Below are 288,358 nucleotides of genomic sequence, written 5' to 3'. Positions count from 1 at the left end.
ATATCTCCATGGATTTTATCACCGATTTGCCTCCATCTCAGGGCAAGTCGGTGGTGTGGGTGGTAGTCGACCGCTTCAGCAAGATGTGCCACTTTGTGCCCCTTAAGAAGCTACCTAACGCCAAGACGTTAGCTTCTTTGTTTGTGAAACACATCCTGCGTCTCCGTGGGGCCCCAGTCAATATCGTTTCTGACAGAGGGGTACAATTTGTTTCCTTATTTTGGAGAGCTTTTTGTAAAAAGTTGGAGATTGATCTGTCCTTCTCCTCCGCCTTCCATCCCGAAACTAATGGCCAAACGGAAAGGACCAACCAATCCCTGGAACAATATTTAAGGTGTTTCATCTCTGACTGTCAATTCGATTGGGTCTCATTCCTTCCCCTTGCTGAATTTTCCTTGAATAACCGGGTCAGTAACTCGTCAGGGGTCTCCCCATTTTTCTGTAATTTCGGGTTTAACCCAAGATTCTCCTCCGTCTCCCCTGGTTGTTCCAATAATCCTGAAGTAGAGGAGGTTCATCGGGAACTGTGCACTGTCTGGGCCCAGGTTCAGAAAAACCTAGAGGCGTCCCAGAGCGCACAAAAGATTCAGGCGGATAGTAGACGTTCTGCTAACCCCCGGTTTGTCGTCGGGGATTTGGTCTGGTTGTCGTCCAGGAACTTGCGCCTTAAGGTCCCGTCCAGGAAGTTTGCTCCCCGATTTATTGGACCTTATAAGATCATTGAAGTCATCAACCCTGTATCCTTCCGTCTGGAGCTCCCCCCATCATTTCGCATACATGACGTCTTCCATGCCTCCCTCCTTAAACGCTGCTCCCCGTCCTGGTCCCCCTCGAGGATACCTCCTGTTCCCGTTCTCACCCCTGAGGGGGTGGAATTCGAGGTGGCCAAGATTATGGACAGTAGGATGGTCCAGGGCTCCCTCCAGTACCTGGTCCATTGGAGAGGATACGGGCCGGAGGAGAGGACTTGGGTACCTGCCCGTGATGTTCACGCTGGGGTATTGATCAGGAGGTTCCACCTTCTCTTCCCCACTAAACCGGGTCCCCTTAGTAAGGGTCCGGTGGCCCCTCATAAAAGGGGGAGTACTGTTAGGGATCTGCCAGGTACTTCATCTAGGTATACTCCTGGGATTAATCAATCCACACCTGAGGCCAGACCTGTTCGACTGACACCATCTCCCACCAACCAGGGTGGCAGGCTCAGGAGTGGGAGAGCCTATCGCGGCCTGGTCTGTCGGAGTTAGCTCCGCCCCCTGTCCTTTATTACCTGCCCTGTTCTCTCCCTCAGTGCTTGTAATTCTTTTGGATTCCTGGCCCCACTGCTGCTTGCTCCAGCCTGCTTCTGCCGTGCTTCTGCCTTGCTGCAGTTCTGCTTGACCTGCTTGCTTTGCCCCTGGCTTGCTTCTGTCTCCTTGCCCGCTTGGGTGTACTCACTTCGTCCTGGTCCTGACTGTCCGTTCGCCGCTCCGTTTCCTCGTGGCGTTCCGTGGCTACTGCCCCTTCCCTTGCATGTTCCCTGTTTGTTTTCCTGTGCACTTAGACAGCGTAGGGACCGCCGCCCAGTTGTACCTCGTCGCCTAGGGCGGGTCGTTGCAAGTAGGCAGGGACAGGGCGGTGGGTAGATTAGGGCTCACTTTCCCTTCACCTCCTTCCGGCCATTACAGTTTCAGCGCCGAACTGGCGCTTTCATCAGGCATGATGAAAGCGCCAGTTCGGCGCTGAAACGCGTTGCGGTTAAACAGTTTTTATAAACTCTAAACTTGACCTCAGGATACTTACCTTGTCCACAACAAGCAGCAGCGCCGTTATAGATCCTATTGTTTCTACCTGCATCTCTCCTAGTTCACTAATAAGACACTCTTCATTAAGTTTTGCCATTTATGAATTCTTCTTGAAAATTCCCTCCTTGAGTATTTTCGGTTCATTTCGAATATTTTCAAAAAGTCGAGGATGCAAAAACTGGGTATCAATCACCAATTTCTTTTTTTCTGAAAATCCTTCTGTAAGACTTGCCAAAATCTGATAAAAAATTGGCCTGTACACTTCCACACGAAATCCTTGCGTATCATCAATTGGACGTTCATTAACTGAGCTCTCACCTGCCATTCTCATCTCACTGAGATCTCTGTTTCAATCTTCAGGAATGAAATTATTTCACTACTGGATAGTAGATCATTTATTTTAAATGCAAAATCAAGTAGTTTGTAACTATTTTGTAACTGGGTAAATCACATCAAAAATAGGAAGAAAAACATTTGCTGTTAAAATGGTCTTCAACTTGTTTCCCCAGATGTTTTACCACATCAAAAATGTGTTTCATGACTTTAATATTTTTTTATTTAGAAACTTGATCCTTATTTATGTGTCAATTCTTCTGTCCTTCTTTGCAATTAAGAATGCATCCGCAGCATCACAATGACTGTTTGAGGATTCATGTTTAGTTACAACTTGATGGCAGAGTCTGAAATTAGAACAGCCACTAACAAAGTGTGACACAACATTTGAAAAAGCAATGCATATGCTGCAGAAAAATGCCTCAATTTTCTGATTTATCACCTTCAAGGTTAGCCAAGAGCGCCTAACATGTTCTCCATTTTGTTTTTTAAGATAATAGAAATCTGCCCCTTCAAATGGAATGTTGTCACAATCCATGGTAGTTGGTTGATAAGGATATTGTTCAGCAAATGTAATTTTTTCTGCAATAGAGCATGATGGAGACAGCCCAAATGGCAGGCTAGTAGATATCACAACCACATCCAAGTCATCGCTGTCTTCTATTATAATACCCTCTTGCTCAGGATCTTCCTGGGAAGGACTATGTGACTGCGGTTGAAAGCTCAGATTAGAGCTGCTTTCAGGGAAAATATTTGTACCACTGACATTAGCTTCTATATCTGCTTCCTTCTAATGTACCACTCCTGGAGTGTTTGAAAGATCACTTTGGGCAGCCAAAAAATTCTCGGTATTCCTTGTTTGGGCTACATCAGTTGCCTAAAATAAAATAAAGTTTGTGTCATTAGAGTCGCAGATCTTTGAGTAATGTAGCTTTAAAGCTGCACTACCACCTGGAGTATTATAAGTCTGCCCTATCCCCGGAGCCTTGCTGGCAGGTTGCTTAGGGCAGGCATATGTATTTCAGAGATAGTACATTTTTTATGTGACACTTTAAAGGTGATGTGAGCAGGAGGACCTATCATAAGCTGCAATCATGGATATTGTGGCTTCTGGTCCTCTGGTCCTCAAGCTGCCACCACCCTGCAGAAAATACTTTAGGCACTAGTGCAGCTTAAAATATTCATCATGCAGAAACAAAATGAATGTCAACGAAATACCATAATAAATATGTATTTTAAGTTGAAAAATTCACAAATGCTCAAGAAAATCCATGCACTGTAACAAAGTACCAAAGTAAATACCACTCAAACATTGTGTGTTGTACATCCACACTTACAAATACTAATGCTAAATATTTTAAATTGACATAATGTTAAAGATTTTTTTTAAATTATGAAAAATACCAAAAAGTATCTACAGTATGTGTCTGAAATAAGTAATTATTTTTAATTTGTATTATCTTGCCCAGCCCTGTGCAACACTGCTGTTTTGATGTCTGCTACTCAGCTCTGTGATCTCTCCAGAGACAGAGAGGGTGAAGGTAGGGAGTAGTAAAGATAAGAGACATGTGATGTGTAAAGGTCCTCTTACACTGGCCAATTTTGATCGTTGATTGACGCTCGTTACTCCGAGCACTCATTACTCTGATCACTCGTGCCCATACATTATTATCATGTCGGCAGTGCGTCTCCCTGTTTACAGGGCAATTATCAGCAACGAGCGTTCTATGAACGCTTGTCTGCACGATAATTGCCCAGTGTAAAAGGGCCTTTACGTCCTGCGCTACAGGGAGGGGGAGAGGGGAGATAACCACGTGTTTAGTGTATGGGACGTCACACAAGCAGGAGATAAAGCATGTAAGATTGGCTTACAGAGGCATTTCAGATACAGACAATAAGTAAGTGACTTACTGCAGTTACACCATCTGCACACAATTTTTAAAGAACAGATAACCAATTAAATTTCAAGCGTGCTAAAGCATAGCCCTCTTACATTTCACACAGAAGGCTTTAAAAATGTTTTACTTAAACATTTTTAGCCCCTTAAGGACGCAGCCTTGTTTTGGCCTTAAGGCTCAGAGCCCATTTTTCAAATCTGACATATTTCAATTTATGTGGTAATAACGTCGGAATGCTTAAACCTATCCAAGCGATTCTGAGAATGTTTTCTCATGACACATTGGGCTTTATGTTAGTGGTAAAATGTGGACGATATATTCAGTGTTTATTGGTGAAGAATTGCAAAATGTAGAGAACATTTATAAAAAATTGCATTTTTAAGAATTTAAATGCATCTGCTTGTAAAACAGACAGTTATAACCCCCCAAATTAGTTACTAGTTCACATTTACTATATGTCTAATTTAGATTGGCATCGTTTTTTGAACATTCTTTTATTTTTCTTGGATGTTACAAAGCTTAGAACATAAACAGCAATTTCTCATATTTTTAAGAAAATTTCAAAAGCCCTTTTTTTAAGGTACCTGTTCAGTTCCGAAGTGGCTTTGAAGGGCCTATGCATTAGAAACCCCCATAAAACATCCCATTTCAAAACAGCATTTAGAAAGTTTATTTAACCCTTCAGGCATTTCACAGAAATAAAAGAAAAGTAGGTGAAATTTGCAAATTTAACTTTTCTTGCTGAATTTCAATTGTATTCAATTTTTTTTTCTGTAACACAGAGGTTTTTACCAGTGAAACACTACTAAATATGTATTGTCCAGATTCTGCAATTTTTATAAATGCCCCACATGTTGCTCTAGTGTGCTCGTGGACTAAAACACAAGCCCTAGAAGCAAAGAAGCACCTAGTGCATTTTGAGGCCTCTTTTTTATTAGAATATATTTTAGGCAGCATGCCAGGTTTGAAGAGGTGTTGAGGTGCCAAAACAGTAGGAATCCCCCAAAAGTAACCACATTTCGGAAACTACACTTCTCAAGGAATAAATTTATGGTTGTTGTTACCATTTTGACCCCACAGTATTTACACAGCACGTATTTGAATTGGGCTATGAAATTAAAAAAATGTAATTTTTTCCAATAAGATGTCATTTTTGATAAAAATTTCTCATTTTCACAGAGAACAAAATACCCCTTTTTGTTGCCCAATTTGTCCTGAGTGCAGTAATACCCCATTTGTGGCGATAAACTGCCGTTTGGGCCCATGGGTGGCCTCAGAAGGGAAGGAGCGCTGTGTGTTCTTTGGAGTTCAGATTTTGCTGGATTGGTTTTCGGGTGCCATGTCGCATTTGCAGAGCCCCAGAGGTATCAAAGCAACGGAAACCCACCAGAAGTGACACCATTTTGGAAACTACACCCCTCAAGGAATTAATTGATGGGTAATGTGACCATTTAGACCCCATAGTTACTTCACAGAACTTATTTGAATTGGGCTGGGTATTTAAAAAATATATATATTTTCCAATAATATGTCGTTTTAGCTCAAAATTTCTTATTTTCATAAGAAATAAAATACCCCATTTTGTTGCCCAATTGGTCCTGAGTGCGGCAATGCCCAATTTGTAGTGATAAACTGACGTTTGGGCCCATGGGAGGGCTCAGAAGGAAAGGACCACCATTTGGCCTACTGGGGATTTTCTGGTGTGAAGTCATGTATGCAGAAGCCCCTGAGGTACCAGTACAGTCTAAACACCCAAGAAGTGACCCCGTTTTAAAAACTACACCCCTTAAGGCAATCATCTAGAGGTGAAGTGAGCATTTTGACTGGAGACATACACCCTATAAACTGTAATGTGTGTTCCCACGGGTATGGCAATACCCTCAATGTGGCTGTTATCAGCTGCCTGGGCACGCAGCAGGGCTCAGAAGGGAAATATGAGGAGGATAAGCTGTGCGGAGTGCATCAGGGTAAGTAAAACTGGGGTAGATTAAAAATCAAGGGATGTATGATACATTTTGAAGCACTCTTTCATATGGAACCTTAGTTTTTCAGGACACGTGTCACATTGGTATATTGTGTCATCCCTTATCCCCCTCTTATAGCAGACTTTGTACCCCTTGACATTTTCCTTTCTTGCCAGTTTGGAGACCTTCTCCTGGAAAGTGTTTCCCTGGTACGATGCGTGTTTCCTTTCTTTCAGAAGTACTGGGTGCCCCCCCTTCTTGGTCCCTAAAAATTAGTTTCTTGATAACTACCTCTTGAAATTCCAGGAAAGTTCCCGTCTGGCCTGTACATCGACGTAGCACGTACACGTTGTACAATGCCATCTGTATGATGTGTACGGCCAGCTTCTTATACCACACAGCATGGCACTGTAGGGCTTCAGGACTTGATCTGACAAGTCCACCCCTCCCATGTACCTATTGTAGTCCAGGATGCAGTCTGGTTTGGGGGTCTCTGTACTGGTACCTCGTACAGGTACGTGGGTACTGGTGTGACATCTCATTTGTCCTTGTACTTGACACACAATATGTTGCTGCTGGATTGTGCCCTGCTCTCACCCCTTCTGAGTGTTTGCCCAAGCAGAGTCTTAGGGAGGCCTCTCAGATTTCTTCTAGAAGTGCCGCATGACACAGGACTTCTGGAAGCGAGGCAGTTGAAGAGTGGGACGCTGGTATAAAGATTATCCAGGTAGAGGTGGTAACCCTGATCCAGCAGTGGGTTCACCAAATCCCACACAATTTTTGCATTAACTCCCAGTAAGGGGGGGGGGCATTCTGGGGGCTGAATACTGGTGTCCTTCCCTTCATATATCCTAAATTTGTAGGTATACCCTGATGCACTCTCGCACAGCTTATACATCATCACACCATACCTTGCCCTCTTACCCGGCAGGTACTGGCGGAATTCAAGCCTCCCTTTAAAATGTACCAAGGACTCATCAATAGAGATACACTTCTCGGTGGTGTATGCTTGGGAAAACCGGGCACTGAAACGGTCTAATAGGGGTCTCCGTTTATACAAACGGTCAAAACTGGGGTCATCTTGGAGTAGGCAATGCTCATCAGGAGAAGCGAAGTATTGCCTCATTTTTATTTATTTTTAGGTTCCAGTTCAGTTCTGAAGTTGCTTTGAGGGGACCATATATTAGACACCCCTATGAAACACCCCATTTTAGAAACTAGACCCCTCAAAGTATTCACAACAGCATTTAGATAGTTTATGAACTCTTTAGGTGTTTCACAGGAATTTAGAGCAAAGTAGAGGTGAAATTGACATATTTATTTTTGTCAGAAAATCCTTTTCATAGCATTTTTTTCTATAACACAAAAGGTTTTACCAGAGAAACGCAACTTAATATTTATTGGCCAGATTCTACCGTTTTAAGAAATATCCCACATGTGGCCCTAGTGTGGTAATGGACTGAAGCATCGGCCTCCAAAGCAAAGGAGCACCTAGTGGATTTTGAGCCCTCTTTTTTATTAGGCACCATATCCGGTTTGAAGAGGTCTTGTGGTGCCAAAACAATGGAAACCCCCCAAAAGTGACCCCATTTTGGAAACTAGACCCCTTGAGGAATTCTTTGTAGTTTTCATGTCATGCATGTGACTGTTTGATCGGTTTTTATTATATTTTTAAGTGGCGTGGTGACTAAAAAACAGCAATTCTACTATTGTTTTTTCATTCAATTTTTTTTACAGCGTTCACCGTGCGCTATAAATGACACATTGACTTTATTCTGCGGAGCGATACGATTACGGCGATACCAGATGTTTATAGTTTTTTTATGTCTTATGGCGTTTGCACAATAAAATACGTTTTGTAAAAAATCATTCACTTTTTGTGTTACCATATTCTAAGAGCCAGAACTTTTTTATTTTTCCATCAATAAAGCCGTGCGTGGACTTATTTTTTGCGTAACGAAACGTAGTTTCGATCAGTACCATTTTTAGGTACATGCGACTTTTTGATCTCTTTTTATTCCTTTTTTTGGGATGTGAAGTGACCTGTGATTCTGGTACGGTTTATTATTATTTTCTTTTACAGCGTTTACCGTGCGGGATAAATAATGACATAATTTTGTAGTTCAGGCCGTTACGGACGCGGCAATACCAATTATGTACAGTTTATTTGTTTATTTATCTATTTTTACTAATAATAAAAGACTGATAAGGGAAAAAGTGGGATTTTTATTTTTATTACTTTTAAAACTTTTATTTTCTTCTTTTTACACATCTTTTTTGAACTTTTTTTTAACTTTATTACTTTGTCCCACTAGGGGACTTGAGGGCAGGAGGCCCTGATCGCTATTCTAATACACTGCACTACTCAGCTACTCACTGACAGCAAGCATAATGGGTCCTGACGAAGTGTAGCAAGCCGACGATTATAGCTTAACCCCTAAAAAGCCGCGATCTCTATTTAACGCGGCTTTTAAGGGGTTAATCAGCGGGGACACAGCGATCGGTCCGCGCTGTAGGAACTGCGGTAGCTGCTGTACGAGACAGCAGCTGTCACAGCTCCTGTATGTGTCGGGAGGACGACCGAAATGGCCGTTACTCCCGTGACGTACTATTAGGTCATGGAGCGCGAACGATACAGCTACCATGACCTAATAGTACGTCCAGGAGCGGGAAGGGGTTAAGTGTATTTTAAATAATTATAGTAAAATAGTATTTTGTTTTTTATAAACAAGTCAGATTGAATGCACACATCCCTTGCATCCACTGCCATTTTTCTCACAGGCATTGCACTAGCGTTTTTAATGCTATTAATAGGCATGTTAATGGGACTGACATTAGAAACCATTGTTTCTAGTGTCACTGTAGCCCCTAGCACTGTTACTAAATATAACATTCTATTTTTCAGGGATACATTGAGTTCTAATCAATATATGTACCATAGCTCTGTGGCCATTTCCAGCCTGGTAATGCTAGTCTATGTAGCGCCCATGGCCGCGGGCCGTCGGGTTCACTCACCTCCCGACGCCCGCAGCCATGGATCTGTGAGCGCTGGCCTCCGTCTCCCTCCTAGGAGATGCCAGCGCTCGCTTCCGCTCCGTCCGGCCGGGTCCCGTAGGGTGCGCGCGCACGCTCACGCCCGCTCTTAAAGGGCCAGCGCGCGCACATGGAATCAATTATCATTAACACACGTGATTCCCTGCTCTATAAGAATGTCCCAGCCCTTCTGATCCTTGCCTGAGCGTTGTTAGTCTTTCCCTGTCTGTCTCGCAAATGGTCCCTTAGTGTCTCCCGTTCCTGCTGTTACCCGTGCCCTGTTACCGTTCCTGTATTCTGCATTGTTCCTGTGCCTACCCGTGTTCAAGTGTCATCTGCCACGTCAAGTGCCTTCTGCCACGTCAAGTGCCATCTGCCACGTCAAGTGTCATCTGCCACGTCAAGTGCCATCTGCCACGTCAAGTGCCATCTGCCACGTCGAGTACCATCGGCTCATCGGATACTGCCCGCCACGTCTGGCGCCACTTTCCGCACCTGTCTCCATCCGTGCTGAGGCCACAGTCACCGTCCGGACTATTACAGGTACCTAAACATTACTGTCTGCTATCTACTTTCACATAGACTGTGACCTGGTCAGCTGCCTCCCCGCTACGGCAGAGCGGCCTAGTGGGTCCACAAACCCAGTGCCCGTGACAGTCTACATCTGCTTTATTGTATCTGGCTGTTTATGAAAAATGACTGCAAAATCACCACAGTCTTGTGCATTAGGCCTAACCAGGCAGACACTTCCCCCTTGCAGTATAAAAACTTCTGAGGGTTCTATGGGGTGGGGGATTATACTGCAAGGAAGGTGGTCGGAGCATCTGACTCTGATGATTCTGTAGTGGGAAGTTATCCCCCGAATAGAGCCCTAAACAGTCAGCCGCTCTGACACCCCCCCCCCCCCTTGCAGTATAATAACTATTGAAAGCTCTATGGGGGAGATTATACTGCAGGGGGAGGGGTCCTGAGTATCTGACTGACTGTTGAGGGCTCTTTGGGGAAGATTTATACTGCAAGGGGGGTCTGACTGGCTATTGAGAGCTCTGAAGTAGGGTGATAGCACCCCTCCCATAGAGCCCTGAGCAGTCATTTAGACGCTTAGGGGGGGTCTGACCCTGAATGCTGAGGGCCCTGAAGAGGGGGAGTTAGCCACCCCCATAGAGCCCTGAGCAGTCAGTTAGACGCTTAGACAATCCCTTCACTTGCAGTATAATAACTACTGAGGGCTCTATGGGGGGAGGGGGAATAATCCTCCCCCATAGAGCTCTTTGGAGTCAGTGAGATGCTCAAAACATTAGTAAAGAAGTGATCAGCCGATGCTAGGGATGGGAGGGGTTTGAGGTTTATACAATGCTGCAAGGAGGGATCTGAGTCAATTGTAATGCTATGTACAGAGTTATTCACAACTGGAAGTATTGCTTCTAGGAGAGAATTCTCCCATACATATGCCACCCAAAATAACCTGTATATGGCAGCACATAGAGGCCATGCGGCCCCATACCAAGCAGATGTGCAATTTCCATGCACTGCCGTACAGGGCCTGTACAGACTGATCTGTTGTGTACATGGGGCATAACAGGCTAAAACACTTGTAAAATATGATAATCCAAACCTGTACTACCTTTTAAATTAAGAGGTAGTATAACATTTTATCCGAGCAAAGAGCATGAACTGTAGTTAGAAAAGAGCATAGTAGTCACTTGGCCCTGGAAAAGAATCATAGGCATATATGAGAAACATAATCCAGCCTGTATACCAGCATCCACAGTTTAGTGTCCCTTGCTTGTCTTGTATTAGGATATTAATTAGAACATTTGGATACATGGTGTTACCGGATCATAGCAGACTAGTCTGAAAAAAGCAATTAACCTACAGAAAAAGAAAAAATTTTAAATTGTTGTTCTTGTTATGACACATTTAACTAATAAAATCAAGTAGCATTGAGATAACACTTTGTGTCAATTTAAGAAACCTAAACCTCAATTACTTACACATTAGTGATAAGATTCTAAAACACACAGCAATTACAACAGCCACCTGTTTTTCAAGATGGTAGGTGAAATCCTGGGAGACACTACTTATGGTAACGTTTTTCAAATGTGAGCCTGGAGGAGCACCTGGGGAGAAGACATTAGCTTAAGAAGTGGATGTGGATTGTACTAAGGTGCATTGATATGCTGCTTTCCTTATGTCATGATTTTCAAGTCAAGATTTTTTAAAGAAGTTATTTCTGCTTTTCTGGACAAGAGTGATCAAGCTCTGCTAATAGATAGTCTAACTGGCAAAGTATTTAATTATATATGTAACCAGTGGTGGATCTACTGCTGTAGCAGCCATAGCGGCTGCTACGGGGCCTCTAGCCCTCACGCCCGTAGCCCTCACGCGCGTTGGCGGCACTATCACCGGGCATCCGGGGCACTGGGCGACTGACACATTTTTCCATTCATCCTTAGGACGCAGATACAATTGAATACTATGGTGGAGCTAGCTTCCTGCTCTGCCATTTACTAGGCTACCGGCCACGTTAGGCCTGCAGCCTATAAGACGCTGAGACAGGATCCCTGCACAGGCCGGCGCGATAATGTCACTGGATCACGCCGGCCTACACAAGTGTCCTGTCTAGGCATCTCAAAGGCTGCTGAGCAGGCTTTTCATTTGTTTGGGGGTAACTATCTACAAGGCTAGCTGGCAATATCTAAAAGAGGGGGCTGTGTGGCACTATCTAAACAGGGGGACTATGTGGCACTATCTACAAGTGGGAGATGTGTGTCACTATCTACAAGGGGGTACTGTGTGGCACTATCTACAAGGGTGGGCTGTGTGGCACTATCTACAAGGGGGTGTGGCAATATTTATGAGGGGGCTGTGTGGCATCATTATTAATGGTATCTGATAAAATAAGGGGGATAGATGATCTAAAACTTAGCTGCCTAGCTGTATTTTTACATTGCACACAAAACTGATAAATGTTCATTGTTGGAAGAGCAGGGGGAAAGTGTTGGTTGTGGGGGAGGGGGCAGTCAAAAGTTTGCTATCTGGCCCAGTCTTTACAAGTTATGCCCCTATATGTAACTAAAAAACTCAAGGATTTCTTCAATAACTGAGTTAAAATGTTCTACCGTGTCAACCTGTCAACTACTAAAAATATGCATTTTTGTTACACATCTGAGCACTACAGAACAGTTTAATGTGCATCAGATAAGTAAAATGAAAAAGAAACTGAGTCCCATGAGGACAATGTGCAATATAAAGCCCAGTTGATGAGTGTTTGAGCGCTATATCAGTCAAGTTTTTACGGACAGGCCAGTGGACTCAATGGTTTGCTTTTGGATTTGGCGGATAATAGGCAGAAGTAAAGTTATATGAAATTGTGATCAGGGCTTGCAGAGTATTTGAAATATAAGTTAACAGGCATCGGTCAGGTCAGGCAGGATCAGAAAAGCATAATCAGGAACTTGTTGCGTCATAACCAAGTATCCCATTCATAAAGTCATAGGACCCTAGAAGAACCTTGTTGTTCAGGCAAAGATGTGATGTCAGGAACCATAGAATGGGCAAGGTTCAGTTGGCACGCTGGCACTACAAAAGGGTGGGCACAACGCACGTCAATACAGTGACTGAATAGTACAGCAGGTAAGAGGCCGGCGACCATCTAGTTTCTGACCAATTGTGAAATGCAGGAATACTTATCAGAAAGAAGTTATATACTTGATTGCAAAACAGATAAACAATTACATAGTACCGCATCATAATCAAGCATCAAAACCTCGGTTTATTTACTAATAATTCCTAATAAATTTATTTGCAATAAATAAATTTATCAAATCTGATCATCCTTTTCTTCAAGCCTCCTTTTAATGTTTCCTGACTAATCTAAATAGAACACTTGTATCTATCTATCTATCTATCTATCTATCTATCTATCTATCTATCTATCTATCTATCTATCTATCTATCTATCTATCTATCTATCTATCTATCTATCTATCTATCTATCTATCTATCTATCTATCTATCTATCATCTAACTAACTGCAATAGTAAATGGTGGACACTTAAAAGTGCTATAAAATGCAATTTTACTATTGTTGCTGCGTCATCCTAGGATAATATATCTCAATGTACATGTTGATAATATAAAGATTTCCTACCAAAGTTTAAATTCAATATTTATTATTTTTAGTTAATACTAAAATATTTTTTAATTGTAATAAAATATTTGGATCCATTTATTTCAATTTTAGTATGAAATTAAGGATTTAGCTATCCCTTTAAAAAGTAAGTCTACCTTTGTAAAATACATCTGTAGCAAAGAATATCTTTTATAAAAGCGTTCTTCATGGAATAGAGCTGAAGCTAATTGGGTTTACATTTCATTTAAATTGATCCAAATCGGTATAATCAGCAAAACTGTGTTCTGATCTACACTTTTTTAAACTTTATTTGTAACTTTTAGAAAGTTGCTTTAAGAATTCCGTATCATAATTATCTTTTGCCAGCAATGCTGTTTTCGGGAATGTAAAGAAACTGTCAATGTCAGGCTCTTATTAGGTAATTTTATTTTCTGTGGCTTCTATTCCAGTCTGGAACATTTAGTAGTTTATTAGGAACACAGACTTGGCTGACCTTTTGACAGGGAGAAAAAAATGATAACCAAGCTTTCAAAATTCTAAAGCACAGGTGAATTTCCACGACCAGTTCTTGTGTGCTGTTTACATGCTTGGATTGTATATTTGAGCCATCGTGTAAACCAAACTAATCCCGAGCCAACAGCTCTTTTTTGAATACACAATTAGAAATGCAAATTACACACATTCAGTTCTGATTGTTCAGTTAAGAGCATTTTTAAAAAAAATCTCTCTCCTGAAATGATGCTCTGGGAGTCCAATTTGATACAGCGGGGGATCTGTTGATGAGTCAAGTTTTTTTCACTTTTGGCAATGCAAAATGTTTTTAAGCTCTTCTCTATCTATGGGGCCAGAACACAGTTATTTATCATCTAAAAAATGGTACTCACCATGGTGTTCATTTGATTGGCTTATTCAGTTTAATTTCTCATAGCTTACTAATTAATATATTCCTAGGGTTAAACTACTCTATTACATTCATTAAGTTAATAAATAATGGGGAACAAAGTATATAGGAATATTGAACCTAAGGCTATAACAGAGTGAGATCTAGTATTCTTGACTACTTCTCAGAACAAGCAGCAAACAGAATCAGATCAGGTCATTGGAAATAAAAATGATAGAGATTAAACAAGTGATGTTGTTGCCCATAGGAGCCAAGTCGCATTTGGCTATCATTTTCACATTTTTTGCTATGAAAAATATCATAGCAAATTACTAGAAGAAAGAAAATTAGTAAATGAAATGCAGCATGCAAGTTAAATGTAATTTTATCTAATACATTTATTAAACAAGAACCTGGGTGACAACCAATATGGAAACCATTAAGCTTTTCACAGAAGTTATCACTTGTTCCCACACTCCTGAACTTCAAATTTTCAAAGTCATGCAGAAATATAAGATTTAAATATGCATCATAGCATAACTAGGTCATTCAATAGTCTGAAAAAAAAATAGTAAAAAGCATCACCATGGAAACGATAAAAGCAACCATATTGATTATTATGCAGATGTAGGGGCGAATTATTACCTGAAATCTCTACGATTTTTCATTGGAAAGTTACATTTTCTAGTAAATGATGCCTAATTTGTATGAACCATTCACAAATGAACATGATTTTTAGTCCCTACTGCTTTATATTTAAACATAAAATAATGTACAAATGGTTTCTCCGTGGTTCCCCCGAAATTTTCAATTAGGTAACTTGTTTACTTAACTTTTTAAGTGAAAGATTATTAACTAAGAAGCTTTATCTATAACAACAAAGTTCCATGTTAATGATTTTTCACATTCGCTTTACAGATACATTATCACTAACTGATTGTCTAGCGCACACGGCTATAAAGAACTAGTATATGGCCTCAGGAGTATAAAAGCTCATCTCTTCAGGTGTAAAGTTTTCTTCATTTGGTTGAGCAGTAGAAGAAGAAGGCAGAATACAGACCGACAAAGTAAGGATCGTGGTCATTTTAAACTTACATATAATGTGGTGCTAGAATGAGGCGACAAATTCATACTATCCAGATAAGAAAAATCAAAGCAAAGTACAATTTGGGCTGTTACTGGCGATTATGCTGATTACTTATTTACCTATTACCTTGACCCTTTAATTACCAGCCTGTTTTGGGCTCTTTTTTTCAGTTTTTTCATCATCGCATTCTGAGAGCCATAACAGGTTTTTTTAATGTTTTTTTTGGGGGGGGGGGGGGGGTTGTGGGTTAAGTAGTATTTTTCAATAGCTTCATTTTGGGGTACAAACCATTTATTGTTCAGCTTTTACAAAAAAATTGTAGGGAGTAGGATGTTAATTCCGCCATTGCTTTTGTGTTTTAAATTGATGCTGTTCACCATATGGCGTAAATAATATGTTACCTTTATTCTGTGGGTCGCCACAGTTACGCCATTACCAAACGTGTCTAGGTTTTTTTTTAAGTTTTACTACTTTTGCACAATAAAAACACTTTCAAACAAAAATAATTTGTTATTGAATCGCCACATTCCAAGTCATTGCTTTTTTACTTCTCCATCAGTTTTGCCATATGTGGGCATGATTTTGTGGGACAAGATGTCGTTTCCATTGGTAGCTTATGGTGTACATCAGATTTCTTGATTACATTTTTATCTTGTTTTATTTTGCATGTTTTTCTATCACACCACTTACTATATGGTTTAAATAACATGTTATATGTTTTGCTTGGGTTGTTATAATAGCGACATAACCATATATGTGTACTTTTAAGTATTTTTTTACACATTTAAAAAAATAACCCACTTTTTATTGTATAGTGGTTTTATTTTATTTCATTCATAATGGGTGACAAAGGGTGCTTCCTCCCTCTACAAACCTTTTAGATGCCACGGTCACTATTGACTATGGCATCTACGGGGTTAAATGAACAGTGGCCTAGCTATACGGGACGCATTGGTCGCAATTGCTACCGAGCCCTGAAGCCAAGCCCCCCACCACATCTGCGTGAGATAACTAATGTAAAAATGAATGTAACTAATGTAAAAACCCCAGATCATTTTAAAGATAAAATAAATAATAAAGAATTGGAATAAATTATTTTTCATAACCAGCCAGATACAACACAGCAGCAGCAGCAGCTTAGCATTACCAGGGTGGGAAGGGCCACTGTTTTTGGCCTTTCCCAGCCTAATAATACCAACCTGCGGCAGCCCCAGTATCCAACTTTCACTACAGATGGTCGGGTACTAGATCATATCTTCCCGGCACCCCTGGTGGCGGTGGGTAACGGGGTAATAATGTGGGTTAGTGTTAACCTCTTCACCAGCTAACATTAAGCCACGCCTTAGTAATGCACGTGGTCAATCAGCCAGTGGCCATTACTAAGGTAAGAGTAATAAAGTTTAACAAAATACAAAGACAGAAAAATTATTTTAGTGAAAAAAAAAACCCACACAACCCTTGTTAACCATATATATAAACATACACACAGACATTTTTTAGGGGGGGGGGGGGACATATGTTTTGAGGCTATTGTCCTTGACGTTTTAAGATGTTAGCTACACCCCTGGCTGTAGTGCTGCATCGTTGGATTACTTAGGAGACCCATCGATACAGCTGATAGATGTGGACCGTCGGCCATGAAGAGAAGTTGGGGGGTGCCTATAATGGACTTTTGCACCGGGGCCCATGAGCCTTTAGCTACACCCCTGTAAATGACTTAACTCCGATCCCGACTGTCATAGCAGGAGCTTGGCTGTCATTAGACTATGCTTGATCATTTGACAGAACTTCATTTATAGATGATAGATAGATAGATAGATAGATAGATAGATAGATAGATAGATAGATAGATAGATAGATAGATAGATAGATAGATAGATAGATAGATAGATAGATAGATAGATAGATATTTCCAAACGAATAGGCAGCACAACACAGGTTCCAATTCAGTGAAAAAATGTTTATTCACCCATACATCAGTTCACCTGTGTTGTGCTGCCTATTCGTTTGGAAATATATATATGGGACTGGAGACTGAGGTCCTAAGGCTTGTGCACACACAACTACACATAATTTGCATTTATATGTGCTGCGATAGATAGATAGATAGATAGATAGATAGATAGATAGATAGATAGATAGATAGATAGATAGATAGATAGATGATAGATAGATAGATAGATAGATAGATAGATAGATAGATAGATAGATAGATAGATAGATAGATAGATAGATAGATAGATAGATAGATAGATAGATAGATGATAGATAGATAGATAGATAGATAGATAGATAGATAGATAGATAGATAGATAGATAGATAGATAGATAGATAGATAGATAGATAGATAGATAGATATGAGATAGATAGATAGATAGATAGATAGATAGATAGATAGATAGATAGATAGATAGATAGATAGATAGATAGATAGATAGATAGATAGATAGATAGATAGATAGATAGATAGAAATCCCATAGATACATGGATGGATAAATAGATAGATAGTCATGGATCCTGTAGCTGCCTGGAATTATTAAGAAGTGTCATAGCTGTTGGTAAGAAGTATCTCCTATAGTTTGCAGTTATCAATAGACATACTGGCGGGGAAAAATAAACGCTAGTGTGGAGCTGCTTTCTGGGATAAATTGCTGGACATGTCCAAATATTGAATGCTAACTGTTGGATTTAATTACACTTCTGGCCTTGGCTCATAAAACTGAGCCAAAAACTGCCATAAAAAACTGCATCAAAACTGTTTGTGTGATCCCGGCCCAAAGGGTATTTTCACACTTGGCAGATTTGTCACAGAGATTTCTGTGACTGATAAATCTGTTCCATACATTTGAATAGGAATGGTTTTGCAGCAGGAGTGTGGATTTCCGCAACAAATATGCTGCATGTGAATAGTTTCTGATGCAGTTCTTGTTAAAGTTTTTGGTTCAGTTTTTTAAGCCAAACGCAGGAGTGGACATAAAGAAAGTAGATGCATCAGTCTTTTTTTTATACCTTTTATTTCTTTTGGATCCACTTCTGTCATTGGCTCGAAGAACTGAGCCAAAAACTGCATCAAAACAGTGTGTGTGTGATCCTGGCCTAAAGGATAGAACTTTTGCCCTATTAAAGAATATAGCAATTATGGCCCACATTTATCAAAAGTGGTGTCATTTTAACCAATGTCTAAGTTAAATCTTGGCTCCTTTATTGACATATGTTGTGATAAATGTACGACTGCATTTGCCCCATTTAATCTGTCACAACAAACATCACTGCCGCTAACTTTCATACTTGCTGACATTGCTCCACTTTTTTCCGCCAGTGTCAGTGTGAAGTAAAGACGCAACTTTTTTTCTCATTTGTGACGCATTTCCTGACTGTGTTAAATCCTGGCCAAGCAGTAAGGCATCAAGACTTTTCACTTCACTTTTACAAACTTACTTGCATGGTGCAAATGGTTCTAAATTCTGCCGCAAATATAATAAATGTGTCGCACAGCATATTAGACACAAATACATTGATAAATGTGGGTCAATGGGGGAGATTTATAAACTTTTCTGATGCCAGTTTTCTGGTGTAAGAAGTCGCAATTGGCAACAAAGTCGCAATTTGCGGTAACATTTTTTGCTGTTTCCATCACCACATGGCACTTTTCTAAAAAGTGGGCAGAACTTAACATAAGGGGAAGGACCCTAAAATTGATGATAATTTACTCTAGAAACTAGCATAAATTATGATAGAAAACGACACAAGCTCATGGCTTTTTTACATTCTGGCGCACAGACGTCCAGAGATGCACTTAATTTATTCAGAGGCGTTCGTCTCTTAATAAATTAGGTGCATTTTACTCCAAATTTTTTTATATTAAGACTGGCGTATGAAACTTCCCTCAATGTATATAAACTTGAGAATATGTCTTAATTTCCTTTTGGAAATTTCTGTATAATATGTGCTGCTAAAAAGTATTTAAACTTTAGAATATGTGCAATGTCATCAGCCATACAGTATCAGAAACAACTTCACCTCTCTCTATAGTACAGTATATATGGATATAATTGATGGGACAGATGCTGATTGACTGAAAGCACTCTTGCATCCATGATATTCTTGGAGAGGTAACTATGGGTGCAGTCACATACGGCAGAATTTGCTGAAAATCAGTTCCATTCATCTGATTGGAATTTGCAGATATCAATGTACCTGCAGCAGAAAGAACCACATTCAGAAATATCTACAACAAAATCCTTTCTGGAACCCCCAGGGAATTCTGCCCAAAAAACGCACCTAATTTTGGGGAAGATTTTCGAGAGGAATCTCCGCTGCAGAAACAGTGCTTAAAGAGGCTCTGTCACTAGATTATCAAATCCCTATCTCCTATTGCATGTGATCGGCGCTGCAATGTAGATAACAGTAACGTTTTTTTTGTTTTTTTTTAAAAACAATCATTTTTGGCCAAGTTATGAGCAATTTTATATTTATGCAAATAAGCCTTTCTAATGGACAACTGGGCGTGTATTGTGTTTGTAACATCTGGGTGTGTTTACTTGTTTTACTAACTGGGCGTTGTGAATAGAAGTGTTTGTCAGCATCATTCGTCAGCATCATTCACTTCTATTCACAACGCCCAGTTAGTAAAACAAGTAAACACACCCAGATGTTACAAACACAATACACGCCCAGTTGGAAATAAGAGAAAACACGCCCAGTTGGAAATAAGAGAAAACACGCCCAGTTGTCCATTAGAAAGGTTCATTTGCATAAATATAAAATTGCTCACAACTTGGCCAAAAATGATCGTTTTTAAAAAAAACAAAAAACTTTACTGTTATCTACATTGCAGCGCCGATCACATGCAATAGGAGATAGGGATTTGAGAATCTGGTGACAGAGCTTCTTTAAAATAAAAGTTAATACCACACGGGCGTCGTCATAGAGACGTGTCCCTTTGTTCTCCGTGAAGCTCGGCCTACTGGGATGATGCTGCAGGGCATGTGACCGCTGCCGCCTGTGAACGTCATCCCAGGAGGCTGAACTGCTATGACAACATCCGGGGGGTTAAGTATTAACCTTTTTATAAATTTTTAACCAAAAAACAGCTGTTGTGAAATCAATGGGGAAAACTTGCAACAAAAAAACGGTGATTCCGCAGCATAAATTGACACGCTACTAATAAATAAAGGCACCGCAGGTCAATTTATAAATGGTTTTCATTATACTTCTTTCTGTATTTGGGATCCACTTCTGGTTTTGGCTTAAAAAAACAGATGCAAAATACTGGCCAAATCAGTACGGCATATGTTTAAAGAGGCTCTGTCACCAGATTTTGAAACCCCTATCTGCTATTGCAGCAGATAGGCGCTGCAATGTAGATTACAGTAACGTTTTTATTTAAAAAAAAACAAGCATTTTTGGCCAAGTTATGACCATTTTTGTATTTATGCAAATGAGGCTTGCAAAAGTCCAAGTGGGCGTGTTTAAAGTAAAAGTCCAACTGGGCGTGTATTATGTGCGTACATCGGGGCGTTTTTACTACTTTTACTAGCTGGGCGTTCTGACGAGAAGTATCATCCACTTCTCTTCAGAACGCCCAGCTTCTGGCAGTGCAGACACAGCCGTGTTCTCGAGAGATCACGCTGTGACGTCACTCACTTCCTGCCCCAGGTCCTGCATCGTGTCGGCCACATCGGCAACCAGAGGCTACAGTTGATTCTGCAGCAGCATCAGCGTTTGCAGGTAAGTAGCTACATCGACTTACCTGCAAACGCCGATGCTGCTGCAGAATCAACTGTAGCCTCTGGTGCCGATGTGTCCTCGCTCGTCTGACACGATGCAGGACCTGTGAGTGACGTCACAGCGTGATCTGGCAGAAGCTGGGCGTTCTGAAGAGAAGTGGATGATACTTCTCGTCAGAACGCCCAGCTAGTAAAAGCAGTAAAAACGCCCCGATGTGCGCACATAATACACGCCCAGTTGGACTTTTACTTTAAACACGCCCACTTGGACTTTTGCAAGCCTCATTTGCATAAATACAAAAATGGTCATAACTTGGCCAAAAATGCTCGTTTTTTTTAAATAAAAACGTTACTGTAATCTACATTGCAGCGCCTATCTGCTGCAATAGCAGATAGGGGTTGCAAAATCTGGTGACAGAGCCTCTTTAAGGCCGCATTTTTCTGGAGCCATTAATTTCGATTACCCCATGCCTACAACCGTGGTTTTCACAGATCAGTGCTGGGGCCATGAATGTGGAGCGCAAAGACTCAGGACATGTAATTTTACGGTCCGGATTTGAGGGTTCACACCAATGGTGAAATTGCTGTTGATCATTGAATTCTGATGACACACGGATGCACAACAAAGGTTTAAAGTGATCCAATGGAGCGCAACGGACTTGTGGTTTTGCGGACCGCAAAACCAATGTGGTCCTGTGCATGAGGCCTAAGTCTGAAAAATAAGAGTCTGGTTCCAGGAGAAAACAGCCTCTGAAGCATGGCGTTTTTGGATCTGTTTTTAAAGCATTTATGATTTTTGCAACCGTTTTTGAAGCATATTTTGAGGCATATTTTCGAAGCGTTTTTTTAGTTTCAATGGAAAATCAGATTGTAAAATGTTTCAAAGACATGTCGTTTCTTTTTCAGGAAGCATATTTTTACAAGGCGTTTTTTAATTCAGCGGTATAAAAATACGCCTCATATGAACTGCACAGTGTATTTCCCATTTAAATGAATGGAAAACTGCAGGCGTAATTTAAGTGTATTTCGAAGCGTAATATTAACATTTTACGCTCTGAAATATGGCTGAAAATAAGCTGTATAAACATACCCTTAGAATGCTTTTATACGTACCGGATCTCGGACAGACGGTTTACTGCTAATCGCCACTGTTTCTGTCCTTGCCTCGAAATCATGGCAATTTATAGTAAACAGCGTGCAGTTACCGCATCTCGGCCGCACCACGTAATAGCACCCTAAGACCACAGGTACCACATCATTATATCAGAATGACACATGCTCAATGACAAACTGACAGCTCAGCTACATGTACCAAACTTGACTTAGCTGCTTATGTAGCTTGAGATTAAGTAAAGTTGTTGTCATGCAGCCTTGTTTGTGAATCATTTACAGTTCGCTAAAAAAGACAAACGCTGGTGTTAATGAGTGTCAGCAAGGAAATCAGTGCTTATTATAACTATTGACTGCTGCTACAGCCGAGTAACTCTGGCTTTACACTACGACTATCTTTCTATGAATCTAGAGGTTTAGTAATGTCTGTCCCTAAACTTGCATTTAATGTATAATAGCAGTCACATGAAGAAAGGTCACATTCATATGAAGAAGCTACGGGGTTACCGAGTGCAATCCTTGCCACACAGAATAGAGCCAAGGACCTGAACGTTCCTGCTACATTAGTGTGTAATGCGGCTTAGTCCATCAAGCATAACAAATAGGCACAAATTAGATGAAGTATGTGGGGTATAAGAAATCTTTATATGCAGCATGACAAATCTTTACTCCAACACCCACTGTCATTCTGCAGATTCATAAAATAATGACATTCAACCTAAGCTGACATACATTTGTATATTTTTAAAGGCACATACACTAATATTTTTGCAGTACTGTATGTTTTGGTTAAAGCAAATTACTATGACTGGTTAGTCCACAGATCCCATTCACAGGGCCAGATCAATGTTGGTGGAGGAACTTGAGCAAACATTTTATAAGGACCCCTCCACACATTCAGAAGATTATTTTGTGAAGTCAGACGCTGATGTTGGACAGAGGGTCTGGCTCGCATATTCAGTTCTACTTCATTGTTCGATGGGGTTGGGGTTAGAGCTCTGTCCAGACCAGTCATGTCCTTCCACATCAAACTCACCCAACCATGCCTTTATGTATCTTGCTTTGTGCACTGGGGAACAGTCATGCTGGAACAAAAAAGGGCCTTTCCCAAACTGTTCCCACAAAGTTGGAGGCGTATAATTGTCTGAAATGTCTTGGTATACTGAAGCATTAAGATTTCCCTTCACTGGAGCTAAGAGGCCTAGGCCAACCCTTGAAAAACAGCCCCATAGCATTATCCCTCCTCCACCAAATTTTACAGTTGGTACAATGAGGTCAGGCAGGTAACTTTTTCCTGGCATTCGCCAAACCCGGACTCATGCATCAGACTACCAGATGGAGAAGCGTGACTTATCACTTCCCAGAATACATTTCCAGTGGCGACGTGCTTTACACCACTTCATCTGACGCATGGCATTGTGCTTGATGATGTCAGGATTGCATGCAGCTGCTGGATAATGAAAACCCATGGCATGAAGCTCCAGGCACACAGTTATAGTGTTGATGTTAATGTCAGAGGGGGTTTGGAACTCTGCAGTTATTGAGTCAGCAACTTGGCGACTTATATGCACTTAGCACTCGGTGATCCTGCTCTGTAACTTTTCGTGGTCTACAACTTTGTGGCTAAGTTGCTGTGGCTCCTAAAAGCTTCCCCTTTGCAATAATATTATTCACAGTTGACTGTGAAATGTCTAGGAGGGAAGAAATTTCACAAACTGACTCCAGTGAGCTCTTTAGAATGACCTATTCTTCCACAAATGTTTGTAGAGGTGACTGCATGGCTAGGTGATGGATTTTATACACCTGTGGTAATGGTACTGAATGAAACACCCGAGTTCAATGATTATAGGGTGTGTTCAAATACTTTTGTCTATATAGTAGTATATATATATATATATATATATATATATATATATATATATAAAAAAAATAAATATATATATATATATATATATATATATATATATATATATATACACACACTACTATATGGACAAAAGTATTTGGACACACCTTTTAATCATTGAACTCTGGCTTTTCATATTATAAGTTACTGAGTAGATGCATATGTATATAACACATATGCATCTATTCAGTAACTTATGATAATGGTTGTGTATTTTTACACCTTATTTCTCGTGCAATAAACAGTGGGATTTGATATCACTTGACCTGTTACACTCAATAACAATGCAGAAGAAAGCGAATGTGTTCATGGTGTTGCTGGTCGCCGCCTGTACCTGACAAAGACATAGAGTGGCCAAGGTGAGAATAAACTCACAGCACTAAATGCTGGAATTTGAATAAAACAAATACATGGTGGGCAGTTCCCTTTCTATTAAGCAACCCTGTCTGTTCAAATCTATGGGAAAAGTACATAATTTTGAAGTAATCAGAAGACTAAGCCCTCCTTCACACAACCATTTTTCACGTCATCCGAGTGGCAGCCGATAGTTTTCATGGACCCATTCACTTCAGTAGGTGAATCAGAAAGATAGAACATGTCCTATGTTTCCACGGATCATGGACAGGACTCAGGCAGGACACACGGTCGTGTGCAAGAGCCCTTACTGCAGAAAAAAACACATTTCAGCCACACGTTTAGCAAAAATGCTATTATCACAAATTATAGTTCCTTGTAAATATTTATTTAAAAACGTAAAGTTTTTATTGGTGGTTACCCTATCAGAGTATATAACTTACTTACATAGCAATTCCCCAAAATTATATTGTGCTCATAATCGCTCCCATTAGCTGCTAGGGAAATTTAATAAAATAGCACGTTAGCTTGGGTTAGTTATGATTGGCCATAGCTTCCGTATCAGCCTGTTAGCATACTATAGGTTGGTTTATGTCTGTAGTCTGTGCCCTCTACAGTTTGCATTCTGCTGAGAAATTTGCTGGGCAATAAATGGGGATTTGCACATATTTTTTTAGTATTTTTTTTTACCTATAAACTGAACTACAAATTATGCAATTCAATTCTATAGTAGACTCACCAACGTGGAGCCTACACAGATTAGTAAAGGAGCTTTCTAACCAGAGGAGGTTTATTTTTTTATATAATCGATACTCTCTCAAATTGCTATTCATTTTATTCAAATTATGGCCACAATTATAAGGCCAGCTGTCCATGAAAACAGTGCCAGTAGCTGCTAGTTTAACAAAAGCCTGGTTACACTTCAATATTTGTACGCAATTTGACCCACCAAGACCTTTGTATGCAACTAGCAGATAGGATGTAATCTGTAATATTATTAGTAATTACATTTTGGTTTCAAGAGTTAGTTGCTTTACAACATAAGCTTTTTACCTGTTGAGCCACTCCATTGTGTTAATGTTTAGTATTACTTTATCTTCTACTTTTTGATAAGGATAATAACAGCTTGATTCAATAAAATTAGTTGATATTAGTGTTAGTCATTGGTACTATATTTATAGTGTCCTAACAATGAAAAAAAAATGCTGCTTTTTTTCCCAAAATTTTATATTCTGTAATGATTTACTCAGTACAAAATCAATGTTCTTTAGTTGTTGTGAAGTGAATTACTGAAATGTTACTAAAGGGCAAAAGTACTCTCTTTGATACAGAATGCGTGACAAATGACAGACCAAAGAATAAATAGACATCAGTAGTCAAAGGTCACTGGAAAATACAGGAAGATTTAGGTTAGACTCTACCATAACCTATGTGACTGAAGCACCATAAAACAACACACCTACAAAACCGTAGGGACATTGTGTGCAGACATACAGACTCTGTGCACATGCCTTTGTCATGTGCATAAAGTCTAAGGCTCAAGCTAGACAATGACTTTGGCCACAGAATGTTACTAAGCAGTGAGTGACAGTGACCGTTGCAGTGAGGTAACATACAGCCGACACCCGCTCAGTATGGAGTGTGCTCAGTTCATTAACCCGCACCACATTCCACTTGGTGGTTGCCACGTACTTGTACGTGGCATGTCATCAAAGGGTTAAAGGGGTATTCCAATATTTTAATGTAGGCATATCACTAGGACCTCCGGGACCCCTGCCAATCTTAAGAACAAAGGTACCAAGGTCGCTACGGTATCTCACTTGCACAGCAGCGCTCTTGGTCATTCATTATTCAGGGAAGTGTTGCACTGCTTCATTCAAGAAAATTGGGTTGTGCTGCAGTTCCCTGGACAGCAGGTCGCTGGTAGAGTCGCGGCGCTGGGTAAAATTACATAGTTGCCAACAGTCCTGAATTTGTTAGGAATGTCCCGAATTTACAGAGACAGTCCCGGCAAATTACTGACCCGGACGTGTCTCAGCAACTGCCATATTCAATTGTATCTGCATCCTTAGGACACAGACACAATTGAGTACTATGATAGAGCAGGAAACTATCCACTCTCTGCTCAGCCATTTACTCCTTCTGGAGCAGAATCCCCGGCCAGAGCATTGCCGACACTTTAGCTGGGGATTCCGCTCATAGAGAGAGCCCCTGACGTTCCTGCCCATATATGGACAGGGACGTCAGAGGCACTTCCAGCAGTGGAATCCAAATCCAGAGAGTTGCTCTTCCTGGGGATTCTACTCCTAGAGGGAGCCCCAATGGTGCTATCTACAGGAAGGGAGGGGGGTGTAGCACTGCCTACAGGTGTGTGTGTGTGTGTGTGTGTGTGGTAGGGATGCATGATGCATCGAAACTTCGATACCGTTTCACTCTGCATCCCCAAACGGTTCAATACCGCTATTTCCTGTATTTCGATACTTGGCTGCACAGCCGCACAGCTAAGTATGGTAACACATGAATGTATGAGAGCGGGGCTGCGGCTGTGTAGTACAGTCATTGCCCCGCTCCTGACAAGTGCGCGCCGTCAGGATGATGCGATGCGGCCGGCGCTGCACTAATGAGCGGCGGCACTGAAGACAGAACATGGCGGGCGCACTACAAAACACCCCTATGTTCTGTCTTCAGTGCCTGAACCGCCGCTCATTAGTGCAGCGCCGGTCGCATCACCTCATGCTGACCGTGCACGCACTTCCTGTCAGGAGCGGAGCAATGGCTGTATTACACAGCCGCAGTCCCGCTGGCAGAAATCAGAGAAACATCTCATCTCCGCCGTTATTCCTGTGAATGCTGCGATCACAGCTGACTGCAGCATTCAGGAGAAAATAAGAAGGGGGATGTCCCTTGGATCGCGTCACAGGGAATTCCAGTGACACGATTGAGGGACATACCATATATGGGCAGACAGCCCAGGGTCTATTGAAGGACCCCAGGGCTGTCTTACCATATTTCCTGTTGTTAGGGCATACTTAGGTATGTCCTAACTGCCTGTGTACTATCAGTACACAGGCTAATGTACTGGCATACATCTATATTACAGTACATTAAAGTTTAAAAAACAAAACAAAAACATAAAGTAATGTTAAATAAAAAAATAAATAAACATGCACCTTTTTTACAATAAAAATTAAAATAAGTCTCCATACATAAAATACACACATTCAGTATTTGTGCGGCCGTAATAACCTGCACAACAATTTTTTTGCATCATTTATGATCTGTACGCTGTAAAAAAATAAAATAAAAACTGCTTTCTATCACTTATTGTGGGGCACAAGGTGTGATGATGAATTTAACTTCCATGTGCCTCACATTAATAGTAATTAACTCCATCATGTACCTTACATATTAACCCATTATGACTGAGAAACATGATGGGGTTATTTACTATTAATGTGAGACACGTGGAGGTTAAATTCATCATCACACCACGCGCCTCACATCAGAAAATGGAAGAACTTTTTTATTTTATTACTGTTGGCAAAGTATCGAATTGGTATCGAAATCGCAATACTAAACGAAGTATCGGTATCGAAGTCCAAATTCTGGTATCGTGACATCCCTAGTGTGTGGCACTATCTACAGAGGGGTACGTGTGGCACTATCTACAAAGCGATTATGTGTGGCACTATCTATGAGGTGGTGTATGGCACTATCTACAGGGTGTGTGTGTGTGTGTGTGTGTGTGTGTGTATGGCACTATCTACAGGGGGCTGTATGGCACATTCTATAGCGAACTGCGTGGCACTATCTACAGAGGGGACTGTGGCATTATCTACAGAGGGCACTGTGGCATTTTATACAGGGGGCACTGTGGCATTATTTATGGAGGGTGTGGCATTATCTACAGTGGGCACTGTGGCATTATCTACAGAGGGCACTGTGGCACCATATACAGGGTGCTTTGTGCTCTATCTACAAGGGAGGTGTGGCACTATTTACAAAGGGCACTATGGCATTATCTACAGAGGGCACTGTGGCACTATCTACAGAAGGCACTGTGGTACTATTTACAAGGGGGCTGTGTGGCATTTTCTACAGGGAGGGCTGTGTGGTACTGTCGACAGGGGGCACTGTGGCAATATCTGCAGGTAGCAATATGTGGCACAATCTACTGGGGGCAGTGTGGAGCACCATCTACAAGTGGCACTGAGTGTGGCACTATCTATGCTGGATTTTACGCTACCAGTAGTTGTCAGCACATATCACCTAGCCCTAGTGATAAAGTGAGACATCACCTGCCTGTAAAAAAAACGGATAACCAGAGAGAGATACTGGCCACCATAGTAGTTGTCAGTCAAACTAGTGCAAAGATTTTTGTTTGTTTATTTGCATGCAAAAATTCTGGTAAGAAAGCCACGCCCCATAAGACACACCCACCAATGAAGCCACACGCTAAGTGTCCCTGGAAATTTTTTGGGGCAACTATGAAATTGTCAGGAGGCTGCAGTCCTTAGTTACAATGGTGGCACCTCACTGATCGGAAAGTGATGGCATATGCCATCACTTTCTGTGATGGGAGGACCCCTTTAAGATATTTGAGATTCCACTATGGGAGCTTGCTCTTATTTGGGCTTGGTGGACTAAGTGGTTGTGAACAAGTGGAGTTATTGAACCAGATTGGGTTGCTGTGTTTCTGTGTGTGATACTGCGTGTGATAAATTAATTGAGCGCTTGCAAATAGAAGCTAGCAAAACGAACACAATTTAAAACCCTTTATTTCTGCTCAGCTTCTTTCCTGCTGAGCAACTGACTAGGGGGATGGGTTAATTGCTCTCACGTGATATAAATTTGCCTGCAGGACTTACTTTTGAGCTTGCTCTCATTTGGGCTTGGTGGACTAAGTGATTGCGAACAAGTGGAGTTATTAAACCAGCGTTGAAAAAAAGAGTTAAAATTCCAGTAAGTACTCTTTTTTACTTTTACTTTTTGAATTGTTCACAGTTTTTTTGTAACTGGGATAATGGATAGCAAGTTTGGAGGTTTTCTTGGAAGAGTTCCATGGTGAGTACCTCTCGGGCAGATGTGAGCATGTTGTTCACCTGGAAGCTCGCATTAGAGATCTGGGGGAGCAAAATGCAACACTAAGGTCGATAGACAATCTTGAGCGGAGCATGCTGCTCACTGAGCAAGCAGTTACTGGGGTAGACCTGAAGGGTGAAGACATGGATCAGTAGGACCAGGAAAGTAGCTGGGTTAATGTAGTTAGGGGCAGTAGAAAGGGGTCCAAGAAAAGGAAGGCCAATCCTGTTTCTGCTATTCCAAGAAAAATTGCCAAGTTGGGTGATGATGTGAGGGTGTCAGTCTCAGAAATGGCAGCCCTAGTGGATACTGATCCCCCTGACAGCTGGGAAAACAGCCCAGCTAGTAGTCGGTGGGATGGTAATGCAGGTAAGGCTAGATAATTAGTAGTTGTAGGGAATTCTATAATCAGGAAGACGGATAGAATAATTAGTCCCCAAGACCACCTCAACCGAATGGTGCCAGGGTTCGGCATGTGGTGGAACTGGTGGATAAATTAATGGGAGGGGCTGGTGATGATCCAGCTGTCGTGGTCCATGTGGGAACCAACAGCAGAATAAATGGTAGGTGGAGGAGCCTTAAGAATAATTCTAAAGAACTAGGCTACAAGCTGAAGGGAAGGACCTCCAAGGTTGCATTCAATGTATTCAAGGTTGTATTCAATGCCATGTGCATCCCAGGAAAGACAGCGGGAGCTCAGGGAGTTAAATGGATAGGTTAAGTCTTGATGTAGAGGAAAATGCTTTGGGTTCCTAGAGCACTGGGCTGACTTTTCATTAGGGTACAAACAGTATTCTGCACATGATTTGCACCTAAATGGAAGGGGGTCCACTGTGCTTGGGGAAAGAAGTCTGGCTGGGGTGGTGGAGCATTTAAACCAGGGCTGAGGAGGGAGGTCAATGTAGAAAATAAAGGGGTAGTTAGGTTAGAGAGGGGTCAGACTATATTGGTGGGGGGAGAAATAGACTGTGGGGAGAGGATTACACAACAGGATATGGGGATCCTTTTGTTACAATACAGCAATGAAAATAAAAGTGCCCAAATAATGTCAAATAATCACATTTCTGATACCAAACGTGGCAATTTGAAATGCAAGTTAAAGTGCATGTTCACAAATGGCAGAAGTCTAGCAAGAAAAATGGGGGAGCTTGAGGCATTGGTACTGGAGGAACTTATAGATATAGTTGGTGTTGCTGAAACATGGCTAGACTCTTCACATGGCTGGGCTGTAAATCTACAGGGTATTACATTGTTTCGGAAAGACAGGAGTGTATATCTGTATGTGAGAAGTGATATGAAGGTGAGTGTGAAAGAGACAATAGTGGGTGAAGATTGTGAGGAGGTTGAAACATTGTGGGTGGAATTACAAAGGGAGGTAAAAACTGAAAAAAATCACTTTTGGGGTAATCTATGGACCCCTCCCCCAATATAACTGAGGAGACGGAAGGTCAGCTATATAAACAGATGGAGCGGGTAGCACAGGGGGGTACTGAAGTGATAATGGGAGAGTTTAATTACCCAGATATTCATTTGTGTCATGGTTCGGCTTCAACTGCGAAGGGGAGACATTTCCTCAACCTGTTGCAAGAAAATTAATGGGACAGTTTGTGGAAGACCCGACTAGAGTTGAAGCTCTATTGGATATAGTCATTTCTAATAATGGAGAGTTTGTTGGGAATGTCAATGTTCGTAAAAACCTTGGTAACAGTGATCACAATATACTTAAATTTTACCTACACTGTAAAAAACAAACACAGGCTGGGATGGCAAAAACACTTAATTTTAAGAAGGCCAATTTCCCCAGGATGAGAACTGCAATTCAGGATATAGACTGGGAAGAACTAATGTCAAATAATGGTACAAATGATAAATGGGAGATCTTAACATCTACTTTATATAATTATAGTGCAAAATGTATTCCTATAGGTAACAATTATAAACAACTAAAATTAAACCCCACATGGCTTACACCTTCTGTAAAAAGGGCAATATATGACAAAAAAAGGGCATTTAAAAACGACAAATCTGAGGGTACAGCTGTAGCATTTGTAAACTATAAAGAGCTTAATAAAATCTGTAAAAAGGCTATAAAATCAGCAAAAAAACACAAAATGAAAGGCAGATGGCCAACGAGAGTTAAACAAATCCCCAAAAATTCTACAAGTATGTAAATGCAAAAAAGCCAAGGTCTGAACATGTAGGACCCCTAAATAGTGGTAATGGGGAAATGGTGACAGGGGATCAAGAGAAGGCAGAGTAACTAAATGGGTTCTTTAGCTCTGTATATACAACAGAAGAAAGAGCAGCTGATGTAGCCGTTGCCAGTGCTGTTAATACATCAGTTGGCTGAATGTAGATATGGTCCAAGCTAAGTTAAATAAATAAATGTACACAAGGCCCCGGGACCAGATGGGTTACACCCTAGAGTTCTTAAAGAGCTTAGTTCAGTTATTTCTGTCCCCCTCTTCATATTATTTAGAGATTCTCTAGTGACTGGTATAATGCCAAGGGACTGGCGCAGGGCAAATGTCGTGCCCATTTTCAGAAAGGGCTCTAGGTCTTCCCCGGGTAATTATAGACCAGTTAGCTTAACATTGATCGTGGGAAAAATGTTTGAGGGGCTATTGAGGGACTATATGCCGGATTATGTGACAACAAATAGTATTACAAGTGGCAGCCAGCACGGTTTTACTAACGACAGAAGTTGTCAAACCAAGCAGATTTGTTTTATGAAGAGGTGAGCAGAAGCCTAGACAGAGGGGCCGCTGTGGATATTTGCAAAGACATTTGACACGGTCCCTCATAGACGTCTAATGGGTAAATTAAGGACTATAGGTTTAGAAAATATAGTTTGCAATTGGATTGAGAATTGGCTCAAAGACCATATCCAGAGAGTTGTGGTCAATGATAACTACTCTGAATGGTCCCCGGTTATATGTGGTGTACCCCAGGGTTCTATTTATTTATGATATAGAGGATGGGATTAATAGCCCTATTTCTATTTTTGCAGATGACCCCTAGCTATGTAGTATTGTTCAGACTATAGAAGATGTTCATAAATTACAAGCTAATTTGGACACACTAAGTGTTTGTGCATCCACTTGGCAAATGTGGTTTAACCCCTTCCCGCACCTTGGCGTACATGCACGTCCAGGTGAGCAGTAACTTTGTGCACCTGGGCGTGCAGTTACGTCCGTGCTTTAACAGTTAACCTCCGCGCTCTGCCCTGCTCTCCCCGTTGCCAATCAGTGGTCCGTCGCCGCTGAAATCGGCAATTAACCCCTTCAATGCAGTGGTCGATTGCGATCGCCGCATTGAAGAGGTTTAGAGCAGATGGGCAGCCCCCCACATGCATCAGACAATGGCCTCCGGGCTGCCATTTACGGAAGCCTATGACGACCAGCCGGAGGCTGGTTCTCATAGGCTTCCTGTCAGAGTTACTGTCACGTCACAATGACAATTGGAATGCATTCCACTAAGTAGGTAGTGTAATGTGTTCTAGCAACAATCAGAGCTGCAAGTCTAAATGTCCCCTAGTGGGACAAGTCAAAAAAAGTAAAAAAAAAGATAATAAAAATGTTTTAAAAAAGTGTAAAAATAAAAGTTATAAGTTACATAAACAAACACTGCTTTTTTTCCTATAAGTCTTTTACTACAGGAAAAAAATGAACACGTTAAAAAAAGTACACATATTTGGTATCATCGCGTTTGTAACGACCCCAACTATAAAACTATAATATTATTTTTCCCGCATGGTGAACGCCGCAAAAAAATAAGTAAAAAAACAATGCAATAATCACTATTTTTTGGCCACCACTCCTCATAAAATATACAATAAAAAGTGATCAAAAAGTCGCATTGTACCCCAAAATGGTACCAATAAAAACTACAACCCGTCCCTCAAATAACAAGCCCTTACACAGCTTTTTTGACTGAAAAATAACAAAGTTATGGCTCTCAGAATATGGGGACACAAAAAATAAATTATTTTATAAATAAGTGATTTTATCGCGCAAACGCTACAAAACATAAAAAAAATATATACATATGGTATCGCCGTAATAGTATGCGACACTGGCCACACATCTGCAGATTATTATTTATTTGCCACATTATTATGCCCTGATGTTCTCCGCACAGGTTACATATGCCCCCACATTATAAACTGGAATACCAGCAAAACGCCAAAAAGAACTACTACCAAGATAAATCTGCGCTCCAAAAGCCAAATGCCACTCCCTCCCTATTGAGCCCTACAGCGTGCCAAAACAGCAGTTTATGCCCACAGATCTGGCATCGCCATACCCGGGAGAACCTGGTTAATATTTTATGAGGTATTTTTCTTCAGTGGCACAAACTGGGCACAACATATTGTGCACTAAAATGGCAGATCAGTGGAAAATTCTAATTTTCACTCTGCACCATCCACTGCACATTAACCTAACATAGCATGTCGTGGTGTGGGGGGGGGGGGTGATGTATGGAGCGGGCTTACGCGCTGAGCCCATGCCATACGCTGCAGGTGTCAGCTGTGTATTACAGCTGACACCCAGGACTAACGGACAGGAACAGCAGTCGCGCTTTTACAGGAGCCTGTAAAAATGACAATATACTACAATACATTAGTATTGCAGTGTATTGTACCAGTGATCTACTGATTGCTGGTTCAAGTCCCCTAGGAGAACTAATAAAATGTGTAAAAACAAAAGTAAATAGTTATTATTAGTGAAAAAAATGAAATAAATATTTTTAGTCCCAAAAAAAACCTTTTCACATTTTTTTCTCTAAAGTAATGTAAAAAAATTACAAAAATACACAAAATTGGTATCGCTGCATCCGTAAAAGTCAGAAATATTACAATATACCATTACTTAACTCACATAGTGAATGCCGTGAGAAATAAAGAAGGTAAAACTGCAAAATCGCTATTTCATGTAATAAAAAGTGCTCAAAAAGTTGTATGTACCAAAAAATTGTACCAATAAAAATTACCAGTTGTCCTGCAAAAAATAAGCCCTCACACCACTCTATTGTTGAAAAAATAAAAACGTTATGGCTCTTGGAAAGTGGGGAGGGAAAAATGAAAAAGGAAAAGCAAAAAATGGTTCAGTCCGGAAAGGGTTAATTACTTTCTAATGAAAAAACATTTATGACCACATGTGGGGTATTTCCGTACTCGGGAGAAATTGCTGTACAAATGTTGGGTGGCTTTTTCCTCCTTTATCCTTGGTGAAATTTAAAAAATGCAACATTTTAGTGGAAATAATGTTGATATTAATTTTCACTGCCTAATTCTGATAAATTATGCAAAAGACCTGTGGGGTTTAAATGCTTACTATACCCCTAGAGGGATTCCTTAAGTGGTGTAGTTTCCCAAATGGGGTCACTTTTAGGGGGTTTCCACTGTTTTGGCCTCTCAGGGGCTTTGCAAATGCGACATGACACCCAAAAACCATTTGAGCTCCAAAAGCCAAATAGCGCTCCTTCCCTTCTAAGCCCCACTGTGGGTCAAAACAGTAGTTTATTACCACATATGGCATATTTCCTTTAATCGGGAGAAATTGTTTTACAAGTATTGGGGTGCTTTTTCTCCTTTATCCTTTGTAAAAATTAAAAATAGCTATGTTTTTTCAGAAAAAAAGTTGATTTTTACCTTTAAAGACTAACTCCAATGAATTCAGCAAAACAACTGTGGGGTCAAAATGCTAACTTTACCTCTAGAAAAATTCCTTGTGGGGTGTAGTTTCCAAAATGGGGTCACTTTTGGGGGGTTTCCACTATTTTGGTTGCTCCAGTGCATTGCAAACGCGACACGGCACTGAAAACTATTCCAGCAAAATCAGAAATCCAAAATCCAAATGGTGCTCCTTCCCTTCTGAGTCTTGCTGTGGGTCCAAACAGCAGTACATTACCACATATAGGGTATTGCTATAATCGGGAGAAATTGCTTTACATATGTTAGGGTGTTTTTTCTCCTTTATTCATTGTAAAAATTAAAAATTTATACATTTTTTCAGAAAAAAAAAGTAGATTTTCCTCTTCACATACTAATTCAAATAAATTTAGCAAAAAAAACTGTGGGTTCAAAATGCTAACTATACCCCTAGATAAATTCCTTGAGAGGTGTCATTTCCAAAATGGGGTCATTTTTGGGGGTCTTTACTGTTTTGTCCCCACAAGACCTATTCAAACATGGCATGGTGCCTAAAATATATTCTAAAAAAAGGAGGCCCCAAAATCCACTCTGGTGCTCTTTTCCTTCTGAGGATGATGTTTCAGTCTATTAGCACACTAGGGCCACATGTCGGATATTTATAAAAACTGCAGAATCTGGGCAATACATATTGAGTTGCATTTCTCGGGTAATGCCTTCAGTGGTACAGAAAAAAATGTAATACAAATGAATTGGCAAAAAAAAATTACATTTGTACATTTGACCTCCACTTTGCTTTAATTCCTGTGAAAAGCCTAAAGGGTTAAAACACTTTCTGAATGCTGTTTTGAATACTTTGAGGGGTGCAATTTTCAATTCAAAATGGGTGGATTTATGGGGATTTTCTAATATATAAGGCCCTCAAAGCCACTTCAGAACTGAACTGGTCCCTGAAAACATAGCCTTTTGACATTTTCTTGAAAATATGAGAAATCGCTGCTAAAGTTCTAAGCTTTGTAACGTCCTAGAAAAATAAAAGAATGTTCAGAAAAGATGCAAACATAAAGTAGACATATGGAAAATGTGAAATAGTAACTATTTTGTGTGGTATTACTATCTGTTTTACAAACAGAAACATTTAAATTGATAAAAATGCTAATTTTTGAAAATTTTCTCCAAATCTTGGTGTTTTTTACAAATAATTATTGAATTTATCGACCACATTTTTTCACTAACATAAAGCAAAATGTCACAAGAAAACAATCTCAGCATCACTTTGATATATAAAAGCATTCCGAAGTAATTACCACATAAAGTGACACATGTCAGATTTGAAAAATTGGCTTCGTCCTGAAGGCCAAAGCAGGCTCAGTCCTGAAGGGGTTAATGTAGATAAATGTAAAGTTATGCATCTGGGTACCAACAATCTGCATGCATCATTTGTCCTACTGTTAGAGTCACTTGTTGAGAAGAATCTGGGTGTACTTGTAGATTATAGACTAAATAACAGCATGCAGTGTCAATCAGCTGCTTCTAAGGCCAGCAAGATATTGTTGTGTATTAAAAGAGTCATGGACAGGGATATAATATTACCACTTTACAAAGCATTAGTGAGGCCTCATCTAGAATATGCAGTTCAGTTCTGGGCTCCAGTTCATATAAAGGATGCCCTGGAGTTAGAAAAATTACAAAGAAGAGCAACGAAGCTAATAAGGGGCATGGAGAATCTAAGTTATGAGGAAAGATTAAAATAATGAAACCTATTTAGCCTTGAAAAGAGACGACTACGAGGGGACATAATTAACTTATACAAATATATGAATGGCACATACAAAAAATATAGTGAAATCCTGTTCCATGTAAAACCCCCCCAAAAAACAAGGGGGCACTCCCTCCTTCTGGAGAAAAAAAGGTTCAAACTGCAGAGACGACAAGCCTTCTTTACTGTGAGAACTGTGAATCTATGGAATAGCCTACCGCAGGAGCAGGTCACAGAAGGGACAGTAGATGGTTTTAAAAAAGGCTTAGATAATTTCCTAGAACGAAAAAACATCAATATGTCAATATGAAGAAATTTTTCCAATCTTTTTTCCCATCCCTTGGTTGAACTTGATGGACATGTGTCTTTTTTCAACCGTACTAACTATGTAACTATGTAACTAGGCCTGCACTAAGCCATGATACAGTGTCTCACCAAAGTTTTTGTTTACCAACTTTTATCCACATTACACAATTACATAGCAATGTGAATCTCAGGTAACCATAATAGCTACACAAAAAATATAACTTATTTTGTGTTGACATTAGTGATTTCACTTTTGTCTTGTGCCTCATTGTGAACAAACAGTTCAGTGGTGGAATATATTACTGCTATAGAAAGAAAACCACAAGTGAACCCTATATCCTATACTAGTCACTTTATGTAAATTTTAAATGGAAAAACTCACTAGAATGTTGTATATTCCTGTGAACTTGAATTATCATAAATTGCTATTTTCTAATGCATTTCCGTGTTTTATTATTAAATACATGCATTTTATTGCTACCCATATTGTTAACAGCCCTAATATGTGAATTAGTTATGTATAGGATAAACCTCCCAGATATTTGGATTTTCCTCTCAGTATTTAAAAGTAAAAGCCATAAAAGGTAATGTGTATTAATGTACCAATTATATTACGTAAATGACCTTATAGTTTATTTTAGAAAAGAGAGGGAATTAGGCTTATTTTTTAGAAAGTACTTCTATTTTGCTATCAAGAATGCTTTTAAACCAATGTAAGATGCAATTACTGCACTAAGGTATTGATCTGGAAAGCAAAGATTAGTTCTAATGAATTTCGTTGCTGGTATACAGTTAGACAGTAATGGTGCCATGTTGTACTTTACACAAGATTGAGCAGTCGGCTATGCAAGGCCTTGCACTGTTTGTCAGCCATGGCGTGTTTCCTAAGTTTAGCAAGCATTCCATGTCTCTAAGGATTTTCACTAGAGATGAACAGCTGGTGTACTTATCCTTGTAAATCACATGCTAGAAAGATCAGATTTACATGCGAGAACATTACTACTGATACTAAAAATAAACCTTTATCAAAGTTGATGGGATGTTGAGAGTCAAATGTCATATTATGAGCTGGAACTTGTCAAGAAATGCAGATTAACATATCCCATAGTCAATATGAAGTTCAATAGGCAGTGGGTCAACTTGTGAGCTCTACAACACTATGAAACTGAGCTAAACTCCACTACTCTGAGAAGTTTCTCTATAGCAACCCGATAGATGAGTAAAAATAGAGCATTAAAATGTTTGGAAAAAATAAAAAGTTAAACTAAGTGCTACCTCATTCTTATTCAATAGATCAACTGAATCCTAGCGGACAACCTCCCATGGGCAATAGAGAATGGTGTCACCTTTTAAACCTTAGGTTCCTGTGAGAGCTTCGCTGTAGTTAAGAAACTACATCTGCATTGTCGCTAAGATCTGCACCTACTCATAACGGATTGTGTAATATTAAAGAGGGCCTGTCACTTGCCCAAAAAACTTCTGCTGACATCTAATTCAAATTGCTGGCGCCTTACAGATTCTGGAGCTTTTTTTTTTTTTTTTGCCCCCACCGTTCTTGAGCCATTAGTTTTGGTGCCTAAAACTAATAAACAAATTAGGCCTTTTGATAAGCAAATGAGGCCTTTGACTGTCAAGTAAGCAGTTACCCCATGGCAAGTAAACAGTGTTATCTGCCCGCTTATATGCTTATCGGGCACCAAAACGAATGGCACCAATATCTCAGAAACGGTGGGGGCAAAAAAAAGTGCAGGAATCTGTGCAATCTAGCTGAGATATCAGGTGCTGTTTTTTGGGCAGGTGACAGGTCCTCTTTAAAGAGCAATTGGGGTGAGATTCTTCTTTAATGAGAGTGATAACTGAGAATCTTAAGATATATTTAGATGCAGCACATTTGTTGCACAAATTTCTGTGACTGTAAATCTGTTCCATACATCCAAATGGGGATCCAATTCAGATAGATGGAACAGTCGTGGAAATTTCTGCAACAAATTTGCTGTATGTTAATATACCCTTATCTGCAGGTGAAGTTGTTCCGTGTCTAGGAAAGAAGCATTGTCATCAGTACATGTTATGTGTTAAATCACCCACCACATTGCTGTCCACTGCCAGTTAGGTTGTAGAGAGAGGTGTAAATGGCACTTGGAACTCACAGAATTACAATGCTATGCTGCTGCTGATAAAAACGTTTGTATCTTCGACAGTATCTATGATTAGATGAAGGTGGAGCAATGAATTGAATTACTATTTTACTTTCACAGTTACAGTAGGAATTCATATTTATAATATAAGAGTATTCCTTTAATAATATACCATAAGAAATGTGCTAAATGGGGTTGTCTCTTGACAGATATTTATTGCATATCACTAGGATATGCCATCAATGTCCGATCAGTGGTAGTCCGCCCGCCTGTTACTAGAATGATGTGGCAGCGGCACTAGACCGGGAAAAAGCTTCTGGCGTATAAGTTAAATGTAGGCTGTGACAGATGCCTAACAGTGACAGCTATCCTTTTAAACTTTAATGGTATCTGTTAAACGGATACGTCATGAACTTAAATGGTATCCATTTAACGTATATGTAATAAATGGCTATTGAACGTATATGTAATAAATGGCTATTGAATGCTTGTGACGTATACGTAACATATGCATACAGTAGCATATGTCACCTATAGGCTCCTATGCTAAAAAAAGTATACATTTTTTAGCGGGATACGGCGGGATGGAGTAGCGTTGTCTACTACGCTATCCCATCCTTCAAAAAAAGGTATATTGACATACAGCAGCCAGGTGGAGGACAAGAGACACACTTTTGGAGCCCTTTGGACATGTTTAGCATGTTATACGCTAAATGTACAACACAAATGTGAGGTGAACAGGGCCTTAGTCTCCTGTCAGCTTTGCTTGTCTTTTTCCAGAGGCAGCATGGTTTTCCTTTGACTATAATTAATAGACCAAGTAGCCTACAGAAAAAGCAGAGCAAACAGTGAGACAAAGGGGCACAGTGCTTTCCTTGTGCTGCTGTAACTGCGTTCTAGTGATCTCTGGGGGTTCAGCAATTAGACTGCTGGTTGGACATTCTTGGCATATCCTAGCAATATGCCATCTATGTCTGTCAAGAAACAACCCCTTTAAGAGTCACAAGAACCGCTTGTCTTTCAGGAACTTTGCCTTGGCTAGCTTATATTGTATGAAAAAATAACTTTTTACAGTAACATGGATCTCATCAATGACCAACATGGTTTTCTCATGCTTCGCACAGAACTTGCTTAATAGTAAAACCTTCCTTTTATCTGCACCAGAATATAATGTTTGCTCTACTGAGTTTATTAACATCTTATGGGATATCTCTAGAAATACTTGTTGGATTTAAGACACAAGATTGCTGATAAAATATTAACTGCAAATCTCTATAAAATGACAGATAAACCAATTCATATTTTACCATGTTTCCAAAGTAGCAGGAGAGAATATTGGTCTAGGAGGTAATTGCCACTCAGAAGTTAAGAATATCACTTTTTACAAGATCTTATAACAAGTAACAGTGGCAGGGTACATTTCCTGTGAAAACTACCCCTGTTGTCATATTTGCCAACATGCTAATCGATGCCAAGTGTTTCTGAGTAGTCGACTTGTTTTTATTCTTTTATATTTGTACATTTTTTTTTCTTTAATTTAATTTCTTTAATTATTTAAAAGTGGAAGTCTGGTAGTGCAGATCTAATATAACTGCCAACACTTGATGTCTGCCAATCTTCCTGGCAATGCAAGCAACAAAGTGTCATTCAGTGCCAGGCACCACATTTTGTTCACACGGGATCATCTAGTGACAGAAACAGTAACAGCAATGTGAAACATACTGTTTTTCCATCACATTGTGATCATAAGCCTTTTCTGTAAATATGATATCATTTGGCCAGGTTTAGCTTCGTGTTTGCTTCCTTTTTCACATACTGATAGTTGCCAAACATGCCAGTTATATCTTCATCGAGACTCAGAAGGGCATGTTCTATTGTTCTCTCTAAAGGGTATGTCCAATTTTAACAAGTCCTTTTTATATGCCATACTGTAGACCAGGGGGCTCAAACTCAGCCGGGTAAATAGGCCGCACATAGAAAAAAATTTGAAGATGACGGGCCGCATTACTTTCAAATTTGATACAATACAAAATTATTGTTAATCAGTTAGTTATTTTAACTACTATAACAATGCTACATTACTATAATAATACTACATTACTATAAGAATACTACATTACTACAATAATACTACATTACTATAACAATGCTACATTACTATAATAATACTACATTACTATAAGAATACTACATTACTATAAGAATACTACATTACTATAACACTATATTACTATAATAATACTACATTACTATAAGAATACTACATTACTATAAGAATACTACATTACTATAACACTATATTACTATAATAATACTACATTACTATAAGAATACTACATTACTATAATAATACTACATTACTATAAGAATACTACATTACTATAATACTACATTACTATAAGAATACTACATTACTATAATACTACACTACTATAACAATACTACACTACTATAATAATACTACATTACTATACTACTACATTACTATAACACTACTATAACAATACTACATTACTATAACACTACATTACTATAACAACACTACATTACTATAACAATACTACATTACTACAACAATACTACATTACTATAAGAATACTACATTACGATAATAATACTACATTACTATAATACTACATTACTATAAGAATACTACATTAATATAATACTACATTACTATAAGAATACTACATTACTATAACACTACATTACTATAACAATACTACATTACTATAATACTACTACATTACTATAACAATACTACATTACTATAATACTACTACATTACTATACTAATACTACATTACTATACCACTACACTACTATAACAATACTACATTACTATAACACTACATTACTATAACAATACTACATTACTATAATACTACTACTTTACTATACTAATACTACATTACTATACCACTACACTACTATAACAATACTACATTACTATAACACTACATTACTATAACAATACTACATTACTATAATACTACTACATTACTATACTAATACTACATTACTATACCACTACACTACTATAACAATACTACATTACTACAACAATGCTACATTACTATAATAATACTATATTACTATAACAATATTACATTACTATAACAATACTACCTTACTATAATAATACTACAGATGTAGCCGTCTGTACGCATTAATTAAACAATTACAATGGCTAGATCTCTTATCTTGACTTTTTCAATGACTTTTCAATGGCTTTTGTTGTGTGATATCACGCTGCAGCAAGTTATCAGAATCAAGTTAAAGATGGCTACATCCGTACATTACTATAACAATACTACATTACTATAATAATAATAATAATACATTACTATAATGATACCGTTAGGTTTAAATTTACCTGAAATTTGGCAGCTTACTTCACGTGCTTATTTAATAATCCAGTTTCCAGTTTAAGTGTCGATAAATGCAGTCTGGCGGCTCAGTTGGCAGCATTTGGCAGTCACAAAAATTTCAAGATTGGGCAGCCCCTTCTTAGATAGTGCCACAATGCCCTCTGTAGATAATGCCGCAGTGCCCTCTGTAGGTATTGCCACAGTGCCCTCTGTAGATATTGCCACAGTGCCCTATGTAGATATTGCCACAGTGCCCTCTGTAGATATTGCCACAGTTCCCTCTGTAGATACTGCCAGAGTGCCCTCTGTAGATAATGCCACAGTGCTCTCTGTAGATAATGTCACAGTGCTCTCAGTAAATAGTACCACACCCCCTTGAAGATAAAGCCGCACCACTGTAGATAGCACTACCCCCCACCCCATGTAGATTGCGCCATTTGACTCCAGGAACGGAATCCCCGGCCAGAGCATAGGCAATTCCATATATTGACAGTGAAGTCAGGGGCTACTCCTGGAGTGGAATCCCCTGCCAGAGCGTCGGCAACTGGGATTCTGCTCCTGGAGTAGCCACTGACATCACTGTCCGTATATGGACAGGGACATCAAGGGCTTCCCCAGGCACAGAGCTTAAAGTAGCGTGTGCCAGGGGAGTCCTCGGCGAGTGGAGGAGCTCCCTCTGTGCCTCCGCTCCATACTAATGCTGAAGGAGGGAGCTGACGGTTCCTTGCTTCAGAATTGGGTTCAACTGTATCTGCAGCCTGAGGACGCAGATACAGTTGACAGCTTAACATAACCTCCAGCCGCGCGGGAGAGCCGGACACCCCTCAGAATCTGGGACTGTCCCGCTGAATCTGGGACAGTTAGAAGGTATGGGGAATGTAGCGCTATCTACAGGGGGGCGTGTGTGGGGCAATATCTACAGGGGGGTTGCACTATCTACAGGGGGCTGTGTGGCCATTGCTCACCTACCCCTAATGGACTGCACTCCCCCATGACATCATGAAGGAGTGCCAGCACATTCCTCCTTCGGCCTGCTTTCTCCTCTCCTGAGGGAGCAACGGTGCCCTGTGGGCCACAGATGACAGCATCAGGGGCCCCCGGGCAGCATGTTTGAAACCCCTGCTGTCGATCATATAGACGTCATAGAGCTCTTAGAAATAACAGCAACTACTTTAGCGGACTCAAAATGAGCATTTAGTACATAGGACCGGGAAATGGAAAGTAATTGGCCACATGCAGCTTCCCTCAGCAATTTTAGGAGGCTTTAGTTTTAGAAAGAGTTGTCAATTTGACACTGTTTTAAAACCTGATCTTTTTCTTTGTTCCTGATGTCAAAGTAGAAACTGGAGACATTTTGAATGCTTTAACTATTGCTTAATGCAGTGTCATCATAAATCATACCTAAGAGGTTAATATTTAAAAGCTACTTTGAGTTGTGAATCAGTGCATGCATAAAGCAATAAAAGCCATACGATGGACAAAATACAAAGTTTGCAAAGCCAAAGTATACAGTGATATTTTTGGAACTGTTACAGGAGGCAGGATAAAAGCTTTGATTTCATTATATTTCACAAAATTGTACTGGTAGTAAATATCAGATAAAGGTTTGTGTAGACCTCAGATGATACCTATTGAGCGTTAGACTATTCACTATAATACACATGTACATAAAAAGGGAGATTATATAGATAATATCAGTATATGTTTAAGGTCCTATTTGATGGAGCGCTTATCGTACAGATTTTAGTATAATCGGTTGAATGTGAGAGATAATCCCCACAAGTAATAGCTTAGGTTTCCGTCAATCGGCCACATCTGAGTGAAAGATTAATGTTTGTAACTGTCACACCCCCTCGTCTAATAAGAAATCTTCCAGTCATTAGCAGATGTGTTTTTTGTTGGTAGGTTGGTTTTGTTGCGAGCAACTATGGCAGTAACGACTCAACAACGAGAAACTTTAGCGATTGTAAAAGACCGTCTTTCGAATGCAAATGACTCACTAAATCATCGCTCGTCACTCGTTAGTTAAATAATATCTGCCCGTTTAATAGGACCCTTAGTTGGTATTATACAAAGGCATCTACAGTCTAGCTAAAAGCAAAGAGTTGGGTAAGTGGGTGAGTTAAAGAGGGTGGGAAAGAAAAAGTGCAGGTTGTTTTCCAAGAATATACATAAGCCCTAATATTAATTGATGGTTAAGAACATGAAGGGCATTATTAACATTAAAAAAAGTAATAGATGTCCTTGGTGTCTTAGCACAGTGGACCTCCTAAATATCTGTTTATGGAATAATCAAAATGTCTGCATAAGTAACAAAAAATATTAATTAAATACATTAAAAGAAAATTGTTATTTTATGTATTTTGTGTATTTTATTTTATCTCAAATGTTACAATTAGTAAAAATAGTAAAAATATTAATATACAACGTAAATAAACTTTAACACAGAATACAACAACCATATAGGTGTACCTTTGATTTTCAAGCAAAAGTGCCTTTTATGACAAATGTATACCAGAGTACTGTGAACACTGTATAACTCAAGCACGTGTGAAAAGTAGTGTAAGAAAAAACAATGCTACTACCCATATCACTGTCCTTATTATATACAGTATGCACACTACTTTGGCCACCAAAACTGAACTGCATGCCAATATTTGTGTAAGTAAAATAAATTATGATCCTTGATGATACTGCTGTATGAATGTATGCAGCCCTCAACTGACATGTTGTGCATTGATAACAATATATACAACTTTTATATTTGTTAAACAAAGTGAGGATGGAAGTTTTTAAAGAAAACATTTTTATTTTTTCTTTGCAGATGGGGAAGAAACGGAAATTTAGTTTTTTGGAGATGATTCTCATTGTACTGTTTATTATGATGACAATAATATCGGTAGTTTTTGTTGCACTTTTTGCAACAGGACAAACAGGACTCAAGTCAACACCAGCAGGTAAAAATAAAAAAAATACCTATATACAGTCTTATAACACAGCTGTTTTACAATTGATGCCATAAACAATCCTCCAAATTGTACAGTAATCATGAAGTAGGATAAGTCTGTGTTCTCTATTACCCCCAAACAAAACAAGATTAGATTTATCGAATATATTCATAGAATTTTTAGGTTTAACTTATTTGCATAATTATTTTTCCCAGATGTAGATTTACATGATAATTTTTAATCATCTCAGTTCCACTATGCTACGTTTGTGGTTTAAATAAGATAGTGAATCTCTCCCTGTTGTTTTTACTTTTTGATGTGATTAAGTTAATAAATTAGTAGCTCAGAGGATAGAACCCTTATCTCCTGATACACTTTGCTTCACAACTATAACCTTTTTTTAAATACATTTAAAGAAGCTTAGAATAAGCTACAAATCGAAATGTAATGTAATCATATTCTTTCTATTTATTTTTACATTTTTTTGCTTTTTAGAAGAATTACCACCGTTTGAAGCTAAATGTTCAGTTACACCTAACGTAGAAAGAATAGATTGTCTTCCAGATCAAGTAGCTTCTGAGGTGAGCATGCTCAAATATGGTTCAAGAACAAAGGCTATGTTCACATCAGCGTTGGAGGCTCTATTAGGGAACACCCCGACGGAAAACTTTTAAAGTCAATGGGTTCCGTTGGTTCCTTTAGTCCCTTGTTTTGCTCCTCTGACGGTTTATGCAATGCAAATCTTGATCAAAAAATGTTTTGATTCTGCTGAATTCAGGAGTTTGCATGGCGGTACATAGAGGCCTCTACCGTTCTGTAATATGGAGCTGTAGGGAGTGCATGTGTCGCCATATGATACTATGTCTGGTGCCATATAACAAGGGTTATTTCCCACAGAAGCAGTTTCCTTAAAGAGCATCTGTCATCAAAATGATGTTTTTGTATATTTTATACTAATCATTTTGGAATTATATAATACATACATTTTCTTCTGGCTGGATTATTTTTTGAAATTTACTGGCTACAACCCAGAGACTTATTCAGAGATAATCCCTCCTCTTAAACTCATTCACACCAGAATAAAAGTTCCTCAAATGGAAAACAAATACCACATTCAGATGTGGCGATTTTGTTGTGGAATTCTAGTGCATATACCATATGTCTTTAGTACTTCTGCTTTTCATTTTAAGGTTTAATAATTTACTTGTTTTTTATTACTTTGTCATCACAGGTAGCCTGCAAACAACGAGGCTGCTGCTGGAGCCCTTTTAATGAAACCAATGCCCCCTGGTGTTTCTTTTCAAACAGTCATGGATATGAAGTTATTGGTTCCGAGATAAAAACCCCAAAAGGTAAAAGTTAGAAACTTAAATATGTTTAAAAGTTCATGTCATTCCTTTTATTTATAAAGACCAAGACCTTCTTACTAGAGATTAGCTAATTGCCCGATATTAGTTTTGGGCAACAGCAGCAGTACAGCATGGAACATGATGGACAGGCAAACAGCGGCAGTGGAATCATTGGGCCGCAGACAAAAAGCTAGTCCCCACTTTCAGCAATGGCAGATCTATTCATTGGCATCAGGCGGAGGTGTGTGAAAATTCTCAGGGATCCATGCCTGATTAATTTTCACAGTTAAAATGTTTTCAACACTTATGGAGGACAATTTTTTCCCCTTCGGCGTGATGACTCCACCCATCACGCTAAATATCCTCTCTGACAGTACACTAGAGTGTGGACAAGACAGTACAAGAATGGCAAACTGGGCCACTTCCTGCCACCAGTTCAATCTGCTGACCCAGAAGTCCATGGGGTCAGCGCTCAGTATATCTGCTGGAGAAAGGGAACAGTTTAGCTATGACTCAACCTGGTTGTTCATGCGGTGCATATTTATATACTGGTGTGCGTTAGGTTGTCCCGGCAGATTAAAAAACTGTTCAATCTTGTTCAGCAAACTGTATCAACTGCTGATGGTGCTGCTTCTTCTGCTAATTGTTGTAGTGTTAACTCTGTCTGAAGCAGTGGAGCAGTGACCCAGCCGGGAGCGGGGAGGGGCCTTCTGGTCAGACATGCAACCGGCAGGTGTCTGCACAGCAAACGTTGCCTCAAGCTGGGTACAGAGCATATTCTGGTAATATAGCAATTTTGCCTCCCTTTCGGAAGCAGAAAAAAAATTCCCCCATTTTGCTTTCATAGCGAGGGTCTAAAAGCATGGCTATCGAGTAGTCCTCCCTTTCCGACTGCGCTATTGATTCCGTCGGAAAAACGGAAACCTTGCGGAATGGTGACGAACGGAAACCATTAGCAATGTTTCCGTCACCATTGATATCAATAATGACGGAAACGGAAGCTGTGGTTTCAGTTTGACTTTCCGTTTCGGAGTTCACCCGACGGAAGCCTCCGAAGGAACCCCAGAACAGAAAGCCAATGCTGATGTGAACAGGCCTTAAGACAGAAAAAGCCCTGTATGATTCACAAAAAGAGGACTGAAAGTTCACATGCGTGAGGCCCGGATCTCTGGTGAGGGTAAACACAATAGTTAAAAATAATATCTAGGAGTGATATAAGGAGTGAATATAAAAGGACTGAGGTGAAATACAGAGTATTTCACAATCTTAATATATATTTATATATATATATATATATATATATATATATATATATATATATATATATATAGGAGTGGACAGTGTTATAGCACCAAAACTGTTTGGTTTCTGAAGAGAAGTAATAGGATAGGAACCTTTGAAGTGTTATTATATTAAATATGTTTCTGAGAAGAAAATATACTATATATCACTGAAGTACATAATCTCTTTAAAATTAGTTATACGATAAGTTGGACATTGGAAAATGTATTATTATTGAAGAAATAAATACTAACTATTGTTATTCTGAGCCTGTCTTATTAAACAAAAAAAAAACTCTGCTCGGCTCACATTTGGCGCTGTGAGCAGTGTAAGACATGTCTTCCGAAGAGCTTACAGTCCCTTCTACAACACTTTCCCCTATACTAATGCCAATGGGGGCCGCTATTATGAGTGTACCAAAGTACGACGGTAAAAACATCCCTCCAATAGACCTCTGGACAGAGAGATTAAAGACAGTCGCCAGAATTTATCAAGTGCCTGAGGCTCATATGGCAGATTTAAAGAGGCTCTGTCACCAGATTTTCAAACCCCTATCTCCTATTGCAGCTGATCGGCGCTGCAATGTAGATAACAGTAACGTTTATTTATTTTTTTAAAACGTGCATTTTTGGCCAACTTATGACCATTTTTATATTTATGCAAATGAGCCTTTCTTAAGTACAACTGGGCGTGTTTAAAGTTATGTCCAACTGGGCGTTTATTGTGTGTGTACATCTGGGCGTTTTTACTTGTTTTACTAGCTGGGCGTTGTGAATGGAAGTGTATGATGCTGACGAATCAGCATCATCCACTTCTCTTCGTTACCACCCAGCTTCTGGCAGTTCACAGACACACAGCGTGTCCTCGCTCGTTCCTCCTGTGGGAGGAAGTGAGTGACGTCACAGCGTGATCTCGCGAGGACACGCTGTGTGTCTGTGCACTGCCAGAAGCTGGGTGGTAACGAAGAGAAGTGGATGATGCTGATTCGTCAGCATCATACACTTCCATTCACAACGCCCAGCTAGTAAAACAAGTAAAAACGCCCAGATGTACACACACAATACACGCCTAGTTGGACATAACTTTAAACACGCCCAGTTGTACTTAAGAAAGGCTAATTTGCATAAATATAAAAATGGTCATAACTTGGCCAAAAATGCTCGTTTTTGAAAAAAACACAAACGTTACTGTTATCTACATTGCAGCGCCAATCAGCTGCAATAGGAGATAGGGGTTTGAAAATCTGGTGACAGAGCCTCTTTAACATAAAATTTGTTGGAGGGTGATGCACAAAAATCTGTATTAGTATTGCCCACAGAACAGAGATCCTCACTAAAAGAAATATTAGAAAGACTAGAGACCATACATGGGGACTCCAAACCCGTAGCCGACCTTAAAAAGAATTTCTATGCACGTTGTCAACATGAGGGAAAAACAGTACAACAGTTTTCAGTAAATCTACAAGAATTATGGAAGAGATTGTGTCAAAAGGATCCAGATAGTCGCTTCATGACGCATGAAGCTGATAAAATGCTAAAAGACCAATTTATCTCTGGACTACGGAGCCGCTCCTTTAAAAGAGCCATAAAAAACTTTGTACGGGTGGAGAGTGACGTTTCCTTTGCTGATATAATCAAGGAAGCTATAGATATACAACGAGATGAGATGGATTCAGGCAGTATAGCTGTACAGGTTATAGTAAAAACAGAAACCAACAATACGAGTAAACTAGAACCAATAAATACTCAGTTAAATGACATATTCATAGATATGAAAGATTCAATAGTAAGAGAGTTGCGGGATGAAATGACACAACTTAGAGTGTCTGATGGGAGGGGAATGAGACGTCCCCAAGTGAGAATAAGCTTTGACATGGGTCTGAGACGCTGTTGGCAGTGTGGACAATCTTGCGAGACATTGTCAAACCTCTCAGTCTACCATCCCAGAACAAACACCGTTAAACTAGCTCCATCCGTGACTGCGGCCTGAGTCACGGGATATAAATTGGTGGACCCAATTTGCAGAAGTGAACCTATAGCAGGACGTTGCTCTATTATAACAGCCACCTTTAATGGAATTCCCATAGATTGTTTATTTAGATACTGGTTCGGAAATTCACAACAATCTCAAAGAAACTATATATCACTCAGTTCGGATAAACAGATAAGTTATAGAACCCATGGTTGAATCTCACAGCGGCCAACAATTTGCCGATTCCTGTGATAGGAGTCCTATGGATGGACATAGGAATTTTTGGCAGACTTTTTCCATGTAAAGCAGTGGTTGTGGTGGAGGAAGCTATTCGGCCTGGAATAGAGGTCTTACTCGGCATGAATTTGCTTCAGGACCTAAATGGGCAGCTTTTCCAAGAATTTGGAAATGTTTACTGGCAAGAAGTAAGTCCCAATCAAAGCACACAGCAGTCATTACAACAACTACAGATAATTTGTGAGCAAAAAATTCATTAGACCAGATAAAGGGTAGAGTAGGACTAGTCAAGGCTCCATGTAGGAGACCGATAAAGTTATTGGCACACCAAGAGATAACGTTGCCCTTAGTGATAGGGACTCACCACAAACTTCAAAAATCACTAGTTCTAGTAGAACCTATAACCCATAACAGTGCTACAGAGTCACGCTGTGCAGTAGACCGTACCCTATGTAAAGTAGAAAAAGGAACAGTCTCTGTCAGGTTAATGAACCCAAGTAAGGGCATGAGCAGACGTGGCGGAATTTTCTTTGGCATTCCGCTGCGGACAGTCCGCTGCGGAAATCCACAGCGTACACGTTTCTGCATTGCTTTCCACAGCTTTTTTGTGAGGTTCGTTTACACGTTGCGGAAAATTCCGCTGCGCAGCATAGGCTGCGGTGCGGAATTTGTTGTCCGCAGCATACACTGGCTGTTGCGGACGTGTAGCGGACTTGTTGCGAACTCATTGTGGAATTTCTCCATTGACTTCAATGGAGAGTCAAAATTACGCAATGAAGTCCGCAGATGTTATGTGTGCTGCGTAGCGTATTGGTTTTACAAACATGATAGTTCTTCATTCAGGCTGACCCTATGTATTTCTAAGTCTACAGCCAGACTGAGGAAGTCAATGGGGCTCCCGTAATTACGGGTGACTACGTGTGTGCACCCGTAATTACGGGAGCATTGCTAGGCGACATCAGTAAATAGTCACTGTCCAGGGTGCTGAAAGAGTTAAACGATCGGCAGTAACTGTTTCAGCACCCTGGACAGTGACTTCCGATCACAATATACATCAACCTGTAAAAAAAATAGAAGTTCCTACTTACCGAGAACTCCCTGCTTCTTCCTCCAGTCCGGCCTCCCGGGATGACGTTTCAGTCCAAGTGACGGCTGCAGCCAATCACAGGCTGCATCGGTCAGATGGACTGCCGCGTCATCCAGGGAGGTCAGGCTGGATGTCAAGAGAGGGATGCGTCACCAAGACAACGGCCGGGTAAGTATGATTTTCTTTTACTAGGGAAAGGGCTGTCCCTTCTCTCTATCCTGCACTGATAGAGAGAAGGGAAGTACTTTCACCTCAATACGCAACGGCTAGTCCGCATCAATTTCCTGCCCATTTTAGGCAGAGCCTCAACAGAATCTGCAACGCAGATTATGTGCGGCATTGATGCACACAGTGGCGGAAGAAATATGCCACGTCTGGTCATGCCCTAATGGTGAAATAATTAATCCTCCTAAAACTTTATTAGCAGAGGTACATGTTGTCCAGAGTGGAGATATTGAAGAAATGATCATCCCATTACCCACAACTGATGTAAAAACAGAAATAATGCCAGAACAAAAACAAGAATGTAACGAATTATAGCAACAATTACAATTAGAAAAGGCGGCACCCAACCCTGAATTAGAAGATAAACTAAAAATCTTGTTAGAAAGTCACTGCCAAATTTTTGCCAAACACGAAGAAGACTATGGATATACTGATGCCATTGAACACAGGATACACACTATCCCTATCCGAGAACGCTATAGAAACGTATCGCCTGCCTTAAATCAAGACGTGAAGCAACTTCTAAATTAAATTATACAGGGTAACGTGATTCAAGAAAGTAGTAGCCCATTGGCAGCTCCTATAGTATTGGTCAGAAAGAAAGATGAAAGTCTTCGATTTTGCATAGATTATAGAATGCTTAATACTTGCATCTATAGAGATGCATATCCACTACCCAGAGTGGAAGAATCGTTGACCGCTTCGAGAAAAGCTCAATATTTCACTACTTTAGATCTTCCTAGTGGAAATTGACAGGTGTCGCTGTTTAAATCAGACAAAGGAAAAAACTGCTTTCATTACAGCAATGGGCCTTTAACACTCCACTACTATTATGTCATGGTAACTGCATCTTTCGCGCTCCATGACATAATAGTATGTCATGGATGAAACACTGTGCTGTTCGCGACGGGCGCATTCATGAGCTGTGATAGCTGCTGTTTCCGACAGCAGACTATCACAGCTCAGTGTGCAGGGACCGATCACGGTGGTCCCCGACGATTAACCCCTTAGAAGCCGCGTTCAATAGCGATTGCGGCTTCTTAGGGGTTAAACCACCATCGACAGCCCGCTACATGATAGCGGGCGGCGATGGCTACTATGGAAACTGGAGTCCTAACAATGGACTCCGGCTATGCCATCTACGGAAGCCTCGTTACATAGTTTGTACGGTTGAAAAAAGACACATGTCCATCAAGTTCAACCAAGGGATGGGAAAGTTGGGTCCTGACAAAGTCAGCGAGTAGCTGACAGCTCTAATACACTGCACTACACATGTAGTGCAGTGTATTAGAATAGCGATCAGAGCCTCCTGCCCTCAAGTTTCCTAGTTGGACAAAATAAAAAAGTTAAAAAAAGTTGTGTAAAAATAAAAAAATAAAAGTTTTAAAGTAATAAAAGTAAAATCCCCCTTTTTCCCCTATCAGTACCTTATTATTAAAAAATAAATAAAATAAACAAATAAACTATACATAATTGGTATCACTGCGTCCGTAACGGTCTGAACTACAAAAGTATTTTGTTATCTATCCCGCGCGGTGAACGCCATAAAATAAAATAATAATAAACCATACCAGAATAACAATTTTTTGGTCACTTCACCTACCAAAAAATTTAATAAAAAGAAATAAAATAGTCGCATGTACTTAGAAATGGTACTGATTGACACTACAGTTTGTTATGCAAAAAATAAGCCTGCACACAGATTTTCTGATGAAAAAATAAAAAAGTTATGGCTCTTAGAATATGAAAAAACAAAAAGTAAATGATTTTTTATAAAAAGTATTGTATTGTGCAAATACCATGAGACATAAAAAAAGATAAACATATGGTATCGCTGTAATCGTATCGCCCCGCAGAATAAAGTGAATATGTCATTTATAGCGCACGGTGAACGCTGTAAAAAAAGGAATAAAAACAATAGTAGAATTGCTGTTTTTTTTAGTCACATGCCTCTTAAAAAATAGAATAAAAACTAATCAAAAAGTTGCATGCACCCCATGAAAACTACAGTGAATTGCTCAAGGGGTCTAGTCTCCAAAATGGGGTGATTTTTAAGGTGTTCCCCTTTACTGGTACCTCAGAAGCTCTGCAAATGCAACATGGCATCCAGAAACCAATCCAGCAAAATCTACTTGCCAAATAGTGCTCCTGCCTTTCTAAGCTCTGCCGTTTGTCCAACCAGGAATTTATGACCACACATGGGGTATTGCCGTAATCGGGAGAAATTTATTTACAAATGTTGGGGTGCTTTTTCTCCTTTATTCCTTGTCAAAATTATTTTGTTTTACCTTTTAGCGGAAAAATTTGATTTTCAATTGCACAGCCTAATTCCACAAAATGCAGCAAAAAACCTGTAGGGTCTAAATTCCCACTATACCCCTTGATAAGTTCCTTGAGGGGTGTAGTTTGCTAAATAGGGTCACTTTTTGAGGGTTTCCACTGTTTTGGCACCACAAGACCTCTTCAAACCGGATATGGTGCCCAATAAAAAGGAGGCCTCAAAATCCCCTAGGTGCTACTTTGCTTCGGAGGCCGGTGCTTTAGTCCATTACCACACTAGGGCCACATGTGAGATATTTAAAAAAAAAAACCTGCAAAATCTGGGCAATAAATATTGAGTTGTGTTTTTCTGGTAAAACTTTCTGTTTTACAGAAAAAAATGGTATAAAATGGATTTTCTGACAAAAAATTAAATTGGTAAATTTCACCTTCTCTACTTTTCTTTAAATTCATGTGAAACACCTAAAGAGTAAATAAACTTTATAAATTCTGTTTTGAATACTTTGAGGAGTCTAGTTTCTAAAATTGGGTATTTTATGGGGGTTTCTAATATATAGGTCCCTCAAAGTCACTTCAGAACAGAACTGGTACCTAAAAAAAGAGGCTTTTGAAATTTTATTCAAAATATGAGAAATTGCTGCTTAAGTTCTAAGCCGTTTAAAGTCCTAGAAAAATAAAAGAATGTTCAAAAAATGATGCCAACATATAGTAGACATATGGGAAATATGAACTAGTAACTATTTTGTGTGGTATAACCATCTGTCTTACAAGCAGATACATTTAAATTTAGAAAAATTTCATTTTTTCCAAATTTTCTCTAAATTTTGATATTTTTCACAAATAAACACTGAATATATCGACCAAATTTTACCACTAACATAAAGCCCAATGTCTTGCGAGAATATAATCTCAGAATCGCTTGGATAGGTATAAGTTGTAACTTAACTTAAGATATTCTGAAGTTATTACCAAATAAAGTGAAATACGTCAGATTTGAAAAATGGGCTCTGAGCCTTAAGGCCCAAACTAGGCTGCATCCTTAAGGGGTTAACAGGATGCCGTTTGGATTAAAGAATGCTCCAAGGACTTTTCAGAGACTCATCTTAACTTTGAATCTACTATGATTTATCTCGACAACATTATTGACATTATAGCGAAACATGTTGGGGGGGCTGACCGTCTTTTAACCCGTTAGTGACCGGCCCATCGTGTTTCTACGTCGGTCACTAACGGGCCTTATTCCGATGCCATAGACTTTTTACGTTGCGGCATCGGAATAAGTTTACAGAGCAGGGAGATGTCAGATCTCCCTGCTTTCAGCTGCTAGAGGCAGCTGAGGGCTGGGAGCGTCCCTGCTCTGCCGTGTGGGATCGATATTAGTATCGATCTCACACGTTTAACCCCTCAGATGCGGTGCTCAATAGCGAGCACCGCATCTGAGTGGTTTTGGAGAGAGGGAGGGAGCTCCCTCTCTCTCCCACCGACACCCGGCGATACGATCGCCGAGTGTCTGTGTCTCTAATGGCAGCCGGGGGTCTAATAAAGGCCCCCAGGCTGCCTGGAGTGAATGCCTGCTAGATCATGCCGGAGGCATGACCTAGCAGATGCCTGTCCGTGTTAAACGGACAGGCAGTAATACACTGCAATACAAAAGTATTGCAGTGTATTATAATAGCGATCGCAGAATCGCATATTATAGTCCCCTAATGGGACTAGTAAAAAAGTGAAAAAAAAGTTTAATAAAGTTAATTTTAAAAAAAATGTGAAAAAAATGAAAAACCCAGCTTTTCCCCTTACAAACTGCTTTACTATTAAAAAAACAAAATAAAGTTAAAAAGTTACACATATTTGGTATCGCCGCGTCCGTAACGACCCCGACTATAAATCTATTACATTATTTAACCCGCACGGTGAAAGCCGTAAAAAAAATAATAAAAAACTATGGAAAAATTGCTGTTTTCTGTGAATACTGACTTTAAAATAATGTAATAAAAAGTGATCAAAAAGTCGCATCTACTCCAAAATGGTACCAATAAAAACTACAAGTCGTCCCACAAAAAAAAAGCCCTCATACAACCGCATCGGCGAAAAAATAAAAACGTTACGGCTCTTCAAATATGGAGACAAAAACAAATCATTTCGAAAAAAAAGCGTTTTTACTGTGTAAAAGTAGTAAAACATACAAAAACTATACAAATTTGGTATTGTTGCAATCGTAACAACCCGCTGAATAAATTTATTGTGTTATTTATACCACACGGTAAACGGCGTAGATTTAGGACGCAAAAAAGTGTGGCGAAATTTCAGATTTTTTTCTATTCCCCCCCCAAAAAAAGTTAATAAAAGTTAATCAATAAATAATGTGTACCTCAAAATGGTGCTATTAAAAAATACAACTTGTCCTGCAAAAAACAAGACCTTATACAGCTATGTCGACACAAAAATAAGAAGGTTATAGCTCTTGGAAAGATGAAGTCAGTCTCAGAGACATAGACTCAGGTGCAGACTGATTACCTACGGGCGTATACACAGAAGTTGTGCCTGGCAGATCCTTTACACTTACTATTGAATACTAAAATCTAGGCATCTTGCTACTTACTGTCAGATTCACATTGGCTATATTAACAATGTGTGGTTCTCTTTTGTGGTTTTGAATAGTAATTAAAAAAAGTTACATTTTAAATTTCTTTAGAGGTGGTTGGGAAATAGGGTGTTTCTTGCCTTTTCACAAATTATGTATAGAAAGAACACTGGCTTAGGCTTCGTTCACATCTACGTCAGGTCTCCGTTGCGATCTTCCATCTGATTTTTCCGTCGGAATGGAGCCCTGAGTGACACAAACGGAAACCATAGGTTTCCGTTGCCATCACCATTGATTTCAATGGTGACGGATCCGGTGTCAATGGTTTCTGTTTGTCTCCGTTGCGCAAGGGTTCCGTCGCTCCGGCGGAATTAATACCGTAGTCAACTACGGTATTCATACCGCCAAAACGACGGAACCCTTGCACAACAGAGACAAACCTATGGGTTCTATTTGTGTCAGTCAGATGGAACGGAGCCCTGATGCAGATGTGAACGAAGCCTTAAGTCACAGTGTTAGAGGTAACATCATCCTCCTGTGACTAAAATGATGAGTAAGCCATCCAGTACAAAATGTCATCCGCTTCCATCACAATAATATGCCTACCGAAGCAAACGGCAACTAGCCTGCTTCTTCTGGCCGGATGACTGGTGCCGACAATGCTGCTGCTTCTTGCGCTGTGGCCACCCACATACTTACTGGCAGATTATGTTTTTCCTCTTGCATTACCCTGTTCATTGCCACTCTATATTTTATCAGACAATTTTCTCCAATGGTGAGGTGCTTTTCTCGGACGGCTGTGATATTACTGGCGATTGTTGGAAAACGAATATCCGATTCAGTACAGATTGATACATTGTTGAGAGAATGAACATTCAGCACCTAGATCTAAACACTGATTCTGTTTGTTATAAATAGGTTGCATGCCTTTTTGATGATGTTACTATTTTAACATTAATGCAATATTCTCTTTTTCCCTCGTTCCTAACCGTGTAATTTTATTGATTTCACGATTATCATTTTTTTCAGGTTGTTCTCCACATATATGTTCCCATTTTATGGCGAATGGGCGTATTATGCCCTTGCTGTTGTGTGTAGCATCGATTTCATGCTCTTTGCCTGATACTTATTAATAAATTATATTAAGGCATTTTTTCACTTCAGCACTTTTCACTTTTTCACATTTCTTTCTCTTTTCACTCTGTTATAAATTATGCTTCGTCTCACCTACAGTATATTTAATATATACAATTGATTATTCACAATTTTCTTCATTTTAGCACTGTTAAGACTTTGCCTAATACGTATTTTTCTATCATGAATCCTTTAAAGACCTTGGATGAATATTATAAATACGTGCAATATTACTATCACTCGTCACTTATTTATATACTTATATATTTTGTAATATTTATTAAATTCTCACCATTATTTTATTTTATTATTTTTATATTTATATTTATTTTTATTTCCGTTTCTATGTCTGTATTATGCACCATGGTATCGTGATATTTTATTTTGTCTCTGTGTACATCGTAGGGGGAATATAGAGTCTGAATGTACCCAGAGGAATGCCATGGAGCATGAGTTGAGACAGCTACACATATAGGCGTTAGACACTTACCTTACATTGGGGTAGCGCATGCGATAGGGATGTCGGGCCCGTTTCTCGGTCCCCTTTCGTCAATATGTCGTATGTGCGCTTGCGCTGTCTCCATGGAGACGCGTCTGTGGAGGCGCGCGGGCGCACTAGCGATGTGACGACAGGTGATCGGGATACTGTGACCTTTGACATTATCCCGCGCATGCGCCGTGGACCAACAAGGAAGTGAATTCACACGGAACTTTGGAATTTGCATGATGAGGGACAATATATAAGGAGGACAGGATACAGTTGAGTTTATACCCCCTGAGGAAGCTAGAACAGCGAAACGCGCGTTGGGGTGTTATTTCTCTGTTACATGGACCACGTGGATCGCAGGCTCACCACACTTATGGGTAAGATCCGAGACACTTAACCTCTTCTGGTTGATTCCAGATTGGAAGTGCCTTTCACCTTTGGGTACATTCAGACCATATTCTTTTTGGATATATGACACCGAGGTCCTCTCTCGGAACACATGTGGTTGTGATTGTCTATTCAGATACTTTACATATGCGGTACATGAGATTGTGGTCATGTTACATATTGGACAGCAGTTGATATGGATTATGTATCATTACTATTTTTCTTGCTGATTACATGATCTTATATTTGTCATCATAGTCTACCGCTACCATGTCCCTATGTTTAGGTGTATGTGTACACCATACCCTATAATCTGGTGGTGCATTGGCACCATTACTGCGATTCCATAGTATTTCGAGTGGTCCATATATAACTTTCTTCTTTTTAGAAACCTCGCTTGTTTTTACTATGTATGATATATGTTTATATATTTCTAATAAAATTTACTTTTGATAATATATGTAGCTCTGTGACTCTTTGTTCTCAATTTCTTCATATGTTTTTCCTCTTGCATTACCCTGTTCATTGCCACTCTATATTTTATCAGACATTTTGTTTTTATATGGGGCACCGCTGAGCCTGCGCTGGTAATTCTGACCAAGAGGCCTCTCTATAATCATAAAGTAAAAAAATCAGTCACAGTCAATCTACTAAAAGTGCAACTATATTGTTGCTTCTTGTTTATATTATTGTTAGATGCATTGGACGCAGAACAATATGTAACATTTTGGTGCCACTATAAGCATTTACATATATGCAAAACAATGGGTGACGTCTGTATATCAGATATCAGCAGGCAGCGGCAAGTTATTAGCACCAGGATTTAAATGAAAATCTATTTATTTGAACTGAAATTGGACTTGGACACAGACTGATATATAACGCTGCTGTATAAATACTTGACGCAGAACAAAATGCCAATTTTTGGTGACACTATTAGATTTATATGAGCAACATCTTGTCCATGAATTCTGTATTAGAAGGCAGCTGAACCAGGATTTAAATTAACCCCTTAACGACATACCACGTACATGTACATGGTAGCCTTTAAGGGGAAGTATGGAGCAGGCTCATGGGCTGAGCACGTTCCATACTGTGTAATACAGCCGGCACCTCACTGCAACAGGTGTAATCTAAGATCACTTTGCCTCCACTCGTTTATGTTTAACATCTTAAATGCTGCGGTCAATCGCAACCGCAGCATTTAAATTGTTAGAATCAGGGGGCGCCCCCTCCGATGTGCCATCAGCCCCCACGCGACGTGATCAGGGGTGCCGATGGTAATGAAGTCCCCCAGGTCTTCCATCTTTGTACTCCTTTGAAGCCCTGCAAAGGAGACTTTCAGTATAGCGATATACTGCAATGCATTAGTATTGCAGTACATAATGCAATCAATCCAATGATTGCTGGTTCAAGTCCCCTAGGGTGACTAATAAGAAACAGTTTTTTTTAATGTTCCAAAAAAAAATATTAAATTGCTTTCACAATATAGCATTGTTTAACTCACTCGGTGAACGCTGTAAAAAAAAAGATATAACACATGCAAATTGCTTAGCTCTCCAAAGAAATGGAATAAAATGTGATAAAAAAAAAGTTGCATGTACCCCAAAATGTTATTGGTAAAAACTACAGCTCACCATGCAAAAATTGGCTTTCTGTGCTCACGGTGACCACCAGCCACTTCCTGATTACATGGTTGGGAGTTACGGAAACAGCGTAACTCGCTGAACTACGCTATTTTCATAACTTCCAAAGTAGTGAATGGCAGTTACGGAAGCAGCGTAGCATGCGAGCTACACTGTTTTCCGTATTCAGTTCTACGGGAGTTACGGAAACTGTGTAGCTCAGCGAGTTACGCTGTTTCCGTGACTCCCGACAATGTAATCAGTAAGTGGCCGAGAGGCAGCAGGAGCACAAAAAAGCTGGAACGGGATTTAGGAGGCCCCATTCTAGAGTGGATATGTCAAAAATGTCCCTCATGTGAAAACCGCTTTAACTAGTTAAATGGCCAGGAACAGCGCAATCGCTGTTCCTGGTCGTTAGAGCAGTGTGTCAGCTCCATGACAGGCCGGCACATCATGGGTCGGGAAGGGATTAAGGAAGGGGGGTCTTGCGCAGCTGGGCCCCTCGACTGTCGACTATAAGACACAGGCACTTTTTAGCAAGATTTATTCTTGCTAAAAAGTGCCTTTTATAGTCCAAAAATTATGGTATATGTCATGGGCTTTCATTAGCCTAAGGACTCATTCAGACGAGCGGAAAACTCGTCCGTGTGCTGTGGATGAAAATCACGCACAGCACACTGACCCATTGATTTCAATGGGTCCATTCACACATGCAGGAGTTTTCACGCAGCGTGTGTCCATTGCGTAAAACTCACTGTATGTCCTATATTGGTGCATTTTTCATGCACCTATCGCCCATTGAAGTCAATGGGTGCGTGAAAAATCTGATACGCTCGTGTGAATGTAGCCTTAAATTACATATATGCTAAACAGACACCATTATAGTCTATGAGCGACGTATGCATTAAACGTGTCATTAAGGCTACATTCACACGAGAGTATCAGAATCACATGCATGAAAAACACACGTGAATCCGGTCCGTTATGCATCAGTGTGCTTTGCGAGGGGCATGTGTTATTCACGCACTCGCAAAGCACAAGATTTCTTAAATCTCACCCACTTTGCTGCTATTGTATTCTGGTGTGTATTTTCCATCCGCAATTTCGGACGGAAAATACACAGCAATTCCACTACGTGTGGACGAGCCCTAATAATGTTCTTAGATATAGATATAGGTAATAAGCATAAACAGAAACTTAATATATGTAGCATGCAAGCTCGAGTAAACCTTGTCCTGCATTTCTTTATGACTACAACGATAGCTATGTTTATAATATAATGCTCATCTTTTTTAAATTGGAAAGTGTTAAAGCAAAGTTATTCCTTATTTGCCTGCAGGATTTAGAGCTGATCTGAAAAGAGTGAATTCTCCTACTTTGTTTGGGGGCGACATTGAAGATTTAGACCTGACTGCTGAAATACAATCCAAAAATCGATTTCGGTTCAAGGTTTGTTTTCCTCATATGTAATAAAAAACCTATAGAAAAAACACAAATACAAAAGAGATGTTTCCACCTCGGACATTTATGGAATATCCACAGAATATGCCATAAATGTCTGATAGTTGTGCGTTCTACCTCTGTGATCCGCACCTATCTCTCAAACGGGGCCCCATGACCCCTTTCCTACTTTCTGCAGCTGTCACTGGGCTCCTGCCACTGAATTACGAGGTGACTAGCTTTACCAGAAACAGCCAAGTGCATTTTGCTACAGAGTTTCTGGAGCTCCCATAGAAGTGAATGGGAGTTATGAAGGCAGCGTAGCACAGCGAGCTATGCTGTTTCCGGAATTTTGGAGCTACAGAAACAGCATAGCTTGCTTGTCATTATGAGAAAACCCTTTAACTCTTTAAGACTTCATGATGTAACTGTACGTCATCGATTGGCTTCATTAAAGGGGTTGGCCCAAGATTAAATGTTATCCCCTAACCACAGGACAAGTGATAAGATGCTGATTAGCGGGGGTCTGACCGCTGGGACCCCCCTGATTATGAGAATTAGGGTCCCGGTCCACTGATTGATGCTCCATTTATTCTCTATTGCACTGGAGGTGATAGCCGAGCGCTGTACTCGTCTATCTCCGGCAGTCCCATAGACAGTGAATGGAGCGGCACCTGCTGCTCCATTCATTCGAAGGGACAGGACCCTGTTCTTGTTATCACCTATCCTGTGGTTAGGGGATAACATTTAATCTTGTGTCAACCCCTATAAAGGGGTTTTCCACAACTGGACAACTGATGACCTATCCACAGGATTGGTCATCATTATATTATCGGAGCGGGTCCGATACCCGGACTCTGCACCGATGAGCCGCTCCATCTGCCTCCGGGCGTCGGATGTTTTGAGCGGTATGCAGTAGTTGGAGCCGGATGTTGATGGCTCCGACCACTGCATAGCGGCCTTTCTGCAGAACTGCAGCTCTGTTCCTATTCACTTGAATAGGAGCAGTGCTGCAGTACTGCAGCTCGGCCGCTATTCCATGACACAAGCCACCTGCTTCCGTCTTCAACTACTGCATACTGTTCAAAACATCTGGCGCCTGGAGGCAGATGGAGTGGCTGATCGGTGCGGGGTCCGGGTGTTAGACCCTCATATTATCAAATACTGATGACCTATCCTGTGGATATTTCATCAGTTGTCCGGTTGTGGAAAACCCCTTTAAACCAACAAGATGTACAGTTACATCATGGGGTTCGCATGGGCACAGATGTGTTGACTGACAGCTGGGCTCCTTTTATAATGGCTGGGGTCAGAGATAATTCTCGCCATAGATGCCATGCTCAATAGCGACTGCTGCATCTAAGTAGTTAGACAGAGGGAGAGGGTTGCCCTGACAGCCATGACAAAGGCACGGCCTGAAAGGATTGCCTATCCATTTACTGCTGACAGGCTATAATGCTTTGGTATACTACGTAAGTACTGTATGTAAAGCAATATATCAGAGTTCAGAAGTTCGTATTGTGACGTCCCCTAGTGGGACAAAATAAATAATAAAATAAATGTTAATAACGTTTACCTAAAAAAAAATAAAAAAAGAATCTGTTCAGTAAAAAAAAAAATCAAAGAGTAACTGTCGTTTCATAAAACTTTTGACATGTCATAGTAACCTGTCAGAAGTTTTGATCAGTGGATTGCTGAGACCCCACCAATTGCTGAAATAAAGGGGCAGAAACGCTCAGCCGAGCCCAGTGCCTCTTTAGGTTTAATGGGATAACTTTCGGCTCTACTCAGGCTCTTCTCAGAGAGGTGTGGTTACCTAGAAACTGACCCAAAAAAGTCCATGTTATGTAAACGACCTAAATAAACGCAAAAAACAACAGTGGGGTTGTCAATGAAAAATAAAACCCATCTCGCCCCCAAAAAGTGCCCTTATAGCTATATCAACCGAAAAATAAAAATGTTTTGGCTTTCTGAACAAAAACATCTCTGCAGGTCTTAACGCCAAAATAGCCTTGTTACTAAAAGGTTTAGTTTGTTAAGTTGCAAAATTCTGTCTCTATTATGTTTTGACACATTTTATTCCTATAGATCACAGATCCTAAAAAGCAAAGATTTGAAGTCCCCCATGAACATGTGAAAGATTTTACTGGAACAGCAGAACCAAATCCAAATTATAATGTTGAACTGGTAAAAAGCTCTTTTGGAATTAAAGTTTCAAGAAAATCACCGAAAGCTAGAGTCCTGTAAGCACCAGTTTATTTTTTAAAGTTGTGTATTCAAATTATCTACCACCACATGTGAACATACAAAGTTTCGACGCAACAAAGCCTTTTTAAGCTTGAAAAAGATTGCCAAAATGTCGCATGTTCAATTGTGGTAGTTTATAAACCTGCAAGTTTCTGATATTTGAAAAAGTAGTCTGTTTGCTGTTGCTTCTGTGGCTTGATCTGGATCTGATTCAGGAAATGTTCCGCTCTACTGGTAATGTGCAATACCGCCCTTACATTTTGCGGAGAGTGCTGCGTATTTGTGCTTTTGTGTTCTATATGGTAACAAGCAGCATCTGTCGCTCTGGCTGACTCGATCCGCGAATGTATTATATAACTGGCCATTTATCTGAATGACCGCCATGTAATTTTACATTTTTCCTGCATTGACTGTTTACTGGAGTTCTAGGGAGCAGTTTTCATATTTATATATGATGAGATAATCCATGTAAACATTCCCATTTTAATTATGTATCAAATAAATTAATGTAGTTTATAGTATTGTTATATTATTCTTGTAATTGGTACAATATCATCCCATACTCAGAATTTACATAGAGTAACATATTTCTTGATCCACCAGATTTGATACTACCATTGGACCACTCATTTATGCTGACCAGTTCTTACAATTGTCCATCAAACTGCCTAGCAGCAATATTTATGGCTTAGGCGAACAAATCCACCGGCAATATAAACATGATATGAACTGGAGAACGTGGCCTATATTTACCAGAGATTGGTTTCCCAACGGAGTAAGTGCTTATTATTATAATCCCTTTTTTAATGATAACAAGCTCATTACCCCTCATGTTTACAGTATCGCGGTTTTACATATAAGCTGCATTTAGTAATTATAAGCAAAGCAATGTACCTGAGCAACTCTGAAAATGCGCAGCTTTCAATAAGTAATTATAAACAAAAGTCTAAGAAGGGCTTACTGTATATTAAAGCTTGTAAAACCATTATAGGATAAATTATATATATCTAATTATTGCACAGTGAAATGAAAACTCCAGTCTGGAGAAATTATTTGAGAAGTGTAATTAAATAAATAGCATTAAGAGGTTTAGGTAATTTGGGATTATTCAGTGATAACAAAGAACACACTATTTGCTATGATGCAAGTCTCAAGCTTGATATGTAAGGAAAACCAAATATTCAAAGTTCAGTTATCAGCCCTCTCCTTAATTCTTCTCTCTTCTATACTTGGAAGTGATGCCCATCTTTACAATGGTGAAAAATTGCTGGTGTTATATCATCAGATTGTCTCCATCTATTCTGCAAAATTGCTTGGTGACAATGTCAGTCATACAGACCTATGCACAAGAGCATATTAAAGGAATCCTCTGGTCCCAGGACATAATTTTAAATATGATGGGTTATATGGAGTAATATTACCTGGTGCCCTTCAGTTGTGCCACTCTTGCTGTGGATCCGACATTTTAGAGTCCCCTTTGTGCTGTCCCAAAATGGATGTAGCATTTCTTAGACTACGAGTCTGGGACACTCCCACTGTTTTTGGATTGGCCAGAGCTGCTCGCGTGAGCAGTTCTGTCCAATCCATGAACAGAGGGAGTGTCTTAGACTCAGTCTGTGAAGCACTGTGAACATTTTGAGACAGCACAGAGGGGACTCTAAAATGCGGAGCCACGGGGCAACTGGAGGGCACCAGTTAATATTACTCCATATACCCCATCACATGGATAACTTTTTCCTAAGCCTGAAGGGTCACTTTAAGGCTGTGTACAACTGGGAAAAATATTTCTATCAGTCCCTTCTCATAAGGATATCTTAAACAAACGGTCTTATCGCACAGTGAAATTAAATGAAAGCTTTTTTAAGAAAGAAAACTTACAATAATGAGAGAGATAAAGACGTAAGAAATATGAAAGTTCCTCTCAAGCATTTAGACAGAAGACCTAAAGGTTAAATTTTAGATTAACCTTTTAAAGGTCTTTTCTGGATAAGTGCCGTCAAGGAAATACCTTACAAGTCATTGCCCAAGATGAATTGCGTACTTACAACACATCATTCTTATTTACAAGTTAATGTTGTCCAAACATCTAGTCAATTTAAAGCAAACTCAAATATTATCTCAGTGTGACCTCCACCGCTATTCTTCTGAAAGGAGAAAGAAGCAGCGGACATAATTGATAAAGATTCCTTCTTCATCTTACTAAGACCTCACGACATTCCAGAAGAGAGAGAGAGAAAGATAAGATATATATGTATATATATATATATATATATATATATATATAAATATATAGCAGAAGAAAATTTGCAGCACTCCAACATGAAAAAAATGGTGGTTTATTCAATCCAAACTAACAGCAACGTTTCAATCCTACAATAGGATCTTTATCAAGCCTATATATATATATATATAAAACAAGAAGATAAGAGCATGGAAGCAGCACTCAAGGAAAAAAAGTGACGTTTATTCACCCAACAGATGCAGCGTTTCACTTCCTCAATGGAAGTATTTTCAAGCCTTACAATTGTGTATATATATATATATATATATATATATATATATATATATATATATATATATATATGGCAGAGAGATATTATGCTGGCAATTGATTATGTAGAAAAAGCTATACTGATTATATTTCTTCATCACTTCGTATGCCTCCGATTTAATACAAACATTGATGTCAGATTGTGCATGAAGTCAAGAACGTCTCCATAATATGGTGCCATACAGAGCAGGAAGAAGTAAAGCAAACCTTTTTAGGAAGTTTTATTGTTTCAGGAAGCTAATATGGAGATAATATTAGGCAACGGAGCCAGAACAGATTTGCTTGTTAACATACAGCTGTATTCTCCTTGGAAGTCAATGCCAAAATTTGGCCACGTTGACTTTTTTGACCTCCCCTTCAATTGTTATCAATACGATTTTACATTTTGTTCTGAAATTTGGTCAGTACCTATATTTTTTTTACTTCTTTTAAATATTTCTCTCCTTCACTGTTCCAGACTCTCACTGTACAAACAGACACTGACTTAGAGAGTCCACAGCTGTAAGTTATATATGAGGTAGAGAGGCATGGAACATGGTTCTTTCTGACTTGGTGAAAATTTTTAAATAAACCAAGATGGAATATTATGAATGGTTGCGTGCACAGACTTACAATGGCTTCTTAATAACATGTAATTTTGGATCAAAAATTATCCAGAATTACCTGGCCAGTGCATGGGTCCAAATCCATAGAAATTGGCAAATCTGCTCGCTCATCTCTTATTAGAATGCTAGAATAATAAGGGAGATTTAGGCCATGTTCAGACGTGGCAGAATTTTTCCGCTGCAAATGTTGGTGCAGATTTGGGGCAATTACGCAACGAATCTGCACCAACATTTGCATATTTGACAGGTGATTCAGACGTTGCAGATATCACAGCGGACTTGCCACAGATTTCAGTTTTTGCATTGCAAAGGCTGAAATCCGCCGTGAAATTCCGCTTTTGCTCCGCAATGTAATGAGCATGCTGCGGAGGGAAAATTCTGCACCGCAGCCTAATTTCCACACAATTATTTTCTGCAATGTCTGAACTAAGTTTCCTAGAAATGTATAGAAAGAAATGTAAAAAAACGGCTGCTGCAGAATTTCACTGCGGACTGTCCGCAGCGGAATTCAACAGAAATTCCGCCATGTCTGAATGTGCCCTTACTAAGCAAAACTCTCCAAAATGTTGTAATAAATTGTGCCAATGAAATTTAAGCTCATGGCCTGCAACAAATTTGTGTTTTTGAAACTTTGAACATTTACCTTGACAGTTTCTAAAAAAATGTATTAATTGTATTAAAGATATGTGTCATTTATAGTGCAGAACATTGTTAGATATGTACTACAGTCACAAAATGGTGTAAGAAGGAGCAAATATGTCTAACTGACTAGTAAGGTGCACCATATTTATTATGCCACTTGCGGCATCAACTCTTAAGATATTCGATAAATCTCCCTCATTGTGAATCAACCAAGGATTGTATCTCCTGCATGTAATTACTGAAATGTGCTGCTAATGCTGTTTATTCGGCAGGATGGATTTAACTTATATGGTGCGCAGACATTTTTCCTGTGTTTGGAGGATGAAACAGGAGCATCATTTGGTGTCTTTTTAATGAACAGCAACGCAATGGGCAAGTATTTTCTGTTTAATTCTTTAATCATGATCTCAATCTCTACAACATTAAATACACTTTAGTGTTTATTACTAAAGGTATTAAATTCTTATGCTGTCTATGCAACTTATCATTAGTTATTTGTTGTAGCATTTATTGCAATAATGGCATGTACTGTCTATTGGCAAAATATATTACATTGAATATAATCACAAATTAATATCCAATCAAATACATTTTTAAATTAAAGGGGGTCTCACCATGACAGCCCCTTCTGAAAATGAAGACTGGTTGGTACCTCAGTGATCAGCTTTTCTTTTATGAGCTGTGACAACTGCTGTCTTGTACCGATCGCGTGGTCCCCATCGATTAACCCCTTGAAAGCAGCTTTCAATAGCAATAGCGGCTTTTTAGGGGGTTAAAGCACCATTGACGTTCCACACATTATCACTATGGCAACCGGAGGCCTAACAATGGCTCCAGCTATGCCATCTACGGAAGCCAAAGTCAGGTCCCATTATGCTTGCTGTCAGAGAGTAGCTGACAGCTCTAATATACTGCTCTATGCATGTAGTAAATGTGTATTAGAATTGCGATCACAGCCTCCTGCATTCAAGTCCCCCAATAGGACAAACAAATAAAATAAAAAAAGTTGTGTAAAAATAAAAGTTTTAACGTATTACAAGTAAAAATCCCCTTTTTCCCTTAGCAGTCCTTTATTATTAAAAATATCAATTAAATAAATAAATAAACTATACATAATTTGTATCGCCATGTCCATAACGACCTGAACTACAAAAGTCTTTATTCATTCCGTATGGTGAACGCCATAAAAGAAAAGAATAATAAACCATACCAGAATCACATTTTTTTGGTCACTTGACCTTCCAAAAATGGAATAAAAATAGATCAAAAAGTTGCTTGTACCCATAAACAGTACTCATCGAAACTACAGTTTGTTACTCAAAAACCAAGCCCTCGCACAGCTTTCTTGATAGAAAAATAAAAAAGTTATGACTCTTAGAATATGGCAACAATAAAAGTAACTCTTTTTTATATAAATTATTTTATCATGCAAATGCCATAAGACATAAAAAAAACTATAAACATATTGTATCGCCGTAATCGCATCGCTCCGCAAAATGAAGTGAAAATGTCAGTTATAGCGCACGGTGAATAATGTAAAAAAAAAAAAGGAATACAAAACAATAGTAGTAATGCTGTTTTGTTAGTCACCAGGCCTCTTAAAAAATTGGGGTCACTTTTAAGGGGTTTCCCCTGTACTGGTACCTCAGAAGCTCTGCAAATGCGACATGATGCCCAGAAACCAATCCAGCTAAATCTATATGCCAAATAGTGCTCCTGCCTTTCTGAGCCCTGCCGTTTGTTCAACCAGCAGTTTATGAGCACAGATGGGGTATTGCAGTAATCAGAAGAAATTGCTTTTCAAATGTTGGGGTGTTTTTTCTCCTTTATTCATTGTAAAAATTAAGAATTTGTACCTTTTATCGGAAAAATATGTGATTTTCAATTTCACAGCCTAATTCCACAAAATGCAGCAAAACAAAGTATGGTGTAAATGCTTACTTTACCCCTCAATAAGTTCCTTGTGGGGTGTAGTTTGCCAAATGGGGTCACTTTTGGGGGTTTACACTGTTTTGGCACCACAAGAGCTCTTCAAACCAGACATGGTGCCTAAAATATATTCTAATAATAAGGAGGCCTCAAAATCCACTAGGTGCTCCTTTGCTTCTGAGGCCTGTGTTTCAGTCCCTTAGCACACTAGGGCCACATGTGGGATATTTCTAAAAACTGCAGAATCTGGACAATAAATATTGAGTTGTGTTTCTCTGGTAAAACCTTCTATTTTACTGAAATAAAAATGGAATGAAAAGGATTTTCTGCAAAATAAATGAAATTTGTAAATTTCACCTCTACTTTGCTTTAAATTCCTGTGAAATGCCTAAAGGGTTAAGAAACTTTATAAATGCTGTTTTGAATACTTTTAGGGGTCTAGTTTTTAAAATTGGGTGATTTATGGGGCTTTCTAATATACAGGCTCCTCAAAGCCACTTCACAACTGAACTGGTACTTAAAAAAAGGCTTTCGAAATTGTCTTCAAAATATGAGAAATTGCTGTTTATGTTCTAAGCCGTGTGACGTCCCAGAAAATAAAATAATGTTCAAAAAATGATGCCAACATATAGTAGACATATGGGATATGTGAAATAGTAACTATTTTGGGTGCTAGAACCATCCTTCTTACAAGCAAATACATTTAAATTCAGAATTATTTTTTTACAAATCTTCCCTAAATTTTGCTATTTTTTACAATTAAACAGTGAATATATTGACAAAATGTAACCACTAACATCAAGTCCAATGTGTCACGAGAAAACAATCTCAAAATCGCTTAGATAGTTATATGCATTCCAGATTTATTACAACATAAATTTACACATGTCAGATTTGAAAAATGGGCTCTGAGCCTTAAGGCCCAAACTAGGCCACGTCATTAAGGGGTTTGTGATTACATTTGTAATACAATATAACATATTTTATTATATATATATATATATATATATATATATATATAGTTATACAGCTAATTATTATTATTATTATTATTATTATATTATTATCATTAATATTTCATATCTCTTACTAAATTTCACATTACAGAAGTGATAATTCAGCCTGCGCCAGCAATAACTTATAGAACCATTGGAGGGATCCTGGACTTTTATGTATTTATTGGCAACAATCCAGAAGAAGTTGTTATGGAATATCTAGAGGTCTGCATTGCTTTTGGCTTTAACCTTGGTGACTGTTTGGGAGTGATCACACAATAAAGCATCTGTTAACACCGCATAGAACAGTCCAGAATTTAGAGGAGATGAAAAAAATTCCTCTTTTATTTTCTTAATCTTTCCTAATTGTAGAAGTTAATCCCTTTAGTTGAGCCTTAAATAAAACAGCAATACATTTTGTATTACCCATAACGACTAGATGCTTTTTTTCCTTTCATTTCTTTATTTTTGGGCAACTTTTAACAGATACTCCCTTCCCCTTTACATATCGTAACTATGATTCGACATCCAGGTATAGGAATATGGATGAAGACGGACCTGATAGATGTAATAGTAACTGTATAAGTGGCGAATCATTTGTAACTGACATAATTCTTATTCTATGTCATCATTTCATTTTAGTTTATTGGAAGACCATACATGCCAGCATATTGGACTCTTGGGTTCCATCTCAGCCGATGGGGTTACAAATCACTTGATGAAGTAATGGGCGTGGTTGAGACGAACAGAGCCATTAAAATACCATATGTAAGTAGAAAATTTGGCACATGTTGCTGCAGAATGCACAGAGCAGTTTCTTAACTATTCCAAATATTTTATAACTTTGAAATAGAAATTTGCTAGAATCTGCGAGAATAATTATTTGAATGTAGTATCTTGCAAATTAAATATTATATTTCTAAACAGTGGCATGCATAGAATACACAAACAACAAATACACATAAACAAATGTACAGCCTGAAAGTAATGGTATATGCCACCACAGCCTACCATAAAACAGGATGACTGACATTTTTGCCCTACAACCCTATTCCTATCCCTTAAAGAAAACCTTTCACTACCCCAGACATGTGCAGCTCAGTGCACCATCTTATAGGCACTGCTGCACAGACCTTGGGGGACTACCTTGGGGGACCCTGTGTAGTCGCCACCGTTCTGGAGATATCGGTGCCATTATAATTGGCGCCCAATATGTAAATTAGACCCTGTAGAGCTCTGCCACTGTCCAATCAGCTGCAGACAGTGTCGGTGCGGCTTCTGCTGTGTGATTGCTTCTCATTATTGCTGACAGTAGCTGGAGAGAGGAGGAGAGCGCGTGCGCACACAAACACAAGCAGCAGAGAGAGATCACATAGCAGAAGCTCCTGTGAGACTGTCCGCACCTGATTGGATAGTGTCAGAGCTCTGACTATCATGTCCCCTTGCCCTTTCCATGTCCAGGAACGCCCCATTGACAGTACAGGGGCTGATTTACATATTGTGCGCCAATTATAACGACACAGATATCTCCAGAACGGCTTAGACTACAGAGCTAATTCAAAGTGCCCCAAGGTCTGTGCAGCAGCGCCTATAAGATGGTGCACTCAGCTACACATGTCTGGGGTAGTGAAAGGTTCTCGTTAAGAAGTGTTACTTCCTCATTTTGTCCTTCCTCACAGTTGTTGGCTATTGTTGAGGTGTTTATAGAGATTAAAAAATCCTGTGCAGGTTAACAGCCCAAAGGAAAGGGAATATAGGACTAGTCTGGGTTGAGTTTTCCATCTCATGGGCCCCATAGCAGCTGTGGCGTAATGCATTTTGTACATATTTACCCTGAGCTTCAATCATATTTTGGTGCAAAATTCTGGTGTACATGTTGAATAGCTGGGACATAGCAAAAGGAAGACAAGTTTGTCTAGTATGCCATAAGTTGTGCTCATTTTAGTATGTACTGTGCAATATGTTATTTTGATGAGATTGGTAAATATTGGCATATATTGATATGCTCATGTATATATTCTTGTATGCTTTTCACTTATTTTAGGATGTTCAGTTTACTGACATTGACTACATGGAAAATAGAAAGGATTTCACTTATGACAAAGACAAGTTTGCAAATCTACCAAACTTTGCTGAAAATCTGCACGCCAATGGTCAAAAATATATCATCATATTGGTGAGTTTAAAAGGGAAGTATATCTTTTAAACTTTTAAAAAAGATTGTCAGGAATCTGCATACCATGTCTTACAGTATATACCCTTGTCTCCCACTGGATCATGCACCATGTAAGCAGGCTCCATCTTTTTGAGGGTTGGGGGATATACATGTACAGTTATAGCTTATACAATGCAATTCTAGCAAAATTATTTCTGTATCATTAATATTCCAAACGTGTTGATGGATTGTATTTTATAACTTCAAATGACTCAAAAGGTTTACAGTATTTCTAAGTGCATTACAATAAATGTCACATTTTGAAAGTCTTCCTAAACTATAGTATTAAAACACAACATGACATCTTACATTGTTACAGGCATTCATACTGAACTCTTTATAAGAAGTTATAAATACTATGATTTTTGAAGTTCTATATGGTTTTCCCTCATTTTCCATAAACCTTTGTTGAACTTATGTTTCTTTAATAGGGAACTGCATAATGCACTATACTCCAATACTTATATAAACCAAATCAGTCCCGTTGTTACCTGGCACTATTCAAATTCCCTGACAATACCCTCCCAGCGTGGGTCATCCTAATCCATCCACTATTTAAGAGGTTGTCCAATCGGAACATCCCTGTCCATATGCCCTATTTTGATATATGGACATCCTAGAGGGGGCCCAGAGTGTAGAGTCTTGGGCTGTCCATGAATTACATTAATTTATCTAAATGGCTGCCATGTAATACTACATATGAGCAGCCGACCACATCGTTGCCAGGCAAAATCAGCTGTTTTCCAGGGATCTCGGTAGCTTGACACCAAACTAATGAGAATATCACCCTTGTGGCTCTCCTAATAAAGGCTTTATCTGTCGTGAGACAGCCCCTCTAAGGCGGCCTGTATTTTTTTAATAAAGGGCATGGGCAACCAACATATCGGTGACATTGAAAATATACAGTTGCTGGGTGTTTTAGTTACATTCAACTGTCTTGCACTATTATCTGAATTGCTCTTGATCCTAAATTGAGTTATTCAGGTTATATAATATATTAGTAAAATGCTGGTAGTTAAAATGAAGGATAAGGTTAGAGAATGTAACTCTTTTTTTTATATGGAAAGTGTTACGTATTTTATTTTTGTAGGATCCTGCTATCTCCAATCAAAATCTACTGGGTAATATTCCATATGAAGCATATGAAAGAGGACAGAAACTTGGAGTGTGGGTAAATGAATCTGATGGACGAACCCCCCTTGTTGGAGAGGTATAATTTATAATACTTAATCTTCAAATTATTAAAACGAATAATATTGTTATTATTAATAACAGTTTTTCACAGAATCTACAAAAAAAAGGGTGTTGAACTTTATTTATGGAAATTTAGGGATGTGAAATGTTCGTTTTTGACAGAATTACAAACATAATTACCATATTTTACAGACTATAGGACGCACTGGGCCATAAGATGCACCCATAAATTGTAGCATAAAAGAGGAGAAAAAAAAGGTTTTGCCTTTAACTGTACATTTCCTGGGTTATATTGAGACAATAGGGTACCACAGTGGCCCATGACAATGTCAGATACAGAAATACAAGGTATTGGCAGCTATAGTGCTCTCACCCTCCCCTGAACTCACTAGACATCAGAGATGTGGAGAGGCAGGGGTTAATAGTATTGAATCTGCTCTTCTTGCAGGGGCGTGGCTAGAAGGTCCTTGCAGATTAGTAGCTGCACAGATTTACTGTGCTGTGTGTACTAATGTCGTTGTTATTTGCTCACTGAATAGTGAGATGACAGGAGTCTGTGTGTAAGATGTGACTGTGTGTTCAGTGAGCAGATAACACAGAGATATTTTACACACAGCACAAGACATACAGCTTCCATTTCACTGCACTGCAAGGACCTTTGAAGCTCGGAGCTCAGTCTCCTGCTCCTGGCATCTGTTTGCCTTCAGGAGATAAGACGCAGCAAAAGATTACAGCATAGATTCTAAGATAAAAACCGTGTCTTATAGTCCAAAAAATACAGTATGCCACCTATTCAATTTTATTGAATAAATAGAGTACATTATAAACTTCCCAGATTGAAAACCTTGGAAATCACAACAGATCAGCTGCCCCTCATTTACAAGATTAGCCTAGCTTCAAGGTAAATACTTAACGTCTGCGGCTCTCTGAAATTTGGTGAAATTCCACAATCGACCATCCAGAAGTAGGACACTACAACCGGCCATATTCTATCCTACAATCACTCTAGCATTGGCTGCTTCAATCTCTCCACCTCACTTCATAAATAGACTAATGAACACAATCCTATCTGTACAGTACATTACATTTAACATCTAATTTGTTATGGGGCAAAACTTAGCCCCAAATCAAATCTACAAAGCTTCACATGTCATGTAAATGACACTTTAGAAGACGACTTCTTCATTTTTTAGTAGACCTATTATCATTAGATCCAGAGGTGGGAATTTGATGGCTGGAAGCTGTAGGAAGGGCAGTGAATGTCTGAGAATGGGATGGGAGATCTCTCATACAATAGGCTGGACAAATTGAACTTAAAATGTCTTAAATTAACATATATAGATGTATGCAAGGTCAATACAAAGAATTGTCAGTTGGTTTATTCATTCCAATAACTGGACAAAAGACCAGGGGACATTCATTGCGTGTGGAGGAAAGGTGTTTCAGACATCATTATATGAAAGTGTTCTTTACAGTTAGTTAAACTATAGAATGCCCTTCTCCAAGAGGCAGATACAATGACAGCATTAAAAAAAGGGCTAGATATTTATCTACTGACAAATAGCATTAGAGGGTTATAAATAATCAATTAATGAATGATGTATAATTGATCCAACGAAGTTTTAACTTGATGGACAAGTGTCTTTTTACAACCTAAGTAACTATGTAACTTAATTGTAATGTCTAAGAAACAAAAGTGTAAACTATCATTGGATTTCTATTTTAATTAACCTAATAAGAGCTACATTAGCTGAAAAACCTTGTCAGTCGAGTTCATATGGTTTTAGTGACAAATAAAGCTGTGAATTTAAGGGTGGATTCACACGAGCACATTACGTCTGTAATGGACGGAACGTATTTCGGCCGGAAGTCCCGGACCGAACACACTGCAGGGGGCCAGGCTCCTAGCATCATAGTTATGTACGACGCTAGGAGTCCCTGCCTCTCCGTGGAACTTACTGAAAACATGATTACAGTACGGGACCATTGTCCGGCAGCGAGGCAGGGACTCCTAGCATCGTACATAACTATGATGCTAGGAGCCCGGCTCCCTGCAGTGTGTTCGGTCCGGGACTTGCGGCCGAAATATGATCCGTCCATTACGGACGTAATGTGCTCGTGTGAATCCAGCCTAACTGTCAACAAATCAACTATTCCCTATGTATGTTTCATTTTTAACATAAGCTAATATGCCCTGAAGTGTTTCAAACAAAGTGCTTTCCAGAACAGAAAGCTCATGGAAGCAGAGTTTCATAAAGTAGGGCATTAAACATGTTACTTGTTGCATTATAGGTCTGGCCTGGAATTACTGTATTTCCGGATTATACTAATGATGAGTGTACAAAGTGGTGGGTGAATGAATGCCTGGAATTTTATAAGCAAGTGAATTATGATGGAATATGGGTTGTAAGTAAAATATATTTTTTTATTATTAAAATGATATAATTTTTTTGCAAATTGATAATTGAATATAGTATTTGATATGTACTGTACCTTTAGACACACTGTCCCCGCATAACCCCTTTAAGATTATGAGATCCACCTGGCAATTATCCGATGAAAAAATAAATGTTTGCTTTGCAATAAATGCATATTGAACAATAAGCAGCCAACTATAGAAGACTTACAATTACACATTAGATTAATGCTGGCTGAATTTCGGCAGGATTGACCAACAATGTGAATGGGGACAGTCCAACAGTACTCCAATGTCTGACGTTGAGGAAAAGTAAAATAGGACATGTGGGTATTCAAAATGCCTGATCCTTAGTTCTGCGGGGAGAGGTCACGGATATGACACTCGCTTATCCACCCTATTGCAATTGAGATTCATGATTGGCCTATCCAAGCATTCATGTTCATGGCAGAGATGAGAAAGATAACAAACAAGAAAGCATTTGGCCACTAGGTATCTCATGTGTGAGAAAACATATTCTACATGGGTGACCTCAGAACTACTACAAAAAGCCTGAGATGCTGATACAGGCCTGAGGAAGACCTTGAGTGGATAGAAAAGATATAGATCACAAATAAGAAATTAAAATTAGCTAGATGATATAGAGACAACATAATATAGGCATAGATTCAATGAAAAGGAAAAACATTGATCAGTAGTGTACATCTCAGCTAGCCATTGTGCCTTAAGAAATGTTTCCCTATAAAGCTTGATGTATTTATTTATACTTGATTCACTTTATATTGGAACAGAAGGAGAAAGAGTTCCTGTACCAGGACCAAAAAACTAGTACTAGAGCACACAGTGGATAAACATGAATTTAAATGGTAAAATTTAGCATACCGCCCATTCCTCCCTATATAAAAAAAATACGAATTCAGAGTAAATATTACAGAGGAGGCAGTAAAAATCTATGAGCTCTAAACTTTTCAAAATTGTTTGCACTTACTATGGACTTGATGAACCCCTTCATACTTGAGAATAATCTTGATATTATTTAAACAGGATATGAATGAGGTCTCCAACTTTTTGAAAGGATCAAGAAATGGATGTGCTGTTAACGTCTGGAACTATCCCCCATACACACCTGGTAAAACAATGTGAAGTATCAATCATAGCATAAGGGCACCTGTACATGGGACGGAAAATTCCACAGGAAACGCGCGTGCGGATTTAACCGCAAATTTGTGGCTTTTCCGCAGCAAGAATCACATCCTAGGCATGCAGATTTTGTTACAAATTTCTTTGCATTTTTGACTGCAAATTTCACACCACTTATTAAAAGGAGTTAAATACGCAGTGAAAATATAGAGTTTAAATTGACATGCTGTGGATGTAAAAATCTGCACCGCAGGTCCATTTACATGTGGAAAATGTACGCAGCATGTAGATTAAATTTGTTAAAATCCCGTCTACTTTGCCGGTACTGTTTTACACTGCAGACTTACCGTCTGTATTTATGTACGAAAAATATGTACTTATTCCCCCCTTGTGCAGGTGCCCAAACAGGCATATGATACCTCTTTCTTTCAGATTTGTACGGAAGCCTTTCTAGCATAAATAAGCTGTCATGTTAATGATTAATTCCCCACTTTATGGCATTGATTTTCTCTAGTTAACAATTAAGTAAAGATATTGCATATATTATTACAGTCTTTCAGGCTTTTCAGATTTCTAATAAACATGGAAGTGAACCATGAAATACTATTTAAAAATAATTTTTAATACGATTTTTCATTGATTGTGATTTTTAAAAATGTAATAGAATCTGAAGATTCTATAGATGAAATATTGGAGTTGTTGAATGCTGTAATGTAGAATGTTATGTGAAGCCACCTTATCACCACAATCAATAGGAGTAATACAGTATTATGTGTGCACAGTGGTCATTTAAAATAATAGTAATGCATGTCTGGGCTTTATGTCTAGGTTGCACTTATTCTCTTGACATATACATCTAGTGGGGGTAATTTATCAATTTTTTTACGGCAGTTTGCTGGCATAGAAAAGTCACAAATTCATCAAAAATTTAGCGGGATTTGTCGCGGACCTACCGTATGTATTTACTATAATTTACGCCAGAAACTGTCATAGGTCCTAGCTGGCATAGATTTCCCTTTCAGGTGCACGGACAGTAGGAGATGCGCTTAATTTAATAAGAGGCCTGCATACAAAAAAGACAGTCTTCATAAATCTCCCCAGTGTGTCTTTGCTATCATTAGCCAAACGTTTGCCACAAAAGTGTCATTTTGGCATATGTTTGGCGAGTACATTTCGGTATTCCCTTGCCTAGTCGGTCTTGCTTTTCAATGCATGTTTAAAAAATATGTACTGCACGGTATATTTTTTGTCTTTTTATGGGTGTAATGGCAGATATATACAACTACTGTATATAGGCATACAGTTGCATATGTTTGGGGCAAATGTTCATCGGAACAATACAAGCGGCCAAAAGTAATACTCCAACGTAGCGTGGACCTAGTCTAGCAAGTCAAGCTATGTTTGTAATTGATTATATACCAGAGTAATAATTTTCCTGTACAATTCAAAATCTCCCTTGATATATCAGAATAAAAAAAAGTACAAAAAACAGCTTCTTAAACTGATCTTCGTAACCCATTTCTACTTTATATTTATTTTAAAGCCTAATAAACAACATATAAGCTAGACACTAATTATCGTGTCACCTCAAAAGTGCTTCCAAAATATTTTAATAGTGGTTGTAAAGGTTAATGACAGAGTTTGTCTGCAGCTTGACTTATTGATCACTTTGAACTATGATGTTCATTAAAAAGCCTTAGTACAAGCTGCATGGTCATGTATCAAGGAACGAGCACATTTATAATTCACTCTTCTTAGAAAAGTATCTTTGCGGGAATTAGATGAACAAAATGTGGCTAAAGGTTTCTGCATGAGAAAATATCTGTGTCTTTTTTTGTTAAGCAATTATGGATCGAGTAATGTTTTCGAAGACGCTCTGTATGGATGCACAACAAGCTTGGGGCTCCCATTATAATGTACATAGTTTGTATGGATATGCAATGACTCTATCTACAGAAGAGTAAGTTGAAATTATTATTATTGTTATTTTATGAAAAATGTTATCATAAAACTTTTCATGTTTGTATATCATTTTAGGTGTAAGGCCATTGTGTGATTGTGTTAAATTCCACTGTAGCTTATATGTGTCATTAGGCAGGACATAGCAAAGATTTTAATTCATGGAGCAGCTAATTTATTTAGGGCCATAAAAATATTAGCTGATATTCAACCCTTTATCTCGACATTCATGTTAAATGTATTTTTTTCACCATATACATTAATCACCAATCCACAGGATAGATGATAAATGTATGATAGCTGCGGGCCCCCCCACTGGGCCTCCATTATGCCTAAAACAGGAGTCCTGAGTTCCCCGTTTGTCCTCACCATGGTCATGAGAATTTGTATGGAGTTGAAGTCGAGCAACAATGCTGCCACTCCATTCAAACTCTCTGGGAAGTAAATATCTACTTTAATCCCAAAAATTTTAATAGCAGAAAAAGCGCTCCATAATCTAAAGAAATCTTGGGATACAAAAGTAATGAAACCATTAAAAATATGGTCACCAAAATGGATTGTGCAATTGGCATGCAAAACACTGTGAAGAGTTTAGCATTAAATGGGATGGAAATACAATCGGTTGAACAGCTGCTCCAGCCTGAAGGCCTCTGGATACAGGGCCACAAATGAAACATTTAGTAGAAGGTAAAAAGCAGAATTATATTGGGCGCTACCACCTTCGTGTAGGTTGAGTATGAAATAGACATTTATTCAAGCATATGACGCATTTCGAGGCCAGTCTGACCTCTTCCTTAGGTTTATCTTGATGAAGATGTCAGAGCTGCCTCGAAACACATTATATGTTTAAAAAAAATGTCTATTTTATACTCATCTACGCCCGATGTATTCCTTCTTTTTATCTTCTACTAAATTATTATTTTAGAGTCAAGGATCATAGGAATTTTCTCAATTGTGCGTCACCACATTCCAAGAGCCATAACTCTTTTTATTTTTGCTTTATTGCAACTGTAAAATAGCTTGTTATTTGTAGTAGAAGTATTTTAATGTCACCATTTTGGTATACCAATGCACTATTGCATATTAGTAATAAACTAACAGGCAATATATTAGGCAATGCCTTTGGCATGACATAATAGGCATATAGCCACGGCAGACATGAAGGCCTTCGTTAGATCTCCAGCTGCCATAGCAACCCATTAGCTCACCGCGATCGCATTGCGGGGTTCTGATGGGGTGACAAAAGGAGACCCCTCTCTTGGTCTAACTACTCAAATGTCGTGGTCACTACTGACCGTGGCATCTAATGGTTTAAATGGCCGAGATCAGAGTTGTCTTTTGTCCCGGCCATTGTAGCGGGATGTCGGATGTAAATTAAAGCTGGCAACCGCTGCTGATGGTGCAGGCACAGCAGTCCGCGCCACCAGTGGATGTACTATGGTCAGAACACTGCAATTAGGACTTAATAGTATATTTAAATGCTGGAAGGGGTTTAAAGGAAACTCCTGCAGAGCGTTAGTTTTTAGCTATTCCTTACCAATGGTAAACTTTACTTTTCTCTAGTCTACCTTTAACATGAATATCTTTCAAACTGACGTAATCATTAATTATATATTAAGGACTTACTTGTCTATTACTAGTGGTGTATGTATATGTTCTGTGATGGAAAATACAAAATTAGAATTTTCTTACACTTTATAACACACTTAGTCCTCCAATATATTTTTATATAAAGATTATAAATTAGCAGAAATATCACTGTATTTATCAATCTTTAGCATTTTGTTTAAACCAAGGAATCATTGCAGCATAAATGTCATCAGGATAATAGTTTCAGTAAGCTACATTTTATTATGGCTTTTCATTTTCAGAGCCATCAAAGCTGTTTTCCCTGGAAAAAGAAGCATCATTTTTTCTCGATCTACTTTTGCTGGATCAGGCAAATACTCAGGACATTGGCTTGGAGATAATGCTGCCAACTGGAATGATATTAAATGGGCTATACCAGGAATGCTTGAGTTCAGTCTTTTTGGAATACCTTATGTAAGCACATTACATAAATAAGCTTGCAAAACAAATGGTCATCTATGGGAATTAGCAGTAAATTGAGTTTATTTGTGTAGAACATTCTGATCCATTTTATTGCCAATTGGATGTTTTATGACAGTCAACATCAATAGCAGCAGAAAAATAGGCAACATTTACAGCTAATTATTTCAGTGTCATAAATGCTTTATAAGCAGAGAACTGTATATACAATGGTAAGAGTGGTCTATAATTAAAATAAAGACTAAAATATGAATCTAAACATATTCGTCATAGAATATTAATTGCAAATGAAATCAATACAAAAAAGATAATTATTGCACTCCTAAAAGTGATTATGGAAAATAAGGGGAATTATTGCACTGCATAACCCATTTACCAATAAATAATTACACATATAGTAATTCATACTAAACGGGTTATGAGGAACATAAAACTTTTATTTAAAAAAATGATAATAATAATAAATATATAATGTATAAAAAGAATTATAAGATAAAATAAAGCCATTACAGGGAGCAGTTCAATATATCTCAATATTTTGTCTGCAGAAAATGTATTGTATGTTTGGAGAATTTTCACTTGCGTATCAAGAATTGGATAGCCAACAGTTTCCTCTAAGGCTAGGTTCACACCTGCGTTGTGACATTCCATTGTTCTGCTCCGTTAGAGGAGCAGAACAAGGGAATAACGGAAGCAACACCGGACACTGCTGGTGGCTGACGGAACCGATTGACTTTAAATAGGTTCCATCGGCAATTCGTTGGGGTGTCCGTGATTTTACCGGACACAATAGCACAACATGTTGTGCTATTGTCTCCGCTAATATCCGGTAATCCCTGCTGAATCAGTGACAGAGGCCCCTAACGGAGCCTCCGACGCAGATGTGAACAAAACCTTACTTAGTATTGTATTTATTTTTGTACTCAGTAGGAACATTATGATAATCAAACCAAAACGCTAAATAGCCCCTTCTTTATTCTCATCATCCCCGATTTACGTCAGCCAGTATATGCTGCTCCATGAATAGAATGTAGGCAATGAAACTAGCTTGTATTCTGCTTATGGATTTGCAGGCAACAATGATATGCAAAATAGCTCTCCTCTACAGGAAAGAAAACTGTCTCTCTCTTCTTCCACCCATAGGTGACTGCCCTGTAAGTTAATGTCCATTGAAGTACAGGGTCGGCACCTATAACTGCATTAGTGACACAGTACATGTCTTTCTGGAAAAAAATCTATTTTTCATAATTTCCCCATGGAACATTATTCTTAAGAGTCCTTAAGACTTGCAAGGAGAAGCAGTGACCTATTGAAAGGCAAGCAGCAGTGACTAATATAAATTCTCCTCTGCCTTTCAATTATATAATTCGTAGTTGTAGTTAAAACTGACATTTGTCGTGGGAAAGCATATGCGATATACATAGGTTTTATATACAATACATATTATATTGGTATAATAAACGTTTCAACATTATTTCTGTAGATTGGTGCAGACATTTGTGGCTTCTTTGATGACTCTTCTGAAGAGCTATGTAGACGATGGATGCAAGTTGGGGCATTTTATCCATTTTCCAGAAATCACAATGCTGAGAATTACAAGGTAACTTTTTCGTACCTGTAAGGCTGGGTTCACACACAGTTTTTTGACGAGCTTTTTGACGCGGAAACCGCGTCAGAAAATGTGCCAAAAGACGGACTAAAATGCCTCCCATTTATTTCAATGGGAGGCGGAGGCGTTTTTTCCCGCGAGCGGAAAAAAACGGCTCGCCGGAAAAAAAAGGGACATGCCCTATCTTCGGCCGTTTACGCCTCTGACCTCCCATTGACATCAATAGGAGGCAGAGAAAGCGTATTTTGTGGCGTTTTATGCCCGCGGCGTTCAATCGCGTGCATAAAATCGGCGTGCAGGTAGAGGAAAATCTGCCTCAAAATTCCAAACGGAAATTTTGAGGCAGATTTTCCTCCTGCAAAAAAACTCTTTGTGAACCGAGCCTAAGGGTATGTTCACACGCTGAGAGGCAGTTACGTGTGAAAAGACAGACTGTTAACAGCTGCCTCGTTTCACACGTAAAAGCTCCTCCTCGTAATTTACGAGGCGTCTGAGACGCTCGTAAACCTTGAGCCGTGCTTCATTGATTTCAATGAAGAACGGCTCAAATTACGTGGCAAAGAAGTGCCCTGCACTTCTTTGCCGAGGCAGTAAATTTACGCGTCGTCGTTTGACAGCTGTCAAACGACGACGCGTAAATAACAGGTCGTCTGCACAGTACGTCGGCAAACCCATTCAAATGAATGGGCAGATGTTTGCCGACGTATTGCAGCCCTATTTTCAGACGTAAAACGAGGCATAATACGCCTCGTATACGTCTGAAATTTGGCCGTGTGAACATACCCTAAGTGTGGTGGCAACATGAAAACTGGAGATTATTAAACAGTACGAACACATGCAACAATATTCAATTGCATTAACAGAATATTAGTAAACAGATGCATTTGTAGTCATGTTTATAAGTGATTATATGTAACTTGATATTTAACAATGATTTCATTAGGTCGTGAGACAACACATGTCCGTATGTCCTGTGATCGGTGGAGGTTACAGAAGCGGGTCCCGTGGTGTTAAGCATATTGCTGTACCAACTTAAGCCCTACCTTTAAAAATAAAACAAAAAGAACAAAATCTAAAAACAGAAATTAAAAGGGTTCTCTGGGCATTTTATATTGATGGCTTTCATCAGGAAAGGCCATCAATATCAGATAGATGACTCAAGGCACCCCCGCCAATCAGCTTACTGAAGGGTCCACAGTTTTCATCGCCGCTGTCTCTTCAATGTCTACCAGGCCTCCGTAGTGGCTGTGCCTGGTATTTCAGCTCACATTTATTGACTTGAATAGGACCGGAACTGCAATCCCAGGGACAGCCACTACGAATATTTACGGCACTGTGCATGTAAACTGTGGAAAGGCCGCGGCGACGAACGCTGCGGCCCAATAAATCAGCTGATCGGCAGGGGTGCCTGGAGTTGGATCCACACCGAAATTATATTGATTACCTATGCTAAGTACAGGCCGTCAATATAAAATGCCCGGAGAACCCCTTTAAATGAAAACAACCACATTAACTCTGATCACAGTACTGTATTTATACTATAAATCGTGCATATGTTGAGTATTAAAAATAATACTTCTTTCATTAATTTCTTAAATTTCAGCCACAGGACCCTGCGTCCTTTGGCGCAGATTCTCTTCTTGTAAGGACAGCAAGGCATTATTTAAACATCCGATACACCCTGCTTCCATACCTTTACACTCTTTTCTACAAAGCACACACTAAAGGAGAAACCGTGGTGAGGCCTCTACTTCATGAGTAAGTACTGTAATTAAATTCTACCTTCCAAGGGTCATTTGTCAAAACCTTATTTTTAAGGCACTGTGGAAGCAAAAAGGCTTCTCTAGTGTAGATTCACACTGGTGCAACTTTAAAGAACTAAGTTCAACCATTCCTAAGCATAATTTCAGGCTTGTTCCTCACCTTTGCCCTGTAGCAGCAGAATACAGGCCACAATTATGATAGCTTGTGTTCTGTGAATGAACTTCACAGAGAGGTTTATGGGATGCACCATGGCATCGCCACATCCACCATGAGTAGAATGTTATTGTGCAGATGGAGCCTGAAGGTACTGTATTAACAAGGATTCTAATTTCCCTCAAAGGCTTCTGGGATATTATTAGAATTTCTGCCATTCATGTATTTTGAAGAATAGCTGCTACGCTGTTCATAATATATAAAATGTCTCCACAAAGAACCTTCACTTTAAGGTTACATGCACATGTTGCAGAATTTGGTGCAAAAATAGTATTAGTAAACGCAGGTATTTCCGCTGGTAAAATCCACACCCAATAGAGCTTTTTTATGCGTTTTTAGGTGTGGTTTTCACATTTTGATGTGGAAGTAGGTGCGGCTTTATGCTGCAGATTTTGGTTGTTTTTTTTATAAACTTGTCATATACAATTCGCAGGAGAAAATGCAATATAAATTGACATGTTGCAGATTTAAAAATATGCACCGAAGGTAAATTTACATGCGGAAATATTAGACCACGTGTAGATGATATTACTTAAAATCTCATTTACTTTGCTGGTACTGTATTCTGCTGCGGATTTGACGAAGGAAAATCCTGCACGGCTAATCCGGACGTAATACGCATTGTGTGCATTTGGCCTAAGACTCCTGTAACTGCTCTCTAGATATATACTAAGACTGGAATTCCACAGGGCATTTTAAACGCGTTTTTACTGCGTTTATATTGCAGTTTTGTAGTGATTTTCATATGCTTCTTAATTGCTGTGAAAAACGCATGGTAAAAATCGCATGCGTTTTACCACCAATCGCCTTGTTTTTTTGGCTGTGCAGTTGTTGTAGGCGAAGGACATGATAACTGCACAGCCAAAACCACATCGCAAAACCCTGGCGATTCACGGTAAATCGCATACTATTCCTAAGCATGCGTTTTTCACAGCAGTTAAAAGGCACATGAAAATGTCTACAAAACTATAGTAAAAAGTGGTAAAAACACAATCAAAATGTCCTGTGGAATTCCATCCTTAAATGGCATATTTACAGATGAAATAAGAAGATAGGTTATCAGTGTTTTTTTATGACAGCTGTATCTGACTAAACATATCTTATCTAATCTTTTCTTTGTAGATTCTACTCTGATCCAGAAACATGGGCGGTAGACAGACAATTTTTATGGGGACCCGGCCTTCTTATAACACCTGTACTCGATCAGGTGAATATGGTTGCCTCTCTTTTTTCTGTATATCTGTACATGATTGTTTTATTAATTATTTATCTATGTAATACATACTTTGGATGGAGTCATGGATATTTTTCACTTAGGTTCACATAAAATGTTTGGGGACTGAACTAATGGTTATGAAAATGTATGTCTCCTGTTTCTGTCAGGGTAAATTTATAAACCTTTTTTTTTATTAAGTGGACCATAAAATAAAATATATTTGCATATTTCTACTTGTCTCATGTTTACAGAAATCTGGTTTGCTGCAACGTTTTTGCAGCAGTTTTGTGAGAATGACAGCAAAATTGTCTACGTTTTTGTGTGTCTACAACTGTTAGGGCTTGTCCACAAGTAGCAGAATTGCTGCGTATTTCCTGTCCGGAATTGCGGACAGAAAATACGCAGCAGAATACAGTAGCAGCAAAGTCGGTGAGATTTAACAGATTTCATCCACACGCTGCGTAAAATTTCCAACCAGAAATTGACCGGCGGTGCAGATTTTTTGTACCGCAACAAGTCAATTCCTGCTGCGGAAAGTGGACAGAATCGCTGTATTGTCAGAGAAGATGTCACTATCTCCCAGCATTGAGAAAAACGCAGCAAATTCGGTACCATTTTCTGCAGTAAAAAAATGCAGGAAATGGTGCGGTTTTTCCACAGTGGAAATCCTGCTAGTTTCTGTGGAATTGCTGCAAAAATTTTCTCCAGCAATTCTGTTACGTGTAGACAAACCCTTATATGTTATAGACCATAAACAAACTTTGTAGTCTGATCTTGCAACCACACTTCCATCCATATGTCCCCCTACTTCTTAATACGCTACCAAATATATGTTAGGAGAAAATAGGGGACAGAAGAAAGTATGACTATAGGATTACACTACACAGAATTTGTTTGTAGTTTGTTCCCATGGGTGTATGTATATAGCCTTTAAGTCCTATTTATTAATGCTGCTTTTGCGGCAAATTTACAGTGGTTTTTGGTGTAATTTTGAATGCACTTCTGTTTTGTTTTACATTTGCAGTAAAATATTTGACTGTAATTTAAAAAAACTGCATAAAAAATTGCTGTCATACATCTTGACAAAAACAGCATACAGCCTAACCTTGAAGGTGACCTGTCATCATTTTTAGTTTGCGTTCATCAAGAAATATATATTAACTAATACATGTCTGTTATACATTTTGTAATGATGTTCATTTATTTATCATTTTAGTATTCTGTATCTGCTAATGCCTACATTCCTGATGCCGTGTGGTATGATTATGAAACTGTAAGTCACTAAGTGCTTTTTTTGTAGAGACTTTCTATTTGTTAGATGTTGCAGGCACTTTTGAAATGGGTCAGGAATGAATAAATACATTCAGTCCTCACATCCTATTTTCCATTGGATTGTGGTAGTAGCTGTTAGCTGATACTGTGATCTAGGTGGTAATTGTGGTGCGCAAGTCGCCCTGACTTTCAGACTACTGCTCCCCTCCAGTGACAATATGGGGGGAAATAATAGCATAAGACTATGCTGGTGCCTATAATTTCACATCAATGAAGGAGAGGTGAGTATTACATTTTAAACTTAAAAATAAAGTATATTGCAAGAAATGAGATGCAAATACATACAATTGCATATAGATTTTTGTTGATGTAAAGCTTTTATTTTGCATTTATAAGGTGGATCCAAACTGTGTGCAAACATATACCCATATCATATGTTTAAATATGTCTGCTGTTGTTTTCCATTATAAAAAAAAAGCATACAGTACTTCAACATTTTTTGGGGTTGCCTGTTGTTCTGTCTACAGTACTGTAAGAGTAATCCAGACATGGCAGACATATGCTAGAACAATTTTTTGCCACAATTCTATCCCGTAGAAGCTTATATGCACTGTACATTATACATTTCATATAATGTATGGGGTAACTGAATAAAAAATTATTTGTGGGGTCGAATGGGAAAAAAACTGTGATTCCTCCATAGATTTTTTTTTAAGGCTATGCACACCTTTGAGGGCTTTTTTTCTTCTTCTTCTTCTAATAAATATATCAGTCCGTTTGATTAGTGTAACTTCCTAGTTAGTTTTTATTTTAAAAAAATATATACTTTTGGAGATACAGCTGCTCTGTATTCTCTATACAGAACAGCTGTATCGTTCGCTTTTCACTGAATCCGTTACTCCCACGGACCTGATGGGTTCAGCTGTCGGCGGTTCCATGCAGGATCCAGCTGTTATCGATCAGATCTAAGTTCATAACTTAATGTGATAGTTTACAGCTGGATCCTACATGTCAGAGACACTCAGGACCCACCGACAGCTGAACCCATCGGGTCCGCGGGACTGATGGATTTAGTGAAAAGCGAACAATACAGCTGTTCTGTATAGAGAATACAGAGCAGCTGTATGTCCAAAAGTAAAACAAATTATTAATAAAAACTAATTAGGAAGTTACACTAATCACACTGATCTATTTATTAGAAGAAGAAAAAAAGCCCTTAAATGTGTACATAGCCTTTAGGTTTCATTTTTACCACGCTCACCACAAGGAAAGAATTACATGTTAACTTTATTCTGCATCAATAAGATAACGCCAAATTTATATAGTTTTTTTCATGTTTTACTTTTTTTACTCACAGAGAAAAAATTAATTGTTAAAAAAAAATGGTGTCAATTGAGCTGTGTGAGGACTTGTTTTTGCGGGATGAGCTGTAGTTTTTATTGGTAACATTTTGATGCCTATTAGGCACCCAGGATGCCATGACAACCATCATCACCTTGCGATCACGTGGTGGGGGCTGATGGGCTAATGGAAGGTGCTGCCCCCCTTTTTGATGGCTTATATGCTGCGGTTGCTATTGCAGTGGGGTGTCGTCTGTAACATACTGCCGACCCTCGTTGAGTATGGTTATGACGTAACCGTATGATTTTCTAATGGAAAGGTTGAACGGAACAGATGAACGGAAGTCAGCGCTGATATGAACTGGCACTTACTCACCTGATCTCTGAGCCAGCTGTAGTTATATTTTGCTAGAATAGGAACCATTGTTTACACAACAAAATAAATAAATCACTCACAATAGGATGTTCCATTCAAATCACTGTTTCTTCAAGTGGTCTTCTGATTTCAGCAAATGAATGCAATTTTTTTGTATAATTTCCACGAAGTACAGTAAAAAATAGTGTAGCACCGTGTTAGCCAGAAACAATATACAATGTTAAATACCTTTGTGTCAAAAAAGACGTGGAGTCTCTGTATTCTAACATCCCCCATGAGGATGGCATAGCCACATGCCAATACTTTCTTCAAAAGAACAATCTATCGACAGGGCCAGCCCTACAACTCATCAGGCTCGTACTCCATCACAATTATTTTTCATTTGACACAGATATATATCTGCAGTGTATGGGAAGCGCTATGGGTAGCAAAATGTCACCACAATATGCTAACCTGTTTACGGCCAAACGAGAGGAGGAGTTTTTATTAACCTGCACAACTAAACCTCTACCATATTTCCGGTACATTGATGACCTGCTGATAATCTGGATGGGCTCTGAACATGAACTGCTTTCTTTCCATGAAAACTTCAACAAGTTCCATCCTACCATCAAACTCACTTTCAACTACTCAACCTCTCAACTTCATTTCCTGGAGATGAGAAACAATACCATACAAACCACAATCTACCATAAACCTACAGGCCGTCCAGCATATCTGAGATGGAACAGCTTTCATCCGAGACACATAAAGAATTCCATCATCTACAGCCAGGCTCTGCGCTACATACAAATCTGTTCAGACAGTGAAGACAGAAAACAACACCTGCTGTCACTGAGGAATACAATCTTACAACAGGGATACCATCCACGGAATATAGATGATCAGATCTACAGAGCAACAAGAACTCCAAGGAGCAATCTTCTGGAGTACAAAAAGAAGGAAGACAACAGCAGGGTGCCCCTAGTGGTCATATACAACCCACAAATGAACAACTTGAGGAAGATTACTGCTGATCTCCAACCTATATTTAACAAATAAACTGAATGAAATATTCCCAGATTTACCTCTCCTTGCATACAAACAGCCACCAAACCTAAGGAATCTCCTGGTCAGAAGTGCCCTCTCATCACCATCAGAGACTGGCACCTTTCCTTGCAACAGTAGAAAATGCAAGACCTGTACCAACATCTTGTCATCAAACACCATCCACATACCAAACACGTAGCAGGACTATAAAACCACTGGCACATTCTCATGTACATCCGCCAACGTAGTGTACATGATCCTGTGTACAAGGTGCATCAGTAAAGGAATCTACATTGGAGAAACAAAGCACAAAATACGGCATGAATTTTCACAGACATCCAATAAAACAGGAGGTGGATACACCCGTGGGAAAACACTTCTCTGGACCTGAAAAATTTGGGAATTTAAACTGATGATAAAATTCCAGTCATTGACACAAGGCCTCAATCTAACACCAGGATTTATGAGCCACTACATGGACACACGTCACATCCCCCATCAGAATAACTCCTAAGTCATCACCCCTATTACCTCAGTTTTATTGCCCCGGCTTATCTTAATGATATATCACTTCATGTACTAATTGTCTTTGTGTAACATCTAAATGTTGTGCTTTTTTCTAAGTCATTCATTTGTAAACTTGCCTGAAGAAGGAGCCTGTGTGCTCTGAAAGCTTGCATATATCATTTTTGTGGTTAGTTAATAAAGGTATCATATCTACAATACTTTTGTCTTTTTTGACACAAAAGTATTTAACATTGCATATTGTATAATTTCCAAAATACTTTCTGCATTAATTGCTCACGGTTTTCAAGATCTCTGCTTGTTGTTATTCAGTAGGAACATTTGTTGTTTACTTCCAGTGGATTCAATTCTGTCCATGGTCATGTGATGGACGCACAGGTGCTGGGATCAATAGAAGACACAGCTCTGATACACATACTATAACTGTAACGTGCCATGCACCTGTGTGTCCATCACATGACCAGGATATAATTTTATCGTCAATATCATCCTAGCAAGGTAGTATTGTGTTGAATATTGGTCTATATCAGGGGCAGACATAGTCAACATAGGCTTCCTGAGCAAGGAAATTATTTGGGCTCCTTGTTAGCTAGTTTGTTGAAAGTTGTTTGCTTGTCATAGAGTCATTTAATGGTGTGACAATTTTATTGGTGAATTGAAATACACCAGTAAGGCCTAATGCACTATAGTGATTTTGTGGTCCACAAAACCACGGTTCAGTTGTGGTCCATTTGTCCGCAAAAATAATTTCCTTAGTGCTTTCGTGTGTCATTAGTATTCAGGGATCCACAACTAAAAAAATTGATGTCACCAGTTTGTCATGCAGCAAATACAAACCGTAAAATGACTTGTCCTGAGTTTTTGATGCCTAACTTCATGGCCCCGACACGGATCTGTGAACATCACGGTCATATGCATGGGGTCATATAATTGAAAATAGCACACAGACAAAAAACTACGGCCGTGTGCATGAAGCGTAATTATGAGCTACAGCAATCTTTAACAGTCGTTTACTTTCAATTAAGTATAGAGTGGGTGATGGGCCCCTTTCTCTACAGGGCCCTATGCAGCTGCACATATGCTATGTTTCCACCTGGTCTATCCCCTGAATAGTGCTAGAAGTATATTTTAAGAGAGGCTATGTCATAATATTGGAAGACAATAGAAAATCCCAATACTGATATAATAGACAGACAGGTCTTTCTGTTACACAGTGTAGCAATGTGACATGTAAGTATTATCAAGCACAGTTTGATGTAAAACATAACTTATTTAGTTAGAAACTGGTTTTTTTTTTGCATATTTTGCCTGTAAGCTCTTCTAAATAGCAATATACGGTACTAATGGACTCCTGCATTGATCTTCTTTGTAGGGTTCAAAATACCAATACAGAAAGCAACGTGTGAACATGCAACTCCCTGCAGACAAACTTGGACTTCATCTCAGAGGAGGTTATATATTTCCCACTCAGCAACCAGATGTCACTACTGAAGCCAGGTATGAATAACAAGCTTGATTGGCATTGAAAAAGATGATATATTTTGGCAGCACATGGAAGCAACAACAGTCCTAATACCTATTCCGGTGTTTATACTATGTAATTATCATTTGTTATATTTGAGCACCTGCAGATGCCAGACTTTCTCCTATATATCCTCATATAACTTCTCTCTGGACTCATTCAAATGTTATAATCACAGACCATTGTTGTGATGCATTGGCGGCATTCATTCATTACATTTGTTTAAAAATGGAAAAATATAGGATTCAGTTTATATTAAAAATTATTCATTTACAATATGTAGCTTATAGAATATTTTATTACTTAGGTTGGTTTAGCATACAGTGCACTAAACAATGCTTAATTCAATAACATTCTCTTATTCCTTCTTAAAAAAATAGAAGAAAAAAAAAAACACAAAACAATGGAATGCTTGGTTAATGTAACTTATCCATTTCACTAAGGATACATTTGAAGTAGCGCTTGTTTCACAATGTCTTGTTTCCTCCCAGCTCAGTTACAGCTATACATTTTGAACCATTTCATTATGGGCAGCTGTGCCATGAGATCTACACCAAAATAGAGCATTCTCTCATGTGTAGACAGAAGGTCACTCTCCCCTGTGCAGATAGCTTTCTGTGAACTACAGGACGACATCATCACCCATCAAACTCCATCTGGCAGCTCTGAGACCACTTCTCTCCCTACCCAGCTCCACCCTACTTGTTCCTCTATATGTCCCCATGCATATACTGCCAGTGGGGTAACTACCGCTGTAGCAGCCATAGCGGCTGCTACATGGCTCTCGACAGGATGGGACCTGTGCCACCCACCGTTGTGGCCCCCACCACCCCTGGTGGCGCCGTAGCGACGCCACATTCAATAGTATCTGCGTCCTTAGGACGCAGATACTATTGAACACTATGGTAGAGCAGGCAGATATTCCCCTACTCTGCCATTTACTAGGCTACAGGCCACATTCGAGGATCCCTGCGCAGGCCTGATGACGTCACTGGATCAGGCCAGCCAACGCAAGGATCCGGTCTGCATTAATTCGCTCTGTTCGTCGCGGGAAAGGGGCCTAGGTAAGTATGAATTTTTTTGTTTTATTTGTTTGGGGGTCGCTATATGGCACTATATATAGGAGGTGGGGTCGCTATATGGTGCTATCTACAGGACGGGTGGTCGTAATATGGCGCTATCTACAGGAGCGGGCGTCGATATATGGCGCTATCTACAGGAGGGGTGGTCGCTATATGGGGCTATCTACAGGAAGGGGGTTGCTATTTGGTGCTATCTACAGGTGGAGGGCTGTATGGCACTATCTACAGGGGGGATGTATGGCGCTATGTACAGGGGGGTGTATGACGCTATCTACAGAGGGGTCCATATGGCGCTATCTACAGGGGGGCCATATGGCGCTATCTACAGGGGGGACCGAATGGCGCTATAAGCAGGGGGCCGTATGGCGATAACTACAGGGAGCCATATGGCGCTATCTACAGAGGGGGCCGTATGGTGCTATCAACAGGGGGGCTTTATGGCGCTATCTACAGGGGGGGCTGTATGGCACTATCTACAGGTGGGCTGTATGGCACTATCTACAGGGGGGCTGTATAGAACTCTACAGGGGGAGCTGTATGGCACTATCTACAGGGGGGCTGTATGGCACTATCTAAAGGGGGGCTATAGAGAACTCTGCAATGGGGGCCTGTATGGCACTATCAACAGGGGGCTGTATGGCACTATCTACCGGGGGGCTGTATGGCACTATCTACCGGGGGGCTGTATGGCACTATCTACCGGGGGGCTGTATGGCGATATCTACAGCGGGGTGTATGGCTATATCTACGGACTGTGCTTTCTTTTATCCTATCTATAGGAGGAGCTGTATGGTGCTATCTTCAAGAGGGAGGTGGGGGTGCTTACTGCAAGTGGGGTGTGACACTTTCTACAGCGAGTCTGTATAGCACTGTCTACAGGGGGGTCCGTATATCACTGTCTACAAGGGGGGCTGTATGGCACACTCTACAAGGGCTTTCTCTAAAGGGGGCACTATCTAAAAGGGGGGGCTGTGTGTGGCACCTAGGGGAGGGGGCAATCAAAAGTTTGTTATGGGGCCCAGATTTTCCTAGCTACGCCACCTGTATAGTGCTACTGAAGAGATATCTTCTTCTATCCAAGGCCTCATGCACACGTCAGTATTCTGGTCAGTAGTTTCCTTCAGTATTTGGAAGCCAGAACATAAACAGAGAAAACCTATAATGTAAAGATTTGCACCGCTTCCGTGTTCTGGACCCACTACTGAAGAAAAATACTGACGAGAATACTGGTGTGTGCATGAGGCCTTAGGGAGCAGGAGTGCCGTTATATAATAGGTGAGCCAATACTATGAAAAGCTTCAGAGTTATAAAACTTCACTGACTCACATTGACGGTCTACACTATCTGTGAGTACTTTGTGCAGAATCTCCAGTGTATTCCTATTAGATGCAGCTTATCACTGCTTTATCCTGCTTGCAAGGAGACATCTAGCACGAGCAGAATGGAGAGGAGACAGGCTAATGCAACATAGGATAAACTGAGACTCTGCAATGTGAGGAAAAAAGTTATTTGTCACTTATCTATCACAGCAAGTGCTGGGATAGATCCCCTCTGCCTCTGCAAAGCTAGAGGCATGATGGAAACTGTAGGCTGCATTAGAGGGGAAAAAGGAGATAAGATGGCAGAAAATCCATAAATAACAATTTACTAAAACAGTTATACACAAAGTACACACAGGAGCCTCTACATTATTATTTAATAATTGCCTATGCTGCACTAAATAGGCAAAACAAATAGCTGGAGTGCTTCTTTAAAAAACTTTAGGTCAAATTATAAGAAAATAGTTTGGCAATGGTCAAAAAATGTTCAAAGGGTTTTTCCCATCTCAATACAGAAGATATGCCATAAATGCATTAAAATGGGGCCCACCTCTGGGACTCCCACCTATTGTAATAATGGGGGTTTCCTGAGTAGCTGCCAACTGCATCGGCTTCACCGGAGACTTGGCTGCACTTGTGCACAACTCTCTCCACTGAAGTCCATGGGAGTTAGGGTATGTGCACACACAAACTCAAAAACGTCTAGAAATACAGAGCTTTTTTCAAGAGAAAACAGCTTCTGATTTTCAGACGTTTTTTAAGCCACTTTCGATTTTTGCTGCGTTTTTCACTGTGTTTTTTATGGCCGTTTTTGGAGCTGTTTTTCTATAGAGTCTATGAAAAACGGCTCCAAAAATGGCTGAAAAAGTGACATGCGCTTCTTTTTCGCGGCCGCTTTTTTATGCGGCTGCATAAAAAAAGGGCCCGTCGGAACAGAACACTGTTTTTCCCATTGAAATCAATGGGCAGATGTTTGGAGGCGTTCTGTTCCAGATTTTTCGGCCATTTACGGCCGAAAATAAGCCGTGTGAACATACCCTAACTGAAAGAGCTGAGTGATACTTGCTTAGATATATTGGAATATACATCTACATCTTTTCATATAATTTCATCTGTCTATCTATCTTGCATTCCGTTTAATAGGGAGAATTTCCACGTTAGGGCATGACCACACGTGGCGGATTTCCTCCGCAACTGTCCGCATCAATGCAACAAAATGTGCAGAAAATTGATGCGGACTAGCTGCTGCGGACTGCGGTAAAAGTACTTCCCTTCTCCCTATTCAGTGCAGGATAGAGAGAAGGGACAGCACTTTCCCTTGTGAAAGTCAAAGAAATTCATACTTACCGCCCGTTGTCTTGGTGACGCGTCCCTCCTTCGGCATCCAGCCCGATCTCCCTGGATGACGCGGCAGTCCATGTGACCGCTGCAGCCTGTTATTAGCCTGTGATTGGCTGTAGCCGTCACTTAGACTGAAACGTCATCCTGGGAGGCCGGACTGGAGACAGAAGCAGGGAGTTCTCGGTAAGTATGAACTTCTATTTTTTTACAGGTTGCTGTATATTGGGATCGGTAGTCACTGTCCCGGGTGCAGAAACAGTTACTGCCGATCGCTTAACTCTTTCAGCACCCTGGACAGTGACTATTTACTGACGTCTCCTAGCAACGCTCCCGTCATTACGGGAGCCCCATTGACTTCCTCAGTCTGGCTGTAGACCTAGAAATACATAGGTCCAGCCAGAATGAAGAAATGTCAAGTTAAAAAAGCAAGACGGATCCGCAGCACACATAACATGTGCATGACAGCTGCGGACTTCATTGCGGAAATTAGAATCTCCATTGAAGTCAATGGAGAAATTCCGCCATGAGTCCGCCACTGCTCCGCAACAGACAGAGCATGCTGCGGACACCAAATTCCGCTCCGCAGCCTATGCTCCGCAGCGGAATTTTACGCCTCGTCTAAACGAACACTGCTAAATTAAAGTGTAAGTCAATGGACAAACGGCTCCGCTGCGGATTAACGCTGCGGAGTGTCCGCAGCGGAATTTAAGTGAAATTCCGCCACGTGTGAACCCAGCCTTAAGATTTTTCAAACCACTGACAATTGAGCTTTGGATGGGCATTTGTATGATTTTATTTATGGTATATTCACCACTATTTTCAATTGTGGATTGATTCACTGAGGCAATGTTCTTTAATAGTATAAGTCAGACGACAAACATTTACATTTTATGACTTCACAAACAAGAAAGATGATATTTCTGTATGAACAATCAATTTTAATCAACGGTAAACAATAGTCTCATTGTTAATCATTGATTGTTTTGTGCTTTTACACTGGTCAATTATTGTTACAATGACTCAAACAAATTAGGAGTAGGTTTCCATAAAGTGACTGCAGTGCAGTAGTATATCGCATTGTAAAGAGGATAAGATAGCCTATGCCATTAACCCATTAACACGAAAATAATGGAGTTATTAGATACTTCTCTTTAGAGATGCAGTAATTGTTCATAAAAGACCCAAGTGATTGCACGATAAAGAACTTAAACAAAGGATGATTCCGGCTTATTATAAATTCACTCCTTGATAGTAAGCAGAATGATAATTGCATCTTATCAGTAATTATGGTAAGAGGATAATTCCCTTACAATCGTATAAAATATTGCTTTAAGCATTCAAATGGACATAACGTTATGCATTATATCAACATCTCAGCATTATACATTGCCTTCATTGCAAAAGCTGATTTTCGAGCAGCCAGACTCTATTCATCCCCAGAGGTCTGTTAGGCATCTGCAAATATGAAGAGCTACTAAATGAAAAAAGAAAAAAGTTTTGCTGAGATGAAAGAAAAGAATCTCAATACTGATGTTGCTTGTGCAACTGAACTTGATCCCTCATAATCCCAAAACACAATGCCAATAAAAGAAAAGTTACGCTTCAAGCCTGACATTTGGTCGGAGTTAAACGACTTTGAGAAAGGTGAACAGTTTCATTATCCCATCATAGAGCTTGTGGAAAAGTATTCTACAGTACATGAAAAGATAAGAGTTAAGTGTGATTTTGTGATTCATTGCTTTAGTAATACCAAGATTTAGTATCAAATATAGGTATTTGCTACTATCCTTTTTAAAGACAACATAGCTGTATTTTTTTCTGCAAATATTGTTTCTCTTTGTTTGAAAATCTGAGATTAAGACCTCGTACACATAGCAAAACTGTGTGCACCGAGAATGTACTGTGGCCCACCGATTACCTATGGTTCCATTTTATGGTTTCATAGGCATTTTGTGTGCCATTGCATGGTGCCGGTGCCTATGTATAGCAGAATATTCTCTGCATACTTCCGCAATGGAGTTTGAATACCTTAGCAATGTAGTATGCATTAAAGGGAACAGGTCACATTTTGTTTTTCATTAATTATATATGCCTCCATCAGAAATCAGAGGCATACAGAGTTCCAGTATGTAACCATAGATACCTATGGGTGTCATATTACAGAACTGTACAACATAGATCAGTAATATGAACATGTACATGAGTTTTTGTTTTTTTTTTAAAACTGATATATATTTTTCAAAAAGCAGTGAGCAAACTGATTTCTAAGACCTGCCATCCAGAATGAATGGAAAGTTATCTTTAATATCATTTAGTTGGAATAAAAAAATATACATTGTGGTCTAAAGTGCAAATTATGTAAATAGCTATTATTTTTGTCAATTTGTTTTAGTCGTAAAAAGCCTCTTGGCCTAATTGTCGCACTGAATGATGAACAGAGAGCCCATGGAGAGTTCTTTTGGGATGATCTAGAATCCAGAGGTAGACACAAATACGTTTTACCACTAATTTTCTTTGTCTAAATGTGGACAAAAATGTAATTACCTTGTGCAGCAATAATATTTTAAAATGTATGTAGATCAGGTAGTACCAAAGGGGTTGTCCAGGATTGGGACAAAAGGCCTGCTATTTTTTTTTTCCAGAAACAGTGCTACTCTTGTCCCTTGGCTGTATCTAGTATTGCAGCCCATCCTCATTCACCTGAATAGGGATGAAGTGCAATACCTGTTGCAGTCCAGGGACAAGTAAAGTGCTGTTTCTGGGGGGAAAAAAACATGACCCCTTTTATGTAATCTTTGACCATCCCTTTGAATTTTGCCTTCTCTTCTTTTTTATCCTTTTCAATTTTTTTTTAAATTCTGTGAAAACTCATTGGATAACTATCATACGTAATGTGATTGGTTCATCGTGTATAGCAGTGGTCGCAACCTGTAGCTGACTTTCACAAGAGCTGGAGAGTCACAGTTTGTAGACCACTGATATATAGCATGTTAATACATTAGATACAAATATGTATACAGAATCTGTCAGCAGTTTGGAGGCCTCAAAACTTCTGACAGCACTATACAAGAGAGCGGGAGGGCATTGTAACGATACCTGTTGACTCGGTCATGCAAATTGCATGACCAAGAAATCGGCATTTAATTCCATTGCAAGTGCCACTCTCTGCTCTGAGTGACGGTTTAAGCGGTCTCCTAATTGAACACTAGAGCCATTACTCAGAACAGAGAGTGGCACTTGCGATGGAATGGCGGGGCTGGCAGCGTTCTCTAAGGAGAAGCCAAGATTACTTGCACATCAAGGAGCCACCTCTGTGGCAACTGTGATCGCGGGACCGAGGGAACGAAACATTGATTTAGACAATGACAATGACCGAGACAATAGGTTTTGTTACAATGATCTCCCTGATATTGCGCTGAGCAGTTTTGAGGCCTCAAAACCGTTGAAATTCCCTTTAAATATAAACATAAATGAAACGTATGAGATTGTCAGACTAATAAAAGATACAATTCAAAGGTGTAAGACGTTCTTATTGATTGCTACTTAACTCAGTAGTTAAGAATGATATCCACATTCAAACTCTTCAAACAGCAAATTTTCCAGCAAAAAGTCAAACATACACATATAATTTGCAAATGGTCTTAACTTTCTAGAGTCTGTGTGTATAATCCTATTTATGTATGTAGACAGCATTGCTCTTTTCACACTGCAGAGCAGAATAATTAAATTGATTTTCTTAACTGATAACCCACAACGCTTGTTGGTGGCACGTTCATTCTTACTTCAGACGCTTGCAAGATTTGTTTTAACATTCAGCTAAGGAACTTTACTTCAACATTAACAAAACATATGATAGAGCAGTGAAAAAGGTCAACCCAATAACACAGAATGGTATTGTAGGTTATGAAGCTGAGTTTAGACTATTGTTCTGAGTTATCAGGCATTTTAAGAAGGTAGTAGTCTTTATGTGATGTCTGTCACTTAGGTTACAGTGTAAGAAAACCGCTGTGCACTGGAACATTTCCCCAGAATATTAACTTTGCCTTGATCTATTGTTGCAATTTATAAATCCTGTTTGCATGTCCAAATACTAAAAAGTTTGAAGGGAACCTGTCAGCAGTTTTGAGGTCTCAAAACTGCTGTGAGAACGATAAAGGGGAGGGGGAAGTCATTTTAAACGTAACCGTTTGTCTCGGTCATTCATGTTGCATGACCAATAAAACAAATTTTACGTGTATTAAAAAGGTAAGTTAAAATGACCTTCCCTTCCCCCCCCCTATATTGCTCTGTCAGCAGTTTTGAGGCCTTAAAAATGCTGACCAAATACCTTAAAGGTAACCTGACACAATGAAAGCCTCTAGTGTTGACAGGGTGCACTCCTAGGGTAATGCCCGCATCAGAGAAAGATCCAATCCCCCTCCATTTGTAACCTCTCTGTCAGCCCCAGCATCATAATCACAGAGTTAGACAGTTTTATATAACAAAGGCCCTCAGGGTTGTCCTCTTAGATTGCCTGTTTGGACATTCCGTAGGTATGTTCAAATAGGGGCCTGTCATTTTTTGCTAAACGGGAAATAGTGTCTTGGAATACGTAAATGCTGTATGCCAATGCATTATAAATAAAAAAAAAAGTTACAAAAAAGTTGAATAAAATTTGGTACAGTTAACATAAAAAAATCCCCAAAAATAAGTTGCCGAAGTAAATAAAACTTTTTTTATTAAATAAAAGTAATTACAACATAAAATACAGTACATATACATATTTGGTATCCCAACTTACAACATAGTAAACTTGTCATTTATAGTGAATTGCGAATGTCGTTGCATTCCGACCCCAATAAAAAAAATACTAGCAAAAGCCAGAAGTCAATCCGAAAGGAATGAAAGTTATGAAGAAAAGAGTGATGTATCTCTTTTCTTTTGTGTCCACCTCTGTGACTGACTAAATAAACTGAGCCAAAATCTGCATCCAAACTTTGTTTGTGATCCTGGCCTTACATTTGTAACAAGCATTTTTTCTGATGTCTTTCAAGTCCTATAGAGAAGCCTATGGGAAAAACGCTAGAAAAATACCAATGACTTAAAAAACATACCAATAGGCCACAAACAAAAAAGCATTGTATGAAATCCATTTTATATTTTACTATAGACTGTCAGCTAACATGTGGTCGCAGAGTTTTTGGCCAAAAAAAACTAAATGTCAAATTATACAATTGCCAAAACACATGCCGAGGATGGCTTGGACCTTAAGGGGCTAGTGTATTGCAAGGTTTGTTTGAACTGTACGTAAACCAGCATATTGTTCTGTGTCATTATTAAGTTGTAATGTTTCTAATCACTTTTTTTTTTTTAGGTACCATTGAAACGGGCAAATATATTTTATATAATTTATCAGTTTCCAATGTAAGTACTTTTCATATCCTTGTGAGGAAACCATGAATAGCATATTCAGAAGTCTAGGTCAATTTTTATAGAAAATAAATAAGTCACATCTTAAAATGTGGATTTGTTCTGTAAAAATGAAGCATTAACAAAACAGTATTCAATAGAAATTGATGATGTTACATGGGACACTGTCAGTAAGTAAGATGGACTTGAATCAATGTTAATTAGATCTCTATCGTGCCAGACAAGTCTGTAAAATACTAAAATGCAAGTCCAACGAAGATTAGGTGAGACATATTGATTACATAGACATTCTCAATAATTGAATCTACATTTAGAAAATGATATTATGTGTTATGGTCTTTTCACAGAACATTCTCACTATGGAAGCAACAAGATCAGATTATGCTGACCCCAATAACCTAAAGTTTGAAGAAATTAAAATATATGGACTTATCCGGGGAACTACAGCAGTCACAGTAAAGAAGGATGGTGTTGTCCAGCCGGTTACTCATTCTTTTAGCCTTGATTCCTATAAGGTAGGTTAATATTGTCATGCTCTTTCTTTTCTAATTTACTTATTGTTAAATACTTCATTCATATATTAAAAATAATACATAGAAATATAATAATTGAATTAGTAAATAAAAATATGAAATTATTATACATTATAACGTTACATAAAAACATGAATAATTAACAATAATATTTGCAAACATTACTTGCATTTACAAATGGGAGATAGGAGGCACCTTAAAAAACGGTTGATTGGCGGGGGTGCCGGGAGTCGGATTTCACCAATCAGATATTGATGGTATTTCCTGAGGATCAATATCCTACACTGCTGATCAGTATCAAAAAACCTAAATTCCCTGCACTTTAATGTTGTTAACTCAAGAAAACATGGAAAGTCAAGAAGTTGAAATATTATTTACAGGCATTTTGTGTGCCTGTATTGAGGAGACAGATGCAGGAAATCAAAACTGTCTATAGAGACTACTGATATTATGGCCTCCTACTGGACAGTTGGAACGCAATAAGAAGGCTATAAGCCACCACAACCAGCGGTGGATGCCTGTAGTCAAATTATACAGGCCACAACAACATTCAATCCCTGTGCCTGCAAAATTAAGAAATCAATATAAGATTTAATTAAAAATGTATTTATTTTTAAAAATGTTTTCACTAAAGTATCTTTTTCAATAAGGTTTTGTGTTTTATATTAGGTCCTACATATAACAGGACTACAGCTGACGCTTGGACAATCTTTCACTGTCGAATGGAATCAAATGGGTCCTGGAGGGACTACTGACTCAGAAAAGTTTGATTGCCACCCAGAACCTATGGCTAATGAGAACAAATGCATCAGTCTTGGCTGCATCTGGGAGGTTTGTGAAATGATAGAATAAAATAAAACTATTTGAAATATTGCAGGGGGAAAAAAAAACAAGAGGCACAAAAGTGAGTTGTTAATGTCTTTAAGTAACATGACCTAGAAATAACATAATATATAACATTTTAAAGCATTCATGTTCTTTATGATAATTATCATCTAAATAATAATAACTACTAATAATTAATTTAGTATTTTCAGTGAAAACCACCAATAATTATGATCTTAAAAAAGGAGTCTAGCTTTTTATTCGCTCCCCAGATTGCAAATGTAATGTGTATTGCAAACATGTGTATTGAGTTACCTGGCACTGTAGTTCACGGGACTCAATTTTGGGTCGCCATGGGGGTCACGTGATCTTCATTCTGACACCCTGTATCCTACAACGTCTGATGTAGAGACCATAAGTCAGGCTCTCAATGCAAGTCAATGAGAGCCTCGATGTCTGTCTCATAGACCTCCAGTTTCGATAGTAGACGTTCTAAGATTTGGGCTGTCAAAAGACAGATCACATGACCCTATGGCGACATGGAGCTGGGGGGTGAAATATAGCACAATACGCATGTCTACATTACACTACATTACATTTGCAAATGGGGTAAGGGCTGAGGAAAACAACCCTGGAGTTCTTCTTTAAATAAATAATACAAATTTGTAAATACACACAGAGTTCTGAGTTCTGCACAGAAAAAGCTCCCGGGAAAACATGTCACCCATAATTGTATTTACAGCGCATTTCAGACCCTGGAAACATTGTCACTTCTGTTTATAATCAACTGCATGATGACACATTAGAATCAACACATCACATACTAAAAATAAGCACATTGCTACAAATAACAGTAGTATGACATAAACAGTTGTGCAAGGAAAATCACACTGGGAGAAATATTCAGCGTGCCCATTGATGCCTGAACTGTTCATGCTCGGGGCATAAAGCCCAGAGAATTGCACAAGCGATCGTTTACTTTTTCCACACATTTTTTTTAAGTGACAATGATGTTTCATATTTGTATTTAGATATTTACTGCAGTTGTTTTATATAATTTAACTGTGGAAAGCATTGTTGCATTTATGTGTTTTGTATCATGAAAAAGCTCCTTACACTGGACAAAAATAATGGGACACATGCATAAAACAGAGTTTTTCTTTTAGGAAAGCTGGTACTGCCAATGTCGCATGAAGTTGTGCCATATATATATATATATATATATATATGTATATATATATATATATATATATATATATAAAATGTCTGGACACCAGATTTGCAGGTTTCCCCCCGTGTTCAACAGTTTATATTTTGGAGTGTGGCTTAATTTAAACAATTGTGCACCAGAAAACTGTTAGACACAAACTTTCAGGTCAGACCATGCATAACCAAGCTGATGCAATATTTCCACTTATTTTGTGACATTATAGGATTTATTGAGCATTTTCCAAAATCTAGTATTTTACCTGCAAAGCTAGTATATTTTGCTCATGTTCTGTAAATTTTGAACAATTTTAACTGATTAGCCTTTAGGTACACAGAACCTTTTTATGCCCAATGTATCCTATATAATCTACAGTATATCCTCCACTTTGTTAATTTAATTTGGAATGTAATAACAGATGTAGTAGCACTATCTATGCTTGTTAATGTAGCAATGCTCAGTTTTTCATTAAAGGGGGAATTACCACTATAGACATTTATGGTATTTCCACGGAATATGCTATAAATGTCTCATAGATGCGGGTCGCCGCTCTGGGACCCGCACCTTTCCCAAGAACGAGGGTCCCCAATCATGTCCCCCCCTGGTAAGGCGACTGCTGGATGCTACATCCAGGCTAAGACCCAGTGGAGAGGTGGCCAAGATTACAAAAACAGGAACAGAGATTTCCTCTAGAAGTGAATGGGAGCTATGGAAACAGCGTAGCACAACAAGCTCTGCTGTTTTCGTAAACCCGGCCACCTCTCCACTGCGTCTTCACCTGAAACAGTGGCCAGGCCCCTACTCACCAGGCGGAGATGGGGTCAGGGGACCCCAGTTCTCAAGGTAGGTGTAGTTTCCAGAGGTGGGACTTTCGTCTATCAGAAATCTATGGCATTTCCTATAGATATACCATAAATGTCAAAGATGGGAATAACCCTTTAAGTAAAACTGGTATTATAGATGGACCTACTAATTTAACACAGTGCAAAAAAGAAGCAGTTAAATGACAAATTCAACTGTCCTACTTCTGTGGGTGAAGATTGTGTTCAGTGTTAGACAGATGTATGCATATTGAGATGTAAATCAAACATAATTTCTCTTAAAATAAAAAGATCCAAAGAAACCATAGTTGTTCAGTGTTCCTCTACCGTCAAATTGTGAAAATATATTTTTAGACATTTCTTAGTTAGATGTGCTTCTTGAAAAGCTGGGTGACATCCAGTTTTAGGGCATGACCACACGTGGCGGATTTCCTCCGCAACTGTCCGCATCAATGCCGCACAGAATCTGCGTTGCAGATTCTGCTGCGGATCTGCACAAAATGTGCAGAAAATTGATGCGGACTAGCTGCTGCGGACTGCGGGAAAAGTGCTTCCCTTCTCCCTATCAGTGCAGGATAGAGAGAAGGGACAGCACTTTCCCTAGGGAAAGTAAAAGAATTTCATACTTACCGGCCGTTGTCTTGGTGACGCGTCCCTCTTTCGGCATCCAGCCCGACCTCCCTGGATGACGCACCAGTCCATGTGACCGCTGCAGCCTGTGCTTGGCCTGTGATTGGCTGCAGCCGTCACTTAGACTGAAACGTCATCCTGGGAGGCTGGACTGGAGACAGAAGCAGGGAGTTCTCGGTAAGTATGAACTTATATGTTTTTTACAGATACATGTATATTGAGATCGGTAGTCACTGTCCCGGGTGCAGAAACAGTTACTGCCGATCGCTTAACTCTTTCAGCACCCTGGACAGTGACTATTTACAGACGTCTCCTAGCAACGCTCCCGTCATTACGGGAGCCCCATTGACTTCCTCAGTCTGGCTGTAGACCTAGAAATACATAGGTCCAGCCAGAATGAAGAAATGTCATGGTAGTAAAAACAATACGCTCCGCAGCACACATAAGATCTGCGGGCTTCATTGCGGAATTTTGACTCTCCATTGAAGTCAATGGAGAAATTCCGCCATGAGTCCGCCACTGCTCCGCAACAGACAGAGCATGCTGCGGACACCAAATTCCGCTCCGCAGCCTATGCTCCGCAGCGGAATTTTACGCCTCGTCTAAACGAACACTGCTAAATTAAAGTGTAAGTCAATGGACAAACGGCACCGCTGCGGATTAACGCTGCGGAGTGTCCGCAGCGGAATTTTAGTGAAATTCCGCCACGTGTGAACCCGCCCTTACTGTAATTACTGAGTGGTCTTCCAGCTTTTCCATATTCTGAAAAGGGCAAGAAAACATATTTATTTTTAATGTTTACTGTATCTATTCCAGGCCTCCAGTACACCTGGCATTCCATATTGCTATTATCCAGATGACTACGGCTATATTGTTGATGAAGAGAAAATAACTGATAATGGAATCATTGTAAATATCTCCTTGCCTGCTGGAATACCACAACGTTACGCAAAATCCAGAACAATCACAAAACTTTCTCTTGAAGCCACTTTTCATGATAATCATATGCTTCAGTTTAAGGTAATTAAGGCTATTAAATTGTACCAAAATATCTGAAATGTTGAGGTTTAGTCAGCAGTCTTGTGTTGGGTAGCCTAAACACTTTCTAGGCAGACATTGCAATTTGGAATTATAGAGGCAGTGATGGGTAGCAGGTAACTGTTGACAGAATTACTCCATTTAGGGTGTATATTCAAATGTGGCAGATTTGGATATGATTTGTAAAAATTCATGTATAGGCTGCAGAAACAACTAACCCCATTCAGATGTATGGAACGGATTCCGCAAAAATGTCTGCCACAAATCTGTCACATGTAAACATACCCTTAAATGGAAACTAACTTTTCAAACACCTTAAGCTAATTTCATAGAATACCTGATATATATCAACTTTGTAATTTACTTACAGTTAAAATGTTGTTATTTTTACCATGCAAATTCTGTGTGAAGTTATTGCCACTAGAGTTATCCCTTCTTGTAATCTGCTGTCTACCTCCTTGTTGTCAAGCAAAATCTGTCTCTGGTTACACAGCAGAGGAGATGGACTCAGTTGTTTCCATTAGCCTCATAGACATTGAATGGGACGGCAGCAAGCAAGCCCTGCCTCCGCACGATTTATGCTTCTCCTAGCCACTGTATTGTGGCTGTGGGGGTCCCAGGAACCGGGGTGCCGCGTTCTGGCAATCATTGAGGGTCCCAGCAGTCGGAGCCACACTGATCTAATATTTTTCACCTATCCAGTGGATAGGTAAAAAATATAGTTGGCTAGAATAATTCACTAATAGCAAACCAAATCCTTTTCATTTTAATTTTCCTTTTTTTCTATCCTTGTTTGCTGTCAGTGATTGAAAAATATCCTTTTTGTACATACATCCAGAGCAGAAGTCGGCAACCTCCGACACCCGTGCCACAGCTGGCATGCGGAGCCTTGATATCTTGCACGCTATCACCATTTCCAGCGCCATTGTATGATCTGGTGCTGAACACAGGGAGAGACATAAGGGAAGAGTGGAAAAACAAAGGGACAGAGCCGAGAAACATAGCTGGAGAACGGAGAGACATAGGGGGAGAGCGAAGAGACACAGGGGGAGAGTGGAGAGACACAGGGGCAGAGAGGATACAAGGGTAGAGCGGGGAGACACAAGGGAAGAGCGGAGAGACACAGGGGAAGAACGGAGAGACACAGTGGAAGAGCAGAGAGACACAAGGGAAGAGCGGGGAGACACAGGGGAAGAGCAGGGATACACAGGGGAAGTGTGTGGACACACGGGAGGAGAGCGGAGAGACACAGGGCAAGAGCGGGGAGGCATAGGGGAAGAGCGGGGAGACACAGGGGAAGAGCCGAGAAACACAGATGGAGAGCGGAGAGACACAGGGGCAGAGCGGAGAGACACAGGGCAGAGCGGAGAGACACAGGGAGAGAGCGGAGAGACACAGGGACAGAGAGGAGACAAGAGAAGAGCGGAAAAACACAGGAGAAGAGCGGAGAGACACACAGGAAGAGCGGGGAGACACAGGGGAAGAGCGGGGAGACACAGAGGAAGAGCGGAGAGAAACAGGGAAAGAGCGGGGAGACAAGGGGAAGAGCGGAGAGACACAGGGGAAGAGAGGAGAGACAAGAGGGAAGAGCAGAAAGGCACAGGGGAAGAGTGGGGAGACACAGGTGAAGAGCGAGGATACACAGGGGAAGAGCGGGGACACACAGGAGAAGAGCGGAGAGACACAGTGGAGAGCGTGGTTCACAGGGGGAGAGCGGAGAGACACAGTGAAAGAGTGGGGAGGCACAGGGGAAGAGCAGGGAGACACAGGGAAAGAGCAGGGACACACACAGGGGAGAGCGGAGAGACAGAGTGAAAGAGCGAGGAAAAACATGGGAAGTGGAGAAACACAGGGGCAGAGCGGAAAAACACAGGGGGAGAGCAAAGAAACACAGAAGGAGAGGGAGAGACACAGGTGGAGAGGGGAGAGACATAGGGAAAGAGTGGAGAGACACAGGGGAAGAGCAGAGAGACACAAGGGAAGAGCTGGGACACACAGGGGGAGAGCGCAGGGACACACTGGAAGTGCCGGGAGATACAGGAGAAGAGTGGAGGAGACACAGGGGAAGAGAGGGGAGACACATGGGGAGTGTAGGGAGACACAGGTGGAGAGCGGAATGATGCAGGGGGACAGCAGAATGACACAGGGGGACAGCGGAGGGGGACAGGGGGAGAGCTGAGAGACAGAGGACGAGAGCGGGGAGACACATATATACAGCCCCAGAACCAAGCTCAGTACATATATACAGTGCCAGAACCAAGCTCAGAACATGAATACAGCCCCAGAACCAAGATCAGTACATAAATAAAACACCAGAACCAAGCTCAGTACATATATAGAGCACCAGCACAAATACAGTTCAGTACAGAGATCAGTGGCAAATTCAGTTTCACCCCTGCCGTATAAGTTTATACAACATAAAACGACAGCTCCCAGTATAACCTGTATAATGGTTAGGATATACTAGGATTTGCAGTTTCACAAAAAAGAATGCTACCATCCATCATCTCACTACAGATCATACAGTAAATATAGTACTGATCAGTCAGAGGGAGAATAAACATTTACATTGTTGACTCACAGGTGACATGTTCTCAGATTATTTTTCGCTCTCTCTCCTTTCTTCTCCATCCTGTCCAGACCTCTATGATGAGTTCTCCCGGCCACGGCCCATTTCTGCAGAGATTGACGCTCAGATGTCTTCGGTTCTTAACTTTTCCAACATTTCCACACCTATAAATGAAGATAAAATTCTCATGGTGCCACACTCTATGCCCCTCTATATAATAGTATCACACACTGTGCCCCTGAATACAATAGTACTATACACAGTGCCCCTGAATATAATAGCACTATACTCTGACACAATTTAATTAATGGGGACAAGCACTGTAAATTAAAACACCACACACACACTAACAATGCCCCCTGTAGATAACGCCAGTCGCAATGTCCCCTGTAGATAGCACCAGTCACAATGGTCCCTGCCCCCTGTAGATAGCGCCAGTCATACTGCCCCCTGCAGATAGCGCAAGTCATAATGCCCCCTGTAGATAGCACGTCACAATGCCCCTGTAGATAGCGCCAGTAACAATGCCCCCTGCCCCCTGTAGATAGCGCCAGTCACACTGCCCATGTAGATAGCACCAGTCATAATGCCCCCTGTAGAAAGCACCAATCACAATGCCCCCTGTAGATAGCACCAGTCACAATGCCCCCTGTAGATAGTGCCCCTCAGAAACCCCCGTAGATAGCACAAGTCACAATGCCCCCTGCCCCCTGTAGAAAGCGGCAGTCACACTGCCCCCTGTAGATAGCGCCGGTCACAATGCCCCCTGTAGATAGCGCCAGTCACAATGCCCCCTGTAGATAGCGCCAGTCACAATGCCCCCTGTAGATAACGCCAGTCACATTTCCCCCCTGTAGATTGTAGATAGCACCAGTCACAATGCCCCATGTAGATAGCGCCAGTCACAATGCCGCCTGTAGATAGCTCCAGTCACAATGCCCCCTCTAGATAGCACCAGTCACATTGCCACCTGTAGATAGCACCAATCACACTGCCCACTGTAGATAGTGCCAGTCACAATCTCCCCTGAAGATAACACCCCATAGAGCATCCTGTAGATAATGCCAATCACAATGCCCCTGCCCCCTGTAGATAGCGCCAGTCACACTGCCCCCTCTGGATATTGCGCCCTGGAGATATTGCCCCCAACGCTGTCCACAGAAAAAAAAATTCTCACCTGTCCCCGTTCCTGACCTGTCCTTGAGCGAAGCAGGACTGGTCAGAGGCCAGACGGTGCCATCCAGCGTAATGGTGCAGTCGGCGTGATGACATCATGCGCCGACTGCATCATTACTAAAGCGCTGCATGGCGAGGAAGGGAACTGATACATCCCTGTCTCGCCAGTGGTAGAGCTTTTGGATGTAAACAATAATGTCAGCTATCTATCTATCTGTGGATATCTTTGATCTCTCTGCTTCACATTGCATGTTAAAATATATTATTATGGATATGACATCTTAACGATCTAGGCCTGCAAAATGTACTTATGATAGGAAAGAGCAAGCTTTATTCTGAATGAATTAAAAACAGCCTTGGACAGATTTGGGAACACATGATCAATAAGGAGGCAATCACCACCACTAAAAGTGCAATGCAAAAAACAAAGTTAGGTCTCCTGCACACTGGGCGGAAATGCATCAGAATTTTCCATCTGAATTTCCTTCTGAAAATTCTACATTGTTTGCGCAAGAAACTGAAAAGCAAGTTCCGCATATGTTTTCTGTGGATTTTTCATACAGCGTGCGGGTGAGATTTGTTCAAATCCCAACAAATTTTCTGCTACTCTAATGTGCTGTAAAATTCTAAGAGTGAAAAAACTGGACAGGTGCAAATCTACTGTGACTGCAATGCAATGACAAAATCTAAGATGTAACAGTACAATGGTTAGATATATGCAAACATTGAATATTGAAATAATTTGACATTACTTTGCATTACTGTAATACTTATACATTAAATGTGAGGTTCTTAGTGCACATTTTAATCATATTGTGTGAGCCCATTGGCCATGACACCTTGTTAGGTGGTGCTAACTAACTTTGTACTTTGCTATTCTCTGCTTTGTGTTACTTCCTTATATTTCCATAGCTGATGTTGTTCACTGTGTATTGTTCTTTTGTGACATTACATACACAGTTTACTTTTCTAAGATTTTAGCTAAAGTGGGTTTGAGGAATAAACACTGAACACTATAGCATTCTATATTTTCTGAGAGGAAAGAGTCATCCAGCCTGTAATGGAAAAAAGAGTGATCTGGGTATAAGTCGAACACATGCTGATCGATTTTTTTTTAGTTGGCTGAAAACAGCAGTAACGTGGGTATATCTGCTGACCCACAAAACATTTCTGTTGTACAGCCAGTGCTTGTCAACTGACTTTATTTATAATGTATACTCTTTATAGATCTTTGATCCAAACAACAAAAGATATGAAGTTCCGGTACCACTGAATAAGCCAAGCATACCAAGTAGTACAAAGGATGAGCGTCTTTATGATGTTGTCGTAATTAAGAGCAGGCCATTTGGACTTCGTGTTAGCCGAAGAAGCAATGGTGCTATTGTGTAAGTAAAGACTACCATCAAATAAGTTATCCTTTTTACCTATTTTTGGCAGTAAGATGCCCATATTTTTGAAGCATTGTTGTGCATTAAAGGGGTATTCCCAACTTAAACATTTATGGCATATCCACAGTATATGCCATAACTGTCTCATAGATGCGGTTCCCAGCATTGGGACATGCATCTAAATCGAGAACAGGGGTCACCCAGCTCCTCATCACTACGTATGCATGGGGCTCACTCCAGTCTATTGTATGGGATATCATAGCAATGAAAATACTATGAAAGCTTTGAAAGAAAGTTATATATACTGTCTAGCACATCCAAAAATTCTGTATATAGAAACCAAATAGAGCAGATAATTAATGGGCAAAATTGGAGGACATATTTTACCCTTTATTAAGGATATTATTAATAAAACTAAGATGTGTTGTCTAACCAATATGTAACTAAACGATAGAGCATATTTGCAGATTTTGTTTCACCACACTTATACTTATACTCCCTTAATTGTACATCTACTTGTAAAGGTACAGTCACACACAGCTGATTTTGTTGCAGAAATTTCCTCGACTGAAAATCAGTTACATTCATCTGAATGGGATTATTTCTGCAGCAAGCATATGTATTTCTGTGAATTCCATTCAGATGAATGGAACTGGTTTTCATTTGCAGAAATTTCTGCAACAAAATCTGCCATGTGTTAATCCACCCTAATTTTGCTCCATATTTATTATTTTCTTTGTGTAGCATTCAGTCTTTGTATTACTAGGATATGTGAGCTCACCCATTCCGTTTTATATGATTATATTTTCTAAAAAGAACAGAGGTTTGTCATGTTTTAGGGTATGTTGCCATAGGCAGGATGTGCTGTAAAATGTCCAAAATCGAATTCTGTGATTAAATTCCGCAAAATTTACAGTAGCAGCAAGGTGGATAAGATTTCTGAAAATCTGAACCACATACTGCAGAATAAAACACAGAAAAGTAATGTAAAGGAAAGTATTTTGAGGTGTGTCTTTCAAATTTACAGCATGTAATTTTATGCTGCAGGTTCTGTGCGGAAATGCTGCGTGTTTGGGCCATATACTTGAATGGGGAGCTTAAATTCTGCACTAAAATACACGAGTTGAGGTTTTTTTTCAGTTTTTACAGCCATTCTTCTGCGATTTTACTGTTAAAACCCGCAGTAAATGCACATTACATACAATGTTTTCTACTATCTATGTTTCACACTTAATCCGTGGCAAAAACGCACTATTTGCTGAGTATTTCTATGACTGATTTACTTACGGATATATGAGATCTTGCTGCAGGTTTTCTGCAGTGTGCCCGGCCTGTGGGAACAAACTCTTAGATTTTTGATTTTCCGCAATGGATTTCAATGTGAAAAATCTGTAGTGTATTACAGGAGCAGCAAAGTTGATGAGATTTGAACAAATCTCATCCAAACATTTCAGAAAAAATGTGCTGAGTAAGGGTATGTGCACACGTTGAGAGGCTTTTACGGCTGAAATGACAGACTGTTTTCAGGAGAAAACAGCTGCCTCGTTTCAGCCGTAAAAGCTCCTCCTCGCATTATGCGAGGCGTCTGTGCCGCTCGTAAATCTTGAGCTGCTCTTCTTTGAGTTCAATGAAGAACGGCTCAAATTATGTTGCAAAGAAGTACCCTGCACTTCTTTGCCGAGGCAGTCAATTTACGCGTCGTCGTTTGACAGCTGTCAAACGACGACGCGTAAATTACAGGTCGTCTGCACAGTACGTCGGCAAACCCATTCTAATGAATGGGCAGATGTTTGCCGACGTATTGTAGCCCTATTTTCAGGCGTAAATCGAGGCATAATACGCCTCGTTTACGCCTGAAAATAGGTAGTGTGAACCCAGCCTTAAGGTGCATAAATTGACCTGCGGTGTGGTTTTCTAGTAATTTATAGTACAGAATCATTGCACTTTTGTTGTTTTTTTCTCCATTGAGTTCAAAGGGGAAGTAAAAGCTGCAACAAAGCAAATGTTGTGATTTTTGCGGCGGAAAATCTGCAATTCCACGGCAAAAATAGGAAATCGGAAAAAACAAACCCTTTTTTCTTGTTTGAATTGAATTTTAAAAAGTCTATACTAAACCCCTGGTGATGTCATAGCGATGGCTCCTTGTATCCCGGCTATTCTCAGTTAAGCCCGGGATGAAGTTTTATCTCATGTGACAACTGCAGCCAATAACAGGTTGTAGCGGTCATATGGGCTGCAGCGACATTACAGGAGGCCAGACTGCACAGAGACCAGAGGGAAGGTTCACTATGGAAACGCTAGTGACGCTAAGTCTTGGATTTTTTTTCTGCTCTGTTTTCAGCAGGGCTTTTCCGGCCAAATTTTCTTGCGGGTTCTAGGTCAGATACTATGTACTTTTACAAGGGTAACCAAACTGTGTGAACATACCCTAAAAGAAACAAATTAGTCTGAAACATACTTAATTCTTTAAAGATTAGCTCCACCCTCAGCCCTGAATAGCAGCCATTAACCTGTTATTCTCCCCAAATAATTTATATTGTTTCTGGCATACAGATATTCGTGATTGGAATGAAAAGTCCACTTTACACTTTTTACTTATTACTACTTGTCTCCATATTAGCTGAGCAGGTGTAGAGAATGGAGATGTGGAATGCAGGAGTGGCTCCCACTCTGGCGGACCTGGCACATCCTTGCATTACATAGAAAGCCATGCGTTAGAATGTCTGGAATGTAATGCTACATTGTCCCTGCAGAGCAAATGTGTGGCTGTCTACAGCTTCCCCGGTGATAACAGCGGATCACCGGAGTGAGAGAAGCCGGACCCGCGGCGATCAGCTGATTGTCAAGCAAGTTCTGTTTTTAAAAGGGGTTATATTTACGAGACAATCCCTTTAACCGCTTAACAACTAGGCATGTTTGGGCCTTAATTACCAAACCATTTTTTCATATTTCCAAGATCCATAACTTTTTTATTTTTAGATCGAAGTAGCTGTAAGAGGCCTTGTTTTCTGAGGAACGAGTTGTCTTTTTTAATAACACCATTCTGGGGTATATCTAATTTATTGATTAGCTTTTATTATTTATTTATTTTTAAAAAAGGTAATGCAAAAAAAACAACAGCAATTCTGCAATTGTTAGAACCCGAGCGTCCCCCGGCGATAAGAGATGATTATCGTGGGTAAAAGTAGCCGAACCCATGACAATCAGTCTTCATGAGACAACATATAGAATCTGGAAGCATAATGCATCAAATAAACTCACAAGAACTTCAAATACCCCATATGTTCCTCGATCCCTTATACAATGCGGTAGATTAATTACTGTCCTTGCGCATTGGTTCTGATGTCATGCGCCTATTTTCTTGGCGTATATATTGTTGGCCAAATGTATTATTGCAGCTTCCAGAAAAACCTTGATTAGCAACATGCTCACCACATTGGTTTTCATACTTAGAAGGTTGTGTCCTTAAATGCGCCAGATTTATCACTTGCGTGCGCCAGTTTGTGGCACGGTATTACTGGTCTAATGTATACCAACCAATAGGTAGTTTAAAGAAGTAAAAGGAGTCTAGCATGCGCCAAGATGCACCTAATCTATCAATCAGCGTGCACATCATTTACATTTTTTGTGTATCTTTAGCCTAGCACCTCTAGCTTTAGGCTATCTATCTTTAAACCACTATTAATAAATCTGCCCCTATATGTTCAATATTAATGTCTTCCCTGTTTTTGAAGAACATTTCCTTTATTTTCTCAGGTTATCTCACCAATTTACCTAATTCAACAATATATTCCCATTTACACAGCACATCTCCTTCATTAAAACACAATTGTTGCTTTTTGTATTTTCTATTTTTTCCCACTTTGCTTATACAGACCATTTACCTCTTTCTTTTAACATGTTTTCACTCTTTTTTTCAAAATTTTTTCACTTTTTGCATTAGATTTGTGCTTTCTTTCCCCCTCCATATGAACACAGTGCTACCCAGTAAATTTTTTCTTCTAACCCCATTTTTTCTTCTAACATTCAGATAGTACACTACCGTTCAAAAGTTTAGGGTCACTTAGAAATTTCCTTATTTTTGCAAGAAAAGCACAGTTGTTTTCAATGAAGATAACATTAAATTAATCAGAAATACACTCTATACATTATTAATGTGCTAAATGACTATTCTAGCTAGAAAACGTCTGTTTTTTAATGCAATATCTACATAGGTGTATAGAGGCCCATTTCCAGCAACCATCACTCCAGTGTTCTAATGGTACATTGTGTTTGCCAACTGTGTTAGAAGGCTAATGGATGATTTGAAAAGACTTGAAAACCCTTGTGCAATTATGTTAGCCCCGCTGTAAACAGTTTTGCTGTTTAGAGGAGCTATAAAACTGACCTTCCTTTGAGCTAGTTGAGAATCTGGAGCATTACATTTGTGGGTTTGATTAAACTCTCAAAATGGCTAGAAAAAGAGAGCTTTCAAGTGAAACTCGACAGTCTATTCTTGTTCTTAGAAATGAAGGCTATTCCATGCAAGAAATTGCCAAGAAACTGAAGATTTCTTACAACAGTGTGTACTACTCCCTTCAGAGGACAGCACAAACAGGCTCTAACCAGAGTAGAAAGAGAAGTGGGAGGCCCTGCTGCACAACTGAGCAACAAGACAAGTACATTAGAGTCTCTAGTTTGAGAAATAGACGCCTCACAGGTCCTCAACTGGCAGCTTCATTAAATAGTACCCACAAAACGCCAGTGTCAACGTCTACAGTGCAGAGGCGATTCCGGGATGCTGGCCTTCAGGGCAGAGTGGCAAAGAAAAAGCCATATCTGAGACTGGCTAATAAAAGGAAAAGATTAATATGGGCAAAAGCACACAGACATTGGACAGAGGAAGATTGGAAAAAAGTGTTATGGACAGACAAATCAAAGTTTGAGGTGTTTGGATCACACAGAAGAACATTTGTGAGACGCAGAACAACTGAAAAGATGCTGGAAGAGTGCCTGACACCATCTGTCAAGCATGGTGGAGGTAATGTGATAGTCTGGGGTTGCTTTGGTGCTGGTAAAGTGGGAGATTTGTACAAGGTAAAAGGGATTTTGAATAAGGAAGGCTATCACTCCATTTTGCAACGCCATGCCATACCCTGTGGACAGTGCTTGATTGGAGCCAATTTCATCCTACAACAGGACAATGACCCAAAGCACACCTCCAAATTATGCAAGAACTATTTAGGGAAGAAGCAGGAAGCTGGTATTCTATCTGTAATGGAGTGGCCAGCGCAGTCACCAGATCTCAACCCCATAGAGCTGTTATGGGAGCAGCTTTACCGTATGGTACACAAGAAGTGCCCATCAAGTCAATCCAACTTGTGGGAGGGGCTTCTGGAAGCATGGGGTGAAATTTCTCCCGATTACCTCAGCAAATTAACAGCTAGAATGCCGGGGCGTGGCTTGGACATGGCGCTGACCAGACGTGCTGCTTTAGAGCTCCGTTCCTGCACTTCCATAACCCGCTCATAAGGCACACTTGAACCTTCCTAAATGGTCAGGAAATCTAAGGCAACCATGGGGACTCCATACTGTACGAGGCAGATGTCTTCAGCCGGTTCCATTCAGCGATTTCTCACCGACGCTGCTGCCGGGTCGTCTCCCAAGATGGCGCCGTTGGAGGGGAGACGAACTGTACCAGGATTCCCGCTTGCAGAGGAGTCTTCTTCAGGAGTTGCTACTGCGGCTACAGCATCAGGTACCGACAGTACCCCCTCTCCGGTCTTTGGCTCCCAGGGTTCGTTCCCTTCCCTGCTGGCGGGGGTGGAGATGGGCCCTTCTGGAACTGTCATGGTGCTTCCCGCTCCGTCCTGCTCGCCACGTGGGGTCAGTCATCGCGCCCGGGTCTCTCATTCCTCATCCTCTGGCATGCTGGGGTCTGCATCAATGCCTGCGTCTCCTCGGGATCTGGATCCTCATTTCTCCCCTCACATTAATGGCTCTGCTAGGATGGGCGATGATTTACAGGGCTTGAGACAGCAGCTCGCCACATTGCCCACTAAACAGGACATGGAGCGTTATGTGAATCGTCTTGAGATGACTTATAAATCAGAGATACAGGCTCTTACGACTAATGTCTCTCAATTGTCCGATCAAGTTCAGCGCATAGAAGGCGATGTTTCATCTGTTACACAGCAGCAAGTTTCTCATGCAGAACGGCTGGATCATCACTCCCAGCAGATTCATGCTTTATTTAACCTGGCTGAAGATCATGAGAATCGGAATCGCCGTAACAATATTCGGCTCCGGGGCATTCCTGAGGATATATCTTCGGGGCAACTCATACCTGTCTTACAGTCTTTGTTTAACTCCCTGCTGGAGCGTCCTGCCGATGATCCATTGGAGCTGGATAGGGCACACAGGACTCTTGGCCCTCGTAACCCGGATCCTGATAGGCCCAGAGATGTGCTATGCCGTGTCCATTTTTTCTCTCTGAAGGAGCAGATCATGAGGAAGGCCCGAGATAAAGGAGAAGTCTTATTACAAGGGGTCAAGATCCAGTTGTTATCCGACTTGTCCAAGATGACCCTGGATAAACGCCGAGTGCTTCGTCCCTTGCTGGATGTGCTGAGAGAGCATGAGATCTCCTATTCCTGGTGTCACCCCTTCCAGCTACAGGTCTGCAGAGATGGGACATTGCTGAGTGTTCGGGACCCATGGGGATGTCCCGGACTTCTGTGCTGCCCTCCAGGTGCCGAGAGTTTCCCTGCCTGATTGGCCGTAAGTCCCTCTTCCACCACAGCGCTCAAGGCCACGCCAACATGGTCGTTCTCCCGCTTCTCCTATGGGTCGTCCTGGGGGGCGACATGCAGATCCGCTGTGATTTTGTATAGAGGTTTCTTGGTCAGCCATCAGTCGGCCTAGGCCGGTTAAGCCATAATGTTACTGCTTATATCTTGTGAGGCGAAGGTCTGATGTGTGTTTTATAATACCCAGATATGCTTGTTCTTTCGCCCTAGATAGGGACTGCAGGTGCTCAGATTAATCAGTTAACCGGGATTAATTAATGTTCTTCAGCTGCAAGTACTACTGCACCATGTATGCTATGTGATTATATACGTTGTTACTAATTACATGCCTGTGCATCCATGCGGTACCTGTGTAAATTTCCGGGAATATAATGTTATGTAGGCATCTCTGTTTTGATCCTGACCAAATGTCGGCCATTATTTCACTCTCTCATGATATTGAGCTAATTGCCTTGATGTTCTTTCCGTTCAAGTGTTGGTTCTAAGATGTGTGATATTTGCAATGGGTTGGGGAGTGTGGGGCACTGGCTAGGCCTTGTCCTGACACTTCTCCTCTTAGGGACTCACTGGTTATATCCGGTGTATTCTTGATTGTTTCTCCTTGAGTAGCTCAAGGAGTAGGTGATTATTTCACCTTTCTGTTTGTCTTTGTTGTTGTCTTCCCCCTCCTTGTTTGTCCTGTTGTTCGTCGCGCCTCTACTTAGCACATTGCTCTACGAGCTCCTTCAGTGAGTGGTGGCAATGGCACAATTGAAGACTTGCACCTTTAATACTAGGGGGCTTAATGTCCCAGAAAAACGCTCACAAATTTTATATAACATGCATAAAGAGCGGGTACATATTTTGTTCCTGCAAGAAACTCACTTTCAGACTGGCCATACGCCACAGTTCACAAACAGATATTTTCCGGCCTGGTTCCACAGTACCAACCCGGAATCCAAGTCCAAGGGTGCCAGTATAGGTATTCATAAGTCACTCTCGCATAAAATTCTGGATGTTCTGGTTGACCCGGATGGTAGATATGTTTTTCTCAAACTATCCATAAGTAATAAGATCTTTACCTTGGCTAATCTATACCTCCCCAATAAGGACCAGGCACGAGTAGGCCGATTGTACTTAAGGAAATTGGAGGAGTTCACTGAGGGCGTTCTAATTGTTGGAGGTGATTTTAATCTGACTTTTGATTCCAGACTTGACACCTCCTCGGGCAGGTCTGTTGTTCCTAAGTCACATTTGGGGGCCATGAAAAATGTGATGCATTCCATGCAGTTGATTGACGTGTGGAGGATCCTTCATCCTCAGGTAAGAGAATACACTTATTTCTCCCCATTGCATAATATGTATAGTAGGATAGACGCTTTTTTGATTAGCCACCACTTGCTTACCTGGCACCCTACCTCTGACGTGGGCCCTATGATTTGGTCGGACCATGCACCTGTGTTTCTGACCCTTACATTTCCTAATTCAAGGCCTAATTTCCAATTCTGGAAACTTAATGACAACTTGTTGCGGGATGCAGTATGCGTGGCGGCCATTAAAAATTCACTCACCGGTTTCTTTGAGGTTCATGAACAGGAAGCTACTCCCTTGCCACTCCAGTGGGAGGCACTGAAGTGTGTCATTCGAGGGGTACTCATACAACATGGGGCGCGGTTGAAGCGTGAAAAGGGGTTTGCGATTGCACGGCTCCTGATTCAGATACGGGATTTGGAATCATGTCATAAACGGGTTCCATCCTCACAGATTTTTGCAGAGCTTACTACAGCGAGAGAATCCTTGCGTTCTCTGATAGATCAGTCGCATGCTCGGTTCAGGGATCGGATGCGCAAGCACGCATATGAATATGCAGATAAATGCGGTAGGTCTCTGGCACGAATACTGCATCCCCGTACACAAGCGTCATATATCCCTAAAGTTTCATCTCCCTCGGGTGTTGAAGTTCATGACCCGGTCGGTATTACTGACTGCTTTAAACGCTATTATTCGGCGCTATGCAATATTAAAGGCCAATTTCATGATATGCAGGCAGAATTGTTACGGGATAAAATAGACCGTTATGTTCATGATACTGCGTTGCCGACCTTGGAGGAGGGGGTGGCTTTGGAGCTTGAGGAGGATTTTTTGGTAACCGAAGTGGAGCGTGCTATTGGAGAGTCGCCCTTGGGCAAAAGCCCGGGGCCAGATGGGTTTAATAACAAATTTTATAAGGCATTTAAAGATCAACTGGCTCCTTTTCGGACGAAAGTTTTTAACTCTGTGTCCTCCTCGTGTCCCTTTGCGCCTCAATCCCTCGAGGCTCATATAACTCTTCTACCAAAACCGGGCAAGGACCCAACGGTGTGCGCAAACTTCAGGCCCATATCGTTAATTAATGTAGATGTGAAGCTTTTCGCGAAGCTGCTTGCCTCTCGGTTATCGCCGTTACTACCAGGCTTGATTTTGGATGATCAGGTGGGGTTTGTATGTGGTCGTGAAGAGCGGGATAACACCAACAAAACCGTCCTTTTGACGTCGTACTGCCAGTCCCGTAAGATACCGATGTGTTTACTCTCGATAGATGCCGAAAAGGCTTTTGATAGAGTGCACTGGGTGTTCCTCCGCAGTGTCCTGATGCAGGTGGGCCTTGGCACCACCACGGTGGATAGGATAATGGCCTTGTACCAAAGGCCTTCTGCTCGAGTTCGTGTTAACGGACTATTATCTGATCCTCTGTCTATTGCTAATGGCACGAGACAGGGGTGCCCACTTTCGCCTCTTTTGTATGTTCTGGTCATGGAACACCTGGCCGTGGCACTGCGGAACAACCCTAATATTAAAGGTATACGCGTTGGCTCACGGCATCATAAATTGGCGTTATATGCGGATGACCTCCTGGTATTTATCACAACTCCCATGATTTCTTTGCCATCCCTGACGGAGGAGTTTGAGTTCTTTGGCCATCTAAGTCATTTTAAAGTCAATTACTCTAAATCGGAGGCCTTGAATATCTCTTTGGATCAACCTTTAGCTGCCTATCTTGCTCAGGTTTTTCCGTTCAGGTGGCAACCTAAATCTTTAAAATATCTAGGGATACATGTCCCTACACAACAGTCAGACTTGTATGCTCTGAATTATATGCCCATCCTACAGCGCACCATGAAGGACTTGGCGGAATACGGCGGGAACCGCATGTCCTGATTTGGACGTATCAATGCGGTCAAAATGGATGTCTTGCCCAAATTTTTATATCTCTTCCAGACCGTCCCTATTGCAGTACCATCCAGTTTTTTCCAGGTTTTACATAGGGCCATTACTAAGTTTGTGTGGGGCTCCTCTAAGCCTCGTATCCGGTATGCTGTCCTTAGCCGACCAAAAGTAGACGGGGGGGCGGGTCTCCCAGACTTTAAACGATACCATCAAGCGGCGATAATTATGAGAGTAGTGGATTGGTTCCGTTCGGAGTCAGGTAAGCAATGGGTGCGCATGGAAAAAGCTATGTCTCCTCTTGCATTATCCTCTCTACCGTGGCTGTCAGTCCTTCAGAGACAAACTCTCCCTCTTCCTTTCCTCACACGTCAGTTTCTAATGGTATGGGAACGGATCTTGGGCACTACGGGCCTTGTTCATCGCCCGGGTCCCTTGACTCCTCTATTTGATAACCCTTCTTTCCCTCCGGCGGAGGGTGTGGATACATTCCTCCGTTGGGAGAGAGAAAATGGTGGATGTATATCTGAGACCCTTACTCCAGACGGTGCCATGTTGCCAATGACAGATGTATCGGCTGCCTGCCCGGGAAGGAGGTCAACCTGGTGGTCCTATTTGCAGTTACGGTCCTATATCTCTTCCATGGGTGATTGTATGGTCTTTCTACAGGATAAGACTCCTCTGGAACTCTACTTGTCCTTGCCCACAGCCCCTTCTCATTTGTTGTCTCACCTACATGGGATCCTTCTGCCGAAATTTGCTTTTTCTCAATTATCCTTCACTGCCGCATGGGACGAGGAAATGGGGGTTAGACACTCTGAGGAAGAGTGGGGTACCGCCTTCCTGTTAGCTCATAAATTACTGATGTCTTGTTTTGCACAAGAAAAGAATTACAAAATACTTACCAAGTGGTACCGCTGTCCGACTTTGTTGCACAGGATATACCCTGATGTGTCTGCTGATTGTTGGAGGTGTGGGGGGGCTCCTGGAACTATGTTGCATATTTGGTGGGATTGTCCCTTGCTACGTCCCTTTTGGGGGAAGATTTTTGTTCTAGTCAACAAGCTTTTCCATACTGAGGTCCCAACCTCGGCTTCCATAGGCTTGCTTTCTATGGTCCCGGGATCACTCCCACACCTCAAAAGGGGGATCTTTCGACATTTCTTGACTGCAGCGAGAACGGTGATTCCTCGTCACTGGAAATCACGTACTGTACCGTCCCTGGCGGAATGGGTAACAGAGGTGAATGGAATCATGAGGATGGAGGAGTTGCTGTCCGTGGATAGGGGCAAATCCGGGATTTTTGTCCAGAATTGGATAGTGTGGTCTGGATTCCGGGATGGTACTGATCTACCTCTCTGGTTGGATGGCAGGTTCTAAATTAATTATAGCACCTACATGAGGCGCTCTTGTCTTTTGTCTGTATGTAATTTCCCCTTGTGGTCTGATGTTATGTGTTGTATGTCCATATACTCAAAAGTGCTCTTATATGTGTCACTTCTCACTTTACTGGGGGGGCGGTCTCCCTGACTATTGTACTGATTTAATGCGAACATGATACTGTTATTGCCGTTATATCTCTTTTTTCATTCAATTTCAATAGGTAGGAGGCTACCTCCTATTGTTGTTCTTATACTTGTATATATATGTATACGAATACTGTTGTTATGTTATGATGCTTCACTAGAATGTATTGTACTGCGTACAAATTTCTACTTTTTTGCACAAACCGTGAAATGTTTTTGTATTGTTTTTTTTTTTCAAAATATAAATCTTTGATAAAGAAAAACAGCTAGAATGCCAATGTTCTGCAATGCTGTAATTGCTGCAAATGGAGCATTCTTGGACGAAAGCAAACATTGAAGGAGAAAATTATTATTTGAAATAAAAATCATTATTTCTAACCTTGTCAATGTCTTGACTATATTTTCTAGTCATTTTGCAACTCATGTGATAAATATAAGTGTGAGTTTTCATGGAAAACACAAAATTGTTTGGGTGACCCCAAACTTTTGAACGGTAGTGTATGTTGTAATAAGGGTTACGAAAACAAAATTTTTGTAACCCTTACTACAACATACTATCTGAAGCTGTCTACAGTTTGTGAGCCATACAGTTCACACTTCATATAGATACGTATCACATTAGCAAAATGTATGTAATTAAAAAACAAAGAACTCAGAGCTCCTCTGTCATGTTTAGCCGAAGACCGGCAGGGACATTGGCGACAGAAACGCTGTGCAATGGACTTATAAAACCTTAGATATGAGAAAGAATAGCCTGATAACATTGTCAAAAGACTGCTGGGAACTATAGAACAATTGATAATAGCCTGATTATCCCGTTGAAAGACTATTGGAAACTATAACAAAAATGCAAGTGTACGAACAGGCAGTATATAGTATTCCAAAATACAGACGGAATCTATGAGCATGCGTCCTGTGACCTGGTCAGTAAAGATAGACTTAGTCTGGGGGCATGCACCTTGTAAAGCTGGTGGTAGCTAACCACATGCACATTGCACTCTCTTGTGGCCTGTGCCTGTATGTCTCCAATCCAATCCCAGCATACCCTGCACTTTAAAAGGAACCCTGCCCACTTCCTCATTGCCTGGGCAATGTTGTGTCTCACCCTGTGTCAGTCTGCAAAGGTCCCATGGCGTTATCCAGTATTCGTGTCCGGTGTCCATGTCAAGTACAGATTCCGTGATGACTACAGTCCGTGTCCTGTATCCCAGACAAGTCTGATTGTCCAGCACAAGCCAGCTTCCGATAGTCCGGCACAAGCTATCTTCTGATAATCAGGCACAAGCCAGCTTCCTATTATCCGGCACAAGCCAGCTTTCGATTCCCCGGCACAAGGCAGCTTCCGATAATCCGGCACAAGGCAGCTTCCAATAATCCACCACAAGGCAGCTTCCGATAATCTGGTACAAACCAGCTTCGGATTATCCAGCTCAAGCCAGTTTACGATTATCCAGCACAAGCCACCTTCCGATCATCCAGCACAAGCCAGCTTCCAATAAACCCGCACAAGCCAGCTATCCAGGTACTCTCATCCTAGTGACTGTTATTGACATTTGTTTGGCCAGCTGATACTCCGTTATGGTGGAGTGGCCCAGTGGGTTTACATTCCCCGTGGCCACGACAGTTTGCTCAGGCCATCGATCCCACTGGTCAACCCAAGACGCCGGACCGAGCAATGCAAGCGGACATGCGAAATCTCTGAGCACGCCAGGATTAACTTCTATAAGAGGTCTATTCTACTGCCACACAATTGGATCTTGCTTTTCTTTCCCCCTCGACTACCTTTCAAGTTGCTGCTACACGTACCCCACAACTGGTAAAAACTCCAGTCAGCTCTGGGGCAGGAATTTCTTTGTCACTTCCACCTCGTTATGATGGAGATGCAAGAACCTTTCGATGCTTCCTCAACCAGTGCAAAATCCATTTCCAGCTGCATGCGCATCTGTTCACTTCCGATCAGACCAAAGTTGCCTTCATTGTCTCCCTACTGTCTGGCAATGCTCTGGCTCAGGGAACGTGAGGGGCCGGAATCTTAAAACCTGCAGTTGTTCTTAGAGACTTTCCGCACTGTGTTTGAGGAACCGGGCCGAACGTCTTCTGCCGCTGCTTCGCTTCTGACTCTCTGCCAAGGAGAATAGATGGTAGGAGAGTATGCCATGCATTTCCGTACTTTGGCAGCGGAGCTTGCCTGGAACAACGAGGCCTTTTTGGCAACCTTGTGGCAGGGATTAGCCAGTAAATTCAAAGATGAGCTGGCAGGTCGTGATATCCCTTCTACCTTGGATACTCTGATTCTTCTGGCTGCACGTATCGACATGAGGTTCCGAGAATGCGCCCAGGAAGCTCATCGAGAAAAAAGGTCCTGCAGACTGGCTCTTAAGTTCCTCTGCTACCTCCTTTGGTTGTTGTCCTTGAAGAGCCTATGCAGGTGGACCGAGTCAGATTGTCTGACCAGGAGCGGCAGCGCAGATGTTCCGCTAGCCTATGTTTGTACTGTGGCGGCAAAGGTCATGATGTGCGGCACTGTCCCCAAAGCTGGGAAACTCCAGAACCCATGGTTGATAGACAAGACTACCCTATGTGTTCTATACTCAGAACAAATAGCCTTTTATAAAATATATAATAATCCCCGGCTCTTTACTAGATATATATTGTGTTTTGACCGGAGCAGGTAAGAAATATTAGGTGAAATCCTCAACCCCTCAAAGTTGATATAGACAAATATATATCGATGTTACCGCTTAGACGGTTTTAAAGAAGGAAGTCCAGAGTGCTTTCGGAGGGTACACTTTTTCCCCAGGCTATATGCAAATACTTAGATCCAAGTCCTGCTTGTGTGTTCTCAGATGTTATTCACCTTGTAGTTCCACAAGAAATATGGGGGTGTCTCGATCCAGATATTTCCAATCGGTCACCAACCTATGTCTCCAAAATAGGGAAAAAGGGAACAGATAGTGCAACACATTTTGGACAATTTCACTCCATGCTTTTATTCCATACTCACAGGATTAATGAACATAAAAAGCATATCACAATCTGTAGCATGCGGCATGCCACACTCTCTAGCCTGACCCTGGGTGTTGCCCTTTCAGCTTCCTCTGGGGCATGTAAGGCGTGTATAATTACTGGATTTAAATAGCCGCCGCAAACCAACATTTTAAAATAATAATATAAAAATACACAAATTTCACATGTTACATATTAAATATCATAAATATAAAACACAGAACACCAGAATCCAAAAATATTTACAATGCATATTACTTTATATAGTAATCTATGTCTCTGCTTTGATATCACTTATCGCAGCTCTAGATTCAAAACATTGCTAATCTTCAAATAACAATTGCAATATGCTCTAAGTTACAATTATTTGCTCCTACATCTCTAAAAAGATATATAAAAATGATGCAACCTCTCAACTCTTAAGAGTTATTTTGCATTGTTGAGAATCACACATTGCATTTTATATTTATGATAGTTAATATGTAACGTGTAATTTTTGTATTTTTATATTATTATATTAAAATGTTGGTTTGTGGCGGCTATTTAAATCTAGTAATTGTACACGGCGTACATGCCCCAGAGGAACTTCAAAATTCCCCATAGCAATGACACACCTTATATCATAATCTATATATTTAAGCGCTTTGTTCTGTCTTGATATTGACTAATACACAAGCCCCGCAATTAACTAGCTAGACATTTATGTGTACAATGCTCTGACTGAATAACTCTACAGGAGATACTTTGTGATGCATGTCCGAGGTTTTATAAGTCTCTTGCACAGCATTTCTGGCGCTATTGCCCTTTAGCCCCTGAAGACGCTACTACTCAGCGAGACATGTTGGGAGATCTGACTTTTTTTTCATTTCAGACATTTTGCTTTTGTGACATGTATCTATATGGAGTGTGAACTGCAGTCACCTCCATAACAAACATGTTCTTTGTTTCTTTCACTGGCAGGCAAATATTAGAAAAAACTCAGCAACTTTTCTGATGGTCTAAGCTAGCATTTACATCAGTTTATTTTTAACTGTGTGGCTATCTTTTATCGTGAATAATAAAAGTTAGATATAAATTAGTGTATTATTATTATTTATTATTTGAGTAGAGTGGAAAATATTTTTTTTTTCCATCTGGTAATCTGGATTTAATCTGTACATTTAAATGGACACTAACTTTTCTAACAACTTGTGCTAATCTAATAGTTTACCTGATATAAATTAACTTTGTAATTTACTTACTATTGAAATGCAGTTGTTTTATCAATGCAAATTCTGTGTGAAGTTACTGCCACTAGATGTCTCCCTTCTTGTAATCTGCTGTCCACACTATGTTGTCAAGCAAAGTCTATCAATGGTTACAGAGCAGAATTGACGGGCTGCAGAAGGTGGGGGTGTATCTCTTCACTGCCTACCAATACAAGTCTACGGAAAGTGGAGGTGGGAGCAGAAAGAGAGAGTAGAGAGCGTGAGTCAGAAACAGACATGCTGCATGCAAGTCTATGGGGAGAGGAGGGTGAGCAGGGGGAGGAAGCAGGAGCAGAGTGAGAAACACACAGAGGCTCTGTCACCAGATTATAAGTGCCCTATCTCCTACATAATGTGATCGGCTCTGTAATTTAGATAACAACAGTGTTTATTATTTTGAAAAACGATCAATTTTGAGCAAGTTATGCACAATTTTAGATTTATGCTAATTACTTTCTTAATAGACAACTGGGCGTGTTTTTACTTTTTACCAACTGGGCATTGCAAAGAGAAGTGTATGACGCTGACCAATCATCGTCATACACTTCTCTCCATTCATCTTTGCGAGATAATGCTGTACTGTCACATACTCCCCCATTAACTTTACTGAAGTGTCTTGAAGTGAATAGACATTGCCTCCAGCCAGGACGTGATGTCTATTCACACTCCCGACAAAGTAAAGTTGGTAAAGTTTCTCGGGGACTTACTCACACAGCACAGCTGTGCTGTCATTCACAGAAACTTTACCGAAATGTCGGGAGTGATGAATAGAAATTGCGTCCTTGCTGAAGGTGATGTCTATTCACTCCCATGACACTTCGGTAAAGTTAATATGTGAGTATGTGACAGTACAGCGTTATCTCGCAAGATCAAACTGTGTTGCGATTACTGCTAAAAATGAATGGAGAGAAGTATATGACGCTGATTGTTCAGCATCATACACTTCTCTTTACAACGCCCAGTTGGTAAAAAAGTTAAAACACGCCCAGTTGTATATTAAGAAACTAATTAGAATAAATCTAAAATTGTGCATAACTTGCTCAAAATTGATTGTTTTTCAAAATAAAAAACACTGTTATCTACATTACAGTGCCAATTACATTATGTAGGAGATAGGACACTTATATTTTGGTGAAAGAGCCTCTTTAACCCTTTTGGTGTTTAACAGGAATTAAAGAAAAGTGGAGGTGAAATTTACAAATATAATTTTTTTCTCAGAAAATCAGTTTAATTCATTTTTTCTCTAACACAGAAGGTTTTACCAGAGAAACGCAACTCAATATTTATTGCCCAGATTCTGCAGTTTTTAGAAATATCGCATATGTGGCCCCAATGTGCTAATGGACTGAAGCACAGGCCTCAAAAGCAAAGGAGCACATTGTGGATTTTGAAGACTTAATTTTATTACAATATATTTTAGACACCATGTCAGGTTTGAAGAGGTTTTGTGGTGCCGAAACAGTGGAAACCCCCCAAAGCACAGCATTTGGAAAACTACACCCCTCATGGAAAAATCTTTGTTTTTTTCTAATAAAATTTAGTTTTAGCTAAAATTTTTCCATTTTCACAATAGATAAAGGAGAAAAAAAATCCCCCCAACATTTGTAACGTGAACTCTTCTGAGATTGGCAATACTCCATATGTGGTGATAAACTGCTGTTTTATGGTAGGGCTTAGAATGGTAGGTGCTCAAATTTTGCTGGAATGGTTTCTCAACACCATGTCACATTTCCAAAGCCCCTGAGGGACCAAATCAGTGGAAACCACCCAAAAGTGACCCCATTTTGGAAACTAGACCCCTGAAAGAATTTATCGAGGGGCATAGTGAGCATTTTGACCCCACAGTTTATTTTCTGAATGTAGTTGAATTATGCTGTGAAATTGAAAATTTCATTTTTTCTGATAAAACGTGGAAATTTTACATTTTTTTTAAAAAAAGGAGGGAAAAGCATCCCAAAGGAAAAGCAATTTCTCCCGATTACATAATACCCCACATGTGGTAATAAACTGTTTGGACACACGGCAGGGCTCAGAAGGGAAGAAACACCTTTTAGCTTTCAAAGCTCAAGTTTTGCTGGAATGGTTTTCTAGTGAAATGTCGCATTTGCAAAGCCCCGGAGGGACCAACACAGTGGAAACCACCCAAAAGTGACCTCATTTGGGGAACTAAAGCACTCAAGGAATTCATCAAGGGGTATAATGAGTATTTAGACCCCGAAGATTTTTTGCGGACTTTAGTGGAATTAGGACGTGAAAATGAATATCAACATTTTTTCCACAAAAATATTGAAATTTTTCATTTCTACAAGGGTTAAAAGAGAAAAACACCCCAACATTTGTAAAAAAATCTCTCCCGAGTACGACAATATCCCACATGTGGTCATAAACTGCTGTTTGGATACACAGCAGGGCTCAGAAAGGCAGGAGCACTACTTGGCATGCAGATTTAACTGGAATGTTTTTTAGGTGCCATGTCGCATTTGAAAAACCCCTACGGGACCAAATCAGTGGAAACCCCCAAAGTGACCCCATTTGGGAAACTACACCACTGAAGGAATTTATCGAGGGGTAAAGTGAGCATTTTGACCTCACAGGCTTTTTGCTGAATTTAGTGAAATGATGCTGTGCAATGAAAAACAAAAACATTTCTGACAAAACGTGGAAATGTTACATTTTTATAAGGAATAAAAGGGAAAAAGTACCCCAAAATTTGAAAATCAATTTTTCCCGATTACGGCAATACCCCATATGGGGGTCATAAACTGCTGTTTGGACACATGTCAGGGTTCAAAATTGCAGGAGCACTTTTTGGCATGCAGATTTTGCTGGCTCGGTTTTTGGGTGTCATGTCGCATTTGCAAAACTCTGAGGTACCAGTGTACAGTGCAAGCCCCCAAAAAGTGACGCAATTTTAGAAACTACACTCCTCAAGGCAGTTATCATTTGCCTGGACATATGATAGGGCTTAAAAGTAAAGAGCACCATGCTAATTTGAGGTCTATTTTGGTGATTTTCATAGCATTGACTCACAATTGTAGGGCTCTTAGGTCAAATAAACAAACCCGCTGACATCTATGCGAGCATGCTTCCGTGGAGTACAGCAGAATACCTGCTGCTGAACTAAATATCGCTGGCATCCCTGGCCAGAGTGACCAAGCTACAGACCCCTGATGATGAGTATTGAAACGCGTTGGGTCGGTTGTGAATAGGAATTTTTTAGCATTGGGAACACTAGCATTGTTTGTATACCTCAACACTAGGAGCTTCCGGTGCGGTTATCACGGACTCTAGTGTGAATTAGGGTCAAGACCATTGTTATGCCCATTTTTCAAATGCTGATTCCGTATTGATATTCTTGTTGAACACTGAGCTATAGTAGGTTCACAATTGAATTAGAACTCAGAGTTTATTATTTAATACGTTTTTATACACACGGTGGGGCTTTTTCACAGTGGTGATTGTACCCCTGTTTTTAGAGAGTTATAAATAAATGTTATATTTTACTCATATATCACACCAGTGAATCAAATAAACAAACCCCCAAGGAGTGACCCTTATTTTGGAAACAATACCTCGTGGTGTAGTGAGCATTTTGACTCCTACAGGTATTATTTGATTAGAAATTAATGCGCAGCGGATGGTGCAAAGTGAAAATTGCAATTTTCCACTGATAAGCCATTATTGTAGTATACCTACATGAAGAACACCACGAAAAATATTCCCCAGATACATTTATTGTAGTCACAAATCTGACTTATAACATAATAGCTTATGGGGAAAGACGCATGGTAATAGCGGTGAACCCGCTGATTAGTAACAAAAACCTAAAGTTCGGAGTCTGACACACCAAAATAATTTTAAAAAGAAAATTTATTAATTGAATACATCTAAAAAATGCCACAAAAATTAAAACAGAGATGATTTCCACAGTACAGAAAGACAACCAGATTAATTGTATATAATAATTCCAGATATATGGGTAAAGGGCAACACTGTTCAAATACAGGAATACATCCACAGTGGGTTACAATTGTATAAAGTCATGTACATATTCTGATACATTAGCCAGCAAGATAAGCTATTCAGCAAACAGGGCAAATCTCCCACGTATGTGTTAGGGATCTGCCAGGTACTTCATCTAGGTATACTCCTGGGATTAATCAATCCACACCTGAGGCCAGACCTGTTCGACTGACACCATCTCCCACCAACCAGGGTGGCAGGCTCAGGAGTGGGAGAGCCTATCGCGGCCTGGTCTGTCGGAGTTAGCTCCGCCCCCTGTCCTTTATTACCTGCCCTGTTCTCTCCCTCAGTGCTTGTAATTCTTTTGGATTCCTGGCCCCACTGCTGCTTGCTCCAGCCTGCTTCTGCCGTGCTTCTGCCTTGCTGCAGTTCTGCTTTACCTGCCTTGCTTTGCCCCTGGCTTGCTTCTGTCTCCTTGCCCGCTTGGGTGTACTCACTTCGTCCTGGTCCTGACTGTCCGTTCGCCGCTCCGTTTCCTCGTGGCGTTCCGTGGCTACTGCCCCTTCCCTTGCATGTTCCCTGTTTGTTTTCCTGTGCACTTAGATAGCGTAGGGACCGCCGCCCAGTTGTACCTCGTCGCCTAGGGCGGGTCGTTGCAAGTAGGCAGGGACAGGGCGGTGGGTAGATTAGGGCTCACTTTCCCTTCACCTCCTTCCGGCCATTACATAATTACAAGCCCTTACCTAGTCTACCATTTCTCCTACGCTGACGCTATCATGGACCCCCTTGAGACCCTGGCCCAGCAGATGCAGGGCCTCTCCCTACAGGTCCAGGCCCTGGCCCAAAGGGTCAATCAGGGTGACGCTGCTTTAGTAGTACCCCTCACCTCACCTCTAGAACCCGACCTCAAGTTACCTGACCGGTTCTCAGGGGACCGTAAGACGTTTCTCTCCTTCCGGGAGAGTTGCAGACTGTATTTCCGCCTAAAGCCCCACTCCTCAGGTTCCGAGAACCAGCGGGTGGGTATCATCATATCCCGACTCCAGGAAGGGCCCCAAGAGTGGGCCTTCTCCTTGGCTCCTGACGCCCCTGAACTTTCCTCTGTTGATCGTTTTTTCTCTGCCCTCGGACTCATTTACGACGAGACTGACAGGACTGCCTTAGCCGAGAGTCAGCTGGTGACCTTACGTCAGGGTAGGAGACCGGTTGAGGAATACTGTTCTGATTTTAGGAAGTGGTGCGTAGCTTCTCAGTGGAACGATCCGGCCCTAAGGTGCCAGTTTAGGTTAGGATTATCTGACGCCCTGAAGGATCTGCTGGTTAGCTACCCCTCGTCTGACTCCCTTGACCAGGTTATGGCCCTAGCAGTACGACTTGACCGACGTCTCAGGGAACGTCAGCTAGAACGCTTCAGTGTGCTCCCCTCTGACTTTTCTGCGATCCCCCCGAGGTCCCGTCTCCTCGCCCCTCCACGGAGGACTCGGAGGTACCTATGCAACTCGGGGCCTCCATGTCCCCTCGACAACGTAGGGAGTTTCGCAGAATGAATGGTCTCTGCTTCTACTGTGGGGACGACAAGCATCTACTGAACACCTGTCCCAGGCGCAAGAATAAGAAGCCGGAAAACTTCCGCGCCTAAGTGATCATCGGGGAGGTCACTTGGGCGCACAGGTATTTCCCGTTAATGTGAAACGCAATAAAATTTTGCTTCCCTTTCAGGTCTCGTTTGCTGGCCGGGCTGCCACGGGCAGTGCTTTCGTGGATTCTGGCTCATCTGCTAATATCATGTCTGTGGAATTTGCTATGTCTCTAAAGATGCCTTGTATTGATTTACCTTATCCTATCCCTGTAGTAGGAATCGACTCAACTCCCCTTGCTAATGGTTATTTTACTCAGCATACCCCTGTTTTTGAACTCCTTGTTGGCTCCATGCATTTGGAGCAGTGCTCTGTACTGGTGATGCAGGGATTATCGTCTGATCTGGTTTTAGGCCTTCCCTGGTTGCAGTTGCATAATCCCACGTTTGATTGGAATACTGGGGATCTCACCAAATGGGGTAATGAATGTCTTATGTCATGTCTTTCTGTTAACTCTATTTCTCCCCGGGAGGAGGTAAACACGCTTCCTGAGTTTGTTCAGGACTTCGCCGATGTGTTTTCTAAGGAGGCCTCCGAGGTGTTGCCCCCCCATAGAGATTACGATTGCGCTATCGATTTGGTGCCTGGTGCCAAGCTTCCTAAGGGTAGGATATTTAATCTTTCATGTCCTGAACGTGAAGCTATGAGGGTGTATATCCAAGAATGCCTGGCCAAGGGTTTCATTCGCCCCTCGACTTCTCCTGTAGGTGCTGGCTTCTTCTTCGTGGGGAAGAAGGATGGTGGTCTTAGGCCGTGCATTGATTATCGTAACCTGAATAAGGTCACCGTAAGGAACCAGTACCCACTTCCTTTGATTCCGGATCTTTTTAATCAGGTTCAGGGAGCCCAATGGTTTTCTAAGTTCGATCTACGGGGGGCATATAACCTTATCCGCATCAAAGAGGGGGATGAGTGGAAAACTGCGTTCAACACACCCGAGGGTCATTTCGAATACCTGGTCATGCCCTTTGGGTTGTGTAATGCTCCTGCTGTCTTCCAGAATTTTATTAATGAAATCCTGAGAGAGTACCTGGGGGTATTTCTTGTAGTGTACCTTGATGACATACTGGTGTTTTCCAAGGACTGGTCCTCCCACGTGGAGCATGTCAGGAAGGTGCTCCAGGTCCTTCGGGAGAATAATCTGTTTGCTAAGACTGAAAAATGTGTCTTTGGGGTACAGGAGATACCATTTTTAGGGCAAATCCTCACTCCTCATGAATTCCGCATGGACCCTGCCAAGGTTCAGGCTGTGGCGGAATGGGTCCAACCTGCCTCCCTTAAAGCGTTACAGTGTTTTTTAGGGTTCGCCAACTATTACAGGAGATTTATTGCCAACTTCTCGGTCGTCGCTAAGCCTCTTACGGACCTTACCCGCAAGGGTGCTGATGTCCTCCATTGGCCCCCTGAGGCCGTCCAGGCCTTTGAGACCCTCAAGAAGTGCTTTATCTCGGCCCCCGTGCTGATTCAGCCCAACCAAGAGGAGCCATTTATTGTGGAGGTTGACGCTTCCGAGGTGGGAGTGGGGGCCGTCTTGTCCCAGGGTACCAGCTCCCTCACCCATCTCCGCCCCTGTGCTTACTTCTCTAGGAAGTTTTCGCCCACGGAGAGTAACTATGATATTGGCAACCGCGAACTTCTAGCCATTAAATGGGCTTTTGAGGAGTGGCGGCACTTCCTGGAGGGGGCCAGACACCAGGTAACGGTCCTTACGGATCACAAGAATCTGGTTTTCCTAGAATCGGCCCGGAGGCTTAATCCTAGACAAGCTCGGTGGGCACTATTCTTTACCAGATTTAATTTCTTGGTTACCTATAGGGCTGGGTCCAAGAATATTAAGGCTGATGCTCTGTCACGTAGTTTCATGGCCAATCCTCCTTCTGAGAAGGATCCTGCTTGTATTTTACCCCCTGGTATAATCGTCTCTGCCACGGATTCTGATTTAGCTTCTGATATCGCGGCTGATCAGGGTGCAGCTCCCGGGAACGTCCCTGGGGACAAACTGTTTGTTCCCCTGCAATACCGGCTGAGGGTACTCAGGGAAAACCATGACTCCGCTCTATCTGGTCATCCTGGCATCTTGGGCACCAAACACCTCATTACCAGAAACTATTGGTGGCCTGGGTTGCCTAAAGACGTTAGGGCTTACGTCGCCGCTTGTGAGGTTTGCGCTAGGTCCAAAACCCCTAGGTCCCGACCTGCGGGCCTACTACGTTCCTTGCCCATTCCCCAGAGACCTTGGACCCATATCTCCATGGATTTTATCACCGATTTGCCTCCATCTCAGGGCAAGTCGGTGGTGTGGGTGGTAGTCGACCGCTTCAGCAAGATGTGCCACTTTGTGCCCCTTAAGAAGCTACCTAACGCCAAGACGTTAGCTTCTTTTTTTGTGAAACACATCCTGCGTCTCCATGGGGCCCCAGTCAATATCGTTTCTGACAGAGGGGTACAATTTGTTTCCTTATTTTGGAGAGCTTTTTGTAAAAAGTTGGAGATTGATCTGTCCTTCTCCTCCGCCTTCCATCCCGAAACTAATGGCCAAACGGAAAGGACCAACCAATCCCTGGAACAATATCTAAGGTGTTTCATCTCTGACTGTCAATTCGATTGGGTCTCATTCCTTCCCCTTGCTGAATTTTCCTTGAATAACCGGGTCAGTAACTCGTCAGGGGTCTCCCCGTTTTTCTGTAATTTCGGGTTTAACCCAAGATTCTCCTCCGTCTCCCCTGGTTGTTCCAATAATCCTGAGGTAGAGGATGTTCATCGGGAACTGTGCACTGTCTGGGCCCAGGTTCAGAAGAACCTAGAGGCGTCCCAGAGCGCACAAAAGATTCAGGCGGATAGTAGACGTTCTGCTAACCCCCGGTTTGTCGTCGGGGATTTGGTCTGGTTGTCGTCCAGGAACTTGCGCCTTAAGGTCCCGTCCAGGAAGTTTGCTCCCCGATTTATTGGACCTTATAAGATCATTGAAGTCCTCAACCCTGTATCCTTCCGCCTGGAGCTGCCCCCATCCTTTCGCATACATGACGTCTTCCATGCCTCCCTCCTTAAACGCTGCTCCCCGTCCTGGTCCCCCTCGAGGATACCCCCTGTTCCCGTTCTCACCCCTGAGGGGGTGGAATTCGAGGTGGCCAAGATTATGGACAGTAGGATGGTCCAGGGCTCCCTCCAGTACCTGGTCCATTGGAGAGGATACGGGCCGGAGGAGAGGACTTGGGTACCTGCCCGTGATGTTCACGCTGGGGTATTGATCAGGAGGTTCCACCTTCTCTTCCCCACTAAACCGGGTCCCCTTAGTAAGGGTCCGGTGGCCCCTCATAAAAGGGGGAGTACTGTTAGGGATCTGCCAGGTACTTCATCTAGGTATACTCCTGGGATTAATCAATCCACACCTGAGGCCAGACCTGTTCGACTGACACCATCTCCCACCAACCAGGGTGGCAGGCTCAGGAGTGGGAGAGCCTATCGCGGCCTGGTCTGTCGGAGTTAGCTCCGCCCCCTGTCCTTTATTACCTGCCCTGTTCTCTCCGTCAGTGCTTGTAATTCTTTTGGATTCCTGGCCCCACTGCTGCTTGCTCCAGCCTGCTTCTGCCGTGCTTCTGCCTTGCTGCAGTTCTGCTTTACCTGCCTTGCTTTGCCCCTGGCTTGCTTCTGTCTCCTTGCCCGCTTGGGTGTACTCACTTCGTCCTGGTCCTGACTGTCCGTTCGCCGCTCCGTTTCCTCGTGGCGTTCCGTGGCTACTGCCCCTTCCCTTGCATGTTCCCTGTTTGTTTTCCTGTGCACTTAGATAGCGTAGGGACCGCCGCCCAGTTGTACCTCGTCGCCTAGGGCGGGTCGTTGCAAGTAGGCAGGGACAGGGCGGTGGGTAGATTAGGGCTCACTTTCCCTTCACCTCCTTCCGGCCATTACAGTATGTATCTCTCTCACATATTTAAAGTATGATTTAAATAAACATCAATTAATGAGTGTACAACAGTATAAATACCCCTGAATAGAGCCAGATGCAAAATCAGTAGCAAAAAACAGTAGAAATGCTAGTACCATGCACAAGTAAAATACATGGCTCCATTTAAACAGGTGAAAACAGACACATGAAATAGGAGCAGGGCAATAACTGTATTGTCAGCCCCAGTTGCAGACACTCAAAACCCATTAGGTTAAATGTGATAGGAAGAAACTTTTGCTGGAAAAAAGGCACATGCTGGAAGCGGAGCTCATACCCATTGTAACAAGTCACCGTCTCTGGTGTCAGCCCCGACGCGCGTTTCGGCCCGGAAGCCTTCGTCTGTTTGTGCCACCGAAAACACCTCATAAAATATTAATACGGTTCTCCCCGGTATAGCGGTGCCATATATGTGGACGTAAACTGCTGGTTGGGCACGCTGTAGGGTTCAGAAGGGAGGGAGCGCCATTTGACTATTAGAGTGCTCATTTAGCTTGGCAGTTGTTCTGTTTGGGGTTTTACTGGTATTTCAGTTTATAATGTGGGGGCATATGTAAGCTGTGCAGAGTACATCAGGACATAATGAGAGAGTATAATAATCCGGTAAATAAATCATTATTCATAGATATGTGGCTGGTGTCGCACTGGTAAATGGTGCCCGATCTTATTTGCTACTGGAACATTCTGCACATTTTGTGTTTTCATATGGTGTCATATGTGAGGGCTTATTTGTTGTGGGACAATCTGTAGTTGGCATTGGTACCATTTAGAGGTACATTTTTTATTAAATTTTTGGGCAAGCAAGGAGACCAAAAACCATAAATTCTGACCATGTTTTTTTTTTTTTACATTGTTTACCAATAAATGACTATTTTACTTTATTCTGCAGGTCGATACTAAATGTATATTGTTTTATTTAAGTTTTGCAGCGTTTGCACAATAAAATCACTTTATAAAAAAAATTAAAAACTTTTTTGTGTCACAATATTCTGAGAGCCATAACTACTTTATTTTTACGTCAAAAATGCTTTGTAAGGGCTTGTTTTGTGTGAAACCACTTGTAGTTTTTATTGGTACAGTTTTGGAGTACATGCAACTTTTTGATAACTTATTATTTCATCTTTTGGGAGGGGTGGTGATAAAAAAATAGCGATTCTGGCATTGTTTTTTTTTTATTTTGCAATGTTTATCGTGCAGGAAAAATAACATTATAGTTTTATAGTTTGGGTCGTTACGGACGCGGCAATATCAAATATGTGTACTTTTTTAATGTTTTCATTTTTTCCTATAAAAAGGCAGTGTTTGTTTTTATTAAGTTAAAAGTAGAAAAGATCCACGGCACTTACCATTTAGTTGAATGTTCATTTAATGTTACGGCAAACAAACAAGGTCAGTACGTGTGTATAAATGCGGAGCTCAAGCCTGCGACCGTTTTGCGTGCTCCCATGCTTTGTCAAAGACTTAGCATTATTGCAGACCACTCCCCATGATATACACATACGGAAACTTTAATGTTACATACAAAATTGTGAGCATTAATAAAAAAAGGGTAAAATTACCATGTATGGTCTGTGTCAGCAAAGCAAGATGACAATGTTGCGAAAGCTGCAACATAACATTATATAGATACAAATGATGAAACAAATCTAGTGGTTACTTGAACTACTTGGTCCTAGAGTTCTCCACCTATCTCACATTAGCTGAGTGGATTACTACGGCCATATATATAACGAATTTAAGTAAAAAAAATAACTGAAATCATTACGATCATTAAGACCGAGAGGGCCAAGGGCCTATGTTCGCAGAATCAGTTAAGCTTCTATCTGAAGCAACGTATTCTGTTTATTCCCTCCAGAGGGAATGCTCTAAGAGCAAAGCAGTGCAGATTTTTATCTCACTTCGAATATTTGCCTTTGTTTTTAATAACTTGAAACTATTAGACTATTAGACTAATGTACGTGGCAGACCAGGAGGCCATTGTAAGGCCGGATTCACACGAGCGTGTGCGTTTTGCACGCGCAAAAGGTCCATAAAAGCTCCGTGTGTCAGCAGCATATGATGCCTGGCTGCTTGTTTTTCGCACAGCCGCCCTCATTATGACACTCTGTTTTTATGTTTGTGAACAGAAATGCACCTGGTGATTTTCTGTTTTCATTCATAGTTTTGACTACAGTAGCGCGCATCACGCGGGGCACGTGAAAAACGGGCAAATATAGGACATGTCGTGAGTTTTACGCAGCGGACATACGCTGTGTGAAAATCACGGACAGTCTGAACGGCCCATTGACTAACATATTATACGTTCGTCTGAATAAGCCCTAACATAGGGCCATGCGACGCCCGTGAAAATCACGCGCGTAGCAGGGACGTATTATACATTCGTCTGAATAAGCCCTTAGGCCTCCAGTTGCCATAATAACGATCGGCATCCTCACGATCACATCGTGTCGATGCTGATCGCTACAAAACACTAAGATGCCGCGATAGTTTTTGAGCGCGGCATCTAAGGCGTTAATGGCAGGGATCTGAGCTTGCGCCATCTTCCTTTTGCGGCCGGAAGCCTTTTAGGCCCCGTCCCCGGTACGCCAGAGCAGTCAATGGAACTCCGCGATTGCGGGCTTCCGATCTGCTGCGCTCGCTTTTGAGTGCTGCATCTAAGGTGTTAATCGATTGGATCGGGGGGGCTAGCTCCGGTCCTTTGCATGCAGCAGGGTGTCAGCTGTAATATACAGCTGACACCTGTTGGCGATGGTGCAGGCTCAGCTTCTGAGACAGCATCAGCAACGTACCTGTACGTTGTTTTGCGTTAAGTACCTAACGACAACAACGTACTAGTACGTTGGATGTCGTTAAGGGGTTAGCATAATCTCTTTATACAGAAGGCAATGATCGTTCTTAACATATGCAAATAACATAGGCTGTTTTATAGTTATATGTACATAGAGATACATGTATAAGAATTTGTTACATATTTTGGAGGTTATATGTCAAAATACTTAGTCTTTCTGTGAAAAATGTGTTTTGTTAAGTAAATTAATTAAGTTACTACTTTTTGGAGAGGTCTGTTATTTTAGGGGACCATTAGTGAGCCAGAGGGAATATCTTCAAGCACTTCCTCAGAAACTCATTTGCGCTTTGAAAGCAATTGATTCCTCAGTAAAATGTCAGGCTCTCTCTTCTAATCAAATTTAGAACAAAAAGAAATTAGACTTCCGTCCAGGGGGATTATTGCTTGTATCATCTGTCCTTTGAGTCTCGAATGTTTGAGACACTCGGATTAGAGATGTTGATGGAAATGTGTACGGCTGATATACTTTAAGAAATAGTTTTTAGCAGAGTCTAAAAAGATGAATCATACATATATTATCAACAACAATTATGCCTGTTGCATAAAATAAAGATAGTGAGAAATTATTAATTTTTTCTACTGAAAATGTGTTTAAAATATAGATGCCAACTTAGTAAATAATAGTCTTATTTATAGTGCATTTATATTTCACATCTGATATGGTTTATCATTGTATTTTATGTCATTATGGGAATGCCATTCATTTTTGTGTTTTAACCACTTTTCTAAATGACTTTTATTAAAAGTTTTATTTTACTTTTTACGATACTGCTTCTATGCATCCTGTACACATAGAAGCTCTATCGTTCTCTCTTAACCTATCCATCAGTGCAGCTGAACCCGATGGATCTGGCCAAGAGAGGACAATACAGCTTTTATGTATACGGTATACATAGAAGCTACATGTATAATTTTTACTATGTTTGCTTTTTCTAGTTGGGATTCTAAACTGCCTGGAATGACGTTTGAAGATATGTTTCTTCAGATTTCCACCAGACTTCCATCAGATTATGTTTTTGGATTAGGAGAAACTGAACATCCACAATACCGTCATGAAATGAATAGAAAAACTATAGGCCTATTTTCTAAAGATCAGCCTCCTTCAGTAAGTAACTGTTTCCAAGCACATTTATTAATTTAGGGCCGTTGAATAAATAATTATTTTTTTTATTCATTAGGTGCTTAGTGATGCATAATATGAACACTAATTCTTTCAGTTTTAGAAAGACACATACAGGGATTAATACCAAAAATGTATAGTAAATCTTCAAAAAGGCATCAATAAAAATGTCTGGATAACCCCTTTAGTGAGATGTACAATGTATAATGTGTACCTTTTAGTCAAATAGTATTTACATAACTATCACTAGAAAACCATCAAAGTTTATTATAAGCCAGAAATATAAATCTTTGAGTTCTATTCATTATTTACTTAATTCAGAGGATATCAAAATTGGATGTAACCCTTTAACCCCTTAAGGACGCAGACACTTTTGGACCAAATGACACAGCCTCATTCTGAAATTATTTTCTCGTGTATTTATTGTACTTTCTGTTAGTGAAAAAATTTGGTCGATAAATGTAATATTTTTTGTGAAAAACACCAAAATTTAGAGAACATTTGCAAAAATTAGCATTTTTATAAATTCAAATGTATTTGCTTGTAAGACAGATAGTTATATCACACAAAATAGTGACTAGTTAACATTTCCCATATGTATACATTATGTTTGCATCATTTTTTGAACATCCATTTATTTTTCTAGGATGTTACAAGGCTTATAAGTTTAGCAGCAATTTCTCACATTTTCAAGTAAATTTCAAAAGGCTATTTTTTTAGGGAGCAGTTCAGATCTGAAGTAGCTTTGAGGGCCTTATATATTAAGAACCCCCACAAATCACCCCATTTTAAAAACTGCACCCCTTAAAGTATTCCAAACAACATTTAGAAAGTTTCTTAACCCTTTATGCGATTCACAGGAATTAAAGCAAAGTGGAAGGGAAATTTGCAAATGTAATTTTTTTTGCAGAAATTCCATTTTAATCAAATTTTCTTGTAATAATGAAGGTTTTTTTTACCAGAGAAACACAACTGAATATTTATTGCCCAGATTCTGCAGTTTTTAGAAATATCCCACATGTGGCCCTATTGTGCTACGGGCCTCAAACAAAGGCCCCAGAAGCAAAGGAGCACCTAGAGGATTTTTCGGCCTTCCTTTTCTTAAATTATATTTCAGGCACCATGTCAGGTTAGAAGAGGTCTTGTGGTGCAAAAACAAAGGAAACCCCCCAAAAGTGACTCCATTTGGGAAACTACACCCCTAGAGGAATTCATCTAGGGATGTAGTGAGCATTTTGACCACACAGGTATTTCATAGATTTCATTAGAATTGGCAGTGAAAATGAAAAATTACATTATTTTCCAATAAGTTGTAGTTTTACCTCAGAATTTTTAATTTTTTTCAACAAATAATTGAGGAAAAGTACCCCAACATTTGTAAAGCAACTTCTCCAGAGTACGGAAATAACCAACATGTGGTCATAAACTGCTTTTTGGGCAAGCGGCAGGACTCAGAAGGGAAGGCACGCCATTTCACTTTTGGAGTACAGATTTTGCTGGATAGATTTCTCGGCACCATGTCACATTTGTAAAGCTCCTAAGGTACCAGCACAGTGGAAACCCCCAAAAAGTGACTCCATTTGGGAAACTACAGCCCTAGAGAAATTCAACTAGGGGTGTAGTGAGCATTTTGACCCCCAGTTGTTTCATAGATTTCATTAGAATTGGGCGGTAAAAATAAAAAATTTTTTTTTTTCCACTAAGATGTAGTTTTAGCTTAAAATGTTTCATTTTCTCATCAAATAAAGGAGAAAAAGCACCATAACATTTGTAAAGAAACTTCTCCAGAGTACGGAAAAATACTCCATATGTGGTAATAAACCACTGTATGAATACATATCAGGGCTCAGAAGGGAAGGAGCGCCATTTGGCTTTTGGAGAGCAGATTTTGTTCGATTGGTTTTTCTGCACCATGTCGTTTTTGCAAAGCCCCTTAGGTAACAGTACAGTGGAAACTCCCCAAAAGTGGCTCCATTTGGCAAACTACACCCATTGAGGAATTCATCTAGGAGGGTAGTGAGCATTTTGACCCCACAGGTGTCTCATAGATTTTATTAGAAATAGGCAGTGAAAATGAAAAATTACATTGTTTTCCAATAAGTCATAGCATTAGTTCAAAATTTTTTATTTTCTCAAGAAATAAAGGAGAAAAAGCACCATAACATTTGTAAAGCAATTTCTTCAGAGTAGGGAAATACCCCACATGTGGTCATAAACTGCTGTTTGGACACACAGCAAGGCTCAAAAGGGAAGGAGCGCCATTTAGTATTTGAAGTGGAGATTTAACAAGATTCGTTTTTTGACACCATGTTGCATTGAGCTATAGTACCAGTACAGTGGTACCCCCGAAAAATTACCTCATTTTGGAAACTAGATCCCTCAAAGAATTTATCTATGGGTGTAGTGAGCATTTTGACTGCATAAGTGTTTTGCAAAAATGAGTAAACAATAGATGTTGCAGATGGCAAATTGCCGTTTTCCACAGAAATGCCATTTCAGTGCCCAATGTGTTGTGCCCAGCTTGTACCACCATAGACACACATCCCATAAATTGTTAAGCGGGTTCTCCAGAATGCAGTAATACCCCATATGTGGTCATAAATTGCCATTTGGGCACACTGCCAGGCTCAGTTGGACCATTTGGCTTTTGAAGCGCAGATTTTGCTTGGTGTTTTACTGGTATTTTAGTTTATAATGTGGGGGCATATGTAAGGATGGGCGGAGTACATCAGGGTATATGTAAACTGGGCGGAGTACATCAGGGTATATGTAATCTGGGCGGAGTGCATCAGGGCATAATAGGATTATGTAATAATGGGGAGAATGAATAATCCATGGATTGGTGTGGTACGCTTTGAACCAATTCTTTATACACAGGCCGGGTTTATTGGGTATTATACAAAATATCTGCGCTCCAGTGTTGCCTAATCTTTGACTTCTTCACTAGTCCTATAAGCAGCACAAGGCCCTAAAGTTTCCTCATCAGCGCTGCATCTACAGGGTCCACCTGTGAGGTCCAGCAAATGACGATGTGGGGTATTTAGTAAAAATTCTACTGGACCTAAAAAATTAGTCTGGGCCGTCATTTAGCATAACTTTGCATCATTGCGTTTTGAGAGTCATAACGTGTTATTTTTCCATTTTGGGGTACATGCGATTTTTTTTTTTATCACTATTTATTCCATTTTTTGGGAGATGAGGAAACCAAAAAACAGCAATGCTGTTTATTTTTTTTTTAGTGTTCACCGTGCAATATAAACAACATGTAAACTTTATTCTGCGGGTCGATACGATTACAGCGACACCAAATTTATATAGTTTTTTTACGTTTCACTACGTTTCCCACAATAAAAATACTCTTTTCTAAAAAAAAATCATGTTCTAGTGTTGCCATTTTCTGACAGCCATAACTTTTTCATTTTTTAGTTGATATCGCTGCGGGAGGGCTTGTTTTTTGCGTGACAAACTGTAGTTTCTATTAGTACCATTTTGCATTATTTGCAACATTTTGATCACTTTTTATTACATTTTTTTTGAGACAAGATGACCAAAAAATAAAATGCTGTCACTGTTTTTTATTAAAAAATTTTACGGTGTTCACCGTGCGGTAAAAATATTGAGAAATCTTTATAGATCAGGCCGTTCCGAACGCGGCAATACCTATTATCTATAGTTTTTTTTCATGTTTTTTTTTCATGTTTTCATTTTCTTTCTAATAATAAAGGGAAACAGGGCGATTGTTGTTTTTATTAGTTACAATTTTTATTTATTTATTTTTCTTTCACATTTTTTTTTACTTTTTTTTACACTTACCTGAGGACTTGAAGATCTGATCTTCTGATCCCTGGTACTATACACTGCACTACTTACGTAGTGCAGTGTATTGTAACTGTCATTTTTTATCTGACAGCCTATTAAGTCATGCCTCGGGCAGGACCTAATAGGCTTCCGTACCTGGGCAACCAGGAAACCTAGCAGCGGCTTCCTGGATGTCCATACAAGTCTATGGAGAGGGGAGGGGGAGCAGAATGAGAAACTAACACATGTGCTGCAACTTCCTGGTAAGTGTTATATTTCACCCCAGCGCTGGATTCACAGCTACACTATTTATTAGTGCTGTATAATCTCCACCATGCTTATGCAGCTTCTATATATATATATATATATATATATATATATATATATATATACCCGATCAGAGTTCCATATCCAATAAACATCCAATGATAGGCAATGATGTCAAGGTGAAAAAATAGCTTTAACCCCTACCCGTCGTAAACAACTTTCAGATTTTCATTTTCGTTTTTTCCTCCCCACCTTCCAGAAGCCATAACGTCTTTATTTTTCCGTCGATATAGTACTATGAGGGCTTGATTTTTGTGGGATGAGTTGTAGTTTTTCGTAGCACCATTTATTTTGCCATATAATGTACTAGGAAACGGGGAAAAAAATATTTGTGGGGTAGAAAATTAAAAAAACAGCGATTCCTCCATGTTTTTTTGCGCACCGTTTTTACGTAATTTACTGTGCAATTAAGACAACATGTTAACTTTATTTTGTGGGTCAATACGATTACGGCGATACCAAATATATATAATTTTTTCTATATTTTACTACTTTTACATGTAAAAACCTAAGTGTAAAAAAGAAAATTTATTTTGCGTCGCCAAGTTCCGAGAGCCATACGTTTTTTATTTTTCCATCGATTAAGTGGTATGGGGGATTATTTTTTTGCGGGATAAGCTGTCGTTTTTAATGATAACATTTTGGTGTACATGCGACGGTTTGATCACTTTTTATTACATTTTTTGTGGGAGATTAGGTGACCAAAAAATAGACATTCTGGCGTTTACAATATTTTTTTATTACGGCGTTCAACGTGCGGGTTAAATAATGATATATTGTAATAGTTCAGACTTTTACAGATGCGGCAATACCAATTATGTTTATTTATTTCTTTTTTACTATGCTCTAGGGGGAAAATGGGAAAAGGGGGATTTTTTGTACTTTTAACTTTTTTCATTTTTTTTGACACAAAAAAACAACTTTTTAACTCATTTTTACTTTTTTTATTAGTCCCCCTAGGGGACTTCAACCAGCGATCATTAAATTGCTTGCACAACATACTGCAATACTAATGTATTGAGTATATCGTGATTCTGATAGGCACCTATGAAGCCCTGCCAGAGGCAAGACTTAATAGGTGTACAAAGATGGCGGACCTGGGGGGCGTTCATTAAGCCCCCAGGCAGCCATAGCAACCATCGACCCCCACGATTGCATTGCGGGGGGCGCGATGAGCTTTTAGAGGGGCTCGCCCCCTCTTTTTGCCGATTTAAATGCTGCGATCGGTATTGACCGCAGCATTTAACGAGTTAAACTAGCGGGATCGTGCTCGAGCGCAATGCCGCTAGTTACTCTGAAGTGTCAGCTGTAACATACAGCCGACACCGGCATCGTATGGAGCGAGTTCACTCCGTGAGCCCGCTCCATACTTCCCCTACCCGACTTTGGCGTATGGATACGTCAAATGTCGGGAAGGGGTTAATAGACCTTGCTGGACATTTCGGCTCTGTGCAATGAGACTTTCTCAAGCATGCAGAAGAAATTATAGCAGTTAGGTTCCACCCACTGCCTGCAGAGGGGAAAACTACAAAAAAAAAATGCAGAATACAAGTTATATAATGACCAGTAACAGTGTTATTCCTCATGTACACACATATGACAGCTTATTCTGAAAAGTCACCTGTAAAGTTAGGTACGCTTTAAGGACACAGACTAGATAAGGCCTAGGGTTGCAGCAATTTATTTTTAAACTCTGCATTTCTGAAAGCCATCACTTTTTAGTTTTTCTGTTGATTTATAAGCACTCTTTTGTTGTGGGATGAGATGTTTTTTTAATGACCATTTTGGTGCATGTAATACATATAAATATTATGTATTGAACAACTTTTATGTTTTGGTGAAGTAATGGAAAAAAAATCATCAATTTGTTTATTGCGATTTGTTATTACAGCGTTCTCCCTGCACTACAATTGACATTTTTTTTTTCTATGTGTCGTTACGATTACAGCAATACCAATTTTTTTTTATTTTTTTTTTATTACTACTTTTGCACATAATTTGTTTATTTGTCACCCCATTTTGAAAGCCATAACCTTTTTGGGAGGTGAGATGATCATAAAACAGCAATTCTAACATCGTTTGATAGGTTATTTTTTTTTTTTACGACATTCACCATGCAGGATAAATAGCTTTTTCTTAAGGTTTTACCTTTATAGTACAGATAATTACAGATGTGACAAAACCAATATTGTGTAGCATTTTTAATTTTTTAAATTTTCCCCTCTTTTTTGAAGGGAAAAAAAGCATTTATTTTCTTGGGATTTTTTTCATTTTTCTTTAAGCGTTCTCGAATTTTTGAAACTTTTTTTTAAGTCCCCCCTATGGGATTTAAATATGCTGAGCCTCATAAGCTCTCATACATAACAACCCATCGGTACCCCACAATCACGATGCAAGGAGCCAATGGGCTTACAGAGGGAGCCCTTACCTCTGTAAAACCACTAAGGTGATGCACTGGTATTGACCACGGCATAAGTTCTCTGAGATCCCGGCCGTTAAAGCATGGTGTCGGCTGTAAAGTACAGTGGGCACCGGCAAAGGATGGCCCTGGCACAGAACATGTGCCCACAACATAACTTTGCTGTAATGGTATGCAGGAAAGACACGCTCACTGCGACATACTATTATGGCATAGGGTAGGAAGGGGTTATACTTATGGCCCACCCTAACTTCTGAACCAGTATAGTTCAACCACACCTATGATTCAAGAATTTTAGTTGCTAACCAAGGTAAAACTAGATTTTAAAGTGTTACGTTTTTAGACATTAGTGGCTAAATAATATATAGAAAACTGCTATAGTTCCATTTGAAATAACAGTTTAATATTATATTGTTTCTTTTATTCTTTCAGTACAATGTTAATGCATATGGAGTTCATCCATTTTATATGGGATTGGATAATGATGGGAATGCTCATGGAGTCCTTTTGCTCAACAGCAATGCTATGGGTAAAGTGTTTTCTGATGCATTATGTTATAATAAGTATGTATATTGTCTTAAAGTAGCGCTGAAATAAGTTTTGGTCTTCTTAGGCTTTATTCAGACGAACGGGAAAAACGTCCGTGCAACGCGCGTCATTTGCACGCGCTTTGCACGGACCTATATGTGTCTATGGGGCCGTGCTGACATGTCCATGATTTTTCCTCAGCGTGAGTCCGATGAAAAAAAGTCACGACATGTCCGTTCTTTCTGCGTTTTTCGCGCATCACGCACCCATGGAAGTCATTCCGTGCGAACTGCGTGATTCGCGCAAGAGCTGTCAAACTCAGAATGTAAACAGAAAAGCACCACGTGCTTTTCTGTTTACAAACATCCAAACGGAGTGTCTTTGAGATGAGCGAACCCGGACAACCGAACCGAACTTCACCGGGTTCGGCCAAAATCGTTTTGACCGAACCCGGCAAAAAAATTCCGGTACGCGATGTCAGGAGATAGTCACTGTCCAGGGTGCTGAAAGAGTTAAACTGTTTCAGCACCCTGGACAGTGACTTCCGATCACAATATACATGAACGTGTAAAAAAAAAAGAAGTTCTCACTTACCGATAACTCCCTGCTTCTTCCTCCAGTCTGACCTCCCCGGATGACAATTCAGTCCAAGTGACAGCTCCAGCCAATCACAGGCCAAGCACAGGCTGCAGCGGTCACATGGACTGCCGCGTCATCCAGGGAGGTGGGGCCAGATGTCAAGAGAGGCGCATCACCAAGGATGCGTCACCAAGGCAACGGCAGGGAGGGAAGTTCTCGGTAAGTATGAACGTCTTTTTTTTTTTTAACAGGTTGCTCGATATTGTGAACGGAATTCACTGTCGAGGGTGCTGAAAGAGTTACTGCCGATCAGTTAACTCTTTCAGCACCCTGGACAGTGACTATTTACTGCCATCGACTAGCCTCATCTCTATGATGGCGGCTGCGCGAAAATCACGCAGCCGCGCATCATACACTGATGACACACGGAGCTGTCAAGTGGTTTTTGCGTGCGCAAAACGCCACGTTTTTGCGTCCGCAAAAACGCCACGCTCGTGTGAATCCAGCTTTACATTGTAGTGACGCAGACTTTCATTTTCTTCCATTTTTCACAAAAATGAAAACTAATCTAAGCAAAGTGAACAAAGAAAACACTTTTCAAACCTCTTCTCTCAAGGGTTTTCCCTTTTTCTTCTCAAATATGATTACTTTCTTGGATCAAAAGAATAACACAGAAGAGGGTTACTATTGTTTGGAAGCAGCTTTATATAGATGGAAAACTGTAATAAAATTCTAAAGACAACAAAAAATCTGAAGTCATAGACAAATATGAGCGTATATACCATATGTTCCCATGTCTTTGGGGAATTATGATCACTTTTTACTGATAGTTGGGGTATACTACCCATTATAATTCTGAAACTTTCACCATCAATAATCAGAGTTATAAACAATAACAATGATCAATTCTCTTTAATATTTAATACCTCCCATTAAGGGCTGTACCTGTGTGCCTGCAGGAGTGCATTCCTGCACAGCGGTTTACTAATAGTAGGTGCCGAGATTGCTGAGATGCTGGAATGCTCTGTGACACAATTGCCACACAAACATTAAATGGTCAGACAGGGTATTACAGGGAATTATATAATTTTTTATATATGTATGTATATATACACACATATATACACACACATTTTAATATAAATAAATAAAATAGTAGAAAAAACTCCATGGTTTTATCTTGATTACTTGAATCCCTTCAGATGGATTGCTTCATGGTTAATATGTCTCTTGTAACGATTGGTGGCATTTGATTTAACCCCTTGCCGCTGCAGCTATTTTTCAGATTTTCATTTTATTTTTCTGTTGATAAAGTAGTATGAGGTTTTTCTTTTTTGCAGGACGAGTTGTAGTTTTTCATGACACCATTTATTATACTGGAACTGGAAAAAAATTCTTTGTGGGGTGGAATTGGAAAAAACTGTGATTCCTCAATCTTTTGGGGGGGTTTGTTCTTACAGAGTCCACCATGCGAAAAACTACATTTCAACTTTATTCTGCGGATCAATACAATTACGAAGATAGCAAATTTATATTTTTTTAATGTTTTACTATTTTTACAAGGAAGAAACTAATTGTTAAAAATAAAATTTGCATTTTTTTGCCATATTCAGAGAGCCATAACTTTTTTTTTTACTGTTGATTGAGTGGTATGAGGGCTTATTTTTTGTGGAGCGAGCAGTAGTTTCTATTGGTACCACTTTGGTCATTTTTGTTCATTTTTTGTGGGAGATAAAGTGACCAAAAAACAACAATTCTGGTGTTTTAATTATTTACTGCGTTCACCGTGTGGGTTAAATAATGTTATATTGTAATAGTTCAGACTTTTTCGGATGTGTCAATACCAATTTTTATTTGTTTTTATTTTTTATATTACCTTAGAGGAAAAACGTAAATTTTTTTTCTACTTTTAATATATCTATATATATATATCTATATATATAGAGATATATATCTATATCTATATCTATATATATATATATATATATTAGTTCCCCTAGGAGACTTGAACCAGCGATCGTTAGCTGGTCATAGGCAGGGATAAACGGAGGCCATTAGACCCCCGGGCTGCCATGATAACCATCATCATGCCATGATCACGTCATGGCGAGCTGATGAGTTGCCGAAGGGAGCGCTCCTCTCTCACTCACACTTTAGATGCTATGGTCGAGTTTGACCGTGCCATTTAAGGTTAAACGGCAAGGAGCAGCGTGACCACTGTTCCTGGCAGTTAGTCCCAGGTATCAGCTGTAATACACAGCTGATACTAGCAGCGTAAGGAGCAGGCTCAGCACGTGAGCCCGCTCCATACAGCACCCCCGCACCAGGATGTGCTATTACGTTGTGGTGTGGGAATGAGTTAAAATAATATGTATCTTTATTTTGTAATAAATAAAAATAAAAGATAAGCCTGACATTGCAGTTGTAGCATCATGAAGAATACATCAAATTAAATCATATTTTGTGTCGGACATATTATAATAAACACAGTGAATTATGATGATATGGCTTATTATCCTAATTTCCTAGTTAACATTTATAACATTGTATTTTCAGATATCTCTTTACAAGAAACCCCAGCATTAACATACCGCACTATAGGAGGAATTTTGGATTTTTATTTAGTCATGGGTCCCAAGCCAGAGACTGTTGTGCAACAATACACAGAAGTAAGATGTAGTCTATTGAGACTTTCACGTTTATATCAGTCCCATGGCAACTTAGTTCATTTATTTATTTATTTTCATTCAGCTTATTGGACGCCCTGTTATGCCAGCCTACTGGTCCCTTGGATTTCAGTTATGTCGCTATGGATACAAAAACGACTCAGAAATCTCTGACCTGTATGATAAAATGAAACAAGCTCAGATTCCCTACGTAAGTTGCATAGTTATAGCATTTAATACTATTTTTACTTAAATAAAACTAAATCATTTACTTAAAATACTTACTTGGAAATGTTTTAGATATGCAAACATGAACAGAGATTTGAGTATTGCAACTAAAACTAGAGATAAACTTTATTGTCTGTCAAAATATGAAGTGTGCAATCTCAACAATATTGTATTTTGAATCAGAAATACTGATGTGATTACATTCAGAAATGCAGGGCAGCAGGAGGAGTAAAGGAGCAAGTATGGTAGAGAAAAAAAAATAGTGAAAAATTGGAAGGTAAAGCAACATAAATGAACAAGGACAAAAGTCCACTTAGTGAGTACTAAAGATTGCTCCAATACTTATTGTGGGAGAGATACTACCACCAAACCCATACATGGGGATGACAACAATTGTGGAAACACCTGTGGAAAAAATGTTTTTAAATATCTGTAGCAAAATACATATAAAATATCTAAAGCATCATGTACCCGTGAAATAGCTTGAAAAAAAATTGTTAATTTCCCGACTACTGCTCCTTGATCTATTTGTATATCTATTTTTTTACTTTGATAAGACACTATTGTTAACCTGGCCATACATACATACAAATCAGATAAATCTGCTGACATTTTTGTGTGTATGGGTGCAGCAAGGCATTCCCCTAAGATAAGGATTGAGCATATTGGAATTTTACTATCACGTTGGGTACGTGGACCCACTGGGCCGTACCTCCTTGACAGCTAGCCAGGTCACAGTCTTTAGTTCGTATAGTGTACCTGTGGCAGCTCGGACAGTAGCAATGACAGGCTCGACTGGGATTAGGTAGCAGGCAGACGTCAGGCATGGTGTAGCAGGAAAGGCGTGGAATACAGCACAGCACGACTACAGCTCAGCACGGCACTTGACCAGGTAGCACGGGGTACAGGATACAGGTACAGGAACGGTGGAACACAGGGAACTGGAAAACACTAGGAGACCATTTGCTTAGACAAACTTAAGGTACGACAACAACGCTCAGGCATGGGAGGAAGGGGCTGAGCCCTTCTTATAGTCCAGGGTACTCATGGGCTAATCTTGACATTAACTTCAGGTGCGCGGGCACGAGCATGTGAGCGCACCCTACGGGACCCGGCCGAGGTAAGCGGAAGTGAGCGCTGGCATCTCCTGAGGAGGAACTGGGGCCAGCCATCGCAGAGCCATGGCTGCGGCCGCCAGGACGTGAGTGAGTCTGACGGCCCGTGGCCATGGACATGACATTTACATTCACAAATCTTCATTCTACAGCAGCGGCTTATCCCCCTCTCTCTTTGCTTTAAACTTGCATGGTTGGCTGATCCAAGCATACATTTTTATGAGGGAGATGGAGAGAAAGGTTGGCTAATGAGTATTCGGACAGAAGCTTATCGATGTGTACGGCATGCCGTACACATGATTTGCACAATATTATTGGTTAAATGCACTCTTTTTCTTTAAAAATGAAGGAAGGTTGCCATAGTCCCATCCCACTAAACAACAAAAAAACAATCAAACAACACTAACAAAATCAATATTTGACTATGTTTAAAACTACCCCTTTTCACATTTCTGCTGTAAAATAATGTAAGCAATAATAAAATAAACATAATTGATATCACCGCATCACTAAAAGTCCAAACTATTACAATATAAAGGTTTTTTTTTATCCCACTTGGTGCATGCAGTATAAACGCCAGCATTGCTGTTTTTTGGTCACTTTGCCTCCCCCATAAAATTAAATTAAAAGTGATCAAAAAGTCATATATACCCCGAAATAAAAATTTGATTGGTCTCATAGTATGGAGACAAAAAATAACATTATTTTACAAATTGATTTTATTTTGTGAAACATAAAAAAATGCATATATCAAAATCTTACATTATTAATTATTGAATATTATATTGAATGTGTAACGGAACTGATGAAAGTACCAGTCCAGCAAATGTGCACCCCCTGCCATACTCAGCAAGAGGTGGTGATCTAGCCCTGCCATCCCCTTCAAAGTATTAGGGCCCTGCCTAAAGCAGACAAACCACCCTGATAAGATCGAACCCACTATCAGGAACCTAGATCGCAAACTCTGAGTATCCCTGCTGTTGGTAAGGGATAAGTTGCTTACACACAGCTGCTGCTTGCAGGTGGAGCGAACAGGTAAGAATGTCATACTAGCAAATGTCAATAACAGAGCGGTAGTGTCAGAGCCAAAACTATAACCAAAAACAGTAAAGCCGTGTCAAAAACCAAGAGAGTCAAAACAGTACCAAATCAGCAGACAGGAGAATAGTTAAATAGTCCAAGGTCATACACAGTAGCAGTAGGGGAGAAAACTTAAAGGGAAACAAAACAAAACTGAGGATACTTACAAAAAACACAGAGCACAATAGCAGAGGGAACCAGGAAGAGAAATAATACCCGGCAATGAGCCCGGAGCCAGGAGGGTGTAAATAGAGGCAAATTGGATTTAAAAAAAAAAGGCTAGAGCAGCTGAGTGGAAACTGCTCCCAGGCTTAACCCTTGTCTACCCTTTAGTATAGCCTCAAAAGAAGAAAACTTGACAGAATGCATTTAAAATGAGTTTGTGGTTTAAATTATTATTCAACCTTACAGGATGTACAATATGCTGACATAGACTACATGGAGAGACAGATGGACTTTACACTGGGTGAAAACTTCAAAGGACTGCCATATCTGGTTGATAAAATTAGAAGAGAAGGAATGAAATTTATTATACTCTTGGTGAGCGAAAGTTATTTATAAAGAGATAACACATTGTGACTCATTTTTGTTCAGATTGAGGAATCAATATCTGCTTTTGAGATGTATGCTACAAATCATTTTAACACACCATGTAATGTTTATTTATTAAGATCAATAGTAAGTTGTGAAGTCCATAAAGTACATTATTACTATTACATTTCACTTTATCAACTCAGAGGTCTTTCCTTAAACTGAACCGGCATACTTTTTTTGTGTGTTTAGGATCCTGCCATTGCAGGAAATGAAACCAAGCCTTATACAGCCTTTGAAAGAGGTGTCCAAGATGATGTGTTTATTAAATGGCCAAATTCTAATGAAATAGTGTGGGGAAAGGTAAGTGAGATTAAGTAAGGTGTACTCAATAAGTGAACTACCATAAATGTATAAAGCTTGGCTCTTTGAATGTGGAACTGTGCTCTGGCAGCTCAGTGTTATGGGGAGAATGCCTACCAATCAGATTTCTTCTTTCATTTTCTAATTATCTGCTATGAGGCCTACTGTCTTTATGACACTTCATTTAAGCATTGGAGCAATACGTTATTTTGAGGGCGCACAGACACATGAGCGCTTTACACAGCAGGTCTGCAACATCAACCTGTGATAACTTAGTGCAGCAATAAGGGATTTAACTGTGGTCCCACATTTCTAAAACAAACTAAAGCTTTAGTATAGATACATTATTCTCGAAGTCCTCCTCTAAAAGTCTAAACTGTTTTTTAGTACAACATATAGAAGCGAGAGTAACTTCTATAGAGTTGTATGGAGTGGCTGTGCATGCCCAACTGCCTCTCTATACAATCTCCTCCTCACCACTATCTTGCATAAGGGAAGAAATAAGGGAAGCAGGCCCCCTATTTGGGGTCCCGGTGATGGGTCTCCCAGCGATCTTTATAACCTGTCCTGGGATTAGGTGACAAATGTCTGTAGGAAATTCTAGCAGAAATGCAAAATAACATAGGCTACTTAGAGCGGATTTCAGGACAATAATTGAACATATATTTATATATAATTAATTAATAATTAAATTATTATTCTTTTTTTTCTATTAGGTCTGGCCAGATCTGCCCGATGTTTTTGTTAATCAGTCTCTGGACTGGGATACACAAGTTCGGGTAATGAATTGCTCTATGAAACATATATATATAATTATTCTAAATTGATTCATCCAAACTATTTAAAAAAATACTGTATTCAAAATTTATTATTTTTATTTATATAGCACCATTAACTTCCTAATGCTTTACATAGCATAATATTGGGGATCACACATTGTAACGTTTACAAAATACTGCGTGGTAGCGTACAAACAAATGGAACAGTGTTTTTAAGATATATTATGTAGGAGCCCAACCCATTCGAGCGTACAACCTATAAATAATAGGAAATAACAATAGATAGATAGATAGATAGATAGATAGACAGACAGACAGACAGACAGACAGACAGACAGACAGATAGATAGATAGATAGATAGATAGATAGATAGATAGATAGATAGATAGATAGATAGATAGATAGAATCCAAAAATCAGGCAGCACTCCAAGGTATAAGCAAAGTAGAAAAAGGTGCTTTATTGGTCCATATACACACACACACACGACGTTTCAGCTCAACACATGAGCCTTTCTCACTTGAGGAAGGCTCCTGTGTTGAGCTGAAACGTTGTGTGTGTATATGGACCAATAAAGCATCTTTTTCTACTTTGCTTATACCTTGGAGTGCTGCCTGATTTTTGGATTCTACTACAGCAGGTCTGTTAGCCCTGACCTGGGCAGGTCGGCACCCATCCATGATTCACAAGGCTGTGCGGCTGACATTGTATTTGGACTTTACTAGATAGATAGATTAGATAGATAGATAGATAGATAGATAGATAGATAGATAGATAGATAGATAGATAGATAGATAGATAGATAGATAGATAGATAGATAGATAGATAGATATGAGAGAAATAGATATTAGATAGATAGACAGATAGATAGATAGATAGATAGATAGATAGATAGATAGATAGATAGATAGATAGATAGATAGATAGATAGATAGATATGAGATAGATAGATAGATAGATAGATAGATAGATAGATAGATAGATATGAGATAGATAGATATGAGATAGATAGATATGAGATAGATAGATATGAGATAGATAGATAGATAGATAGATAGATAGATAGATAGATAGATAGATAGATAGATAGATATGTACAGTGTACAGAAGACATTTTAGCAGTTAGGTTCCACCTACTACCTCAGAGACAACTGAGAATTAGAGATAGAGCCTGCAGAGGGGAAAACTGCTAAAAAAAAATGCAGAATACAAGTCATATAATGGCCAGTCAGGGTCAGGGAAAAGAGTAAACATCTCTAGATGTGTCAGATGACGGCAGTGTTGAAATAATATTTGGGGGACTCTTATGTTAGGTTAGGTTATATGCTTGTTATAAGGCTTTTAGTAAATGTTTAAAGGTTTGGAGGGTTAGTGAGTGTTGGATGGATTGAGGGAGGAAGTTCCAGTAGAAAGGGAAGGCACAAAACAAGTATTGTATGCAATGAGTGTAGGTTGTGTTTGGGGTGGTTTCTGTGAACTTTAGAAGAAATATGGGATGGGACCGAATTGAATAGGATTTTGTAGGTTAAAATTAATATTTTAAACTGGATTCTTTGCGTGGTGGGCAGTCAGTGGGGGGCACCTAAGTTTAGCCTGGAACATTCAAACACGTGAAAGCGGAGGAAAAATGATGATATAATATTTGACTGCGATATCTAATGCTAGTTTGTGCCGAAGATTATTTTTCCATACTTGCAGTGGGAGGCTTTGATGTATTTATTTTTGTTGTGATCATATAAGGCACTCCTCTGGTAGTTGGGTAAACAGAGAATGTAAAGGAAAAGAAGCATAAGCAAAAATTAGACAAAATAAGGTAAACATTAAAAACATGCTGTCAAATAATATAGAACATTATTATTTTCATAGCTGTACAGGGCACATGCCGCATTCCCTGACTTTTTCCTTGAGAGGACAGCACAATGGTGGTCCAGAGAAATTGAAGACTTTAGAAATAATCATATTAGGTTTGATGGACTCTGGATAGTAAGTAAATGTCCTTTTTTATTTTAACTAGAAGCATAAGAAATATAAAAAAAGATGCATAACCATAGATGATATGTTTAAAAGACATTAGCTGTTATGTTTATTTTGACTTGTATTCCTTGTACTTGGGAAAGCAGTGGCAGCATATAGATTTGTGTTTCTTTGAGTCTCTGTAATAAAGCAGCTACCATATTGAGAATTCCATATAAAAAATCATAACGCCCCACAATTGGGTATTTTTTTTAATATTTAGCCTGATGTTTTAAGGGAGTATGAGAAGCTGTACTGTTATTCTCTGATGAAAACATTATTTTACAACATCTAAACTAGACCAACTTAGAAAAGGACTATTGCAGAAATAAAAAAAATTATCTTAACATTGTTTTTTAAAAATTGTGACAAAGATATTAAACAAAATTTTTTCAACTGTTTTGGTAAATATTACACGTAAATGCTGTCATATAACATTGAGTTGTTTACATTATGTACCCAAATTCCAAACAGCTAGATATGATTAGTAGTATACTGTATATCCAGGCTACTTTCTTACAGAAACAGTGCTACACCTGTTCATAGTTTGTCTCTGGTATTGCAGCTCAGATCCATTAAAGTGAAAGGGGTTGAGCTGCAAGACCACACACAACCTGTGAACAGGTGTGATACTGTATTTGGAAGGAAGCCAACATGTTTTTCTATCCTGGAAAACCCCTTTAATGTAAATTGGTTAAACTATACACCACTGTAACATAGTTTGCATATAAAAAATATATAATGAGCATAGTATCCCCCATTTTCTAGTTTATAAGATATTAGCAAAAACTCTGTCTAATGCAGTCATACCTCTGTGTTTTATGTGGCAATATTAATAGCACAATATGAACACGTCTCTACAAACTATACAAATGTGTTATAATAATTAAGTGATTTTTCTTATTGTAAACTATGTTAGGATATGAATGAGCCAGCTAGTTTTGTGCACGGATCCGTAAACGGTTGCAGAGATGAAACTTTGAACAATCCTCCTTATTTGCCAGGTAACAACTTTGATACATTTAATATCTCTTTAGAAGACCTTACATTTTAAATAATGTAACTTAGCAGTGTGATATAATGGTATTAACCCCTTCCCGCAAAATTACATACAGTTATGTCGTGGACGCTAGTGTGTTAGTGAATTTCCAGGTAACTGCACGTGATGGTGATGGAGCTGGCTCAGAAGCTGAGCCAGCACCATCACCGCCGGTTGCTGGCTGTACATTACAGCTGACACTCCGTTGTAATGGGCAGGACCAGAGATAGCCTCAAAGCGATCGCTGCATCTAAGTGGTTTCGAGCCTGTCGGCACCCCTGCGATGCAAAGCTTGCTATCAAGGCCAAGAAGATGGTGCAGGCTCAGAAGCTTTTTTTCCCATAATAAGTCTTTTATTATAGGAAAAAACTGAAAAAAAAATTAAAAAGTACAACAAATTTGGTAGGGCCGTGTCTGTAACGACCTGAACTATAAAAAAAAATTACGTTATTGTACCCGCACCGTGAATACCGTAAAAAAATAAAATACACAATTCCAGAATCGCTGTTTTTTGGTCACCACCCGACCCAAAACAGAGTAAAAAGTGATCAAAAAGTTGCATGTACCCCAAAATTGTACCATTAAAAACTATAGCCCGTCACTAAAAAGACAAGACCTCCCACAGTTTTTTTTACGGAAAAATAAAAAAGTTACGGCTCTCAGAATATGGAGATACAAAAAAAAAAAAAAATGATTTAAAAAAAAAAGTGATCCTATTGTGCAAACGCTTCAAAGTGTAAGAAAACTATATACATATGGTGTCGCTGTAATCGTATTGACCCGCAGATACAGTAAAATTTCATTTATAGCGTACGGTGAACGCTGTAAAAAAAAAGAATAAAAAACATTATCAGAATTGCTATTTTTTTGTCGCCTTGATTACCAAAAAATAAAATAAAAAGTGATCAAAAAATTGCATGTACCCCAAAATGGTAGCAATAAGAAAAAAGCAAAAAACATGGCGCCACATAGTGCAGGTTACCCAGGTGGATTCCAGTAAAGAAGACCAATAACTAATAACCTGGTAAATGATGAATAAAAGCTCTGAATACAATGTGTGCTGCTGCCAAGACTCGATGCCGGTAATCCTTCAGGAGATCGCAGTGGATAGTGGTATAGGTGAGGAGAAAAGTGGAGTCTTCCAGAGGCGCTGCTACACATGGGATAACATGCAAACCCGTGAACAATAGTAAATCACGTGTGCAGTTGAAAGTTCCAAAGGTTTATTTGTAGAGGCAAATGGCAACGCGTTTCAATGCTTGAACAGCATCTTCATCAGGCCATAAGACCTTCGATATGTAAGGTCTTAAATACTAAATTGCTAGCAGAGAAAAACCGCCAAAGAAACGGAGGTCAGAGGGCAATGATGACGTCATTACCGGGATCAAACGGTCACAGGACGTATCATTTACATCAAAAATACACATTCAGATAAAACAACAGAAACAATAGAACAACATCTGAATATGTATTTTTTATGTAAATGATACGTCCTGTGACCGTTTGATCCCGGTAATGACGTCATCATTGCCCTCTGACCTCCGTTTCCTTGGCGGTTTTTCTCTGCTAGCAATCTGGTATTTAAGACCTTACATATCGAAGGTCTTATGGCCTGATGAAGATGCTGTTCCAGCATTTAAACACGTTGCCATTTGCTTCTACAAATAAACCTTTGGAACTTCCAACTGCATACGTGATTTACTATTGTTCACGGGCTTGCATGTTATCCCATGTGTAGCAGCGCCTCCGGAAGACTCCACTTTTCTCCTCACCTATACCAAAATGGTAGCAATGAAAACTGTAGTTTCTCTCACAACAAATAAGGCCAAACATATCTCCGGCAGAGAAAAAATAAAAATGTTCTGGCTCTCAGAATATGGCGATGCAAAATGTGCACATCGTTCCAAAAGTGGATAAGATTGGGCACCATTTATTAGTGCAACACTGGTCACATATCTGCGGTCTATTATTTATTTACCGCATTATTATACCCTCTTATTATACTCTGATGTAGTCCGGACAGCTTACATATGGCCACACATTACTGAAATACCAGCAAAACGCCAAACAGAACTACTACCAAGCTAAATCTGCGCTCCAAAAGCAAAATGGCACTCCCTCCCTTCTGAACCTCTAAAGCGTGCCCAAGCAGCAGTTTACTTCCACATATATGGCATTGCCATACCTAAGAGAACCCACTTAACAGTTTATGAGGTATTTGTCCTCATTGGCACGAACTGGGCATAACATATTGTGCTTTGAAATGGCATATCAGTGGGAAATTGTAATTTTCCCTTTGCACCATCTGCTGAGCGTTCATTTCTAATAAAAAAAAAAAGACTGTGCGGTCAAAATGCTCACTGCACCCCTTAAAAAATGCCTTGAGGGGTGCAGTTTTCAAAATGGGGGTCACTATTTGGGGTTTTATTTTACCATTTGACCTCAGAGCCCTGCAATTGTGGGCCAGTGCTGCGAAAATCACCAAAATAGGCCTCAAATGCACATTTGCTCTTTCACTCCTAAGCCCTATTATATGTCCAGGCAAATGATAAATGCTTTGAGGGGTGTAGTTTCTAAAATGGGGTCACTTCTCAGGGTTTTCCACTGTACTCTGGTACATAAGGAAGCTCTGCAAATACAACATGGCGTCTGAACACCAATCCAAAAAAACCTGCGCTCTAAAAGCCAAATGGCGCTCCTTCCATTTTGAGCTCTGCCATGTGCTCAAACTGCAGTTTAGGGCCACACATATTTTTGTGAATTTTTTTTTTTTCATTTTCCCTGCCTAATTCTAATAAAATCTTTGAAATACACCTGTGGGGTCAAAATGCTTACTACACCCCTAGATGAATGCCCTGAGGGGTGTCGTTTCCAAAATGGAGTCACTTCTCAGGGGTTTCTACTGTACTGGTACCTCAGGGGCTCTGCACATGCGACATGGCACCCAAAAAACAATCAAGCAAAATCTGCATGCCAAGTAGCGTGCCTGCCATTCTGAGCCCTTCGGTGTGTCAAAACAGCAGTTTATTACCACATATGGGGTATTGCCGTTCTCGGGAGAAATTGCTTTACAAGTGTTGGGGTGATTTTTCTCCTTTATTCCTTGTGAAAATTAAAAAGTTCAACATTTTAGTGGAGAAAATATAGATTTTAATTTTCACTGCCTAATTCCAATAAATTCTCAAAAAACCTGTGGGGTCAAAATGCTCACTATACCGCTAGATAAATTCTGTAAAGGGGTGCAGTTTCTCAATTGGGTTGACTTTTTCCCACTGCTTTGGTCCTTCAGGGGCTTTTCAAATGCGACATGGAACCCAAAAACCATTGCAGCAAAACGTGAATTCCAAAAACCAAACAGCGTTCCTTCCCTTCTGAGCTCTACCGTGTGTCCAAAAAGCAGTTTATTAACACCTATGGGGTGCTGCAAGTAATTGCTTATCAAATATTGGTGTGCTTTTTCTCCTTTATTCCTTGTAAAAATTTAAAATTTCTACATTTTATTGGGAAAAATTTAGATTTTCATTTTCATGGCCTAATTCCACTAAATTCAGCAAAAAAAACTGTGGGGTCAAAATGCCTCCTTATACCCCTCAATAAATTCCTTGAGTGGTGTAGTTTGCCAAATGGTGTCTTTTTGGGGGTGTTTCGACTGTTTTGGCATGACAAGACCTCTTCAAACCTGACATGGTGCCTAAAATATATTTTAATAAAAAGGAGGCTCCAAAATCCACTAGGTGCACATTTGCTTCGGAGGCCGGTGTTTCAGTTCATTAGCACACTAGGGACATATAGGATATTTCTAAAAACTTCAGAACCTGGGCAATAAATATTAAATTGCATTTCTCTAGTAAAACCTTCTGTGTCACAGAAAAAAAATGGACAAATATGAAATTTCGGCAAAAAAATAATTTACACCTTTAAGTTGCTTTAATTCCTGTGAAACGCCTAAAGGGTTAAGAAACTTTTTAAATGCTGTTTTGAATACATTGATGGATGCAGTTTTTAAAATAGGGCAATTTATGGGGGGTTTCTGATATATAGGCCCCTCAAAGTCACTTCAGATCTTAACAGGTCCCTAAAAAATTAGGTTTTGGAAATTTTCTTGAAAATGTGAAAAATTGCTGCTAAAGTTATGAGCCTTGTAACGTCCTAGAACAATAAAAGGACTTTAAAAAATGATGCCAACATAAAGTAGACATATGGTGAATGTTATCTAGTAATTATTTTATGTGGTATTACTATGTGTGTCACGAGAAAACAGCCTCAGAATGGCTTGGATACATAAAAGCATTCCAAAGTTATTATCACATAAAGTGACATGTCAGATTTGAAAAAATTGGCTGTGTCCTTAAGGCCAAAACAGGCTGCGTCCTAAAGGGGTTAAAGCACCAACATCTTAAATTGTTTGGATTATGACACACTAATGAAACACTTAATCCATAAATTGTGTAACTTCCCATTTATTTAGCAGGTTTTGTTTTTTGTTACAAAAGAAGGCTGACAGTTTGCTTATAAATGAAGTTTGGTAGTATGTGCCAGTTTGAGAAGAGCTATATACTATGTTTATTTGATATATTACATGACATTATCAACAGACAGCGCAACTTTAAAAGGACTCTCTGGACAAAACTTATGCTCTGTGTTATACCTATTTCAGGGCATGAGGAGGCGGTGCATGACACAGGGATTCAAAGATCACCAAAGAGAGAGTTCTTGTCATGCACCGCCTCTCTCCCCCAGGCACTATCCTAGGCAAAACACAGACTAGCAGTTTGGCTCAAAGTGTCCCTTTAAGAAGTAATGAATGGTAGCTGCCTTTAATGTTGCCACAACTTTTATTGAAAGTCAATTGTTATCTGAGAAAGTGATGAATACTTAGAGGTACATTTGGTAAAATGATTCCCAAAATAATTTGTGATTTATTCCTTTTAAGCTTTAAGTGACCGATGGGCAGGATTAATACATAAGACCTTATGTATGGAAAGTCAACAACACCTACCTGATGGAACTCCAGTGAACCACTATGATGTCCATAGTTTATATGGATGGTCACATTCAAAACCAACATATGAGTAAGGATTTATTTTAAATAATGTTTTCACTTATATTTAAGACTGTATTTATCCAAAGTGTTACTATTTATTGGCGGTGGTAACAGGAATTCCTCATAAATTGCATGGTACATATTAGAGTTAATACTTGAGGATTAATAGTTTAAGAGCTTACGTACACCTTTAAAGGCTTCCTTTTTTTTTTTTTTTTTTTACTAAAACAATGTTTTCTAGTGTTTAGCGCAACTTTGTAATTAGTTTTTGTTTTATGTGTCTTGGATACATAAAAACTGTATCTTGTGCTGAAACACGAATCTGTCAGGTCAGTGGGACTGTCGGCTTCCGTGACAGCAGGTCCTGCGTGTTCCCGACACTCAGGATCCAGCTAATAACAATAATATCTATGTCACAAACTTAGAAATGATTGATAACAGCTGGATCCTGTGTGTTAGAGACACGCGGGACCCGCTGTCACTGAAGCCGTCAGTCCCATTGACCTGAAGGGTTCAGGTTTCAGTGCACGATTCAGCTTCTTTGTATCCAAGATACATAGAAGCTGTATCTCGTAAAAATGTTTAAAAAATAAATAATAATCATTACAAAGTTACACAAAACACTCTAATACCCTTAGCCTCTAAAGCATATTTGCATAAACACCATCCCTTTGGTAGCCCGATTCATGGAAAAGTCCTGTGAAAATCAGAACTGCTGGCAACTGTGCACCCACTTAAGACTCCCCTATTTGGGGCCACAAAAAATTGCCTGGTTCTGGGCATGAAATGGTATGCCACATGATCCCTTTTATTTAGCAATTCTGAAAATAATAAGATGTCTGTCTGTGACTCCAGTTTCTGAGAAGCCATGAAGTGTATGCCACATCCTTTTCAGTGCTAATAACTGGGTCAGAAAAATTGTGATACACCATGTAAAGCCTCAAAAACATATACTTTCTTTTCACTCCCCCTCTTATGTAGTGACAGGTATAAATTATTAAGGAATCACACTGATATGATAATGGAAGGAGTGTAAAATGCTGTTTAAGATGGTAATTTTGAAGGTTTTTTTTATATCCCATTAAAAATTAACGGGATGATATTAAGCTCTTTGCATTTTAGAATAAAATTTAGTATTTTTCTTCAAAACATTCCTGGTTAAACTAATGTCTACTCCAAAAATATGTGCTACATATATAGTATATTACTCTTTTTTTCTAGTGCTCTCCGCAGAATCACAAGAGAACGTGGAATAGTCATCTCTCGTTCTACATATCCGTCATCTGGACAGTGGGTCGGGCACTGGCTTGGAGATAATACTGCTGCTTGGAATCAAATTGATAAATCTATTATTGGTAAGTATAATGTTATCATTAAAAATCATGTGCTGTGCATTAAAAAATGTGTCTTCTGCGGGAGACCTCTGTGGTCTACAAGCTATATCCTTAATATATTAATTGTGTATGTTTCTTTATCTCATTTTCTCTACAATAGTATAACTTACAGAATTTGTCAACTCTTTACTATATATTGGCCCCTTAGGTTACAAATATTGACTCATAACTTTTTTTTTTGTTGGTGTAGCCATATGAGAGCTTGTTTTCTGTGAGTCAACTTATAATTTTCAATTGTGCCATTTTGGAGTACATATAACCTATTGATGAACGTTTGTAAATATTTTAGGGAGATTAAGGGTATGCCCAGACGTGGCTGAATTCTTCCGCAACTGTCCGCATCAATGCCGCACAGAATCTGCATTGCAGATTCTGTTGCGGATCTGCCCAAAATGGGCATTAAATTGATGCAGACTAGCTGCTGCGTATTGAGGTGAAAATACTTTCCCTTCTCTCTATCAGTGCAGGATAGAGAGAAGGGACAGCACTTTCCCTAGTGAAAGTAAAAGAATTTCATACTTACCGGCCGTTGTCTTGGTGACGCGTCCCTCTTTCGGCATCCAGCCCAACCTCCCTGGATGACGCGGCAGTCCATGTGACCGCTGCAGCCTGTGATTGGCTGCATCCGTCACTTAGACTGAAACGTCATCCTGGGAAACCGGACTAGAGGAAGAAGCAGGGAGTTCTCGGTAAGTATGAACTTCTATTTTTTTTACAGGTTGCTGTATATTGTGATCGGTAGTCACTGTCCAGGGTGCTGAAACAGTTACTGCCGATCGCTTAACTCTTTCAGCACCCTGGACAGTGACTATTTACTGATGTCGCCTAGCAACACTCCCGTAATTACGGGTGCACACACGTAGTCACCCGTAATTATGGGTGCACACACGTAGTCACCCGTAATTACGGGAGCCCCATTGACTTCCTCAGTTTGGCTGTAGACCTAGAAATACACATAGGTCCAGCCAGAATGAAGAAATGTCATGTTAAAAAACCAATACACTCCGCAGCACACATAACATCTACATTAGATCTGCGGACTTCATTGCGGAATTTTGAATCTCCATTGAAGTCAATGGAGAAATTCCGCAATGAGTCCGCAACCAGTCCGCCACACGTCCACAACAACCATTGTATGCTGCGGACACCAAATTCCGCACCGCAGCCTATGCTCTGCTGCGGAATTGTCCGCAATGTGCAAACAAACCCTACTAAAAAGCTGTGGGAGGCAATGGAGAAACGGGTCTGCTGCGGATTTCCAGAGCAATTCTGCCACGTCTGGCCATGCCCTTAATGGAAAAAACAGCAACTCTGCCATTGTTTTATCGTACTTTGTTTTGAAATAGTTTACCGTGCGGTATAAAGAACATTTTAACTATATTATTTTTGGTCCTTGCGAATGCAGCAATATCAAATATGTCTTTTATTTTTAGGTGTTTTTTTTTATTTTTTTTGCTCGATAAGTGTATTTTTATTTTAAAAGTTTTTTTTCTTTCTTTTTTTTTCTATAACACTGACAGGAAACCTATTTATCCTTGACCTGTTAGGGTCTAATAGGCACATACACAAGGCAGGCATGGGGGCCTTTGAGAACATACTCCTATGAAAAATTAATTCTTGGTTCCAAAGCCCCCAAAATTTCAATCCCAACTATGAAACAATTTAAATTTAAGAAAAATAAGCAGATAACTATCATGAGACCATTGTAATCTAAGGAATCACTATAGACTATTTAAGTAGGCAACAATTTGTCCACAACAATTTTGCAGTTTTTATTCTAAGCCTTCTAAAGATTCACGCACACGACCATGTTCGTAATTACACCCGTGCCCACAGACAGCCGGACGTTTTTATCGGCCGTGTTCCCATTATAAAGTATAGGAGCACGGTCCGTAAATTAAAAAAAATAGGACATGCCCTATTTTTTTGGCAGGTTTCTATGGCACAGGCACCCTCCTGTAGACATACGGGAACGTGTCCGTCGGCAATAGAAATGAATGGGCCCATAATTACGGACCGTAATTACGGGCGGTTTTACGGTCGTGTTCATGGAGCCTAAGTCTAAAAAGTTCAAGTGACAGCAAATGGCTGGATTCACACATCGCGTATTTGTTGCAGGATTTGATGCAGATTTTTTAGTCATACAAGAATCGGTTTCAAAAGAAATGTAAATATAGAGAACAAACTTATACTAGTCCTTCCTCTTGGATCCACTTCTTGCTTTGGCTTAAAACATGCATCAAAATCTCCAAAAACGCACAATATGTGGATCCAGCCTATAAATAGTGCAGTCAACTGCGCTATTGGTTTCGTCAAGAACAACGGAACCCTGTCACAATGGTGACAGACAGAAACACATTAGCTAGGTTTCTGTGATCATTGATATACCTTTAGGTCAGGCGAGTTTGCTGGCCAATCAAGTGATACTTTGGTTATTAAACCAGGTGTTGGTACTTTTGGCAGTGAGGGCAGATGCCAAGTCCTGCTGGAAAATGAAATCAGCATCTCCATAAAGCTTGTCAGCAGAGGGAATCATGAAGTGCTTGAAAATTTCCTGGTAGACGCTGCACTGACTCTGGACTTGATGTAAAATTCACTCTGGACCGCAAGCACTGGGAAAAAGGACTGGTCTGTTGCTCAGTGGTCCAAAGTCCTGTTTTCAGATGAAAGTAAATATTAAATTTAATTTGGAAATCTAGGTCCCAGAGTCTGCAGGAAGAGTGGAGAGGCATCAATACAAGTTGCTTGCGGTCCAGTGTGAAGTTTCCAAAGTCAGTGATGGTTTGGGGAGACATGTCATCTGCTAGTGTTGGTCCACTGTGTTATATCAAGTCCAGAGTCAACGCAGCCATCTACCAGGACATTTCCCAGCACTTCATGCTTCCCTCTGCCGACAAGCTTTATGGAGATGCTGATTTCATTTTCCAGTATGACTTGGCACCTGCCCACCCTGCCAAAAGTACCAATACCTTGTTTAATAACCACAGAATTACTGTGCTTGATTGGCCAGCAAACTCGCCTGACCTAAACCCCATAGGGAATCTATGGGGAATTGTCAGGAGGAAGATGAGAGACCCCAGACCCAACAATGCAGATGAGCTGAAGGCCGCTATCAAAGCAACCTGAACTTCCATAACACCTCAGCAGTGCCACAGGCTGATCGCCCCCATGCCACGCCGCATTGATGCAGTAATTCATGCAAAAGGAACCCGACCAAGTATTGAGTGCAGATACTGGACATACTTTTCAGTAGGCCTACATTTTGGTTTTAAAAATAATTTTTTTAAATTGGGCTTATATAATATTCTAATTTTCTGAGAGTCTAATTTTTGGGTTTTCATTAACTGTTAGCAATAATCATCAACATTAAAAGAAAAAAAAATGCTGGAAATAGATCACTCTGTGTGTAATGAATGTATATAATATATGAGTTTCACTTTTTGAATTGAATTACTGAAATAAATTAACTTTATGATGATATTCTAATTCATTGAGAAGGACTGGTATATACACATATTGGAACATATAAAAATACATAAAGGCACATACATAGACATACTGACAAATATATACATACACACAGGCATATATAGACATTCACAGAGACATATATACACACACAGATAAGGCTTTGTTCACATCACCGTTTGTGTTCCGCTGAGGGGTTCCGTTGGAGGTTTCCGTTGGGTTAACCCCTCAGCGGAAAGGCAAATGGAAACCTCAGCATCCGTTTCCCTCACCATTGAACTCAATGGTGACGGAAACCTAGCTAATGGTTTCCGTCTGTCACTGTTGTGATAGGGTTACGTCGTTTTGACGGAATCAATAGTGCAGTCGACTGCGCTATTGGTTTGGTCAAGAACAACGGAACCCTGTCACAATGGTGACAGACAGAAACACATTTGCTAGGTTTCTGTCATCATTGATATCAATGGTGAGGGAAATGGAAGCTTAGGTTTCTGGTTGCCTTTCCGTTGAGGGGTTAACTCGACGGAAACCTCCAACAGAACCCCTCAACAGGACGGTTACAGTGATGTCAACAGGCCCTAATGTAGTAGTGGTTACCGGAAGTTCAATGCAACACCACAAATAATGCAGTGATAACTCTCAGAGTACAGATAATGTAATAGATGTTATCTGCAGCCTACCTCCTGTCACAGTATGCTGCAATGTGCTGGAATGAAGCATCTCCAACCAGGGGCTCCATTTTGGATTTTGCTATGCTTATGCCACTGAAAACCACGAGGTCCCAAAAATATGTTAAATCCTTTTTTTTTTTCTAAAAATAAAACAAGAAAAAGCACAGGAAAAATATCACATTGTAAATCCTCATTGTTGTATTTCAAAGATATGCATTTGTAACACAACATTTTTATAGAGTATTTTTTTTAAATATTCACTTAATGATTTATTTTTGCTTTTTTTAGGCATGATGGAGTTCAGCCTTTTTGGTATTTCATATGTAAGTAATGTATGGAAATGTGTTATTAAATATTAGGTATCTAGTTTATAATATATGTTTGCTTCTAAAAGTAGAGATTTACGAAGTTGTGCTTATGCAAATATTTCTGTGGCTTAATGTAGTAGAAGTCCATTGAATCATGAAGTAGAAATCCAGTAAATCTAATTTATAGCACTAGTGGAGAGTAATATAAATGTGGCATCATGTATCCAGCATGCATAAAGCCTATTCATATATCAGACTTCAGTACAGATCCTTGATACACATGCAGTAACTAAAGTGTTCCTTCCATTTACATTAAAAATAAAGTTAAAGAGGCTCTGTCACCACATTATAAGTGCCCTATCTCCTATATAAGGAGATCGGCGCTGTAATGTAGGTGACAGTAATGCTTTTTATTTAGAAAAACGATCTATTTTAAACCACTTTATGCGCGATTTTTAGCTTTATGCTAATGAGTTTCTTAATGTCCAAGTGGGCGTGTTTTACTTTAGACCAAGTGGGCGTTGTACAGAGGAGTGTATGATGCTGACCAATCAGCGTCATACACTTCTCTCCATTCATTTACACTGCACTAGCGATATAGTTATCGTTATGTGCAGCTACATACACAAACACTAACATTACTGTAGTGTCCTGATAATGAATATACATCACTGGACGTGATGTTTATTCAGAATCCTGACATGTCTGTAGCGTCTCTGTGAGATTTACAGCAAGGCAAGCGTAATCTCGCGAGATTACTATGTAACCTGTAATTTCAAACCAGGGGAGTAGCTAAAGGCTCATGGGCCCCGATGCAAAAGTTCTTATTGGGCCCCCCCGCAAATTCCTCATGGCCGACGGTCCGCAGCTCTCAGCTGCATCGCTGGGTCTCCTAAGTGATGCAGCACTAGCAGCCAGGGTTGTCACTAAGGCTGGGTTCACACACCCTATTTACGGACGTAATTCGGGCGTTTTAGCATTGAATTACACTACCGTTCAAAAGTTTGGGGTCACCCAGACAATTTTGTGTTTTCCATGAAAACTCACACTTATATTTATCAAATGAGTTGCAAAATGACTAGAAAATATAGTCAAGACATTGACAAGGTTAGAAATAATGATTTTTATTTGAAATAATAATTTTCTCCTTCAAACTTTGCTTTCGTCAAAGAATACTCCATTTGCAGCAATTACAGAATTGCAGACCTTTGGCATTCTAGCTGTTAATTTGCTCAGGTAATCGGGCGAAATTTCACCCCATGCTTCCAGAAGCCACTCTCACAAGTTGGATTGGCTTGATGGGCACTTCTTGCGTACCATACGGTCAAGCTGCTCCCACAACAGCTCTATGGGGTTGAGATCTGGTGACTGCGCTGGCCACTCCATTACAGATAGAATACCAGCTGCCTGCTTCTTCCCTAAATAGTTCTTGCATAATTTGGAGGTGTGCTTTGAGTCATTGTCCTGTTGTAGGATGAAATTGGCTCCAATCAAGCGCTTTCCACAGGGTATGGCATGCCGTTGCAAAATGGAGTTATAGCCTTCCTTATTCAAAATCCCTTTTACCTTGTACAAATTCCCCACTTTACCAGCTCCAAAGCAACCCCAGACCATCACATTACCTCCACCATGCTTGACAGATGGCGTCAGGCACTCTTCCAGCATCTTTTCAGTTGTTCTGCGTCTCACAAATGTTCTTCTGTGTGATCCAAACACCTCAAACTTCGATTCGTCTGTCCATAACACTTTTTTCCAATCTTCCTCTATCCAATGTCTGTGCGCTTTTGCCCATATTAATCTTTTCCTTTTATTAGCCAGTCTCAGATATGGCTTTTTCTTTGCCACTCTGTCCTGAAGGCCAGCATCCCAGAGTTGCCTCTTCACTGTAAACGTTGACACTGGCGTTTTGCGGGTACTATTTAATGAAGCTGCCAGTTGAGGACCTGTGAGGCGTCTATTTCTCAAACTAGAGACTCTAATGTACTTGTCTTGTTGCTCAGTTGTGCAGCGGGGCATCCCACTTCTCTTTCTACTCTGGTTAGAGCCTGTTTGTGCTGTCCCCTGAAGGGAGTAGTACACACCGTTGTAGGAAATCTTCAGTTTCTTGGCAATTTTTCGCATGGAATAGCCTTAATTTCTAAGAACAACAATAGACTGTCAAGTTTCACATGACAGTTTTCTAGCCATTTTGCGAGTTTAATCGAACCCACAAATGTAATGCTCCAAATTCTCAACTAGCTCAAAGGAAGGTCAGTTTTATAGCTCCTCTAAACAGCAAAACTGTTTACAGCGGGGCTAACATAATTGCACAAGGGTTTTCAAGTCTTTTCAAATCATCCATTAGCCTTCTAACACAGTTGGCAAACACAATGTACCATTAGAACACTGGAGTGATGGTTGCTGGAAATGGGCCTCTATACACCTATGTAGATATTGCATTAAAAACCAGACGTTTTCTAGCTAGAATAGTCATTTAGCACATTAATAATGTATAGAGTGTATTTCTGATTAATTTAATGTTATCTTCATTGAAAAAAACTGTGCTTTTCCTTCAAAAATAAGGAAATTTCTAAGTGACCCTAAACTTTTGAACGGTAGTGTACGTCCGAAAATGCAGCTCAAAAGCGTTGGCAAACATCTGCCAATACATTTGAATGGGTCTTACGATGTTCTGTGCCGACGGTCATTTTTTTTTACGTAAAAAAGACACCCACGTCAAAGAAGTGCCTGTCACTTCTTCAGACGTAAATGGAGCTGTTTTCCATGGACTCCTTGGAAAAACAGCTCCAATTACGTCTGCGAAATACGCCTGCACATGCCTTTACAGCTGAAATTACGGTGCTGTTTTCTCCGTAATTTGAGCCGTAACGGACGCTGCCATGTGAACATACCCTCAGGGCTTAAAATGTCAGGGGACATAGCCAGTGGCGGATTAAGTAGACTATGGGCCCTGGGCTGTTACCCAAACTTGGGCCCCCCTTCTCCTCCGCCGAGCCGTAACACTACCTTTTTGTGCAAGCATTAACAAATGGGTGTTACGATTCGCCTTGTCAAAGGGCTGTGTCCCTACATACTGACAGTCTCCAACCATCGCTGACAGTATCACACTGTGCAGGGACACATCCTCCTAACAAGGGGAATGGTAACACGCATTTGTCTATCAGTCCTGGACTGCAGAAAGACTTTTAGTGAAACACAAGGATTTCCTATAATAAACATGTCAGGAGAGGTGACAGATTCTCTACAAATCTAGTGACTCACATGTGACGACTCCTCAGACTCTGGTAACTTTTTTCCTCTTTTCTTCTCCATCCGGTCCAGACTTCATGACGACTTCTCCCGGCCATGACCCATTTCTGCAGAATTTGCCACTTAGATGTCTTCTGTTGCTCACTTTTCCAACATTTCTACACCTATAAACGAAAACAAAATGATCATGGTGCCACACACTGTGCCTCTAACTATAATAGCACCAAACACTGCGCCCCCGAATATAATTGTGTCAAACACTGTATAGTAAAGCACCACGTGCACAAAGGACCCCTGTATATAGCGTCACACACATCCCCCTGTATATAGCGTCACACACACATCCCCCTGTATATAGCGTCACACACACATCCCCCTGTATATAGCATCACACACACACAGCCCCTGTATATAGCATCACACACACACAGCCCCTGTATATAGCATCACACACACACAGCCCCTGTATATAGCATCACACACACAGCCCCTGTATATAGCATCACACACACACAGCCCCTGTATATAGCATCACACACACAGCCCCTGTATATAGCATCACACACACAGCCCCTGTATATAGCATCACACACACAGCCCCTGTATATAGCATCACACACACAGCCCCTGTATATAGCATCACACACAGCCCCTGTATATAGCATCACACACACACACAGCCCCTGTATATAGCATCACACACACACAGCCCCTGTATATAGCATCACACACACACAGCCCCTGTATATAGCACCACACACACACAGCCCCTGTATATAGCATCACACACACAGCCCCTGTATATAGCATCACACACACATCCCCCTGTATATAGCATCACACACACACAGCCCCTGTATATAGCATCACACACACAGCCCCTGTATATAGCATCACACACACAGCCCCTGTATATAGCATCACACACACATCCCCCTGTATATAGCATCACACACACACAGCCCCTGTATATAGCATCACACACACAGCCCCTGTATATAGCATCACACACACAGCCCCTGTATATAGCATCACACACACAGCCCCTGTATATAGCATCACACACACACAGCCCCTGTATATAGCATCACACACAGCAGTGATGAAGGAAGGGATTGAGTTATGGAAGAATGAAGGGAGGGAAGAACAGATGGAGTGAGTGATGAAGGGATGGGGGTTTGGAAAAGCACACACCAGCCTGGAGCGCTGTGTAAAAACTTGACTGGTGGGCGGGCCTTCTTCCCTGCAGATATTCTGCTCCTTCACTGTGATAGACGGACCTGATTGGTGGGCGGGGGTCACATGGGCACGACGTCATCAAAGGTCCTTTAGCCTTCAATTCGGAGCACATTTATGTGGAGGTAACGTTCACTATCCCGGCTAAGCCCGCCCCGAATTGTTCTGCCTGCACCTTCTCTCTGCAGTGACAGTTAGCGCTGCATAGTTTTTACGATTATGTGCAGTTCGGGAAGCAATGGGCCCCCTGAGTGCCTCGGGCCCCGGGCGACCGCCCGAAACGCCCATATGATGATCCGCCATTGGACATAGCCCCAATACATATGTGTCCGCCCAAAAAAAAGTGTGTATAGGAGACAACATAGCATATCTATAGCACTACGACCCTATAAACTATGGATAGGATTAGATACAGTGGCTGAGCAAACAGTATCACACATGATAGGATTAGATACAGTCAGGGCCGCCATCAGGAATTTCAGGGCCCCATACAGCTACATTTTCTGGGCCCCCCTACCGTGGCACCACCTGTTAACGGTACTACATCCAGCACTATATCATGGTACCCAGGGCCGCCATCAGGGGTGGTATTAGGGGTACTGATGTGAGAGGCCCGGCCAAACCTAATTGAAAGGGGGGCCCGGCAACTGCCGCGACTTGCCATTGGTAGAAAAAAAAACAGGCCCCTGCAATGGGGTTCATTTTTTTCACCAAAAGAATGTCGTGAGCTGCGGGCCCCCCTTTCAATTAGGTTTGGCCGGGCCTCTCACATGCTTCCCCTGCTGCGGAAGTGCTGGGCGTGATTTTCACGCACCCATTGACTTCAATGGGTGCGTGATGCGCGAACAATGCACAAATATAGGACATGTCGTGAGTTTTACGCAGCGGACACACAGACAAACGCTGCGTGAAAATCACTGACAGTCTGCACAACCCCATAGAGTAACATAGGTCCGTGCGAGGCGCGTGAAAATCACGCACGTTGCACGGATGTATTACACGATCGTCTGAATAAGGCCTAACAATAAGGCCCAGTTCACAGAGTTTTTGGGCCTTTATATTGACTCGGACACTGCGTCAGAATCAGCACCAAAAAACTTCCAAAACCGCCTCCCATTGATTTAATCTGAAATCAATGGGAGCCAGTCGCGGAAAAAAGAAAAAGTAGCACGTCCTTTCTTGCCGCGGTTCCGCCTCTGACCTCCCATAGAAATCAATGGGAGGCAGAAAATGCATTTTTCGCTGCGTTTTTTGTCTGCTGTCCTCAATTGCCGCAGGCAAAAAACGCAGCAAAAAATGTGGCAAGATAGTGTGGGCAGGTCAAAATCTGCCTCAAAATTCTTTAAGGAATTTTGAGGAAGATTTTTTTCTGCCTGCAAAATACTCTGTGTGAACAGGGCCATACTTAAACACCACTTTGAGACATTTTACTCACTGTGTCAGAAGAACTGCTCCCACTCCAGTCCTCGTCAGGCGATGCCTTCGGTCCAGATGTCCAGTCCTTCACCTCCAGGCTCCAGAAAATGGCGGGGACCGTAGAACTCCTGCCGCCGCGCAACAACTAGACTCCTCCCCCTCTCCTTACGCAGCTACGCTATGGAGGAGGAGGAGGCGGAGGAGGAGGAGGCGGAGACGGGCCAGCAGGTAAGTAGTCTGTGCGCCAGTAGTTCGGCGATATTCTTGCGGTGCGGGCACGAGCAGGTTGCGCGCCGGCACGCCCGGTCGTTCGTGCGCGGGCGCGCACCTGCGGTCCTTCGTGCGCGCGTGCTTGTTCGGTCCTTCGTGCGCGCGCGCTTGTTCGTTCGAGCGCGCGTGGGTGCGCGTTTGCGGTCGAGCTCGCGCGGGCTCGCATTTGCAGTCGAGCGCGCACACGGGCGGTGTTTTACGAGAGAGGGGCCCGCAGCTAACGGCGGAGTTTGATGAGAGGGAGGCACGCAGCTCACAACATTGTTTTGGTGAAAAGAACAGGCCCCATTGCAGGGGCCTGTTTTTTTCTACCAAAGGCAAGTCGCGGCAGTTGCCGGGCCCCCCTTTCAATTAAGTTTGGCCGGGCCCCCTACAGTAGTACCCCTAATACCCCCCTGATGGCGGCCCTGGATACAGTGGCTCAGAAGGCAGTATCACACATGATAGGATTAGATACAGTGGCTGAGCAGACAGTATCACACATGATAGGATTAGATACAATGACTCAGCAGACAGTACCACACATGATAGGATTAGATATAGTGGCTCAGAAGGCAGTATCACACATGATAGGATTAGATACAGTGGCTCAGCAGACAGTATCACACATGATAGGATTAGATACAGTGGCTGAGCAGACAGTATCACACATGATTGGATTAGATATAGGGCCCAGCAGACAGTATCACACATGATCGGATTAGATACAGTGGCTCGGAAGGCAGTATCACACATGATAGGATTAGATACAGCGGCTCAGCAGACAGTATCTCACATGATAGGATTAGAGAGGGCCCAGCAGACAGTATCACACATGATCGGATTAGATACAGTGGCTCAGCAGACAGTATCACACATGATCGGATTAGATACAGGGCTCAGCTCGCTGACATTGCGGCTCCAGCGCTGCACCCAGGAAAAGTAAGAATAATAATTTTGCTTCTTTATGTGTTACTGATTATTTTTTTGTGTTTGTGTTTTTTTACAGGTTCGGTTGTTGGACTTTGGATTCGAGGACTTCAATGACGGCGTTTTTTATATTCTCAATAAAATGGTTAATGGGGGATGTGTTTTTTAATTTCAATAAAATATTTTTTCTATGTGCTTGTATCTTTTTAAACTTTATTATCACCGCCTTAGTAATGGCGGCTGGCTGATTGACAACCTCCATTACTAAGGTGGGGCTTAATGTTAGCAGGTGCAGAGGCCAACACTAACCCCCCATTATTACCCCGGTACCCACCGCCACCAGGGATACTGGGAAGAGCCGAGTACAAACCAGTACCCGACCATCTGTAGTGACGGTAAGGCATCGGGGCGGCCGCAGGCTGTTAGTATCAGGCTGGGGAAGGCCAAAAACAGTGGCACCTACCACCCTGGTTTTGCTGCCTGCTGCTGCTGTTTTGCATATGGCTGGTTATGAAAATTGGGGGGGGACCCGACATCGTTCTTTCCAATTATTATTATTTTTTTTTAAATGACGTGGGGTCCCCCCCATTTTTCATAACCAGCCAGATGCAATAAAGCAGCAGCAGGCTAGCATTACCAGGGTGGGAAGGGCCACTGTATCTGGCCTTTCCCCTCCTGATACTTCCAGCCTGCGGCCGCCCCAGTGGCCGACCATCACTACAGATGGTCGAGTACTGGATGGTACCCGGCTCTTCCCAGCACCCCTGGTGGCGGTGGGTACCGGGGTAATAAAGGGGGTTAGTGTTAGCCTCTGCACCGGCTAATACTAAGCCCCGCCTTAGCAATGGATGCTGTTAATCAGCCGGCGGCCATTACTAAGGCAGTAGTATTATAGTTTAAAAAAAAAACAAAGACATAGAAAAAATATTTTATTGAAATAAAAAAAATCCACACAACCCTCATTAACCATTTTATTAATAAAAAAAAAGCCGTCATCGAAGTAGTCCTGGAATCCGACGTAGTCCAACGACCAAACCTGTAAGAAAACACACAAAAAACGATTAGTAACACATGTGTTAGGCTTAGATACAGTGCCCATGTGTGATACTGTCTGTGGGACCCTGTATCTAAGCCTACCACAAGGTAGGCTTAGATACAGGATCCAGCAAACAGTAATCTTATACAGTATAAGATTACTGTCTGCTGGACCCTGTATCTAAACCTACAGTGTGGTAGGCTTATATACAGGGCCCGTCAGCCAGGATCACACATGGGCCATGTATCTAAGCCTACCATGTGATTGGCTTAGATACAGGGCCCAGCAGACAGGAACACGCATGGGCCATGTATCTAAGCCTACCATGTGATTGGCTTAGATACAGGGCCCAGCAGACAGGATCACGCATGGGCCATGTATCTAAGCCTACCATGTGATTGGCTTAGATACAGGGCCCAGCAGACAGGATCACACAATCTGTGATCCTGTCTCATGGACCCCCTAAGCCTGTTACATCGTAGGCTTAGGGGTTGTGCAGTCCCTAAACATTGATGGCCTATCCACAGGATAGGCCATCAATAGCTTATGTGTCGGGGTCCGTCTCCCGGGACCCGCCAATCAGCTGTTTTGAAGGGGCCGCAGCACTCGTACGAGAGCTGCTTCCCCTTCATTTCACAACTCGCTCACACTGTGAATCGCCGACACGGATTCACAGTGTGACCGGAATGAAGTGACCGGAATGAAGGGGAGCAGCTCTCGTACGAGTGCTGCGGCCCCTTCAAAACAGCTGATTGGCGGGTCCCGGGAGTCGGACCCCAGCCAGTCAGGGCTAATCTTACCTTCCTCTTCAGCCGCGGCGGTAGTTCTGTCGTCTCGATGCTGTGCACGGCGCATAGCGCTGTGACGTCATGCGCTGTGCACAGCGCTTGACGTCAGGACCTCCGCTGCGATCCGGAACCAGGAAGGTAAGTAAAGTCTGTTAGGGTATGTTCACACGGCCTATTTACGGACGTAAATTGGGCGTTTTTACCCCGAATTACGCCCGAAAATAGCGCCTCAATAGCGCTGACAAACATCTGCCCATTGAAAGCAATGGGCAGACGTTTGTCTGTTCACACGAGGCGTATATTTACGCGCCGCTGTCAAAAGACGGCGCGTAAATAGACGCCCGCGTCAAAGAAGTGACCTGTCACTTCTTTGGCCGTAATTAGAGCCGTTATTCATTGACTCCAATGAATAGCAGCGCTAATTACGCCCGTAATTGACGCGGCGTTCAAGCGCCTGCACATGCCGGTACGGCTGAAATTACGGGGATGTTTTCAGGCTGAAACATTACCGTAATTTCAGCCGTAACGAACGCCCTCGTGTGAACATACCCTTACTATAGTAACAGGGGCCCGCGGCCCGAGTTACTATAGTAACTTTTTATTAATGTGGTGCGGGGGGCTGTGGGCCCCCTGGCTTCGGGGCATGGTCGCAATTGCGACCGCTGCGACCCCTATAGCTACACCAGTGTTTCAAACGAGATTACGCTTGCCTTGCTGGAATCTCACAGAAAAGATTCAGAAGTGTCAGGATTCTGAATAAACATCACGTTCAAACTTAGAGTATGTTCACACGCCCTATTTTCTGCTGTTTTTCGGACCATAAACGCCCGAAAAACGGCCAAAAAATCGGAAGCAGAACGTTGACGGAGCGTTTTTCGGGGCGTTTTTTTACGCGAAAACAGCTCCATATTTTGAGACGTTTTTGCTCGCAGTGAGCAAAAACGTCTCAAAATATGGAGCTGTTTTCGCGTAAAAAAACGCCCCGAAAAACGCTGTGAACATACCCTTATCAGAATGCAAATCACCTGAGCAATCTCTGAACAGACAATGAATCAGCTAAGAACCAGTTGGGAGATTTCAGGTCTGAAGCATGCCGAACTCTGAATGCAGCTATGGGCTATAATACAGGCTGTAACTTGGTATTATTACAAAATAAATAATGCTATTCTTTTACAAAGTTACTTAATTTTTTCTGTAGATTCATTCATGTATAGATAATAGAAAGGGCTGATAATATTATTCACACATATGTTTATAAATGTTTCTGGAGGTTATCAGAACTGGAGATATTTGACATAAATTAGTTATCGTCAACTTGTTATCACAAATTCTGTTGAAGAGCATTAGGGTGGAATTACACCTTGCAGATTTTGTTGTAGGAAATTCTGCGACTGAAAATGAGTTCCAATATTCTTAATGGCACTTGTAAAAATCGATGCACTTGCTGCAGAAAGAACCAATTTCAAATGAATGGAACTGATTTGCAGTCGCATAAATTTCTGCAACAAAATGTGCCGCTTTTGACAGCGAGCTTAGGCTAAATACATACGTTGCGTATTTTGATGCAGAAAATCTGCATCAAAACCGCAGGTATACACACGTAATTCCACAGCTAAAACTGCACTAATTGTGTGTCTTTTGATGCATTTTTATGTTCGTTTTTTACATTTTGATGCAGAAATTGGTGCGTTTTTATGCTGCAGATTTTGGTCAGTTTTTCTGTAAAACTAGTCAGATCGTTGCTGAAAGAATGATTTTGAAAAAGAAAAACACCTCCTTCAGTTTATTTTGCTGATGTAAAACGCGTGACATACCGATGCCATACGCGCGTAAAAAACACAGACACGCACCATACACTGTCACACGGAACTGCAACGCAGGAAAAACTCTGCGTTTTTTTCATGCACTCAAAACGCACACGTTCGTGTGAATAAGGCCTAAGAGTTGCGATTTTTGCAGCGGAATCACTGCTTTTCCATAAACACAATATCTGCTATTTGTTGGGTTTTAACCTCCCCATTGAATTCAATGGGGAAAACCTACAACAAATAAGCAGCATTTACGCAAATACAATTGACATGTTGCAGAATAAAAAACTGGACCGTAGCTCAATTTCTGAGCGTTTTTTTTACGCATTTACGCAGCGTGTGGATGAGATTTGTTCAAATATCCCCCACTCTGCTGTATTGTTTTTTGCTGTGGATTTTTGCAACAAAGTCTGCTGCGTAAAATCCACAGTATTTACTCTACGTGTGGACTTACCCTTAGTATATGTTCACACAGGGCGGATACACCGTAAAAGCACACAGAATATCCTGCTGAAAAACTGCACTTTTTTCCGACAGAATGTCTGCTGTGAAAAACTGCACGTAAAGTAAACAATGTTTCATACCCGTTGGGTAAGTATAATCCGCCACAAAAACGGCAACAACTGTTATTTGTTGGGGGTTTCACTTTTCCAATTGAATTCAATGGGGAAAATCCGCAACTAAAGAGCAGTGATTCCGCAGCATAAATTGACATGCTGCGGATTAACCCCTTCCCGCAAATCAGCGTTACTGTACTTCCTTTTTAGCTTTGCGTTCCCGCAAATGGGTGTACAGTAACGCCCTGAGGATGAAGCGGGCACAGGAGCTAGGTGCGCTTCATCTTTAGCGCGTGTTGGCTATAATGTAAACTTGACATCCCGCTGCAACGGCGGCGATCACAGTTATCGCAGATCGCCGCTGTTTAACCCCTTAAATGCTGCTGTCAATAGTGACAGCGGCATTTAAGTGATTTATACAGAGGGAGGGGGCTCCCTCTGTACCCCGTTGGCCCCCCGCGAAAAATCGCGGGGTGGTGATGGTATGGCAACCAGGAAGCCCAGCAACGGCTTCCTAGTTGCCAGGTACATGAGCCTTTTAGGTCCTGCCCGAGGCAGGATGTTATAGGCTTAACTGTCAGTTGCAAAATGACAGTTGCAATACACTGCACTACATCAGTACATACAGAAGTAGTGCAGTGTACTGTACTGGGATCAGAAGATCAGATCTTCAAGTCCCCTAGTAAGTGTAAAATAAAAAGTGAAAAAAAGTAAAAATAATGTTTTAGATAAATAAATAAGTAAATAAAAGTTGTATGTAATAAAAACAATAATCGCTGTTTCCCTGATCAAGCCCTTTATAATTAGAAAAGAATGAACAATTTTTCCGCACGGTGAACACTGTAAAAAAATAAAATAAAAAACAATGCCAGAATTTCCTTTTTTGGTGACGTTGTTTCCAAAACAATGGAATAAAAAGTGATCAAAATGTCGCACATACCCCAACATGGTACCAATAAAAACTACAGTTTGTCACGCAAAAAAATAAAAAAGTTATGGCTCTCCGGATATTTGTGACACTAAAACATTATTTTATTTAGAAAAAAGTGTTTTTATTGTGTAAAAGTAGTAAAATATATAAAAACTATAAGAATTTCGTATTTTCATAAGCGTTTCGAACCGCAGAATAAAGTAAACATAATGTTTATACTGCACAGAGAACGCTGTTAAAAATGTATAAAAAAAAACAGTCAGAGAATTTATGTTTTTTGGTCTCCTCACCTCCCAAAAAATTGAATAAAAACTGATCAAAGTATCACATGTACCCCAAAATGAAACTAATGAAAACTACAGCTCGCCCCTTGAAAATCAAGCACGAAAAAAGTTATGACTGTTGGAACGCAATAATGCAAAACGACGGCCCAGACTAATTCATATGTGCAGCAGTTCTTCACCTAAAACGCCACATAATCATTTGCTAGCCGCCACTGGTAGACCGTGTAAATGCAGCGTAAACTATGACATTTTGGGGTCTGTGCTACATATGGGGCTAGTGAAGAAGTCAAAGATTAGGCAATGCTGGAGTGCGGATATTTTGTACAATACCACGGACACCCTTTAGAAGTGCGACCCCTGCATCCAAAAATATGGCCTGTGCATGAAGGATTGGTTCAAAGCGTATGCCACTATCCATGGATAATTAATTTTATTATTCATTTACCCCATTATTACATCATCCTATTATGACCTGATGCACTCCGCCCAGCTTACATATACCATGATGTACTCCGCACAGATTACATATACCCTAATATAAATATACTCCGCACAGATTACATATACCCTGATGTACTCTGCACAGCTTACATATACCCTGATGTACTCCGCACAGCTTACATATACCCTGATGTACTCCGCACAGCTGACATATACCCTGATGTACTCCGCACAGCTTACATATACCCTGATGTACTCCACACAGATTACATATGCCCCCACATTATAAACTGAAACAACAGTAAAACACTAAACAAAACTACTACCAAGCAAAATCTGCACTTCCGAAAGCCAAATGGCTGTCCTTCTGGGCCTGGCAGTGTGCCCAAACAGCAGTTTATGATCACATACGGGGTATTACTGTACTCTTGAGAACCGCTTAACAATTTATGGGGTGTGTGTCTCCAGTAATACAAGCTGGGCACAACACATTCGGCACTGAAATAGCATATCTGTGGAAAAATGGCAATTTTCAATCTGCAGCATCCACTTTGCACTAATTTCTGCAAAAGCTTTGGGGTCAAAATGCTCACTACACTTTTAGATGAGTTCCTTAAGGGGTGTAGTTTCCTAAAGGGGGTCACTTCTCGGGGGTTTTCACTGTACTGGTACCTCAGCGCAATGCAACATGGCACCAAAAACAATTTTGTAAAATCTCCACTCCAAAAATGAACTTGCGCTTTTTCCCTTTAGACCCTTGTCGTGTGTCCAAATAGCAGTTTACAACCACATATGGGGTATTTCCCTACTCAGGAGATATTGTGTAACACATTTTGGGGTGTCTTTTCTCCTGTATTCCTTGTGGAAATGAAAAATTATGAGCTAAATCTACATATTATTGAAAAAACACGGCCCAATTCTAATTAAATCTATAAAACACTTGAGGGATCAAAATACTCACTACACCTCTAATTAAATTATTTGAGGAGTATAGTCTCCAAAATGGGATCACACCTGGGGAATTTCTACTATACTGGTACTTCAGGGGCACTGCAAATGCAACATGGCCTCCAGAAACCAATTCAGCAAAATGTGAGCTGCAAAATCGAAATGGTGCTCCTTCCCTTCTGAGCCCTGCCGTGGGTCCAAACAGCAGTTTATTATCACATATGGGGTATTGCTGTAGTCAGGAGAAATTGCTTTACAAATGTTGAGGTGCCTTTTCTCCTTTATTCCTTATAAAAATTAGAAAATTCTATGTTTTTTCAGAAAAAAAGTAGATTTTCATCTTCACAGACTAATTCCAATAAATACAGCAAAAAAGCCTGTGGAGTCAAAATGCAAACTATACCACTAGAAAAATTTCTTGAGGGGTGTAGTTTCAAAAATGGGGTCACTTTTGGGGGTTTTCCACTGTTTAGGTCCCTCCAGTGCGTTGCAAACGTGACACGGCACCGAAAACCATTTCAGTAAAATCAGCGCTCCAAAATCCAAATGGCACTCCTTCCCTTCTGAGTAGAGATGAGCGAACCGGGACAACCGAACCCGGTTTCGGTCCGAACTTCCAGAAAAGTTCTGTTCTCAGCGAATCCGAACTTCACCGGGTTTGGCCGAACCCGTTTTGACCGAACCCGGCTACATTTTGGCGCCTGCCACATGTTACATCTAAAATTTCACAAGATCACCTGACATCAGGCTACCCCATAATGCCTTGCAAACGGCTCTCCCTGCCAATCGGGAGGCAGCATAGGGGCGGGCTCAAGCCTGCAATAAAAGTCTATGCACGGAGCTCAGCGGCCATTTTAGAGACAGGAGCTGTAGGGATAGCATCTCTGTGCAGTAAGGGAAAGCTTTAGGAATCTAAAAGGCAGGAATCCAGCAATCGAAGGGGCTCATCCACTACTCAATACTCAGCCAGTGTGTGAATACACTTTTATAAGGGGCTCATCCCCGTTGCATCCAACTTGCAATACAGGCAGGCTTTGTAGTACTACAACGCCCAGCATTCCCTGAGTCAGTGCACAGTGGCTGATAGAAATTCTCATTCATTGCCATTTGCCAAGCCAGTGTGTGAATACGCTTTTAGAAGGGGCTCATCCCCGGCCGTTAACATAACAAACAAATAACAATCCAACTTGCAATACAGGCAGCCATTGTAGTAGACGTAGTACTACAATGCCCAGCATTCCCTGAGTGCACCGTGGCGTGGCTGATAGAAATTCTCATTCATTGCCATTTGCCAAACCAGTGTCAGTGTGTGAATACGCTTTTAGAAGGGGCTCATCCCCGGCCGTTAACATAACAAACAAATAACAATCCAACTTGCAATACAGGCAGCCTTTGTAGTAGACGTAGTACTACAACGCCCAGCATTCCCTGAGTGCACCGCGGCGTGGCTGATAGAAATTATCATTCATTGCCATTTGGCAAGCCAGTGTCAGTGTGTGAATACGCTTTTAGAAGGGGCTCATCCCCGGCCGTTAACATAACAAACAAATAACAATCCAACTTGCAATACAGGCAGCCTTAGTAGTAGACGTAGTACTACAACGCCCAGCATTCCCTGAGTGCACCGCGGGGTGGCTGATAGAAATTCTAATTCATTGCCATTTGCCAAGCCAGTGTCAGTGTGTCAATACGCTTTTAGAAGGGGCTCATGCCCGGCCGTTAACATAACAAACAAATAACAATCCAACTTGCAATACAGGCAGCCTTTGTAGTAGACGCAGTACTACAATGCCCAGCATTCCCTGAGTGCACCGCGGAGTGGCTGATAGAAATTATCATTCATTGCCATTTGCCAAGCCAGTGTCAGTGTGAATACGCTTTTAGAAGGGGCTCATCCCCCGGGTTTTGATTCAACTTGCTGCACTCCAGCAGTGAAATGTCTGGTAAAAAAAAGGTTGTGAAAGGACGGGGTAGAGGAAAAAACACCCATGCTGTCTCCTCTTCCAGTCCAAATTTTGGATCTGTTGGTGCCAGACCCAGTACCAGCATTTGTGACACAAGACATGTGCCCAGTTCCACTAGTAGCAGCAGCCATGTGCCTGCTAGTAGTAGTAGCAGTATCAGCAAGCCAGACTTGTCCATCTCCTCCGGTGGGCGGGTTACTTTAGACAATACGGCCATTGTGGACTGGTTGGCTGGCTCGCGGTCATCTCAGCAGGAAGACTCTGATGATCTGGCTTCAAGCCAGGTTTCGTTGGATTCCAGATCCTCTACAGTTCCTTGGCACAGTGACAGTAGTAATATAGGTATTTCTAGTGTTTCCATTCCATCATCTATGTCTTCGCTCCCCCTTCCTAGCGGGAAGCCATCTTTCCTGAGAGTCCTAAGAGACATCTCCTCGGGTACGAAGGAAGACACTGAACAACATAGTGATGATGATGATTTGTTTTCCGCGAGTCAGCCAATGGAGTGTGTTGCGGCGGTAGTGGAGGTGGAAGCGGGATCCGAGACGCATAGCTGCGGTAGTGGGGGTGTTGGTGGTGGTAGCCGTGGTGGCAGATGCAGTAATGAGGGGGGGCATGGAGCCCGCCATGATGTCACATCACATTCACAACACAGTGACAGAAGTGGCGGGGATGATGAGGAAGGCTATGATGATGATGTTGTTTTAGACAGGACGTGGGAACCAGGTGACGAGGTGATGATGGCGTCAGAGGAGGAGGTTAGTAGTGGCGGCACTGGCCGTGATAAACAGCCAAGCCGAGGTAGGGGCAGAAGTCAATCTGCAAAATGTTGCAGCGGTAGGGTCAGCTCAGGAGCCAGTGACGGCGACACTGATGCTGGTGTAGGCTCCCGAAAAAAGCCTGCCAGACAAGGGGCAAGCTCGGGTGGTGGTGGTGGTGGTGGTGTTGGTGGTGGACGTGGTACTACTTCTTTACGGTACTCTGCCGCGTTGCAATTTTTCTGTAACTTCCCGGAGGACGAAAACATGGCACAGTGCCGTATCTGCAAGCAGAAAGTAAGGCGTGGGCAGGGCAGCAATGTAGGAACTACCGCTCTACGTAAACACATGGAGTGGCATCACAAGGCCATGTGGGACAATCTACATGCCCCACCATCATCATGTACATCTAATGAAGACCCCACTGCCGCTGCTGCTGCTGCTGCTCCGAGTCCCTGTCATCTAAGTAGTAGCCAGGCCTTATCCACCATGTCGTTGTCATCGTCATCATCACTGTCATCTAGTGCTACTCCTACGTCCCGTTAGTTATCCATTACGGAATTGTTGTCCAATAAGCAACAATATATACCCAGTCATCCACTTGTCGTGCGGCTTAATTCACACCTGGTTAAGTTGTTGGTGGTGCAGTCGCTGCCGTTACACCTGGTCGACTCCGCCGGCTTCAAGCAATTGATGGTGTATGCTCAGCCTAGGTGGTGAATACCTAGCCGACATTACTTCTCCAAAACAGCTGTCCTTGCCTTGCACAAGCATGTGGAGGAAAAGGTGTGCCAGTCCTTGCAATTATCCGTGTGCAACAGGGTACATGCCACCGTCGACACGTGGAGCAGCAACTATGGGCAGGGACAGTACATGTCTTTCACGGCCCACTGGGTCAATATTTTGCAGTCCGATGCACCACCGCAGCAATGCCAGGCATTACCACCTCCACGCTTGTATCTTTCTGGTTCAACTCCGGACACCAGGCGCCTACCATCCTCCTCCTCCTACTCCTCCTCCTCCTCCTTGCCTTCCTCCTTGGATGTCTTCCCGTCCCCGACAGGACACAGCGTATCTTCCACTCCTCCTCCCTCCTCTTTTCATAGGTGCAAGGTGAAGCGCCACAACGCTGTCTTACACCTGCTGAGCCTGGGCGAGAAAAGCCACACAGGGCAGGAGCTGCTGCTCTGCATCAAGGAGGAAATCTCACACTGGCTGTCTCCTCTGAAACTCACACTGGGCAATGTTGTCTCTGATAACGGGAAGAACGTTGTGGCTGCATTGCGTCTAGGTCACCTGACACACGCACCTTGCATGGCACATGTGATCAATCTGGTCATAATACGCTTCTTAAAGTCATATGTTGGTTTGAAGGGTGTGCTGGCCATGTCCAGGAGGGTTTGCGTTTGCTTTAGACGTTCGTATGCATTTAAGCACGCCCTCCTGGACTTGCAGCGTCAAAACAACCTCCCAGAACACAGCCTGATTTACGACGTTCCAACACGCTGGAATTCCACCCTGCACATGTTGGACCGTCTGTACGAACAGCGGAAAGCCGTGAATGATTTCCTGATGCAGCAGATGGGCAGCGTTTGGAACCAGTGTAATTTCGAGCTCAGGCACTGGCAGCTTGTTAGAGACGCATGTCGCGTTTTGAGGCCCTTTGAAGAGGCCACACGATTTGTGAGCCGTGACGCTAGCGGAATGAACGATGTTATGCCGCTGATATTCATTATGGAGCAAATGCTTACTGCGATGATTCAGCAAAGGATGGAGGAAGGATCACATCTGGCTATGGATGTTGAGGAGTAGGAGGAGGATGAGGATGAGGAAACAGGACCTGAAGAGGAGCTGGATTTGGAGATGGAATCACAGGAAGGGATAGGGGACGAGGCAGCCGCACAATATGACAGTGATGGTGGTGATGACGAGTCTGACGACGACCTTGATGATGGACAACCATGGCAGTATGGGGGGGAGATGGAACCAACCGGGCCCTCTGAAACGCTGGCCAGGATGGCGAGCTGTATGCTTCGTTACTTGCGCGCTGACTGTCGCATTGTTAGCATGAAGCAAAGAGATGAGTACTGGATAGCCACACTTTTAGACCCTCGGTATAATGCCAGAATGGGGGAGTTTTTTGCGCCTTCCGAGAGGGAGGCAAAATGGGCTTATTATCGAGGGAAGCTATGCAGCCAGCTTGTCACGGCTTTCAAACGGCAAACACCTGCTGCAAGCATGTCTGACCGGGGGGCCACTCTCCGCTCCCCACTGTCTCATCGTTCCACCGCCTCTGGCAGAGCTACCTCTGCAACAGGCGGCAGCCGCGACAGCAGCAGCAGAAGCAGCAGCAGCCAATTCAGTTTGGAAAATATGATGACAACATTTTTACATCCAATACCCCGACCTGACACACATCGTAGTCACCAAAGGGATGTTCACCATCACCAGGTGCAGCACCTAAACAACCAGGTTCACTCGTACCTGGACTGTGCCCTTTCTCCGTCAGAAATGCTGATCCCAAACCCCATGGACTTCTGGGTCAGCAGATTGGATCATTGGCAAGAACTGGCCCAGTTTGCCATGGGTGTACTGTCTCGTCCACCCTCCAGTGTAGCATCAGAGAGGGTATTCAGCGCGGCAGGGGGCTTCGTCACCCCTAAGCGAACAAGATTGTCCGCCAACAGCTTGGAAAATCTCACGTTTCTGAAAATGAATTAAGCGTGGATCGGTGAGGATTTTAAAACCCCTGTGCCTGATGCCACTGATTAGATCTGACATTGCTGCTGCTGCCGCTGCCGCCTGCTACTGTCGCCTGCTACTACGGGATACTGTTCTGTCCACTTTTTTTTTAATGTGCCGCTGTTGGTGCTGCTACTACTTCTACCACCAATCCACCCCCAGTGCCGTCTGCTACAAGCAGGCCTGCCCCACCCACAGGGCTTTGTCCTGTGACTGTCGTCCAGTCTCTTTTTTTAATATGCTGCTACTACTACTACTACCAGTCTACCACCCTTGCTGTCTGTGTTGGCTACCTCTACTACCACCAATACACCTCCACTGCCGCCCGTCTGCTACAAGCAGGCCTGAGGCCTGCCCCACCACAGGGCTTTGTCCTGTCACTGTCGTCCAGTCTCTTTTTTTAATGTGCTGCTACTACTACTACCAGTCTACCACCCTTGCTGTCTGTGTTGGCTACCTCTACTACCACCAATACACCTCCACTGCCGCCCGTCTGCTACAAGCAGGCCTGAGGCGAGGCCTGCCCCACCACAGGGCTTTGTCCTGTGACTGTCGTCCAGTCTCTTTTTTTTAATGTGCTGCTACTACTACCAGTCTACCACCTTTGCTGTCTGTGTTGGCTACCTCTACTACCACCAATTTTGGCCCCACAAGACCTCTTCAAACCTGACATGGTGCCTAAAATATATTCCAATAAAAAGGAGGCCCAAAAATCCACTAGGTGCTCCTTTGCTTCTGAGGCCTGTGTTTCAGGCCATTAGCACACTAGGGCCACATGTGGGATATTTCCAAAAACTGCAGAATCTGGGAAATAAATATTGAGATGTAATTCTTGGGTAAACCCTTCTGTGTTACAGGACAAAATGTATTACAAATTAATTTTGGCAAAAAAAATGAAATTTGAAAATTTCACCTCTACTTTCGTTCAATTCCTGTAAAACACCTAAAGAGTTAAAACACTTTCTGAATGCTGTTTTGAATACTTTGAGGTGTGCAGATTTCAAAATGGTGTGTTTTATGGGGGTTTCTAATATATAGGGCCCTCAAAACCACTTAAGAACTTACCTCGTCCATGAAAATATAGCCTTTTGAAATTTTTCTTTAAAATTTGAGAAATTGCTGCTAAAGTACTAAGCCTTGTAACGTCCTACAAAAATAAAAGGATGTTCAAAAAATGATGCAAACATAAAGTAGACATATGGGATATGTTAATTAGTAACTATTTTGTATGGTATTACTATCTGTTTGACAAGCAGATACATTTAAAATTAGAAAAATCATAATTTTTTCTAATTTTCCCTAAATTTTGGTGTTTTTCACAAATAAGCAATAAATTTATCGAATTTATCGAATGTTTGAAAAACGGCCGCGTAAAAAAACACTGCCTCGAAAAAGAAGTGCAGGACACTTCTTGGGACATTTGTGGACTGTTTTTCATAGACTCTATTAGAAAAAGCTCCAAAATCGCGAGTGGATCAAAAAACGAAACGCAAGGGAAAACAGCTCCATATTTTCAGACGTTTTTGACTCAGCATGTGAACATACCCTGAGTAAGAGAGTAGGGGATACTAAAGGTTTACAAACTCTTAAATTGTGCAATTAACTTTTTATAAACTATTTTAATACAGAGTGCCTGCTCCATCTCCTAGCCTAGCATGTAGTGTTGACACAAGCAATCTTGGCTATTAGAATCAGCTATTAGATTCATAATCTGCAGTACAGTGAGGCTGCTTCCAATAATACAGGAGACAGGGAAACAGAGCTCCTTTTATTTAGAATTTAATATGTTATGCACGATGTGCAGCACGGAGGTACACCTGCAATATCTATTAAATAAGAAAGGATGACTCATAAAGTATATTGCAGTAGAAAGAAAAATGAAGGTTCTAGCTTATTTTATTTTTTAATACAAACAGGAGGTACACCTTAAGATAAGACTGAGGGGGAGCTGAATGGAATCTATACAAGGTTATATACCAACAAAAATCAAAATATATTCTGAGAAATAATCAAAAAAATGACAAATACTATAAATTGTTTAGCATAAGAACTTAGGTTTCATGTGCTCTGGAATTGTATGACATGCATATATTTCCTTGCTTTTGTTCTGAATGTATTATTTAAGCCATATAGGCAAAAAGCTGTGTTCTTTTCAAGTATTGCTTCAATGTTAAAAATATTCATAATAAACTTATTTCTCATCGAGATTATTATTATTATTATTATTATTATTATTATATAAAGTTGGCTGACTTCCCATTTCGCAAATACTAGAGACATGTTCAATGATGACTGGATTTACTGCTCGAGAGCTATATGTACAAAATGCCGTTCCCACTAATAAAAACATTTTAAAATCATATGAAAATCACAAATTTTTTTGCAAATAAAGACGCAAAATGAAATCAATATATCCATTTATATTATTGAACAAGGACCATATAAAGTCAATACTTACATGATATCACATTGCCACCTGCATTGAAACTAAGTATTCCTCTATCATAGCAGAGAGCTATATGACATGTATATAAGTATCAAATGGAGACTACAGCACCAGCTGTTACTGCATGAGCTTTAACCTGACCCTGAGGACCAGGAGCCTTTCCCACAGGGCTGCCCATAGACACAAGGCTCCTGGGATATTTGATGCAGTAGCTCAATACAAATCATTTTTTTATGTCATTTTAATTTTTAATAAATCCTTCACTGATAACCTCACCTTAACATTTTATTTTATGTTAATGTGTTACTATGTTTTATGTAGACTGGAGCAGACATTTGTGGATTTTTTCAAGATACCACCTACGAATTATGTGCCCGGTGGATGGAACTTGGAGCATTTTACCCATTTTCAAGAAATCACAATGGAATAGGATGGGTGGTAAATTATTATAGAAATGTTACTTTGGTTTTGTTTGATTTTACTGTCTTTGATCCGAAATTTTTTAGCAATCATATATATACTATATTCTACGTTTCATTTATTTTTATTTTATTGTGACTATAGGTCTTATTCTTTGTTATACATTAAACATATTGTACTTGTGCTTTAGAAATATACTAGGGCACTATAAATCAAGTAAAAGATGAGAATGATCTTTAAAATTGAACTCTGCCTTTGGAGCTACATTACTGAAATATTAGTAAATTATCTCAATAATGTTATGCTAACAAATTGTCATGCTGTCTCCATTAGTGAATAATGTTGAATAAACCAATGATATTACTAAATAATAAGGGCATCCATGTATAAATCACATGGGTCAACAGCAGGAATTGTATTATTACAAATATTATTTCTATATTTCAGAGACAAGATCCAGTCAGCTTTGATGCAAACTTTGAAGCTTTATCAAGAAATGTCCTGAATATTAGATATACGCTTCTGCCTTACTTATACACCTTGCTTTTTGATGCTCATACTACTGGTTCAACTGTGGTGAGACCGCTTCTGCATGAGTAAGTAGCTTAATTTTATGGCATTTTCAAAACATTTCTAGATTCTATATTTCATTTGGAAATTCTCAACAAAAAAAAAGAAACGAAAACTAGAAATCCAAAAAGCTTGAAATAGTAATATTAATTTAAAAAAAAGCAAGTTCAGTCAGATAGAAAATCAGATCATACTTGCTCATGTTCGTAAACGTGTTTCATAGGGTGAATTTCCGTGGCACTTTATAATAGTATGATCGTGATAGTTAACCTTCTGCATCTTGCTATAAACTGAATGGTGTTGAGAAATTAAAACTTCAAACATTTTTATGAGCCCAAAATTTTCTCTGAGAACTTGTACCTTCCATTATAAAATCTCTTATGGTTTGTCAGAAAGCTGCATTGCTTAATACAGTAGGTGAAAACCTAGATTAATAAAGGGCTGAATAATTCTGTTGCCCACACTGGAACCCAATGATGAACCTGTTACCTTTATTACCACACATTACAGACATTAGCCTGTGTTTTTCTTACATTACTTAACTAGATAATTTTCCAAAAACTAGTAAGTAACATGCAAGTGTGATAAATCGCCAAATCAAGAGCTAATCTTAGCAAGTCGATAACATTCCCAAGACTTGCATTTATACGTTACAATAATCGTGTGTTCTTTACATAATTGTTCCTCTCATGCTGTTTCCATTACAAATGACAGGTGCCTGTTTACATGACTAGATGTACTTGCAACCAATGATAAGTCAGCATAAAAGATGCGAATTACAAACGAGCGAATAATCACGGATCGTTTGCTCGCTGCACGAGTTTACACTGGACAATAATTGAGAATGTTAATTTGATCTAAAAATTTATTTGGGCGATTGTCGCCATGTGTAACAGGCCCTTCAGAGTTGTTACGAAAATTACATACAGTGGAGGAAATAAGTATTTGATCCCTGGCTGATTTTGTAAGTTTGCCCACTGTCAAAGTCATGAACAGTCTAGAATTTTTAGGCTAGGTTAATTTTACCAGTGAGAGATAGATTATATATAAAAAAAAAAAAAGAAAATCACATTGTCAAAATTATATATATTTATTTGCATTGTGCACAGAGAAATAAGTATTTGATCCCCTACCAACCATTAAGAGTTCAGCCTCCTCCAGACCAGTTACACGCTCCAAATCAACTTGGTGCCTGCATTATAGACAGCTCTTACATGGTCACCTGTATAAAAGACTCCTATCCACAGACTCAATGAATCAGTCGGAGTCTAACCTCTACAACATGGGCAAGACCAAAGAGCTTTCTAAGGATGTCAGGGACAAGATCATAGACCTGCACAAGGCTGGAATGGCTACAAAACCATAAGTAAGACGCTGGGTGAGAAGGAGACAACTGTTGGTGCAATAGTAATAAAATGGAAGACATACAAAATGACTGTCAATCGCTATCGATCCGGGGCTCCATGCAAAATATCACCTCGTGGGTTATCCTTGATCCTGAGGAAGGTAAGAGCTCAGCCGAAAACTACACGGGGGGAGCTTGTTAATGATCTCAAGGCAGCTGGGACCACAGTTACCAAGAAAACCATTGGTAACACATTACGCCGTAATGGATTAAAATCCTGCAGTGCCCGCAAGGTCCCCCTGCTCAAGAAGGCACATGTACAGGCCCGTCTGAAGTTTGCAAATGAACATCTGGATGATTCTGAGAGTGATTGGGAGAAGGTGCTGTGGTCAGATGAGACTAAAATTGAGCTCTTTGGCATTAACTCAACTCACCGTGTTTGGAGGAAGAGAAATGCTGCCTATGACCAAAAGAACACCGTCCCCACTGTCAAGCATGGAGGTGGAAACATTATTTTTTGGGGGTGTTTCTCTGCTAAGGGCACAGGACTACTTCACCGCATCAATGGGAGAATGGATTGAGCCATGTACCATCAAATCCTGAGTGACAACCTCCTTCCCTCCACCAGGACATTAAAAATGGCTCGTGGCTGGGTCTTCCAGCACGACTATGACCCGAAACATAGAGCCAAGGCAACAAAGGAGTGGCTCAAAAAGAAGCACATTAAGGTCATGGAGTGGCCTAGCCAGTCTCCAGACCTTAATCCCATTGAAAACTTATGGAGGGAGCTGAAGATCCGAGTTGCCAAGCGGCAGCCTCGAAATCTTAATGATTTACAGATGATCTGCAAAGAGGAGTGGGCCAAAATTCCATCTAACATGTGTGCAAAACTCATCATCAACTACAAAAAACGTCTGACTGCTGTGCTTGCCAACAAGGGTTTTGTCGCCAAGTATTAAGTCTTGTTTGGCAAAGGGATCAAATACTTATTTCTCTGTGCACAATGCAAATAAATATATATAATTTTGACTATGTGATTTTCTGTTTTTTTTTTTTAGATAATCTATCTCTCACTGGTAAAATTAACCTAGCCTAAATATCCTAGACTGTTCATGTCTTTGACAGTGGGCAAACTTACAAAATCAGCAAGGGATCAAATACTTATTTCCTTCACTGTAGTTATGTTACTTTTACTTACGGTATAAAGATATTGGCCCTTTTTTTAGCTGGACTGTTTTGAAAAAGTGACAAACTGTTGGATCGGCAGACATATGATTGTCAATTGTAAACTTTGAATTTTATTTTATTAGCATACTCATGAATTACAAAGTGAAAGTTTTACCATCAGTTACTATGGATCTAATGCAAATGCTACAATCGATATGACAGCACTCCCTGTTTTCACTGCAAAATAAATGGCCACCATAACTGTCATATCTCTAAGTATAAGAAACTTAATTATTAACATGATTACCAAATTGTACTCAACAAGTTTACTAATATATGGACTTTTTTACATTTTAAGCAGAAATCCTGTTTTCTATATTATGGATATTGTAAATGTAAAGCTGCAGTATTTGTGTCTTCAGACTATAAAGTGTGAAGAAATTGAAATCACTGGTAAATAGATCCTTGACTTTTCTGAAAAGTTTTTACAAATCATTACATCTATTTTTTATTAACTCATTATCGGGTCACATGACTTCTATTTTCCCACTGGTTCCTTCACCTGCCAAGATACGATGGTTCACTAGACCACATGTGTGATGTGAAATATACTACGTGGTTCAGTCTGGCAGTCCGCCATCCAGTCTGGCCGTCCGCTTTCTATTATTTGGATCTCTGGTGCCTTGATATCTTTTTTTGAATTAAGAATATACCTGTGACAAAGTGGGAGGTCGCTCCAAATAAAGCATGGTGGTGCATGTGATTTGCCCCAACAACTCTATGTTATCAAATCAGAGAAGAGAAAAGTACTTGATCCAGCACTATTAAAAGGAAAATTCTTCCAATATTATTGTAAATTAGTTTAAAAATGCAATGAGCACAGAGAGGTGGATGAAGCAAACCTATGCGTTTCGAACAAATCACTCGTTCTTAATAATGGCTTGCCAGCTTACAATAAAGTTGGAAGAATTTTCCTTCTAATAATGCTGGATCAAGTACTTTTCTCTTCTCTGATTTAAACGTTGGCCGCAACGAGGATTCATGCACATTACGGGATGAGACGCTGGAGACGGTGAGCTGGAGGATTCTCCGCCTTTTTTCTCTTTCAGTCATCAAATCAGAATTTGGAAAGAAAGGGGCCTATACGATGTTCTGCATATGTATCCTGTTTTTCTTGTGTTCGCCTTTCATCAGAACGGCTAACTGATAAGAAGTTGTAATGATGCCCATATTGACTGTTGCTGAGACTTAAATAATTTGATGTAAGAGGAAAACTCAAGGACTTATATTTTAAAGTGATTTATTTATATTCTAACTCGAAATACTGTATACGTAAGAACACATATTTCATCCTTCTATGTATGTTAACTACTGTAGCAACTTACATTTTTAATTATGATTTTGCGATTTGAGATTTTTTATAATAAAATACATGATAATCACATTTGTTTGTTGTTCCAATTTTTAAGATTCATTGAAGATAAGGCAACATGGGATATTTATGAACAATTCTTGTGGGGTGCAGCATTCATGATCAGCCCCGTACTCAGGAATGTAAGTAAAATCGAAATTCCTCACATTGATATAGACTTCAAAAACAGAGTTCTGCTGTTTCACAGATATATGATCTTTATCTTGACTTTTAATGCATTAACACCTTTACGACGAAGGATGGATATATCCATCCTATGCAGGAGCTAAATTCCCAGATAATGGCGGATATATCCGTTCTCTGATTGCGTGGGTACTGCCACTGTATCCACGCGATCAGCGGCACGAGCACCACTATTATACACAGTCTGGCTCCTGCCCAACTGCCGGAATCAAAGCGCTCTCTGATTCTGGAAGTTTAACCCATTACATGCAGCTGTCAATAGCAACAGCAGCATCTAATGTGTTTGACAGAGGAGAGAGCTCCCTCTGTCACCCCATCAGCGCCCCTGCAAAGAAATCGCGGGGTGCCGTTGGGTTTTCATGGCAGCCGGGGACCTAACAATAGCCCACAGGTCAGAGGCATAGCCTAATAGATTGCCTGTCAGTTTTACTCTGACAGGCAAAACTAGTAGGACAAAAACAAAAGTAAAATAGTTAAATAAAGTTTAAAAAAAAAAATACTGTAAAAATAAAATAAAATCACTTTTTTTTCCCCAAAAAGTGGTTTTATTTAGTAAAAGTGTCAAAACAAATAACACATATACATATATGGTATTGCCGCTATTGTAACAACTCGAACAATAAAACAAACACATGAATTAATCCGCTGAATGATTGATGTCCATTAAAACTGCAAAAAAACATGGCAATTTTTTTTTCTCCCATTCCCCCATAATAAAATAAAATGAAAGTTAAGCAATAAGCCCATGTACCCCAAAATATTACTAATGAAAACTACACACTGCCCTGCAAAATTCAAGCCCACATACGGCCACATTGACGGAAAAATAAAAATGTTACGGCTCTTGGATTGCGATGCAAAAACAAGTACATTTTTTCCAATAAGATGTCATTTTTTATGAAAATTTCTTATTTTCACAAGAAATAAAATACCCCATTCTGTTGCCCAATTTGTCCTGAGTGCGGAAATACCCCATTTGTGGTGATAAACTGCTGTTTTCGGCTTATGGGAGGGCTCAGAAGGAAAGGAGCGCTATTTGTTCTTTGGAGTCCAGATTTTGCTGGATTGGTTTTCGGGTGCCATATCGCATTTGCAGAGCCCCAGAGGTATCAAAGCAATGGAAAGCCACCAGAAATTACCCCATTTTGGGAACTACACCCCTCAAGGAATTCATTTATGGGTGTTGTGACCATTTAGACACCACAGTTTTTTCACAGAACTTATTTGAATTGGGCTGTGAATTTAAAAAAAAACATATTTTTTCCAATAATATGTAGTTTTGGCTCAAAATTTCTTATTGTCACAAGAAATAAAGACACCCATTTTTTTGCCAAATTTATCCTGAGTGCGGCAATACCCCATTTATGGTGATAAACTGCGATTTGGGCCCATGGGAGGGCTCAGATGAAAAGGAACGCTATTTGTTCTTTGGAGTCCACATTTTGTTGGATTGGTTTCCGGGTGCCATGTTGCGTTTGCAGAGCCCCAGAGGTATCAAAGCAATGGAAACCCCCAAGAAGCGACCCAATTTTAAAATTGACACCCCTTAAGGCATTCACCTAGAGGTGTAGTGAGCATTTTGATCCCACAGGTATTGTCTAAAAGGTAATGCGCAGCAGATGGTGCAGTGTGAGATTTGCAATTATCTATATATGTATGCCATTTCAGTGTCCAATATATTGTGACCCAGCATGTGTCACCGGAGATATACACCCTATAAATTGTAATGTGGGTTCTCCTGGGTATGGCAATACCCTACATGTGGCTGTTATCTGCTGCCTGGGAACGCAGCAGGGCTCAGAAGGGAAAGATGAGGGGGATAAGCTGTGCGGAGTGCATCAGGGTAGATTAAAAATCTAAGGGATGTATGATAAATTTTAAAACACTCTTTCATACAGAGTCCTGGTTTTTCGGGACACGTGTCACATTGATATATTGTGTCCTCCCTTATCCCCCTCTTATAGCAGACTTTGCACCTCTTTTGACTTTTCCCATTTGCCAGTTTGGGGAACTTCTTCTGGAAAGTGTTTCCCTGGTATGATGCGTGTGGCTTCGCTTCCAGAAGTACTGGGTGCCCCCTTCTGGTCCCTAAAGATTAGGTTCTTGATAACCACCTCTTGAAATTCCAGGAAAGTTCCCGTGTGGATTGCACATCGACATAGCACGTACGCATTGTACAATGCCATCTGTATGATGTGCACGGCCAGCTTCTTGGACCACTCTGCATGGCACTGTAGGGCTTCAGGACTTGATCTGTCAAGTTCACCCCTCCCATGTACCTATTGTAGTCCAGGATGCAGTCTACAGTACATGGGTACTGCTGTGGCCATGTATTGTTGTCAATACAAGGACAGCTCTCTTGTCCTTGTACTTGACACACAATATGTTACTGCTAGAATGTGCACTGCTCTCACCCCTTCTGAGTGTTTGCCCAAGCAGTGTCTTAGGGAGGCCTCTGAGATTTCTTCTAGCAGTGCCGCATGCCGCAGTACTTCTGGAAGCGAGGCACTTGAAGAGTGAGACGCTGGTATAAAAATAATCCAGGTAGAGGTGGTAACTCTGGTCCAGCAGTGGGTGCACCAAATCCCACGCAATTTTTGCATTAACTCCCAGTAAGGGGGGGGGGGGGCAATCTGGGGGCTGAATACAGCTGTCCTTCCCTTCATATATCCTAAATTTGTAGGTATACCCTGATGCACTCTCGCACAGCTTATACATCTTCACGCCATACCTTGCCCTCTTACACGGCAGGTACTGGCGGAATTGAAGCCTCCCTTTAAAATCTACCAAGGACACATCAATAGAAATACACTTCTCGGGGGTTTATGCTTGGCAAAACCGTGCACTGAAACGGCCTAATAGGGGTCTCTATTTATACAAACGGTCAAAACCTGGGTAATCTCGGGGTGGGCACTGCTATTATCAGTATAATGTAAGAAGCAAAGTATTGGCTACTTTTTTTTTATTAGGTTCCAGTTCAGAAATTGCTTTGAGAGGCCTATATATTAGGAACCCCTATCAAATACCCCATTTTAGAAACTAGACCCCTCAAGGTATTCACAACAGCATTTAGAAAGTTTATTAACCCTTTAGGTGTTTCACAGTAATTTAGAGCAAAGTAGAGGTGAAATTGACATATTTCTTTTTTTTTGTCAGAAAATCCTTTTTATTCCATTTTTTTCTGTAAAACAGAAGGTTTTACCGGAGAAACGCAACTCAATACTCATTGCCCGGATTCTCCAGTTTTGAAAAATATCCCACATGTGGCCCTAGTGCGGTAATGGCCTGAAGCACCGGCCTCCGAAGCAAAGGTGTAAAGGATCTGCCAGGCACAACTTCTGTGTATACTCCCATAGCTAATCAGTCTGCACCTGAGTCTGTGTCTCTGAGACTGACTCCATCTTCCACCACTCAGGATGGCAGGCTTAGGAGTGGGAGAGCCTATCGCAGCCTGGCCAGATGGAGCTAGCTCCCGCCCTCTGTCTATTTATACCTGCCTTTCCTGTTCCTCCTTTGCTTGTGATTCTTCTCGTGTGGTTTCCTGGCCCAGCTACAGCTTCTGACTATTTGATCCTGCTCCATACTGACCCTGGCTTACTGACTACTCTCCTGCTCTGCGTTTGGTACCTCGTGCACTCCTGGTTTTGACTCGGCTCGTTCACCATTCTTGTTGCTCACGGTGTTGCCGTGGGCAACTGCCCCTTTCCCTTTGCTTTGTGTTCCCTTGTCTGTTTGTCTCGTGCACTTACTGAGCGTAGGGACCGCCGCCAAGTTGTACCCCGTCGCCTAGGGCGGGTCGTTGCAAGTAGGCAGGGACAGAGTGGCGGGTAGATTAGGGCTCACTTGTCCGTTTCCCTACCCCCGTCATTACAAAAGGAGCACCTAGAGGATTTTGAGGCCTCCTTTTTATTAGGCACCATGTCCGGTTTGAAGAGGTCTTGTGGGGCCAAAACAGAGGAAATCCCCCAAAAGTGACCCTATTTTGGAAACTAGACCCCTTGAGGAATTCATTATAGTTTTCATGGGGTGCATGCAACTTTTTGATCAGTTTTTATTCTATTTTTAAGTGGCGTAGTGACTAAAAGACAGCAATTCAACTATTGTTTTTAATTCTATTTTTTTACAGTGTTCCACATGCGCTATAAATGACATATTCACTTTATTCTGCGGGGCGATACGATTACGGCAAAACCATATGTTTAGAGTTTTTTTTATGTCTTATGGCGTTTGCACAATAAAATACTTTTTGTAAAAAATCATTTACTTTTTGTGTTACCATATTCTAAGAGCCAGAACTTTTTTATTTTTCCATCAAGAAAGCCGTGCGAGGACTTGTTTTTTTGCGTATCGAACTGTAGTTTCGATCAAAACCATTTTTAGGTACATGCGACTTTTTGATCTCTTTTTATTCTATTTTTTGGGAGGTGAAGTGACCAAACAATTGTGATTCTGGTATGGTTTGTTATTTTCTTTTATGGCGTTCACCGCGCGGGATAAATAACAAAATTATTTTGTAGTCCAGGCTGTTACGGACGCGGCAATACCAATTATGTATAGTTTATTTATCTATTTTTATTAATAATAAAGGACTGATAAGGGAAAAAGCAGGATTTTTACTTTTTTTACTTTTAAAACTTTTATTTTCTTATTTTTACACAACTTTTTATTACTTTTTTTTTACTTTTTTACTTTGTCCCACTAGTGTATTTGAAGGCAGGAGTCCCTGATCGCTATTCTAATACACTACACTACATGCGTAGTGCAGTGTATTAGAGCTGTCAGCTACTCACTGACAACAAGCATAGTGGGTCCTTACTTTGTCAGGACCCACTAGGCTTCCGTAGATGGCATAGCCGGATGCCATTTTTAGACGTCCGGTTGCCATAGCAACCATCGCTGCCCGCTATCATGTAGCGGGCCGGCGATGGTGGTTTAACCCCTAAAAAGCCGCGATCCCTATTGAACACAGCTTTTAAGGGGTTAATCAGCGGGGTCACATCGATCGGTCCCCACTATAGGAGCTGCGGCAACTTCTGAACGAGACAGCAGCTGTCACAGCTCCTGTATGTGTCAGGAAGACGGCCGAAATGGCCGTTACTCCCGTGACGTACTATTAGGTCATGGAGCGCGAACAATACAGCTACCATGACCTAATAGTAGGTCCAGGAGCGGGAAGGGGTTAAGGGGTTAAATACACAGCGGCAAGAAACTTTAACTTTTTCAATGGCTTAAGTGAAAAGTTACCCTGCTACAGCAAGTAATCTGAGTCAAGATAAAGATTGTGACTATATTCCTATTTACTTATATTATAATCATTTTTAATCTGTCACATCACAGATTTGATAGCGGATTGGAGGTAAACCATTGTCTGATTCAATATAAACCAGCAGAATTTGTGCAAATTATGAATACCGATAAAACATATTTTAAATAAAGCACAAAACCAGTCAAAAGAAGGATTTGTAGCTTATTATGTTTTACTGTGAAGATATAATAAAAGCTGAATGCAGTAGCCCCCACTCTCCAATCTCTCTCATGCATTATTTGCTTAATTGTAGAATTCAAGAAGTGTGGACGTCTATTTTCCAAACACAGTTTGGTATGATTATCACACAGTAAGTACAGATGTGTTTATATTTTTATTGATTAAAGCAATTAAAAGTAAAAGTGTTGTATGGAAAAATCGATGCTGCTTCGTTCCAGAAACAGCACCACTTTTGTCCATTGAATGTGTGTCTGATTGCAGCTCAGTCCCATTCAAGTGAACTCATGGCCATTGGCTGTGTCTGGCGCTGAGCTGCAATACCAGACATAGCCAATGTACATATTTACCAAAATGATCAGATTTTTTAATTACATTGTTAATTTTGCCTTTTTCTACATTTTTAATATATTGAGCATAAATGTGATTAAACAACATATCTATGGGCTGAACTTTATTTTGAAGCTGTACAGAATACTCCTATATACTTAATCGATCATGAGAGATAAAACAATGGCATTACATTTATTAACAAGAAAAATAAATTCTAACTTTGTTCCATAACGATTCTCCTGATTCTAAATATTTTTTTGTCATTAAAATGTATTTGTTGTTAACTGTCCATGTTTTACAATTTACTTCAAAGGGTATTACAATAGAAAACCCCGGTAGCAAGAAAACGCTGCCTGCACCACTAGAACACATTAACCTTCATGTGAGAGGTGGATACATTTTACCACAGCAAGCTCCAGCTTTTAATACAAATCAAAGGTAAACAATGACCAGTCTTGTGGGCACCTTTATGATATTTATTCATTTTTAATATTATCATACTAGTACGAATCAAGAAACATGCAATATAAATTTCTAATCATGTATACCAGTTTTTGGATGCTACAATAAGAATGATAATCCAGCTGGATTTAAGTGTTCTTTACATAATTAAATAATCATTATATGTTTAATATAAATTGACTATACTGAGGAATAAATCATAAAATGAATGCACAATAATCAAAATATTTATTATAAATATACGTTATAACATTTTTCTTTTATTTTTTAGTCGATTGAATCCAATGAAACTTCTTATTGCTTTGGATGCCCAAGAAAATGCCCAAGGACATCTTTTCTGGGATGATGGTAAAAGTATTGGTGAGTAATCACATTTTGAAATATTAGAACTAACATAATTAATGGAAACACAGTGTTTACTGAGAATGGGTAAGAAAAAAAGGTAGAAAGAAAAGAGTCATGCCTTATACTCTGTGAGGAGAAATTGTCACCATGACTTATCTTATTATACACAACATGTAGTGGGTCAGTATATGTTATTTCTATGAATATTTACCTGGACGTTGCGGTTATTTCTATTCATACAATTTATATTAGGCCTGTTGTTATTGGTTATGCTGTATTTTGATACTAGTAGAAAAAAAAAATCGAAAAACAGTACACATGTAAAACATACAGTATGATGATTTAAGTACAATATAGTTTTGTTTTGTTCCCTCTTCTCAAACTCCCCCCTCACAAATTGGATGTTTCATTTAGATTTTTCATTAACAAAAAGAATAACTGATTTAGTTTATTTAAGTATACACTTACTAATATATATATATATATATATATATATATATATATATATATGTTTACACCAAAGACTAAATGATTGCAGCACTCCAAGAGTGCTTGGAGTGCTGCGATCATTTAGTCTTTGGTGTATCTACAGGACTATATGGATTATGGATTATATATACATACAATACACACAGCTAACTGTAGTAACCATGCAACAGACGATTGCTCCCTGTATCATACAGGCTATTTTTTTCATGGCTCATGCCAGTACTTTATCATTTCTTCGTCTGTGTCTTTGTCAAATTAATTCGCCATGCAGGAGTAAGGGATTCATTTCACTGTGTTTTGTTTTTAGACTCAATTGAACAAAGACTCTATACAATGTATGAATTCTACGCTACCTCTGTAAGTATATGTTATATTCTACATACATTATATAAAGTATTGTATGTAAAAATTAATTTTCCACCAACATATACATTTAACTAATTCTAAAGATATTGTAAGCTTCATATTAGTATGTGATATGCACTGATCAGCCATAACATTAAGACCATCAGCCTAATATTACGTAGGTTCCCCTTGTGCCGCCCAAACATCTCTGATGCATGGAGGCATTGACTCCACAAGACCTCTGAAGCTGTTCTGTTCTTATCTGGTACTAAGACATTAGCAGCAGATACTTTATGTCCTGTAAGGTGAGGCCTCCATAGAGCTGAACTGTTTTCCCATCACATCTCATAGATGTTTCATTGGATTGAGATCTTGGGAATTTGGAGGCCAAGTCAACACCTTAAAATTTTGTTCATGTTCCTTAACCATTCCTGATCAATTTTTGCAGTGTAGCTGTTAAAAGAGGCCTTTGCCATTAGGGAATACTGCTGCCATGAAGGGATGAACTGTTTTGATGCCAGATAGCACAGGACACCTTCAGAGATCTCGAAGAGTGTATGCCTCGATGGATCAGAGCTGTTTTGGTGGCATGAGAGGGAACTTAATGTTATTAGGTAGGTGATTTTAATGTTATGACTGATGGCTCATGTACATGATGAGGTGTAGATTTCCTAACAGATAGTATAAATGTAGGCACTTGACGCTTTAATCTAATGAGATGCCATCTGTTGATTATACATTTCTATGGTGAATTAAAATCTGTAGCATTAACATTCTCATTAATATGAATCAATAATCAATTCTACCAAGTGACATATCAACCACATTGACACATAGAATTGTTTTTGATCTTTTAATCATTTATTGCCATCCCAGTATTATAAATGATCTCTCTGTAAAAGACTAGAAACCGTTTTGACAAGTCGGGTTATAATTTTTATTTCAAGCTTGCCTGTCAGTTTGTGTTGTGATTGTCCAGTAAAAATGAAATAAGACAGTGGTATCAATAAAACACTTGCCAGCAGAATCATATCAGTATACAAGCAAGACCCAGGAATGATATATTTTGTGCTCACTCTGGAGTAATTAGATATACAGTATATCACACATTCTTTCAACTTAAAGCCTTTATGGTAGGACCCCACAGCTCCTTCACCCATGGGTGTACCTTCTAAAGGATTTTTTTTCTTTCTTCTCTGAACGGCAAAGGGTGGGTGGGCGTGGGTGGGGTTGGATAGTTTTCTTTGTAAAAATATGTGTGTATGTATGTATGTATGTGTACATATATATATATATATATATATATATATATATATATAAATACAAAGAAGAGCCGCACCAGCAAGTAAAGGAAACTGCCTTTTCAAAGGTTTGCGTGTGCAAGCCTCCAAACCACGACCAACAGTCCAAAAAAATGTAGGAATTCAAAGAATAGGCAGCACTTGAATTCATATATATATATATATATATATATATATATATATATATATATATATATATATATATATGTGATTTTGTATGTGAAAAAAACAAAATAAACCAGGAAAGGCTTTTATATTGCCATAAGGTAAAAATTTTAATTGCAGCTCATGTCTGTGATGTTATTGCAACTGTGCATGATGCTGTGAAGCCTTAGCCTCAGTGAAAGGATTACATACAACAATTTTATTAACAAGATGATAAAATTGAAGGCTTTACACTACACATTTGTTCAGGCAGACATTTTCTATATTGAATGCATATATATATATATATATATATATATATATATATATATATATATATATATATATATATATATATATATATATATATTTATTCGCTGAAAGAGTTTGTAAGTACTTTGCTTTACTTCTTTACCTCTTACAGTAATCGGAAACACCACAAACAGATAAGCCGAGCAACTATAATGCAATGTTCTGCACTGCATTCTGGGAAAGTTAGTTTTGCCTACATCATATTACTGTACTGTGCTTAATGTAAATACTACACCTCTCAGAATGTAAATGTACATACAATAAACAAACAAACAAAGCATATCAAGAAATTTAAAGGGGCTCTGTCACCAGATTATAAGTGCCCTATCTCCTACATAATCTGATCAGAGCTGTAATGTAGATAACAGCAGTGTTTTTTATTTTGAAAAATTATAATTTTTGAGCAAGTTATGAGCAATTTTAAATTTAGTTTCTTAAAGGAACAGTGTCATCACCCAAAAAAATTTTCATATGTTCAAGATGTTAGTGCTTTATTAAAAACGTTTATATTTATTTGTGTATTTGTGTTTTACTTTTTCTTATTTTTACACTTTTTCTTCCCTATGGGGGCTGCCATTTTTTGTTCCATTTCTGTGTCTGTCGATTAACGACACATACAGACATGGAATACGGCAGCCACAGTCCCATAGGGACTGCGAACGGCTCCCGTCCCATTGACTGCAGTGTACGGCGTCTGTGTGGGAACTGCGCATGCGCCGCTCCCACACAGTCCTATTCGAAATTGGCGCCGTCCGGCGCCATTTTCCTGTGGACCGGAAGTCGCGGCCGGACAGTAATATTACTACTTCCGGTCGCGGCTTCCGGATTTGTGCACTTGCACCAGCGGCAACAAACGGAGCGGACGGGCCGGAGGGAGCCGCGGCGGCAGGAGCAGGTAAGAGATTTCAATGTATGTTCGTGTTTGTGTGTGTTTACTACTGTATGTAAACCTACTACACTGTGGGTTAGCTCAAAAAATGGCGACACACAGTGTAGTAGGTTACATCGTTCAAACCCCTCGTTTATCCCGGCACTAGCCAGGATAAAGGAGGGGGGAATGCTGAGAGCTCACTAGAGCGAGGGCTTTTAACCCAATGTTGCAATGCTGCAATTTTGGGAACAGCTCCATCTAGTGACCAAAAATGGGTAATATTATAAATTAGAAATAATTTATAATATTTCCTGGACTCGTGCAAAAAAATAAAAAAAATTTGAACAATGTTTAATCACCCACACACTAAATGTTTAATTTTTTTTAAAAAAACATGTTTTTCTGGCAACACATTCCCTTTAAAGACCAACTGGACGTGTTTTTACTTTTGACCAAGTGGGTATTGTAAAGCAGTGTATGAGGCTGACCAATCAGTGACACACTTCTCATTGTTCCAGCCCAGCTTCTTTCACTGCACAATCACACTGTACACAATCACACTGTAACAATGGGCTGGAACAATGAGAAGTGTATGACACTGATTGGTCACTGATTGGTCAGCCTCATACACTTCTTTACAACTTCCACTTGCTCAAAAGTAAAAATACGCCCAGTTGGTCTCTAAGAAACTAAATCTAAAATTGCTCATAACTTGCTCAAAAATGATCGTTTTTCAAAATAAAAACCGCTGTTATCTACATTAGAGATAGGGCATTTATAATCTGGTGACAGAGCCTCTTTAAACTGAGTTGTTTGCAGAACTGTGAATGCTGCTCTGGAATATAACACCTCCTGTAACAAAAATTCAGTAGAAGAAAAATAATCCAATGTATTTGCAGTTACTTAATTTAGATTATGAATTAGATTTTAGGTTTATGTTATGTTGTTTCTATTGTGTCCCAAGGAAGAAACCCTTTGTGAATGTTTAATTGGTTAAAAATGTTTGGCTTCTACTATCAGTAGAGTATATCTGTAGAACAGTCCATCAAACATATGTCCTAGATGTTAGCCACTAGTATGTCTGTATTGGCTGTTGAAGTCTATGGACACATGAAATTTATATATTAGGATATTTCTCTGGCATTTATATGTTGAAAGATATATGAGAGATACAATTAGAAATCCATCTTGCTTATCTGATATTTAGTTGCAAATGCATTTGTGTTTATTTCCTTATTTCTTATTTTAGATGTCCATAACTTTGAAAGTCACAAACCTCTATTACACGGACTCAAATATTCTAATATTTGATGAAATTAAAATACTTGGACTATCCAAATCTATTTTCAGGATCGATGTAAAAAAGGATGGTGTGACCCAACCTTCTTCCCATACAGTTTCAAATAATCCAGATACCAAGGTAATAATAACGAATACAGTAAATACTAATACACTAGGGCAGACATCCTAACCAAAATGCGCCGGAATTCTGGTTTAAATTGAACCAGAATTATGGTGCACATGGTCTGCTCCATATTTATTAACTCTTTTAGACCCTTTTTGCACTGCACTCCACAAGAAGGCGTGACTTAGCATGAAAGTGGTCCCGGTCTAGTGGAAAGTGGGTGTGGCTTAAAATGCTCCACCGTACACTAAAATTGCGCCAAAATTTTCATGCAAAAAACCTGGTGTTAATTAAGCCAACCAAGAGGTGGTATAAGGAAAAGAAAAGCTAGATGCACCAAATTCATCTTACAGCATGCACCACTTATGATAAATTTGGAACATCTTCTAACTGAATTATCTAAGTTTACACTAGACAGCATTAGAAAATCTGGTCTATTATATGCGGATAAAATAAATAGATTTTCTTATCTTTAAGCCTGGTGATCACTTAATATTGCCATGCTTATAGTCTACCTAATAATAGTTAATAACCTAATTCAGCCTAGAAATGTTTCATTTTCATCTTGTCTGTCTATAAATAGTTTATTCATTTATAGATCTTGAAAATGCACAGTCATGTTCATGTTATAACAGTTTTTTTTACCAATAAACAACCCTTAATACTTAATATACCCTCCTCACAGATTGCTCATATAACTGGCCTTCATCTGGTGTTTGGAGAATCATATACCCTTGAAATCAATAATGATCTGTACAGGATTGACTGTTACCCTGAAGAAGCTCCCACAAAAGAAAATTGTGAACAACGTGGATGCATTTATGTTGTATGTATTTAGATCTGTCTTAACAAAAACAACTAGAAATAACTTAGAGGAATTAGTGTAACATTTTAAATCATTAAAGCTAAATTGTGTAAACAGTTGTATTGAAAAGTACAGTTAACCACACATTTCATTACAGTTGGGGCTGCGGGTGCCAGACATATCCCGGCCAAATGTTTGCCAATAGGGCATAGTTGCCAATTAATGTCTATGGGCACATCAGCATATACACTATATGGCAATAGTTTCGGCACACCCCTCAGTCATTGAGTTCAAGTGTTTCATTAAGTCGCATTACCACAGGTGTATAAAATCAAGGCACTATCCATGCAGTCGCCTTTACAAACATTTGTTAAAGAATGGATCGTTCTAAAGAGCTCACTGAATTCCAGCATGGTATTGTAATAGGATGCCATCGATGCTACAAATGAGTTCATGAAATTCCTTCCCTCCTATATATTCCATCATCAACTGTGATTGGTAATATTGCAAAATGGAAGCGTTTAAGAACCACAGCACCTCAGCCACAAAGTGGTAGACCATATAACGTTACAGAGCAGGGTCACCGAGTTTGAGGCGCATAGTGCATAAAAGTGGCCAATGTTCTGCTGACTCAATAACTGCAAGTTTTCAAACCTCCTCTTGCATTAACATCCGTACAGAAACTGTGCACCGGTAGCTTCATGGCATGAATTTCCATGGCCGAGCAGCTGCATGAAAGCCTTGCATCACAGTTTATTCATGTTTTTCAGTTTTTTTATTTTACACGTAAGACAATAAAAGAACAAAAAAAAAGAGGAAAATGCGAAAAACTTAAGTATACATACTTTTTATCTGGGTAATGGATCTGGGGGATAGAGGGAGTTCCTCCCTAATTGTAATGGCTCAGATGACACTGTCGCTATTAACTGCATCATCGGAGGGATTAAATTGGCAGAATTATAGTTATCTCCGATCCTAGCCATTGCAGGCAGGTGTCAGCTGTATAAACAGCCAGCACCCACCGCGGATAGTGCGAGCTCAGCTCTTGAGCCCATGCCATATTTTGACAGCGGAGACTTGTACGGCAGATGTCGCTAAGGGATTTAGGAATTCCTTTCTTCGAAAAACAATTTTTTTATATATTTTGGCTCATTATACAGTGCAGAATTTAAGTCAAACTCCATTACCCTATAAGGCAAACTCTTGTTCAAAGTGCACTCGTTTCTGTCTCTTTTCTGTTAAAAGAAGTGTGCATACTGGTTTATCAATGAAAAATCAATAGGAAAATCCAAATAACTTAAGCAGTGTATATACTTTATAGATAAAAAAAAATAATCTTAACTGACCTATTCCAAGGATTAAGTATTTTGCATCCACGTCTACCAATCTTTAAATTTTCTATTATATATTTTGCAATCTCAATCTAGGGACATCTCATAAAACATATGTTGGTTGATAATCAATATGACTTCAGACTGTTTTGGTACTAATTCCAATTAACGCGTTTTTCAAATGTAAATACGAGCAAATAAAACAATATTTAAGACAGTGGGAGTGAAATTATTAGCAGCTTTACCATGGCGTTAAAAAGTTGCAAATTATGAAGCATGCCATGTTTGCACAATAATTTCCACTTTTTGCTGTTTTACGCTTCCCTTGCCACTTTTCAAAAGTGGCAAGAAAAACGGATGAGATTTAGCGGGATGGGCATGGCCATCCCCAGACTGACAGATTTACTATAATATACATCAGGAATTGATGTAATTAATAGTGAAATTTTATACCTGCTCATAGTAGATTAATTATAAAAGGTGATAGATATCAATGTAGAAGCAATTGGAGTGCGTTCTACATTAAACAATGCCGGAGGAGATCTTATTTGACCAAGCTATAGCTTTGTATCAATCATATAGAAAAAAAGACTTCTTCCCAATCTAACGTGACTACTTTTACCAGATAGATTGTAATCCTACAGAAGTCTATAGATAAAAGAAATACCCTTTTTTATTTTTGTGTTGTTAAAGCGCTCCATAAAGGTATGAATGTGATGTGTGACACCTAGAGTTGTAGTCCAGTTAGCATCCTTATGTAAGAGATGACAGATTTGTAAATTACGGGGGGGGGGGGAGGCCCTTCTATAGATAGAAGTAATTTGGTAACTGGTCATATATGTTAGTACAGTAGGTGATCTTTCATAAATAATCAATTCATATTACCTAGACCAGCCTCTGCCCAAATAGAAGATGGACAGTTTGAAGTACTGTACAGTATGGTATGATGGTAATATGAATTTGGAATTTATTTAATTGTAACCAATTGTTCTTACTTAACAATTTCCAGTCAGCAGCTTTAAAAAAAAACATTCAAGTGACTGGCAACCAGTAGTTGTTTTAATGTGCAAGTTAAAACCTGTGCTTGTTCAGTGGATACCCAGCTTAAAGGCTATGTACACCTTTGACATCGATTTATTTATTTTTCAACAAAATTGTGCAACAATGTGATTGGTGCAACTTCCTAAATACATTTTATGAAACATTCTTTCTACTCTTTGAGATACAGCTGTTTTGTATTCTGTATACAGCTGTATCTTGCAATAAATCTTGTATTCGTCAGGTCCACGAGTCTGACTGGTTCAGTGTCAGTGGGTTCTGTGGTGTCTCTGACATGCAGGATCAAGTAGTTAACGATCACATCTAAGTTCATCATTTAGATCTGATCATTTACATGTGACGGATTCAGGTGTCAGCGAATGATACAACTGTTCTGTATACGATATACAAAGCAGCTGTATCTCAAAAAGTTAAAATAATTTTTAATAAATTGTATTTAGGAAGTTGTGGCAATCACACTGATGCACAATTTTATTAAAAAAAATAAAATAAATGATGTCAAAGGTGTACATAGCCTTTAAATCTTGGTTGTTCTGCCACCAATGGTTTAGTTGTTGTACCATTATAGCCTTATGGTATAGATGAATATTAAGCACTCCCTTACTGGTCAAAGCTAACGGTGTATGAAAAGTTTTTTTTGGGTAACTATTGGTTCTGTATTACCCAGATATAATTGAAAAACGTGAGTGTATTTGTTTAAATCATTTCAAGGGGAAATAAATGAGTATGCAGCGCAGTATATAAAAATGTTTAAAGGCTATGTACACCTTTAAAAGGAGATTTTTTAAATAAATCAATGTTTTATGTGTTTTTAAACAACTTTTAAATCAACGTTTATTATTGTTTTTTTTCTACGTTTTACTATGTATCTTGTATACCTAGAAGCTGTATCATTCTGTCTCAGTCGAGTCCGTCAGTTCAGTTGAGCTGATGGCTTGACTGAAAGCTGGTGCTGCGTATCTCTGACACACAGGATCCAGCTAATAAAGATTTCATTTCTCAGTTAATAACTTAGATGTGATCGTTATTAGCTGGATCCTGTGTGTCAGAGACACGCAGGACCCGAATTCAGCCAAACCATCAGTTCAGCTGAACTCACTAAATCGGCTGAGACAGAATGACACAGCTTCTACATGTACAGGATACATAGAAGCCGTATTGTAAAAAGTACCCTTTTTTTAATTAAAAGTCAATTTAACCCCTTAAGGACACAGCCAATTTTGGCCTTGAGGACAGAACAATATTATATTTCCCTCTTTGCATCCCGACGCTCATAACTCTTTTATTTTTTGTACGACGTAGTTGTTTGAGACTTTGTTTTTTTGCGGGACGAGTTGTACTTTATGTATGTACCATTTTTGGTACAAATACATTATCGTTTAATTACTATTAATTTTTATTTTGGCGAAATTGCAGAAAAAAAGCAGTTCCGCAGCAGTTTTAATATGTTTTTTTTACACCATACACCAACCATAAATAAGGTTATACATTTGTTGTACAGGTTGTTACGGTCGTGGCGATACCAAATATATCTATATTATTTCAGGTTTTGGGACTTATATTTTAAAAAGTTTATTTATTATAAAAAAATGTGTGTTTCTGTGTATTTTTTTACTTATTATTTATTTATCATTTTGATTTTTATTTTGTAACTGCAATGTACTGGCATAGATCTATATGCCAGTACATTAGCCTGTTACTGATCGTACACAAGCAGTTGTTAGGGCATACCTCAGTATGCTCTAACAACAGGAAATATGTTCAGACAGCCCTGGGGTCCTTCAATGGACCCTGGGCTGTCTGCCCATACGAGTTGTGGGCTTTGATCGCGTCACAGTTATTTTCTGTGACGCGATCAATGTGCAGTCCCCCCTTCTTGAACGCCGCGATCAGCTTTCATCTCAGCGTTCAAAGGGTTAACGGCGGAGAGAAGATGTTTCTCTTCTCTCCGCTGTCAGAGCGGGGTCATGGCTGCGTATTACAGCAGTTGCCCCGCTCTCGATCGCCTGCAGAGATGGCTGTCACACAGGTCGAGAATCTTCGCTCTAATGCGCCAAATACTCGCCGTTCAGGACGAGCCTTCTCGTCCTGTGTCGGCAACCAGTTAAAGTTGTTTAAAAGCACATAAAACATTGATTTATATATAAAAATTCTTTTCAAAGGTGTACATAGCCTTTAAGCTTTGAGAGAAGAGATATTTTAATAAGATTATCCTTGCCAATGGGGAGAGTTTAAAGTAATTTATTCTAGTAATTTCAAGTAGCAGGGGTGTCACTAGATCCTTCAATCTGGAAGCTATGTTGATTCACAATTAAATAAAACCATTTTTTCTCATGAAAATTATATTGGCTTTTAATTTTGAATCCACGGCTAGTTAAAGATGAAATGATAATTGGGATTTGTTAGCATTGATTTTTTTTATAAAATGAGACCAATAAGTAATCCTTTAAAATTAGCATCAAGTTGTCCAAAGAAGTAAGTGGAGATGTACAGATGATTATTATGTCATCAGCATATATTTTAATGGCTGATATATACAGGTTGGTCCTTATAGTTGCTGTCAGAAGTTCCATCACCACAATAGAGATTAGCGGCAAGAATGGACATCTCTGCCTCGTCCCATTAGAGATTCTAAAGGCCTTAGATCTACACCTATCTATATTTATTGTAACTGAGGGAGTTGAATTTAATGATAGGATGGCATTGAGGATAGAGATGAAAAAAATTATAAATGAATCATAGTATGTCTATGGGGCTCTTTGGTGTCATTTATGTAATTGATGTTGTCAAATAGTATTTATTTCCACTCTCATCTGTTTTTTTGTGGACATAAAGCAGATCATGCTACACATTTAGCTGTTACATTCCTGGATGATCTGTTTAATACTCCATAGCAATCAATGGGAATCAAAATACTTTGGTATCTATATAAATCTATTTTGGAAACCATTCATTACTTCATCGTATATTATGGCAATTTCACTGCCTTGATTCTGTGTGGGGCATGGCTACATTTTTTGTTTGTTGAACTCCTTCATTCCACTGATTAATCTACACCGGTACAAAACATGTGTGAATGCTGGCATAAAAGGTTTATTTTATGTTTCATAATAAATGGAAAATGGATATCTAGGGAAGTATTATTTCAATAAATGTTTTGTACAAAGTAAATATGATCTAATTTGTAACCCCTCGCTGTCCAGTCCTGGTTTGGGCCTTGCTACTCTATACAGTACCTGATTGTATATATTCGGCGCTCACTTCCCATGACTGTTGCAAAGAACCCTGGATCCATCATCACCCCAAACATTAGCATATAGCTGTTTTTGTTTGTTCTTAAGGTCTATTATTTAAAAAATCTTTTATTTTGTGTGCAAAAATGGATACAGTTTACACTATAATATGGTTGAAAAATTAATAGTAAAAATAACTGGGTCTAATTAAACAATTGATTTAAATATATGTAGATATATAAATATCCATATATCTATAGATATATATCTATAGATATATAGATATATATAGTACTTTGCATATAAATTAAATGTAGTTTACTAACTTTATTTTGGCTTTGATTTTCAGGAAGCCATTAATTCAAACCTTCCATTCTGTGTCTATCCAAGTTCTTTTGGTTATAGTGTAAGCAATGTGCAAACCGCTCCAACAGGAATAACAGCAGATCTACACAACGCACAGGGATTTTCACGTTATAATATCTCTCATCCAATAAATGATCTGAAATTAACTGTCACATTCCATGAAAATGAAATGCTTCAATTTAAGGTAAGATGTTTAACTATTGGTAATCTACATATATGTTCTGGTAAAGCTAATATATTATTGCAGGCAGAATTATTTGTTGTTATTATATCCCGGAAAAGCAGGAGCTTAACAGATTGATATGAAGTTTTATGGGTAAAGTTTCAGTATAAATTAAATTATTGTTCATTCTGGTTGTAGGAGTCCAGTGGGTAGGCCAACTTATTGTTTAATAGCCTTCACTGTATGAGTGTGCATATATGGAAATAGCTATCAGTCACTGATTAGGACCGCCCACTGGACTCCTAAACCCAGAATGTGCAGTGATTAAAATGAATAAAATAAACAAGTAATACTGAATCTTTTATTTTATCAATCTGTCCAGCTTTTCCTGAGGTATAACATGCCCCCTGCAGATCAAACTGCATGTTCAATGGGACAGGTACCCTTTAAACCATTACTTCTGACAGTTGTGTAAACACGGGCATAGCTACAGGGTCACAGTTGCTCCCACGCCTTGTTGCCTGATGAGGCATACGTGTACATGGTAGATTGGGGGTTCTATACAGATTTTGCATTGGGCCTAGGAGCTTTAAGTTAGGTCTCCGCGTATAAAGAATTTTAATGGTGGAACACCCTTATTGAAACAGGGTGTATCTGCTAATAAACATATATTTTAAATGAGTATAAACCTGTTTCCTAATAGTGAAGTAACTCCAGGCAGAGCTATACTGTACTTTTAAGTCAAAGGTTATACGATTTCCTTTTCAAAACATGTCATAAGTGGGAGCCTGTCATATGAGACATCGACTGATCTCTTAAATGAAGGGGCCAAGGTCCTCTTCTAAGAACCCTCGGCTTTTAGCTCAGAGATCTTTGGACTTATTAGCTGAGTGACAGGTAGTCTACTTTTTCAATAAAGTCTCCCCCATAAGCTGAAAACAGAACTTTGGGAAACGATAACATCACATACAGTATATATCTAGTAAACCCCATTAGAACTCAGTACACACTGGTTTATTGGTGATCACTTACTCGGTCACACAATCTCCAATAATTTTTTCTATGTTTTCAATTCTATTAACTTTATTGATTGTGCGTTCGTTTTAGCAACTGGAAGTGGCCACATTTCCCAGATATGAACTTCTGATTTTAAAAAGTCAAGTATATGCTGTACATCTTGAAAAAAAAATTAATTGTCAGTATGCGCTATAATAGATATCCATTTCTTAATACAAGAACATGCATAATCTTTATATCTAAATATAAAAGAAGAAATTAAAAAAATTGCCATTCTGTCATTGCATATACATATCTAAAATGAATAAACTTTGTATTTATAGATATATGATCCCAATAATAAACGATATGAAGTTCCTGTGCCAATAAATACCCCAAGCACTCCATCCAGTACAGAACAAGGAAGACTGTATAACGTTGAGATTGTTAACAATCCTTTTGGAATTCGTATCACAAGGAAAAGCACTGGGACAGTGATGTAAGTAATGGTAGCTTTCACACAATAACATTGTATTTCCTAATATTAAAAAATATGAAGAATTAGAGCATTTCAATCTCTTGAATTACTGTATTATACACCTGAATGGTCAATATGGAGAATTATGCCTGGTAACAATAATAATTTAAAGAAATGCATCCAGATTTATACTGCACAGTGACCACATTGCAATCAGAGTATTATTTTGGCATATATATATATATATATATATATATATATATATATATATATATGTATACATATATATATCTATACATGGAGAACAATGTTATACTGTCAACTGTATAACCACATGTTGGGTAAATACAGGCCGACAACAACTATTAGCAGCAATCAAATTACATATTACATCTAAACATCTTAGAATTTATATGTATCATGTTAGTTAAAAAGCGTAACATTAATATGAGCCATCATTATGAAGTTGGTAAAAATTTGCTAAAGATCTCATCGTCACTGTACAGTACAGATCAGGGCTTAAAAGGGTTTTCCCACCACTTTATTGATTTTTAACATTTGTCGCATAATCATCTGTTATGGCCGAAGAAACCATGGGCACCCACACTTTTCCCCTGCTGCAGTTATATTGTTGGAATAAAGCACTTTTAATGGTATATTCATAACTTGACAAATTTCCTCTTTCCCAGCTGGAATTCTCAAGTTCCTGGGTTCACCTTCTCAGACATGTTTATTCAGATATCAAACATACTACCCTCAAATTATATCTATGGACTTGGAGAAACAGAACACCCACAATACCGCATTGATCTGAACTGGCACACCTGGGGATATTTTGCTAAAGATCAGCCCCCTGGCGTAAGTAAAGGAACAAAATTAACATAAATAATATCCTACTGGTTCACACAAAATTAGTTTTTTTTTTACGGAATATTATTTAGACTTTTACATTAAACTTCCTCATTTCTTATTTACATTGTGTGCCTTTCATTCTACCTCACATTCATACCCCCATGCATGCATAGCATTTACTTAAAGCTGGCCTTAAACATTAGTTGTTTGGTGTTCCAATTTCATTTTAATGGAACACATGATGGGAAAGGGCCAATAGAAAAAGAGAAAAATTTTGGAGTATAAATGATAAATGTGCCTACAGATGGAGCCAAATTATATCTATCAGAACTGATTATTTTTAGTACTGTAGACAAAATGATTATTATTAACACCATCATTCAGGATCGTAATAGTAACCCTCACATCTATGACAAATTCAGAATACATTGTTTAATACACTGTGAGGATAAAAAAAATATAAAATTTAAAAGGATTCTGTAATGAGATTTTAGGTTAACAAACAGCTGACACCTCTAGCTAGCCATAGGGAAAGGGAGAGGGAACATACCATTGTTGAAGATCTTAGGGTTTGAATCAGGAAAAAAAAAAAAGGCTTATTTCGCTGTGTGCTGTATACAAATAAAGTTGAAGTCTCTTACGCACCAGGAAGTGTCCGGAATCTAGAACTTCAACCATTCCCCTACCTTCTGAAGTTCATTGACGGCTTTGCTTGTATAAGGATAATGAGGCGTGTATGTATAAGTGTGTGTATATATACAGGGTGGGCCATTTTATGGATACACCTAAATAAAATGGGAATGGTTGGTGATATTAACTTCCTGTTTGTGTCACATTAGTATATGGGAGGGGGGAAACTTTTCAAGCTGGGTGTTGACCATGGTGGCCATTTTGAATTCGGCCATTTTGTATCCAATTTTAGTTTTTTCAATGGAAAGAGGGTCATGTGACACATCAAATTTATCAAGAATTTCACAAGAAAAACAATGGTGTGCTTGGTTTTAACGTTACTTTATTCTTTCATGAGTTATTTACAAATTTCTGACCACTTATAAAATGCGTTCAAAGTGCTACCCATTGTGTTGGATTGTCAATGCAACCCTCTTCTCCCACTCTTCACACACTGATAGCAAAACCACAGAAGAAATGCTAGCACAGGCTTCCAGTATCCGTAGTTTCAGTTGCTGCACATCTCGTATCTTCACAGCATAGACAATTGCCTTCAGATGACCCCAAAGATAAAAGTCTAAGGGGGTCAGATCGGGAGGCATTTCTTCTGCGGTGTTGCTATCAGTGTGTGAAGAGTGGGAGAAGAGGGTTGCATTGACAATCCAAGCCAATGGGCAGCACTTTGAACACATTTTATAAGTGGGCAGAAACTTTTAAATAACTCATGAAAAAAAAAAGTAACGTTAAAACCAAGCACACCATTGTTTTTGTTGTGAAATTCTCAATAAGTTTGATGTGTCACATGACCCTCTTCCCATTGAAAAAACTAAAGTTGGATATAAAATGGCAGACTTCAAAATGGGAGTGGGAACATGGTCAACACCCAGCTTGAAAAGTTTCCCCCCTCCCATATACTAATGTGCCACAAACAGGAAGTTAATATCACCAACCATTCCCATTTTATTTAGGTGTATCCATATAAATGGCCCACCCTGTATGTATATATATATATATATATATATATATATACAGTATATATATATATATATATATATATGTATATATATATATATATATATATATATATATATGAGACAGCAAATCTATAGCACTACGACCCTACAGTTATGGATAGGATTAGATACATTGGCCCAGCAGACAGTATCACACATGATAGGATTAGATATAGGGCCCAGCTTGCTAACATTGCAGCTCCAACACTGGACCTAGGAAAGGGGCAAATAATAATTGTTCTGCTTTTTTAAGTGTTACTAATTTTTTGGGTGTATTTGTGTTTTTTCACAGGTTCGGTTGTTGGACTACGTCGCATTCGAGGACTACTTCGAATATAGGTTTTTTATTCTCAATAAGTTGGTTAATGAGGAATGTGTGGGTTCTTTATTTCAATAAAATATTTTTTCTATGTTTTTGTATTTTTTTAAACTTTATTACTACCGCCTTAGTAATGGCCACTGGCTGATTAGCGTCCATTACTAAGGTGAGGCTTAGTGGTAACCGGTGCAGAGGCTAACACTAACCCCCATTATTACCCCGCTACCCACCGCCACCAGGGGTACCAGGAAGGGCTTGGTACGATCCAGTACCCGACCATCTGTAGTGTAAGCTGGGTACCGGGGCGGCCGCAGGCTGGTATTAGTAGGCTGAGAGAGGCCAAAAACAGTGGCCCTTCCCACCCTGGTAATGCTAGCCTGCTGCTGTGTTGTATCTGGCTAGTTATGAAAAATTTAGGGGAATGCACAATGCTTATTTTATTTAAAAAAAATGACCTGGTGTCCCCCCCCCCCATTTTTGATAACCAGCTAGATACAACACAGCGGACTAGCATTACCAGGGTGGGAAGGGCCACTGTTTTTGGCCTTTCCCAGCCTGATAATACCAGCCTGCGGCCGCCCCAGTGCCCGACCATCACTACAGATGGATCGTACCCAGCTCTTCCCGGTAACCCTTGGTGGCTGTGGGTACCAGGCTAATAATGGGGGTTAGTGTTAGCCTCAGCACCGGCTAATACTAAGCCTCGCCTTAGTAATGTATGCTGTCAATCAGCCAGCGGCCATTACTAAGGACGGTAGTAATGAAGTTTAAAAGAAAATACAAAGACATAGAGAAAATATATTTTATTGAAATAAACCCCCCCACATACAATCCTCATTAACCACTTTATTGAGAATAAAAAAAGCCGTATTTGAAGTAGTCCAACAACCAAACCTGTAGAAAAACACAAACACAAAAAAAGAACATTGATAAAACATGTGGTAGGCTTAGTTACAGGGCCTATGTGTGATAGACCATGTATCCAAGCCTACAATAAGGCAGGCTTAGATACAGGGCCCCAGCAGACAGTAATCTTATACAGTATAAGATTACTGTCTCCTGGGTTCCTGTATCTTTGCCTGCCTTGTGGTAATCTTAGATACATGATCCAACAGACCCTATCACACATGGGTCCTGTATCCAAGTCCATGTGTGATGCTCCGTTGGACCCTGTATCTAAGCTTACCACAAGGCAGGCTTAGATACGGGACCCCAGCAGGCAGTAATGATGTTACACTTACCCAGCTCTTTGGTGCAGCGGATGTCCCGACACCATCCAGAGTCGTGACGTCATGCACAGCGCACAGTGTCATCACGCGAGAAGATGTCGGGACTTCTGCTGCGATCGGGAAGGAGGGTAAGTATGTGTCGTTACTATAGTAACAGGGGCCAGTGTATTTTATGACATTGGTCCCAGTGTTACTATAGTAAATTTCTATAGATGCGGTGCGGCCCCTGTAGCAGCAGTCTCCCGGGGATCCGGGGCACTGGGCCAAAGATACGGAGCTTGGGCCCCAGAGGTCCAGTGCTAGCGACGTCCCTGCAGTAAATTCAATAATTACTATAAAAAAATATATAACATTTTATGGAGGGTTTTTACAAATTTAATGTGACTGTCAGGTGTTTAAGTCTTGGCCTTTGTAAAAGTAGTAAGGTTACACCAACTGTTTAATGAGTAGACATTTCTCGCTGACATTTCCCGCTGGAGATATTAGTTGAATGCACTATTCCTACTTTTTCCAGGATTGCAGGCTTTGCCCTGTGTTGCTTTTTATTGTCAGCATTTCTGTAGTATTAGACTCATGGCCTTCTTTGAAGGGTAATGTGGAATTTTCTCACAAACTTGTGTTATTCTATGGTCAAATAAAAGTGAAACAATACTGCAAGGAAATTTCGATCCTAAACCCAGGTTGTGAAAATATAATTTGAAAGCCCTTCTTCTCACTATATCCTATTATAAGTTTTATGGTGCAGATATTACAGTTCTTAACCTTAATAATAAAGTATACATTCATTAAGGCAAGTAGAAATGGGATTTAGAGATATTCACAGCACATTTGTAACAGTGTTGACTTGTTCTATAAAGGCACAATATAATGTGTGAATGTCCTAGTAAATCTTTTCTGTCATAGGGGAACTGATAACACCAGGATAAGTCTATAACATCTATTTTTGCATCTACAAATCAATACGGCTACGAGCTGATAGCCATGGTCAGATTTAAGCTTTCAAATCCGGTAGCAAATCATTTTAATAGCATCTGCTCTCTATCATAATCTTTCCTCAAATGGAATTAAAATAAAATGCCATTACAGTTCCCAGCAATTGTTACCACAATCTGGGTAATAATTTACAATGCAACATGTATAAAATATTTATTATGCTGCATATGATTCACACACAGAACAAGGAAGTATAGAATAAAAGGTCAATTAAAGAGGACCTGTCAGCTCTTCTGACATGTCTATTTTAATATATACTTCAGTTCCCCATGTAAACACAATTCTGGAGCATCTTTTCTTAGAACTGTCTGTTGTGCTATTCCTCTGTTATTCCTCTTGGAAATTCATGAATACATTGACAACTTGCTATTACCATTTCCCTTGTCAAAGAGGTGTGTCCCTACACAGGCTCACTCTGTCAGCACTGATTGGACAATGTCAGTCTGTATAGGTACACACCCCCAACTGGTAACCCCCAGTTGTCAATGTATTCAAACATTTCTAGGAGGAATAACACAGGAACATCATAGTGTTCTAAGAATACAAGCTCCAGAAATGTTATTTCATGGGGAACAATTTACTAAAACTAGCATGTCTGGAGGGGGACAGGTCCTCTTTAATGTTCAAGTTACCTAGATGGAGGCATCTATGGGTGAGCAATCAACGACTCCAAGAGTTTAGCATTGCTATTGATACCAAAAACTTTATGTACTAAAGTTATATCTGATATGATTGTGATGGTAGAGGATGTTCATTATTAATGTCTCTTCTCTGTAGTATAAAGAAAATGCATATGGAGTGCATCCATTCTATATGGGATTAGAAAATGAGGGCAACGCTCATGGAGTGTTTCTGCTTAACAGCAATGCAATGGGTAAGTTCAATGCCTTTTATAGGCATTATTTGTCTACTTTGATACTGCTCATGATATCGTTGTAATGCTGCCTTCACACTACTTTCAGAGATTCACTCTCCTGTACCTTTTTTTTATTAAAATGAAAAATTGATCCTAGTATAAAGGAAAAGGGAAATATCCCCAAGCAGAGAATGTTTACCTTCTTCTTTTTAAAAGGTGCCATTCCCAATTTTAAAAGGAAAAAGAGCGGATCTCTCAAATGCAGTATGAAGGCAGCCTAAGGGTTGTAGCCATAGATCAAATAGTCTTAATCATTTCATTCAAAAGGTATTTTAGGTCTTATTGACTAGCCAGAGCTTACAGACTAAGTTTGTGCAGGCTTAGCTGCTATAACTTTTTTTTATTCATTCATTCCAATTCCTTTTGTTCTTTGTGATAAATGGATTACAATTTTGTATTAGTAGTTGGAATTTTAGCAGAACATTTTTATTTTAATACAATTATTCTTTTTTAACAAATCTTAGAGTAGCTTTATTGTATACTCATATACACATCTATCAAGTCCATTAGCTCTCACTACACATTGGTTCACTGGTGATAACATAATTGTTTACATGATCCCTAATTTTTATTTCAAGATTTTAGCTATATTAGTATACATAGTTCAAATGCTATCCTTTTGTTAATAAAAATAATTTAAAGGGGATGTCCCACCATTAAAAAAATCACATTTATTGTAAAGATCATAAAAAATAAACATTGTTTGCCATGCACATGCTGTAAAGAAGTAAATAAATAAAGGGAAGAGTTGACATTTTACTAAGTGTTATGGCGCCATATGCTGTCCACGGTATATAGCGATGTGCACGTCCTTCTTATTAGCGGAGTGTTGGTGGACGCGCATGCTCAGTCACTTTCTTCACAGCCAGGTTTATGCATAGTTATCTTCTGTTCCCTGTATTGCAGCCATTAAAAATAGCTTTCTGCCCTGCTTTTCAGGGAAGGAGCAGAGCATCTGCAGTATCATGGCTGTATAGCTGAGCAGACTCCTTCTCCTCAGCTTGTAAGGACTGTAAAGCTCTGCATGTTGACTGCAGATATGAACTCTGAACATCCCCACTCAGTCTTCATTCTTGTATTTGATTATATTTTCATTGGTTTCTAAGGGAGTGGAATCTGTGGCTGTCACACAGTATACAGTATATCTTCACTACTCTGGATTCCATGTTACATATCTGCTGGCAAAGTACGAAGGTACTAAATTGTAAGAGAGGGAAGAAGACAGATTCTGCTTAGAGCCACCCCCTGCTGCACATATTAGCAGTAGCACCAAGGGGGACACAGGGAGGCAAACAAAAAATGAGAAAGGTATTTTTATATGCTAGAAAAACTGCAGCATTTCAGGACTTTTGGTATATAAATGATTTATAGGATAACCCCTTTTTATGCCTCATGCACACTGCTGTATTATGGATCAGTGTTCTAAGGATCCATATTAAGGCACCAATAGACTGCTATGAGTCCATACTGTACCTCCGTATGCCTCCGTTTTATAGCAGAATTCCTTCTAATGGGCAATAGAGTGTCCCACGGAAAGCACCCTATTGAGTGCTTACAGGTACTTATTAGGGACTCTATGTGCCACCACAAAGGGGTTGTGCACATGGTTTTACTGTGTGCATGAACCATAACAGTCAAAATGGCCTAGTTCTTTCAGGGCTAGAAAATAATTAGGAAACATATTTATCAGAAAATTAGACAGAGCTTTCCAACACTAAGTAAAATATCAAATCTATCAGCAATGAATTCCCCCACTCTATAATTTTATACACCCAAAGGAGTTACAGCTCATTTAAATATTGTACTTCCATGTGCATTATCAGACCAGTCTAGTACTGCTAGTAGTCATAATAAGGATATTTTTAAATGACATATTATGTTAATAAATACTATAATTGGATTTTCAGATGTGACAGTGCAACCAACCCCAGCATTAACTTATCGCACAATTGGTGGAATTTTAGACTTTTTTGTTGTACTGGGTCCAACACCAGAGATGGTTGTTCAACAATACACTAAAGTAAGTTTATTCATACATACTTGAATTTCACAAAAGTGACAGTGTTCTAATGTCACTTTGTTATATTTCAGCTTATAGGTCGACCTGTTATGCCAGCTTATTGGGCTCTTGGATTTCAGTTATGTCGCTATGGATATAAGAACGACAGTGAAATTGAACAACTGTATCATGACATGGTGGCTGCTCAAATTCCATATGTAAGTCACTATTAAGATGCATAAAAAAGTACTAAAGAAATGTGTTGTGTGCAAAATTAGGCATTACTGAAAAAAGGACTCATAGGTGACAAAAATAGATCAGAAATGTCCCTCTGGAACATTTTGATAAACCACATTGGTCATGTAAAACCATTGCGTTTAAGCTCCACTTTCCATTAATTTATTACTGTTGAAACATTTCCTTGGGAATGTTTTCTTATTTTGCTTTTTCTGGGATCTATTCATGTTCTTGGCCAGCAAGAACGCAAAGAAGATTGTACCCCCATGGTACGTAGCTTCCTAGTTTTTTTTTTTTTTGTATTGTTTTTTTTCAAGCCACTGGAAGCATTGCCTACTATGCTTTTCAGAACCACACAAAAATACTATTTGTTAAAGAAGCACTTCGGCAATCCCTCCCTACCCATTTGAAAATGTAATGAAGTGCATTTTCACGGGTAGCCACTCCATTCCAGGCCGTTGCTGGGTCATGTGATCTGTGAAAGTCGGTCTTTCAGTGTTTTTGAGAGCCTCAATGTGAGTCTTTTAAACTTGCATTGAGAGACTGACCTCCAGTTCCTACAGCAGACGCTGTAGGACTGGGCGGTCAAAGTTGGAATCACGTGACCCCATAGGCGCCCTGAAAAGGAGCAGCTACTTGTAAAATAAAGTACCAGGTAAGCCAATACACCAGATCAACTTGTACTTCAACACATTTTCAAATGGGGGGAAATAGCTGGTGTGCTTCTTTAAAGTTTGCATTATTTTACTATGGAAGTCAATGTCAGACAGATTAAAACATATAAGCATATGTTCACACGCATTTGCACAATTTACATTTGGATCAGGGGCAGACACAGATAGCAGAGGTCCCCTGTACAAGAACAATGTCTGGGCCCCTTGCTCTTGAATAGCTCAGCATAGAACACCTCCTAACTATCCAGTTATTGTGAGCCATGAAATTGTAAACTGCGCACTTTTTTGATGGATACATTTAGGCCTCATGCACACGACCGTAGCCGCGGTTTCAGAGTCGGCCGGCCACGGAGTGACAGCCGCGAGCCGCCCGCAAATTGCTATTTTCAATGAACCTGAACCACAGAACACGTGAAAAGCACGGTCATGTGCATGGCACCATAGGAATGAATGGGGCCGCAATTCTCCCATGGATTTTCGGGGGAATTGCAGCCGCAAAAGCACGTTCATGTGAATGGGGCCTTAATCTTTCAAAAAGGTATACATTTGCATGATTTTTTATTTATTTTTTGGCATATGTGGAAATCTAACATGGGCACAAATGTACTTAGTATTAAAGGGAAGGTCTCACAATTTTTTTTTTATACATATGTTATTGCTTTTAGTATGTTATTAAAATACATTTTATTTATTTGTGTTTTACTTTTTTCTTTTTTCTTTCTTTTACTTCTCTATGGGGGCTGCCATTTTTTTTTTCATCTCTGTATGTGTCGATTAACGACACATACAGAGATAGAATACGGCACATACATCCCCATAGAGAATGCGAACGGGAGCCGTTCCATTCACTATAGTGTACGCCGTCTGTGTGGGAACGGCGCATGCGCCGCTCCCACACAGTCCAAAAGGAAGGTCTTCGGCAGAGCGACATCCGGCACCATTTTCATGTGGACCGGAAGTCGCGGCCGGACAGTAAGATGACTACTTCCGGTCGCGGCTTCCGTCCATATGTTCAGGCGCAAGGACAGGGAGCGGAGGCAACGGCAGGAGCAGGTAAGTTATGTTTGTGTATGTGTATGTTTGTGTATGATCGTGTTATACTGTCTGATTACCACTGTATCTAATCCTCAAAAAATGGCGATACACAGTGTAGGAGGTTTGAACATTCAACCCCCTCCTTTCTCCTGGCACTAGCCAGGATAAAGGAGGGGGGGATTGTTTGAGCACACTAGAGCGAGTGTGTCTTCTCCAATTTTGCAGCATAAAGCAATCAGGTTGCTTTACCACATGCCAATGCTGCAATTTTTGGAATTGCTCCCTCTAGTGACCAGCACATGGAAATGTTATAAATCAGAATCTAATTTATAATATTTCCTGACTTGTGAAAAAATTTAAAAAATTAGAACAATGTGTAATCATTTATATACTAACTGTTTAACTAAAAAAAAACAAAAAACCATTTCTAGCGACACATTCCCTTTAAGTCTACACTACATACTTGTAATAATTGTAGTAATTTATTGTAGCACAAACTAGTCATTTATGTATATCAATACAATATTTTGTATTTACTATACGATTTATGGTAAATTATTTGCCTGCTAATTTACATAGTATCTAATTTCATCTTGTAGGATGTACAGTATGCTGACATAGATTACATGGAGAGACAAATGGACTTCACCTTAGGCAAAAACTTTCAAAGACTTCCTCAAATATTTGATAGAATCCGAACACAGGGCATGAAAATCATTATCATGTTGGTATGTAATATCTTCCACTTTACAATATAGAGTGTGTGGTAGTTGCATATGTTTCAGCATTGAACATTATATTTGAATTACAGTATAGTAATACCCTGTTTAGCACTCAGGATTGGTGCCTAAAGTAGAAGTGCTAAACTTACTTAGTAAAGATATCGTAAAAAAGAAAACAATTGTTTAAATCAACTTTTTATGTTAAACATATTTTTTATTTTTTTTTAAGTGTAGTTTTGTTTCTTTGACCACTCTATCTGGGTCACAGAATGCCCACAAAACTCAGCCATAGATTAATTAGTCATTTTCAGAATAAAGGTGTTTTTTATGTCCAGATGACTGGTATAAAGCAAATCTCTGGTTCTGTTAAAAACTAAGAGGAGCAGCACAGGCAAGATGACGGCCCCTATAATCATGCACAGAAAATAGAATAAAAAATTTATACAATCAATAAATAAGAACAGATTAAATAAATATTTCAGTGTATATGTTTAATTACTAAAAAACAAATATGAAAAATATCAATTTGTAATTTGTTTGCATGCCTTTGATACGTGTCAGAAAGTAAGATCATTGAAAATCCAAGAACTGTGACCTTCACTCATTTCCCAAAAAAGTGGGCAGCAAACCTAACCAATATTCCCAACCCCTTCACTACTTCTTACTTACTGTAAGGGTATGTTCACACGGCAGCGTCCGTTACGGCTGAAATTACGGTGCTGTTTTCAGGAGAAAACAGCACCGTAATTTCAGCCATAATGGCATGTGCAGGAGTCTTTCGCTGCGTCCATTACGGACGTAATTGGAGCTGTTTTTCCATGGAGTCCATGGAAAATGGCTCCATTTACGTCTGAAGAAGTGACAGGCACTTCTTTGACGCGGGCGTCTTTTTTACGAGCCATCTTTTGACAGCGGCGCGTAAAAAAAATGACCGTCGGCACAGAACATCGTAAAGCCCATTCAAATGAATGGGCAGATGTTTGCCGATGCTTTTGAGACGCATTTTTGAACGTAATTCGGGGCTAAAACGCCCGAATTACGTCCACAAATAGTGTGTGTGAACCCAGCCTAACTGTCATTTTTCTGTAACTGTCGCTTTCTATCGAGTCCGTACACTAATTGCTCGGCTTTCCGAGAAAAGCCGATCAGAAACTAAGCGGCTCATCGCTCACCCAAACGATTCTGCCGCTTTGTTTTAGCGATCGGTGAGGGTCTCAGTGCTCGGACCTCCACCGATCAAAACTTCTGACATGTCACTTTGACATGTCAGAGGTTTTTTTAAAGTTTAGTTACCCTTTAAAGGATTTATTCAAACATATCATCATGCATTACTTTGCTTATTACTGTTGGCTTTTATTGCAATTCTCTATAGGGGGGAATTCATGACCTTTTCTATGCCAGACTACAAAAGTCACAAATGCATAAAAAAAAAATGCAATTTGCACACAAAAAAATTAGACTTTTGATGCTCTTTACATCACCTATGCTAATTTTAGAAATGTGGATGGGGCTTAAAAGACGGGGCGGATAAATTGATACTAGCCTGTAAATTCCCCTTCTGGCGCAAGGACAGCCAGAGATGTAGATAGACAATTGCCCAGAGGGTACATAAAGCCTTTGCTCCAATTCACAAATTAACTTCTAATAAAATGTAACCTGTATTGGTAAATATTTAAGGATGGATATTCATTTATTTACTATTACAAAGAACAATTTAAAAACTGTGTTTTCTAGGGGAATCAGTCATTGTTAAATTTTTTTATATATTAAGGCCTAGTTCACAAGGAGGAATTTGACTTGCCTGCACTTTCTTGCCACGGTTTTCCCCCTTTGGCTAAGTACCGCTGCTTTTTCTAACTACGGCGTAAATCTGCTGCTATATTTCCCTCAATGTGTGTATTCTGAGTAAAGTTATTTATTTCTTCAAAAGAATGTTCACTTGCCTCACATACAGTATGGACATGTAATATATTTCTTTTTTGTAGGATCCAGCTATTGCAGCAAATGAGACTGAACCATACCCTGCTTTCACAAAAGGAAGGGACCAAAATGTGTTTATAAAATGGGATGACAAAAGTGACATTGTATGGGGCAAGGTATGTGTGTTGTTAATGCTTGAAGAGAAAACCAAAAGTTTGGATAGGCACATATATACGTATACACATATATAATGTAGATTTATACTATTATATTACCTATTTAGCCTATTTTGTCAATATGTAATGTCTTATTTTTTTATTTTTTTTACTGCCATGATTAAATTTAATGTGAGACTTATATGGCATATAAAATGTGTTTTGGTTGCAGTGTGTTGCATTGTCACCAGGTATTCATCAGGTTTTCTTTATATTATGATTTTTCATTTCTCAGGTCTGGCCAGATTTACCCCATGTAGTGGTCAATAATTCACTTGGTTGGGATGAGCAAGTTAGAGTAAGTATTGTTATCACAATTGCACTGCATTGTAGAGTAGATTTCCAAATTACTTGTGACTAGCTAGTGCTCATTTGGAAGGTTTACTAATTAGATCCCCAAATATTTAGCCAATTAAATCTGGAGTCAGGTTCTATCACTAATAATAATGATAATAATAATAATAATAATAATAATAATAATAATAATAATCTTTATATATTGCCAGCAATTTCTGCAGCACTAGAAGTGAACCTTAGGGCATGGCTACATGTAGCGGAATTGCTCTGGAATTCCGCTGCGGACCCGTTTCTCCATTGCCTTCCACAGCTTTGTGGTTGGGTTCGTTTGCACGTTGCGGACAATTCCGCTGCGGAGCATAGGCTGCGGTGTGGAATTTGGTGTCCGCAGCATACAATGGTTGTTGCGGAGGTGTGGCGGACTGTTTGCGGACTCATTGCGGAATTTTTCCATTGACTTCAATGGAGATTCTAAGTTCCGCAATGAAGTCCGCAGATGTCATGTACATGGTTATGTGTGCTGCGGAGCGTATTGGTTTTTTAACTTGACATTTCTTCATTCTGGCTGGAGCTATGTATTTCTAGGTCTACAGCCAAACTGAGGAAGTCAATGGGGCTCCCGTAATTACGGGTGACTACGTGTGTGCACCCATAATTACGGGTGACTACGTGTGCACCCGTAATTACGGGAGTGTTGCTAGGCGACGTCAGTAAATAGTCACTGTCCAGGGTGCTGAAAGAGTTAAGCGATCGGCAGTAACTGTTTCAGCACCCTGGACAGTGACTTCCGATCACAATATACATCAACCTGTAAAAAAAATAGAAGTTCATACTTACCGAGAACTCCCTGCTTCTTCCTCCAGTCCAGCTTCCCAGGATGACGTTTCAGTCCAAGTGACGGCTGTAGCCAATCACAGGCTGCAGCGGTCACATGGACTGCCGCGTCATCCAGGGAGGTCGGGCTGGATGCCGAAAGAGGGACGCGTCACCAAGACAATGGCCGGTAAGTATGACATTTATTTACTTTCACTAGGGAAAGTGCTGTCCCTTCTCTCTATCCTGCACTGATAGAGAGAAGGGAAGTACTTTCACCTCAATACGCAGCGGCTAGTCCGCATCAATTTATTGCCCATTTTGGGCAGATCCGCAACAGAATCTGCAACGCAGATTCTGTGCGGCATTGATGCGGCCAGTTGCGGAAGAATTCCGCCACGTGTGGCCATGCCCTTAGGCTCACATGCACACACTGTTCTCTCTCTAATTATTGATCTTGCAGCCGCCCTCCTCTCTCCTATTTCACGCAGCAGCCTGTAGTACAATTTCACACAGCAGGGGAAGAGTGTAGAGTGTAGTATGTGCCACAATACCGTTTGCTGTGATGGGCAGTAGGCAGAAGCAGAGCAAAACATGTTTGTTTTTTTTTAATTAAACAATTAGTGTGTAGGTGATTAAACATTGTTCACATTTTTTTTATTTTTTTCACGAGTCAGGAAATATTATAAATTAGATTCTAATTTATAATTTTTCCCAGTGCTGGTCACTAGATGGAGCAATTCCCAAAATTGCAGCATTGCATGTGGCAAAGCAACCACATTGCTTTATGCTGCAAAATTGGAAAAAAATTCCTCGCTCTAGTGAGCTCTCAGAATCCCCCCCTCCTTTATCCTGGCTAGTGACGGGAGAAACGAGGGGATTGAACGGTCAAACCTCCTACACTGTGTGTCACCATTTTTTGAGCTAACACACAGTGTAGTAGGTTTACATACAGTAGTAAACACACACTGAAACATGAACATACATAGAAATAACTTACCTGCTCCTGCCGTCGCCGCTCCCTCCGGTCCGTCCGCTCCGTCTGCTGCCGCTGCTCCAAGTGCACAAGTCCGGAAGCCACAACCGGAAGTAGTAATCTTACTGTCCGGCCGCAACTTCCGGTCCACAGGAAAATGGCGCCGGACGGCGCACAGTTCAACTTGGACTGTGTGGGAGCGGCGCATGCGCCATTCCCACACAGACGGCGTACACCATAGTGGATGGAATGGGCCCCGTTTGCATTCACTATGGGACTGTAGCTGCCGTATTCCATGTCTGTATGTGTCGTTAATCGACACATACAGAAATGGAAAAAAAAATGGCAGCCCCCATAGGGAAGAAAAAGTCAAAAAATAAAAAAAGTAACACACAAACACACAAATAAATATAAAAGTTTTTAATAAAACACTAACATCTAACTGATATAAAAAAAAATAATTTGGTGACACTGTTCCTTTAAATGGTAGAGGTCAGAGCAATGGGAAATAAAAATCAAGATTAGAAAAAAAATAATAAAACAATTTAGTTTAAAGCCGAACCTTTAGTTGAATCAATTATTTTCTAGCGTATGTATGCCATAAATTGCTACTATGTCACCTACCACTACAATATGTACTATACAACTTTTCTTTGTCTATAAAAATGTATTAATCAACCAAATACAAAAGTTGTATGAATTCATTGTATTCATATTTATGGTTAGGCACCATATTGGGCACTTGTAAATCGTGAATATATGCAATATATGCATTATTGTAATTATTTACTGAAATACTGGTTTGACATACCTGTATACATATTTGTATTTAGCTTTACAGAGCTCATGTAGCATTCCCAGATTTTTTCAAGAATGCCACAGTGGAATGGTGGAGACAAGAAGTGAAAGATTTTAGAGACAAGTATATTAGATTTGATGGTCTGTGGATTGTAAGTATGGTCTTTATTTGATTTAAACTACAAATGTTTGATAATTCATAACCTTAAAGTGAATGCCCATCATTCTGTTTTGTTTTTTACTATAAATAGGTACAAAATTCTGTGCTGATTGATCTCTTAACCCCTTAATGACGAGCCTATTTTAGACCTTAATGACCAAGCCATTTTTTACGTTTTTCCATCGTCGCATTCCAAGAGCTATAATGTTTTTATTTTTGCGTCGACATAGCTGTATAAGGTCTTGTTTTTTGCGGGACAAGTTGTATTTTTTAATAGCACCATTTTGGGGGACATATTATTTATTGATTAACTTTTATAAACTTTTTTTTGGGGGGGAATAGAAAAAAATCTGAAATTTCGCGACTCTTTTTCGCGTCTTAAATCAACGGCGTTTACCGTGTGATATAAATAACACCATAACTTTATTCAGCGGGTTGTTACGATTGCAACGATACCAAATTTGTATAGTTTTTGTATGTTTTACTACTTTTACACAGTAAAAACGCTTTTTTTTCAAAATTATTTGTTTTTGTGTCTCCATATTTGAAGAGCCGTAACGTTTTCATTTTTTCACCGATGCGGTTGTATGAGGGCTTTTTTTTGCGGGAAGACTTGTAGTTTTTATTGGTACCATTTTGGAGTAGATGCGACTTTTTGATCACTTTTTATAAAAAAAATTTAAAGTCAGGATTCACAGAAAACAGCCATTTTTCCATAGTTTTTTATTACATTTTTTACGGCGTTCACCGTGCGGGTTAAATAATGTCATAGATTTATAGTCGGGGTCGTTACGGACGCGGCGATACCAAATATGTGTAACTTTTTTACATTATTTTGGTTTTTTAATAGTAAAGCATTGTGTAAGGGGAAAAGCTGGGTTTTTCATTTTTTTCACATTTTTTTTTTCATTAACTTTATTAAACTTTTTTTTTACTTTTTTACTAGTCCCACTAGGGGACTATAATATGCGATTCTCCGATCGCTATTGTAATACACTGCAATACTTTTGTATTGCAGTGTATTACTGCCTGTCCGTTTAAAACGGACAGGCATCTGCTAGGTCATGCCTCCGGCATGATCTAGCAGGCAGTCGCTCAAGGCAGACCTGGGGGCCTTTATTAGGCCCCCGGCTGCCATAGAAGACACTGACACTCGGCGATCGTATCGCCGGGTGTCGGTGGGGGAGAGAGGGAGCTCCCTCCCTCTCTCCAAAACCACTCAGATGCGGTGCACGCTATTGCGCACCGCATCTGAAGGGTTAAATGGGTGAGATCGATACTAATATCGATCTCACCCGGCAGAGCAGGGACGCTCCCAGCCCTCAGCTGCCTCTAGCAGCTGAGAGCAGGGAGATTTGACACTCCCTGCTCTGTTTACTTTATCCTGATGCAGCGCCGTGAAAAGGCGTATGCATCAGAATAAAGCCCATTAGTGGCCGCCGTTAAAAGGCGATTTGGCGGTCACTAAAGAATGCCACAGTGGAATGGTGGCGACAAGAAGTGAAAGATTTTAGAGACAAGTATATTAGATTTGATGGTCTGTGGATTGTAAGTATGGTCTTTATTTGATTTAAACTACAAATGTTTGATAATTCATAACCTTAAAGTGAATGCCCATCATTCTGTTTTGTTTTTTACTCTAAATAGGTACAAAATTCTGTGCTGATTGATCTCTTAATATATTTCTAGCTTTATTTTTTTGTGATACAGAGCTCCAAATCCCCTGCATAGACAAAGCTTTTAAAAAACAGCAATCTGTCTGCTTACAGCCGCCACTAGGCAGAGCTTATGAACAAACTAAGATCAGACAAAAACAGAGCCCTAACCACTATAAAGATATATTAAAACATTTTTCAGCACCCAATTTTTGACCTGAAAACAACTTGATAAAAAGTTGAAATTCTTCTTTAAAATTGTGTGTGTGGGGGGGGGGGATTAGTTTAAATATATATATATATATATATATATATATATATATATATATATATATATATATATATATATATATATATATATATATATATATATATATATATATATATATATTAATTTATTGTGATTTTATTTCATATACAAATTCGAAAAGGTAGAATTAATTCACCAAGTTAGCAATTCTCAGAAAATCAGAGTGATTCTCATTGTGGAGAATCAATTTATGGTTGTATCAAGTTTTGGGTGTCCTGTAAATATTTCTACACTGCTTGATTATTTTTATTTGTTATATTATATCTATGTCATACAACTTTAAACATGAAACAAATAGATCTATATTTATATTATTCATGTTTTAGGATATGAATGAGCCTGCAAGCTTTGTGCATGGATCTGTCAGTGGTTGCAGAAATGAAACTCTGAACAGACCTCCCTACATGCCAGGTATGGGATTTTATGTGTTATTTGAAAAACAAAAAAATTTCAACCAGTAATTGCAGACCAACAATGGCTCCGTACAACTTCTGAGTTTCGAGTCGTAAGAACTGGGAATACTGTATGTGTACATAATAGAAATAGCAAAAGTATTTGTATAGATAACTATTAGGCCGCTAGGATTGAAATTGATGGCATGTTCATAATAAGGTTTGTTGAAAAAAAGAAAAAATGACAGTTTTACAGTCAGTGAATTAAAAACTGAACAGCCAGAAGTTTCTCATTACAAAACAAACCTCCTATATTAATCAGTACAGTGTAATGCTAGATAACAGGTAAAGTTATGCATCTGGCTACAAATAATCTGCATGCATTATATGTTAAACTGGGAGAGTCACTTGTTGAGAAGGATCTGGGTGTACTTGTAGATCATAAACTAAATTATAGCATGCAATGCCAATCAGCTGCTTCTAAGGCCAGCAAGATATTGTCGTGTATAAAAAGAGGCATGGACTCACGGGGCAGGGATGTAATATTACTACTTTACAAAGCATTAGTGAGGCCTCATCTAGAATATGCAGTTCAGTTCTGGGCTCCAGTTCATAGAAAGGATGCCCTGGAGTTGAAAACAATACAAAGAAGAGCAACGAAACTAATAAGGGGCATGGAGAGTCTAAGTTATGAGGAATTATTAAAATAATTACATTTATTTAGTCTTGACAGGAGACCTCTAAGGGGGGGCATGATTCAATTGTATAAGTATATATATGGTCCATACAAGAAATATGGTGATAAGGTGTTCTATGTAAAATCCCCTCAAAAGACATGTGGGCACTCCCTCCATCTGGAGTAAAAAATTGTTAATCTCCAGAGACGACAAGCATTCTTTACTGTGAGAACTGTGAATCTATGGAATCGTCACCGCAGGAGCTGGTCACAGCAGGGACAGTAGATGGCTTTAAAAAAGGCTTAGGTCATTTATTAGAACAAAAAATATTTAATGATCAGAATCATTGTTTGAATGTTGATCTAGTCTGATCACCACTTGGAATCAGGATTGACACTTTTCCTTTTTAGGGTAGATTGATTCATGTCTTATGGGTATTATTATTATTATTATTTTTTTTACCTTCCTTTGGATGAATAGGGGTAAAACTAAGTTCTATATTTTACCCATATCCTTACCCTTTCTCTCATCCCTTGGTTGAACTTGATAGACTTATATTTTTTATCAACCATACTAACTATGTAACTATGGTACATTTTAGCTGTGGAGAACAATCTAAAGGTTCAACTTCAGCCATTAAGTGCAAATGTGTCACAGCCTGTACAGCCAGGTTTACCAAAATGCAGATAAATCTAAATGTCAAAGAATTGCTCACCCCCATGCCCAATGAACTACTGTATATTATTAATATTAGGCCCTGTTCACATGGCGTGTATTTGACGCATTTTTCAGCGCATTATACATTCGTAAAAAATGAATGATTTAAGCTTCCCAATTTTTTACATGCGCGTGTTTAAGAAACGTGTGAGGTCCTAATTACCATAGTCAATGGGAGTCAAAAGACACTACAAAAATGCTTGTATTTTAAGTAGCACTGTACAAAAACAGTAGCATTATGACATGTTTACACGTCAGGGTTTTTTTCAGTGAACAATGCCTTATTATTATTATTATTATTATTATTATTATTATTATACATATTGGAGAGGAAGATTTGTTACAGAGGAGAAACCCTTAGGTCTAAAGGTATGTTCACACGGCTTATTTTCTGCCGTTTTTCTACGCGGTTGTTTTAAAAACGGGTGTGTAAAAAAATGTCCGCAAAAAAGAAGTGCATGTCACCTCTTGAGGCGTTTTTGGAGCAGTTGCTAAATAAAACGGTTGAAAATCAGGAGCTGTTATCCCTTGAAAACAGCTTCGTATTTTCAGACGTTTTTTTCTAAGCGTGTGAACATACCCTAACAATTTAATTCAAGATAGGAACTCTCTCTCTCTGTAACTAGACAGAATCCATTTTTGTTTTTACAACAGGATCTTAAATTAATTATACAATCACAAATAACAATGAAATAAATGTAATTAGTTTTTGTTAGATTAATGTATCTAAGAGAGCAAAATATAAAATAAATCCTCCCTGTCATGAAACCTGTACTATTACAGTATGTTTTAATATTTTTATTGCATAAAAAAGATGTGAAATGGCAATTTGTAACATTTGCTTTTAGCCTTGAATTCAAGAAGTGAAGGATTAGAGCATAAGACTATATGTATGGACAGTCAACAATTCCTCCCAGATGGCACCCCAGTGAGACATTATGATGTTCACAATCTGTATGGATGGTCCCATGCTAAGCCTACATTTGAGTAAGTAAAATAAGTTTAATATTATACTGCTGGTGCCCATGCCATTAACCAGTCCATGTATAACATTAATGGTTTTTATATATTTAAAATGCACAAAAATAGTAAATGATTTTAGAACAACATAGATTAAATGTATATTTGTACTGACCGTAGGGACTAGCTTTAGACCTTATAAGAGATGCAAGCAGTGTATAACTACTGTAATTTTTATTGTTTAGTGAACTTTAAAATACAACTCTGTAAAATTAGTCAATATTTTAATCCTACATCATATCACCCAAAGATTTAACTTTTCAATGTCAAAAAGAAGAAGTAAAAAAAATATATAAAAAGAGTGGGCTGAACAAGAGTGATACTAAAATGTGATTGGAGAATCTAAAATTGACAGACCCGTAAAAACATAAACTGGAAAATAAATTTTCCTCCTTGATTATTTGTCAGGTTAATAATTTTGGGTTTTATAATCCACTAAACCTGCTAATCTGGCACCTGCCTGGCACTCTATGTCTCATATTAGATTCTTCTTATCATATGAGTGACCTTTTTTTTAAAGAATATACTTTGTCATGCTGACTTAAACTTTCACAGTCATGAGATCAAATCTCAGGAAAGACCACATAATCTTCAACGTAGGACAAATTAATAATTCCAAGAGATACACACTGTTAGTTTAAAACATTAAGGCAATGTACACCTTTGAACCAAAAAATCTATGTTTTTTATTATTTCAATTTTATTTTTATAGTTGGACAAGTCACACTGACCTTTTTATTTAAAAAAAAAGATGCCTTTCAAAGGCTTAAACTCCCACTTGTGGGTGACCTTTTTGTGGGTAAAAAATTGCAAAGTATCTTGTGATCCTCACAAATATTTTTTTGTGAAAAGTTGTAAGGTCACTTGGAACTTCCTTTCCCACAAAAAACATTGAAAATAATGGTGTAACTTTACCATAAATCATAGGTGACTATCGTCATTGAGTTCATTACGCCTTGAAAAAAACCAACAAGATATTCCAATAAAATATGATTAGATATTTTGGAAAAATGTGTCCTCTTAGTCAAACCTGATAGAGTAGAGATGATTGAAGCAATGATATAAAATAACACAGTAACTTTTCACAATGGTTTATTGCGCATTTCATTAAAGAACAGATGTTTGCAACTTACTAGACACTTTTTAAAAAGTGTTCCAAAAAGTGGGTGGAGCTTAGCGGAAAAGGGGCATGGCTTAAAATGTACCAAATTGCATCAAACGAAGACTGAGCCCATCAAGAGTTAATATAAGGATGAGAAAAGTGTCTAGCATGTCTAGCATGCGCTAAATTTATCATACAGCATGTACGAATGATACATTTGGCACATCTTCTGGCTGTCTGGTCTAAGTCCTAGTATATTCACACAGGGTGGATACGCTGCATAAAAGTACACAGCGTATCTGCCCTTGTCCCCACCCGGAATTCTGGCCGAAAACCTGCACCAAATTGTGCTGTCGTTTTTGGGCTAGAATGTCTGCTGCGGAAAATAGCAGGTTAAAAAAAACAAAACATACTTACCCCTAGTCATGGTGACGCACTCTCTGACATCCTGCAGCCCAGCATTCTGGGATGATGTTTCATCCCATATTATCGCTGCAGCCTGTGATTCGCTGCAGCAGTCACATGGAATGATACATCATCCCAGGAGGCCAGGCTGGACACGGGAGCACAGAGATCTGGGTAAGTATAGACCTTTCTTTTTTTCCTGAGTTGCGATTTTTGTAGCTTTTCCGCCACAAAAATCACAACATCTGCTCTTTGTTGTGGGTTATACCTCCCCGATGAATTCAATGGGGAAAACCAACAACAGAAAACCAGCGATTCCGCAGCATAAATTGACATGCTGCGGATTAAAAAAAACACACTTAAGGTCAATTTATGAAAGTTTTTCTATGGATTTGTTATGGATGAGATTTGTTCAAATGTCATCCACTTTGCTGCTACTGTATTACGCTGCGGATTTTCTGCAATTAAATCCATTTTGGAAAATCTGCAGTATTTAGGCTACGTGTGGACTTACCCTAAATCTTCCCCATAGAATGCAGTAATGTGCTTGATTGCTCTCGATCTGTGCAAGCCTAATTTTATCATTATGAACAAAGTAACACTTCTCAGCCTTTTTTTAGCGAGATAATTATATTATAACTACAGTACTTGGTCATCATGTTTCATCAAATATTATAGTTAGAGCTTCCATCCAAATATTGGTGTTCTTACAGCGTTTTATGGTAGAATTGCTTCTTGATTACTGTCTCATTATTTCAAGTAATCAAAACAATCCATCTCTTAATCATTTTGCCTCGGGTACTGTGATAATTAGAAACATTAATATTATAACAGACTTGCAACCAAATACAGTGGAGATACCCACTGGCTTATTGGCCAATTTCTAGTGATGTCAATAATACATTTATATCAAGTAACGACATGATATATCTTCATCCACCATAGAAAAATAAGCGTTGATTCTAAGATGATTAATACAATTTCATAATTTTAAAACAATCTTGACTCTAATGCTAATTTTCTTTCTAAAAACAGTATTTTGTCAGTTAATGAAAGACCTAATGACAATACATTAGGGATGTTTAATTTTCACTCCATTGAGCAAGAAAAGGAAAAAAATGAAGAAAGAGCATTTTATGGATATCCATGACCTTAAAATCCTTGCTAATTTAAATATAGCTGTAATGAAAGAAAATATCAAGGTCACTTCACTTTTTGATTGAAAGTAGGTTATATCTGGCAAGAAACCATGGTTTCATTATAACCAAGATTTAGAAATGATGAGAGTGCAATAACTCGCCTCATTATTTCACCCATAGATGAATATTAAGTTAATATGTATTGCAGGGGAAAAATTAAGATGTAGATGTTAAAACTAGTATTTTTAAATTGTAACACCACTAGTGACAGTTACAAAGTAATTTCTGCTGACATAAACCTAAATTTTATTCTAAGCGTGACTATGAGGGGAATATGTATATAAAGTTTCTGAGCTATGTTCTTGAAATAATGTATTTGTTTATATACGGATGTGGCCATCTTTATCTTGACTCTCATAACTTGCTGCTGGTATCACACAACAAAAGTCTTTGAAAAGCCATTGAAAAAGAAAAGTTAAGGTTGCTTGACACTTTGTATTTAATACGTTAAAAGTCAAGATAAAAATGGCTACATCTCTACAGTGCGTCCATGGACATGAGATGTTAATTTCTGTCCCATAATAAAGTGACTATCCAGTGTGATAGTTTTCAATATGATGTCAGGGCTTAATAGCTATATTTAAGCAATAGACAGAAAAAAGGGAGACAGATATACTCAAAAAAACACAAAAACAGGCCATACTTACTAAATGGGTTGGTAGACACCAGTCCCCAACAGGACGCAGACAAGTCAAAAATGCTACAGAGGGAGAGGGCTCAGGTGCATTAAAGAGTAATATCCACTCCCACTAGTCTTAAGGGGAGTGGCTGATCAGTGTTATCACTGCACACAAACAAAACTTCAAATAATGTTCCAGTTGCAAGGTGCAGCGTAACTTGCCGGATCACAGCCTATTAGACACGCCCATAATATTAGATCAGACGGGTGCCTACCAACCAATTTAGTAAGCATGGCCTTTTTTTGTGGTTAGTAGCTATATTTGGCCCTGACATCCTTTAATGGGGGAAGCGGTAGTTTTAGAGCCCTGCTTTACTGTAAATAGGGCTCAGCAAAGTGTAAGTAAATGGAACAGGTAGTGACATACATAGGGGGCTCCATAGCAAATGCAGGCCCATTTCAGGGTCTGTTTGACAGGTCCACACTCCTAACCACCCACAACAGGATGTCCCCGTGCCTCCATTGCATTTTCGAGACTTGGGTACTTTCTCCACTTCCTTGTTTGCTAACATTGTAGTACCTGTGAAGTCCAAATCCATGTACAGGTTCTCACCACTCATTTAAATTGGGAAGTGACCGTCCTGGATTAGACACCCTGTTTCCATCAGACCTGTGGCAATATAACAGCTGCATGGTCCGCCTCTATTTTACTGACACCCTTCTGAAGCCGGAAGTTGGAAGAGGAGAAACGAGGGAAAGGGAGAGAGGTGAGGTTTTTTTTCTTATGCTTCAACCATTGGTTATTATACTCCATGCAGAAAGTAGTTTGGGTAGAGAATCTGTCCTGTCCTTGCAAAAACCTGCAATACTATTAGAAGGTACAGTAATATTCCTTCTAATAATCTAGATTTTTTTTACCAGCACAGAACTGCAATACGATGTTCAATTGCAAAAGAACAAAAGACTGAGCGAGTACTAATTTAAACATTCCTCAGATTAAAAAATAAAATTTCGGTAGCATATGTTGTGTTGAAAATTTATATATATATATATATATATATATATATATATATATAAGAAAACGTGTTTCAGCAGATCAGGTCAACTTCCATGGTACGGTTCTGATGCTCACATGCCCATTGTAGACGTATCTGGCACCAAAACATTATAACTTTTAAGTCCCTGTAAGTTGAGAAGTTGCGCCTCCATTGATCAAAACTGTTTTTCCAGCAGATCCCACAAATACTCAATCAGCTTAAGATCTGGGGAATTTGGAGGCCGAGTCAACCCCTTTTTTTTTCGTAGTGTAGCAGGGTGTGGGGAATAGCATTGTCATGAAGGGTTGTACTTCATGTGCAACAATGTTTAAGTAGGTGGCACGTGTCAAAGTAACATCCACATGAATGGCAGTACCTAAGGTTTCTTAGCAGAACACTGCCTCTGCCAGTTTGCCTTCTTGCTATAGCTGTGCACACGCACCCGACCATCCAGATGATGCAAAAGAAAGCGTAATTCGTTAGATAGGATCCACTTCTTCCAGTGCTTCAATGTCTAGTTCTAATGCTCACGTTTGTAGGCACATTTGGTAGTGGTCATGGGTCAGCATGGACACTCTCACTGGTCTTCGGCTATGCATCTCCAAATGCAGCAAACTGCCATAGACTGCATTTTCAGACACATTTCTTTTAAATATTTGAGCAATATGGTTTATGGTAGCTGTTCTGTGGAAACTGATCAGACAGACTAGACTTCGCTGCCTGTGCACATCAGTAAGCCTTTGGGTGCCAATGACCCTGTTGCTAGCGCACTGGTTGTCGTTTCTTGGACTTGTCTTGATAGGTACTAACCACTGCATAATGGGAACACCACACAAGATGTGGAGATGCTCTAACCCAGTCATCTAGCCATCACAATTTGTTCCTTGTCACAGTCTCTCAGATCCTTACACTTGTCCATTTTTACTGCTTCCAACACATCAACTTCAATAACTGACTATTTTAAGTGTCTTTTAATTTTGGCCACGTAAATTAAAAAATACACTGTAATAGTATACTGTACAATAGCTATATTTTCTCCTTTATTAGCCTTATGTTTATTATTTTTACTTATTATATTTTTCACTCTTTCCTACAAAGTGTTCTGCGTGAAATAACTGGAAAGAGAGGTATTGTTGTCGGTCGTTCTACATATCCAACAGTTGGGCAATGGATAGGGCATTGGCTTGGAGACAATACAGCTGCCTGGAATCAAATTGATAAATCGATTATTGGTAAGTAGCTCTCATGCAATGTAGACAATGTTATGTTAAAATTGGTGGCTTCCCCTAAATGCATTAGACAAGCAATTATTGAACTGTACATATTAAGTACATAAAAGTAAGTACATACTACTTAAAGGTGTTTTTCCATAATCAATATTTATTAGATATCCACAGGATACATGATAAATACCTGATTGGTGGGGGTCCGACCAATGGCACCCCCACCTATTATGAGAAAAGGCTTACCTTGCCGTTCCTGGCCCCATGGGAATGGAGCTATAGTGTACATGCTCAACCAACGCACAATTCATTTTTATGGGGCTGCTGAGCGCAATCTTCGGCAACCCCATAGAAATGAATGAAGCGGTGGCCGAATATGCGCACTACCGCTCTATTCCTATGGGGCTCCCAGGAACGGCAAGGTAAGCCCATCCTCGTGATTGGTGAGGGTCCAAGTAGCAGGACCCCCACCGATCAGATATTTATCATGTATCCTATATAAATATTGATTATGGGAAAAACCCTTTAAGTACATATTAAGTACATAAAACAAACACATGTAAGGCAGCCTGCATTTTGTTGTCAGATTTTCAAGGCAGGGCAGGTGAATTTAAGTCCCCCAGCAGAGGTGTAGCTATTTTGGGGATGCAGAGGTAGCAGTCACACCTGGGTCTAGAAAACACTTTGCCATATAAGAAGACACCAGCAATATAAATAGCACATAGTATTTGTATGTGGTGTTGACTACACTATATCTGTTCCATAACCAGATTTTAGAAGACTCATAAGAATAACTCAACATCAAAGAAACATTTTGTTTTATTGCCCAGGAATAATAATAATAGTTAGTACTATATTTTTGTTTTCTTAACCCTTCAAGGGCCGCAAAGTCTTTGGAATGTATGACCAGGCAAAATGTTGTGTTTTCACGCTAATCACAGAATTATGACCAGTTTTTGTATTTTAATATAACCCTTCTTTTTTTTTACTAGGACAGAATGTATATATACACATGTAGGTGTGTGTATATATATATATATATATATATATATATATATATATATATATACATATATATATATATATATATATATATATATATATATATATATATATATATATATGAATCATTACATTCCACATCTGCACTGTTGCTGAGGCCGCTGCGTGACATACTGTACATTTATGTTTTGTAGCCCTAAAAATGGAAAAAAAAAACCTGCCAGCCTCATGTGATACAGTGCAAGTATTTTATTCTCCTTTAGCAGCATAAATATCAATAATACGTCAGGTGAGATTGTGGAATATCTGGATCTGAAATTTCGGATCTTCTCTAGATCTACTTCTCTAAATATTGGGAAGTTAATTTCAAACAAACTTCTCCACACTTGCTACAGCCAGAAATATAATGTTGCAACTGTTGGTATTTGTTGAAAAAAAAAATTTAAAGGTGGAACACCAGTCATTGTGAAAATATTACTATATGTAACGTAGTGCGTTTCTGCTACATTTTAGCCGAGACATTTATATTTGCATTTTTATATGGAAAAATCTTTCAACTTAGATGTCACACCTTATATCTAAAATGTAAACTACTTTAGGCTTTTAATTGAAATATGTATTTCTCCTTATTTTTCAGGTATGATGGAGTTTAGTATTTTCGGCATATCTTATGTAAGAAAACGTTCTCTTTTACTTCTAGTATGTATGTGATCTGGAAAATAGTAGTCTTTAGTCCTGTAATTCATGGTATTCCCTGTTCATTTTATAGACAGGTGCAGACATTTGTGGATTTTTTGGAGACACTACATATGAACTGTGTGCTCGGTGGATGCAACTTGGGGCATTCTATCCTTATTCTAGGAACCATAATGGAAAAGATTACATGGTAAGTAACTTAATATTTGCAAGGGTTAAAATAATACCAATAGCAAGAATTGTTATTGATAGCTGAAGTGCCATTTACACAATAACAGGTAAAACTCATAATGTGTATGTATGGAATTTTTTGCAATAATTTATTTTTGTTACCTCTAGTGACAGTAGGCTTTTGTATTTTTTGACATAACTTAAAGGGATTTCCTCCAAATAACATATTGTACCTGTATACCAGGGCACTCTAAACAGATTGAGATTTTAAATAGGCTCCTTGAGCCTAATAATCATCTTGCTTTGTTCTACAAATCCCCAACCTGGAAATGTAGCCATGACTAGTACTCAGTCTTGTTCCATAATAATTCCATAATTACATTGTGAGTGTTTAAAAGAAAAAAAGTAATTATTTATATAAAGATAAAGCCTGTTTTTTATGTTTTAGAAATGTTATAATGTCATTTTTATCTGTATTTTTGTTTCTTTTAGAGGCAAGATCCTGTTAGTTTTGATGAACGCTTTAAAACCATATCCAGAAATGTTCTGAACATCAGATACAGACTTCTGCCATATCTCTACACACTAATGTATGAAGCACATACAGAAGGCTCTACTGTTATCCGCCCCTTATTGCATGAGTAAGTTCTAGTACTTTTTAACTGCTTACTGTTCAATGGAAAATGACTTCTGATAGTATTAATATAACAATGCCCCAACACATTGTTCATTAACCACTTTCATCACCTAGGCTTGAAGGGGTATTGCCATCTTGAAAATTTCTGGCATATTCATGGAATATACCATAAATGTCCAATAAATGCGGGTCCCATTTCTATCTCTAGAACTGGGCCCCATGATCCCCTGTCCTGCCTCCTCTTGCTCTCACTGCTCTCAGGCCAGTAACTAATAAGGTGGTCGGGAGTATGGAAGCAGTCAAACTCGCTAAGCTACGCTGTTAAGCTAAGCTACTAGTACGTTGTTGTCATTAAGGACTTAACACATCACAACGTACTGGTACATGGCTAGGACCAGAGCTAGCCTCCGATCTGGCCGATTAAACTCTTAGATGCAGCGCTCAAAAGCAAGCGCTGCATCTATGGCATTTCCTAGCAGATCGGAACCCCGCAATGCAATAGCGTAGTTTCGATGACTGCTCTGGCAGACCGGAGGACTAACAATGGCCTCCTGTCTGCCAAGTACAGAAGCCTGCTAGGTCCCACCTGGAGGCGGGGTCTAGAAGACTTTTGTACGCAAAAGGAAGATGGCGCAGGCTGAGGAGCTGAGCCTGCCACATTAGCTGCAGGTGTCAGCTGTATGTTACCCCATTTTACAGCTGACACCATGCTGTAATGGCAGGGAATGGTGTTAGCTCGGATTCTTGCCATTAACCCCTTAGATGCTGCTTCAAAAGCGATTGCGGCATCTTAGTGGTTTGTAGCGATCGTCATCGACACGATATGATCATGAGTATGTTGTTCATTACTGTGGCAACTGGGGGCCTAACAATGGCCTCCTGGTCTGCCAAGTACAATAGCCTATTAGGCCCTGCCCAGCGACGGGACCTAATGGGATTACTGTCAGTGAATGACTGACAGCTCTAATGCATTGCACTATGTGGGTAGTGCAATGCATTGGTGTAAAGATCAGATGTGCAGGCCCTTTAGTCCCCTAGTGGGACTAAAAAAAAAGAAAAAAAAAGTTAATAAAAAAGTTGAATAAAAGTGTAAAAATTCAGGTTTCAAGTTAATAAAAACAAACACTGCCACCTGTAATGTCTTTTATTATAGGAAAGAAATTAAAACATTGAAAAAAGTATAGATATTTGGTATCGCCGTGTCCGTAACGACCCAACCTATAAAGCAATAATGTTATTTTTCCTGCACAGTGAACACCGCAAAAAAATAAAAATAAAAGACTATTACAGAATCGCTATTTTTTTTTTTATCACCACCCCTCCCAAAACATGAATAAAAAGTGATAAGAAAGTCGCACGCACCCCAAAACAGTACCAATAAAACCTACAACACATCCCGCAAAAAAACAAGCCCTTACACTGCTTTTTTGACAGAAAAATAAAAAGGTTATGGCTCTCAAAATATTGTGACACAAAAAATGTATTATTTAAAAAAAATGGGATTTTATTGTGCAAATGCTGCAAAACGTAAAAACGGATATACATATGGTATCACCGTAATTGTATTGACCCGCAGAATAAAGTGAAATTGTCATTTTTAGCCCATGGTGAACACTGTAAACAAAAAAATAAAGTAAAGAATAAAAAACGTTGTAAGTGATCAAAAAATCATGTGTACCCCAAAATGGCAACAATAAAAACTACATATTGTTCCACAACAAATAAGTCCTCACACAGCTCCAGTGGAGAAAAAATAAAAAAGTTCTGTCTCTCAGAATATGACAACACAAAATGTGCAGAGTGTTCCAAAGGCGGATAAGATTGGGCACCATTTATCAGTACGACCCTGGCCACATATCTATGAATTATTATTTACCCCATTTTTATACCCTCTTATTATACCCTGATGTACTCCGCACAGATTACATATACCCCACATTTTAAACTGAAATACCAGTAAAACCCCAAACAGAACAACTACCAAGCTAAATCTTCGCTCCAAAAGCCAAATGGCGCTCTCTCCCTTCTGAACCCTACAGAGTGCCCAAACACTCTAACATTTTATGAGGAATTCGTCTTCGGTGGCACAAACTGGGCATAAACTTTGGCGCACTAAAATGCTCATTTCACCCCTTAAAATGCCTTAAGGGGTGTAGTTTCCAAAATAGTGGTCATTACTTGGAGGTTTGTTTTACTATTTGACCTCAGAGCCCAGCAATTGTGGGCAAATGCTGTGAAAATCACCAAAATAAGCCTCAAATGCACATGGTGCTCTTAACTTCTGAGCCCTGTCTTGTCCAGGCAAATGATAAATGCCTTGAGGGGTCACTTTTGTGTGGTTTCCACTGATTTGGTCCCTCAGGGGCTTTGCAAATGCGACATGACACTAGAAAACCATTCCAGCAAAACTTGAGCTCAAAAAGCCAAATGGTACTTCTACCCTTCTGAGCCCTGCCGTGGGTCCAAACAGCAGTTTATTACCACATATTGGGTATTGCCGTAGTTGGAAGAAATTGCTTTTCAAATGTCTGGGTGCTTTTTCTCCTTTATGCCTTGTAAATATTGAAGATTTCTACATTTCATTGGAAAAAATTTAGATTTTAATTTTTACATCCTAATTTCTCTAAATTCAGCAAAAAACCTGTAGGTTTAAAATGCCCACTATACCCCTTGATAAATTCCTTAAGGGGTTTGGTTTGCCAAATGGTGTCTCTTTTTTTTTTAAGGGGGGGTTACACCGTTTTGGCCCCACAAAACCACTTCAAACCTGACATGGTACCAAAATTATATTCTAATAAAATGGAGGCCCCAAAATCCACTAGGTGCTCCTTTTCTACTGAGGCCACTGCTTCAGTTCATTACCACACTACGGCCACATCTGGGATATTTCTAAAAACTGCAGAATCTCGGCAATAAATATGGAGTTGAGTAAGGTAAAACCTTGTGTGTTACAGAAAAAAAATTAATTAAACAGATTTTCTGCAAAACAATTTTTAATTTGTACATTTCACCTCCACTTTGCTTTAATACCTGTGAAACACCAAAATGGTTGAGAAACTTTCTAAATGCTGTTCTGAATACTTCGCAGTTTTTAAAATGAAATGTTTTATAGGGTGTTTCTAATATAGAAGGCTCTCAAAGCCCCTTCAGAACTGAACTGGTCCCTAAAAAACTAGCCTTTTGGAATTTTCTTGAAGATGTGAGAAATTGCTGCTAAAGTTCTAAGCCTTGTAATGTTCTGGAAAAATAAAAGAATGTTCAAAAACAATGGCAACATAAAGTAGACATATGGGAAATGTTAACTAGTAACTATTTTGTGTGGTATTACTATCTGTTTTACAAGTAGATACGTTTAAATTGAGAAAAATGCTAATTTTTGCAAATTTTCTCTAAATGTGGGTATTTTTCACAAAAAAACACTGAATGTATCGACCAAATTTTACCACTAACTTAAAGTACAATGTGTCATGAGAAAACAGTCTCAGAATCACTTGAAAAAATAAAAGCATTTCAAAGTTATCACATAAAGTGACACATGAGATTTGAAAAAAATGGCCTGGTCCATTAGGCGAAAACTGGCCTTAAGGGGTTAACAATAGGTGTTGAGTATACTGATGTCCCATTCAAAGTTTAACAAAGGCAACATGTTATAATTGGATTTATTTTTTAAGTGCTACATTAAACCTGTGTTTCCTTTTTTCTCACGAGATTTACCAATGAAAAAGCAACATGGGATGTCTACGAGCAGTTCTTATGGGGACCTGCATTTATGATCAGTCCAGCTCTTAGAGAGGTAAATAACTATCCATAATTATTGGTTAAAGTGCATGTACACCTTAAAAATTAAAATAATTTGTAATACACTTGCACTGGCTTTTCAGCCTTTTTAGCTAAAGCTGAAATAAAAAAAAAAAAGATTGCTGAATAGCAGTCTGGTTGTGTAGTCTGGATCTAAAGGGAGGTAAACAATTGTTTATATATAAACAATTGTATATATATATATATATATATATATATATATATATATATATATACACATTTATTTATATTTAATTCAACTCTGTCCAAGAGAAGACAATGCAGGAGACACGCAAAACGTAATAGCTAATAAAAAAGTCTTACAAATTGAATAATGTATTGTCCGTTTTTACAGATTTTAAGAAATACCATTTTGTTTATTGTGTTGTTTTTTTTTACCTATATAGATTTAAACCTATATAGGTTTAAAAAAATAAATATAACTTTATAGTGGTCAAAGGTGTTTTACTGATACAAAGCTCCAAATCCTCTGAATAGACATGGATTTAAAAGATAACATGTGGCTACCTGCAGCCTTCACTATTGGGACCTTAGGAATTTACTGCATACTCTTATGCATTGAGCTCAATAATAACAGTGTGCAGTAAGCTCCCTCTGGTGGCAACTGCAGACTACCAATATGTTAGCCTAAATCTATGTCTAAGCAAGGGATTTAGAGCTCTGTGTCAGAAAAAATAAAGTTATGACCCCTACAAAGAAGTTAATCAGCACATCATTTTAGACCTAAAATTACATGAAAATAAAAGTTAGAGATTCGTTTTAAGGTTATGAATCCGAATGCAAAGAAAAAAAAGCTCAAAAAGCCTTAATGGTACTTCTCCCCTTCTGAGCCCTGCCGTGGGTCCAAACAGCAGTTTATTACCACAAATTGGGTATTGCTGTAGTTGGGAGAAATTGCTTTTCAAATGTCTGGGTGCTTTTTCTCCTTTATGCCTTGTAAATATTGAAGATTTCTACATTTCATTGGAAAAAATTTAGATTTGAATTTTTACATCCTAGTTTCTCTAAATTCAGCAAAAAAAACCTATAGGTTTAAAATGCCCACTATACCCCTTGATAAATTCATTAAGGGGTTTAGTTTGCCAAATGGTGTCTCTTTTTTTTTTTAAGGGGGGTTACACCGTTTTGGCCCCACAAAACCACTTCAAACCTGACATGGTACCTAAATTATATTCTAATAAAATGGAGGCCCCAAAATCCACTAGGTGCTCCTTTTGAACTGAGGCCGTTTCTTCAGTCTATTACCACACTACGGCCACATCTGGGATATTTCTAAAAACTGCAGAATCTCTGCAATAAATATGGAGTTGAGTTTCTCTGGTAAAACCTTCTGTGTTACAGAAAAAAAATTTATTAAACAGATTTTCTACAAAAAAAAAAAAAAAAGGTATTTGTACATTTTACCTCCACTTTGCTTTAAATCCTGTGAAACACCAAAATGGTTGAGAAACTTTCTAAATGCTGTTCTGAATACTTTGCCGTTTTTAAAATGAAATGATTTGATTTATAGGGTGTTTCTAATATACAAACTCAAAAAAACAATAAAGAAACAAATAATGTTTTTAAGACATTTGAAGAGGATAGAAGGTACGATAACAACATGTTATTATAATATGATTTTTAAAATAAAAAATAAAAAAAACCATAAACTACAACATGCAGCATGTTTTTAGCTTCTCTTATGAAATTGCAGCCAATAATTTTTAATTTTTAGAAATCACATGGTAGTAGCGCACACTTTTCACCATACTGCATATATTGGCTGACAACAAATGATATGTGACAATAATATATTCCTGTTTTAGAAACAAACAGAAGTAGATGCCTATATACCAGATGCTCGCTGGTATGACTATCACACGGTAAGATTTTTTTGGTTCCATATTAATGCCTTGGCAGACTGCTGTGGAGAGGGAAAAGGGAATAATAACTGGCAGATCAATCCACAATCCCCGAGCCATATGAAAGCTCAATATAAAGTAAAATGTTTTCTATGTTTTTTTTGTGCGTTAAAAAAAAAAAGGAGGTTTAGATGTTTTAGAACATGAAATATTGCCGTATTACACTATTGATACTGTATTTCAGTCATGGATATAAGTAAGTATCTTACTTTTCTGAAGTGACACCTATTAAAATAACTTGTTCATATTAATTATAGCAATAAAGTGTGTGACCCTGATAGTTCTAAGATGGGCAGAATAAAATGGAGGGATGTGGGAATCTTGCGAGTGAAGGATGAAATGATGGAGGAGTTACACTGATGAGAGAAGTCTGTTATTCAAAACATCTCTATCCAAAGAAAAATAAGTCGTAAAATTCCAGTATAACTGTAAATTATTTTTTTCCATCATAGGGTAAGGCGGTTGGTGAAAGGGGAAAGAGAGTGAAACTAAACACTCCTCTTGAAGTCATTAATCTTCATGTTAGAGGTGGATACATCATACCGTGGCAGGAACCTGCTAATAACACTGTTTACAGGTGGGTAGACAATATTATTATTGTTATTAATAATCTTAATTTGACCTTCTACATTGTGTTATACAGCAAAGTCTCTCTAATAGACCACCTCTTTGGGAAAACCACCCCTTTATCTTGACCAGATTTTCAGTTTCATTATACCTTTTATAGTTTACTGCCTCATATTCACAAAAAGTCAATATTGACAACAGTGAACAATCACATTCCAACTTTTTACTCTGCATTTTAGAACTTGCATGAGGTGAGATCATTGTTGCTCTCGGCAAGACATTTTGTCTGAACAAATTCTTAGTCATTAGGTCGTGTGACAAGGTGTGCAGAATATATGACAATGAATTGTGAATAGCATGTCATGGCCACATTAAAAATTATATCATGTGAAGACCAGGCATTTAGCATAATTGACATCAAAGTTAAAATATAAAATCAGAGTTTATAAGGAACCTGATACTAATTATGTCCCATATATAAGAGAAAAATAAATGATGGCAGTGTCCAGAATAGGCCTAGAAAACCTAGATTTAGAAATTCAAAGAACAGATAACGAAAAGCATAATATAATACAAGGTGATTCAAAAAGGATGGTGCAAAAGTTTAGAATTGGTATTCATAACTCAGAAAACATAACACAAATTTATTAACATGAAATTACACGCTATCTATCCAAGTATAATCTATACACTACAAATGTTCAAAGTGATTTCCATTGGTGACACGGCAGATGTCTAGGCGGTAGTCCAGTTCTGTCCAGACGCATGTCAGCATATCTTCGGATATGGCTTTCACTGTTTCAGTGATGCGTTGTCTCAGGTCGCTCAGATCCTGTGGCCGGGGAGGGGGTGAGATACACTGAGTCCTTGATGTAGCCCCACAGAAAGAAGTCGCAGGGTGTTAGATCTGGCGATCGTGGAGGCCAGCGCAACATTGGTGAATCGTTGTTTCTGGCATGCCCGATCCAATGTTCCGGTAGAACATCCAAATGGAAATGTGGTGGTGCACCACCTTGCTAATAGACTATGTTTGTCAGATCTTCCTCTATCTGTGGCATAATCCATTCCTTTTACATGTCCAGGTAGGAGTGGCCAGGGACTGTAGATGTTGCGCCTGCTCATTGCACAGAACACGTTTAGGGTGAGTCCCTCGAAAAGGGCACATGGTTTTCCTGAGCCCCATATTCTAGCGTTGTGGCGATTGACCTTCCCACTGAGGTAAAAGGTAGCCCCATCGCTGAGCTTCAGCCTGTCAGCGAATTTTCCCTCATTCAATCGTCCCTGCAAGTCAATGCAAAAGTCACGGTGTTCTGGTTTCAGCTCCTGAAGAAGATGTAATCTGTATGGCTTAAAATGCAGACATTTTTTCAAGATATTTCATAATGTGGTTTGTGGCACCTGCAGTTCCATACTAGTAAGCCTGGTCGATTTTCTAGGACTACGCATGTACACGGCTAGAATCCTGTTCACTATCTCTTTGGGCGTCCCAGACTTTTCCCATGACACGAACACACAGTGGTTTTGAATAGCTTCACCCAAACAAAATGCAGTTTCTATGCGGAGCACATTTACCAAGATTATTCTGAAAGTTTCGCTGTACTGTCACAATAGACCCCGTTCTTGCAAATCCCAACACGCAAAAAAGCTTTTTCTTGCTTTGATGTGTCCATCTTATGTCACACTGTGTAAGCACATTTCAAATTTGGCTTTTGAAAATGAAAGCTGTGCTGTGATTGGTTGCTAGGGGCAACTAAGCCAGTTTTGCTTTGGTTTTCAGTTACCGGCTATTTACCACTAATGTTACCTTAACTACAGACTTTTACTTATGCACCATCCTTTTTGAATCACCCTGTATTTAGTAAAATGATTGAGAGATATCAGTGGATAAAAAGCTGAACTGTAACAATTAGTGCCAGGCATCTGCTGCCAAGCCAAGTAAAATATTAGAATGCATAAAAAGGGACATCGAGGCGCATGATAAAAATATAGTTTTACACATATTAATTACTAGTCAGACCACACATTCAAAATGGTAGTTTTAGGTATATTAGACATGCAGTATATAAGAACTAAAAGATATGAGACTGAGGAAGTGCAGAAACAACCAAAATATTTAAGGGAATGGGTGGACAGCAGTATCAAGAAAGATAGTTAAAATTAGGGTTATTTCATTTGGAGAAAAGAGTACATTTGGAGTGCCTTAATAGACTTACTAATGTATGCATATATATTAAATGTCAACACAGACATCTGTCTTATCAGGTCACCTGCCTACTCTATGGCTCAAGTTTTTACCAGCATCTGATTGCATAGATTTTTGCTCTCTTCAGTTTTGGTAATTTTGTGATGATATGTGCAAGTGAGCATGTACTGTATGAACTTTACACATCTTGAGCTTTTAATATTAGTAGGTGTTACCTAAGGGTAAACTTGGGTCAGACATTGAGCCACAAATAATGAATTGTTAATTATGCATTTTTTACAAAACGTTTTGATGCAAAATCGCATTAAGGGTGCCCATGCGTGTTAAATGGTGGATGGCATTTTCACATTTTAGTTTTTGAAAATCTATGGGTATGGGTATAAAATTCATGTTTTATTTGTGCATGTCAAAAGTGTGAAAGTTGCCACCATATCCCTTTGCTGCGAAAGGATTAAAAGTAGTTTGGATGCATGTCTAAGATCACATCAATAATTACTTGAGATGGGTGACTGACCAAGCTATTTATTTTTATTGTCACATATTTAAAGTTGTGTGTTTTGGCAACTACTTCATTATGGATTATTTACTTTTTTTGCCTTGTTCTGGATTAACACTGCATGATTTTCTACATTATATGTTGTTTTTTTTTTTCAATTGCAGTCGTGAAAAATTTATGGGACTTCTGGTTGCCCTGGATGATGGTGAAAAAGCTCATGGCAATCTTTTCTGGGATGATGGAGAAAGTATAGGTAAGTTGAATTGCTAACTAACATTAAAGCAAACATACAGCATATTCAATGCATAGGAAGTAATATTTTCTCACATCTGCCTTTACTGAATTTCGATACGGTAAAGCAAAGGCAAGATCTATATTATATGCTAAAATGGATGCTAATAATTTCCTTTCTACATTTTATAGAAATGACAAATTATTTTCTGGGAACATTCACGGCTGAAAAGGTAAGCAGCTTTATTCAGAATAGATGTACATCGTCTTGGCTATTTCTAAAGATACATTTACATACTTTGGTTCTTCTAATTGTTTAGAACGTACCTTTCACCTTTCACAAAGAATTACTGTAGATGTATGTTAAGGTGCAGTCAGATATATATATTTAACACAATCCAATCTCTATTTGATGTCCCTGCAGAAAACTGTAAAAAGTGAAATAAAAGCAAATAATTATCTATCAGCTTCAATGCCTCTACATCTTGGACATGTCTATATTTGGGGCCCTGGAACAAATGCACAAAGTGTTTCAGTTACATATAATGGTGCTACTGAAACAATTACAACTTTTACAGCAAATAATGAGGTAAGTAATGCATGCGCAACATAGAACAATGTCTACCGTCACTTTAGCGCTACATCAGTAAATTATGTATTTAGATAACATATAGAAATGCCAAAATGCTCAGAATTGCCATTTATGGGAGGGACATAAGATAGGCAGGGGTGGGATCAGGCAGGCCTCGTTCTTCAGCAGCAGATTTGTCAAGAAGCAAGTTTTTCTGTATATAGCACCTTTTGTCTTCTCTAGAAGGACAATACTTTTCTTTTCTTTGATAAAGCATACTTAAAATAGGGAAACAATGTGGGAAGCAGCCATATAGTATAAAATGTATAAGGATACGGAGATGTGAGGCCTTATATCGGTGTAAAAGACTTGCTGTATTGAAGGGATTTATGAGGAATTTGTGTTCCATCCCCACTTTTCATAGTATTCCCATACAATAACTAGTTTCTCAACCACCCCCCACATAATAATGCACATCAGGTCGGCTCACAGCGTCTGTGACATGTGCATAAGTTACAACACATGTACAAAACATTTGTGTAGTTATGAATTTTAGGTGACTATATAAGCATAATTATATTTATTAAGAATATGATTATTTCAGATTTTGTCACAGAGCAAAAAAAAACTTCCTATAAGGCCTCATGCACACGACCGTAAAAACACCCGTTAACGGGCTCATATACTTCTGTTAGCCACGGGTACCTTCCCGTTTTCTCACGGGAAGGTGCCCGTGCCGTTAAAAAAATAGAACATGTTCTATTTTTCTATTTTATGGGCCGTGCTGCTATACTTTATAATGGCAGCACGGCTCGCAAAAGCGGCCGGCTGCCCGTGGCCGGCCGTGCCCGGCCATGCTCGTAATTACGAGCACGGTCGTGTGCATGAGGCCTAATCATTATGCATAAAAAAAAATTGGAATTCACAAGAAGTTAAGGATAGGTTAGACAAATTGCCCAACTTTCTCATTAGTGTCACAATTTTGCATATTCCACCAATAACACATCAATTATAAAGTTGAATAATTGCGTTTTTGTTTTCTTTTATTTCAGGTTCTAGAAATCCATTTAGTAAACAAGCAGTATAATCTAGCCAATGCTATTACAGTTACATGGACATAAAAGAGATATGAAAGCCTGCACTTGAATAGGCTGCCAAAGAAAAGGGCATTTTGTAATTCATTTCTGCTGTTTTAGATTTTTGTACAATGCATCAATATAAAATATTTTCTTTGACAAAGCATCTAATGCTTAACTTCAACAAAATAAATATTCTGTACTTGACTGGAGTTTTGTATTTTTTTTTAAAGTAAAGTACAGATGGTATTCATTCATGTATATTAAAAAAATTGAGACTTGCTTTTTGTTTATTTCCACCTTTCTTTTTATCTCTTTAAATCATATTTTTTATGCACTCATGTATTTTTTAATACCAGAATACTATAATTTATATAAACATAGTAATAATTATGACAACATTTTTACATTAACATATTAGAAAAAAATATCTAGATTAAGTTTAATCTGCTATAAGTGCATTGTATGGACAACTAGCATCTATTTAAGGTCTAAAGCAGTTTATCAAGGCTATACAGCTCTCAAGTACAGAGTCGGATGTCCTCCTTGAGCTGCCATATAGGCTCCGTTGGGTGTCGTATATACAGCAATACTTATAGGGGAGAATATCTTCATATATATCCTTCAGTGCAGACCCCACTAGAAACCACTCACACCTATGTGGGGTGACATTACTTTATAATAGTTGGTCTTTTTTTAACTTTTTATTTAACAAACTATTTAGACCCATTAAGAATAACAAGATACAGTAACAGGGCTGCCAAAGTAGAGTTTGTGTTGGTTTTTTTTCTTGATATTTAGACAAAAATCACAGACGGCCAAAATAATTTTGAATCAAAAGATTCTGCAGTAGTAGCATTTGCTGTGAACTGCAAAATGATGTTAATTTCTTGGGTTTACTTGAACTAGGGAAAAATGCCTCATAGAAGATCTTATAAATATGTAAAAATATACAAGGAACTGGCAGACAATCTATTCATTCCTACAACTACATCTGTACAATGCACTAAGTGGCATCATTAACTAATGGAGAAAAGATGGTTCCATCATCAATACAAGAAAGGGTTATTTAAAATGGGATTTTGGCCCACAATAAATGGCAGAATCTTAAAATGTGCTAGACATCTTATTTTATGCATCTAATGACTAATGGTATTAAAAGTTCTAATTAAAGGGCATGTTCGATTTTTTTCAATCTCATTTTGTTAGATGGGTCCCCTGAATTTAGCTCATCACAGGTTGTCCTTTTGCTGGAACCCCCAGCGATCAGCTGTAATCTGCAGAAGAACATGTGTTTAATTTTCCTGCAGTTCCACCACATGGGAGATTTATCATTGCATTGTGCTTATTGGAATCAATGGGCTGTCCATGTAATAAATTTGCTCTTTGCGACCCCTCTCTTCAGCTAATTGATGGAGACCCAAAACAAGGAATCCCACTATTAACTTAAAAAAAAAAATGCCCTTATAGTGTATTGAAATTGGGTTTTTTAAACCAGTTAACCCCTTGGTAAGGGGCATAGCTAGAGGGTGTCTATTAAGGCATGTACCCCAGGTGCTGGGTACCTAGGGAGGGGGTGCAAAAAATAGCTGCCACTTGTCTTTTTTCAACCTAATTGTGAATTTTAGAATTCTATTTATAGCCTAGAATATTATGAAATTCTGAAAGACCCTGCATGATTTGGGATAAAAATATATTCCAAGATTTTGTGTAGAAATGTGAGTATGTTAAAAATAGATAGGTATAGTGTATTATACATTTCAAGAAGCAATAAACTAAAGTGGAGCAATACAGTATAATCTGTAGCTCTTCACTTACTTCATGGAATCATGAACTTTAGTGCTGTTACTGGATTTGAGCCTATGTCTGCAGTGAAAATCCTGCATGTCCGGGCAGTTGTTAGCTATACATATGAAGCTTTGCTAATTGGCTATGCTTTCCATATTAATAACTGTGCTAAGGTCTCTTTTTTTAAGGTTTACAGTAAAATTAATTCTGTAATCCATCCGTTCTGGTTAGGCTTCCTATTTGTGGTCAAAAGATATGTCTCCTTTACCTACAGTATGTTCTGTTTTGCTACCATAAATTACTTTGAAGACTTCATATGCTATAATTCATAGCGTATATTGATGACTCAGTCTATTTTATAACACAAACAGGGTAATGACAGATACCCAACCTCCAGGTTACTATTTACTCCTCTGTGGAGGGCACAGTTATGAAGCAAAGGTTAGGGACCATCTTAAAAGAGGCCACCTTGTCGTGGCAGATGGGCTCACACAATTTGATCAAAATGTGTGCTAAGAGCCTCACTTTTGTAAGTATACATAGTAATGCATATTTATTTATTTATATATAGTGTATTAGGTAGTCTTAGCGTTCACAGGGTGCTCATGTAATGTTTTTTTCTTTATAGATAGGTACACTTGCAGACACACACACACACACAGACACACACACAGACACACACACACACACACACTGTTTAAGTATAGGTTTAGTACATCAAATATCACAAAAATATGCAACATTAAGTCGAAGAAATAGAGCTGACTGCTTATAAGTTTATGTTCATATGGAGAATCCTTGTGTTCAGCTGTAGCAAGCAAGTTACAAAGTGCTGTTTGCCAGTGTAATGGGTCTCCCCCAGTCCCTATATTCTCATCTAATACATTTAAGCAATCCAACATGTATAAACTGTTTTGTTTCTTTCTTGTATTGAATCCAGCAATAATCTCTGTGCATGCACAGGTCAAATTACTTTATCCGGCAGTATAACACAGATTTTTTAGGAGGAATAAGTGAGGTGGGTTTAGGTGAGGAATGGAATCAGTTTAAACACCCTGTATGGACACTTGATCATCACTGGAAATATGTAATTTAGAAAAAATACAGTCACCACACATATATATATATATATATATATATATATATATATATATATATATATAATTGTACAACGAGCAGCTTGATTTTTTTTGGGGGCAGATGTGTACAATGTCAGCATTCCCTTCTTTTCAGGAATTGCAGATAAAGAAAATATTTAAAGAGCCACATGCATCAAATTGTTAAAGGGTAACTAAACGTTCGACAAACTTATGACATGTCATAGTAACATGTCAAGTTTTGATTGGTGGGGGTCTGAGCACTGAGATCCCCACCAATCGCTAAAACTAAGCGGCAGAAGTGCTCGTGGGAACGCTTAGCCGCTCGTTTCTCTTTGGCTTTTTTCGTAAATCAATGTATCGGAGTACGGGCTCAATAGAAAGTCTATGAGTCCGTACTCCACTACAACTGCTTTCCAGAAAAAGCTGAACAGAAACAAGCTGGCTGAGTGCTCACACGAGTGCTTCTGCCGCTTCATTTTAGTGATTGGTGGGGGTCTCAGTGCTCGGACCCCCACTAATCAAAACTTCTGACATGTTACTATGACATGTCAGAAGTTTGGTGAACATTTATTTACTCTTTAATCTTATATAGACAAAGCTGACATATATTAAAGGTCAGTATGCATCCTTAAAAGAGGGCAATGAACTCAATTTAGTCACAAATTCTGTTTGAAAGAATATGAACATTTCACATTATATCCAGCTGCAAAAATAGGCATAAATGAATTCGTATTTTTACATAATACAAAATAATAAATTGTCTGTAAATAAAAAAAATAACATATTCATTTAGAAATGACCTGGCTCTGTGTGCTGAGGTAGCTGGGAAAAAAAATTCCATGATATTCATTATGATACATACGCACATATGAAGGCATAGCTGCAGATTTACAGCACATCAAAAAATGTGGCATAAATCATATGTATTTTCAAGGCACTTCTTTATCTGAGAAATCAGCAAGTTGCTCACTAATAAAAGGGTTGACAAATGATTGTAGCATAGAGTGTGTAAGTTTGACCTTGAAGCTGTGAAAAATTGCCCCATGTCACTCCTTTCATGTATTGGATGTGCTCATTGTTTGGCTGCTAAGGTGCCAAAACCTGAGCTACAAACACACAAAGTCCGTAAGAATAAAGTGGAAGGACAGGGATTGGCTAGACAGGAGAAAAATGGCACTCAGCAAGAGGGTTGAAGAATAATAAATATATTTAATAAGTATAAATTCAAAAGTTGGTGCATTGGCCACTTCATCATGGATATCTCCGATCTTTGGAACATACATTGTCTGTTTTGTTGCTGTGTTTGATTATAAAATCACTATATAATCATCTCAGCATACATGGCATAGAGTAACACTGCTTCATAACATCAAACAATGGATATTAATGTGGATGGTTGTTTGCTGGTCCAGAAGAGCATTGTTGCGATCGACTGAAATGTGATCTTGGCTATTGACAGGATCTTCTACATACAGAGACTGACCTGTAAACATTTCTTCACCAGGTTAGGCAGAGTGAATTATTGCTAACTACAGTATGTTATGTATTAGGAAAAGGCAGGTGTAAAGTCAGCAGATATTGTGACCGTGGTCGCTGACTGCCGGCAAGTCCTACCTACCGGCAGCCGCGACTGCAGGACACTCTATTGTTGCCAGTGTTTACCTCCCAGGGATGCTGGCACATGCGGCTCCAGCTCCCCTCTGAGTGCAGTAAGGTGTACGCCTGCACTCGTTCTCGTCCTTAAAAGGCAAGCGCGCTCACCAGTGCAAAATTCTGCAACCGATCCCTACACACCCTGGACTTTAAAAAGGGCTCTGCTCCTCCTCTCCTTGCCTGAGCTTTGTTGTGTCTGCCCATGTTCGTTACTGCAAATGTTCCCTTAGTTGTATCCTGTGCTCCCATACCCTGTATCCGTATCCAGTAATTGTGTTTGTTCCAGTGCAAAGCCAATTGTCATCCGTGCCAAATGCCATCTGTGCCAAGTGTCATATGTGCCAAGTATCATTTGTGCCAAGTATCATCTGTGCCAAGTGTCTGCTATGCCACGTGTCTGCTACTCCTCGTGTTTGCTACACAACTTGTCTGCTACGCTGAGTGTCTGCCAAATCATCTATTCATGTACTCTTGGAGACTGTTATTGACTATACATTTGCCAGCTGCTACTCCGCTATGGTGGAGCGGCCTAGTGGGTCCACATACCCCATAGCTGTGACAGCAGTTTTCTCTACTCTTCTAAGGGTGAAGCATGGCATTGGCATGGCAGCACCTCACAGAGCTCATATGATTAGGGGGCATTGGGAAAGTAGCAGAGAACTGAGAAATGGACTCCGACAGGGAGGTAATTACCTGGCAGACAAACTAAAAGATTCAGAAATTGTGTAAGAAATCTTCTGAGCATTACATGGTAATCTCACTAGCTCTGATCCCTGCTGTTGCCTTTAGGTTCAGCTCTTCCATTTATTCCTACATTGACCCAGGTGGACAATAAAATTCCCAAATTTGCTACGTCCATATTTATTGCTCTTGATATAATTTGTGCTGTTTATCCGGGCAGAAGACTGAGAATTCTATCTTGACTGGGCTGAAACAATCAATTTTCCGAGGGCTCCTGAATCAACCTGCTGAAAAGGGGAAAGACTGGACTACTAACAAATTAAGTTGCATTGAGAACTGATTTGAGACACCAGAGAATGGCTGGAAGTGTACTGTTGTTTAGGTCCCTAAAATTCCGGCAGAGAGGCCTTGAAATATCCAGTAAGTTGGAAAATAAAGAGAAGATGGATGCTTGCTTTCACTGCACCTCGGTAACTGAGTCCTTCCTCTTGATGGGCATGATCGATAACACTTCCCTCTTTCCCTAATCCACCTTCACCTCACAAGGACCCAGACACCAGACGATGTTTTCATAAGCATCCTCCATGCCTCCCCACCTGTAACTCAGATATTTAGTCTCAGATACTTAGTTAGTAATATCATACTTTCTGAAGACTAGATTTAGGAAAGTCACACCTTTGGACCACTTCAAATCATGTTTTTTCCATCCTGTTAGTGTCCTGTTTTTTTCGGACAGGGCAGAAAAACATAGCCTAACACATTTTCTGTCCTGTTAAAACACAGGATAGAGATTGATCCTGTTTTTTGCAATGGAAGTCAATAGCAACAGGACACAACAGGATAGGCATTCTGTTGCATCATGTGTTTTATATTTTAACAGCAGGCAATGGACATTTTAACAGGATGGACAAATGGGATATGAACTGGAATGACATTTTTTTTGCATTTTTGCATCTGGGTTTATACTTAGTTAGATATAATGGGTCCCAGAATATTTATTTAGCTGTACTTCATTTATCATAGAAAAATAAAGACAATAACATCCATGGCTTAAATAAAATAACGACTTTATGTTGTTTTGTATAAATTATTTTTTTCAGAACAGTAACAAATAGTTTGGTTGTTCATAAGGAAGGTGCTGAATCAATGTAATCTTACTGCAAGATACATTTGCTCTTTCATGTAGAAACGTGTTAGCATATCAAAGGTGTACATAGAGATGATTACTTATTTACAAGGTCAAAATCAGAAAAATCCTTTAAGAAGAGAAAAATGCAACTGATTTGCAAAATCAAAGTTATTTTTTTTCTGCCTCCAGTGCTTTCTATTTGTCAGCAAGATGATTCCTGAACCAACATATGTTCTTGACCTAAATATGCATTAGATTCTGAAATAATAGATATAACTGATATTTTCTGATACACAAATACAGCTCTGGAATGGTGACATTTCTGACAAATGTACCTCCTGAAAATATTCGATCATAAAAATGTTGGAAAAAAAGAATGACAGTTTCTTTAGCTAATTGACAACCAAGGGTACAAACACTTCAAAGGAGAATATTATGATATTTCTCTAGTGAATAAGGTCTGTCAGGGAAAGGAGGTTGCTGATAAGTTTAAAATACACATCTCTTCTGATCCAAACCATGAAAATGGATATATGTGGTAAAAAAATAAACACAGAGTTAACGTTCTAAAACAGTTATTTAGTGGACACTGCTTAAAGTCTTGCATTTTGTCAATGTTTTAGAAAAATGTATTGTGTGTTTGATAAAATTGTATTAGGCTTTAAAATGACAGTTTGCAATGGAGAATACCCTTTGTTTTTGACAGTTCTTGGAAGAGAAAAAAATCAACAACAAAAATAGATACTGCCTCAATAGAAAATTCTTATAACAAAATTCTTAGAGCATTATTACATCATTACATTTATGAGTCAAGTTTCTATCTATCTAGTATTAGATCACTTATAGATAATAGTGGTAAAGCGCATGCCTAAACAGTATACTCAGGTCCATTTAATAATAGACAGTTGAAATCATAACTTTAGTTGTAGCAATTATGTAGTAATAGAAATAGGAGTAAAAAGCTGGCCATGACATGAGAGAAAAATGGACCGAAATGGCGATTTAGGCCATTTCTGCCAACCATTGGATAAAAAAATGAAACAATGGTTTCTGCCGATGGCAGACTTTTGTCTGCTGAGAATGTGATTGCCCAGGCTGGAAAATACAAATACAATATAATACAAATGATCATACAAATGATCCCACAGATGATTGATTGTGACCGATCATTGTCTTATATGTATGGTTTGCTAAATATGTAATCTCTGAGGAACACCGACTCACTGTAGTAAAACAGCAAGTCAGGGCAATAAAAAGGCCCATGAAGAACAATGGCTCCCAGCAACCACCTGTAAAAGATCACTTTCTGCTCGACTAACAGTAATCATTGAGCCCAAACTCCTGGCCTCATCAAGTCATTGGTTTATAGAAAAGTAGTGGTGAACTCATAAAGTCCTGGAAAAAGCCAATGAACCAGCAGGAATCAGACATCTGATAATTAGTCACCTGATTACAAAGGATCAGTCCACTCAGACACCACTGATACCACAGGATCAGCCAAAAGATGAAAATAAAATGCTATAGTTGCATTGAAAAGTGCAGTTGACTATGTTTTTCAATACAGCTGAGGCTGCTGAATGCTGAGATATCCCAACCAAACATATGCCAAAGGACACCCTTTCTATGTCTACGTAAGATACTTTTCTGGCATATATATGAGATTTTTCTGACATACACACATGGTGAGAATTTAGTTGGAATTAATCATTCAAGTATAGTAATTTTATTGGCATAGTCATAACGGCTATCATTTTTATCCCATTAGTGCATTGGAATGTGAGATTTAGAATGATTTTGTAATAACAAAATTAATGTTTTTAATTTTAACTTTTACAAATCTTCCTTTTCCTATTACTCCTTTTTCATTGGACTTCTGTTTCATGCTGAATTAGGTGAAAACATGGCTGTCATTTTGTTTTAATATCTTAGTGCACAACTATACAGAATATCTATAAAATTGGTTGAGATTGTGAGAATTTTGTGACCTTCAGCACCACAAATGCATTAATGTATGAGTTTTTTTTTCCAAAAATACACTTTCACAGTTAGGGTATGTGCACACACACTAATTCCGTCCGTAATTGACGGACGTATTTCGGCCGCAAGTCCCGGACCGAACACAGTGCAGGGAGCCGGGCTCCTAGCATCATAGTTATATACGATGCTAGGAGTCCCTGCCTCTCTGCAGGACAACTGTCCTGTACTGTAATAATGTTTTCAGTACGGGACAGTAGTTCCATGGAGTAGCAGGGACTCCTAGCATCGTACATAAGTATGATGCTAGGAGCCCGGCTCCCTGCACTGTGGTCGGTCCGGTACTTGAGGCCGAAATACGTCCGTCAATTACGGACGTAATTAGTGTGTGTGCACATACCCTTACTGAGAGTGGTGGTTCCGATGGAAAGTTTTTATTTAAGCGCAACAGGAAATAGAATTCTGGAATAGGAAAAAAACTGTGATTCCTCAATTTTTTGAGGGGTTTCGTTTTTACAGCTTTCACCAAACAGTAAAAATGCCATGTTACCTTTATTCAATACAAATGCGGCAATACCAAATTTATATAGTTTTTTTTTACGTTTTACTACTTTTACAAGGAAGAAACTAATTGTTAAAATAAATGTGTGTTTTGTTGCCATATTCTGGGAGCCATAACGTTTTTATTTTTCCGGTGATTTTGCGGTATTAGGGATTATTTTTTGCGGGGCGAGCTTTGGTTTCTTTTCGTTTCATTTTGTGCTACATAAGACTTTTTGATCACTTTTTATTAATTTTTTTGTGGTGATATGAAGTGACCAAAAAACAGCGATTCTGGCATTTTTATTTTTATTTTTTTACAGACTTTTACAGATGTGGCAATACCAATGTTGTTTTATTTTTACATTACTTTAGAGGAACAATGTGCCAGAGACACTGCTTAACAGGAGATGAAGAAAGGCAGCCCTAGGGCCCCTGGGCTGCCATGACAACCATTGCCCCCCCGGATAGAATTGCACGGGGGCGATGAGCTGTCAGAGGGGGGCGCTCCCCTGTTTCTAATGTCTTAGATGCTGCGATCGTGCGTGATCTTAGCATCTAAGGGGTTAAACAGCCAGGAACAGCGTGATCACTGTTCCTGGCCGTTAGTCCCGGGTGTCAGCTGTAAAATATCACCTCCCCCACCACGACGCAATAGTACATCGTGGTGTGGGTACATGTTAAAAATGTTGATATCTCCTTCATTTATTGGAGGCATTTACAGCTTTTATATTAACCCCTTCCCTCTTTGGCCACTTTTGACCTTCCTGACAGAGCCTCATTTTTCAAATCTGACATGTTTCACTTTATGTGGTAATAACTTCGGAATGCTTTTACCTATCAATTCTTAGATTGTTTTCTTGAGACACATTGGACTTTATGATACTGGCAAAATTTGCTCGATACGTTCAGTATTTAATTGTGAACAACACCAAAATTTTTATACATTTCAATGTATCTGCTTGTAGGACAGGCAGTTATACCACTCAAAATTGTTGTTAATTAACATCCCCATATGGCTACTTTAGATTGGCATAGTTTTTTGAACATCCTTTTATTTTTCTAGAACGTTACAAGGCTTAGAACTTTAGCAGCAACTACTCACGTTTTCAAGAAAATTTCAAAAGGCTATTTTTACATGGGCCAGTTCAGTTGTGAAGTGACTTTGAGGGCCTTATATATTAGAAACCCCCAAAAAGTCACCCCATTTTAAAAACAACACCCCTCAAAGTATTCAAAACAGCATTTAGAAAGTTTCTTAACCCTTTAGACGTTTCACAGGAATTAAAGCAATATAGTGGTGAAATTTCGAAATTTCATTTTATTTTGCAGAACTTCATTTTGAATCCATTTTTTTGGTAACAGAAAGTTTTACCAGAAAAATGCAACTTAATATTTATTGCCCAGGTTCTAAAGTTTTAGGAAATATCCCATATGTGGCCCTAGTGTGCTAATGGACTGAAGCACAGGCCTCAGAAGCAAAGGATCACCTAGAGGATTTTGGGGCCTTCTTTTTATTAGATTATATTTTAGGCACCATTATTAGAATTAGGCCGCGCAAATGAATATCACCATTTTTTTCCACAAAAATCGTGAATCTTCTCATTTTCACAAGGGATAAAGAAGAAAAAAAAAATTTTTGTAAACCAATTTCTCCCGAGTACAAAAATACCCCTCATACATTTTTTTCATTAGAAATGAATTAACCCTTTCAGGACTGATCCATTTTTTGCTTTCTTATTTTCGTTTTTCACTCCCCGCCTTCCAAGAGCCATACATAGTTACATAGTTACATAGTTAGTACGGCTGAAAAAAGACACATGTCCATCAAGTTCAACCAAGGGACGGGAAAAGGGAAGGAAAAATTTCTACACATAGGAGCTAATATTTTTTTGTTCTAGGAAATTATCTAACCCTTTTTTAAAGCCATCTACTGTTCCTGCTGTGACCAGCTCCTGCGGTAGGCTATTCCATAGATTCACAGTTCTCACGGTAAAGAAGGCTTGTCGCCTCTGCAGGTTGAACCTTTTTTTCTCCAGACGGAGGGAGTGCCCCCTTGTTTTTTGAGGGGGTTTTACAAGGAAAAGGATTTCACCATATTTTTTGTATGTGCCATTAATGTATTTATATAAGTTAATCATGTCCCCCCTTAGTCGTCTTTTTTCAAGGCTAAATAGGTTTAATTCTTTCAATCTTTCCTCATAACTTAAATTCTCCATGCCCCTAATTAGCTTCGTTGCTCTTCTTTGTATTTTTTCCAACTCCAGGGCATCCTTTCTATGAACTGGAGCCCAGAACTGAACTGCATATTCTAGATGAGACCTCACTAATGCTTTGTAAAGCGGCAATATTACATCCCTGTCCCGTGAGTCCATGCCTCTTTTAATACACGACAATATCCTGCTGGCCTTTGAAGCAGCTGATTGACACTGCATGCTGTTATTGAGTTTATGATTTACAAGTACACCCAGATCCTTCTCAACAAGTGAATCCGCCAGTGTAGCTCCCCCTAGGACATATGATGCATGCAGGTTGTTGGTACCCAGATGCATAACTTTACATTTATCTACATTAAATTTCATCTGCCAAGTGGACGCCCAAACACTTAGTTTGTTTAAATCCGCTTGCAATTCATGAACATCTTCCATAGACTGAACTATATTGCATAGCTTGGTGTCATCTGCAAAAATAGAAATAGTGCTATTAATCCCATCTTCTATATCATTAATAAATAAGTTGAATAATAGTGGTCCCAGCACTGAACCCTGGGGTACACCACTTATTACCGGGGACCATTCAGAGTAGGAATCATTGACCACAACTCTCTGGATACGGTCCTTGAGCCAATTCTCAATCCAATTACAAACTATATTTTCTAAACCTATAGTCCTTAATTTACCCATTAGGCGTCTATGGGGGACAGTGTCAAATGCCTTTGCAAAGTCCAAAAACACTAAATCCACAGCGGCCCCTCTGTTCTGCTCACCTCTTCATAAAAACAGATTAGGTTAGTTTGACAACTTCTGTCCTTAGTAAAACCGTGCTGGCTGTCACTTATAATGCTATTTATTGTCACATAATCCTGTATATAGTCCCTCAATAGCCCCTCAAACATTTTCCCCACGATGGATGTTAAGCTTACTGGTCTATAATTACCTGGGGAAGACCTAGAGCCCTTTTTGAAAATAGGCACCACATTTTCGCTGCGCCAGTCCCTTGGCACTATACCAGTCACTAGAGATTCTCTGAATATTTATTTTTCCGTCAATAGAGCGGTGTGAGGGCTTAATTCTTGTAGTTTCTACTGACACCATTTACAGTGCCATAAAATGTACTGGGAAACTGAAAAAAAATTATTTCCGAGCTGATATAGGAAAAAAATCTGATTCCATTTTTTGGGGTTTTCGTTTTTACAGCTTTCGCCGTGCGGTAAAAACAAAAACTTTACTTTATTCTATGGCTCAATACAATTACGGTGATACCAAATTTATATAGTTTTTTTTTATATTTTACTACTTTTACAAAGAAAAATCTATTTGTTAAAATAAATATTGTTTTGTTTCACCACATTCTGAGAGCCGTAACTTTTTTATTTTTCGGTTGATTGAGTGGTGGGAGTTCTTATTTTTTGCGGGATGAGCTGTAGTTTAAATTGGTACCTTTTTTTGGTACATTAAAAGCGATCAAAAAGTGGTATTACATTGTTTTTTTGAGAGTTAAGTTGACAAAAATAAACTGCGATTTTAAATTATTTAAGTTTTTTACGGTGTTCACCGTGCGACTTAAATAATGGTATATTGTAATAGTTCGGGCCTTTTACGGACGTAGCGATACCAATTTTTTTTTACATTTTTACATTACTTTAGAAAAAAATGGGAAAATGTTTTTTTTTTAACGTTAAATTTTTTTCTTTCTCACTACAAATAACTTTAATTCTTCAACACATTTTATTAGTCCCCTTAGGGGACTTGAACCAGTGATCATTAGATGGCTGGTACAATATACTGCAATAGTAATGTGAGCCCGCTCCATACATTCCCCTCCGCACCATGACGTGCTATTAAGTCATAGTGCACAAAGGGGTTAATGCACAGCGGATGGTGTGAATATTGCAATTTTCCACTGGTATGTCGTTTTAGTGCATAATATGTTGTGCCCAGTTTGTGCCACTGAAGACAATTACCTCATAAAACGTTAAGTGGGTTTTCTCGGGTATGGCCATGCCATATATGTGGGCACAAACTGGTGTTTGTGTACGCTGCAGGGCTCAGAAGGGAGGGAGCGCCAGTTTGCTTTTGGAGCGCAGATTTTTTTGGTAGTAGTTCTCTTTGGGGTATTGCTGGTATTTCAGTTTATAATGTGGGGGTATATGTAATCTGTGCGGAGTACATCTGGGCATAATAAGAGGGTATAATAATGCGGTAAATAAATAATAATTCATAGATACGTGGCCGGTGTCGCACTGATAAATGGTGCCCGATCTTATCTGCTTTTTGTACACTCTGCACATTTTGCATCGCCATATTCTGAGAGACAGAACTTTTTTATTTTTTCACCACCGGAGCTGTGTGAGGGCTTATTTGTTGCGGGACAATCTGTACTTCTCATTGGTACCATTTTGGGGTACATACATTTTTTTTTATCACCTTTTATTCAATTTTTTTGCAAGCCGGGTGGCCAAAAACAAGCAATTCAGACAATGTTTTTTGATTGATTTTTTTGCGGCGTTCACCGTGTGCTATAAATTACAGTATTAATTTATTTTGCGGGTCAGTACGAACACGGCAATACCATATGTACATAGGTTTTTTTTATGTTTTGCAGCGTTTGCGCAATAAAATCACTTTTTGATAAAATTATTTCTTTTCTGTGTCACCGTATTCTGAGAGCCATAACTTTTTTTTTGGTCAAAAAAACTGTTTAAGGGCTTTTTTTTGCGGGACGGGTTGTAGTTTTTATCGGTACTATTTTCAGGTACATGCGACTTTTTGATCACTTCTTATTCTCTATTTTGGGAGGGGTGGTGACCAAAAAATAGCGATTCTGGTGTTGTTTTTTATTGTTTTTTTTGGGGTGTTCATCGTGCGGGAAAAATAACGTTATTGTTTTATAGTTGGGGTCGTTACGAACACGGTGATACCAGATATGTGTACTTTTTTTAACGTGTTCATTTTTTTCCTATAATGAAAGTCTTATTAAAGGAAAAAAAAAGCTGTGTTTGTTTACATAACATATAACTTTTATTTTTACACTTTTTTTAAAACATTTTTATTACTTTTTGTTACTTGTCCCACTAGGGGACATTTAGACTTGCAGGTTTGATCGCTGATAGAGTACATTACACTACCTACGTAGTGTAATGTGTTCTAACTGACTTGTAACGTGACAGTCACACTGACAGGAAGCCACGGAGAACTGACCGGAGGCTGCTCCTCCGAGGCTTCCGTACACAGCAACCCAGAGGTCATTGTCTGGCCTCCGATTGCCACGACAAGCATCGGCAGCCCCCACAATCACTCTGTGGGGGCCACCGATGTGCTTCAAACCCCTTAAATGCAGTCGCCGCATTTATGGAGTTAATTGCCAAAATCGGCGGCGATGGTCTGCTCACCAGCAAGACTGGAGTGTCAGCTGTCCCTAACGGACAGTGTGCCCCGGGAACCGCTCCGCACCTGTACGTCCTGTCTCTAGAAGCAAGCCCTCTGCAGGACGTACAGTTGCGTTGCAGCGCGGGAAGAGGTTAATGACGGGATTGCGTCTGAGCTTTGCTCCGTAATATATACATCTTTTGATGCAGCGGTGGAGTGGGTGAGGCGTTACGGCAAGGGTGCGTTGATGGCGAAGACATCCTGACAGCCTGCGGCTTTTGGGATGTTATTGGAACGAGGCTTACTTTTTGGATCGTTGCCTCTTGATGGGCTGCTCGATTTCAAGGCCTTCAGCTCTTTCCTGGGTGGTTCATGACGTGGCGGGCGTTACGTCCATCATTCATTACTTGGACGACTTCCTTTGCATCGGCCCCACGGGATCTTGGGTGTGTTCTACTTTACTGTACACGATGGAATGGGTGGCAACCTGTTTTGGGGTACCGCTGGCTCCTGAGAAGACTAAAGGCCCTCGGACTCATATAGTTTTTCTCAGAATCACAATTGATTCTGTCACCATGGAATGTCGTCTCCCTGTTGATAAGTTGGATTCCCTGCGGGTTGAGGTCGGTAGAACTAGGCGCTTGTGGAAGATAGCACTCATGGACCTGCAGTGTCTTTTGGGCAAACTTAATTTTGCATGTTGGATTATGCCTATGGGCAGGGTGTTTGTTAGGCGGTTGGCGGGGGCGACGTTAGGTATTAGAGCCCCTCATAATTTTGTTAGTTTGACCAGGGAACATTGCGATGATTTGGTGGTCTGGTCCGAATTCTCACAACTGTACAATGGAAGATCGTTCCTTATGTCCCCGGAGGTGGATAGCTGTTTACGGACACTTCTGGTAGCGTCAGTTTTGGTGCATATTGTAAGGGCCAATTGTGCATGTCGCAGTGGCCGGCGGAAAGGGTCGGACTCGGATTGGAACCTTCCCCTATTTTGGTGGAGGTGGAGATTTGGGCTGAGCGGTTCAGGGATAGCAATGTGCGTTTCCATTGTGATAATATAGGTATGGCGATGGTCATCAATAACGTATCGGTGTCTTCCCCTCCGGTGGTTCGGCTTTTTCGTCAGTTAGTGTTGCACTACTTATCCCTTAATGCATGGATTATTGCTGTTCATGTGCCCGGGCTTCAAAATGACATTGCAGATTCGCTTTCTCGCCTAAAGTGGGATCGGTATCAGCAGTTTGTTCCAGAAGCAGAACCAGAAGGGATTGTCTTACAGCTATGGGGATTGGTTTACGAGCAGCGGGAGGTTTGATGCGGTCCTCTCTCGCGCCTAGAAAAGGGTCAGCGTATGATGCGGCGTGAAGGGACTGGGAAGTCTGGTTGGCGGTTCTGTCGGATGTGCACTTGGACGGCGATCAGGTGATAGTTTTACTGGAATTCATGGGCCAGGTTTCAGTGGCAGGCTGGACGGTGTTCAAAGTAAATCCGTTTGTGTCAGCCTTTGCTTTTGGTTTTAAGATCCGAGGTTTTCTGTATGTCACAAAAGATTTCTTGGTAATCCAGGCCCTGAATGGCTACCGTAGAGGTAGGGTTCTGCCAGAGGGACGTCACCCAGTATCTTTCTCATTATTGGAGCGTTTGTGGGAGGTGTTGGTTGGGATTTGTGTTTCTTGTTTTTCTGCTTTTGAGGTTACTTTGTATAGGTTGGCCTTTCCATGGGCATTTTTTGGGGCCCAGGGGATTGCAGGCTGGGGATGTGCTGTTGTTAGAGGAGAGTGTTGAGTTTTGGATTTGGCATTCCAAGACAGATCAAGGCAGTAAATGGGTGGTGCTGGGGGCGGTTCCTGGGGCTCAGATGTGCCCAGTTGATTGTTTTGCTCGCTATAGTGCTAAAGTCCTTTTTGTCTCATTATCAGTTTACTTCGGTTTTCGGAGGTGCCTGGAGGTCTTGGGTCTTTTCATATCAGGGCCACTACTGAGGCAGCTTTGGGGGATGGATCCTGAGGTGGTGAAACGGTTTGATCGCTGGAAATCTAGGCAGTATCAGTCTAATGTCTTTCCTCATATTGTTTGATCGTATATTCGCTTATAGTTACTTGTTTTTGTGTTGTGGTAATTTTAGCTGTACCGTTTTCTTAACCCCCCATCCTCTCATTTTCTTTATTTTTATTATAGATCAAGCCCCTTGCTTGGTGTGGATACTCGGGCACTCATATGGGCACTGGGGGGCTTTGAGGACTGACGTCTGCCCTGTTGGGCGAAAATTGGGTTTCCTGAGGTTAGCTGCTATTATTCACTGGTTGGGCAATAGAGTTATGGTTTGGAATCGGGTCCTCCCTGATTTCCATCGCAATGCCAAGTTAGACAGGGCGCCAGATGTGTTGGTTCTCCATGTAGGAGGTAATAATCTGGGAGCTCGTCCTTATAGGGAATTGATCAGGGATATCAAGTATGATCTGGTCCTGTTTTCCCGGGGTGCTGGCGGTTTGGTCCGAGATTGTACCTCGTAGGGTCTGGAGGCCTGCTCTTTCTGTGGCGCACCTTAACAGGGCTCGCGTGAAAGTCAATCAGGCAGTCTCGAGTTTTGTAGTCAAGAGTTGGGGTGCTTTCGTCCTCCACTATGACTTTGAAGATGGCCAGGGTAATTTCTGGTTAGGGGATGGGATCCATCTCAATGCGGTTGGCATTGACCTTTGAGTATTACAGATTCAAGAAGGGATTGAGCGGGCTTTGTTGATTGGTGGGGGCTCTCATACTTAAAGGTATTCTAAGTATATTCATGTGGGGGATTGGGGGTCCTTAGTGTTTATTGGATGGGTAATTTGGGTACAAAGGGGGGCTATTTTAGCGGTTAGAAGAATGTTGGGGATACTGATGGAACAAACTCTATATTCCCATGGTCAAGTAATGGCCAGACACAGGCTGAAAGCATAGGGGTAGGCTGGCATGACCAGGGGTACATATAGGAAAGGGTTAAAAAAAATTCCAGGGAGAAGCAGGAGGTGAGCTGGGGCTGGAAAGGGGGGTGGATTTAAGGGGCGAGGTCAGGGGCTATATAGGGTGTGAGCGGGAGATCATAGCGCCATTACTGAACTGACAGTGGTGTAGTTTTAGTCCTGCCCGCCTTCCCTCTTTTTTGGGTTTTGGTTGTCTGATTTAAAATTGCTCAGTATTGCCTCTATGTTCTTTCTTCTTTTTTGCAGATTACTGGACGAGGTGGACTTGGTGATGTGGAGTCATGGCGGCGTTGTTGGCGGATTAGGGGTCCTTGGAGTTGGTGGTAAATTGGTGTGGGGGGATTCATCGTGACTATGGCCCATCCCAAATTATACAATTGCTCAGTGGTCTAGCTTATTTTGGGCTCCTGCTGGGTGGTGTCCTGGGGAGTGGCTTACATTCATGACAAGCCAACAGTTGTTTAGAACAGTGCCTCTGAGCCTGTGGGGGTAAATATTATATAGGTGGGCAGTTTGGCATCAGATTTGTAGCTCCAATGACTCCCCTTCCTCATTATGTTTATCTATGCAAATGTTGTTTATTTTATGAATGTTTGTTAATAAAGTGGCTGCTGTGGCCAAATTTATCCAACCTAATGTCTTGGTGTGTTTATTGGATGGGTACAAAGGGGGGCCATTTTAGCGGTGAGAAGAATGTTTGGCATACTGATGGAACAAACTCTGTATTGCGATGGTCGTGCAAAACAATAGGAAATCGATAACCTTCTAAACCAACATTAAGTTATTTGAGAAAGAAGACACAATACTGTGAAAAGATTCCCTGATGAAAAGTAAGAACAATCTTGATATTGACAGTTTATTTTCTCCTATAGTAATACACATGTAATCTCATGATATTCCCTTTTGTGTTCCATGTATAAGTGACACCACTGAGTCCTATCTCTGGGTGAAACACCAACCTGCCAAATCAAAGTTAAAGGTTTAAGTAACCTGTGATCTTCTACCTTGTTACGAGCATCTTTAATCTCTGACACAATGATTCAGATTTACCAGAGCGTGAAAGGAACAGGTTCTGAATTGAGACAGTTATGTTGCCAGAGGGATTAATTCCATCATGATTTAAACATTAGTCCACAACAGAGACTATTAGGTCAAAAGTCTCTCCTTATTATACTGTAAACGTTATATAGCATATGACTTACTTACCAACCTTTGCCAACTAGGCGCAATTGATTGTGATTGTTCACTAATTCTTTTACTGGATTGTTTATTAGCAATCATGTATATAAAAGTACCCAGAATAGAATTCTTGTTTTTGCTTAAATGCAATATATATATATTTTTTGCCTGCATTCAGCACTGAGCCAGTTTATTACATTGCAGTATACACAGTGGTGATGCCATTGCTACCAGTCAGCTCTCCTGATATTTAATTTTTTTTAGCAAATACTTGCATTCCGCAAGATATAATTCTGAAGCATTTTTCTTAGAACTCTGCATTGTCTCTGTGATATTCCATCTGGGAATGAATAAGCTAAGTGTTACCATTAAGTTTCACTGAAATAAATCTTTTCTTGATTTAGTTTGCCCTATTATTTTATCATTGAATATCTGGTGAACTTTCTAAATAATAAAGTATGTAAAAATTGTACTTTGTAATCATCTGCTTTAAAAACCTAGCAATATACCCATCAACAATAATGCTGATAGTTCAGAAAGGAGAGGAATTGGTTTGAATCTGTTGAACTTAGTGAGTCAGACAATTTCGTAAGAGAAAGGATAGAATAAAGAAATAGCCTTACAACCTGATTCTGATCCTGGTGCATTGCAGAATCTGCTCTCCTCTGCTTGTGCTGTGCGGCTCCAGCCACGGGGGGCATGAACCAGGGCAGTGCGTGACATCACTACTTTGGAACTTAGTGAGAAACTGAACCAGTGTTGCAGTTCTTGGTTATCAGCCCTTGAGGTGAGTTTCCTGGCATTTGCTCTTGTTGTTTCCTGTGAATTTCCTGTGTTTCACCCGGCTCCCATCTTGACAATGCTTGATCTTGTTTATCCAGCTACTGATCTCTGACCTTAACCTGACCTTGTCTCATGATTCTGATTAGTAGACCTGACATTGTCCACTGTCTTTGAGATGTCATCCAAGTTCCAACTACTGTAGCCAGGGACCGGCATCCAGGTATGCTCTTGAGCTTGTAGACTAATTTGGAATGTTACTGGCCAGGTCCGTGTGCGTCGCTTACCTGGGCAAAAGATAGTACCAGTATACACAATGAGAAGAAGACTAGCTAGCGGAGGCTGTGTAATGCTCTGGACAATGTTCTGCAGGGAAAGCTTGGGTTATGGCATTCATGTTAATGTTATTTTGGCACGTACTACCTTCTTAAATATTATTGTATACGAAGTGCAACCCCCCCCATGGCAACTGTATTCCATAATGATAGTGGCCTCTTTCAGCAGGATAATGCACCCTGCCACACTGCAAAAATTGTTCAGAATTGGTTTAAGAATTATGAAAATGTGTCTGAGGTGTTGACTTGGCCTCCAGATTAGCCCCTCAATCTGATCAAGCATCTGTGGGATGTGCTGGAAAAATACGTCCGATCCATGGGGGCCCCACTTTGCAAGTCACAGGACTTAAAAAACTGCTGCTAATGTCTTAGTGCCAGAGACCACAGGACACCTTCAGGGGTCTTGTGAAGTCCATGCCTTGATGGATGAGAGCTGTTATGGCAGCAGGACGGTACCTCAAGCTTGAGAAAGGTTCCAGATTAGGAACCGAAACACAGCGCATGGAATAAACCCACCAGATTTATTTTCATTTCATTTTTTGGAGTGCTTCCTCTTTTTTTGAACATATTGACATTGGACTCTGGGCAGACTCTTGTGGTGTGCACCCCAAAGTTTGTTACTTTTCCATATACTTTTCCGCTGTGCTGCTATGGACAATTCTTTATATATATATATATATATATATATATATATATATAAAAATATATATACATATATATATATATATATATATATATATATATGTATATATATTTATATATATATATATATATATATATATATATATATATATACTACCGTTCAAAAGTCTTGGGTCACCCAGACAATTTTGTGTTTTCCATGAAAACTCACACTTATATTTATCAAATGAGTTGCAAAATGACTAGAAAATATAGTCAAGACATTGACAAGGTTAGAAATAATGATTTTTATTTGAAATAATAATTTTCTCCTTCAAACTTTTCTTTCGTCAAAGAATGCTCCATTTGCAGCAATTACAGCATTGCAGACCTTTGGCATTCTAGCTGTTAATTTGCTGAGGTAATCGGGAGAAATTTCACCCCATGCTTCCAGAAGCCCCACCCACAAGTTGGATTGGCTTGATGAGCACTTCTTGCGTAACATACTGTCAAGCTGCTCCCACAACAGCTCTATGGGGTTGAGATCTGGTGACTGCGCTGGCCACTCCATTACAGATAGAATACCAGCTGCCTGCTTCTTCCCTAAATAGTTCTTGCATAATTTGGAGGTGTGCTTTGGGTCATTGTCCTGTTGTAGGATGAAATTGGCTCCAATCAAGGCCTGTCCACAGGGTATGGCATGCCGTTGCAAAATGGAGTGATAGCCTTCCTTATTCAAAATCCCTTTTACCTTGTACAAATCTCCCACTTTACCAGCACCAAAGCAACCCCAGACCATCACATTACCTCCACCATGCTTGACAGATGGCGTCAGGCACTCTTCCAGCATCTTTTCAGTTGTTCTGCGTCTCTCAAATGTTCTTCTGTGTGATCCAAACACCTCAAACTTCGATTCGTCTATCCATAACACTTTTTTCCAATCTTCCTCTGTCCAATGTCTGTGTGCTTTTGCCCATATTAATCTTTTCCTTTTATTAGCCAGTCTCAGATATGGCTTTTTCTTTGCCACTCTGCCCTGAAGGCCAGCATCCCGGAGTCGCCTCTTCACTGTAAACGTTGACACTGGCGTTTTGCGGGTACTATTTAATGAAGCTGCCAGTTGAGGACCTGTGAGGCATCTTTTTCTCAAATTAGAGACTCTAATGTACTTGTCTTGTTGCTCAGTTGTGCAGCGGGGCCTCCCACTTCTCTTTCTACTCTGGTTAGAGCCTGTTTGTGCTGTCCTCTGAAGGGAGTAGTACACACCGTTGTAGGAAATCTTCAGTTTCTTGGTAATTTCTCTCATGGAATAGCCGTCATTTCTAAGAACAAGAATAGACTGTCGAGTTTCACGTGAAAACACTCTTTTTCTAGCCATTTGGAGAGTTTAATCGAACCCACAAATGTAATGCTCCAGATTCTCAACTAGCTCAAAGGAAGGTCAGTTTTATAGCTCCTCTAAACAGCAAAACTGTTTACAGCGGTTCTAACATAATTGCACAAGGGTTTTCAAGTGTTTTCTAATCATCCATTAGCCTTCTAACACAGTTAGCAAACACAATGTACCATTAGAACACTGGAGTGATGGTTGCTGGAAATGGGCCTTTATACACCTATGTAGATATTGCATTAAAAAACAGACGTTTGCAGCTAGAATAGTCATTTAGCACATTAACAATGTATAGAGTGTATTTCTGATTAATTTAATGTAATCATCCTTGAAAAAAACTGCTTTTCTTTAAAAAATAAGGAAATTTCTAAGTGACACTAAACTTTTGAACGGTAGTGTATATATATATATATATATATATATATATATATATATATATATATATATATATATATATATATATATATATATATATATATGTATCTTTATTCAGAAGAGCATTTGTGAAGTCAGACACTGATGTTGGATGAGAGGGCCTGGCTCACAATTCTAGTTCATGCCAAAGGTGTTCAAATGAGTTAGGTCAGGGTTCTATGCAGACCAGTCAAGTTCTTCCACACCAAACTCACCCAACCATACCTTTATGGACCTTGCTTTGTGCGCTCGGGCACAGTCACGCTGGAACATAAAATAGCATTCACCAAACTGTTTCCACAAAGTTGGAGGCATATAATTGTCCAAAATGTCTTGGTATGCTGAAACATTAAGATTTCCCTTCACTGAAACTAAGGGGCCTAGGCCAACCCTTGAAAAACAACCCTATAGTATTATCCCTCCACTACCAAACTTTACAGTTGGCAAAATGCAGTCAGGCGAGTAACGTTCTCATGGCAGTCACCAAACTCAGACTCATTCATTAGACTGCCAGATAGAGAAAAATGATCTGTCACTCCACAGAATATGGTTCCACAGCTCCAGAGTCCAGTGCCGGTGCGCTTTGTGTACTTTGCAATAATATCGCTCACAGTTAATCGTGAAATATCTAGTTATGCTGGAACAGAAGGGGGCCTTCCCCAAACTGTTCCTGCAAAGTTGGAAGGATACAATTGTCCAAAATATCTTGGTATGCTGAAGTATTAGGCTATGTTCACACAGAGTTTTTTGCAGGCGGAATTTCTGCCTCAATATTCAGTTTGTAAGTTTGAGGCAGATTTTCCTCTCCCTGCACACCGATTTTTGCCGTGTTTTTCGCCCGCGGCATGAAACGCAGTGAAATACGCTTTCCCTGCCTCCCATTGAGGTCAATGGGAGGTCAGAGGCGTAAATGCCCGAAGATAGGGCATGTACCTTCTTTCTCCCGCGAGAAGGTTTTACCGCTCGCGGGAAAAAGACGCCTCCATCTCCCATTGAAATCAATGGGAGGCATTTTCGGGCCGTTTTTGACGAGTTTTGCGGCGGGGTTTCCGCATAAAAAAACTCGTCAATAAACTCAGTGTGAACATACCCTTAAGATTTGGGCCCAGGCCAACCCCAGAAAAACAACCCCATAGCATTATTCCTCCTCCACCAAACTTTACAGTTGGCACAATGAAGTCAGGAGAGTAACGTTCTCCTGGCATTTACCAAACCCAGACTTGTCCATCAGACTTCCAGATAGAGGAACGTGATTTATCACTCCACATAACTCGTTTCCACTACTACAGAGTGCAATGGAAGCGTGCTTTACACTACGCTATCCCACACTTGGCATTGTGCTTGGTGATGTAAGGCTTGAATGCATCTGATTGGCCATGGAAACCCATGCCATGAATCTTCTGGTGTACAGTTTTTGTGTGGATGTTAATGCTAGAGGAGGGTTTGAACTCTGCAGTTATTGGGTCAGCAGAGCGTTGGCGACTTTTATGCACTATGCACCTTAGTATTTGGCAAACCCCACACTGTGATCCTTTACATTTACACTTTGTTTTCCATCTTGGTGAAGAAATATGTGCCATGTTCCACATAAATTTTTGAAAAGGACATTTAGGGCTCAGTTCTGTGAACACTCAGAGTAAATTAATTTAAGTCTTGTGTTGTGGTAATGTATTACTGTTATTTATGATATAGATGACAATAAAAAAACATTTCTATTATAATACATTTTGTGTTATTCCAGATTTCAAATATAACTGACTCCACCTTAATTATTATGTTCATGTACAGTATTATTACAATAAACAAATACATAGAACAATCTCTTATATGCCTCACCATATGATTTCCTATTTAAAGTGCGTCAGGCAGTCAATTTAATTATTGACTGATAATTAGATTTCAACCTCCTGCAGAATGTATAAAAATGTAATACCAGCTGTTTAGGAGATTTGTCCTCTGTGATCGTGTTAAACAGATAAGGGCACCGTTAAATGAGCCTTCTTCAATATTTCGGTCTCATTTAAATATTGATATGCAAAACAACATTCTGAGTACGCATCAGAGATAAGTGAATCTTTAAAATCTTTTTTTCAATTGATTCTCTAAAGTGAAAATTTATTTTATTCACTTGCAACTGCAAAACCCATTCAACCATCTCTATTTGACTATTGAATAAAGTAAATCAGACAATGAGTATCATAAGGACTTTGCTGGCTTCAGGTATATGTGAGCCCTATGGCGACTATCACAGTGGGCCCCCTGTCTATCCCCCCTTAGCTTATCAAGCATAAATAAAGATATTACATATCACTGTGGCCAACCCCCAAACTCTGATGCGCACTGACATCTGCCCAGATATGTCTGATGCTATCCCTGCATGAGGGTCATAGGAACCGGGACATGCTGTGATGGACTTATTTTTAGCATTGCAGTACATGATGTATATATTTATATATATATATATATATATATATATATATATATATATATATATATATATATTCAGAGGTTAGGTCCCTCTCTTCACATTTTTCCTGTACCCCTTTTGTTTATTTCTGTTGTTTATATAGCGTGAACATATTTTTCAGCACTTTACAGAAGTTGTCATCTCTCACTCTTCCCGGTGGGGCTTACGATCTAAATTCCCTAACTATATGTTTTTGGAGTGTGGGAGGAAACCGGAGTACCTGGAGGAAACCCACAGAAACACGGGGTGGAGATACAAACTCCATGCAGATGTTGCTCTTGGTCTAATTCAATCCCAGGTCTCCAGAGGTGCAAGGTAACAGTACAAACCACTGAGCCACCATGCTGTCCTTTTGGAAACTTACTATTATGGAGCAGTGGGGAACAGCAGTGGGGAACAGGCTAAATGGATGTATGTTATTGGAGAAAAAAATAGTGTAGTATAAAATAGTATGAAAGCAGCTTAATACGAGCAAACAGAATAAGATAGGCATTACTGCATAGAGAAATAGCTCCCTGGAGTTTTATTGGCTTTCAAAATGCTCCGAAATGAATGCCAATGTCTTTCCGAACACCAAATGTGGGTACAAACTCATTAAATATATCTAGAACATTTCCAATTACTTTAAAATACATTAAAGGTAACTTAGATTTAACAAATATAAAAATAGTAGCATGAAGATGTTTGTCATTGGCAACAAGCTGTAAAATACCAGTCAAGTGCAAGACCGCCAAAGGAGAAAAACATGATTCAGTTGATATTCCAGACTTGTAATGGTATATTAAAATGTGATAGTCATAGGCCTGATGAAGCACACAATCGCTCCATTATTAAATACAAATAAAACAGAAGTCTTATTGGGATAAAATATTTCATGCAGTCTTATAAAATCACTCAAACTTGAAGATCCTTGGTATTTTATAGCCATTGATTTTTTTCTTTTCATAGCTTGAAGTAGAAAACTTTTGGAAATAAACCAATCTCAAAAACCATATCAGCATTTTTATCATTTCACAGAGGATTGTTTTCCTTACTATAACTGTTAAATATTTTTAAATGTAGGATTTTATAATTTGGTAGCTGACAGCAGCCCTTGGCCACAGATTATATACCAATTTAAAAGTAGGATTTAATGAAGAAAATATTTCTTAACTTTTGCCCAACGGTGTGTGAAATCAGTCATTTTACATGAAAATGTTCACCAAATGCCATCTGTCATGCAGCTCCTGCAGCCTCAGACTGTACTTCCAAACACATTTGGACTCAATAGAATGGCAAGCAAAGAGTGAAGGACAATTTTAAAATGTAGATATAAATCCACAAAGCAGAATATGATTAGACCAAAATATTGATATAATGTTTGAATCTAAGGTTGGTAAAATAAATGTAAAGCTTAAATAATGTAAAAAAAATAAATTAAATATTTAAAAAATAAACAGAAATACATGTAAAACTACAGTATCTTCGAAGAATTTATATTAGCAATTCCTCCAATAGAGGATTTACAAATCACCAATAAATGATCCCACCTGAATAACAAATCAAATACTCCTATCCAAATACTCCTATCCAAATACTCCTATCCAAATACGCCTATCACAAAATACAGGCAGGATATCCAGTATAATGCAAAATACAACATCTTTATTATATACAAAATAAAATATAAAATATAAAATGGAACGACAAACCCAGGATGCAAGAATCCCCACATATAAATGCTAAAAACCTCCTATAGAAAAAAATGCATAGGCAAATACAGCAAAGTTCAAGTGCCTGAACAATAAATGCAGCAACCCCGCGTGCACTTTCACTACAATGCGGGGCCAGGCATGAACTCACCTAGTATGCTGCCTGGCCCCTGTCAATCAAAGGAAGCAGGGAGGGAGGGGGGTTGAAATGGGGAATGATGAGAGAGCATATTAGAGCAATGGTGATGCCCTCGTTGCTCTAAAATGCTAATTTGCATTAAAGTAATAAAAACTTTTTCTCTTCAAAGGAGGCACTCTGTGGAAAGACATAATTCACGTCAGAATCATGTTAGTCTAATCTATAATAGCCTGCTGGTAGTTCAATATGGACATCTGGTGACAGACTCCCTTGAAAGCTGTTGTTCACTTTGGACAAACCCTTTTTGTTTTTAGAGTCCTCAGATAATAGGCTGAACAATTGGTGTCCTGCTCCTATGTGCCCCAGCTATCAGCGGTTGCCATTAGCTTTAATCTCATTATGGTGGTAGTCTGCTTTGCACAATACCTTTTTGTGAAAAAGGTCTCCCAAGCTGAGCATGTTCGCTGGCAATCTGCTGTAATTTGTGTGGGAACCCAGCAGCAAATGTTAATCTCCTCTTCAGTGCCACCACAGGGTAAATTAAGTATACCACAGTTAGTATATAAATCAATGTTCTGCCCATGTATTGCATGGATGTCCTGGGTCCTCCAAAGAGATGCTCTTTGTAGCAGTTCTTCACTTTTGCTAATGCATGTGGATTCTGAACCCAACTCCAGTAACCCAGAATTCCCCAATAGGATATTTGAAGATGAGCTTTCTAAACCAGACACCTCCTATAACTTACACAAAAATAAATGTCACAACTTCAAAAAATGTAAGGTAGTGATGTGAACAGTGGCAGATTAAGTAGACCATAGGCCCTGTGCTGTTACCCAAGCTTGGGCCCTTCTTCTCCACAGCCGCCCTGTCACGCTGTGTCTATAGTTAACACCACATTTCTGTGCGAGCTTTGACAACTGTGTGTTACAATTCCCATTTTCAAACCATCACTAACAGTATCACACTGAGTAGGGACACATCCTTTTGACAATGGGCATGGTAACACCCATTTGTCTATTAGTCCTGGACTACAGAAAGACTTTTTGTGGAATAGTGCCACACACTGCTCCCTGTAGATAGTGACAGTGCCCCCTGTTGATAGTGCAAAAGTAACCCCTGTAGAAAGTGCCACACCCCCTGTAGATAGTGCCACAGTTCCCCCTGTAGATAGTGCCACAGTGTCCCCTGTAGATAGTGCCACAGTGCTTCCTGTACATAGTGCCACAGTGCCCCCTGTAACTAGTCCCACACACTGCCTATGTAGATAGTACCACATACTACCTATGTAGATATTGCCACACACATAGTCACAGTGTAGGTAGTGCCACAGTGCCTATGTAGGTAGTTGCTCCCCCAGTAGATAATGCCACACTGTCCCCTGTAGATAGTGCCACACACACCCCTCTAGATAATGCCACACAGCCCCCGGTAGATAGTGCCACACAGCCTCCTTGCAGATAGTGCCACACAGCCACCTGTAGATAGTGCCACACACTCACCTGTAGATAATGTGACACACCCCCTGTAAATAGTACCACACCCCCACTGTAGATTGTGTCACACACCCCCTGTATATAGTGCTGCACACCCATTGTAGATAGTGCCACACCCCCTGTAGATAGTGCCAGAGTCCCCCCTGTAGATAGTGCCTTCAGGAAGAAGGCGGAAAGGCCAGTGAAACGCGCGTCGGGTGTTTGGTAACAACTTTTATCTTTCCAATGTATACCTCTCAGAGTCTGTTTTAACCCATTCAATGGGGAAACATTAATGGTGACCATGCAATTATAGTCAATTACCTATAGCCGTGTTTGTGAGTTATTTAAACTCACTGGCTCATGCACTCACCGTTCTACACGTCCGCCGCACACAGTTTCCGTGGAGCATGATTGACGGCATTTAGGTCAATACTTACCACTGTTTTCTCCTGTTCTTCTCCTCACTGTCTTCTGGCCACCTTCTCACAGCCGTGTGGGCGGTGAGATCGCTGTCATCTGATGCGAGGTACATCATCTGCTTGTTCTTTTGCATGTCCGAACACGGACGACACTTGTGATTGTGGTGCATCCTATCACTGTCCAGTGGGGCCTCTTCACTGCTGGGCTTCATTATACAGCCTGGTGAAGAGACCTGGCTTCATAGCAGGAACCATTGTGTACTATTTCAGTATCGAATTAGCGATCTTTATAAACAGTTTATATGACATAGGTTTTGCAGGGTAATTGTGCTTTTATAACAGGTCTATATTATCATAACAGCACATGTGCAGTTTACTGTATAGATAGGAACTAATCAGACAGCCCCCAATCTCTGTACTAAATATAAGGGTAGGGGTCACCACCTCTTGCTTAACAGACATACAGGGTTATTCATAGAACAGGCTCTTGTCATACGCGGACCTATCGGTCCAGAGTGCAGAGATAGGGGACATCTGCACTCCTTGGTTATATTACATTGGATTTTAATTAATTTTATTTAATAAAACTTTTTTATTTTATGTCACTATCTCTATATAGTCACACAACTTTCCCCTCTCCCTTCCCCTTGTATAATTTGACATTATTATCGGTGGTGTACACCTAGTGTGGTTTTTTCTACTACAGTATAATTTAATTTGTATTGACTCGGAGGGCAATTGCCCACTTTATCTATAGATAGTGCCACACTGCCCTGTAGATTGCACCACACTGCGCCTTGTAGCTAGCTCCACACTGCGCCGTGTAAATAGTGCCACACTCACTTGTATCCGTTCCCGCCCATGCTTTTCTCCAGCGATGCAGAACAGGTCTCTTCTGAACAGACTCATTGACCGACGCATGATGTCATCGCAATGCCTGTGTAACGTCTATGGCCGCGGACCGTCGTCCTGTCTTACCCTCTGACGGCCGCGGCCATGGACGAGCGAGTTCCCGGTGGCATCTCCATCCTGGGAGACGCCGATACTGACTTCCTGGTCCGGACACTGTCTCCCGCAGGGCGCGCGCATGGTCTTAAAGGACCAGTACACGCACAGTTGCAGAATACTGCAATTAGCCCTGAATCCTTAGGGACTATAAAAGGGGCTCTGCTCTCTCGATCCTTGCCTGAGCGTTGTTGTGTTACCTTAAGTTTGTCCTTGCAAATGGTCTCCTAGTATTTTCCAATTCCCATTGTTACCTGTTCCTGCTGCCTGTACCCTGTATCCCGTGCTACCGTGCCTTCAAGAGTTGGAGTCTTGTTGTGCCCTCTGCTGCATCTATTGTCTCGCACCCCGCCGGGTATCTGTCCACTGTTGGAGCCTCATCCTAGCCTGAATCCCCCGCTACTGTCTACATTGCCTCAGGTAACCTTTCTGAACTATAGACATTAAAATTGTACCTGTTTGGCCAGCTGCTATCCCGCTACGCGGTACAGCCCAGTGGGTCCACACCCTGCGTTGTGACAGCCTACATCACAAAAAAGTGCAGAATGGTTCGCTTGCCTCGCCATCGCTGTCATTTTTGTCTTCGTCCAATGGATATGAAAACAATTGAGCCCTATATTATGTAAGGGCCTTCCAACCCCTGTCACAAGGGGGTTTCCGGGCAACTGGAAAACCCCTGTGTGTGCCCCATACACAAAGCAGTTTTGTTGTAGTTATTCGCAGCAAAAAATGAAACAAAACCGGAATGTGGTTTTACTATTTTGGTGGCCCTTGGCCCCCTGGAAGCCTTGGGCACCAGGCAGCCACCCTAAGCGGCCCCATGGGGATTTGCTATTGCAGGTGAATAAGAAGTAGTGCCACAATATCTAGTAATTTCAGAAAAGATAGAAGAAATGGTAATTGTTATACAGTTGTTCTTAAACTTCCCTAAATCTATGACAATCATAGACTGCAATAATATAACACTGTCTAAAGGAAATATACCCTGTTTGGTCAAAATGTTTATTTTTGTTTTAGTTTCTCAGGGTTTAACAAGGATTCAACTAGAAGATAAAAACAGAACAAATTATCCATCCACTCTGGTATATTTTAGGACCCATAATAACTATTACATATAGTATGACTTCATCATCTCGATTTTCAGTTCCAGTGATCAATACAGAGTAAAAAATAAATCTATTTTAAACTAGAGAGGCCTTGGGTAATGTATTATACTGTATAGTCATATTAAGATCTCTAATTAATACCCCAGGGACCCCTTAAAAACTACAATAGTGCTGGTCTTTTCAAAATGCATCTCTTTACTTTTGTGCTCAGGGAAAATCAGAACATTTTACTTCAAGTGGAAGACATTGTGGTTATAAATGTATTAGTGAGTAAGTTGGCCGGGTTTTAGGAACCTTTTAAGCATTTATGTCACAAGACTTGTTAAGAACAATGGTATATGTCTACAAGGAAGAATCAAGAAAAGACTTTCAGTATGAGGTTTATTGTGTACTTGTAGTTACAATTATACATGTTTAATTTTATCCAGAAGCCAATGTTTCCCAAAGGATAAATGTATGTAGTGTCAGTTTATTTATAGAGGGACAACCTTGAATTCACGACTTCTTTCTTATGATTTGCTACCCATTTCTAATATGAGTTGCAAACTATAGATGAATAAAGTATAAATAGTAAATTTATGATTGCTGAATCATATTAAGGAGGCGGACAAACCATATGTGCAACCTGTGCAGCTGCTAAGAGGGCCCACTGCCACATTGAAAGCAGCTTTTTAGAATAAGCTGTAATGTTTTTGTACTTGTGTAATAAGAGTATTTCAGACCACAATGCCACCTATAATGTATCTTTCAGCAGTTTTCCTCCTCTGCATACTCCATCTCTAATGATTTGTATTTCCTGAGCTCAACTTTAGAAGAGGCGGGAGCTACCTTCTATGATGTTGTCCCACACTCAGGAGCACTGCACCCTGTCCCCAGCTAACAATTCTGTGCCTGTTTCTAATGAAGGAAGAGATGATTCTAATCAGTGTCCTGGATTAGCTCACAATGTTTTCCCAACCCTTAAAGGTAATGTGTTGCTAGAAATTTTTTTTAAATTTTTTTTTAGTTAAACAGTTAGTGTATAAATGATCAAACATTGTTCGAATTTTTTTAATTTTTTCACGAGTCAGGAAATATTATAAATTAGATTCAAATTTATAACATTTACCAGTGCTGGTCACTAGATGGAGCAATTCACAAAATTGCAGCATTGGCATGTGGTAAAGCGACCACATTGCTTTATGCTGCAAAATTTGAGAAAACACACTCGCTCTAGTGAGCTCACAGAATCCCCCCTCCCTTATCCTGGCTAGTGCCAGGGGAAAGGAGGGGATTGAACGGTCAAACCTCCTACACTGTGTGTCGCCATTTTTTGAGCGAACACACAGTGTAGTAGGTTTACATACAGTAGTAAACACACACCAAAACACGTACATACACAGAAATAACTTACCTGCTCCTGCCGCCGCCTCTCCCGCCACTCCCTCCGGTCTGTCAGCTCCCTCCGCTCCAAGTGCTTGCATTAGAACACAAGTCCGGAAGCCGCGACCGGAAGTAGTAATCTTAATGTCCGGCCGCGGCTTCCGGTCCACAAGAAAATGGCGCCGGACGTCGCTCGGCCGAAGTCCTTCCATTTGGACTGTGTGGGAGCGGCGCATGCGCCGTTCCCACACAGACGGCGTACATGTCTGTATGTGTCGTTAATCGACACATACAGAGATGAAAAAAAAATTGCAGCCCCATAGACAAGAAAAAGTTCAGAAATAAAAAAAAGTAAAACACAAACACAAATAAATTTTTTTAATAAACACAAACACAAATATTTTTTTAAATAAAACACTAAAAGCAAATTGATATAAAATCATTTTTTTTTCGCGACACCCGTTCTTTAACCCCTTAACACACCTTGACATAAGTGCACGTCAAGGTACAGGGGCAGAAGTATGGAGCGTGCTCACTCGCTAAATGCGCTCCATATGCTGCGGGTGTCAGCAGTGCATTACAGCACTAATGGCCAGGAAAAACAATGGCACTGTTCCTGGCCCTTTAACCCCTCAAATGCTGCGGTCAATTGTGACCACAGCATCTAAGGTGACTACTCATCGGCGCCCCCACAACACCATCATGGGGTGCTGATGGTTGCCATGGCAGCTTATGGGCCAAATGAAGGCCCCCAGGACTGACTCCAGTCTGCCTCTGTTAAGCCCTGCCTATGGCCTGTAAAAATGACTATACGCTGCAATACATTAGTATTGCAGTGTATTGTACCAGTGATCCAACGATTGCTGGG

At 39.7% G+C, this 288,358-nt stretch overlaps 1 protein-coding gene across 1 annotated transcript; it reads left to right on the top strand.

The window, feature by feature from the left end:
* The first annotated feature begins 45,345 nt into the window (after window positions 1-45,345).
* On the top strand, window positions 45,346-255,891 carry SI (sucrase-isomaltase). Its single transcript, XM_075863657.1, is given in 49 exon segments — window positions 45,346-45,478; window positions 45,965-46,050; window positions 46,701-46,821; window positions 61,453-61,562; window positions 63,642-63,796; window positions 64,404-64,575; window positions 67,871-67,970; window positions 70,635-70,747; window positions 71,165-71,290; window positions 72,567-72,698; window positions 73,828-73,947; window positions 76,224-76,337; window positions 77,392-77,476; window positions 79,330-79,447; window positions 81,318-81,489; window positions 82,979-83,095; window positions 84,708-84,862; window positions 86,204-86,288; window positions 87,514-87,570; window positions 92,212-92,336; window positions 98,496-98,584; window positions 101,798-101,985; window positions 134,518-134,541; window positions 194,694-194,703; window positions 195,491-195,501; window positions 208,383-208,520; window positions 214,475-214,675; window positions 215,995-216,149; window positions 216,818-216,986; window positions 221,981-222,077; window positions 224,027-224,139; window positions 224,211-224,336; window positions 226,664-226,792; window positions 228,772-228,882; window positions 229,157-229,219; window positions 231,841-231,957; window positions 234,257-234,341; window positions 236,565-236,703; window positions 242,197-242,330; window positions 243,961-243,995; window positions 244,093-244,209; window positions 244,683-244,831; window positions 248,536-248,620; window positions 250,452-250,508; window positions 251,000-251,124; window positions 253,978-254,066; window positions 254,237-254,277; window positions 254,469-254,633; window positions 255,668-255,891. Coding segments are annotated over 49 exon segments (5,427 nt in total). The 3' UTR covers window positions 255,737-255,891.
* The last annotated feature ends 32,467 nt before the right edge of the window (window positions 255,892-288,358 follow it).

Source organism: Rhinoderma darwinii, chromosome 4, assembly GCF_050947455.1.
Source record: "Rhinoderma darwinii isolate aRhiDar2 chromosome 4, aRhiDar2.hap1, whole genome shotgun sequence".
NCBI classification, from domain to species: Eukaryota; Metazoa; Chordata; class Amphibia; order Anura; family Rhinodermatidae; genus Rhinoderma; species Rhinoderma darwinii.
This window is presented reverse-complemented; position numbering and strand designations above follow the sequence as displayed.